General features: G+C 39.2%; 5 protein-coding genes across 8 annotated transcripts in view; 2 read left to right on the top strand and 3 right to left on the bottom strand.

Moving 5' to 3' along the window:
• Positions 1-27,657: 27,657 nt before the first annotated feature.
• LOC128482743 (cytochrome c oxidase subunit 7A2, mitochondrial) lies at positions 27,658-31,414 on the bottom strand. The gene is made up of 4 exons (XM_053458632.1): positions 31,278-31,414; positions 29,836-29,925; positions 28,551-28,635; positions 27,658-27,860 (listed from the first exon to the last, which is right to left on the bottom strand). The coding sequence occupies exons 1-4, from the start codon at positions 31,293-31,295 to the stop codon at positions 27,805-27,807; spliced, it is 249 nt and encodes an 82-aa protein (XP_053314607.1). The 5' UTR covers positions 31,296-31,414; the 3' UTR covers positions 27,658-27,804.
• Positions 31,415-35,218: 3,804 nt separating this feature from the next.
• On the bottom strand, positions 35,219-45,537 carry TMEM30A (transmembrane protein 30A). Its single transcript, XM_053459436.1, has 7 exons — positions 45,190-45,537; positions 41,743-41,856; positions 40,905-41,012; positions 39,326-39,416; positions 39,097-39,231; positions 37,357-37,560; positions 35,219-35,549 (listed from the first exon to the last, which is right to left on the bottom strand). Exons 1-7 carry the CDS (start codon positions 45,427-45,429, stop codon positions 35,356-35,358), a joined length of 1,086 nt encoding a protein of 361 aa, XP_053315411.1. The 5' UTR covers positions 45,430-45,537; the 3' UTR covers positions 35,219-35,355.
• Positions 45,538-52,616: 7,079 nt separating this feature from the next.
• Positions 52,617-126,652, bottom strand: FILIP1 (filamin A interacting protein 1). Of its 3 annotated transcripts, none has more exons than XM_053458779.1 (7): positions 126,613-126,652; positions 83,064-83,342; positions 76,437-76,610; positions 72,371-72,549; positions 58,568-61,376; positions 57,669-57,726; positions 52,617-52,849 (listed from the first exon to the last, which is right to left on the bottom strand). In XM_053458779.1, exons 1-7 carry the CDS (start codon positions 126,649-126,651, stop codon positions 52,809-52,811), a joined length of 3,579 nt encoding a protein of 1,192 aa, XP_053314754.1. In that variant the 5' UTR covers position 126,652; the 3' UTR covers positions 52,617-52,808. The 3 variants fall into 3 exon arrangements, with proteins under 3 accessions (XP_053314754.1, XP_053314753.1, XP_053314756.1); XM_053458778.1 differs by lacking the exon at positions 126,613-126,652 and adding an exon at positions 110,245-110,487 and having other exon boundaries at positions 57,505-57,726; XM_053458781.1 differs by lacking the exons at positions 72,371-72,549; positions 76,437-76,610; positions 83,064-83,342; positions 126,613-126,652 and adding an exon at positions 63,066-63,168 and having other exon boundaries at positions 57,505-57,726.
• A 4,002-nt stretch (positions 126,653-130,654) lies between these two features.
• SENP6 (SUMO specific peptidase 6) lies at positions 130,655-161,729 on the top strand. The gene is made up of 23 exons (XM_053459142.1): positions 130,655-130,847; positions 134,660-134,753; positions 136,647-136,710; positions 137,529-137,668; positions 138,532-138,633; positions 139,856-139,926; positions 140,305-140,444; positions 141,362-141,749; positions 141,924-142,147; positions 142,877-143,053; positions 143,822-143,855; positions 144,300-144,497; positions 145,347-145,573; positions 146,818-146,936; positions 147,535-147,651; positions 148,578-148,697; positions 149,153-149,245; positions 150,323-150,750; positions 151,509-151,609; positions 152,634-152,722; positions 159,933-160,001; positions 160,449-160,599; positions 161,235-161,729. Exons 1-23 carry the CDS (start codon positions 130,814-130,816, stop codon positions 161,442-161,444), a joined length of 3,390 nt encoding a protein of 1,129 aa, XP_053315117.1. The 5' UTR covers positions 130,655-130,813; the 3' UTR covers positions 161,445-161,729.
• Positions 161,730-180,124: 18,395 nt separating this feature from the next.
• The window catches only part of MYO6 (myosin VI), a 117,795-nt gene continuing 32,541 nt past the window's right edge, over positions 180,125-265,378 (top strand). For both annotated transcript variants that reach the window (XM_053461088.1, XM_053461087.1), the window contains exons 1-20: positions 180,125-180,279; positions 210,345-210,489; positions 211,341-211,410; positions 213,784-213,857; positions 216,004-216,133; positions 216,517-216,622; positions 217,038-217,093; positions 217,557-217,654; positions 220,511-220,675; positions 224,148-224,228; positions 227,847-228,027; positions 229,920-230,064; positions 241,760-241,917; positions 244,153-244,244; positions 249,686-249,758; positions 250,840-250,967; positions 252,518-252,613; positions 254,385-254,555; positions 256,177-256,215; positions 258,618-258,711. In XM_053461088.1, the coding sequence (XP_053317063.1) occupies positions 210,373-210,489; positions 211,341-211,410; positions 213,784-213,857; positions 216,004-216,133; positions 216,517-216,622; positions 217,038-217,093; positions 217,557-217,654; positions 220,511-220,675; positions 224,148-224,228; positions 227,847-228,027; positions 229,920-230,064; positions 241,760-241,917; positions 244,153-244,244; positions 249,686-249,758; positions 250,840-250,967; positions 252,518-252,613; positions 254,385-254,555; positions 256,177-256,215; positions 258,618-258,711 (2,074 nt within the window). In that variant the 5' untranslated portion in view covers positions 180,125-180,279; positions 210,345-210,372. The remainder of the gene's footprint in view (positions 180,280-210,344; positions 210,490-211,340; positions 211,411-213,783; positions 213,858-216,003; positions 216,134-216,516; positions 216,623-217,037; positions 217,094-217,556; positions 217,655-220,510; positions 220,676-224,147; positions 224,229-227,846; positions 228,028-229,919; positions 230,065-241,759; positions 241,918-244,152; positions 244,245-249,685; positions 249,759-250,839; positions 250,968-252,517; positions 252,614-254,384; positions 254,556-256,176; positions 256,216-258,617; positions 258,712-265,378) is intronic.

Genomic DNA, 265,378 nt, shown 5'->3' with positions numbered 1-265,378 from the left:
ACATTCTTACTAATTGATTCACAATTACATGCTGATCTTGCATACATATATATATATATATATATACACACACACACATCTATATATATATATATATATATATATATATATATATATAGATGTGTGTGTATGTGTTTGTGTGTAAGTGTGTGTGTGTTTTGCTTTACAAACCCTACCCTTCTTAGTAAAGATGGATGAGCATGTTTGGAGTTGTAGTACACATATATATGCTGGGTGCATTGTAGCTGGCAAGGACCTGGATAGCATGTGAGGGACACCAGAGGAGAAAAAAGCCCAAGTAAATGATTGATCTTGACAGGCTTCTCTCATCCTAATCATTTGTTTTCTTCATAATGCCCTGCATTCTACTCATCCCCAGAAGATGATTACATAGCAAGGGGGGGGGACACTGTGACCACAAAAGTTTGGTTTTAGTGGACACTGTTTAAAGGAAATGACCTCACTGACTGTTGATAAAACCATGATAACGTATACCCCGCAGGAATGTGCATCTCAAGAGGAGGGTGGCCACACAGAAACTCTTCTTCTCTTGAAAGCTGATATAGCAAGGGTGCTGTGGACCCTTTTAACCCTTTCATGGTCCTGCAAACAATGTATACCACTATGACTATGATTCTGGAATAAGAACCACAATGTTGGGGATGATTGCTACTCCCATTATGCTCAGCCAGCATTGTGGGACACAATTCTCAGTAACAAGATGGCCAGATGTTCTGGTATAGTCAGTGTTATTGCCAGGGTACCATGTCTAATTGTATACCCCCACTCCGGGGGTTACTCAGCAGCCCCTTCCCCAAAGGGTTGCATGTCCTCATTCAAATTCTCTGGTGTCCAGGTACTTCGCCTACCCATGCAGGTAGCTCTGAAATGTAATTGCAAATATATTATATTGGTACTAATTTTGTGTAAAACCGGTAAAACTCGCACCATCCCCATTCTTTTGGCCATGGTTGATCAGAGTTCCAGTTCCAACACCTGGATTACATCAGATTGACCACCCCTACAGAAAAATATCCAAAAATACTTCTTAAATTACACACAAAGTCCCAAAATGAACTCAGTAAGAAACTTAAATTCTATGCGCGTAACATGCTAGAGGAACATAACACATCTGTCTTAGACCAGACATGCACACACACTTCAGAATAAAGCCATCAGCCATGCGAGAACCATATATCAAACCATAAACGCACACAAACACAGGTGAGGGTGCTGGACAGAGCACACATGTTACAGAGCCCTGTGCGTTCTGCTCCAGCTTGCAAGAATCACACCCTCTGGGTACAGACACAACCTGCTTTTAAATATCTCACCTTAGGGCATAATGTGCCGAAAAACACGGTGATTCAGGATTATCGCTTCCCAGCAACAACGCACCGAAATGATTGCTCAAGAAGACTAGTGCAGATTATTAATTGTGAAATATTTCTAATGGAACTACATACACTTGTAGGAACATTTTTCAGGGGGCTGGCTATTGGTTAGCAATAAATCAATTCATTTCAGGTTAGGCTGACAGTTTGGTGAGAACCACTAGACCTTTCAATTGATGGCGAACAATGTCTGTAGATAAAGAGGTTGGGAGGTTAAATGCATCCATTTAATGATAAATGGCAGAGGATACAAATCTACAATGCTTATACAGAAAAGGAATGGAACACAGCCCCCTGCACCACGGGGAGGCCTCCTTGTCTTATAGGCCCCCAAGGCTTCTTGGTGCCAAAGTGGGCTCTTTTAAAAAGAACCTAATTCTCTGTTAATAAGGTCTGTAATATTTTATTACAGAGCATGCACAATGTGTTTGTTAACATACATATTTTGCATAAATGTGTTTATTTGCCCTATAATAGTAGTGCATATATGTGAGCACTAATGTTACAAATTCAATATCATGTTCCAAGACACATCCATTTAGATCCAAAATATTAAAATTATTAAATTCGGAAACACATGTTAAGTATTGATGATTCTTGTGAATGATATTCCAAAAACTTTTTTTTATACACTTATCACATGAATCATCTACCTCCTTTTCTATACAGTTTTTTCCCCATATTTTTATGCTTGACATTAAACAGTTAATATGCTAGGAATTATAATATATTTAAAAAAAAAATATTTTGTTTCCCAACCAGCAAAAAATTAGTAATGTAATAGCGCACCCTAGTGGTAAATAATTGGTAGTGAAGATTTAATATGAAATTCTGCAGGTAATGACAATTGTATAGAGACATTAACCTTCCAGACTTTATTAACTATATTATACTACATTTATTACATTTTCAACTGTCTGCTTACTTGAAAATAATGCATATAAAAGAATTACAGTAAAAAATGTTACATTAATTCCAGTAATAACGTTAATCGACTTTGTATTTTTTTATTAACGCGTCATTGTTGGACTACTTGTTTAGATGGATCCATGAACCTTTTAGAAAAATGATGTGAGCATAAACTAAAAGCAGCAGCATATTCTGGCTTAGGTCCATTAAGTCTAGGGCAGGAGGTCCAGTGGTACTGCAAAATTAGGGGCAGATTGTTGTCCTGGGCAATCAGGCTCTGTCTACCGCTGCTCAATTGACCTGTTACAAGGCAGATTTCTGATCTCCCAAGCCGGTTGATTGATGAGGACCAAGCAAAATCAGCACAACCTCCATAGGCTGCAGCAAAAGGTGCTGCTTGTCTTTAAGATACAGGAAACAGGGATATGACATCATATCCTGGTGCTTCGTACTTAGGAAAGCGGCCGCGGAGAAAGACAGCCAGAAATGGATTGTTATTATTTGAGAATAGTTCGCCATTTAAAACTGCAAACCTATTTCTGTCTTACACAAATAAAAGTGCAGGTACTATGAAACTCTTAACAGTAATGTTTTATTATGACATCTTTAAGAGCCAGACCATTCTTACCTGACTTCATTTCATCGCACAGCTGTGTTTATGATCATGGATTTCTGTTCATATTCTAAATAACATACAAAGTTGGCTAAATCTGAACTATTTCAGCTGATCAACACATTTTCTTAAAAAGCAGGCTGTTTTTGTTGTAAAATTTCCATACCCTAAAGCTATGTTCCACAACATTTTCCTTGCATAGATTGAATACCGGTGCTGTGGACCTGTTATAATATGCCAAAAAAGTGAACAATTAACATAAGTGTCTTTATGTGAGTATCGATCGAAATGAAATAGCTCTATTATACCTTATTTATGTGTGGGGAGAGATTACTCAAATACCTGGGGGTTTTCAGTACTCTGAAACATGGAATCTATAAACTTAGTATTGTTCTTACCTAAATTAGATTGTTGAATGGGGTTATAAGTGTGGCTTTGGAAGTGTCACTACAGTTATAGTAAGATTAATTGTCAGATTGTCATGAATTTTGTAGTGGGTGACAATAGTAGTAACATAGAAACACAGAAACATAGAATGTGTCGGCAGATAAGAACAATTAAGCAGATCCAGTCTGCACAGTTTCTGAATACTTTCCTAAGTCCCTGTCCCATGCATACCCTCCTCCATTGTACTAACACCTACCAGCTCTGCTTAAAGGTTATTCGATGCATCCACTACCCTCTCAGTAAAGTCATATTTCCTGATATTACTTTTAAACCTTTGCTCCTCTAATTTTAGACAATGTCCTCTTGTTGTGGTATTATGTATTTCCTTATCATAATGACTCTCTTTAAATGTTTCTATCATATCCCCACTGTCACGTCTTTCTTCCAGGCTATATATGTTAAGATCCTTTAACCTTTCCTGGTAAGTTTTATCCTGCAATCCATAGCCCTTCTCTGCACTTTCTCCAACATTTCTATATCCTTCTGGAGATATGGTCTCCAGTACTGTACACAATACTCCAAGTGAGGTCTCGCCAGTGATCTGTACAACGGCATGAGCTCTTCCCTCTTTTTACTGCTAATACCTCTCGCTATACAACCAAGCATTCTGCTAGCATTTCCTGCTGCTCCATTGCATTGGTCCCATCGCCAAATCCATTGTGGAAACCTAAAATAATTTGGTTTTCACAGCATTACCATATAAACAAATGTTAGGAAATGATGCATCACTTGGAGTAACCCAACTATTAATCAGACCATTTACTCACGAGAGAGAACTGAGCTCCAGTCACCGAAGAAAATGCTATTTCTTGCATGTTCAGGTGACTTGTAAGAAAGAAGTTAGTGTGGCCAATTCCAACGCCCTGCCTGATTTCACCCCAGTCAAGTTTTGGCACGACTGCTGATTTCTGGAAAATGCTGACGTAAAATATTTTTTTACATTGTAGTTTTGAACCCCTGTGGCGACTTTAGAAATCACCACCATTATTTCATCCATGTCTTTTATTTTACACCCGCAATAATATTTCAAATGTAATGTGGTCCCAGGCCCGCCTAGGGTGCCTACTTGGAGTGGGTGCCAGCAGCCACGCAGCCTGCAGCCGCGAACCGCTGGCTGCGGTCATTTATTAGAAGCGCGTCCGCGGCTGGCGGTGACTTGATGGGAGGCGCGCAGGCCGCCGGCCGCAGTCATTCAGGGGGAGGGGCTTGGGGTGGAGCCAGGGGGTGGCAAAATTATGTTTTGCCTAGGGTGGCAAAAATCCTTGCGCCAGCCCTGGTCCCAGGATAGCACTGTGCTTATTGCTTAAATTACCTTATTGTATTAACCTTTGTGCTTTACCACCTCTGCTAGGGCTGCCCCTCTTATCCATCACCCACCTCCAAACTACTTTATAACTTTTCATTTATGCCACTGACCCATACCATTTGATATTAAGGTATTTTATTTAAATTAAGGAATTCCACATATGATATATACCTCTATATTGTGAGATTCTAAACAAAAGTGTCTACAGATAGTAGCGATAAGAGAATGGGTGAAATTAAGGGTAGGAGTAAAGTAGGGAAACATATCTATTTAAAAGGAGTACTCCAACCATATTTTAAATGCATAGTGGAGGCCATTTTGCACGGGGGTAGCAGCAGCCAATCAAATGTCTGCTATCCAAACACAGATATTTTGCGAAAATACACACATTTGGTTGTTGTTTCAGTTACTTCAATGGGAATGCTGCTGTGCAAACAGCGTACATACTAATGCTTCATGCTTTCGGTGGAGGACGCCAAGGGAGGAAGAAAATGAGGCCTAGTTATCTAACTTCAATAACTACAGGACGCCTGCAGCAAATCGCATGCAGTAAAATGCAGTATCCGCGTAGAAATCACTGCAAAATGTGTTAAAATTTAAAAGTATGAACCAAGTTTATCTGCTGAGTTAGAGAGGTTAATTGAGTTAAGCCGGCATCATGTTGTGAGTCACGAGTCAAAACTAGGCGCGTCAAAAATGAAAATTTGAATAGCTCACAGCTAAGTAACTTTTTGGCACACCTAACCCGTGACTCTAAAAAGTATCCCGGTCTCTACATTCCCTACACAGTACATCAATATGAAACGATCTGTAGGGCTATTTGACTTTTACCCCATTCAGTGGTAAGGCATGCGAGCCTGTTCCACAGGCTAGCGTGCCAATGTCATTGACCGGGACGCTGCTTGTCCTTTAACCAGACTCAAGATCTCGTATACATTATCTTATGAAATAATAAACTATATTAAGATGTTTAATATGCACTGAGAAAATACTTTACTCTGTCCCACCATAAAGCCTCGTAACAGACAAACTGTAGAAGCAAGATGTTCTCTGATCTTTGCAATTTATAGTGAAATCGAGTGTAATAAAAATGTGATACAATAAAAGCGGTGAGCGATTGTTGCCAACCAGATTGCATAGCGGAAAAATACACAGATATAGTTTATAACCTAAAAAATATGGCTAGAACGTGAAATAGACCATATGTATTCCCCTTTGTTCTATGACAGTAAACAGAAATCACCATACAACAGCACATCAATGACCCCAGCTTTGTCTAGAATGAATAGGCTAGACGGCAGTTTTATTACATGCAGTTATTGGTACTGTGTCATACATTCTACATGAGTCACTGAAACATCTGTCTGCAACAGAAAGGCTTCAGCTTATGCCTAGTAATTTCTGATTGCATGGATAGAAAATTCTGATCTGTATTTAAATGTATTACGTTTAAAAAAAAAAAAAACGAAAACACAAAAATGTTTCTAAAGAATTCGTAGAATTAAACTTTACACGATAAGTTAAAAAGGCAAGGCAAATTATTTATCCCATGGCGTACGTAGGGAAGGATTAGAGTTCATTCTATGTGAAGGTCGTGCTGTGTCAGCTTCTTCGTAAGATATCTGGAACCAAAGTGGTTGTTTTTAAGCAGGGGGTCACAATGTATCTAATGTGGTTTGGCAAGCCATAGCATCCAAATTGTATGTAAGGGCTGTTGGGGTTAATTCATCCATCGTGATAGTATCATTAATCCTGAGTTTTATCTCTACCAGGGAGAGGATGGTAGGTTGCAGCCAACATTCAGGTATAGCTCAGCAAGATAGTAAAGAAATATTCTGACTTTATTTGCGCTTTGCTAAGTAAAAAAAGCTTTACAAAGTACTATAACATGAATTCTTCAAATAAAAAACACTTACCTGACTTAGAAGCTGCAGCCCTTTTGCTGCAACTGCCCAACCTCCATTGTCCAAGTTCCTTGCCGCTGGTTTGCTACTTGGAGCAGTCAATCAGTGGCAGGAAAGCACTCCATTTGAAATCACATGCACATGGAGGTACGAGTGGATCCCCGCCCCTGCTGTTCACAGAGCTATGGCTGGCAGTAAGTACATCATATGCATGGAGATGTGTTTGGCCGAGCACATCTCCTGCACGCAAAATAGCGTAGGTGGGGGGAAGAGTTAAAGCATATGGAGGGATTCTACAGAATTCCCCCATGCATTTGCACAAGAAACTCCATGAAAATTTTAAAGGACCACACAGCTATTATATGCATAAAAGTGCATCTGTTGACTCCAATGTCCCTTTTATTATGTATTGAATGGCTGCTTATTGAGGAAATCCTCTATGAAGGAGTTATGAAAGTATTCTCATTGTTGCATATGGCACCATGACTTTCACTATAACTGAACCATAAGTAGCCTCAGTGGCATATCTAGTCCAGGGTGGTGGGGGCAGTCCGCCCCGGGTGCCAGGGTATCTGCTGCCACAGTGAGGAGAGCAGTGTTCATCAAGGTGTACCTACACGGACACCAGTGTCTGCCACCCTGCTGGCTCACTCCACAGGCTGACTGCACCGCTGGAGGAGCAGGGCTGGTTAGGGAGATCATGGCTCTCACTCTAATCAGCCCAAAATGTTTCAACACTCCCTCGCAATGTGTGCCAGATATTTATGCTAAGAGCTGGGATATGATGTCATATCTTGGTGCTCGAACCTGAAGCCGCTCACATACAGAGGGAGCTCTGAAACAGAGCTTTGTAGGAACAGACCTTATGCTCCCACCTCGTGCCCTAATAAGATAGTAAAGGAGTGAGAGTAAGGTAAGAGATAGGGAGTGAGAAAGTGGAGAAATGGGAAGAACATGGCTAGATGGGGAAAATGGGAGAGATAAAAACAATTGTAGAGATAAAGAGGAGGACAGAGAAAGAGGAGAAGAGAGAAAGATGAAAGATAAAGAGAGATGATATAAAGCTAGCTACAAAGGGGAGAAATAATGAGAAAGTATGGAAAGAAAGTAGAGACATAATAAGAAAGCAGAGAGAGAGTGTTTGTGTTTTTAAAGTGTTTGTTTGTTAGGGCAAGTGTGTCTAAGGGCAAGTAAGTGTGTGGCTGCAAGTGTAAGTGTTAACCAGGATGTCTGCGTGTAAGGGCAAGCGTGAATGTGCATGTATGTGGGTTTGGGCAGATGTATGTGTTTGGCAAGCATTTATAAGGGCAGTGTATATGTGTGTGTTTTCACAGTCTATCCATTACTATTACCATTTTGGGTGTAAAGAGAATTGAGAATTAACCTGGGGGATTATTCAGTAAAACAAATGATAATCTCCTTTACCGAGGTTCAGCAACTGTGAAAATGTCCACCATGAACCATGTCCATGCCTGTCCCTGCAGGGATCCACTGAAGCAGATGCAGCGGGTGCATGTTCCACCTAGCACCAGCATGTACAGGGAGCAATTGCTGCAGTGAAGAGAAAGTTCCATGAGCAAGGTAAGAGGGGAGGAGGGAGAGCAAGTGAACTGGACTGTGGATAGAAGAAAGGAAGAGAAAAAGAGGGGAAAAGGAGAAGGTGAAAGAGTGGGAGGGTGAAAGAGGAAGAGGAGGAGACGGTAAGTGGTGAGAGAGGGAAGAAGAGGATGAGAAGGTGGGAGAGATAGAGGAAGAGGAGGATAATGTGTGAGAGAGGACGAGGAAAAGAAGGCATGAGAGAGAAAGGAAGAGCAGGACAATGGGAGAGTGAAAGATGGAGAGAGGAAGAGAGTAAGAGAGTGAGTGAGTGTGTGTATAAGTGCATGGTGTTAGAATGTGTTTCTGTAAGTGTATGGTATTTGTATGGGAGTATTTGGTCTGAGCATGAGTGTATGTCAGCGTATGGTGTCTGGTGTGCCTGGTGTAGGGAGGGAGGGAGTTTGTGTATGTATGTAAGCACTTGGTATCACAGTGAGTGTGTGTTTTTTACTGGGAAGGGGGCAAAGTAATACTGCACCCAGGCACCAGTAACGCTAGGCTCCCCCCTGCATCATGATGCTCAAGTGTGATGCCACCTGGAGATGGGGTGTTAATACATTTTCTGCCATTGGTGTCCAATGCCTTAGGCACATCACTGAGTAACCTCCAATGATGCCATGAAACTGAGTAGAAATTACCCATGTAACTTATTCAAAGCATTAAGAAATAAAAATGACGCAGTAGGATTTTGATGTTTTCTGTTCTGAAAGAATTTCATAGCGCTTTCTGTGTTACTTTAGGCCTGTTTACAAATAATAAAACTGAATTCATCTGGATGACTAAGGGCGGTGAGGATGAGGAGGGGGAGTTGTAAATAGTTTGATATCTGTATTTGGAAGAGAGATTAACCTGTAGCATCTTGGGTGGCCAATAGAGTCGCTCGTACGGACCTTTAACTCCTGACACCGAAACTAGGCCTGGGGATGATTTATTCAGTAATCCAATTGCTCAATAATCTCTTACTTCACTAATGCATTTGCCAATGATGTGATATGTGATTCTGTGGGGGAAATGTTTTTCTGTATTTTTAACAATATTTTTCAAATTGTAGGTCTTGTGTTGGGCTTAAGTGTAACTGGTGTAATGAAAATGAGTACCACTGTGTCAGTTGAAGCAAGGCTCTGTATTACTCTCTTTGCCTTCATTCAGAGAGGTACATTGTGAAGGGATTTAAGTCTTAAGTTGTATTTACTTGTGTGTTTCTTCTTTTAAGAGCTCAGTTGAGGTTGCATGAGAAGCCAAATGACCCTAACATCGCAAGACAGTGGTGGCAGCTGTTACCCTGCCTCAGCGGTACCTCCAGCCCCTAGCTGTGTGTTTTTTGCTTTTGAGAAAGACAGAAGCTGTTGATGTATGGTGTTAGTTTGTATTAAATATCTTTCATTGCTAGCTCTAAGATATCTTGATTGCTGCATTTGTTTTGAAGGCACACCGCTGCCATCATATGCAATGTAAGGCATATAATAACTGATAATTCCTTTGTATTTTCATGGTTTCACCTGTGCATGGGGGCATTCTGCAAAATCCTCTCATATGCATTTGCCCCACTGCGCCCCTCCAGCTATTTTCCATGCAGGAGATGTGATAAACTGCTGAAAAATGGTGGAGAATGTTGGAAACTGTTATACTGTTTTACAAAGTAAAAGTTTTAGTACTAGGATAAACTGATAAAAAAATGGTTTTGGACATTTTCACTCTATTAATATGGATAAATTGGGGCAATATATGTTGTAACATATATGCATCCATCATCTGTTTAAGATGTCTAATGCTAGGCTTATTCCTAAATTAAGAAAAGTGTTGAGTTTTAATGACCTCCTATCCAAATGGAGTCATTGGTGGATTTAGACTCTACTGGTGTGCATGAAGGAAACACAGTTTTCTGTGACCTGACCAATATTCAAAGCTAATCACCATAAGAAAGTACCGTAAAGTATCTTTCTCATGGTGTTTTCTAATAGGCACAGGTAAGTGCAGCCCCCCTGAGTTCAAGGCTTGTGGGATAGCCCTGGTAACCTAGCCGCTTTTGCTCCCAAATAAACATATGCACACCCACAAGAAAAGGTAAGTGAACCCTTTGGAATTACTAATATTTATGTATAAATTTCCATCTAAGTTACAATAATGAACAAACGCGATCTGTTTTAACTAATAACACACAAATTGGGGAAAGTATGTGAACCTCCTAGTCTTCTCAATTCAACAAAAGTTAATTGGAGTCAGGAGTTAGCAAACCTGCAGTCCAATCATTGAAACATGATTGGAGGTGAGTTTTAGTACTACATGTCTAGAAATATAGGCGAGTTAGTACTATGACTACTCTACCTAGAAGTGTCACAATTGCTGGGGTTTTTCTGATCAGACTGGCGTAGGGATCTTTGGGGTAACGGGAAGTCGTCTGTCTATTTCAGCTGTCATGTTTTAAAATTGTTTGGCGTCAAAACCGTTATTAAACTTCTATATTAAATCTGATCAACTATATTCCAGAATGTTGCCCAGTTTGTTTATGATGAGTAGGGGAAGTCTAATGTAGAAATGTTGAACCATGATCCTAAGGGGTATACCAGTCAAAAGAGCAGCCAGGCAACAGTTACATTAAAGGGTAATCACTTAGATTGCCAGGTGAATTCAGTTTGAGTGCACCCATATTGTCCAAGTTTGAGGCTGACTGATTTCCATGAGGTTAGTCTTAGTTGTTTAACTGTGATGGTATTTTCTGATGTCAAACTATAGTGCTATATATCATATATGTGCACTAATGATGGTTGTGATTTATTTGCAGCTGGAACCAAGCCGCCTTAAAGAAATCAAGATGAACTTTAGTTCCACGAAATATAAGCACGCATTTCTGCTTTACAAATAGGCCATTTCTTAGAAGCTTTGGATAACAACCAAGCTGACATCACTTCTGGTGGATGTAGACAGGCATGGTTTTGCTTAGTGGTTAAAGGGCAATTTCACAGATGGGACGTCCTTCAAGTGAAATCATTAAATACTATAACATTCTAAAGCAAGTAATACTAATACATGTATGTGTGTTTGTTTAAAGGTTTCTGTTCAATTAAAAAAAACAGTAATCATACTCTGATACGTAAATAAACATTAGAAGATCTGTCATTTTTTATGTTTCCTTTGAAGGTTTTACCACATGAAAACAACAAAACTATTTTGCAATTTTGTTTCATGTCCAATAGCAAAACCAGTCAGTGCCTGTTGTCGTGTCACATGAGAATTAAAAGGTTCCTGGCAAAATTATAAACTAAGCAACATTTTACGGGATTAAAGAATTGTGGCTGTGAACAGTTTGAGTATTCCATAGCATTAGGGATGAGACCACTAACGCTACATTCAGTTACAAAATATGTTGAACTGTAGGTGAGACAGCACCTTAAAAATGTAACAAAACGTTATAACCGGGATTGCACGGGTGTTAAAATTTGTAGCTACTGCTGTCAGGGGTGGGTTAGCCCAGTTGAAAGGGAACAATTAGCCCCCCAGCTTGGTACAAGTTCTTCAAACTGATCTGGTCTGAGTTGGACCACGCTGCTTGCAGATGCATTGAGTAAATGTAGGTGAGTCAAACAAGTTAGAATGGACAGCTCCATTTGATGCATAGTCAATCAAAATTCTTGTTAGACATTATATATATTTATTGTGACTGTAAAGTAAAAGTGGTAGACTTAATGTGGAAATGTAACATGTAACATGTGAAACCTGTTTTGCTGCTATTTGGGGGAATCGGTTTTGGTTTACTCTACTCATATCCTTAGAGCTTTCTAAGCAGTGAGCTACAAGACACAGTAACAAACAGTGTAAGGCAGGGCAGTGCTCTAAATGTAGGATAAACTCTTTCCTTTGAAAAAAAAATCCTTAAAACTCTATTGTTTTTAGCAATATGGACATTTAAATCTGTGTTGATTTTTCCATTGCCTTTATTACTTATCTTACAATTGACATCTGTGTTAGTTCATTAGCCTGAATGAAATTATCTCATAATGCTTATTTTGCCTAGAATTTTCCACAAGAAAAGTGTGAATATATATAAATGGCCCATAACAGTCTTTCCACATCTGTCATGCTTCTTATTTTGAACATCTTTGTCCTGTAATTTGTTATTTTCTAAAATGATTACAATAAAACTTTTCTGCAAGGTAATGCCTAAAAAAAAAAGGATTAATACAAACAACATTTACTATAAAACTAAATGTTAAATACACTAAAAAAAAACTGCAGTTTAAGCTACTTATTTATTATTCAATGGAAGAAAACCAGGATTCGTTTTGATGGGTTATTTTTCTCTAATTTGTTTGCCTAAATTGGAAAAGGAAGATTGCTGTTACTTGCATTTTTAGTAGTAAGAACTTCTTGTTGAAAATATTTTTATACTTTGACTGCATAGCATCATAAATTGCATATAATTTAATCTATTAAATAGGCCAGTCAAATTAAAGCAGGTACATGGAAATATAAAAATATAAGAAAATATCAGCAATAAGCTGCAGTGAGATGGATAGTTGGACTTATCGTGGAATGTTCCCAAAACCTCTAAAAATAACCAAGGAATAGACTGTTCCCATAAAGTGGTTTTGGATTAATTTGCTTTTTTCCAGAAATCTAATCATTGCCCCTTTCCTGAATTATTTTTTCTCTTTAATCCAAGGTATTTGGCGTGTCGTGTACTCCCAATCCCTTATTTACATAAAAATCTGACCTCTTTCCCCGAAAATGTATCTTGTTTATAAATAATCAGCAGTCGTACTTTGGATACAAGGCTTTGGATCTGCACAGGAACTACTTCTCAATCTCTGGCCAGGTTTGCATAAACATTAGTAAAGTTAATGACAATAACTCTGACACACTTATGTAAGCAAGATCAGAAACCAGAAAGCCACAAGTTTACTAATGGCCTATCATCACAGCATTCCAGAAGGCTTTGGAAAAAGAGACGTAAACATATTTTTTCCCCAACTGCAAGCAGTTCATGTTTTCACAATATAATATCTGTGGTTTTACATAAGTAGTAGCTGTGATAAAAGATATGCTACCATGATATTTATCCCATTCGTTCTTGAGGGCTAAGTGTCTTTCTACTATGCCAGGGACCAGTAGCTTGTAGATTCCGTCGTCATCTCTTCATCTGGATTAGCATGGAGCTTTGTGTTGCTCTGTTATTAGGAATAATAAAGAAATCCCGTTAAAAACAGCAACATGATGACAGCAAAGAAAAATAAAATCCTCATCAAAAAAATGGTTGCTAGTTGCACAAGAATATGTCTGTGTACTCCAAAGCACCTGCAGCAAGGATGTAGAAGATGCATTGCCTTGTCCATTGATTTGAATGGACCTCTTTAAAGTCAATAAACTCCATTCAAATCAATAAAGGAAGCAATGCACCATTTTATTCCATCTCACCCTAATAATAATTACTCATTGGCTACTCCTACCCTACAATATATAGATTTAATAGAGTTAATTTGCAGCTCTAGAAAGGAGTACTTCTGGTTAACATAGAAGACTCGATTATGTCAGATAATATGATGTTTCTTAGGAGAACATATTGCCAGGGACCAAAAGGAAAGGGATACCAGAGCAACATGTGTAAGTGTATTTCAGTTTCCATTAAAATAATTTAAAAAAACGCACATATCTTGACTTAGACTCAACAGTATAAAGTCCACAGTGATACAGAATCAATGTCACCAAGAAAAGGCCGGGTAACACATCTTTGACATTAATATCACAAGCTGCGGTCAAGGCAGGGACATATAATTCTGATTTCAGAATGAAAAATAATATAACCTAGTAAGACTGATGTTTTTAAAAGCAATTGAATTGACTATACCGACTATAAAATGACAAATGTAGTTAAGATATCAATCGGGTGCTATGGGCCCGAAAATGCATCCATTGCATATTACAAAAGTTTACAGCAGCATGAAATGCGGTAGTAGCAAATATCATCTAGCTGGTGAGTACAATAACACACTTCTTCTGTCTTCGCAGACAAGGAATCAAGTACCTCATATTACCATTGTAGGGGCAATCCTTCTCTAAACATATGGTGCATGGTAGGCGGAAATTAAAACCTCCTAGTCTTTTCTTGCAAAATACCACAGAAATAGGAGATCCTTGATAATGTACTTTTGTATCAAGTTAACACATGCATTTGGAACAAATCTTTTTAATTTCCTTTCCTAAGCATACTTGAAAGAATCCTTCCCATGTAGACAGCGTGAATAATTCTGTTAAACCCAAGTACAGTGCAATTAGGAGTGCCAGATAAAATTCACACAAAAAAACATGAGGTTCTAATAGAAAACCAGATAGACAAATAGATGGAGGAAAAGAGAGAGTGGTAAATAAAAGCTTCAAGAAATAAAAATTTCTAGGGGCAAAGATTTGAGATCCCCTACTCCAGGTATTGTCACTTCTTACTACAGACTACAATTCTTATTATAACTCTACAAACCTTAAGCCAACGCAGCTTTAACAATTGTATGCAGATTGAAAGGGAATTGCATAACTAAATTAATTTATTAAAGGTTTAAATTGTTGTTTTGCTACCTATGCAAATATTTTGGAGATGTTGTCTAAAAGGCTCAATATATACTGATGGGAGTTATGCTGTCTGGCTTACTATTTAATGATTTAATGCTGGACCGTCATTAGTGTCTGGCTTGCTATATAATGATGTGAGTTATGCTGTACCACCTTCAGTGTCTGGCTCACTATTTAATGATGGGAGTTATGCTGGACCATCATCAGTATCTGGCTTTATATAAAATAATGTGAGTTATGCTGTACAACCTTTAGAGTTTGTTTCAATATATTTTAAGGAGATTAATGCTGTACCACATATGTCAAGCTCACTAAGTGCTCACTATGAACTGCACTGTATCATATCTATGTCTGGCTAACTGTATGCGAATGAGTGCTATGCACATGCATAATAGGGATTATAGTACACCAAAGGTTACTTTACTCTTCCATTATGCCTAATGTCCCATTAAGCTCATGCAAAAACACTTGCTCATGCCTTGACAAGCACAAAACGTGAATAAATCACTGGGTTTTTAACCGCTTCACGACAAAGCCCATACGGGCTCCCAATGCATTGTCATTTAACCTCTGTAAAAATAAAGTGAACAATTTTCTGTTCTTACTTCTGAAGCAAAAGGAGTTAGCTACGCCTTTGCGAGGGAGCACAGTTATAACCTGAGAAGTGCTCCCTCATGGCGCCTTTGAACTATTGGCGTCAATTTATTTTGACGTGCAGCTTGTGCGGAGAGCAGCATATAAGAAACTCTGCACGCTGTAGAATTAGTGGAGAACAGCTAATTACTGGAGAGCAGTTAATGTATCAGAATGTTGTTAATTTATAGATGTTTTGGAAATATTTGTTTGTGTATATATATATATATATATATATATATATATATATATATAATTTTAATAATTAGAATTGCCCCATACTTTTATCCCTGTCCCCCAATGTGCCCCCCCCTAATTTAGATTGCTGGAGAAGCCACTGAGACTAAATGAGCCAAATGTTTCTTATCTGTCATCAAATTCTATGTTTCTAGACAAGGAATAATCATGTAGATCGTGGGTATAATATGTATGTGTGTATATATATACCGTATTGGCTCGGATATAGGCCGCCCCCGTATATAGGCCGCCCCCTAAAAGTTTGGTGCTTTTACGGTGTATATATATATATATATATATATATATATATATATATATATATATATATATATAATGTGTGTATGTGTATCTGTATTGCTTGTTTAAATGTCTAAATCAAATTACATAGTTCCCTGTAGGCCACTGAACTGCAGGATTAAGTATGGACAGGCCTGCTTTAACATTTGCCAAGTTCCCTGAAATATGGTTTTTGGAAATTAACTAAATACAAGTTTTTACCTCCCTCTTGTGGCAAAGGATAGAATTAGACTGTTAATAAGTAGTGTTTGGAAATAGAACTGTTGGGCTAACTGGGAAAGGTTTTGAGTAATTTAATTTGTCACATTTTCCACTGATGTACAAAGACAACACTGGTTATAATAAAGGATGGCGTAGCCTAAGAATTATATGAATACCACTATACCATATTAAAAGAACCACTGTAAGGTTAGTCAAGTTTTAAGAATGTTTTCAGAAGGTTGAGGGCTGATCCTGCAGGATGGGAATGTTTCAAACTCAGTGACAAGCAAAAGCATCTGGTAGCAGCACCATGAAGAGTATTGGAATGCAGATCCGAATAGCTTGCTTAGCTGTGGAATCTGGGAAATCTATGTCATTGACCCAGATTTGGAAGAAATGTTTGTGTCTCTTTTGCATTGGAACATTTCATTCCAAAATTTCAATTAGAAAGATATGGAAAATACTTTTTTGAATAGTTTAAGGTGGGGGGGGTGAAGACTTAGCCAATAGTGGAGGACTGTTTTCCTAGCACTATTTTCACCAGTTTGTTAATTTGACTATTATGATCACGCTACAAATTGTGTATTGAAGAAGCGGAAGATTGCAAAGATTTCATGTGCCAAATGCCGGTGACCAAGCCTATATGGGCTTTTTGTTGGGGTAACCAGTGAGACGCATGAGCTATCTTTGGTGTCATCAGCGTGTAAGAGCCTACTGAAATCAATTTTATTGTCTTTCAGGTGACCGTTACAATCTCAACGGGCCATCTTTGTTGGCCAGGTTGGCCGCCCTGAACAGGTTCCTACCGGTTGTCAATCGGGATTCCTTAGTAGTGGCGTATTGGATAGGGTTGTCTCAAGCAACTGGATAAATGGAGTGTGTAGGATATATGACAGGGTACCTCCGGGGAACATTGAGGCAATTGAATATTTTGAGGAAAGTTCCTTCAAATCCTAATGTTCCTAACAGTTCAATTATTAGTCATATGACCTTTACAGGCATTAAGGTTTTTAATATCAGATGTGACCAGTTGATCAAAATAGATCACGGTGTGGGGATTCAGACAATGGTGGGGTATATTCACTACAATTTTTAAGACCAGTGTCAAAACCCAATTTGTAAACTTATGTTTCCAAGTCACATGGGACCTGATACTCCGTAGGTAATAGTCACAGAGACTTTAAGCTTTCATTTGGTCTTTTCATGTAAAAGTAATGTGTAACCAAAGTTTCTGGGTGAATAATAAATACGTCTTTAACCCAAGTGAATTTATTAAACTTGGGACATGGACATCTTTGGGAATAAAGCTCTCAAAATGTCAAATCAGTAATGCCATGAGAATTCTCCTGAAACTATATTATTTATAATATTTACTATTCTATGTGCTAATCATTATCTAAAGCTGTTGCCACTACATATGCTTCCTTTTCCTACATTTACCAGATTTCAGGAACCTGGACTTTTCATGACCAAGTGATGTCTTCCAAATTTTGGGAACTGAAAGCAATGAAGGGCTACGTGATAATTTGAATTTACATAGGATTATATAGTACGTTCAACAACAGGATTAGGGATATTGACAGCTCTGCTTTAACATTTGCCAAATTCTCTGAAAAGTACAGTTTTAGAAATGGTAAATGCAAGTTTTCAACTCCCTCTTGTGGAAAAGGAAAGATATATAGTTAAAGTGGTGTTTAGTTATACAGATTTCATGATAACTGGGAACGGTTATTGGGTAATTGCCCTGTTTGGCTAAGAAGAGCTTGGTTCTCGCTCTACTTCAGATTGCACGGGGAACATTCTGGAATGACACCCCTGCTGAAGGATCTCCTCAAAACCTGTAACGTGTTTCCGTTGCAATGACTGATTATAGATTACATTGTCCCTTCTCATAAGCACTTACCGAGAAGGCAAAGACTAGACTCTGCTTTGGGTTTTAAACCTTTAATAAAATATGAAAAACACACACATACCCTGGCCCAGAATTTGCTGATCAAAAGATTTGTAAGATGGATGGTCAACATTAGGCCACGGATCCTGCATTCTTTATCTAATTGAGAATTCAGATTGTGTAAACCACATTTTGAACCAATGGACTGCATCTGTGTTTAACCTCTTATTTTACACAATTTTATTTTTGAGGATGCAATGGTTTTGTTCATTGTTCAACTGTAATTTTCCCCTCTCGCATTTATTGTACCCACATATCGTTTTTATTTTGGGCAAGTAGAAACCATTCTACCCCCTCTCCCCCCCCTTCTCAGGCTATATACCCTATCCCTACCCCCTTCTACCTACTTTTTTTTTTTTTTTTATTTCCTTTTATTCGCCAACCTGCCCCCCCCCCCCGTTATGCACATCTGCCCCAGGCTTACCACTCTGCCCCCTGATATGCCTTATACCCCTATACGCCACTCTGGTTAAAAGGCATATAATGGGACAGAGTGGCATATAAGGGGGTATAAGGCATTTCTGGAGGCAGAGTGGCATATAGGGGGTTAAAAGGCATTTATAGAGACAGAGTGGTATATAGGGGTTAAAAGGCATTTATAGAGGCAGAGTGGTATATAGGGGTTAAAAGGCATTTCTGGAGACAGAGTGGCATAAAGGGGGTTAAAAGGCATATCATGGGGCACTCTGCCTCCAGAAAAGCCTTATGCCCCCCTATATGCCACTCTGCCTGCCCGATATGCTTTATACCCTCCTATATGCCACTCTGTCCCATGATATGCCTTTTAATCCCCTATATGCCACTCTGCCTCCAGATATGCCTTTTGACCCCCTATATGTCACTCTGCCTCCAGCAATGCCTTATACCCCTATATGCCACTGGCATATAGGGGGGTATAAGGCATTTCTGGAGGCAGAGTGGCATATAGGAGGGTATAAAGCATATCGGGGAGGCAGAGTGGCATATAGGGGGGCATAAGGCTTTTCTGGAGGCAGAGTGGCATATAGGGAGACACTTACATACACACACGCCGATTTTTTCTTTTTAACAAATACAAAAAAATATTATACAAAAAATACATTAGTTTACTGACCTTCTACTTCTCTTCACTTCCGTCCTCTGGTAGCTGCACACTGTTCTCTTCTCTATCCTGACAGGATGTCACTGACACCACATCCGGTGCAGTCTGAGTGCGAGGGGGCGGAGCTTTCACCCTTCACGCTGCTCCCATCACTATGCGGCCATCAGATTGCTGGGAATGTAATCTAAACGGCCGATGTGTGCTGATGCCGCCAGCCGGCGCTGCTTTAATGCATTTTTAAAATTTAATATGGCAAGCCGGACCAGCTTGCCATATTAAATAAACAAGTATTATAGTAGCGCCGGCCAGCCGGCCGCATCAGCACCCAGCAGCCGCTTAGATTAGATTTTGGGCAGCCTGGGGGGCAAATGTCCCCCAGCCCGCCCCTGGCGCCGGAGGCGGCTTCCAATCCCGCTCCGCCGGCCGAATCTGCGGGCCCACCGTGAACTTTCCCGGTATCCCGGTGGGCCAGTCCGGCCCTACTTGGGCCCCCTTGAGTGGCAGAACTCCAGGGCCCCGTCGCAGTCGCAACCCCTGCGACCCCGGTAGTTCCGCTACTGACTATGGGGTCCAAATTGGAACATGCACATTTCAATTGTATTGAGGCAGCATGGTGGAAGATTGTTTTTTATTTCACCAACTGTGGCAAAGTTTCGATCCTACTACAGCATCTTTCTCAAGTGTTAGAACAATCCCATAGAAGGATTGAAAAGCCACATTTGATGAAATAAATGTCACTTTAACAGAATGCAGAGGTTCATAAATTATTTTCTTTTGGTGCTATAATTCCCTTTCAGAAATCAAGCTGTTATCTGAAGTCTTCTATATGCAGGACCAAAAATCCACCTTCGGTGTGAAGCAGATTGTTTTTTTGTTTTACAGTTGGAGTTATCTCTTGATCCAGTCCAGTTGTGAGGGTGTTCCCAATCAATAGGAAAACATATAAAGAGGACCTTCTTCTTTTGGTATAACCCCCTGCCTTTTCACTATAATATGTTCGCTTCCTAAAATATGGACTGCAGCTGTCTCAGCAAAATTCTCTGTCCAGGAAAGAATCTCAAATCCAGATGCTGCAATCCAGGGAACCTGATACCTCCCTGACTGTTGAGATATACCACCATTGTTATAATGTCTGACTATATCTGAATCAAATCTTGAGGATTCCATGGTGTAAATGTTAGGAGCGCCAACCGTGCTTTCTAAATGTTACTAAGTGTTTCAACATTTTGTCATCTAGCTCCCACAGAAAGTACATCTACCAGTGTAAGATGTGCTGATCTCTGTTCCAGGCTTGCAAGATTGCCTACTGCAAGGGCCTAAAATGAAGCCTAGTCCAAGGGAAGGCTGGAATACTGGCTGTTAAAAGTACGCGATCCAGTATTTTGAGTGCTGACTGAACATTGTAATTTCTTGACAAATCTAGAATCCCTGTGAAGAAATATTTTCATGCATTCTGTGTTGACGACTACTCTCAGAAATTGTAGACTTTCATGAGTACTGATGTACTCATGAGTCTTGTTTTGGACCAAGGAATAGCCTGGAGAAGATATGATAACTGATTTGTGGCAGAGATATTTCTTCTAAGGAGTTGTTTACCACTAGGCCTAAAAAATAACCTAATAATCACCCAACAATGCGTTGCCTGGCATCGATATGGTGTTACTCTGGAAAACCTTTTGCAGAAGACTTCTATCTTTCTTGGTTTATTCTTGCCAGTATTTTTGGGAACTTGCAGATCCAACTTGTAATGTAGACTAATTGTGTACAGATTCAACCAGGTGGCTACCTTACAGATTTGTTTAACTGAGGCACTGGCTATGTAACCAAGATGTAGCCATGGCTCTGACTGCATGATTTTAAACCAGAAGGGGGGGTTGAACTTTGCAGTAATACACCAGGCCTAGGTGGTTTAAGAGGCTTAGTGCCCCCAATAAATACATGATTGAAGTTCTGAAATTCTGTGTCTGGGTAACATAAATAAGTAGTATTTGAATTTCCAAGGAATTAAAACATTTTGTAAACCTGTCTTAATGTTTGGACAGACTCTCACTAATTCTTAGTTAACCACATTGGAAGATTTAGGTCCGGAAGCAAAGGTAGGGCATGCAATAAGCAACCTTTTCTGTATGGAAAATAGGCACATTCTACATTTCTATGGGCAGGTGTGATATTTAAAAGTCAATATTTTCATATAACTTTACTCCAATAGTTCAAAGGGTTACTCGAACAAAACATTGAGGACAGAGACAGATTCTACTTTGGGATCCAGCAAAAAAAGTGGAGTTCCAATATCAGCTCTTGTGCTGCCTTAGGGTACACAACTGCATTACCAAATATTCAAAATGGGAACTGAACAATATTCTCTCTCAAATGGGATAGCGCACAGGAGCTATTTAACAGCAATAGCAGCATACTCCTGCTGAAGCCATAAGGCTCTATGGCAACTTTGGAAGGCTGATACTCCTACTAGTGCGCTTAACACACTCACTCAATGTACAACAGAAAATCAACTACTAATCTTGCAGGATTTACATTTTAAAGAATCTGTTCCCTCTGCATTTCCAAGAAAGTGAGAATTCTTACCTGGGAATTCCTTTTCCTTGTCCATTTCCAAGGAGGCACATGAGAAGAGAAGGCTCCGCCTACCAGGTAGGCCAGGAAATACTATAAAAAAAAGGAGACCTCCCCCTTCCTCCCCAGTGTGGTTAAAAAGAAAGACTCAGGCAAATAATAGACAAGCAAAAGTAAATTTAATGGGTGGGAGTAAAAGTGTGCCACCTTGGAAATGGACAAGGAAAAGGAATTCCCGGGTAAGAATTCTCACTTTCCTTGCCATTCCAGGCGGCACATGAGAAGATTTAGCGAGATAGGGAGGGAAGGATTCCAGTCTGCAGGACACGACGACCAAATTGAGACTCGTCAGAGAGATGAAGGTTCAGCCTGTAGTGCCTTACGAACGTATGAATCGACCTCCAGGTCGCTGCCTTGCAAATGAGAGACGGAGAGTTCAGCCCAGGATGTCGAGACGGATCTGGTCGAGTGTGCCTTCAGGCTGGAGGGAGGGACTCTTCCCGCGGATATGTAACATAAGGTGATTGCGTCCTTAAGCCAGCGGCTTATGGAAGCCCTGGACACTGCTCTGCCCTTGCTGGTCCCCGCAAAGGACAGGAAGAGTGCGTTGGATTTCTTCCAGGCGAGAGATAAGACAGGATACATCTCCGCAGGTCTAGCGAGTAGAGTTCCAACTCCATGGGATTCTTGGGATCCGGACATAACGTAGGTAAGACGATCTCCTGATCCGAATGAAAAGGTGAGACAACTTTAGGGAGAAACTCCGATGGTAAACTGAGGATAACGCAGTCCGGCAGAATCCTGAAAAAAGGTTCCACTCTGGAGAGAGCCTGGAGCTCACTCACCCTCCTAGCGGAAGCGAGGGCTACTAGAAGGACAACCTTGTAGGTGAGCAGCTTTTAGAGAGGTATCCTCTAGAGGCTCAAAAGGAGATGTGGTGAGTTGGTGCAACACGAGGTTAAGGTCCCAAGGTGGAACCGACGGACGGAGCCTAGGGCGAAGTCTGCACATCCCCTTAGAAAATCGGGAGATCCAGGGATGGGAAGCCAGATTGGAGTCCAAGAAGTGCTGAGAGCTGATATCTGGACCTCGATAATAGCAGGTTGTAACCCCTTATCAAAGCCGTCTTGTAAAAAGCGTAGCACCTCACGGATGGATGGAGAGGATACTTCATGCCCATTGCACCAGGTGATGAACGTTTCCCAAACCTTCTGGTATTTAGCAGCCGTAGTTTTCTTGCGGCTGGAGAGAATCGTTTCCACTACCGATGAAGTTAATCCCCTTGAGGTCAGGATCTCCCTTTCAGAAGCCATGCTGAGAGGTTGAGCCGGGAGGGATCTGGGTGGAGAACAGGGCCTTGAACCTAAGGAAGAAGCATGGGCTCGTCTACGGCCAGGTTGGTAAGGTCCGAAAACCAGATTCTTCGAGGCCAGAAAGGAACAACCAGGATGACACTTTGAGGGTTTTCTCGAATCTTCCGGAGCACTCTGGAAATAAGGGGAAGCGGAGGAAAAACATACGCGAGATCGAAATCCCAGGTCTGCGAGAGTGCTTCCAGGGCTCGGGGACGGCCGACTGGAGAGAGAGAAAAAAACTCCTGTACCTGTTTGTTTAGGTGCGTGGCCATCAGGTCTATCTGAGGAGTACCCGATTTCTCCGTGATGAAAGCGAAGACCCTTTTGTTTAAGGACCATTCTCCCGGAAGTACTGAGTTCCTGCTGAGGTAATCCGCCTCCTGATTCAGTGAACCCTTGAGATGAACCGCGGAGAGAGTGCAGTGACTGAACTCTGCCCATCGGCAGATCTGAACGGTCAGGGTCTGCAGGCGCCTGCTTCTGGTGCCACCTTGTTTGGAAAGATAGGCCACAACGGTGACGTTGTCTGAAAGGATCCTGATGGACCTGTCGCAGGATTGAAGACCAGAACCTTCGAGCCCTCCAGACCGCTAACGGTTCTAGAAAATTGATGTGCAGGTCTGATTCCCGAGGAGACCAAGTTCCCTGGGTAATATTGCTTCCCATAACAGCACCCCAGCCTCTCAAACTGGCGTCGATGGAAATTACCACCCAGTCTCTCGTCTGCCAAGAGAGCCCCTGTGAGAGATTCTTGGCTGTCAGCCACCATCGGAGTGACTCCTGAACGAAGGGGGAAAGTCGGACCTTCTTGCGAAAGGACATCCTGGAGCGATCCAAGTGATCCAGCAGGAACTGTTGAAGAGATCTTGCGTGAGCAAGTGCCCAGGGAACCGCTGAGATGGAGGAGGTCATTAGGCCGAGCAAAGACATGATGGCTCTGATGGACACTGACTTGTTCGGTAGGACCGTTTGTAGGTAATGGAACCGCCAGACGGAGGAATCTTTGGTGGTCTCTTCTGATGGGAACATGTAAATAGGCATCCCGCAGGTCTATGGTGACCATGAAGTCCCCCGAAGAAATGATCTCTGTGGCGGACTTCAGGGATTCCATCCGGAACCTGTTGTATCTGATACAGGTGTTCACCACCTGTAGGTTGATTATGAGCCTGAATTTCCCGGATGGCTTTGGCACTACAAAGACGTGGGAGTAGGTTCCCTCTCCTATCTCCTGATGAGGAACCGGGACCAGAGCTCTTTCGAGAATTAAGTTGTTGAGCGTGGAGAAGAAATCCGATCTTTTCCAAGGATCTGCAGGGGGCATGGACAGCAGGAATTTCCAGGCAGGTAGGTGAGTAAGCTCCAGAGCATAGCCTTGTTCTATGATGCGAAGGACCCAGGGGTCTGAGGTGATCTCTTCCCAGGCATGAATGAAACCGGTCAACCTGCCCCCTACCTGAAGCCTGCTGGCGTCAGAACCTTCCTGCTTTACCGTCCCTGCCTCTTCCTCTGTGGAATCTCCCTCTCGCGTAGGGTTTAGCCCGAAAGGACTGGTAGTCCTGATTGGAGGTTGAGGGCCTGTAGGACTCTCTGTCTCTTGGAGCTCTGTAATAATTCGATCTGAAACGAGGTGGTCCTTTCCTCTGAGGTAACCAGTGCTTGTCCCCCGCGGTGGATTCTAGGATCGTGTCGAGATCGCTGCCGAAGAGGTGGTTCCCCTGGAACGGAATGCTGCACAGCTTGTGTTTAGAGGCATTATCTGCAGACCACGACTTAAGCCAGAGTGCTCGCCTAGAAACCGCTGAAAGCGCAGTGGCTTTAGCAGACGTACGGACTGATTCAATGGAGGCATCGGAGATGAAATCAACTGCTAAGCAGGTGTGGGACAGGTTTCTAGCGACCTGCTCAGTCCCTGGAATAGCTGCAAGGTCTTCCACCGCCTGTTGGAGCCAGATTTTAATGGCTCTAGAAGTTGACGCCATGGCAATCGCTGGACGAAAATTCGCCGCTGCTGCTTCACAAGACCTTTTGGCGGCATTCTCAGACCTCCGGTCCATGGGGTCTTTGAAATGGAACGCGTCTTCCAACGGAATGGCTGTTTTTTTCGTGGCCTTGGTTACTGCGGTGTCGACTTTCGGGACTTCCCAGGCCTCAGAATTCTTATTATCGAAAGGAAAAAGCTTCTTGGTTCTGGAGGATGTGAAGAATCTCCTGTCAGGAAATTTCCACTGCTCTGTGATAATGGCAGAAAGAGAATCGTGGACTGGAAAGGTCTGCGGTTTCCTAGAGTGACCCTGAAAAGGATCTGGTTTTGCAACTGGTATGTGCTCCTGTAGATTCAGAGTAGATCTGACTGCAGAGATGAGTTTCCCTGTTTCTTCGACTGGAAAGAAAAAGGTTTCTTCTTTAATCTCCCCATCCTCATCAGAAGACTGTGGGTCATTCGACTGGTAGTCATATTCAGAAAAAGGAGCCGAATAATCTTCCGGGTTATCTGGGAGATAATTTGGTGGACCCTGCTGGTAAGGTTGTTGCTGGGGTACAGGTGCCTGAGAGGAGCTTGCCATGGCTCGAAAACAGTCAAAGGTAGACTGAAGTTCCCCCTTCAACCAGGAGGTAAATTCCGTCGTGGAAACTTCTTTAGGCCGAGAGCAGGAGTTGCACGTTTTGGCCGAAGGGTCACGCAGGGTCTTTTTGCAGGATGAGCAGGCTTTGTGTTTCGACTTTCCCACAGATTTCCTATGTGGGGAGGCTTCAGGAGGGATATCCTGATTTTTATCTGACATGACTGAGGAGAAAAAACACAAGCTGTAACTGCAGAAAACAATGGCATAGGCAACGTAGAACTTCTTCCAAGCAAAGGGGGCAACACCTACTTGAAACGGCAGTAAACAATCCTCAGGCACAGGCAGGCACAATAGCAGAGAGGTAGATGCAATACTACAGCACAGAAACCAACAGCAAGGAAAGATCTTACCCATTCTGGCGTTTTATACAGAGGCATTTAGGTGCCCAGGGCCGGAAACCTCACATCCGGAAATTCCCAGCCAATTGACCTCTCGTGACCCCGGGTCGCTGCACCGGAAGTGAAGCCGATTGGAGATCTGAACGTGTGCCGAGAAAACCGGCACAGCCGGTTAGAGATCTCCTCCTGCCGTGCCACACTCTGAGGATTCCCCGGGACGGAGTGAACCGGAGCCCGGGGATACACATCCCAGTGAACCCCCTGGGCTGTGGGCAGAGCCGAACGAGGGCTGAGCCTCGTGTGCGTTGCCCCGACACACGCGGAGTTGCAGCCTCCGAGGCTGCCGCACGAACCCTGGATCCACATGGGACCGCTGCCGGGTATCAGAAAAGGACGCCCCCCCGGGGCTCCGAGAAAACAAAAAAGGAAGGAAAGGTAAGCTTCAGCCTAACCGCTACCTGAGTAGGGCAGGAAACAACACTGGGGAGGAAGGGGGAGGTCTCCTTTTTTTTTTTATAGTATTTCCTGCCCTACCTGGTAGGCGGAGCCTTCTCTTCTCATGTGCCACCTGGAATGGCAAGGAAATTCTTAAGTCTGCAACAGCTACAATATTTGCGATAAACATGGCCCAGTGGATATACATGACAGTCTCTGTCTTTCGACCTATTTGATCACAAAGCCCTGCAGGATAGTGCTATATCTGGCTAACCTGGCAGTCGCAGAATTCACTTTACGAATATAATTCTGTAAACCGACAACTCTAGGTTATACATAAGGTTTCTTTAAGAATCTGATATTACAAGAATGGAAGAGTCTTGAACATAGAATTTAACTGAAAGCCCACAAGAAAAAAAAAATCATTCTTGAGTGCATGACTTTCCACAGACTATTACTAGTTTAATAAATCTACAAAAAAATTGAATTCCTCAGATGGAAACGGTTAAGACTCTCAAGTCAGACAAACCCACACAATTAAGGAAAATAAGATCTTAATTCTAAGAGACAGATCCTCCACGACACAGAAGGGGAACACATGCTGCAAAATCTTCCTTCCTCCACCATGATCTGACCTTACATGCCATAGATTGGCTGCTTGAAGCTGCAAGTGAGTGGCAGGAAAATTCTCAAATAAATCAATGGAAGCACTCTGCCACCAATTGACAGCTCAAGCAGTGGCAGGAAAGGTCTTCCCGATGATCTCAGCGGATGCAATTACACATGTGCAATAATAGTCCCCTACACTAGGGCAAGAGCTGGAGCGGACTGGAGGAGAGACAGGCTGCAGTGAAGAGATAGATCACAATTTACTCGATTTTCAACATCACTGATGTAAATGAGCATAGATGCCAAGGAGAGTTTCAAATGTATGTTTGTAAGCACCAGACAGCATGTAGATGTTACGAAGCTATGCAGTCTGCTGAACTGTTTTAAAGAAAACAGTGTGATTTTTACAGGTTAGTCTTTAAAATGCTTTTATGAATGCACATATTCTATGAACTGTCGTATAATATACACTTGTCACTATACTCAAACCAGCACAATTTTACTGGAGTGTCAAATGGAATACTTTTGCATTGAAGTGTCAAGTACAAGTGTCATTGAATTCAAGCAGATTTAAAAAAAACTCAACAGAAGCCAGTAATGTAAAACCGCTTTAATTTTTGCAGTTTATACAGTACATTTTAATAAATATTGTTCCCTAAATTGCACGAAGATTGTTATGACAAGGACAAGAACAATCCCTGAAGTTTGGACAGATTCTGATTAGATTCAAGGGAAGGTTGATTCAATTCTTCTTCGGCATTGAAGCTAGAAACAGTTCGTAAAGGGCATAACCTGTTCCTAAAATGAGAAAAGGGCTCAATTATTGAAACTGTAAAAGCATACATCAGTGAAAATAGTTTACGCTGCGTTGAGGAACCTTAAAACGGGTGCTGGATTCTATGAGGTATAACTTTTAAAGAGAGTGTTGGCAGGGGGACAGATACTAGTAACAGTAAAAGTGCTTAAAACTTGTAATCAAATGTATTTCACAATCCACTGGTACTGAAAGCGTTAAAAGAAAAAACTATTATTGCGCGCAATAAATAACTGTCACCTACCTGAATTTCATTAGCATGAGCACTGCAGTGGAGTATAAAAACATTTTGATTGCAAAGATGCAAAAGAACGGTCTGGATGATGCGATATTTTGGGTGCCCAAACAACACACCATGTCCATTCTTTGTGGCAATGCTGATGAGGTCCGATTTATGAAGTGAGTCTGTTGTAGACTTTCACTAGTCTGCGTCATTAAGACTGAGTCATTCTATTGTTTGCCATAAGGATGCAGGTGTCTCTCTTGGTTGGGGTTAACATAACAGAGCAAGCACACCAATGACTATGTGAACTCGAACTAGGTGTGAAGTCTTAAATAAAAACAGCAAAAAATTCTTAACTAAGTTTTTTATGTAGTGGTAGTAATAACAGCACAGTATATGCTCCCACCAACATGTTTTAACAGGACAAAAATGCAAAAATGAATTAACTTACCCAAAACAGTAAGAACCATTGTTCCTCTGTAGATAAGGTTGTCTCCAAAACCTCCCTTTAGGTAAACAGGAATGCCATTATCTTCCTGTAGAAAAAGCAGGTAGGAAGGTAATGATCAGGAATCGCTGTGCTTAAGAAACCATCACTGCCCGAATTTATTAAAAGATGATAATTCTGGTGCAGTATGCTACATGTGGCTGGAGTGACTACTACAGTATGTATTAGAAATGGCCTATGTGGTGTTTTTATTAGGAAAAGCAGTGAAGGACTTGCTCAAAATATTTGATTTTTGATTGCAACATGGAGGTATACTGGCATGTTACACATTGTGTAAGGTAGAGCTAAACAAATGAATCATGCCTTAAGAGAGGGAATTAATCACAAAACAGGATGATTTGCAATTCATTACTACCTTACTATATATCACGAAGGACCAAGCCCAGCAGATGTATTTTGCAGAAACTTGGTTGATCTAGCTAAATCAATACTATTTCTTGTAAGGTCACCTTGTTACTCAGGGGCACCTCAACCTTTAATGTAGGAGAAAAGTGGAAAGGCCGGTCACATAAAACATAACGAAGTCAGGAAATTGCAACTCCACCACTCGAATAAACCTCAGAGCAACATAAATAAATTGCTTTTGTTTAAAAAAAGCGGGTATAAATGCAGAACCAACCCTTTAAGTCAGTGAACAATTCCAGTACTTGAGTACTTTCCAGTAAAAAGACCACAATATCGGGATATCTCAGCTTCAGCACAGGAACCTCAAATAAAATAAAAAGCTACTCTTTGTGGGCAAAGGATACAAAGCCTTGTTGGTCTGTTTGCAGCCCTCTAAGATGGAAGCTGCGAAGCCCTTCTTAAAACGTTTAGGTTAAGCCTACTGCTAGACAGCGTTCTCATGACCTTCTAGGTTAACACCATACAATATAGTGCAGCATTTATGCCAGGAAACTGCAAGTGTTGCAGTGAAGGCACATAACACAAATAAATATTTCACAAATATTGTACTATGGATATAGTAGAATTTGTACTTGAAATATAATTGACAGCTCAATGTAAGGTGACATTCTCAAACTACTAGCAGACGTGTGCAATGTAATCAAATTACTTAACCTTGCCTTGTGGGGCATGGAGCACATATTAATGTTTACTTCTAGTTAAAATAGCTGTGCGTAGATGTTGGGCTACCATTAACTTTTACTCCAACGTCTAAACACAACGATGCGCATGTATTAATGACACGTAAGGGCAGTGCACTGAAAAGACTATTCGTATTATATACCTGAAAGATCTTCTGCTTGTCTGGAACTTTGTTCAGAAGGGGTCGTCGTGTGGAGCTACTGATGGCTCTCTGGGACACCTGACGGAGGGTCTGAAACAGACAAATACATAGCGTGTAACTATTTTTATATTAAAGAATAAAAAAAAAAAAGGGCAGTAGTACAAGACTCAATGACTGAGTTTCCCATAGACTCTAGTGCACCCAGAGATCAGTGATCTTTAAAATAATTGCTTTTCATTCTGAGGTTTCCTTTGATTGTAGCACAGGAGTGCCCATCTCTATACCGATTGCATATATTATAATATTAATGATCTATTTATAATGATGTTAGTTCATTATAAAGCAGTTTTATATAGAATACCAGTATCTGCAGAGCGATGTTAACCTTGACACTAGTTTCCTGCATAACAGAAACCAACAGTGGTTTGAAGGCACTAAATGGAAGGAAACAATCTTTGAACCCCCTACAGATTGCAGGTGTCAGTGAGAGTTAAGGCACAGCACTGAGCATAGAAGAGGAGTTTTGTTCACATGATGTAGAAGAGTATAAAGCGAAGCGAAAAGTTTAATAGTTTTACTGTGGGATTCAAGAGACCGCTAACGTCTCTGGTATTTAAACATACATTTTCTACCCCAGTATCAAAAACAACCTCTTTGGAGACCAAAAGCTTCACTAGACATGAGCATGTCCAAGACCGGCCCAGATTAGCCCAATTACAGTGGTGCGTTTAAGGATTAACGCTATCATGGCCAATCAATAGCTATCACATACATTTAATCATTGTCTCGCTTAAAAAAAAAAAATAATAATCTTCTATTCTGGTGAAAGTTTATAAGCAAAATAACAGCTTGCGACGTGTGACCATTTGACATGAATCAGGAAGTGACACTGCTGCACGTACACACCACAAAAGGAAGGAATGCCTTGATTTACAAAAGACTACAGCGTTCTGTAACATTCCTGCGTTCCTAACACAAACCGCAAGGATCATCCAGATTTGGGTGGAAGATTGTAGGGTTCCCATCATGACCAATGAAATAAACATACCACAACATCAGATTACGTAAGCAATATTTGGAAAATGCTTTTGATGAGTTCATAATAATATCTTCCATAAATATACATAAGGGCTCTACTACATGAACATTACACACAGAGTGATGGTTAACACTATACCCTTCCATACATATATATAATAGGCAATATATTTTCGCGCTAAGCATTGCAGTGTGTAATGGGGATCACAGTGACCAACCTGCACAGCTACCAAGCGAATAGTTACCCTCCACATCACACACATCGTGACAGCTAGAGCCTCCCTCGATAAATACGAGCTCTAAGATTATATGTACAAAGAAGACTCTACAAGCAATCACTAGCATGCCGAACAGTATATGGGTGGAGTAAAGCCGCTACCCCATACTATGTTAATGAAATATACCATTAAATTCCTCAACATGTTGCTCTTCGTTTCGTCTCTTCACACAAACCAGACTTCCGAGAAAGGACAAGGACACTAGCTGAACGGAAAAGGAAATAGGTAGTAACCGGATATACGTTTACCGTGGTTGCAGATTTGTGGGAGGTGAAAAGCCGCCATTTTGCTCGTTGGCAAACCATTAGCGCAAAATTAAATATACCTCGATAAGATATTAAAGAAACGTAAAGCAATTCGCTTTAAATCGGTTCAGACGGTACGAAACATATAATATCAGGGACAGTAATCGTTTAATTACTCAAATAGTTCTTGAGCAACCGCAGCTTGCCAGGAGAACCATAGAGATTAGAGCGCTGCAGCGCGTCTTCCGGTCTTCGCCCTGAGCTCTAGTGAGATACGGGGGACACCTAGTGGTGACCTAGTGAACAGCCTTGAGGTTGTACAGGGATGTAAAAGACTCCATGATGGTCGAGTTTCTGTAGTCTAACCGCTTTCCTCTTGCATTAGTCAATCATATTTACTATGTTTTTATTAATATTAACATAATTTTTTTTATTATGCTTGGATTTAAACAACACCAATTTTATCTAGTAGTTATGGTGTTGCAGGTGCATATACCGGTAGCATACTGTATGATTATGCTAAAAGTCTTCACCTAGACATATAAATTTTCCTAACATACCTTTACACATTTTTATATTAATATTAAAAATGTCAAGACAGGTGGGGCATGATATAGTCATATGGTGTGGTATTAGATGCAGTGATAGGATTCATTTCCCAAAAAGGTACATTTAGGGGGAAATACTTAAATGGTTTCCGGCTACAATTACGTTGAAATAAAGCTGAGCTAAAATCTTACACAAGGGAAGGTGAAAATGTGATGAAAACCTAGTTATGGCAAAAGTCAAGGAAACAAGAGTCTACATCAGCAAGCATATTTTTAATATTTAAAATATTGAATATTAGTCCCCTGATGAAGCTAACGGCTGTTAATGAAATGTGCGTAGGGACCGCTCTCTTTTTTTGTTGCTGGGAAATGGGCGAGGATAATACTTTTTTGGCAGCCGTCCCGGCTTCTACACCTTTAATACTGATGCTGATTAGAGTTTCACAGTGCTAAAGACAAGACATGATTCGGATATGCATAAGGATGTTGATAGTAAGAGTATGGTGGTGTTCAGTAAGAAAGATACAGATCCAAGAACTGGTATCAAAACGAAAGCAATAGAACCCAACAGCAAAGTGAACAAGGCATATACAATAATCAAAATAACACCAAAAGAACCGGGTTGAGTTGTAGACGAAAAGTTAAAGTTGGCAATACTTCTTAGGTGAGGCGTAAGAATACGTTCTATTCTGAAGTGGTTTAAGGCAGTGAAATATTAATGCCATCATACAATCACTGCGAAAGTGACTCCTAGTTGAACCACGTCACAAGAACAGGAACCAGTCCTTGGTTAACACTGCAATAACGGTTCGTCTGGAAGCACTTCTACGTAAGAAAAGTATCCTTTCAAAACACATGCTCGCCTAAAAAAAGCCTGAGTGTATTGATGAGACCCAGAAGATCAATACAATTGTCCGCAGCGGTCATTTTTCAAGGTTATACAACCCCCTTCTTCATGTGCTGCATCAACATGTGTGTGTGTGTGTGTGTGTGTGTGTGTGTGTGTGTGTATAAAGAGAGAGATTCAGTATTGCTTAGCACATGGTGACATGCATACCTTCACTTGTTAAGATTTTGCCATTATTTTTTTTTCCATAATTAACGCATTCCAATTATTAGCAACACTCGCAGAAGTAGGAGCAGCTCCCTTCCATTAGCTAGAGCTTGTGTAGTGGCTGTGCATATTCTGTGGACTAGTTGGTCTTGAAATTTGGTCAGGGTGGGACCCCCACTGTTAAGGGGGGGGTAAATAAAAGAGAACCACTTGAGGCAAGGGTTCAATACGTGCATGGAGATATTGATATTAAACAGAAATCCTCAATCTCCACAGGTATACCATCTACCATGAATGGGAATTGTCAATCACTTCCCCGCAGCCTCTCAAACATTGGCCTTCAGTGGTGGGATATATTCTCTGTAACCTAGAGATCCATGCAACACCAGGCTACAGTTTTATAGGACCGTTCCTCGACTGCTGTACACGGCGTCAGTGTGGGTATTGGCCTCAAGGTGGACCCCCAATCTTCATGAGTGCTCTATTTGAAGACCCACTCCTTATTTGGACAAGATGCTTGTAGTTGCGTTTTTTTGTTTTTTTTTAATGACCTCATTCGATTTCCAGGCCTATCTGTTAAACTGGACTTTGAGCTGCAATTTTCTGCTATTAAAAGGTTATTTTTTCTTCTTCCGTAACGACCTGACCCCATTAATAGTTTAAATAGAAGCCTACTGTATCCATCTGGGATAGTAACTAGTTTATAATTTCAAATGGCCGTTAGATAATGCTACACCAGACTCTCTTACACAAATAGTGCCGACATATCTTTTTTTCTCCCTAATTATGAGATAACACACCTTGAATTGATCTGCAACCCACTCCAACAATATTACAGGTTAATTACTTCCATTGCTCAAATTAAGACTTCAATATTGATAGGACAAAGCAGACATTTTTGTATGGTAATTTATTGTCTGGCAAGGAATACAACAAAAGTATAAGGACAATAAACAGTTATTTAGAAAATTCCAATTAAAAACAGGTGAAGCAAAATGTGACAGTAGTGGAGTATGGCGGATACCTCGGCAAAATAGAATGTGTTGTCATAAATTACAAATGTCAATGTATTCGCAGAAGTGACACACACATAAGGCCTGTGTTTAATTTTCCAATGTTTGTACCACAGATTAAACTCCCCAGGCAATAAGTAGATGAATGTCCCACAAAGATACCTGTAGCGGACTGTAAGTTTTACAAGATGTACACTGGGTAAAAACTTCTGCCTAACACCGCATTCTGCACTAAAACCACAAACATCACCACTTAACTGTGCAGTAATCAGATTTCATAAAGTTCAACTTTAATTCAAAAACATCTACCTTTCAGCATCCAAGAATAGCAAAAAAAAAAAAAAAGACTGCCAGGAAAAGGGAAGACTCTTCTAACATGGAAGGAAATGGCAATTGCAGAAGGAACGATGGAACATAAACAGAATCAAACAAGTACATGTCAACATTAAAATAACTTAGAGGAGCAGCATGGACTATTCACATCCTTTATAGAATAACCTCCACCATATACATAATGTACAGGAAACAGTTTAAACATATACCTTTAACTGTAACAAGCATAGCATACATGAGTTAGAGAACAAAAATAAAACCCAACTATATATAACTCTTAAAGGTTGTGTGCAAAAATCTTTTTATAGTATTACCACAATGATATTAGGAATGATTACACATAGCTACTTTTTCTATCTTCATTCGCCTGAATGCGTCTTATTTACACACACTGCTTGTTTTGTCTACTAGTGGCTGTTGTATGCCTGACGGGTAGCATTGCTGAGGCAAGCCACTTTGAAAGCAAGCAAGATAGGAGGACTTATGCTGTTCCTTTAATAGATTTTTTTAAAACTACAGCCTAAAATATTGGCATAATTCAACCATAATGTAGTTGAAACAGCCAGGATTTATAAATGGGCAAATATGTTTGTGGGGCGGGGGCAGAAGTATTAGACATACAAGAAGGGTATTTCTTTAAGTTGTTGTATGTTATGACATTCTCATCTTGACTTGGACCATCTGCCATCAAGGAAAGCTTTTATTGCTAGACAACACACTCCAGCATAGATTTTATAGTTCTATATGAAAGGAATATATGACGCTCAATATCAAACCCATAACTGAACAATCATTACTGACAATAATAAACTAAAAATCTTTAAGAAAGTACATTTCATACAGATGGTCTTTTGCTTTGATCAGCAGCTTTTACAACAAATAAAACGGTGTTAAAATGATCCCGAAGAAAAGAAAGAGTAATAAGAAATGCTACAGCAGGATGTTAGCATTCAAGCTTGTGCATAATGTTCACAGCCCAGGAGCACATGCAGGACCATATCGGGAGTGGGCTTAGTTTGGGATACCATCACTATTGTTGCGGTTTCCGTATTTATGATGTATAATGAGCAACACGACACCAAGGAAAAAGCAGATTGATCCGACAGTGATGTATGCAATTCCTAAGAATGGATTCTTTCCTCCCATCCACGAGATGGTGCTCAGGATCACTCGTTTTCTTCCATCAAAGCTTCTTACAGGGTAATCTAAACGCTGTATAGGAAAAACTCAAGCAGGATTTTCAAATGGCTCTGAGCATAACCATCAGACTATAGTGATTTGTGTGGAAGTCTTAAAAAAAAAGAAAATAAAAAAAAAGGGGGCCTGGTTGTCACATCAAGTACTGGAATTGTCCAGTTAGCAGGAAAATACTGCATTCCGTCCACTAGAGACATGCCCTCATCTGTGTTTTACACATCCACTTCCCAACACTGGTACTGGAGTAACCTGAACAATAAATAATTTTAGGTATTTTCACAAACACAACCCCCTGTTGCCATTAATACTGAAACGCACACATTTTTCTGATTCAATTTAAGGTTGTAGATAATGGCTTCCCTAATGCTTAACCGCTTCATGACAAAGCCTATACATGTAAATGCAGGCTCAAAATGCATTGTCATTAATGGGTTTAAGGAAAACCCGTTGTCTTTAAGGGGTTAAATATTTACAGTATGTATACTTACATTGCTCTGTTTTCTAATGTATTAAGAGGGAATAAAGCAAGTAAACTGATAAACATACATGAAACAAAAACGGTCTGCGCTTCTTACCCTAATAAAGTTGGCAACAAATATATAAACATAATATAAATGAGAGGTTTTGGTTATATGAATTGGCCAAAGCATAATTAAGCTCACCCGCCACGTCAAGGCACACTCTCAATAGGGTGAGAACCTACTCTCACCTCCTACATAGTGGGCACACAAAGCAGTTTATACTGCTACCAAAACCATATTAATGTGTTGGGGGAGGTGCAATTAAACCTCCTCCCTATTAACCCCTGGACAGCAAGCAGCTTGTGGTTAATATGGTTTTGGTAGCAGTATAAACTGCTTTGTGTGCCCACTATGTAGGAGGTGAGAGTAGGTTCTCACCCTATTGAGAGTGTGCCTTGACGTGGCGGGTGAGCTTAATTATGCTTTGGCCAATTCATATAACAGCATATCAGCAATCACACTCCTATCATTCCCAGGGACCAGTATATGCTGGAATCTGGGTATGCCTGGGCATGATACAAGTGTGATTGCTGTTAGCAATATATATATTTTTCTGTCTTTCTGCCCAATTTTGGTGTATTAACCACACTTATTAAAAGTGAGTATCACCAAAATTGGACAAAAAAACAACAACAATATTATATACATACACACACACACACAATTGCTAACAGCAATCACACTCTATCATGCCCAGGCAGCCAGTACATGCTGGAACCTGGGCATGATAGGAGTATGATTACAGCCTCCCTATGTCATGCTATCCTCCCCCTCCCCATACTTACACATCCATGCTAACACACACACACACACACACACACACACATTCATGCATGCATGCATGCATACCCCCTTACCTGAACTGCAGATCTCTCACTTGCAGACTTCTGCAGGGGCCCGGCAGCGCAAACAACTTCTCTTGTCCCGCCCCCAGGGGTAGAAGGAACAGAGCAGAGTCATGTGATGTGCATTCACGTGACTCCACTGGGTTCCTGTTCTCCTGGCCGGTACAAGAGACGCTGCTCGCACACTGCGCGACCAACGCTAAGCAGCCTGGCCCCTGCGGACAATTATTTTTGTCATTTTGCGGATAATGCCCTTTTCGGCCACAGAAACATCGGTGCATTCCAAGTTCTGACTTCTGATATGCAAATGCTTACCTCGCCTAATAAAGGCATCTGATTTTTACTTTATATATATATATATAAATTGTCCAAATTATATTACACGTTTTAGCTATGCAAGAGATTTCTTAAAATATCTATAATAAAATACAATAAAACTTAAAGGATACTGTAATCAATTTTCAGAGAATAACTTCCTGGGGCCAAAGTAGGATATTTAGAGTTGTTCTCTATCAGGCGATGCAGCTTTCTGAATGTAGGCAATGCAGCAGTACGCATCCATACAATAAAGTCTTCGTTGATAAATCCATTGTTACTCGAGTCCTCATCGAGTTCATATACAGGCTTTTCCCAGTTAATTGGTTTTGTTGTTACTATAAACAATAGTAAAAAGAAAAGTCTAATACACGCAAAAGGTTTAAAGGCAAGTGGTTGATTTATCAATTATTTGAGATATGACTATATTCAACAAAGCCAAAACACAAAGAAAACTATGAGTCCTAGCAGAGCTGAGGACAGCATTTAAATAATATTTACTACAGTGAAAGCCGTTCCACCAGAGGCCAGGCAACTTAATTGTTGTCTATTCGCTGCTGAGCTACTCTGTTTTGTATTCACCGCGTTTCCTTCCTTGGACCACTTTTAACTGACTAGAGGACTGCATTGGGATGCGGGTCCCGCCAAAAAACTTCCAGGAGCGGGCTTGCTGGTGTTTTAGGCGGTAATCCCACGCAGTCTCGCAAGGCTGCCCTCGCGTTGCTCCCGCACAGCATCTCTTCTCTTGCTCCTCCCAGGAACACAGCGGAGTCACATGATGCGACGTCACTTTGCGTGACTCCGCTGTGTTCCTGTGAGGGAGCAATGCGAAGGCAGCCTTGCGGGACCACGCGGAAAATCTGCAGTTCAGGTAAGGAGGTGGGCGTGATTGACCACATATGTTGTGGGAGTGGAACACACACATTGCGGGAGCGGGCAAAAAAAAAAAATCAGCGGGATTGTAAAAGCAGTCCCGCGCAGGGCTCTAGTACTCACCACTGCAGAGTGGGAACACAACACAAGAGCTGCAGGTTTTGAGAGGCTCTGACTTCTAGCCATCACAATTTGGTCCTTATCAAAGTCACACACATCCTTATGCTTGCCCATTTTTCCTGCTTCTAACACATCAACTTTGAGGATGAAATGTTCACTCGTGGCCTAATATATCCCACCCACTGACAGGTGCCATGATAACAAGATCATCAGCATTAGTCACTTCACCTGTCAGTGGCCATAATGTTATGGCTTTTCAGTGTACGTCATGGAATAAGATCAAAATAAAGGGGTGTAAGCTTGTGACCAGGGCTCTCTGAGACTAATGTATCAGTTTGGCTTTGTCAGTCAATTCTCATCTTGTCATACCCCTTGATTATATGTATTGTAAGAAGCGCTGCGAAAATTATAAAGGATAATAATAATAATAATAATAATAATAATAATAATAATGTTGGTTCCCTCATTCAGGGGATTTTTCCCTCTGGCTTTGGTTCTTGATAGCTCTTGTGGGTAGGACCAGTCTGATATGCTGATGGAGATTTTTTTCTCACAGATCAGCGAGCTAAATTGTCCTAGTATCAACAAAGCTAGTCACTTTTTTGTTTGCATATACTATAGGGACACATGCAAAATGTGAACTTGGACAAAGTAGTGGAAGTGCAGAAAACATTTCTTCCATTGATAATAGTCTGATAATTGTAAATGTGAATAGTACAAAAGGAAACCTCAAATCAAAATGTAATAGGATTACAGATACATCTTCAGAGAGCTCTCTTATACCCATCCAATCGTACAGAGCTGCTGCAATATATGAAAAAAAACAACTGTTACCAACGTCAAACAGGATAAATGTATTTTCCTTGTGATGTCCATTTTACCTTCAAATACTTTACTTAAGTTTCCTGAAGGATTTCTGAACTTGACGTTCTTATCCGTCCACCAAGCAATACCTTTATTATTCAGTGTAATCGTCTTTTCCGTTTCATTTACAATTTGATAGAGGCGAAACGTGTCTACAATTACAAGTATATTTTGCATAGTTAAACCTTTTCTGGAAGCAACAGAGGAAGAAAATAAAAACAGGAGAAAGGAAATAAGGAAACTTACCATTAAACATACTATTTGCAATGGCACCACACGGGGCAATGGGTTTATTATCTTTACCCAGACGATATGGTTCACATTCTTTACTTGGATTCTATAAAGGGATACAAAATATGTATTTCAATTCCGGCTGTTTGGTCAAGAAAACGTAACATCTACACACACTGGCAGTTTTTATTAGTATTAAGGGCTCTCAAGCCATATTGGGCACAATTTCATCTATCAGTCTTACATGAGACTCTCATATGAAAGTATTTCAAACCACACAGACCTTTAACTCCTTAACGGACAGAAAAACAATCACTTAGCGACTAATGACGTGAATGCCATTCGAGAAGCGTAGATCGCTTTCTTCACTTAAACGGTGTTGCTGTAATGCCTCGATGATGAGGCATCCAGCAACACTGAGATCGGCATCAGAGGCCATGTGTGCCCCTCCCCGGGATGTCAACATCCACCATACACAAGTGCTTCTTAAGCTACAATGGTGTCAGGGAAATGCCTGGATAGCGAGGCATTCAGCAACACCGAACACCCATCCCAGGACGCACTTTGACTATATACTAGGAGCTGTAAATCCACACCTGAAGTACAATGTGTGTGAAGAAAAAAAAATACCACCACAAATGTTGACAAAGGCTGGTGGTGAAATTAGTGCATAGAATTTGCACTAATTCTATGCCAGGGTATCTGGCATATTTTAAAAAAATGGTTTGATGGAGGTAAATTAGCACATGGGACAGATTAAACAGATTTGGGGGGGGTGGTTTTGAAATAGCAAAACGCTACTTGTAGCCTTTGTAAATGAGTAAAAGATTTTCAAAATTCATTTTTTTATAGGAAATTAAATATGATAAAGAAATAGTATCTGAAGAGAGCCCTTATCCTGAAAACAAGAAGTATAGAAAACTATGGGAACCGACAATTATATATCTCTACTTCCCATGTGCTGCCCCCTAGATTAACCTGTATCAAAAGAAAAACGCACACAACAATTGCAATCAAAAACAGAGGCTAGTGTAAGGTCAACCAAGTAAATCATTTTAGACCAGCTTCCATTGATTTGAAGTTTCATTGATCACAATCCTTTTAATATTTAAATAGGACCTTGAAATGTTGCGTACTTGGATGACTCCAACAAAACCATACAGCCCTGAAGGCTACTAATTGTTACTCCTTCAATATATGCATTACATGGAACGTATATATAATAACTTAAATTATATACACACACATAAATGTCCCAATATTTATAATGTTATCTAAAATAAAAACAACCACATATAGCATTATTCTAATGTATTACTGCAACCTGAGTGTTTCTACCATTTTTGGTAGTCTATGGTAATAAATGTTAAGGCTAACTGCGTTGGGCTGTAGTATACGGGAGGGACTGCGGTTTAACCAACGCCTGCTCCTTGCACAGCTATGTTGCAGCGTATATACATAAACACCCAGATGTGCCCTGTAAGCTTATTGTAAATAACAGGCATGAAAAGGAGGCAAAGGCTAATAGTTTCTCAAACCTCCTACATCCTAATCCGGCACATTCATTCCATGATTATATCACAATGTTACTTACGGTAAGAGAAGATATGGCCCCGTTAAGTTGACTGTCATCTCTGGACTTCACATATCGACGATGGTTTTGATAGAAATTGGACAGTCCATAATACATAAACACATTACTCTGTAAAGGAGAACAAGTATTTTGGTCATTTAAAGAGGAACAAAATAAGGACCATGCTGAGCAGTTCTGGTGCTAATGTTGGAATAAGCCATGGAATAAGCCATGACTGCACATTCAATACTCGATAACCATTTATAGGCCCATAAAAAAAAAAAAAGACCCTCCAACAGCAATGTTCTACTTATTGTCCTCTTCACATCAGAAGGTCTGTAGTTTCCACAGCCTCTCCCTAAATACAAATCTATGCACTACACCATCATCTTCTAATGATAAAGTTGCAATGCAAACGCACAACATGCCCATGTCATAGCCACATACTTAGAGGAAATTAAATTCTCTTGTAGCACAATGCGAACATATGACGTCCATTCAGAGAAATTAACAAATGTATCCTATTGCCCCTTGCCTAGGACGTGGAATGCTCACAAGCTGAACTAAGGTCTGGGTCTTCAAGTGCGGTGCTATAGCTGGTTCGCACAAGTTCAGAAAATCACTACACTTGAAATCCCTTAGACAAGCTGTTCTGATATGCGTGATCCTCAAGTGGTCTTGAGCTTCTGTCTATTCGGTAGACATGAACCTCCAAAGACTGGTCCTGCCAGTACTATGAGATTCCATCATAAAGGTTGTTTGCATTGTGGGTGGATAAACGTGATGCTAAAAACACACTGATTTCTAAAGACTGAGGGAACCATAAGAGAGTTTAATCTGTGAATATTTCATGAAATACCTCAAAGGCATAATCCAGTGTGAAATTCACAACACAGCTACACTTTGTGCTGTTATAGGATGCGTTCCAGCACTTGTAACAGTCACTATTTTGATCCATTCCAGTGTAATCAATCTGAAGAACAGAAAAAAAAAAACAAAAAAAACAAACACATTAAACATTAGAAAAGGGAAGCAAAATTACTTTTAGACCCCCCAGGTCTCCAATGACAGTAGAAACCACTGAGACTACTTTATATAACAAATCCAACAATAAAGTATTTTAAGTTTATGTAAACTCATATTTACAAAAAGCCTAGACATTTTGCATATAAGATATGAAGACAACTAATTCATGTATAATATATATTATATATATATTATATATATATATATATATATTTAGAGAGAACTACAGAAAAAGTAAGAATAATAACTTGGACGTGAACAGATGAAGATCGCTCGGAACAGGGCTGCAGATGCAAGACTTGCTGGAAAAGGTTGACAAACAATGCTTTCCTTGCATTTTGCCTTTTCATTTCAGGGACAAAAATAAGTACATTTGTTTACAGACTTGTACCGGTATTTACTACAACCTTGGAGTGTCCAAGATTCAAAAAAAATTGTAACAAAAAGCATCAAAATACGTAACAAGTTCAAAATAGCCGCATGCAGAAGGAACTCTGGCCCGTGCAATTTCACCCTGGGCTGTCCTCTAAATGTAGCCATTTCACTTCTTGTATTTGTACGACTGCTTCCCCTATGACTACTGACTCCCATTAATTAACAATACCTACATTTGGTCCTGCAGCTTTCTAAGGTTATTTTATGACACGAAACAAAATGCTCTAATCTGGCACCAATATCAATGCAACATTTCACCGATGTAAAATTACGTCCAAAACACTACTGCTCAAAAATATATGCTATACAGTAATGTGCTAAAGTTTGTAAAGTAAGAATGCTTTCAGATTTGATCAGACTGAGGGAGTGCAGGCCAGCTGTATGCTGGGAGGGCCGTTGGTGGTACTGGGCAGGGGCATTGCTAAGTACAGTACATCCCTGAAAAGCCCTAGACACCAGGTCGTTTTTTTTGCCACATGGCGCTGGGGGTTTGGTGAGCCCTTACATAGTACTTTAATATACATGGATCATTGGTGGAGCTGCATGAGACCATAACACATCCCCGAGGAAAGCCATCAATGCATTAAATTCTAGCACTCTAACTGAACTTTACCTGCATCGTTTAAACTGCTCATGAAGCTCTGGCACTAGACATTGGCGTTAACCGTTTACCCGAAGTACGTTCGAGAAAGGCAGCAATTTAAAAAGTGGCGTAGGAGTAGGATTGCGGCTCACACACAGCGCAACAGAAGAGGCTCAAACCAATTAATAATTCATGTAATTCCACATCACAAATTATACCGGGGTTGATCATCCATTGTTGTGTATTTTATGGCTGCTTGAGCATCATTGGAGTTTTAGTTTAAGAATGCATTAGCTACCTATTGGCTAAGTCAGAAAATACATAAGAGTCACAACACACTTTATTGAGCAATTCAGGTAATGTCAAGCCAAGTTCCATATAGATCTTTTCAATGCATTCTCGAGTAAGCAAATGTTTAAGCATGGCTGTCACTAAGGGACATAAGTTCCAGTGTGATGTAATAGGAAATATGACACATTTAAAACAATATATTTCACCCACACAAAGACCGCCATTATTGAACACTACTATTCACTTATTAAACCAAAATATCAGATTTCTGGATATTGCTTTGTTTTAATAAAGCAAGGACTACGAAGAGCTTTGACCATAAAGGATTAATATTTATGTATAGCTGTATTGCCTGCCTAATTGTTTGTATTGTAAGCAAATTCTAGTGGCCACATTGTTAGGTACAACAGGTATGAATGGGCTGGGGGTGGCCTACATGCCCCTACCTGTTTGAGTCCTAATCAAACTAAAGGATTCGCACAATACACATGAGACTGCAGAAAAGGATCGGAAATTTCACCGTAAAATTACATAACGCTTGACAGCAATGCCAACCTTACGCAACTGTGCAAGCTTTTACGTTCCGTCATGGCTGGTATATTGCATGCTTTTATCGTGCCTGGCACAAGTATGCATAAGATCGCAAAGAAAAAGAAAAGCACCAGACACAGAAATCGCAACCATGCTACAGCAGTTGTCTTCCCTCTCTGTGGTCCGACATTTGCTTTGATTGGGTACCTGAAGCCTCCAATGATTGGCGGGAATACGCTCACATTGATCTCAACGGGAGTGCTTACACTGCATGCACACAGGTGGCTGAGCAGACGCCCTGACCGTAGCAAGTGCTGGCGTTAACTGAAGGTAAATATATCATGTGCAAGCCTACACTGCAAATAGTGGGGGGGCAGGGGCAAATGTATATGGGGTATCCTTCAGAACCCCCCATGCATTTCAAAATGGATAACATGGAAATTCACAGGGGCCACGCTGTCATATGCTTTTAAATGGAGCGTTGTTTAAAGGTAGTGCTAGTAGCGGGCATGAGCACTCATTCTGTGAATTATAACAGGGGGCCACATTCATGGGACCCCCCCCCAGAGTGAAATCCTATATATATATATATATATATATATATATATATATATATATATATATATATAGACAACCTGATTCTGGGGTCAGACTTTCATGCGTAAAGCAGATACTTCAGAAATAGGCTCCTGCTAGCAGCAAGGAAGGGAAGGGCAGAAAAAGAATGTACACTGTTCCTGCTTGCCACGGCTGGAAACGACGCAATGGAAGGGGAACTGCTGAAAGAGAGGCTTCAGGAAGGCCAAAAAAAAAAATCTCAAAGCCGCTCACAGGTATGCGGATGCGTTTTTTACAATTTCTTTTTCCCCGTTAGGTTAGACTGACAAAACAGCAGAGATTTGCGTATCTACGTCAAAGTATATTCGCAGCAGCGATTTACACAAGAAAAAAAAAAAAAAACACATATTTGCAGCAGCGGCCATAGTTTTGCAGGCAGCTTTTAAGTCACGACTGGTATATGGTATGTTTATACGGTGCCTGACGGTTATACAAACATCCACCTGGACTTACAAATAAAGGCTCTTCATTTTCAAAGTCAATTAAGGTAAACAACTAAATGTTATGACAGCAGCAGCAATTAAATAACACTAACACCCAACCTACACGGCGCTGGCTAACCCATTACTTACAGGTCCCTAATAACATGTTCCTAAGCCCTGCACCCACCCTGTTAGCTGAAAGGCTTCCAACCCATCCAAGGTGCCGCCTTGCTTAATAGCAGCACCGCAGATTGCCCTTCCCTGGCAGATTTAAGCAGTTACCCTTTCGAGATGTACTAATCACCCACCGAGGGGTTTACACTAGACAAATTACCCCTAGCATTAACCCCTCCCCCATGTTTACACATTTATAAACCCTCTCGGAGAACTGCCTCTTTACCTCAAACTCCCGGATGTTGTTCGAGGTGACGAAGATACCAATACCGATAGGTATGAAGATAATGCCGATGACGAAGAAGGCCGGCAGGACGGTACCGGCAGTGAGGATCGGCTGCCAAGCCGGAAGTCTCTGCTGTTTGAAGGCCGTGTTATCGGGCTTCTTGCTCTTCAAGCCCGCACCGGGACCCGCGCCTGAGTGGTGATTTCCATCCTCCTCCTTAGCGTTGTAGTTCATTGCCATAACGAACCGTGTCCACCCGGGCAAATGAACTGAATAAGGAGACACGGAGCACTGAGTAAGGAAGCTTCCGAACACACACAACGAAGCCTGACGCCAGTGGGCGGGACGAACGCGGCGCATGCGCGCTCAAGGTGGCGGGCTTGGGTTGTGTGTGGTCGGTTGTCGCTGTGCAGAGAAACTAATTATGGTTGCCTTTAATTTTCTAAGCGCTAATAAGGCGGCGGTGCTATAAGGCCACTTATAGCACCGTGCATTTCACGCCACCAGCCACTGAGGTGTAGTATGATACAGGAACATATACAGCCACTGGCTGCGCAGTATCTGTTGTAGGTTGGTGTACAGGCACTATGTGGCGTGCAGTATAGTACAGTCTAAATAACTTCATTGGGGTTAGATAGGTATGAATACATTAGGAAGGAGGTCGCTGCCCCTTGGAGCATACAGTCTTAGCAGAAGTAGGGAGTAGGCAGACCTACAACCAGGGGGTTAACGTAAGTTCTATTTAACCCCTTGATTACAATAGCACATCATGCAAAAACATACAGTTAACGCCAATTGGCATGCCAGGACTTCCCATCTACGTTCGCTTTCTTCACCCGAACAGTGTTGCTGTAAATCCTCGATGTCAAGATTTGGCAGACCGTACCACACAAACAGTAGGCTGCAAACTCATGTTCCTTCAACAGGGTCGGACTGGGAATGAAAAGCAGCCCTGGAAATACTTGGACACCAGCCCCATGTATTGTATCGCATGGTCGAGCTCTTGTACCCACACTAGTGATGTCCGGATCATGAACGAATCGTTCATTTGATCCGGTTCTTTTTAGTGATCCGGATGAGTCGGTTCACTAGACTGAACGATTCGTTTGTAGCGGTTCAGTCTGTGAATCATCATGCAGCTGTAACCTGATCCTAGAGCTGTGAGTCATCTGCAGAGCACTCTGGGGTCAGGTTACAGCTCATTAATTCTCACAGGAACGATGACTCATAGAGTCAGAGAGTCGTTCAAAGAGTCGAATGATCCGAAGAGTCGAATGAACCGAAGAGTCGAATGAACCGAAGAGTCGAATGAACCGAAGAGTCGAATGATTCGAATCTTACAGGGATCCGGATCTTACAAGGATCCGAATCTTACAGAGATTCGAATCATTCAGAGAATATTACTGATACCATACTTTTATAAATAAATACATTAATAATGTTCACACTGCCCCCAGGATTTAGATTCCCCTGAGTTTGCCCCCCTTTACCTATAACTGCACCTACAGTTAACTTTATTAAATTAATTAAATTAACCCTCAGTCATCAGCATAAAATTAACCCTTATACCCCATCAACCATAACTGCCCCTGAAATTAACCGTAAAGATCCCATTAACCATAACGGCCCCTGAAATTAACCCTAAAGACCCCATTAACCATTACGGCCCCTGAAATTAACCCTAAATACTCCATTAACCATAACTACCCCTAAATTAATTGCATGTACTCCAGATAAATTACCTAATAAATTGGTATGGTTGATGGGGTCTTTAGTGTTAATTTGGGGGCAGTTATGCTTAATGGGGTGTTTAAGGATAATTTGGGGGCAGTTATGCTTAACGGGGTGTTTAGGGTTAATTTAGGGGCAGTTATGCTTAATGGGGTGTTTAGGGTTAATTTGGGGCAGTTATGCTTAATGGGGTGTTAAGGGTTAATTTTAGGGGCAGTCATGGTTGATGGTGTGTTAAGGGTTAATTTTAGGGCAGTCATGGTTGATGGGGTGTTTAGGGTTAATTTAATGGTGAGGGTTAATTTAATTAATTTAATAAAGTTAGCTTAAGGTGCAGTTGCAGGTAAAGGGGAATGTAAATCATGGGGGCAGTGATTATTAATGCATTTAATGTATTTATTTATATACCATAACAGTATGGTGACATTCTCTTAATGATTAGAATGCCAATGAAGGCAGAGAGTCGTTCAAAGATCCGGATCTTACAATGATCCGGATCTTACAATGATCCGGATCTTACAATGATCCGGATCTTACAGTGATCCGGATCACTGTAATATTCGGATCCCTGTAAGATCCGAATCTTTGAACGACTCTCTGCCTTCATTGACATCACTGGAGGCAGGGGGGAGGATTCATAATAAAAGGGGCGGGGCCAATCGTTAGTGTGCCTGCACGGAGTTACTGGAAAACAGTAACTCCGTGCAGACACACTGAGTGATCCGAAGATCCGGATCATGAATCGGATCATTTCAGTGAACGAATCGAAATGATCCGATTCACTTTAATGATCCGAACTTCCCATCACTAACCCACACGCGCCCCTTACACACGCCTATCTGAGCCATGCTATTTACCATCCAAATAGCTACAAATCATTCATTTTAAAACTATATTAAATTGTTCCTTTATGATAACAGAATACCACATTAATATTAAAATCCCAGGAACCAAAAGTGTTAAGTCCAAATAAGTACCTGGGAACGGACAGAATCTTAACTCCTCACCATCCATGTGTGCTGGATAAAGATGACATCAGAGCTCAGCAGATGCATGAGATAGAATCGTATGTGATGGAATTGGGAGTAATCAGTACACTAAAAAATGTCATGATACACGGCACGCCTGAAGTCACAATTTACTGCCACTAATCCTTTTCAATAAAATATGCAGATTGAAATAGAGTAAATAACACAAAACCTTTACTTCTCACCGATTTCTGGGCCTAGAACATTTTGTTCTCTTAAGTGACTACAAATTCAGGAGGGTGTTTAATCACTGGATAAGTAAAAATGAAATAGTAAATAAGTAAAAATTCTATTGTTCAATTTATTCCTTGCCACGAGGAACACTTTCTGTGAGCCAGCCCCCTTGAATGTCACGTGTTCAAAGCGGCCACAAAGTTCAAAGCAGCCGTCGTGCAGCTTTAAAACCCCCTCTGCCGGCCGCCTAATGAAGTTAAAGGTTAAATGTGGTCTGTCAGTTCGGCCCTGTCCTTCAGAGATTAATTTCATTCAGGAGACAGTGGGACAGCATGGCGAGTGCTTTAAGTTTGCATTTCACGCCACCAGGTGTTTGGCATGCTGCTTCCCTACTGTCACCTGAATGAAATAAATCCTTTCCAGCGGTTTGAGTGCTATCCTCCTGTGTTGTGGTGGGCAATACTCGGTAGTGGTTACAGAGAGGGAACTCGTTTTATTACATATCTTTAGGACTGGGGTTTACCCAGCCGTGGCTATGGAACTCTGGCCCGGCTACTGCACAGACAATTCCCGGGAACGTTTTCAACGCTGTCACTCATTACGACGGATCACGTCACTTTTTGGTCCATAACATCCTTGGACCCTGAGCTTTCCATTGGTACCCCGGCATTGACACCGATCCCTCAGGATCATCCTGGAATAGTTACTCAGGTGGGCATAGCTGGCCATAGAACTGAATGGCGGCGCCAGGCTGTCTGGTAGTTGATGAGATTGTACCCCTAATCCTATAATGTTTTGTGTATAAATATCTGTGCTGTCCTCAATAAAGGGAGTTCTGTTTTACCCCTACACTAAGTCTCAACTAGTGCTTGGGGGGAGAATTATAGAGGATTAACCCTTGAGCAACTGAGCAGTCATGGCAAGGAAGATTTCTACAGCGGAGCTACTCAGTCTGAGTACAGTAACATAATTGCAAAGGGGTTTCCTAATGATCAATTAGCCTTTTAAATTTAAACCTGGATTACCTAGCACAACATGCCACTGGAACACAGGAGATAGTTGCTGATAAAGGGCCTCAGTACGACTATGAAAATATTCCATTAAAAATCTGTCATTACCACCTACAATACTCATTTACAACATTAATATCTCTACACTGAATTTCTGATCCATATTTTAGTGGACAACATTTGCTCTTCTTTAAAGAAAAATAAACAAGGACATTTCTAAGTGAACCCAGACATTTGAACGGTAGTGTAAATATATATATATACAATATGACCAAAAGAAGGTAGACACCCCTCCTAATTACTGAATTTAGGTGTTTCTGCCACACTTATTGTCAACAGGTATATAAAATCAAGCACATTAGGTACAACATCTTCATAGACAAACATTGGCAGTCATACTGGCTCATTGAATTTAAACATTCATAGGATTCCTACTTTGCCACAAGTCAGTTTGTGAAATTTGGGCCCTGTTAGATCTTCCTGGGTCGTTGTAAATGCTAGTATTGTGAAGTGGAAGCATCTAGAAGTAACAACAGGTCAGACACAAAGTGATAGATGGCCACGCTCACAGAGTTGATATGTAAAAACAGGTAAAAATAATCTGTCCTCTGTAGAGATGCACCGAAACCGGAAATTCAGCATTCACTTGGCTGAAAATGACCCCCCACCTTTAATAACAAAAAACACACTTTCATTAAAAGTAACACACCAAAATTGGACAAAAAAAATCAATAACAATATTAATATATATATATTATATATATCATTGTTAACAGCAATCACACTCAAATCATGCCCAGGTTCTAACATGTACTGGTTGCCTGGGCATGATAGGAGTGTGATTGCTGTTAATCATATATATATATATTAATATTGTTATTGAATTTTTCTGTCCAATTTTTGTGTGTTACTTACTTTTAACAACTTTTCTTGTCACACCCCAGAGGAAGAAGGAACAGAGTCATGTAATATGCATTCACGTGATTCCACGTTCCTGCTTCCTCTGGCCGGTACGAGAGACGCTGTGCACACTGTGCGAGCAATGCACAGGTAAGCAGCAGGGCCCCTGCGGACAATTATTTTTGTCCGCTTTTCTTTATATCGGCATTTTGCCGATAATGCCCTTTTTGGATGATATATATCAGCCACTGATATATCAGTGCATCCCTAGTCCACTGTAGCTTTACTGAGTTCCAAACTGCCTTTGGAAGCCAGATCAGCACTAACACTATGTAGTTGTTTCCCTCTTTGCAGCTGTAACAGCTTCCACTCTTCCGGGAAGAGTTTCCACAAGATTTTGGAGTGTTTCTGTTGGAATTTTTGTCCATTCATCCAGTAGAGCATTTGTGAGGCCAGACACTGATGTCGGACGAGAAGGTCTGGCTCACAACCTCTATTCCAGTTCATTCCAAAGGTGTTCAATAAGTTTGAGGTCAGGACTGTATGCGACCCAGTCAAGTTCTAACTAACTGGATCCAAACTAATCCAACCATGTGTTTATGAGTGCACAGTCATGCTGGGATAGAAAAGTGCCTTCCCCAAACTGTTCCCAAAAAAATGGAAGTATACAAGCGTCCAAAATGTCTTGGTATTTCCCATTCAGCATACCAAGACATCTTGGACAGTGTTATGCTTCCAATTTTGTGGGTCATTTGTGTGCGTACACTAAACATGATAAAGAGGGGTAAAATTGACAGAAACAAGTTTATACTTTATAGTCCAGTTTCTTAGCTAGACGCAGTCCTATAAAAGATTCAAAACGTTTCTCTGGTTTCAGTGCACAGGGCAGCGACCTCCTCTCCTAATGTATTCATACCTATTGGACCCCAATAAATAACACAAAACATGCTTGCTGGTGGTGATATATCTTTTATTTAAAAAAGGGATACACTGAAATTTATACAGCATTTTTGGATCATTAATCTCTTTTGAGGGCTTACATTGTTTTTATTTTTACAAAACCAAGACAGTTTGTTTTTAGAAAAAAAAATACTCAATACATGTTCAACACCCAATACATAGCAACCAAAAGAATAGTCTAAACCTGCAGGAACACTACAGTTTACAAACTTTCCACCGAAAATCACTTTTTATGCATGCCCCGATGAAGTACAAAAATGACAGGTCCTTTCCCTTTTGTAAATTCATGGAAATGTAATGATTTACCGTTATATTTGTAAACTTAAAAGAATGCCTTTAAAACATCCTATAGGTATAGTTTTCCTCAAGGCTTTAAACATGATCCATAATCTGTGGGTATTAGTATTTTGCAAGTTTCAAAAAATGTACAGCTCTGTGGTTTAAGGTCGTTCAAACTTATTTGAGATGTATTTCTTGTATTCTGCTTTTAGACATTTTACCTTTGGTGAACAAAATAAAAAAAAAAAAAAATATATGTTTGTTTTTTAATTAAAGCTGTGATCCAAGCGACACCAATCGCTGACATACTCCATGTTCTACTTGTACATGATAAATCAATAAGTATATTACAACCAAACACACCACACACATCTAGAAATGCATTAACCCAAATCAAATGCATCTTACATGCTGCTGTTTCCGTTACACCTCACCTTAGCATATGGAAGCCCAAAATGGCAAAGATTCTGATGAAGGCATATGTCCCAGCTGAATTCGGAAAGCTGGGGCACAAAAACACTGTTAACATTAAATACTTTCCAAATCAAGGATGCCCAACATACAAAACACCCAGGTCCAGCAGTACTCACTTCACCAAGTCACTGCCACGCACTTGCAGGCAATCCATGAGAATCATTAAGCACCAGTGGCCAGTTTAAGCACCTATCATGATTAAAAGAGTCAATATTTCCAATACCGACTCGCACCCCAGCATGTTGTCAAATGGTTTTCTCATACCATGGAATACTCAATAGCCCACTACCTCTCATTGACCTTTACTTCTAGTATCAACTATTTTTGGAGCACATCCCTTTGCAATACAAGCATTTCCTTTGACGTTTCATTCTCTTTCTGGCAAGCATATTTGATACTTTCCAATACAATTTTTAAAGAAAAATACACTAGTTTTTAACCTCCAAAAAGATCTGTATGGTTAAAATCAGAGAAGCAAATTCCTGCCATGTTATCTTGTCAGCTGCATAGTTTTGTAGTTCTTTAGTGAGGGCAGGTAATACTTGTGAAGACATTGCATGGGTTAGACCTCTCTCCATGTTAGATCAGAATTTTGCAGTGTCTAGGTTAGGGATGCCACAAGAATACGTTACAGTTACTGCGCGGATTCAACTTTACGAAATCCAGTTCACAATTCAATAGCCTGCCAATTCACTTTAAATTCCCGTAAAAAGCAGTTGACATTTCCAAATCCGATCACGTTTGCCCCATTTACAAGCAAAAACACCATTCTGCGATATCTTTAAAAAGAATAACATTCATAGTGTCTCTCAACATTATCATTCTAGATTGGAAGATAATCGCATCACTTTCAGTATAAAAATATAATAGTAGTGAATTTAATCCCACGTTAACCTAAATCTATCCCGTCTGAGAAGATACAAGAATATTTCAAAAAATAGATTTATTTTCTTTGATGTGTCAATAGCACAAAGGTGAGAGAAGAGGCTGCTTCAGTGAGGACATCAGACATTATCCACAGAACGTGGAGGTCAGTGCATCAATACAAAACTCTTTTTCCATGTCATCTGGTGTTCATTCGAAGCTGATGGATAACAATACTCTCTGGAATGAAAACAGAACAATGGTTATTCATTGTTTATTGTACATTACAGGAATATTGAAACTATATCAACTATACTATAAAGTTAATACAACCTGTTTTGGTTTTCTGTCGATCAGTTATTGCACTATACTGTATGTACATTATATTCAGAATAATCAGCCCACTAGGCTTTTTAACTAAATGACTGAGTTGTCTTTTCTTATTACCTATTCAAGGTCTTAGCAAATATTAAAGCAAATTAACCAAGGTTACAAAGTTCAAACAATTGTTTAGTTTTTCAGTTTGTAGATATGTTTTAGATATCTATGATTTATCTTGGGGTTTTCCCCAGTATCTTTGTCCCAAGAGTTTTATTGCTCAAAAGTTGGACACAATTTTATCAGTTTGGACCAATGACTAGCTTGACAAAGGCCCTGTTCCTTCTTGTTTTGCGTTCTCTAAATAAAGTAACCTAAGGATTGGAAGCTGTTTGGAGTGCTGGGATTCTTTTCAGTGTTCATGGACCAATAACTAAGGCTGCATGAACAGGGTGGAGATTTTGGTAGCTCTTTAGCATAACATAATGGGGGACGGATAGGGTGATCAGGCTCCCAGTGCTGCTTACTAAATGTGCTGGTTGGGCTTGTAACCAGCCAATTTACACTATGAAGGAATGTGTCTAGCTTGTAAAGTCTCCATAACATGCTGTAGCCATGTCAGATACAGTCCTCAAGAGGTGGAACAGCAGTTAGATAAGGTGGCATAGAGATAAGCTAAGGAGGTAGCTGGAATGCTGCCTTGGGTCAGGCCTAGGGTAGCCCCAACCCTAAATACATCACTACATGCTACTCATGATAATGGGATAAACCAACAGTTGTGCAGAAGGTGGCATACAATGACACAAGCAAAATGTCATGAATTTCCACACAAAATGAGACATTAATGATCTTGAACTTTTTTAAAAATGTTTTTGCAGATTTTTAGAAACCTTGAGTTTCTAAACGGTGTATGTGGTAGTATATATATGTATTTATACATGTGTTTTAGCCTTATATAAAAATTGCACCTCTAGAAAGCACAACCCACCAAGTTATACAGTAAAAGCTTCTTCAAGTTTAGTCCCTCAGTTGACAAGTACATACAACTCAAATATATTTGGCAAATACAGAATTCATTTAGAAAAAACAACTCCCAGAACTTCTTATAGTTCTATATAATTGGGCTACATGGACAAGTAAAGAAGCAGGATGATGGGAAAATTTCAAGAGAAAGATGAGATATCAGATAAGGAGGGCAAACTGGAAGACAAATGGGACACAGTATGGCAAAGATCAGTACAAATTAATAATAGTAGGATTTATTAATTCTGGAACACGAAGGGTAGCAAAACTAAGTTACAGTGATGGAAGTCAGTATGGGTAGGACGAATAAGATAGGAACGCTAGGATGGACAACAGTTTGAGGAGGGGAAAGGACAGAGGATCTAAATAAGTTTAAAAATTAAAGTATAGTAGAGAAGAGAGAGATAGACATCAATGACATTGCACAGATGAAAAAAGTAAATTAAAATAAGTTAACCCTTTAAGCATTAAACTATATCACATTAAACACAAATGAAATGTGCGGTGAGGCTAGAAGTTACCATTGGGGAAAGCACACAAAAGCTTATTTATTAAAACTTAAAAAAAAATCACTATTCAATGTACATCTTATTTTTATGTGAAATATGTCATTATACTAATACACTATGGACAAAAATATTGGGACAACCGACCATACTCAACTGTTGTCGCTGTAAGTCAATTTGTTATGTTATATACTACTTGTTATGTCCTGTCTACCCATTGTACAGCACTACGGAATTTGATGGCACTATATAAAACAATAAATAATAATAATAATTACACCAATAGGGACACATCCCCCTTTGCAGCTGTAACAGCTTTTACTCTTCTGGGAAGGCCTTCCACAAGATTTGGAAGTGTTTCTGTGGGAATGTTTGCTCATTCATCCAGTAGACCATCTGTGAGGACACGCAGTGATGTTGGACGAGAAGGCCAGGCTCGCAATCTCCGTTCCAGTACATCCCAAAGATTGTAAGCTCGCAAGAGCAGGGCCCTCTTCTCCTTTGTACCAGTTTGTTATTGTACGTGTTTATAAATTGTTCTACTGACTGTAACAGCGCTGCGGAATCTGCCGGCGCTTTACAAATAAATGTAATGTAATGTAATCCCAAAGGTGTTAAATGGGGTTAAGATCAGGGCTCTGTGCAGGTCAGTCAAGTTCTTCCACATCAAACTCATCCAACCATATATTTATGGACCTTGCTTTGTGCACTGGGTGCACAGTCATGCTGGAAAAGAGAAGGGCCTTCCTCAAACTGTTCCAACAACATTCGAAGCATAGCATTGTCCAAATCTCTCTTCACTGGAAGTAAGAGGCCCAACACCTGAAAAACAGGTTTATACCATTATCCCTCCTCAAACTAAAATTTACAGTTGGCAAAATGCAGTCAGGCAGGTAATGTTCTCCTGACATCTGCCAAACACAGACTTGCCCATCAGACTTGCCAGACAGAGAAGCGCGATTCATCACTCCACAGAACGTTTCCATTGGTGCAGAGTCCAGTGGTGGCGTGCTTTACAGCACTCAATCCAATTTGTGGCATTGTGCTTGGTGATGCCAGGCTTTCTTGCAGCTGCTCTGCCATGGTAACTTAGCCATGAAGCTCCTACCACATATTTTAGCAAATATTAATGCCAGTGGAAGTTTGGAACTCTGCAGCTATGGCGACTTTTACGCACCCTGCACCTCAACACTTAATGACCTCGCTCTGTGACTTTATGTGGTCTTCAGTTCATGGTTGATGCTGTTCCTAAATGCTCCCACTTTCCAACAATACCATTTACAGTTACGTGGAATATCTAGCAGGGTAAATCTACTGAACTCTTTTATACACATATGGCAATGGGTCTGCTTGAAACACCTAAATTCAATAACTAAGAGGCGTGTCCCAATACTTTTGTCCGTACCATGTATGTGTGTGGGTCTGTGGAAACCCAGCACTTACACACAATATATTCCCATGCATACATGAGGTTGCTTTAGACTGTGGGATAGTATGCTGCAAAGGTATCCATGTGTATCTGAAGAATAATCATATACATTTGGTAGTAACTGTACAAATAGTATTTGGGCCTATTTTTAACAAACATCCTGCTCATGTATTTGTGTATTATGTATCTGTTCTTAGACAAAAGATCAAAGAGAGAGAATGACACAGAGGGGGAGAGGTGCATAACAGAGGAAGAGAGAAAGGCAGGTGCACTGGAAAATGACAGTGATGGAGCAGTGGGGAGACAAGTGTGGGTGGGATTAAGGGAGAGACAGACAAGCACTGAACCAGCATACGGGTGATACGATAAAGGCATTTTATAATTATAACAAAAATAAAATGTTCACACCGTTTCCTACAGCACAGGTTAAACTGATGTTTTTATGCAGATTTTATTTTTTTTTAAACAATATTAGCATTAATATGACAAGTGGTAACTCAGCATTTTGTTTAAAAAAATTAAATTTGTATTGTTCTCTCCTTTACTTTAAAACATAAACTAATTTTAACCGAATGCATTACAAAAACCTACTGGTTTTCGAGGCGTAGTGTTGAACCACCATCTACTTACTTTCACATACTAATTCCTGATTATCTCAGAAGATGGCAGCATTACCAAAATATTGCTTACATTTTAAGTGCTATGCTGGAGGAAGCTATTGATACAATAGAACATATTATACAAATGCAAATATAAAAGACTAAGGAGAACACCAGATCATACACAACTCCGGGTTTTCATGTCCATCCACATGCAATCACCACATGCTGTTTGTATCCCGCAGTAAATTACAAATAGAAACAAATGTTGTTTACTATACTGTAAGACATTGAGCAACAGAGAGCTTTACAGTTTAAGTGTAGATATACCATAGACACAAATCCAGGATAAAAGTTCCAAATATTGACAAGTTAATTTATGTAAATTCAACAGAAACATTTGTAAGTTCCCTTGAGGTATGGCCAGTTTCTCACTCTACAGTGCTTGGTGGACTAAACTAGAACTTTAAGCCATAGCTTGGTCACTCTGAATTAGAAGCAGGACTTCACATAGCCAGTCTTCTGTAGGCCTAAAGTTGTCCATCATCTATTCAACCAGATCCTGCTGTTGTCAGTATAAAAACTAATATGTACTTAGTTGCTATAGTAAAGCTCCTGTGAGCATTAGATGTTCCTTACGGTTGCTTTGTCTATAATTCCCATTAATTTATCAAAAGCCGTTTTTCTGTAACAATTCTCTTTAGGGTAGTCTAAATTTAACCACAGAGTAACAGACTGGCCAATACAGAACTTAATTAAGTTAATGGGATAAATGGGCATTACCAGTTGAAACAATGGATTACAGTACAGAAACATTGTTCACTGCATAATTTTGAGACACATGTTATTGATGGGTTATTGGAACTTCTAAACTGCCAAAGGCCTCCAGTATCAGCAGTCTGCAGGCCATCAAAGCAGCAGAGAAATTGATAGAATTATCTAGTCATGAATTAGTATAGATCTAAGAGTTCGGAGAAACAGGGGACTGCTTTTCATGGTAGCAGAGACACCTGCACATACCCCTGAGGCATAGCCTCAGCCCTTCCCAGCTCCAAGAGGGGCAGAGCTATTGGCTGGAGATTTCTTCAATTCTATTTTCATTGACTGACTTTCGCCACGTGGCTCAAATTTTGAAAGATTTCCTGCTCCTGGCACTGCCATTATTGGCTTGACGACTTTCATACCTTTTGACATAGGAATGCGGGTGGGTGTGTGACGTTGGGATGACCCATCTTGTGTTGTCTGAAGGATAACAAAAAACAGTTATTAAAAACATACCAGCAACATGTTATTCCATATCATAACACTAGTGGAAACATCATTTAAAGGTGTACTCATATACAAATCTGTTTCAGGGATCATTTTGTTTTCCTGCTGCTGGCACATCAGGAAAAAACCTGTTGGTTGATATACAAAGATGTGTTGCACGATGTGAAAATGTGGTAGTTAAAGCTCAAGAGTAGTTTATTAGCATGAGATAGGTAAAAGGGTCAGCAAAATAATGCAATGCCTAATGCATTATGGTCAGGCAGGTCAATGTAACTACATTTCCCCTACTCAGAAGTTGTCAAGTACCGGTATCAGGATAGTGTTAGTAACAGGATACATTTTATAAGAAATCATTAGCTGTACTGATAATGTTGATTCATTTAGCTAAAGCCAATTGTTATTCTTTAGCTTTATTTGTTATGTGATGCAATACTTTGTATGTCCTGTTTACCCACTCAAAAGCTTTAAAAAAATCAATAAATAGTAAAATATTTGGGGGGAAGCAAGCAGCAGTATTGAGTGACTATCTCTGATTGGATGCAATATAGATACGAAAGAGAAGGCTTCATGTAGCTTTAAAAGTGCAAGCTACTTTCTTACAATTCTAATTGCCACTTAAATAAAATTTGCTTCTCAAGAGAAAATTTGTGGCATTTGAATAAAGATTAAATGATGGAGAAGCAGAGGTTTAGACAGCTAAACTATCACACTAAGAACAGAATGGGTAAGTAGACATTAAATAATAATTTTCTTTAGAAGGAAAACCATTCCCAGCCTTAACTATGAATAGACTGTAGTGGAAAGTTTTACTCACCACTGACTGGGTTACACGAGTGGATGATGTTGTGACAGGGGTTATGGTAATGGAACTGGTTACTTTGTTTGTTGTAGGTCTAGCTGATAGATTAGTCTTGGGAGAGCGAAGTACTGTGCCAGTTGTAATCTCCTTGTTTTCTGTACCAATATTTAAAGGTCTAACAGTTATTACAGGTGTTGATGCTTCAGAGGACGCAGTGTGGTTTCTTTTAAATTGAGAACCCAAATGAATATGAATTTTGTTATCTTCAGTTGTAATGATGTTTGCATTTGAGTTAAATTTCCTTATGGGAGTTGGTACTGTTTGTTTCTCAGGAGTAACTTTAAAAACAGCACGACCCATAGTCATTTCTTGGGCATCAGGCGATACAGATATCTCAGGGGGCGCAGCAGTTGTTGATACTGTGAGAATCTGAATTGGGGATGTTGGCCTTTCATTGAAAGCCAATCGGCCATTTTCAGTAGTCTTTTCTCTTGAGAAAGTAGTTATAGTGACTGGAGACATAGCTCTTTCTGGAGATACTGGGCTTTCAGCCCCTTTCCCTTTGTGCGTCATAACAGCAGGGGAAGGAATAATTGTAATCCTTGGTTTTTGATTCCCTAATGTTGGTATTACTGTGGTGCTTGAAAAAAAGTCCTCAGAAGGTGGACTAGTTATCTCCAAAGTAGCAGTGCTATTTTCATGATCGGGCGTTACTCGTATATGAAGAGGTTGTCCTTGTTTTGGTGAAAGGAAGACTTCACCAGGCCGTCCCTGAGTTGTACTTGGCCGAACAACTCTTTCTGGAGTTACTGGTGTGCCATTTTCTCTTTTTTTCATCCAGGGGATCCAAGATTTCCTCATGCTCAGTTCATTGGCTGCAGGAGGGTATCTTTCTAGAACTGGTGATCTTTCTGTAGGCTTTTTAAGACCAACTTGACGTAAGTTACTCATTATATGATTCTCTTCTTGGACAGACTTCCTGATAAACACTGCTGGTGTTTCTTCTTCAACCAGCTCATTATTTATTGCATCTGTTTGTACTCCTGTAGAAGTCACAGGGACATCAACCATTCTCCTACCATTCATGCTTGGCCTTATAGCGCGGCTATATCGCTTTGAAAGCTCCAACTCTTTTGTCAGATTTAGTACGTCTTGACCCATGTTTTTGTTTTTATTTTCTTCTTCAATAAACCTTTTCTGAAGAACTGAATAGTCCACTTGAAGTTGTGAAAGTTGGTCTTCTTTGTTCATCATGTCATGTATTTTTTCCTTAAGAGCTTGTACTTCTGCCCTCAAATCTCTGTTCTTACCCTCCTCTAGGCGGATTCGATGACGAAGCTCTGCCTCCTGGGTTACAGCTTCACCCTTCTCAATAGCTTTATTCTTAGCTATCTGATTTTTCAGTTCTTCTAATTGTATAGAAAGAATGTTAGCTCTGTCTTGTTCAGTTCTAAATTTACGTTCTAATTGATCATATTCATCTTCTGTCTTCATCAAGTCTCCTTCAACCACTTCTAGTTGCTGAAGACGATTCCTGAGTCTTTCAATCTCTAAAACCAGCTCCTTGGTTTTGTTATCATCATGGTGTGCTGTTTCAAAACTTTTTTTCATTCGGTTTCTTGAGGCTTCTCTTTCTGATACCTCCATGTTTTCCATTCTTTTCATTAACAGATCTACCCTGCAGCTTAATTCACAGTTTTTCTCTTCTTCACTTTTTAGTTTGCTGGTTGACTCATCTCTCTCTTTTGTTAAATTATAGACTTTCTCTTCCATCTCTGATTTAAGTCTTAAAAGATTTTTGCTTTCTTCGATTAGCTTTTCGGTAACTTCCATAACTTTTCCCTGTTCAACTTTCAGGTTTCTATTTAGGTTCTCGACTTTCCCCTCTTCCTGCTTGATCTTCTCCATCATATTTTTTCTTTCATCAACCAACATCATAGTAAAGGACTTTAGCTTTGTCAGATCATCTTTTAAGTTGTGTTCTGCTTTCTCTAGCCTTCCTTCAACTGATTCAAGTTCCTTAACTCGAGCTTTTACCACTTCGACTTCCTTTATGAAATCTCTGGTTTGGGCCTTTTCCTTCTCAAGTTTGGCATGTAGCTGAGAACATTCAGATTTACTTTTGGTAAAAGCCTCTTCTAACTTCTCAAGTTCAGACATTCTTTTTTGCAATTTTTCCACCTCCAGTTTCAGCTCCCTACTGTGGTGTTCTTCTTCATGAAGTTTCTTTTGTAACTCTTTACACTGAGATTCAGCCTTTATTATCTCCTCATCTTTGCCTTCCATTTCCAAGACCCGTTTACGTAAGTTTTCCACTTCTGCCATTAAACTGGAACTTCCACATTCTCCTTTAGCTATTTTCTCTCTCAGCTCTTTCAACTCATCTTCTGCCTTTTGTAGGTCCTTGTTTGCGTCTTCCAACTCTTCAATTTTGCGATTGAGGCTTGAAACTTTGAGACGTAGCTGACGATTATTAGACTCCTGAGTGTTTAACTTAGTGGTCATTTCCTCATGCTCTAGAGTGTATTTTGAGGTTTTATGTTCAAGGTCTACTTCCAATTTAATAAGTTTTTGGTTGTCCTCGTTGGCTTTAGAACAAATAGCTTTCAGCTTGGATTCTGCTTCTTGCAGTTCTTGGGTAAGGTCCTGTATCTTTTGACTTTGCTGCCCAAGTTGTTCAATATGCATTTGTCTTTCATCCACCAGCATCAGTGCAAATGATTTAAGCTTTACTAGTTCATCTCGGACCTTGTTGAGCCGTTTGTTGTATTCTTTATCCTTCCGTGCCTGATAAGCCTTTTCCTGTTCAAGCAGTTTCTTTAACCTGGAAATACACAAACAGTTAATTTTATTGGAATTTATTATTCACAAAGCATCAGGTGCACATTGTTTCGTTGTGACTTCTGCATATACTCTAAACAACAAATTACTGTGTTTTGCATTATGCCAGTCTCTGAAAACATGTTTATCTATCTTTAGAGAGTAAATGTAGGGATTTAAAATGAATTACAAATTAGGTGCTTCCCAGGAAGATCATAGTACAGTAACAATCCCTTTGTACACATCTTCAATAATACTTTTGCAGTACACCCCAAATGTACATAGAAGTATATTAGCAATAACATCAAAAAGATCGTATATATATATATATATACACATATATATATATATACATATATATATATACATATATATATATATATATATATATATATATATATACATATATACATATTTACATACATACACACACACATATATATACACACACATACTGGACCTTAGTATTATTTAGTAATGTGCTGAATTTGAAACTTGGGATGACTAGCATCTTCAAATAGATTACCGATTACTCTAGTCTGCACTAAATGCTGTTTGCAGATATATGACCTTAAGGTAAATCAAAGCACCCTGTAAAAATCAGCCAAGGTAACATTATACAAAATGTGCGGCCCCCAAGAGGTTAATGAATATTCTCAAGGTGGTACATTTTCAAAAAACATTGTTCACACTTCTGGTAAAAACCAGATATGCATCCTCAGATTCTCTATAGTTCATGAAGTCCTGCAGGGAAATAAAGTGCAAAGCATAAGACCAATGGTGTTCCTTCTTAACAGTTATGCACAGTATTAATTTGGTTCTGTATTGCAATGCTTAACCATATCCTATCTTTTAGATGTTATCCCAAGTTTAAGATAACAAAGTTTGATTTCAGAAATCCACCATTGAGCTTATGATCAGCATTCATAACATTTTATTTATGTAGTTCCCTGCAAATATAACCACAAAAGAAAGCCTAATTATTTGTACTTATTTCCTTAAAACGATAGTCCGCAGAAAGCATCTTACGTCATTTGTATGAAGCAATATGGTAAATCACTGCAGGTGTTGCCGAATTACAACTCCCATAATCTTCAATCAGTATTAGCACATACTACAAACTCCATAATTTATAGTCAGAGTTTCAGCTCCATGAGCTACACCTAGCAACAACCCTATTCTAAAGGAAAAGATAACCATGAAGAGATGGGCATTATGACAACTGCAGTTCCTCAATTGCTTTGAGCTAGCTGTAGGCTGCCTCTGTTCTTAGTGCGTCATTAATTCAAACCAAGCATTTTGAAGTCAACCTGAACTCAGAATACAATAACATTGTCAAGAAAAACACATGTGCTTTTACTATCTCTGCCAAATATTTGTCTTATCAATGCAAGTATCAATAGCATATATAAAAAGTCAATAAATTACTTAACTGGAAACACAGAGCAAAGTTCAATCAAGAAACAGTGAGGCAGGAGATATGCTTCTGAAAGGTCCAACTAGCTCATAAGACACATTGTTGCTTAATGTTCATACAGCTACATTCAAAAAAGCCTAAATACTACAAAAAACATCCACAACAAACAAATAAATAAAACACCTGTATTTATTTCACAACAAAAGAAACTTAAACCAAAGCAACTACGGACACGATCAGGCCTGCAAACCGAGTGTATAAAATACAAACCCTTACCTGTAAATCGTGAAAGCTACTCCAGAAACATTACCGGGCCTAGCTCCGGCTTCTGCTCCCGAGTGAATTTGCTATCATGTCGCAAACATGTCATCAAAACAATAAAAGGTGACTGTTGTGCCTCAGAGTAAGGACCACTGACTGGTGATGTCATCCCTGCTTACATGGCTCATTACCATGCAGACTCACTACAATGAATGGTAAGGGCTGCAGCAACGACCCCCCCCCCTTCCCACAAAAAAGCACTTCTCTGTTCAGAAACAGCTTGTAATCTGTTTTGACACTGCATCTGATGTTGGCAACAAAGACCTATGTTGATGCAGAACCAGGAAAACATTATTTAGTAATTTAGAATTACTTTTGTTTCATCACTTACTGGCTTTATAAGTTAAAAAGGTAAATATTGTTGATTCTGATTGTTGCATTCTGATTCTCAAAAGATTAAAAAGAACTCTATTCAACATTATGATGATTATCACTATGTGTAGAGACTACATATTAAAGAAGAAATTCCCTTAGCGATTGAAACAGCAAGAAGGTTTCTGTAAAAAGAATGAACTTCATAGTGTTGTCTCCAGCTGAACAATTCCACCCTATTAGAATAGCATTCCAAAACTTTACAAATAGGTGGTAATACGATTCTTTAACAAATTGAGTATCTATTAACATATATATATATATATATATATATATATATATATATATATATATATATATATATATATATATATATATATAGTAACACTTACAACACTAAGTACAAAGGTACAAAGCTAGAACCAGGATTTGTAATGAAAAATCCCAGTCGGAGGATTATCCCACGCTGAAAAGAAGGGGGAGACAAGTAAAAACCAGAATCAAAGAGAGCAAAAGATGGAATTTGCTTTGTCTCGTTCGGCTAAATAATGTGCTAATGAGCTGTACATTGTTCCCATTTCTTGTAAAACTTGTAAAAATATATACATATTTTCTTGATGTCATCTAACACGTGGCTCTGTGTGCGTAACACAGCAGCTACAAGTCTATTCTTTGTCTCCTTCAGTATTCAAGACATGTTAACACATGGCAACTTGAATGGAAGGAAAGGCTACCACATGGCATTGTGGCTCCAGCAGTTAGCTAAGTATCTGTCTCCTTTGTGCGGTCCCCGTTCTATGAACAGCCAATAGGAGATAAGCTCGTAGCCCCGCTTACACAACATGGGCTGTTTGATCCTGTGCACGTCCCCTGGCAGGACAGCGGTTAACACCAAAATAAACCTACAGGTTCCATTTTTGTTAATTCTCAGCACAAGTTTTTGGATGTACTCCAGATATGGATAATTAACTTTTTTTTCTTTTTTAAAGCGATTATTCATCGTAGAACATTTAGTAGAATAATTGGTGCTTCATTTTTGTGTAAGCAGAAAATATTATTTCTACAAAACAATAACTATTTTACTATAGGACTGGTCCTGTTTTGCATTAGAAAAGATCCCTAGGTATAGTGGATTTGCACCCTAGTCCATGAGGATAGCCAATAGGTTATCATTTTTGGCTATTTCGCTTTGAGCACAGGCATCTCAATTAAAATATCATGAAACTGCTTGTTTTTAGGTAAACATTTCCCTCTGGGCTGACCGGGAGCCTTTTTTTCCCATGTTCTGGTACTTACATTAAGATTCCGCTTCTGAATCTTTAGAGAGTTAATTTGCTCTAGAGCACTGGCCTTTTCTTGGAAGACTTAAGATGAGATACCACATGACATTATTTATAGCTAATCCCACTAGGGAGTGCAAGAACTGGCAGTCTTGAAACACATCCAGTTCTTCTAAGATAAGCTTTGATCGCACCCTGGATATGGCACACATCACATCAAATAAGAGTTGAGGCTTTTTCTTCAAAAGGTTTTGTAAGGTTATTAGAAGTTGTGAAATATTCTTAAGCAAGGCATTGACAAATCTTTTTTTTTTTTTTTTGGAAGGAGACACCCCCAGGAAGATATGCCAGAAAATTCTGGATTGGCCAAAGTTCCCAGCAGAAGTCTAGTAAACATAAGTATATTTGGGACTTGACTGATATAATGAGCCTAATATCTCACCAGACAACATGCTGTGTTTAGTTTGAGCTCTAATGCTCTTTAAAGTACAATGAAAAGAAGCTGTATAAATATGAAGCATTTTAAATTGCTTCTGATTTGCATGTAGTTATCAAAAGTATAAAAATAAATCATTAGCGTCTTTGTGTTAAATATTCTGCCATAACAGACACTTTATTCTTCCTAATCCTGACTTGTTTTTGGTATATAAACCATATGGCGTTCTATATACGAGGAAGAGTTTATTATTAAACTCAATAGGCCACGCCGAGTTCTAACCTTTCCACACCCGCCAAAATATTCTAAGTCGATGGTTGATCACGGCAGGTTGAGAGCAGAGCTGTTGGGCGGACAGTGTATGAGAAAAACACAGTCTAACTGTTACTAAGATTGGTCTGTTTATCAAACATCTGAATATAAGCTTTCAAGTTTGACAGCTAGAACCTGGGACATATCAACCGCAATTTGGGGGCTATCCATCCAAACACAAAAAAGCAAGACTTTGAAAGTTTATTAAGCTGACTGAGTTTGGCAGGCAGAGGTGTACACAGGATGGCTCTATTTAAGCTCGGCTTTTTTGTTGCATATTCCATTAAAATTGGCAAAAAAAGTAAATGGGACCCCTGGGCTAATATATGGAGGCAGAGCTAAAACAATTCAAGTGATTTCTATGGCAATAAGACCACTTTTTCAAACTTTGTACTACATTCCTGCCTTATACTTAATGCTCAATGTCTCATTGGAAGAGCTTTTTGACTGTATAGTCATATGGAATTAATTTTATTAAACATAATGGAATAGCTAAAGACAAAGCAGCCATGGGGTTGTCCAAGCACCACAGAGGGGTTTTTAGAGCATGTGTCCCTTATTTGCAATGCAGCCATCAGGTCAAATTAGAATGTAGTACCCAGGAAAATGTTAGGGCAATTGGTTTCCGAACATAAGGCTTATTTTCCAAATTATGCTTTGCCTTATTGCCCACCGGTATATATTGGAATAATAACAAGAAATAGTTCATTTATAATACTCACTTACATTATTTAAAACTATGTAACAATAGGTAAGAGGCATAATACATCAATATATCAGATTGTGCCATTTTAAAGGAGTCACCAAATAAAACTAAGGGTTCTGCAAGATTCTCTTACCAAAAAAACTTTTCAGGCACATGTCATTACTGCTGTATGTACTTCTTTATTTATGTACTTCTGTATGTATGTACTTCTTTAAACGAGGTTAACTGGTGTTGGACCCAAGGCCTTGTTGATTTCTCAATAGTATGTGTTTACCGACATGTACACTACTGTAATTCTGGAACTTTAGATGTTCATAAAGGAGTGAGGTTGACACCCCTGCTTTATGAAGTAGAAATAACATATGCTGCTTTTGATTACCATGGAGAATGAACAATCATCCTAAAACCTGTTTCAGGTTTCTCACAGGAATAACGCACTTTTTGTTCAATCTGAATGATGTCATCACATTTTGGGAAGTAGTGGATCTATTTTCATTGATTTAACTGTGTTTAGCCATTTCAAATATTTTTAAACTGACACAGAGTATTAACGGTGCTGTTTCACATGAAACTTCATACTTTTGTACCTAAATGCAGCAATAGAAACATTGGTGCCACACTAGCATGTGATCTACCAGTTTCCACCTGAAGTAGTTAGTTTTACGCTCTGCCACGTGAAGCAGCTTTGATGACACTTTGATGTTGGTAGTTATTACAGCTGAAACGAGTTATTATTGTATAGTGAGTGAACCCTACCCTTTTCAGTTTTTCTGAAGTAATATTGCAGTTTTTTGGACATGAAAAAACTGCAACACTGCACATTTACTGCAGTTTTACTGCATTTGTACTTCACTGTACTGCAGTGTTACTGCACTTTTTTTTGTATTGCAAACCTACAGTTGTACTTCAATGTACTGTAGCTTTATTGTATTTGTACTTCCGTACAAAAATAACTGCAGTAAAACTGCAGTACAGTGAAGTACAAATGCAGTAAATGTGCAGTAATACTGCAGTAAAAGTGCAGTATTGCAGTTTTTTCATGTCCAAAAAACTGCAGTATTACTTCAGAAAAACTGCAGTAATTTTTTCGTAAGGGTAAAATTATGTTGACCAAAGATTTCTATTGCAACTTGATATTAAACCAAGAGACTGCAGTTACATCTCCGACACCATAACATGTAGGAAGAGTTGACAGATAGGGACTAATGCCATCTTTCTGGAGCTAATATGCAGGAAAAAAGATGAAGAAAGAAGGAGAATTTGTTCCCGTTTTACCCTGTTCATGAAAAGGATGCCAAACTACATGCTCAGTAAGAAGTGGTAATGCGCTTTCCCATTACACAGATTTAAATAGAAAACTTCATTGCAACCTCAGTTTCTGTTATATTTTAGAACTTGTTTATTTTTTGTTATGGAGATGCCAATAAACTTGGTGACTAACCTGAGGGGAAAGCCTTCTGCAACCATGAGAGACTAGCTTAACATGCGCAGAGAAGTTTGTATGGCTATAGTCTTTGTTGAAGCAAGGGGTGAAATCGTCTGAAACAAATAACCTCCCACTCCAATAAATGAAACCAGGTTTGCCAGTCATTGGAAATGCAAACATGGAAGAATTTTAAGATTTGATAAGCCCCCTTTGTCAGAAGATGAGGTAATTAACAACAGGGATTAGACTGGCACTGCTTCTATGTAGATCGACGATCGATCCAATTATTAAAAAAGTAGAGTGCAATAGGCTCTGGCAAATGGCAATTTAAAGGCAAGAGGTTTCCATTAATTCACTCTCAATTACCAGGAAATCTATGTTGACCCAAGGACTGGAGCTCACACCCAGTCCATTGAGCGATCTAGTTTGAGACAACAAAAATTTTAAGGAAAATTAGAGGTGTAAGTCAACAACTCACACGCATAGATAATTTGTGCTAGAAAAGTTTGAGAAATAGCCCCAATGAAGATTTATTTTATTTTTAAATGACCTGAAAATGGTATATTGTTTAAATAACTTACTTGATTAAATAAATAATGTTATAATTTTGGTGTTTTTTTGTTTTTGAAAAAAACAGATACGTTGTTTCAATGATACATGCTTTTTTTTTTAAGCCGGCTGGTAGAGCAAATATTGCGCATGTAGAGCACACTCTAAAGTGAGAAGCCAGTGGAGCATACACTAAAGTGGTACTGAACCATCATTCCTATTACTGTTGAATGCCCAACCACCCCCCAGAAACACTTAATTGCCATGTGTTGCTTTTCCAGATGAAAAAGCAACACAGTGTAGCAGAGCAGTGGAAACTGTAACTGAATTACATTTACATTACTTTACATTTTATTTCTAGAGCACCAGTACATCATTAGCTCCATTACAAGGGAGAGGGGGAATTAAGAATTGCATTAAAAAATGTGTTAATAGCATCAATATATGTTAAAACATACTGGCACAGAAGAATAAGATGGCTCTTCCCTTTCAAAGCTCGCAATCTGTTAATGTTCTTGCATAACTGTGACTGTCTACCACTCTTCCTAATGTCAACTGGAGATCAGCTCCTGTTGACATCAACTGGAGTGCTTCAACAGGAAGTGTACTTAAGTATGCCGCCTGCTTACAATTTCTGATAGCTGAAGAAAAATGAGGCAGAAATTTTCAAACTCCAAAAACATATATTGGAACCTATGCAAAATGAACTTTAGAAGAAAAACAATTTTGGGGACCAGATTGTTTAACATAATCAGACAACCTGCCTAAAAACCTTCTACTGATTTTATCTGTAATACTAAGAAGGGGATGCAGAACAAACACAAATTATGGAATCTTCATTGGTTAAAATTCCCAGCATTTCAAAGCCGTTAGGTGGTGTTTCAAATGTTATATTGTGTGGCTCAGGTATAGACACTGAGCCAAGTTGCCATATGGCAGGACAATATGTGGTCCTACAACTGGGAACAACCCTAATCAACCATCACATGAGCTGTAGTCTAATTATAACTGGATATCCTCATGTGTTCTATTTCTCCCTCAGTACACTTCTGTATGCATTCTTTTTATTTATTTTACTCAACAATTATCTTTAGCAGGTGGTAGCAGAGGAGTGGAACACTGATCCGTTTACATGATGCAAATAAATCTATCTAGAAGACAGTTTTGCTCTGTTTCTTCCTCTGAAAGGAAGCTTGAAAGGCTTAAATAACAAACATGGAACAATCACTAAGCCCGCTTACATCAATTACACAACATTTGCTTTAAAGTAACTCTGTTTTTTTATTACTTGCAGACCCTTTTTCCTTTGCAGGTGATGTAGTTTCAACATTACATCATTAGAAGAGCAGCCAGAAGACTGTTGGTGCCAGGATGACTACACAGAAAGGAATGTTTTATCACAGCAAAGCCAATAATGTGCTTCACTGAGAGGAGGTTAGTAGGAGACACCATCCAAGGAAACATGATTAATGAAGGACTCAAGGTCAAAATTATTCTATGATGTTATTCAGGTCTGACCATGTCCTGTAGATAGTGCCTTTAAAGTATTCAGATGTTACAGACAGTGAAGTATAAAAGTTACAATTTCTTAGAGCATAGCTACTGTTCTTGTCCCATAGAGGTCCAACAATACATTTCAATCATGGATTAATGCTTTACCAACTTTAACCCAACAAGTGCCAAACAGGAGAATAACCAGTTGTATAGAGCACCACTATTAACTTGCAAGGTTACAACTTTAAAGGGTTAATGCAATGCTAAAGAACTGAATAAGCTGTTCTATTTTGTTTTATTTATATGTAACTTGGGATCTTGGTGCCTGGGGCACAGTCAGATGTTGTTTTATCAGAGTCTGTACAGACGTTTAAACTGCAACTGGATGGATACCTGGAAAAACATAATGTTTGGGGATATAATCTTTAATTATGGGGAAACAGCTTATTGATCCAAGGAGTAATCTGACTGCCATTTTGGGGTCAAGAAGGAATTTTTTTCCCTGGTTAGTGCAAAATTGGAAAGAGCGAAGCCGGGGTTTTTTGCCTTCTTTTGGATCAACAGCAACAAATTAACAGATATAGGAAAGGCTGAACTTGATGGACGCATGTCTTTTTTCAGCCTATGTAACTATGTAACTATGTCATGTCCAATGCTGAAGTCAAATACAGTCCTGGAAGCAGAAGAATAAGCAGTTGTAGAAGTACTGCCAATGGTGGCTAAAACATTTCTTTCACCTAGAGGTGCCTGGGGCAGCCACCCCTATTGCCCCATGGAAGTTACAGCCCTTATCCTACATGTTGGATGAGAAGGCCTGGCTCACAATCATTGTTCCAATACATCCATTTATTTTTATATAATGTGTTCAATGAGGTTAAGGTCAGGGCTCTGTGCAGGCCACACCAAACTTGTCAAGTGGAACCCATGCAACTCGACAGGGTCCACGACAGGATCCTTGGAGGTAGTGGGTTCCCGCAACATACGTGCTACCCCCTTCCCCAGACATCGCCTCGGTAGGTCGTGCTCCAGCCCATCTGGCAGCAGGTGCACACGTGTGATATCGCTTACCCCTTGATGACCACTTGTGTCCTGGAATCACCTGGTATTCGGCCAACATGGCTTATATTAACTCAGAACCTCCAGTATGTCATTGTCCTTGTTTGGTGTATTGCATTGTTACTGCTTTGTTTTTGATTTGGGCCTTGGCTTCCTTTTTCGCTGCAGCCTCCAGTATATATGCGTCACAGACAATGCCCTAAGAGATCCTCATCTACCTTACCACTACAGTTGTATTGCATTCCAGTAGGTAACATTCTCCTGGTATCAGCCAAAAGCAGATTCACAGTTCTATTAGATTGGATTGGACATGGGCCTGCAGTTAAGACTATTATTTAAGCACATGTTAATGGATTTATCAGTTTTACTTATTAAAATTACATTTATCAGGATAGGAGTACTGTTTGTGACGTTTACGCACTACACGCTTCAGCACTCAGCAGCCCCTCTATGTGAGTAAGTATGGTCTATCACTTCATGGCTAAGCTGTTAGTCCTAGATGATTCCACTTCACAATAATAGGCCTTACATGGACTGGGGCAGATCTAGCAGGGCAGAAATTTCAAAAACTCCTTATCATACCTGGCCAGGCACTAAGTTTACACAGGAAAGAATTAAGTTGGATTTCGTTAGCACTGCAATAAAGAATCAGCTCAGTGTGGTGTAAGGTCTCCCAGAATATCAAATCACTGCCTAAAATGGTAGCCTTCAGATCTGCCGATAAAGGAAGTTTATTAAAACAAAATGAAATAGAAGTGACAGAGGTTTACTTCTATGCTAGGTGACATTACTGTACACAGTACTTTGTTTAAGGCTCAAATACAATGTATTCATTTTCCCATGGGACAGACCATTTCAATATTCACATATAAAACACAGTAGCAATTTCCATGATGTTATCAAAGCTAAAAATAGTTATTTCCAGAAATATATCTCGACAGATTTTATCTGAAATTTGACGCTAGTCTTATAGACTGAAATCACTCACTTATTTCAGAAAAACAGACCACTTAGTATGGCATTTCCATTTAAACATGGGTTACATAAAAAGGGCACCACTATTTTCTTACTGCAAGCCAAAGTTCCAATAACCAGAGTAACAATTATAAGAAAAGGCCATGCACCAGGTGTGCATTATATCATGGAATTTCTGAACTACAGAAATGACTCGGCTTAAACAGCACTATAGTGGTGACAGATATAGAGATATAGAATTATTAGAAATGATTAAGAAATAAGAATCATTAGGCCCAACTAGAATGCCTGTTTTTTCCTCCCCATTATCCATCTGGAGGTGGGGTCCAGTAAGTAGCTGAGTGACAAAGAAGCATTGATTGCTGCACCTCTGTAAAAATCTTCATTAGCTAACATAGTTAAAAAAAAATAAAAATATATATATATATATATCAGTGACACTAAAAGTGGGGAAGACTGAATAACAAAGTATATCTGCATAAACATATCTTGTCATCTTACTGCAGAAACAATGCTGTGAAAAGGTGATGTGGATCACCATCTTCACAATTTACACTCATGTAAGGTTTCACTACAAAAGAAGCTCTTCTAGGAGTATCTTTGTTCCCACAGTCTGTAGTATAGTATTTTTTATTTTTTCATAAAATGCAATATGCGTGAGAGAATTCATAAAAAGCTTCCACATGCCCATTTATGATGGTTCCCAGTACCCACCTTTCACGCTCCTGTTCCAGCAAATTTGTAAAGTCATCACTTTTGTTCATATAGTCCGTGTGTTTCCGCTTCTCGTTTTCCAGCTCATATACTGTTCGTCGATGGCACTTTTCTGCCAGAAGGAGCTGCTCTAACATACGACGGTATGTTTCCTTCTGCTTTTCTTCAAGTCTGTCCAGCTGGATCGTAAAAATAAAATAAATGACACTGAAACTATTATATGTGGCCAATTTTCATTTGTTTTCTCTTGTGCTTATGAACTGCGATTCCAGCAATGAGGCAACATTTAACAGAGTTTGATAAATTTAGGAAGTTGTTTTACAATAAAAGCATAACTGTTTTTCCTGTTTTTAGAAGCCAAAATGAAACATGGTCATTCAAGATGAGATTGTTTATCCTCATTAGGGAGGAAATGCTTTGCTGTAGCTTTTCAGGTCATAAATATTGTACAAAGTTAAGGTATTTTGTTTCTCCACAATGGATTTTGGTGTACAGCCAAAGATTGGGTATAGTTTAGCTTTAACGTAATGATTTTATAGTGATATTATTGAAGACGCTACCGTACATTTAAATTTAGGATTTAGGGCCACGTTAATTTGTATACATTTTTATTCATATATAGAAGTTTTAGCAATCAGGTTTACATGCATGAGTTGTACATGCAGAGCTATGTTAATAAAAGAAAAACGCCAATATACTACATTTTACGATAATGTCTCTGTATAAGTATAAATGTTAACCAAGACCCATAGCACCAATCATTGTGTGCACATTAGAGTATTAGCTTCTAGTTCATTTTCTATATGCATTTTGTATAACTAGGGTGATTCCTTAACAGTAGGGTGACTCTTCAAGACATCCCCGGTTTCCGGGGACAGTCCCCAGATTGAGGACACTGTCCCCAAAGTATGTCCCCCGATGCAGGGTATATGAATAAGTATTTGTTAAGGAGTATATCAATGAGTGAGTGAATGTTTGTGAATAAGTACCATATTTGCTCGATTATAAGACGACCCTGATTATAAGACGACCCCCCAAAATCTGAATATTAACTTAGGAAAAAAAGAAAAAGCCTGAATATAAGACGACCCTAAAGGAAAAAAGTTTTACCAGTAAATGTTAATTCATGTAAACTATTTTTTTTAATAAAAGCTATGATTGAGAAAAATATTTTTTTTTTGTTTTTATTTCTTGTATTTTCCAACCTGTCCCCCAGTTACGCACATCTGCCCCCAGGCTTGCCACTCCAATATGGCACTGTGGCCCATGATATGCCTTTTAACCCTCTATATGCCACTGTGCCCCATGGTATGCCTTTTGACCCCCTATGTGCCACTCTGCCTCCAGAAATGCCTTATACCCCTATATCCCATTCTGGCATTTAGGGGGTTAAAATGCATATTATGGGGCAGAGTGGCATATAGGGAGGTATAAGGCATTCCAGGAGGCAGAGTGGCATTAAGGGAGTTAAAAGGCATTATATAGAGCACTCTGCCTCCAGAAATGCCTTATACCCCTATATGCCACTCTGGCATTTAGGGGGTTAAAAGGCATATTATGGGGCAGAGTGGCATATAGGGAGGTATAAGGCATTTCAGGAGGCAGAGTGCACTATTAAATGCCCCCTTAACGCCACTCTGCCTCCTGAAATGCCTTATACCTCCCTATATGCCACTCTGCCCCATAATATGCCTTTTAACCCCCTAAGTGCCAGAGTGGCATATAGGGGTGTAAGGCATTCCAGAAATGCCCTACACACACACACACACACACACACACACACACTTACTTACTTACTTACCGGTGCTTCCAATTTCCTGCTGTATTGCCGGGGCAGCGGGTTGACGTCTCATTCCGCGGCAGCCGGAAGGAGGTGGAGTTGGCAGCGGGGGTTTGTATGCGTCCGTCGCAAATACCTTCCCCGGCTGTCAGAGATCAGGAACTCTGGAACTCTGATCTCTGACAGTCGGGGAAGGTATTTGCGACAGACGCATACAAACCCCCGCTGCCAACTTCACCTCCGGAAGCACCGGTAAGTGTGTGTGGGGGGGGCGACGACAGGAGGATCCAGGTCCCCTGCAGCGGTGCGGGGGATCTGGATCTTAGTCTCCTAATCAGACCTCTATTTGAGGTCTGATTAGAAGACGACCCCGATTATAAGACGAGGGGTATTTTTCAGAGCATTTGCTCTGAAAAAAACCTCGTCTTATAATCGAGCAAATACGGTAAATGAATAAATAGCATGGATGTGTAAGTGGCGGGACATGGCAGAGGGAGGCTGTTTGAGGCTAGGATGGCAAGTCCTATGCTTCCAATCTGAGTGCCATGGTTGACAAGATACAAAAGGGGGGCAATATTCAAGGGTATTAACTTTTACATATTGCTGACAAGCCCAGATAAAATGCTGCCTTGCAGTATGGGGGGGTATAGACCCATGGAAGGGAACCAATTAGTCAGCTATACGTTCCCCATACTGCAGGGCAGTATTTTATCTGGGCTGGTGGCATCAATACACAGGGAGGGGCAGCTGAGGCCATTACATAAATCAATACTAAAGCGAGGGGCAGGCTGGGGGCATAAATACACATAGTGCTGGCTGGGGGCGATACACAAGGGGCAAAAACACAAAATGGGGGGTCAACGACAAAGCAGTGTGGATTTTTTTTTGTAGCTTAGCCCAGCCAGATGTGGGTGTCAGTGTGGCAGAACCTGTCCTGCTGTGTGTGTGTTTGGGTGTTGGTGTGACAGAGCCTGTCTTGGTGTGTGTGTGTTTGGGTGTCGGTGTGGCAGAGCCTTTCCTGGTGTGTGTGTGTCTGGGTGTCGGCAGAGCCTGTCCTGGTGTGTTTGTGTGTTGGTGTGACACTACTGTCCTGTGTGTGTCTTGGTGTTAGTGTAGCAGAGTGGAAGGTTGGGTGTCCGTGTGGCAGAGCCGGTCCCACCTCCTCTGGTGCTGGTCAGGGAGCATTAACTACATGCCCATGATCACAAATTTTAGGGGTTGAAATGCACGACAGCAAGAGCATATGAATGTATAAACATTGTTCCAGGTGGTTTTGTACAAGCTAACCTCTGTCTAGAAGAACCTTCCTTTTCAAATATGATTCGACACAAATATATTTTTCATATTACTTGGTATGCATTTTTCTTCTCAAATATCAGTTTGACCTTGGTTCTCTATCTGGTTTGTGATCTGGATGCTGAATTTGGATCTGACCTCTTGGGAGTATCCTAACCCTGCTTCAGTTTCCTGCTGTGCTAGTTTAGTTGTCCAGTTGGACCTTTGGCTTCACCCCTACAATGCCTTGTTGACCCATGTGGACTTATTTTTGCATGCGACTCTAGACTGCCTGTGGCTGTAGACCACTAGAGAGAGTAGTACACCTTGACTACTCTGCCACAGAGCTCACTTTAGTATAGCTCTGACATTGTTTTAATCAGATAATTCAAGTTATAAACACACTTCATACTCTTTGTAAGCGTATATACTGACATTTAGGGCTGTATAAATCTGCAATACAGTCATACCAACCAAACATTCTCAGCACCTAGAAAAAGAGTGACAAGAGAGGATAGAGGCGAAGGATTTTGGGTCTATTCCCTTGGTTTTGCTAAAGGCTGTTTATGTATAAAATATCATACAATCAAGTATGTTCATTAGCTGTGATCATCTAACAATGCATCCGTTTCATTACAAATCAGTATCTTCGCACTTGCTTTACTTTGATTCATTACCTTGCTAGAAACACATGAAAAAACACGAACTACAAACTACTTGTTTGAAGAGGTAGAAGAGAACATGTTCAGCCAGCAAGCAAGAAAAAAAATAAAGATTAAAGACAAATTCCACCCTTCAATTTATTGGGTAATCCGGGTTAGATATGAAGTTTACAACCCAGACATATGTAATAATTATATGATATCAACACATTTTTATGACAGATATAGTGTTATTGTAGAAAAAGTATTTACACAATCAGGCTAATGCACCTGTAACTAAAGATCTGTAGATTGCATCACAATATGATTTACTCTTCTAGGTTAGAATAGGTTAGGTCAGTAAATTTACCTCTGCCATTGGTTTTTCATAGACATCGTCTCCTATGGATTTTTCTTTAGCAAGGATAGCATCTCGGTGCAGTACTCGGAGTACATCCTCGGGAGCTGAAAACCCATAGTGAGCTTCTAAAACTTCAGGTTTAGTTTTCTCTGTCTTTAGCATATGGATGACATCCTCCCTAGCCTGTGGGAATGTAACATGATATGATCAGAGAGGCTGGGGATTATATAACACATGCTTACATCATTATGATAAATTGACATTTAGTTCAGAAGCAAAAGCAATTGGCTATTCCAACGAGAACGTCTTCTGCAATACACTTCGGTTTGCCAAAAACAGATTGCTAATCTGATATTGTATGTCATGTTGCTAGGGAGCACTGCCGTGTGTTATCCACACAGACATTTCCAATATGATAGCACATAATCAATGTACACATTCATTTCCAGATTTTCATAAAAGGTTGCTTTAAAACATAGAAATAAAAGTAATGGAACGCTTTTTATTTTAATGGCCTAAACATCATATTTTTTACCTTCAAGGATGAAAAAAATGATACAAATTGTAAAATGTTTTATATTAGTTATTTTAACCAGCGCAATTCATCTAGAGCTTTTCAACTGCAGTTTAGATGAGAGATGCTATTAAATGATTTGTAATAGATATATCTCTGGCATTTAAATCCAGCCCAATGTCACTGATTATACTTCCGTAATTCATGCTTCAATAAAAGAGCATTGAAGTGATTTTATGTAAGAATTTTATGCCAAAAAAGAATATTGCCTCTAGGGGTTTATTCACAAAAGCGGGAATAAGGAGGATAGATTGTAGGAGAGTTCTGTCTTGAACTCATCGACTTCACTGTACTGAGGAGCTAACCCACTGAGCTGCTACTCCAAGAAGACCTTGGTTGGCCCTGTATAATATAGAGTTAGGTGAGTTACCTTAAAGACTGGACTATGCATTATGCAGGGCCAACTCGTCCTTTCTTCAACAAGCAACTTTCCAGAAAACCGTCCACAAAGTACTTTTTGGGGGGGGAGCTTCTTGGTTCTACTGCCTTGTGGAATGTACAGTGATGGTGTTTCATAGGGCAATAAATAATAACAATGCATTTATGGGTACATTAAGAACCATTGATTATTATTGATATAGTACTAGTTTTGTAACGTTGCAGAATATTTTTAACTCAATGTTCTCATTTGAAACAATATTAAAAAAAAAAACTATGCTCGATTACTTTGACCCTTTTAGAAAGACCTTTAGAACATAAAAAGTTTTAGAGGTTAATGGTTGTTGGGTTGTTGCTTTTGATATAAGGACAACAGGTCCACAGCCTTGAAAGACTAATTCATATCACAAATTAAGCTGATGGACAAACAGGGTTTCTTGTATCTTTTTAGACCAACCTGTTACAAAATATTAGCAAATCTGACTCTTAAACACTATGTAATGTTCGGCAGCACCTGTGTGAAGAAACATCCGTAATATGAAGTATCTCTTGGATTGTAGTTTAAATTACACATGTCCAAGTTTCCAAGTTAACCCTTAAGCAACAAAATATAATTCTTGTCCTTTTTTCCTCAATTAGGTTCAGGTCTATACAGTTCTCCATCGGGCTTATACAACTTTAAAAGATCTCTCATTGCAAGGCAAACAATTAAGACTTTATTCCAGAGGTAGCGAGTGAAAGGTCAGTGACAAAGAAGCCAGGTGACGTCTACATTCTGTAGCTTCTCGCCTGCTTTTTTGTGTATGGAATAATCACACAGACTCACTTATCATTTGTCTTGCGTCCATTCATGAAAAAAGGTTTTGTTCTAGTAAAAACGACGCAGAAGCAAAAGAAGGAACTCAAAGTTTTACTAAAGGATGGTTTGACATTTATCTTATTTTACTAATTTAAATTCATCAAAACCGATAATATATTTGGTTCCAAGACACTAAAAAAATTAAGTTAAGCTATGATAGGATAAAATGAGAAAAATGGTACACACTTAAATGGTACACATTCTATAATCAGTATTTATGGAATAAAGGATTTGTTGCAGGCATAATGACCTAAAATTCTTCTTTCTTTGCATTATTCCATAACTATTTATGCGATGGATAACTCCCAATGCATTTGAATTTTGAAATTAAGAAATATTTTTTTTTTAATGAAACTATACAAATGTTTTAACTAGATTTAGTTAAAATGGTAATGAAATATAATTTATGTTCTTGCAGTGACAATGGTTTAACCTTCCATGGTAGAAGAAGATAATGAATATACAATAAAAATGATAAAGTAAGATGTAATTCCATCAAAATTCCAACAAGAGATCTCTAAGGGCAATAAAAAGGTATCACCTTAAGCTAAACATATAAACATGTTCAATGTAATAATTAATTCTCTCTGTCCTGATTTCATTAGTCAATGAATTGTGTTGCTTAGAATAATACATAGGTTATTTGTATACCAGAAAATAATTAGACTTGCCAATGAATCTAAATAAAACATAATACATTTACATGTATTAAAGGCACATACAAGCTTAAAGCTCCCTATAGCCACAATAACTCAATTGACTTTCTGCATGATAATGATTCTTCGTGATAGAAGTTTAATTAAACATTGCTACATCTTCCCAGATGTCGTAGGTGACCAAAAAAGTAACTGATTTGCAATACAAAGTGTCATCCGTCTGAGCATTAGTGTTAGTGTTTGATGTTATCGAGAGTTTTTGTGTCAGCGTATGGTGTTGGAGTGTCAACGGTTAGCGACGCCTAGGAGGGGAGAGAAGGCGCAGGAGAAAGTATGTGTGTGTGTATGCAAGAGTGGGTGTTAACGCAAGTTTTTTGTGTTAGAGGGGCCCTGAAGAAATACTGAACCCATGCACCACTAACCCTAGGCTTGTCCCTGTTCTTATAAGGTGTGCTTGATGTAAAGGCATCCCATAAGTAATGAGTGGAGCAATAGGCGGAAGAGTGGGATGGGCCCAGGCATTAAGCATGTACTGGGCACCAAGATTTCTGAGCAGCCTTGGCTGTTGTTAAAATATGGTCCTACACCAGGTCTGTGTTATATATACTCATATCCGCCCATATATTTTCTTAACTCTAATAGAATTGGCTATTGAAGAATCAGCATGAATAAGTTCAAACTGGACTGTCCTGAACAGCCAGTGCCATACAAGGAGTCTTGGAGATCACTGGAACTGAATCCAGCTAGAAATGCCATTGATTTTACAGCCCCTGAGTCAGTTAGCTGAGATCCGAGGGTCTCTCCAACCAAACCTCGATCTTCACTGCCCGCAGACGCAGAACAGTAGGGCAGCTACATGGGACAGCGAGCCAGTGCTCTAAAATCAGGACTGTCAGAGAGAACTTTTGCCTTGTGTGCCAGAGATATGTGCCTCTTCAAGGTAGTCACAATTGCCACAAACTGTAGACATTAACCATTATGCATCAAAATCTTTACATTGCAAATATCTTCAATTACATGTAGCCATATAAGACTGTGAGGGTCATAGTTTGCTTCCAAAAAAGTTAAGAAATTACTTTAAGGTCTTGAGTGTTGAGTGTTAAATGATTCTTCTGTTGTATAAAAGGAGACAGAGTATCAAAGTAGTATTTGGGCAGGGGTTGGAGGTGGAAGTTTTGCATTTTATTAGCACTGTTCAGCTGGAACCTCTAAGTATTAAGAAACTTGAAATACGGCTCCACATGGGTTAAAATAGGGTCAAAATGTCTGTCTGAAAAGGTCATCCAAAACAACTCAGACAACATGCTTATTTTGGATACTTGCCCAGTTCACAGTAAAAAGAATTAGCAGATTGGAGCATTGAGAAAAAAAAAAGTAGAAGCCATTATCACATCCTATGAAAACACCATTACGGCCAACAAACACAGTGCCACAAGGTAGTGACTGATAAGATATTTTCAGTACACTGAAAGTCAGGGCTGTAGGTAGACCCTTAAGTCTTCCATGGCATAATATCATTGTTTTGGCTCAAGGGTTACACTGCATTGCTATCTGTGGTTATTGACTTTTCCTATTAGCAAGAAAGAATAGCTCCAACCAATCACAAAATGCATATATTTTCTATTACACTACCAACTATAGCCATGCTGTATCTCTACAAACCTATCATCTAACAATACACTGAATGAAGTGGCCTGGTGTGCCCATACAATTTTAATGTGGAGTAGGTAATTGCTTCTACCCATTAAAATATAACTATTGCAGTTAATGTTTTATATAAGGTTTTCACGTACTAAATATTATTTTTCTCAGCATCATCCAAAATGTTAGACGCTCGTAATACAATGAATTAACCCCTCCTTAACCCCTTAAATCAGCTTTTTGTAGCCATGAGTTCTGGCTGCCCGAAGCATTGCACATCAATGTGCTGCTGATTTCGTAAACCTTCAGTCTTCTCATTAATCGTGAAGGTAATTGTTTTTTTTTTTTTGTAAAATCTGGATACTGGCTTGGGTTGGCTATAGGACACAGGGCAAATGATAAGTGAACCACTGAGCTGGCACCTGTTTCTCTAGAGCATGTAATCATTAGCTGGGGTACTTCAATTTTCATAGGATAATTTTAGTCTCCAGACTAGCCTTGGTATAACGGCACCCCACAAATACTTCAACAAACATAGCAGCCAGTGCGTATTGAAGAAAAGGATCAGATGTAAAGATATATGGCTTTGTCTTCTGCTTGAGGAGTCTCTCCAGAGTTTTACATTATAGCTGTAAAGTGTCATCCTGCTCAAGTAATGTTAAACTCTTATAACGTGTATCTATAGTTTGGTTCTTTCAGGGATGTGCCAGAAAGCCCCAAGACCGACGGATCAGTATAGCTCCTGAGCATATTACAAACTCCATGTCACAGATAAAATCAATACAAAAGAAAGAGAATGTCTTGCTAGAAAGCACATGAATTTTAGTGAATATGGATTGTATAAGTGGTGACAGTTTAGGGTGAATATACTCCTTATGCTTGCTATGGATTCAAGTTTCGCAAGTCCTATGGTTATTTTCCCGCTTATGAGGCATTGTCTACTATATGAAGAAGAAATGATTGGGGACATTTGTGCAATGTATTGCAGAAGTATTTTTAAAAAATTTAGATATGTCACCACTAGGTGGAGCCAGAAAGCAAAAATCTTAGTTTTGTACATGGATTTGTTATAAACTGTTCAAAATGTAGTCAGAAACTTAAAACCCCAAAAGAAAGTAAGAAACTAATGTTTTAAAATAGCACTTAAAAGAACAGGTGTGATATACCGCATACCTTTGTTATCTTTATGTGACTGGCAGCAGGTCATGCAGCAGATTTTGCAACATTAGTTCAAAGCAACACTTCAACGAAATACCCAAGATAAGAAGAGCCATAAATGGGGATTTTTTCACAGTGAAAGTGAGCTGGTAGATTTTTTATAGTTGTCTATATATTACAAAATATCTTCTCTAAACTTGTGTTTGGAGGGCTCAGCTGAAGACCCTGAGGTCGGTAATAACTTGGTGGTAGTGGTTAAATCTTAAATTATGTGAAATGTAAAAGTAAAATCTTCGGCGATCTTCTTGCCTGTAATATTAATATAGTGCCTGACCTAAGTAATCTATTAATAATAACAATTTAGAAGAGTCTCTTGAAAACAGATCTTAAATATCAGTTTGTGTGTCTCAATTTCCTTGGATTATTAGATAAGTAGCAAATAAACAGTTAATGACATATAAAACCCACATGCAAAGCTATTTTAAGAAGATTAAGCCACATCAGGTCAACCAAGGTTATTCTCTAACATTCCGAACACAAGCGACCCGACATTTTATTTCTGAGTTCTACTTTTCCTTTTCCTCTGTTTCAAGCAAAACCTTTGTTTTCTATATAGAAACATTTTTTGGATTTAAATTACAATTATAGTCTAAAAAATGTCCAAAAACGTATTTTGAAAATAACCTATAATTTGTTTATAGGGCAATTACTCTATTATCTTACTACATAACATAAGTGCAATTTAGGCTGGAGATTCTATTGTCTCTAGGAAAACATATATTCCCACTATTAAACTTTATCTGGCTTTTCATTGATACTTATGTGATCACATTTTAGACTGGCAAAATGGGATCTTGTAAATTACAAAGAAAAGGTTAAGAAATCAAACACATAAGACTCCCATCATCACTGTCTCAGGGGGTCACCTCAGTTGATGCTCTCTACAATTGGACCTTCAAACATAGGAGTTACACACCAGGCCTTGAGAGCCCTAGACCATGGCTTTGGTAATTCCTTGTTCTGAACAAGGTTTCCCAAAGATGTTATTTGACCAGCCTGACAGGTTGCTGGTCGGATACCCTCACAGACTCTATTGAGAGCTGTTTTTTTGCATGGAGTAGGCCTTTTTTTTTAACAGCTGCTTGAAGTCACTTTTAGTTTTTCAAGTTATTGAAGTAACTTGTGAGTTAAATCTGCATTTAACTCACAAGCAGGCAATGTTAAATAGATTGGTCTCCAATAACTCAATTAATCTCTAAGGTCAAGATAAGCCAATTCCCATCCCTACTTTCATTGAAGAAAAAGTCTAAAATTTGATGTTAAGCTTGAGTTTAGGATAAAAAAAATAAGATGTAATCAGCTTACTGCACCTGTAGCTCTCCTTCCATAACACTGAGTAACTTGATTAGATCATCTCTGGATGGTTCATGTGGTTTCTTGTTTTTTCTGTCAGAAATCCCCGGAGATTTTATGTGTCTCTTAACAGTTCCAGAAGCTGGCACATCCCCTTCCTTATTTCGATGAAGTTTATTCTTATTTTTGGCATCCGTGTTGATGTTTTGATCTTGTAACGTATTCATGTTGTCGCAGTTGGAAAGACGCCCAACAGTTGAGTTTTCTCCACCTTGGTTTCGCGATCTCATCCCTACCTACAGCAAAAGAGGGTAAAGCCAAGTTTAGAATGGTTTATAATTGAGAATTTATATAAAACAGATGTATCGTCAATACCCTATCTCAATGAAGATCCAATATGTATATAACTCTCTATAACAGAAATATTAATTGTATGTTTATATTTCTTAGATGACTCCATTGTTCCTAAGTACTTACTATTAAGGCTAAGTAATAAGAAAATAAATGTACTCCCTTGCTACTGCTGATAGGGCTGAAAATATCCTCAAATAAATATGTAAAGCAACAAAATATATATACATTTATATGTTATCACCACACTCAGAAGCCAAGAAAAACACTCTTTCCCCCAAGTCGTATAATGGAAACACAAACACAATTCCAAAATGTTTCCTGATGGGGAAGTAATTTTTTTTTGCTTAGTTACATTGTCAACAGGATTTCAGGGGTTGAAAACCAGTTGTTTCTTTTAGCTAAATGACAAGAAGAGAATGACCTACACACATTACATCATATCGTATTTCCATTTTAGGATCTGAGAGTTCACTTTGTTAAACAATAAGATTAGATCATTGTGCATCTCGCTTTTGATAATCCTTAGAGTTTGTATAAGAACACTGCACGGCTAATTGCATATTTATTTTTTTAATTTTTTTTTATTTTTTTTAGAATAACAAGAAAATAGAATAGAAGAGCACAGCCATAACCATGTTAATCGGTTTATCAGAACACCGCAAAAGAAGAGTTTGATTGTATAATTTGCATAAATGGTGGTAAGAAAACCTTGTATTAAGTAGTATGTAGTAAATTAAGTGGCATTTACTTCTTTTCTTTAAGGTTTCTTCCAAGATGTCAAAAACAAGTTAACATCAACCACAATTTTTATCACCCTGAAGGCCTGTCAGCTTATAACAAAATCCCTAAGGTTTACATGTCATCCATAACAATCCATATAATGCACTTGGAAATGTTAATTATTTACAGTTCTATTTATCCCTTTCAATAATCACTACTTTCTGTGAATAATATGCTAGAAATACTTGAATAAGACTTGCAGACAATGAATTACTGATGTCACCCACCACCAATGTCTTTCCCAATGGGATGTTGACTATGGGGGAAGTTAAAGTTTCCCAACTCAAACTTTCTGTACCGGTACAATTTGGATATAATGGAGCGGTAGTTATCAGCGAAGCGAGCACAGAGCAAATACACTAATCACTGAGCAAATCACAGCACTTTTGAATTGTGTACTCTTGCCCTTCAGCAGGGAGGCAACTATGGAGATGAATGCAAAGGGCACTCAGATCAACCAAATTAGTAGTAATTTTTCTTGGATTCAATTTGATTAAGCGGTTAAATGTAAGGAGTTAGGTAAAAGGGGATTACAGATAACGTAAAAAAAAACGCGGGGTTTTTAGCAATTGGATCATATTATTTATTAATAATAAGAACAACAGAATGTCATGGTAAAGCCATCTTTTTTTGTGCCACCGGTAAGATAGGAAACCTTATACAGCCCCTGACCTTGTTCTATGGTTGGATATCTTAATTCAGATCCTGTCCATGTTTGAATTCCTTGAATGTATTAGCATACCTGAGAATACTTCATGGCTAATTCCCCAGATCTCTCTTAGTCCTGGTATCTTTGGGCAGCAAAGGGACAGGGCCAGATGAGGAAAGCATGGTTAGCTGCATGTGTGGTTGGGCCAGAAGTCTTGGACTGACCAAGCGCAGTTACTTTCTTTTTAATGGCATGTGTAGAGGGAATAAAATTAGTGCTATCATTGTATAAACTAGTATATAAGCTCGTATCCCTATACAATTTGCAATATGGTTACTTCATATGGTATGTCCAGATTACTTTATATGACTACTGCAATAACATTTATGTTAAATCAACACATAGGCATAAACATCGGCATAGGTTTCTGAAATACACTATTTGCTGGCAGAAAAACTAGAATGAAGTAATTACTGGATTTTATACCTAACTACTCAGTTTGCTCCTAAAGGAATATTTGAAATGTTTGCAGTTTCACATGGAGGATATGCTTAGAATCCCAAATAGCCAAAAATATCTGTTTGTTTGGCAAGTTTTATTTCCTGTTGAGTCACTAGTAATGCTTCTGATTACATTTTGATGCTCTCAAAGAGAATTTATAGCCAGACAATAAGGTCTTTCTATTGTCTGTGATTACATTTTCTATTTACGGATACAAGTTAATCAAGTAGATTCTAAAACCCTGAAAGGTTGATGGGTCCTGAAGACAAAGACTGGATTCTGTAGTATTATTTTAATAAAATTACTTCCACAATAATACAGGAACGAACAATGCTATTTATAATTCATCATTTATAATGATGTTTCAAATAAATTGTATAAGCAAGTAAGTCTCATTTAAAACAATATTTGAAAGCATTCCCTTATTTTACTAAATGTAAAACTAGCTTCTATAAGAATATTTATAAAAGCAGCAGCTACCAGTCTAATTTTATTCATTTTACTAATACTTTATGGAGCTAGTACAGGAAGCACTTAGGGCTGCAACTAACGATTATTTTCATAATCGATTAGTTAGCCGATTATTTTTTCGATTAATCGGATAAAAATAATCAACATACTAATTTTTCGTTTATTTAAAATAAAAACTTATAATTCACATTAAGATGTGTCATAAACACTTATCTCTGTATCACAATGGCATTTCTCTATCCGCCTTCTTATTTTACTGACGTAATAATTAAATCTACATTTTAAAAAGGTACAAGAACCCAAAACACATTCTTTCTCAAACTAAGTTTTAATACCAAAAAAAGGTTTACTAGTAAATATTCATGTAAACTATTTTTTACATATGAAATAAAAACTATGAGAGAAATGACTCTTCAAGCATTACAGCCTCTGAGTGTTAAATAACTAGATCTGTTATGTAGCTAATAATATGTACCGACAGAAAATAAAATAAATAAAATAACAGCATGCAAAATATGATGAAGGAAAAAATATATAATTAGAAAAAAAAAGCATCACTATAGGAGTCACTGTGAATATGATGGGGTAATAAATAAATCTGTGTGACTACTACAGTAATTTAGTCACATAAAGCTTAGGTGCGTAGGAGTAGCTTTGTGTCTTGTTTTTCTCCTCCAGTCCATGTGTTGGCATTGAAGCGGTTTAATTGTCACTCACATAGTATGTTTTTTCTTCTGGAATTGTCAACCATTCTTAATACCAATTAAGGTTTTGACGGGGCATTAATAGGACTTATAGGAGTCATGCTCTTATTATTATAAGTCGTGTTTTATTATAACTATTCAGAATTGGGAAGGGTCATGGATAAGCTTATAACTCCTTAACATACTCTCCTGGAGGCAACATACTGTAATAAACTGTCTGCCACCAACTTGGATCCAGATGTTCTCACTAAGCTTTTCTAGTACAATGTAATACAATTAAGATGAAGTTCCCAGCAACACCGGCACTGGTCATCATTCCAATCAATACCTTTATTTTTATATATATATATATAATTGCATTAAAAGCTTATATTTAGTTTTTCTTTCACCAGAAACGCTTGTGCAAACAATAATTTAATAATATTTATGATAACCTTTCGCTTTCATAACCAATAAGACTATGCTGACACAGGGCATGATAACGTAACTTCTAGTAACACTGAAGCCCAGTCATTTTTGGCAGGGATTAGGTTTTCCTTCTTGTTTTGAAGCATCTGGTTTTTAAAAAATGCAATATTTCATCTGTTCTTAAAAATGTCTTTGGGGATCTGGCTCAATTTTAAATGAAATATCCAGGAAGCGGTCATACACCTTATTTTCCTATTACAAAGTGTTCTTTGTTTTGAAGCTGTAATGTTCTCGGTACGTGTAGTTGGACCACGCCTGTAGATTTATGATTGTTGGTTAGCCAACAGGGAGAAAATAATGCATATGATATGTCATTTTATTTCAGTGAAGAGATGATTGTAGCGAGGGAATAATAGTCAACGTAAAACAAATGGAAATCTCATCAGCATGCTGCGGCACATAATACTAATGTCAGTCACCTGATTGCCCTTTTAGCCATGAAAGAGAGTGAAAACCGAGACAGGGTTGGAGAACCCGGCACAAGCTGACTTCACATCCGCCTACGAAAGTAGATGGATCAGCCAGGACATGCCTTGAGGTGGCCTGTGGTAGCGGTGCGTCTCGCCCCACGGTTACAGTCCTGCTTTAGAATTATGGATAGCTGTTTGCTTAGTGGATTTAGGAAAAGAAGAATGTATTGTATTTATTTTAAATTTATAAACACATTCTGCCTTTGATATACAACTTGTCATTACATTGTGATTCCTTTACCCCCCACCAAGAAAAAAACAAAAATGAGAGACCTTAAGGAAAAGGACTGTCCCTCCTACTCGTCTCCTACACTTGAAAGTATATATTTTTTATATTGGTTCTACTTTATAAACCGCCCCAATCAAGACATTAGTGCAAGACAGAAACCTAGAATCTGACCGCAGATAAGAGCCATTCATTTCTTAAAAACATAACAATATTGGATAGTGGAGAAAAATAAAATTCTCTCCACATACTGCTTTTATTTGGAATGGTTTGCATGATATCACAAATGTTACATGCTGCTGACAAGAAAAAAATAATCTTTCCCTAGCGCATTGTGGATGACTTCATGAGCTATAATTGCTTACAGAGACACAATCCATTCTCAGATGGCTTTTTTCATCTAAAGTATAAAACTAAATAATTTATAGTATTTCTCTAAATCCCTTTGAAAAATAAGTTGAAGTTAGCAAAATAATGTTTTTACTTTTTTTTCCCCCATAATAACATAAATGCCTGTTACTTTATCTCAACATTTGACTTGTTCTGCATCCAAGTTGTTTGTGAACGCTCAATAATACAAGTTTATTATAACGTAGTTCCTGGTTTTCCTTGTTAAAGATATGAAGAGGTTAGAATAGGAGTTAGTGATGAATTGATTCCCAGGAGGTGCCATTTTTTTTGCATCTGTTCTAGGAATGTTCTGCAACAAATATTATCATTATTTAAACAGAGAGATCATTAATATTGTCCAGTTGCAATATATAAATCACAAACCCATCCATGTGCTCCTTTTTTATATTATTTTTCTTTACAGAATGGAACAAAAAAATAATTCGTAGTGGCATTGAAAATAACCAAAATTATGACCAGGTCCAAGGTAAGCCCAGGTTCCATGAGGCTATCCTGGCCATACTACCAGGTCCCACTGAAAGGAAATAAACTGGAAGAAAAAGCACAGCTTAGGAGCCGGATTGGTGATGACTAAATTGTCCTAGCACTTTAAGGCCAGTGGCCATCAAATGATGTATAAGCTGCCATACGTTTCTATAGCACGTGCATCCAGCTACAGAAAGACCCGATCTGCCAGTTGGGTGGCCATTCCAGGCCTGAAAGAGCTATTTCATTTTTCACCATACTTTTTTTTTTCAAATATGCACATACTTTGGCTTTCCAAATCTTCATATTGTACTATCATGCAAAAATATTTGAATATTTCACTCCTGGTCAACAACATTCAAAGCCAAGGCTGATACTGGGCATATACAGTAGACTGCTGTCTTATGGAATATCAGCAGGAACATTTTACCCCCAGTGAGCCCCTGTCATTATCGCAGACCACTTTGTAGATTACTTTATCTTGGGAACTCTCTCCCACTTAGTATCTGTCAAGTATGTTGTGTTGCTTCAGTTATCCAAAAAAGAAAGCTCACCTCCTTCAAGAAGCTTATCCCCAGATTGTCCATGCCTACACAAAGCTCAAACGCTGGTACTTGTTAATCTGCCAACATGCTACTGCTCCTACTGAGTTTTTGTATCGCCAATTATATGTCTGCAGTGTTAATCATGTTGCACACTGGATGACCGTTGTCCGATGACTGGATGACTGCAATGAATAAAATGCATGCTGTCATTTAGAAGGAGGACATATTAGCTATGGTGTATAAATATGATTCATGTAGAAAAATATTTTAGAGAACATATTTCTGACTTAGATATTAAGTAATACATTCCAGATAATACACGGCAGTGATTTGCATGGAGCCTTGGAGAACAGTCTTTTTTCACTTGTTTAAACTAGAAGTACAGTAAACACTTATTGTACCTGATTTCAGGACCTAGTATGTCATTAGGATCAATTATTAAAAAAAATGTATGGTGGCTTATTAATTAAAATACTAAGATCTTCCAAAAGGAAAGTTAGAAGATTCTAGTGCTAGGACTTCGTTGTGACCCTACGTTTTCATTACCACGATTAAATACACAGCCTAACTGCTTTCAGCACAAGCTAAATGTCCAATGACAATATACTGTTCAACAACCTAATTAGTTTTAATTCACAAAAACTAAACACAGCGTGTACATTACATTATTATATCAATATTAATGTAGAAAGACTATGTCAGGCATAATTTCATGGTAGTTTTGCAGTAACGGATGAGAAGGAGACCTCTAATTGAAGTAAGCAGCAAAAATAAATCTATCACTCTATACGAAGATAAGACATGCCTGATCAAAGATGATACATTCATGCATACTAGCCCGAAAGTTGAAAGGTTTTTTTGGCATGTGTACAGGAATTTTACACAATGTAGAAGAAGGCTGGGTCACACACACTCAAGTGTATGTTAAGTTGGGATGACATCTTGTGCTGGTGGTTGTAAAGATCTGCCCTCTGACGCCACTTATGCTGTTGTGACACGAGGAAATAGTTTGACATTTTTTGTACTTTCCTATACTTTCCTATAAAAAAAAAAAATATGGTGAAAAATTGAATTCTCACTTTTTTTCACTCATCTACAAAAGCTAACTAATCTGCTAAATAGATACTACTATTTGTCATGAGTTTAAAAATACTCAATCTTGTCATGTTTTTTGCATATTTTGCACATCTCCTGAGTACAAATGATACCACCCATGCATGGGTTTGTCAAGGTTGTTTGGGGGCTGAAAGGCCACATTTGGGAGGTGCGCTTTTTTTTCTTCTCATTTTGACATCTGGCCAGTCTGCCACTATGCCCTTTTTGGGACATTAAAAAAAAAAAAACACTCCTTATTTTTGGGAAGATGCAGCCCTGATTTTTATTTTATTTTTTATATGTTTGGACTTTTTTGCTTTAATTGGATGGTTCCCCTGATGGGGGCATCAGTGGGGGATTATTTTTACATGTTACCACATATTTATTTATTTTTTTACAATTTTTCTTTTCTTTTTTTGTATTTATTTTACTAATCACATTGTGATAAGCTGGGCTCCATTGATTGCATGGTTGAGACCCTGTTGAGAACTTTTTTAATGGGCACTGCCAACTAGTGAGAGGCAAAGTCTCTCTGTATGACGCTTGGACCACTATCAGGAGCAGTCACAGTGTGCCCTGGGGTGGGTTTTCGCTGTCAAAGAATGCCTTGATATCGATGCATTCCAGCAACCCACTTTTAGCTTATTATATAATTATTTTAGGGACTCTTGTTACAGCGCTACGGAATCTGCTGGCACTATATAAATAAATGTCATTTAATTGGGTATAACGACGTATGATGCCATTTAGAACATTTTAATACATATTTTAATACATAAATATGGAGTAGTGTTTTATGACTACAAGATGATGCAATGTAAAAAAGATCATGTTCTGTGTTGTAGACAAAACACGGCTACATGTGAGATTTGTGTGAATTTAGAGTGTATTAAACTCTTAGGCTAGGTTTCCACTTGGGTATTTTTCATGCGTTATTTTCTTGATGAAAAACGCCACTGCATTTTCTTGCGTTTTGGTGTTTTTGCCTTTCTGTGGAAATTGCTTTTTTGACCTTAGGCAGTTAGAATTTTCACCCATCTAAAAAGGATTAGGATAAATAGCAAGTATCTGCCCCCTCCTAGAGTTCTACTTAAACACGCCCCGGCGGACCCTTTTTACTCTTTTCTGTGGTTCGTAAGGCATGCTTTATTCCGAATGTCTGCTCCTCTAGGAAGATTGGCCCCAAATGATGGTGCAAATTGCAAGGGATACTCACTAGTTGAATAAGCTTGGACACATCAAAGACAATTCTGGGTGCCATGCTGCTAATAAATTACACAGAGACAGCACACAGTGTACAAGCAGATAAAAGTTTTACCACAGTACTGGGAAAATGGCAGCTCTTCCTCTTCCTGGGTCCTGCCCCTTTTTTGTAACTGTGGAAAAAAAACGCCATAAAAAAACGCCAAGGCAAAACCCACATGGCTTTTTCATGGCATTTTTTCTCTCCTATAGACTTCTATTGGAGAAAAACGCCAAGATTTCCTTGCAAAAAACGCCAGAGTGTCAACATGCTGCGATTTTGAAAAACTGCCACAGAGCCCAAAAAAGCAGAAAAACGCCAAAGAGGACTGAAAAAACGCCAAACAGAAAAACAGCAAGTGGATATGGCATTGTGCGATTTCCTATTGAAGAACAGCTAACATCTGGCTGCAGCGTTTTTTCACTAATAAAACGCTGTGTGGCTGAACTGGCGTTATTATGGGCGTTTTTGCAAAAAATACCCAAGTGGAAACCTAGCCTTAGGAAGATGCTTAAAACGCTTTTACAATGCTTAAGACATGAAACTGAAATATTTATCTGATAGTTTTATTAATATCCGCAGCAGTCTACATAGCTTAACATTGATTCCCCTTAGAATCATTTCTGTTAATCAAATACCATTTTGTTCATAGACATCAGCAAACTTTTTTTTTTGGATAAACAAAACTGGGTGATACAATTTAGTTCAGGCAAATTAAGCAAAATGTTGTCCTCTGAAACTCTAAGGGTTAAACTGAATTTTACAATTTACGCAAAGAGTATGGAATGAAAAAACAAAAATCCCCTTATTGGCCTTTGTCCAATCAAGTCTAGGTGCATTTAAGTATGTTTAAAACATATACGGTTTTCAATTGCCTTCCGGGCTACTTTGATACAAGTAAAAGGCTATACCAAGTGTTACTGGAGCCAGCAGACTTCATTGTTTGCAACACAATTTCTCCAGAATATTTGAATACGCTCCAATTTTCTGCAGATTTTTTTACAGTAATGTAAATAAATCTAGATGTAATCAGGCTTTTTACACGAGAAATGCTACACTACAAGCCATTTTCCTCCTTCAGGAAATACTTATTCATTTTAATTGCTGTGTCACAGAAAAATATACTGCGTACATAAAGCATGCAGATATCCTGTGTGCCAAAACAACAGTAAAAGAGTCATTTATGGGGTTAATAATTGCTGGTATTTCTGTCTGCTTACCTTTTTTCAGGTCTCTGTATACTTCCCTCCCTCTGACACCTTCACTGAACCTTACTGGTATGGTTTCTCTTTACATTCACTTTTGCCAAGAGCTTTTTAGACACTCCTACCCCTTTAAAGCCCTCCTAAAAATGTCCATTCTACTGCCGCTCTTGTCTTAGTAATATGGAGATTGATTGTTTCAATGAATGAAGTGAAGCAGTCAACCTCTTCATACCAGTAGAAATAAATATTTCCATAATGGACAGCTTGTTATATCAAATGGCAATATATTTTATCTCTTGTATAACTTGTGGGGGGGGGGGCATAAATTTTTGTCGGATTTGATGGTTCTACTGTAATGTTAATTCTACTACCCCCAAAAATGCATTGACTCTCTAGCAGAATAATCATCATGAGTCACTGATTTACAAAGCTGTCAAAGTTTAATAGGTTACAAGTTAACCAACAAGAGAGCACTAGCTTCACTAGCCACACAATTCTCCCTTTGTCTTCACAAGCGAAGTGATGCATCGGATTTAGTTCTGCTGCTGATCAGTGGTTACTTATTTTAATAATATTTATATATATATATATATATACAGATTGTGTTGATTGTTTTATTATATTTTTGTTGATGATGTACCATTAATGTAAAAGCCAGTGATTGATAGGTTAAACTGGGTTGTTTTGGTGTTTAATGAAAAAGCAATGGCATTTTTTGTTATCAAGCTGGCACTCAAAGGGTGCACAACTACATGCATAAAGGAAACTACTGCTAGACTGGCAACTCTTTTTTGGCTGTGTAAGCTTACCTTGGCCAATAGAATAATTATTTTTTCATTAACATAGCACCAACATATTTCATGGTGTCGTACAATGGCTAAACAGGACATAACAAGTGGTTCATAACATACAACTTAGACTTACAGAAACAAAAGGCGAGAAGGGCCTTACAATATGATGATAATCAAATGGGTATTTAGAGAAACAGATTGGACCAATAAGGCATTTAATTAAATTCAAATATTTAGCTGATACTTTTATTGATATTTTCTGGGTTAAGGGCCAAAGAACAAACATCTGCCGCAGTGTGGATGGTTAATGATGAGTATCTAATAACTTGGTTAACACTTTGTATGCACATTGTTGGCTACATTAATCCAATTTCGATTAATTTTCATTAATCAAATGCCAATTCTTTTGTAGACATATACAAACAATTTGGAGATACATAAAAAATGGGTTATAGAATGTTTTTCATGAAATAAATTCTGCTTTAAATTAGCAGTCAATTGAGCTTGGGTGTGCATGTCTACCGGCTCAAAGTATGTTCTGCAAGAATTAAATCCACACCACATCCAAAGCCTACATGCGTATTCCAGAGATGCAGTATGATAATGGTCTACACTAAGGTTTTCCTAATGAGGGTGATTCTTGTATAGGCTAATGATATTAACTGTTGTTATGCAAATGAGATTTGCTCTTCTCCCCCACGCAATGAAGAGTGATTGACAGCAGCTGAAAAGAACAATGGTCACTTCAAAAGCCTTAATGCTTTGTTCACCGGTACTATGACATTGTGATGGCCAAAAAAAATCACTGTTGTCTATATTCGTTTCTTTCTGACAGGGGTAGTCAAGAGGGGGTAAATGGCCCCTGTGGTTCTTCAATTTGAAGCACATTTTGTATTGTTTAGCTGCAGTTCCACATTTGGCCACAGGGGCATTTAACACAGAACCATTGCATTAGTTCATATTACATTTTTATGTGATCCTCACATTATATCACATATCAAGCACAGCTATCTAATACAAATGCTGTTTTATTGCTTTATTGGAACATTAAAACCACACACCTGCCACATAGTCAGCTCATAACATTGTCCATAGACACACGTTTCATATCTGTTTTACATTTCTAGTAGTGGGCTGAGGAGGAATGTTTATTTTTATCTCTATTTACTTGCACGGTTACTTGACCCTTTACTCATGCGTGTTTTGTTTTGTTAGTGTCTTTTAATAGCCATTCCGTGCATGCAGCAGTAAGTGTACATTACGGCTGTCAGCTGCAGCACATTACGCTGGCAGTCACATAACTCTAATCTGTGTGCAGGTTACGTTACACGTCACTGATCTGGTAAATGGAAATACATTCAGTATAGGCTAATATTAAACTAACTGTTTAGAACAGATGTAAACTGAATGACAGTTTAGGAATTACAAAGTATGTATGTAGTGCACTGTCAACTCTGTCACCTAAACCCAGCTACTACAAAGCTCAGAAAACCTGCGCATTTACTATTTAACACCAAGCCATCCCTCTTGCCTGTCCCTACAGGATTAGAACGTTGCAAGGCCAGACTGCAAAGAGATCTCCCCAATGGGCCCTTCTCCATGTGGTCACCATGGCAGTTCCTAAAACTCTCTGCTTCTGCCTAAAACTATAGACAACTGCATAGTTCGCTCATATAATGGAGCCAGATTAGGGCCAAAGAGACAGGTGCCAATGGCCACATGCATTAAAGGTTGCCCTGCTGATGCGACATGATCCATTCATAGGCATGTGCAGTTTCCCCGGGAAGTTCATCTACCTCAAGTAAATAAAGTTAAGCATTTATTCACTAAAAATTGTGGGGAAGTGTTTAGAATTCTACACTATGTATTTTTTTCTTATTTGCCTTGTAAGCTCCTTGCACCCTTAAGTTAAATATCTAAGTTAAAATAAAAACTTGTAAAAAAATTTTGACCCCATTATTTAAGTACAATGAACAATGTTTAATTAACAGCCATTCATCGAGCCAGTTCCTTTGAGATTTGTTCTTTTATGCTCTGAATAATACATTCATAATTATGTGTTATATTAAAAATAATTCAAGGATGTTGTTCAATAATTGTGCGGTCTTGAAGAGCCAGTGCTTTTCTCACTGCTATAACATAGCTCTGGAATTTCTTTAATGTATAATGTGTATATATACAGTACATATACATATATATATCCTAGATAATAAAAGTACATTAGACTTTAAATCTGTTGTTTAAAGTAATGTTGAAAAATTAAAAAGTTAAGTAGTTATAAGATATATTTCTTTTTCAGCACCATTCTTATCTCCGCTTTGTCAGTTTTCGTAAATTTGCTAAAACGTTGTAGCTATCAATCACTGGAGAGCTAACAGAAGTGCTCCAACTATTACTGAGAATTCATCACTGTGTATACATTCTTCAGAAATCGAATGTGTACTCTTAAGAATTAATGTGTATGCATTCTTCAGAAATGTAAAGTCACCTTCATATAAAGGAGCTGGATGTATGTGATTGCATTTTAAAGTTCAATATTGTAGAACACATTTCACTCTTAATATTTGCACATATTTTAAAAAGCAAAACATATATATAACGCATTAAGTTTTAAATTAACTAATAGGACCAATACTTAACCAGCATTGGGCGCTAAGACTCCTATACATTGCGGATAATATTTTTTTATTTTACAACTATTAGTATTCTGTGAACTGTTGTTCTATAGAACATTGACTTCAAAGCTACAATTTCTTTTTCCCTTCCCATAGATTAGACTTTGTGCTCTTTGCCCTGCTCTATGTGTGGGTTTGATCCATACATTTTTTTGTGTTATACAAGACCTTTCTTATAACTGCTAGGAAGTGGTATGACACATAATCAATTCACTATGGCTCTGAGTTGCAGCTGACAAGGTTATTGACAGAGGTTACATGTCTTTAGATTTGGAGAGTCATCCTATAACACTCTCACATAATACAAAGTGAACTCCTACACGACCAGCTGTCTGGCAGTACAATTCCCCGCATTATTGGCAATTTTTCATGTTTGTTCTTCAACAGAGTAAGGCAAGTTAGGCAAGAGATAAAACATTTTTATTCTTCTAGAAATGCAGTAACTTTCAAAGAGATTGTTATTTCAGAGCTTTAATACCAGTCTATTTAACTTGTTACTTCTATTTGCTTTGCATGGTATGTTATTTTAACAAATACAGTCACATATAGCAACATAGTGTCTGGTGAATACTGTTACTGAATTGGCGCACGGGGTGGGACTATATTATATACTTTACATCGCATTTCCACCTGGTTACAATATTTCCTTAATGTCAGGGGTGTAATCACTAAACCAGGAGCTTCATCTTTCATCTTGCCAAGTTTACTATGCATTATGATGAACCAACATTGGGGAACGTCTCCTCTAAGAAGGGCTGAGCAGGACTAAAATGTATAGTTAATGTGAACAGTCTTTTAAAGTCTACAAGCAGTGGTAGAGGATAATACGGTGAGGGAATTTATCATGCATGAGATGGGCATATGACCAAGGACTGATTAAGGATTCAATATTTACATTAGGAAAAACTAAATGGCCCAAATGGTTCTTATTTTCTGTCAGATTATATGACATCTAACAAATCTTGGCCCTATTTTCAAAAAATTCTATTGGTCAGTCAAGTTAAAGTCAATATAACAAAGCAGACTCAACTTGCCAAGCAGCATGTATATTCACTAGCATTTGACTTGCAGCCATCACAGGGGAGGGCACACATCCTCAAGTTGCAGGGAAGGACATATGAGTTGAATGGCACCAATGGATAAGTGAGGTGGAGTCCTTCTGCTTGTCTATATATAATTAACTTTTAACATTCAAAGATATGTTTTCACGAGAAACTATCAGAACACATAAATAGATAATATAAACTTGAGAAGCACAGTCAACTGTTTGCGTTCTCAAACTCTATAGAACAATCAACACAAAGTAACACCTTGCGTAGCCCAAAACGTACAAGCCTAAACAGGTAAAGTGCCATGAATATTTTTCTATTCTGTGTGAAATAATAAGAGTTCTGATAAGGTGATCACACAGATTAGGACAATATTTACTTGGTAACTAAGGTTGCATTGTATGGGCATACACAATACCAATATATCCGGGTACATGATATCACCTTACATCTGGGAATTCTGTTTTGATTTCACTGTGAATGTGGAAATTCACTTCCTGGAATACAATGGTTCTGTTTTCCTTTTTAAGTTTTTTTTTAATGGTCACGTGTTTTTAGGCTAAATTAGGAATCGCTTATGCATTATAGCATTATAATATTTGTGCCCTATTAAGTTGTGCACCGTGGAAGCTACTCTTTGAGCCTAAAATAGAAGCCAAGCTGTAGATGAAACGGAAGCCACGGACACCTCGTTATGTTTTGTACTGGAATAGAGTTTCATTTACCAGGAAATGTACATCTGAAACTGCAATGATCTCAAAGAAGGGATACAAGGTGTGACTTTTTAATCAATGTAAGATATGTCAGTTTCATTTTTAAAAGTATTCTTAGGTATTCATACCATATTGAGAGTAAAAGGCCATTTTAAGTAACATACCAGTAAACAACAAAAAAAAAGATTTGGAGTAGTACATAACACCTGCACTGGATACATGTGGCTACACACCTGGGGCAGACTGGGATAAGGAGACAGCCCTGGGACTTTTAGGTTGAAGTGAGGTTTTGGTTAGATATAAATATTACAGCTTGCCAGGCCATCAATATGTAGTATCAGAGGTTTTGGTTAGACATCAATATTACAGCTTGCTAGGCCAGGGGAGATCAGAGGATTTCACCAACAACTCCTTATCCTCCTGACCAAAACTAAGACAGTGGGTGTGTTTGGCAAAATCGGGACTGTAATGCAAAAGAAAACAGGAAGGTTGGGCCAGACTTGATTGTGGTTGGAAGGGGTTATCGGGCACCGGACAGTAATCTGGTGTGCCCAATGGCTGACTACGGGTTTATAGCTGTATCTGTGCATTTTATACTGATTTTTTTAATCTGATTTGTATTTTAAATATCTATTTCACATGTGAAATGTCTAGTTAATCTAAGAATATTGCTTGCTATACTACAGATACATTTTCAGGGAACAGAGAAAAATAACTGTTTTTACAAAAGCAGATTTTGATATTTCTCATCTTTAGTGGCAAATGAAATTAAAGATGAGGAGAGGCGGCATTCAGAATTGGGACTCTCTTATCCGACTTACTACTAATGTACTGTTCTCCTGTGTGGTTATTGAAGCTGTACATGAGAAGTGCTAAAAATATGAAGAGGTGCTAAATGAAGATCAAAAGTCTTCACTACAAGCACCGTAATTCAAATAAATCATTAAACATGAACAGGAAATGCCTATGAGAACGCCTATGCCTTCCTACATAGAGATATCATGTGAATGTGTAATTGAGGATAATATAAGTTTACATATATTATATAATAATTATATATTGAGAAATTATATATTAATAATTAATATATATAATATATATGTAAATACAATCTACTTTATTCCAAATACCTTGAAGATTTCAATAAACAGTGATTCTAATGCTAATGAAAAGAAAAATCACTTTTTATACCCAAACCCCATTTGTATTGTATCCGTTTAAAGGTTGTGGTTCAACGACTGAAGATTATTTAAGAAAATGTGTGACCACTATATATATAGAAAACATACACCTTTTCTCACCATCTGCAGTTCTTTGCATTCTTCAGGTTTAAACTTGGACACCAATTGTTGAAGCAAGAATGCCCCTCTATTTATGGAAGCAGAGAGCCTCTCATTCCAGAGATGTCAGAAGCTCATGGAATGCATCATACACAGGGGACAGAAAGTCTCCCACAGCACAGCATGTTGCTTTACAAATAGATGCTGTCATTTGTCTTGATTATATATACATTATAAGAATGTCGCAATGTGTATTTATATACATGCAGATATACATTATGTGCATAAACACACCATATGACTTTTTTTCTTTCTATTTTACATTATAAAGCAAAGTCCTACAGGATAGCTTTTCTGTATATAAACTGCAGTATGCAACCCATTAGATCATTATGTCTACCGTATGGTGGTAATCCTGTCCACTGGGGTTCTAGAACAAGAAGCAATTAGAAACATCTGAACCAGGCTTACCCTGCTTTCCGAAAGTGCAGTGTTCCTATGAAATGATTCTTAAGCCAAAATGTCATAAAGCGAATGAGCAAAAAACCCAGACAGAGAATAAACGAATAACGAGCAGGATACGGGCAAAGGGGAACAGTGGGTGACAAGACACTACCACAGGTATAACCAAGCAATGATGGAATTGCTTGGTGCACTTTCATAGGGTCATCCATTAGCACTAATTGATAGCTTTTGTGTGGTCTTGTGCCCTGTCATGGGAATATACGCTTGTGCTCCATTACGTACTTATAGGTGGTGGCGCATGCACAACATGTACACTTGTCAGGCTGCAGGGACCTGTGAAGCAGCCTCACGGGTAGTCCGCGAACGCAAGACATGGCAGCGGTCACGGCAAAGTGAAGTAGCGTAAAGCAAACTTTTGAAAAGCAGGGGTTATCTGTACCCATGTTAGTCCAATGATGCCTAAAATACCTGATGCTTAAAAACTCAACATGTAAGAAATAAAATGAATCCAATCCAGGCCTGATGCTAGCAGATTGTAAAATGACAATTGGTTGAGTTGGAGCATGTACCTATACCCTGTCCACTTCCAACCCCAAATGTTTAGAGAAAACACTGCACCCTTAATAGTGTTCAATGAGCTCCATAGACTTAAATGGAGTCCATAGTCTTGCATGCTGCTCATTGAAGTTTATGGAGGATATGAATATAAAACAAGACCAAGCACCGAAAGTGACTTATGGTCTCTACAGCAGAAGAAAATGGGCGTACTATATGGCCCAATTGTTCTCATCTGCTGTCAGATTCAAGATCTGTTGTAGAATGTTGGGTAAATCTCCAGAACCTAATAATGCAACAGCATTCCTTATGTTGTAAGTGTTGTGATGATGTAAACCTGGGAATTCTCTGGGTTTGACCCGGAGCCTCCGGATACCGACCTACTTCTCCTGGGTTTCTAGTTCAGTTCCTCTCTCTGGGTAGAGAACTAGTGTTTGGTTATGCCCAATCCCGACACACTTCTCATATACTCCCTGCCTACTTCCCAACCATAAATACCCTGGGGCTGGGAGGTTCCAAAGAATGCTCATTACCCGACTTTCACGTTTAAGGGCCGATACCTGCTTGTGTATGTATAATCAATGAGTCAACTGACTGATGTATAATACTAAAGCAGTATCTAATGACATCACTGCCCTGCTTACATCTGTTTTTTGGCAAATGAATACTGGATGGGCAATAAAAAACACATAGCTTAGACCTTCTTCAGATAACAGCCTTGTGCAATATCTGGTACATGTGCATTCTTTAACTGGAGTGTAAAATTCGAAGCATGACATCATTGTGTATTTATGGCTGTTTTAATCTTTTCCGTTTTTTGATTTGGGCAGAAGATAATGCATGTATTGAATATTACCACCACGTAACAACACAAACGTTTCTACAGCAAAGATCTCAGTAGCTGGGTCACATCATAATTCACTATCCCCTGTAAAATTCTGAGTAACTGTGCAATGTTCGATGATTCAATAATGATTTCTGGAAAAAGAAATCCATTAAGCACAATATCCTTTCAGGTACACCTATGCATACATTCAGTTCAGTTTAATAAAACTCTTGGCGTTCTTGGCGTTGGCTTCCTCTTGTAATGTGGTTTCTTAAGCGAAAAGCGGTTGCCTTTTTGAGCTAGTGAATTTAGTGTTAGGAGTGATTAACTATTATCAGTTATTGAAAAAATCCAGTAGTTCATTAGTCCATGACTTGTAAAAAATAAGAATAGCTCAGCGACGTACCACTTCCAACTATGCACACTTGTAAACCTCTTCCCCCGTGACCAGTTAACTCATACCCCTGACATCAGTGCCTTTTCAAGCAATGATCTTTGTTATTGAAAGGGGATTTTTTTTAAATTTCTAATATTACATTAAACGTAATTTTCAACAAAATTTTTTGCTGATTTTCTTTTTTTTTGAAACCAGTTCCAGTGTTTGCCTAATATAACGTTTTCAGACAGAAGCGTATTAGCCATTTGTAGAAGTTCTAGGTCTGTTATCTCAGACAGACACCTTGCCTCCTTTTCACACTGCCTTGTGGTAAACAATAGAGCGTCTCAGTCTTAATCACCCATCCTCACAATCTGACTAATGAAAATCTATGGATGAAAGGATTTCATTGTATACGCACGATTTCTTTAGCATTGCCATAAACAGTCAATGTGGTGTTTGAACTGGGAACGTCAGTCAAAATATATCGTGATTCATGACAATGGCAGCCTCCACGTATGTGGCTATAGGTAGCCTATGGGAAATAAATAAAACCATGTTTTCTTGGGTGCTAATTTAAATGACTCTAATGCTTAAAGAAAAATATACATTTCTAACTCTCTCATACTTGCTAACTCTCTCAAGCACACACACACTTTAAATGCAATATTTTATTTTTATAAATGGGTCTGTCCTAACAAATTTGGGACTGTTGGCAGGTATGAATTTTTTTTATGGCAATTCTCCTTCAAAATGAGCAAACCTTAAATTGTGACAGTGTGCCAAGCCTCAGCTAAAGTTACATAATGCTGCCAGTTACTTACCAAATATGCTGTGGAATAGAAAGTGAATTTGTGTGTTGTTATGATTTATGCCATCCAAATATGAGTGCAGCCAAGGGACAAGGTGGGCAAATGTCTTCATATAAATATTGTCAAAAAAAAATTAGAACATCATTGTTATAAGTAGAAAACGTACATGATCATATCTAGAAAATATCTAGGTTTAAACCATACCACCCAACATTTCAAATGGCCAAAATCCCAGGAAAACCAGGACAGTTGGCACCTATGTCATCCAGGCTAACAAGTAGAATCTATAAATCACTCGGATTGTTTGGAGGCAGAATAGGTGCTCCCACTGTGAGCAATACGGATCATGGGCTTGTTTTAGTTGATATCTGTCACTAAGCATATCTTGTGATATGGTGATCTCTGGCCAATCTCCTCAGCCACCTCACAATCTGCATAAACAAAAAGTTACATTCTCCCAAAAATGAAACCATTTACTACAATCAACCAAGTAATGCATTTTTCTGACAGCCATTCACTGGATTGTAATGAAAGGAAAGCTTGTAATGTCCCATCTGACGTATTCTCAAAATATATGTTTTATTTCATAATTTAAGAAGCATCTTCCTAGATAGGTCCGTGAGGGTCATCCATGTTTCTTTTAACCAAGCAGAAAAACCCTTAAGGGCCCATCAGAACAAAACATAGCCTGACTTGAAAAGCTATTTTAGACTTGGCTTGCTGCACTCTCATGTTAATGGTATGATGCAGCTGCTGTTTGTTTTATCCTTATTGCTGACAGTTACAGCTGAGAGATAAAATTTGATTTCTCACCTCTAACCTATCAAACTGCTGACAACAAACAGCCCTGGGGTGCCTGCCAAAGCACCGTTGATTAAATCAGAGGAGCAGCGTTAGCTCAGGGGGTCAATACTTCTTTTCTCTTTAAAACAATACTTGAAACGTAAGGCATGCACTGTTTGGCTTTCATCAGTTTTCTGCAAGAACGCAGAAAACATTTTTTGTGTGTGCTGAATTTTGGGCAATTTTGGATCCTATAGATTATTGTAAGCAAGTCTGGTACTTTCCGTAAGATTTCTATAATGGGGTCTTCAAAACCTTCTATTCCTTGATTACAATTGCTTTGTATTTCCTAGCATCCTCTGGTTTTAGGACTTTGCAGGCAGGACCTTCACCACGTTTCAGGTACAGTCATACACCCCAGGCTATGTGCTGTGTAACGCACTACATACATTGCTGATGCTATAGAAATCAATTATAACAATTAGTAAAGTTTTTGTAACTATTACAAGTGGTGGTTTAGAGAAATTGTTTCGTTTTCTACAAAAAAGTACATTTTAAATCTCCCCAAATAAAATACCTTTATACACAAAAGGTCCTACATTCACATTACTGTTTGCGATGATGTCAACCACACGGCTGAAACTTCAGCTGCAAAGAGTTCTCCAAGATATCTCCTACCTCTGAAAGCTGTTAGAGAAGGATTTTGTAACCCAAGGACATTTTCTTGTAAGATAGCCATATCTAATAGCCATGAATATGTCAGCTTTATTACATTGAATGGAGGCTGTGGGAGCTGTAAAGCTGTATGTCAAAAACAGATCACGCTGGACCACTTCTAGCCTCACATTTAATTACGTCCCTAAGATAAAGTCCCCTACTTTGTCCAGTTGAAATTTTAGGAGTATGCCTTTCTAGGGTACCAGGGAAAATTAAAGAATATTTGGCTTCACTTTAATAACGTCCAAAATAAGTCTATAAAAGTTTATAAAATTAAGGAGGTATGTGTGTCTTTATTACATGACATTACTCATGCATGTCTGGGAAATAGAGTTATTTTCTCAGCAATCTCTTGGACAAGTAAAATATACTGGCAGAAGATTGAAAGAACTGATGATGTCAGAAGGCAGCTATTCTCAATCACACACTGATTTAATTTAAATGTTGCAAGATAGTATTATAGAAGCCTAATTTCATTTTCAGTTGATTATTTTCTGTGTCATTAAACATACTTAAAAAATGTTAATCAATTTCCATAAACCATGTTCATATATATATATATATATATATATATATATATATATATATATAGTTGTACAGTTTTTCTCTATATAAATCAATAAATAATAACAATATTAAGTTTAAAAGTTCACTTGATGTAATCCGAGATCTGTGTCTTTGAGTTGCAGAGCCAGCATTATATAATCTGTATTCTTGAAGTTCTCTTCCTTCTCCTTACCCTGTCCCTGCAAAGGCTGACTGAACCAACCAACATTCAGCAATTTAACAATAGAAGTAGGATAATGTGGGGAATAATCTTGTTGTTCTTGAGAGGAAGGAACACTCCAGTCATCATATTTACTGTAATCCATACGATAGCTTAGTGTTCCCTTTGAATTATTTTTACTCTGCAGAATCTCCCTATATATTTGTCCTTTTAGTCCTCTCAGCTTCTATACTGGGAACTCTCTGGGTTGGCAGGAGTCTCCAGTTGAAACGCTACTATTCTGAGTCTCCTGGTCACCCTTCTCTTTTCTTGGGGCAAGGGAGCAGTGTTTAGCCATACGCACCACCCTCCCAACCCCTCCAACCAACCAATTAAATACTTTCTGGCTAGCTCCTAGCCTCACCCATCACCACCATGTCCTCACGTGGCTAGACACGGTGGAAGGAGAACCTGCCCAGGAATGTGTACTTCTGTGTGTGTGTATGAGCATGGAAGTGTACTTGTGTGTGATCATGCATGTGTACTTGCATGTGTGTGTGATCATGCATGTGTACTTGTATGTGTGTGTGAGCATGCATGTGTACATGTGTGTGTGAGCAGGGATGTGTAAGTGGGGTGAGATGGAGTGTGTGTTGGTATGAGTAAGTGTGTGTAATTTGTGTAAGTTTGTTTACATTTGTTGTATGTTGGAAGGGGGGAGCAAAGGTCAAAGAAGGCACAGACAAGTTGTTTGGGGCTATGATGGCACAGACTAGCTGTTGAAGTTGGGAGGCCTGGGGGCAATTTTCGCACCAGGGCCCCATGGTTTATAGTTACTCTGCTGGAGAGGGGAGATGTGATAGAAACAGTTAAACATTTAAAGGTATTTAACAAAGTACAGGATAAAAGTGTATTTCAAAGGAAGAGAAATGTTAGAAATATCATAATCTATAACTAGAGGGTCTATGTTACTATTTGCTGCTCTGCATCCACTCCCAAACTGATAGGACAATTAGCATTTCATGTATTTGCTATTTTCAGCAGCAGAGCTCTTGATCTCCATGTTGATAATTAAAAGTATTTGGAAGTTCAGGTAAAGTGAGGTTGACTTTAACTAGAACCCCAGAATGTTACATATTACAGTTTAGCAAAAAAGAAGTATAGCAGTGTAGGTTGCGGAGATTCCAGCCTGTCTCCCCTGTCATCATTACTCTTTAACAAACACAAGGAACTCTTACATTAGAACAGACACCAACTTCTTCTCCTGATGTAATTTTGTTAATTGCAACTGTTGCTATTAGGGACCTGTGAGTGCCATACTTTTACGCATGATTCTATACAAGGAGTGTCAGAAAAAGACAAAGTGGTCTAGGTAGTTTGTCTGTTAATTAAAGGGGAGATTGTTACTTTGTACTTTTTGCTTTGTAATTAGTAATTATTTTGCAGATATTTAGTTAAAAAATCAAGGGACTATTTTACCTTGTGGCGACTGAGATCTGTGACAAAACCGGTTTATCAGTTACTTTCAGTAGGGAGACATAACTCAATATGGAGGAAAAATAATGCAACTCCTAGCAGCAACTTAAGATGACTACTCCTATTGATTCTACAGGTAAAGGGTGGATTTCAGCTTAACCCTTGGCGTACCGACATAGGCCATATACATACCTAGTTACCATTAAAGTACAGTAAAGAGAAAGCTGCTCATCAGTCTGTGGCCCACCACCAGCTAAGAGTAAAAAAAGTGAAAATCATGGTATCTATGTTAACGCCACCTGCATGGGAGCTGAGGGGCAAACGCATATGGAGGTATTCTGCACAATCTGCATGGGAGGAAACCAAGAAAATTTAAAGGGACTACCCAGCTATCATAGGCCTTTAAGACCATATGATGACTGGAACATCCCTTCTCAAATTAAGTTGAGAGACCCTGAAGCACTTCTGAAGAGTTACTATGATGTCCCTGGGAGCCGTATCTAAATATCACAATCTAAACCTAAAAAGGATTATATTTTTTTTATATAAAATCACTAAATTACAGTTTTTAAAATCACTACTTGACAGAAACTACTTTACACGACTATACTCAGGCACCTGTTTTATTATGTTTGCCGTTTGTTCTTCTTGCGGTAGAAGGATTTCTCTGAGGTAATCCGTGCAATGTGAAACCACACAACAGGCAGCTGTACAATAGGAGCCGAGGTAACAACTGAATAATACTTCCTGGCCTTTCACTTCTCGCACTGATGGTGATAAACAGCATAATGGTACAATTACAACTTACACAATACAATGCATTACCGAATTATTTTTGTTGGGTATCGCAGTGAAATCGGTCATTCTCAGAAGCCCAGAGGAAGTGTGTCATCGAATTTATATGAAACAAGGAAACACCCTGACAATAGTGTTTGGATGTCTCTTTGAAATAAAATGATGTACTGTTTTTAAATACACTTAAGACATCCAGTCAATGAGTAATATCTAAATGACTGCCTGTTAAGAATAATACTGTAGGATTCATTCATTTATTCCAGAAAACAGAGCCAGGTTAGGATGAACAACACATTGATACACAAATTACAATTACTGGAATTGACAGCCGGACTATGGAACACATGATGCTGGAGGTATTCTACCGGCAGTCCCCTGCCTTTAGTTAAAGGAAGTATAGTCGGCAGATTAGTAAATGGTCACGATAAATCATAAAAATGTAAGCAAAAATGATGCAAATAAATAAGCATAAAACAAGCTGCTTTTTGTGAGGGTATTATATTTAAAAGTTGAGTTTTACACCTTAGAAATTAAAGCTTAAACAGCTATACACAATACACTATATGACCAAAGGTATGTGGACACCTGACCAGCACGCCTATATGAGCTTGTTGGACGTTCCGTTTCTGAAACATGAACATTCATACGGAGTCCAAACCCTTGTGGCTAGAGCAGTCCCCGCTCTTCTGAGAAGGCTTTCCATAAGATTTTGGACTGTCTGTAAGAGAATTTGTGCCCATTCAGCCAAAAGGAGCATTTGTGAGGTCAGGCACTGATTTTATGTGAAAAATCCAGGCTCTCCGTGGCATTCCAAGTTCCTCCACACCGCGAAGCGGTCTACTGCTTTGTGGCTGAGCTGTTACTCCTAGATGCTTCCACCTTACAATAATAGCACTTACAGTGGACCAAAGCACATCTAGTAGGGCAGAAATTTCCCAAACTGACTTGTGGCAAAGGTGGCATCCTATGATGTGCAACGTTTAAAGCCACTGCGATCTTCAGTACAACCCATTCTACTGCCAAAGTTTGTCTATGGAGATGGCTGCCTATGTGCTTCATTTTATACACCTGTCAGCAATGGCTGTGGCTGAAAGTCCGCATACTTTTGGTCATATAGTGTAAAAAATAAACTTTGCTCAACCAATTACTATTCCATTATCAGCCAACCACAAATACACTTCGGTTTCTACAGCTTACCCATACAAGTATTTGTGTTTCAAATGTTTAACATTTACGATTTTAAACAAATGTGGGTTTTATTATCTGTCAGAGCTGTATCACTGGATTTTAACTACATATTTTCTATGTTTGGGTCTATATAAGTGCTTTTAGACATAGGGCACCATTAATCCAACTTTACACCATATCATTGAGGATCTGAGCTTATCCTTGTCTGGAAATACAGGACTTAATTCAGTGACCTGTTTATACTTTAATTGGAACTAATGGTGGTTTAAAATGCATGGTTTGGGATTCTGGTACTCGACTAAACCCAAAATTGCGGTCAATAGAAAACAACTTTTACTAATTGATTCAATAAAGCACACAGAGAATTAACACAACTTAAATGGATTTACCTTTACACAATACATCCCACAGCAAAAAAAACATTCAACGCCAACACATGGGCAAAAGCATACAACGGACCCACTATGCGCTTTCTTATATAAAACTGAATTAGGAGTAACATGAATGTAACGGTTATTATTTAGAAGTTAACTATTTCAAGTGATACATATTATTAGCTGCCAAACAAATAATTTAATATTTAACCCACGAGTCAACAGACATCAAAGGAAATATCAGCAAATGAGTAAGAGGCTTGGCTACTATAGCCAAGTGTTCATATGAACAGGGCCCATCTTCTTATGGGTTTAATTGTACCTGGTATAGCACAGAGATTCAGATATTACCATCACAACTGGTCCTTACTGAAAACCTGTCCTGGCACTTACCAGACTTGTGTCTATCATATATTATTCAATTCAATAATTAAACATGTGTTGAGGTGCCCCAAGGTCACTTCGCATTTTTGGGTACTTGTGCCACAGGTGGAGAAATTGATCTGGTGGCTAAAGGCAGAACTAAACATTTTGCTTTATACGAACCCGCATCCAACATAACACTAAACTGGCTAAACAGTTGTTTATAAGGAAGAATCTTGTGGAGCAAATGGCAGACGTTTCACCTTTCTCTATGCTAACTGGCCCTCATATGCAACTTAGCCCCAGAACTGAGCTTGCTATATAATCACTGATGTGAAAGAGACTCATTTTATCTCTTCCAGCCAAATAAGGTACTTGAATGCTCCATAATAAGCATGGAGTTAGAACGTACACAAGTGTGTGTGTGTGATGTGTCTGCTCTGTCACTGGTTGCTCTGGGAAGTATCTCCTTGCTGTCATGGTGTATAGCGCTGATACCGCAACATCACACCATTTTATCAACCATAAGATATATTTTTTCTGATTTGAAGTATTATTTAAAATAAGTAGAATTATCACAATATTTGTTAGATTAGATAACACATATTCAATATTCTGCATATTTTTTAAATATTGTTCTTTAAAATAACAATATCTCTCTATGTTCAGGAATAATAGTGGTAAATATACGGAATTACAGTAACCATGGCCCATATTTCTAAAGCATACTGTCAAAACTATAAATCATTAATTAATATTAATTATTGTTCTAATTATGATGTGTTCCATTGGTTGGCATAGCTATTGGGCATGTTCCATAGAACTGCTCTTTACAAATATGGACCGTGTACCTACTTGTTTGTGAATTGATTAGTACTTAGAGGACATTGTTTGTTTCTCCTCAAATACATTCTTGATATTGTGGTCTCGCTCACATTTTTTTTAATACTGTCACAATTGTACCTCTCCTGTCAGTAAAACAATATGTCTCTACATCATTATTTTGTATGCTTTCTATATAAGGCTCCCCTATTTCTTGTTAAAATGGATTTATATTTGATTATATATCTATTGTATACCCTAGACTGTAAATTGGCATTCTTTAAAAAATATACTGTATAAAGTACAATTGATATATAATGACGATAATAATAATTATTACTATTATTAACCCAATAAATATAAACATTTTGAATCTCAACTGGATCTACTATCCATTTTTCAAATAAAAACACAGTTCTTAACTCTATAAACATTTAAATAAAATCATGTTTTAACCCTATATGTGTCGCCTTTGAAATAATTTCTCCACATACTGTGTTCACATTAGAATTTCTATCTGACCACAGAAGGTTCTAAGATTGTGCAAGTATTTCTCTTATTTTTCATACTGCATTATAGTGTTATCTTTTTCAGAAAACCAAAGGTGATGGTGGTCCTGCTCAGAGGAGCTTACAATCTAGAAATCTATTGTATTGTATTGTATATGTATTTATATAAATACTTATTCGTTTATTACAAAGTTACCCACTGTACAGTATACTAGTACAGATAGAGTATCATGTGTGATTGTGTATCATTGAAGAGAGAAGGAAGGGGAAATAAGCAGAGACTGATATAGACTTGTAAAGAAACTCTACATGGAGACAATAAGTGACTTGCCCTACCTGATGGCTGCGGACACAGTCAGTGAGTAGATCACAAGATCCTTAGTAAAGTGGATCCCCTGTGGCTTGGCTTGAAAAGCAGAGATCGCCTGCTTAGCACACCAGTAAACTTCAGCAGGACCACAGAGACACGAACAAAGCATCCAGCGCATAGCACTGAGCACACCGACAGCACTCACACAAATGCTAAGAATGCAGTCCTGCTCGCAGGCAAGTGGGAGGTCACATGGGCTCCCACCCAGACTTTGCTTTTCCCCGTTAAACCGCTGTCTAGGTGCTGTTGGGCTCTGGCAGAATAGCTGGGAGATAATGTTTCCTCTTTTTTTGGACTGGCCGGGCTCGCGTTCAGGCAGGAACTTTGTGCCGGGCTATATTTACCCCGTGTTCTCAGGCTGGCGAGCTCGTCAACAGCTGACAAGTTCGGAGCATTCTTATCCCTGCTGCAAAGCCGAATGATACAGCTACTCCAAGGAAAAGGGAGGCTATATACATACATATTGTTATATGTATATATGTGTATATAAATATATGTATGTGTATATACAATATATATATATATATATATATATATATATATATATATATATATATATATATATATATATATATATATACCGTATATGTGTGTGTGTGTACCCTCCCTTGTACCCATTCATACTAGGCTGTTACTAAGCATGTTAAAGTGTTCTGTTTATAGCTCTCTGTGTAATTGGGAAACTCATTCTGAACAACAACTATAAGTGTTTTATTTACCCAAGCTAATGTGTACTCAAACATGTTATCTGTATTTTAACCCCTACAGGACCAGGGCTATGTCTATGTCCAATGTGATTTTCCCCTTTTTTATTTAGTGTACCCACACAAATTATAAATTGTAAGGCTTTCTTTGGAAATCACAATCACATATTCAAGTCATTATTTTATAGGTACAGACACATTAGTTCACTGTTTAGATATAAATCGATAGTACATAGCTTGTGCAAATGGAAAACAAATACCAAAGCTAACTTATGGGTGAAAGTGTCTCCCCGAAGTTAGATGTCAGATCTTAGTAAGTTCATCTGAGTTTGAAGCCAGCAGTTAAAAACTTACATATGGCTTAGTGAATTCCATCATAAAGTAGATGGGCCCTACTAATGGTAACACAGGTGCAGGTGGACCCCCAGGTCTTATAAGCCCCCAAGGGTTTTTGGAGCAGCAATGGCTTCTTTCAACAAGCTCTAATCTGCAGTTATTGATGAGAGTATTACATACTACTGACTTATGTTTTGAGTAAAGGTGCACATAAGAGAGCAATATATATAAACACACGCTCAATAGACTGGACAGGATACATACATGGGAAGAGTTCCCTCAACACAGCTTGTAGGGGGCCCTCAGATTTTGTGTTACGCCACTGCTTATGGCGAGACAGAATATCAGGCGTTTTGGGGGGGTCGCACTGGGTATATGGCTAGGGCACGGTTGCCTGATATAATCTCTACTCATCTTTGCTGGATACATGTGGCTGCACATATAACCCCTTCTTTACTGGGTACTTTGTAGTCTAAAACCTAGAGCCTGTTTTTTACGAGCTTTGATTGCCCTTTTAGTTTTTTTTCTGAGCACAGATAGGGCTTTCTTTTGATACCACTTTTAGTCCAACATATGAAGTAAACAGAATATAGTGTAGTACTTTTATAGTGTGTGGTTCATTAATAATGATTGCTCATGCACTCACATGGGAAAATATTATTCAGTCACTATATCACTTTATTAGTCGGCATAAATTGCTGTTTCAGAGTCTTGCATTATTTTCACAGATAGTATACAGATTTGTAACTGTAATGATGAACAAATAAAACAATAAATAACCCACAATGTACATATTTCTGGAAAGTAGACAACCTGCAGTATTTCACTTGAAGCTTTTAGCAGTGCAGACCCAAGACATTGCGCTGCCTGGGTCCAAGGATGAAATGCTGCCCCTCCACCAAAACCAAGCCCATATCCATTATGTTTGATTAATCCACTCACAGTCATTCTCTCTCACGCTCTCTCGTGCTGTCAATGTCTCCCTACCTTATCTGACAACCACTTCTGTGTCCTTGTCTTCTTTACCGCAGATCTGCTTCTTCTCTTCTTGTTCTTCTGTCTTCTTTCCTTTGTCTTCTTTCTTTGCTTCTTCACGTCTTCTTTCTTCTTCTTCTGTTTAAAAAACAAGCACTGACTTCCATTCAGTGCTCGGTTATTGTACTGGCTGGGCTGCTACTCTTGTAGTAGTTGTTTCTACACTACTTGTTGCTGAATTGTGTTTGTTCCTGACTACTCTGAATTCTCCATTCCTGACCCGACTTGCCTGACCATTCTTTATTCTCCGTTGCTGATATTTGCCTGTTCCTGACGATGCTGATCTCTTCATTCCTGACCTGGCTTGTTTGACCATTCTACTTGGGACTGTGTTCGTTTCTGTGCCTATCGTTGCAATCACTGCATACTGGGTTCCTCACTTGAACTCCACGTTACTTTCGTTACAGTTAGAGTGAGAAAAACATCAAAATGCAAACAAAAATTCAGAGCTCTCTGAGTTATTTGTTTCACTGGGGTCCCTTCTTGTTTTAGGGACATTCACATGATTTGTCTAAATTGGCAAATTTAGTTAACATTAAAACTTGTCTGAATCTGAATTGTGCTAGTCTAGTAAGCACACAGAAAACAAAGGGGTAAATGGCATCATATAGTATATAAACACAGTTTAATAAAAAGATGTATTTTCACAAGCCTTTTGCTCTTCTGGTGTGCTCACTTTTGTAGACTACAACTACCATCAACCTCATTAGCCTTGCTGGTGATGGGAGTTGTCATCCACGGATGATAATCAGGCTATTCCTTAAAAAAAATGTTTATAAAATATAGAGTAAAATATGTAGGGTATTTTTTATGCGTGATTAATTTTGTTCGCTGGCTGTGGCATAATGTACAGTGACAATGTTTCCAGTGTGCCAGCCAATGATGACATGGTAGCAGGCAACAATAGTAGCTGAACACATTCACATTGTTTATTAAACAGAGACAATGTTTACGTCCAGAGGAGTAAAAGTTATTATAGGCCAGCAAGGCACAGGTTACGTGAACATAGATTGCTAATCACCCTTTCCTAAAATGCATTTGTGACGGATGAAGCCAAGGCATGGGGTTGCGCAATGTGAAAACAGGCCGAAAAGGTCATCTCAATCCAGTGATCTCATGCTGGGATAAATTGAGCAGGAACACACAAGTGATAGCATCACCACGAGAACATCTATAAATGGTTTAACTACATTAAAGTTATAAGCAGCGGATAACCCAGTGATTTGTTTAGCATGCATTATACCTCTAAAGCAGAATTTGTTGCCCAAAATTGAGAACTTTTATATAATCTTATGTATAGCTACAGGGTGTTTTGGGTGGTCCTTTCTTGTTGGTGTTCATGTTTAACTCTTCAGAGTTTATTTTCCCTTTACATGGCAATAGGTTTGCCTATGACCTGAAATAAACTTATAAAGCACATTTCAGCTACTTTCATGAAATCTAGCAGGTATTGCACTGCCTATGGTGTGTTCTGACCCTTGCTCCTTGGATATGAGGAGATGACACAACCCCGTTAATACAGCCCCAGCTGCGTGTGTTATACACTGGCTAGTGGAGCAGCGCTTAGAAGGGTTCGGTTGCAGGCAAGGAAGCCAAAGTTAGTCCAGTGGTCACTAAGGCAGGCAGCAGACAAAAGGTTAATCCATAGACAATCCAGGGCCAATATGAAAGGCAGCAGACAAAGAGTTAGTCCAGAGTTCAGGAACAGGAGCACAGAGCTTGGGACAGAACGTAGCACACTTTCAGCGCCATTTGCAGGAAGCTTAGAAGCTTTTTAGGGCTGCTGGGTGTGACATCACATATGATGCCACAGACTCCGTCCCTCTGATCACCTCCTTGATTGTCTCTGATAGGGGGCAGCGTGGCATGCTTTGCCACCGGCCCACCTCCTCCAGGCCAAAGCCATCTCCTCTTCCTGGACTCCACCTCCACTCCCCTCTGCAAGGACCAAGCTGTGACTGCGAGTGTACATCCTTGACAGCAGGACAAAACTATTTATTATTATTATTATTATCTTTTATTTATATAGTGCCAACAATTTACGCAGCGCTTTGACTTAATAGCTTGAAGTTGATTGGGAAAAGGCGTAAGTAGTGGATGTATGTCACATATTACAGATGTGCCAAAACGTAACAGATTAATCAAAAATGCAGCGCTAAGAAATTCAGATGTCAAATCAAAGCGGATTTCTCTATGTATCTTGCTGCCTAGCTGTTTGTTCAAATTACTTCTACAGGAAGGAAAAGGGGAACAATGTACTCTTTATCCCAGTAATCAGTGTATGTATGGAGCTGGTAATTCTTGATTCACATCAGATCGTTTTTCATATGAACATCAGTAAACAATGCTTTGAAACATATGGACATTATGATATGTGAAAGACATGTCTGTGTTGTACCTGACAAGTGAAAAAGCAAAGAGATGTTTTGCGTTTGAAATTCATCTACAAACCAACACAGTCCATCACAACCTAAGTCTTCAAACTCAAAAGGGGATGGATTGCAGTTTTTGTTCCTCAACACCCTTGCTAACAGGTGGGCCCAACCTGGGCCCTTAGTAAAGCCTTGCAGTGCTGCATGCAGGATCACCCCATCATATAAGTGAATGTATAAGTGAATAATATTGAGGGAGTTCCTCTTTTTTAACCAATGTCGTTTGTGACTGAACACTCACCCAAAGGCATTTTTGGAATATTGTCCAGTAGAAATTGAAAGAAGAGAACCTCAGAGATTGGTTTGATGCCTGGGAAGGACTGACATCCCTTTCTGGTATGATCTGCTCACTGACCTGTAGCACACAGCTGTTTTGCTCCTACTTCAATACCGCATTTGCTCAATTATAAAATGACCCTGATTATAAGATGACACCCCAAAATTTGAATATTAATTTAGGGAAAAAAAAGAAAAAAAAATTACTAGTAAATATTAATTCACATATAAACTATTTTTTCATATTAAATAAAAACTATGATTGAGAAAAATGCATGTCTTGTTTTTATTTCCTTTTATTTGTCAACCTGCCCCTCAGTTATGCAAACTGCCCCCCAGATATTACTTGGTTAACTCATTTCAATACAACTACCAATGGTCATTGAAATCCTTTCTAGCCATTTTTCAATCCCTCATTGCAAAAAACTACTTTAAGAAACTCAGACTGAGAGGATAGGGGACAGGGCTCTGGAGTGAGACAGAAAGGCTAAAGTATAATCCAGTGTGAAGATAGACTGGAGGTGTCCAGTAATACATGTTAAAACAATAGATCCCAGTAATATTACAGTGAATAAAAGTTAAGAGAACAAAGGAAGGGGTTTATCCATGAGATGTCAGGAGAGCCCTGAATTCACTATACACAATGAAGTACCATCCCTGGCAAGTCCCCCCCCCCCACAGGAAGACCTGGGTCGGCCTTGAGCAATGTATGTTTTATTCACTGATTTTCTTGAAATCTTGCTAATCTAGCTATGCATTATACGGGGTCAACCAAGTTCTTCTTACTGCAGAAACTCATTGGGTTGGACCTTCATCATTCAAAATTAAGTTGGTGATTTAAAACCACAATTCTACTGCAAACTCATGCTAATTTATTTAATAAATTTCCATTACTGGTATCTTCCATAGCTCCATAGCTTATAGATAAATATATGTATTTTTTTTTTCACATTTTTTCCATATGATAATGTAACTTCATCGATAAAACAACATTCCAAATCGTGGTTAAATAAACACAGACAAATATTTACTGGGTCAAAATAAGTTTCATGAGAGGATTATATAGGACCGGGATCACTGCTTCCCAGTAACGGTTATAGTATGCGTGCAAAAAATTCCATATCTTGTTTAGAGTCACATAAGCATCATCTAGTCTGGTGACTTTCATCTAGTGATGGCATATTTATATCCAGCACTCTTAGTTACTGAAGGAAACCAGAGTTTGTACTGAACATTTCATCCTCTCTTTCAAACAAAATGGTTTCCAGACTCCAAACAGATAATATTTTGTACAAATGACACTCATGTGCGTATGACTTGTACGCTTCCATCTGCCTGTTCCACAGTATGTATGTAGATTTGTGTAGAAGAAGACCGTCACAGGCAGCCAGTTTGTATGTGACACTATGACAGTGATATAATAATATGACATTATATACCCATGCCCTGTCCTGTGTTGTGTAAGGGTAACCTGCATAGTTATAGGTTTATATACTGTATTCTAAAAGGTTACATACATAATAAAGCAGGTATCTGAAAAATGAAATCTTTAATTGCTTACTAGCGGTCGTTTCGTTTTTGCCACTATAGACAACGCAAAGTTTAACCTAACCCTGTAGGATTTTTTTAGATTGTATACATATACACTCTGTAGGATAAACATTTACACATTGAATGATGTGCACACTATGTATCCGTGACAGAAAAAAAATGGGTGCTGTCTGTTTCCTCCTGTTATAGGATCTTAATGACTGGAAATTCTTTTGTTTATGGCTGTGCTCTGATGTTACTCACATTTTTTAGCATTAAAATGGGATAATCGTACAATATTAAAGCAGAATTATTTTTTTTTATTTACATTTTAACCAGATGTTAATATTTTTGGGCTCTGTGTCTTAGTCTGTTTAAATGTATAGCCCTGTGTGTACTTTCATCTAATAGCCAACCTCTCCCCAAATTTTTGTTATAAATGTGACTGCAATGTTAGGGGGGTTATCTGTCTTGTATCACCATCCCATGCAAACAGTTTAACACAAAACATTTAGAGTTCTATTCGCTGAGGGAGAATAACTTAATTAAGAACTTCATTATTGGTTCTGGAACCAACACTTTAATCCACTCCAGAGTAGAGAATATTGATTTGATTTGTAATCAATGTTGGGGTTTTTCAGTCACAATCCACTGAAAAGAGAATTGGAAACATGGTGGCTAATTGAGACCTGGCCACATAGTTTTCATGGCGCAAGAAGCCTTAGCAAGTATAGTCAGACATATCTTCTGGTTCTGGGTCTGGAAAGCAGATCATCTTCTCCCTTGCTTACCCAGTACCTGAGCCCAGACCTAAAACACCATGTAAGGAGGAGTGATTAGTTAGAATATGAGATCTACAATGGGCAAGTTAGGGTCTCATTAACTCATTGAAGCTAGAAGTATAAAAGTACAGTAAGGATCTCTAGAAAAGGGGAAATAAGATCAAAGAGGGGATGTGAGGGAAGATGGGTGCCTAATGGGAGTGCCCAAGCAGGTGTTTAATGTTAACTGTTTTGGTAATCTCTAGCCTGTTGAGCCAAAAAATTAGTTACCAAAGTGTCTTTCAGACAGTATCTTTTTTTTATAGTATTGTGCAATGCTATGTTCTAGTACTAATTCTGGCAAAAGCCATGTAAGGATAATTACTTCAATTACAATAATTAAAACAATTATATGTGCACAATAATGTGCTTGTCTTTTGGCAGGAACATAAATGAAACTTGGGGTATTTTTGGACACAACTATGAAAAAAATAACATTTATTCACTTTGCCCTCGGGTAAAGGTGAGGATTTTGTGTTCTCCCTTATGTCAAAGAGGACATTCAGAGCTCAAATACTATCATCGTCTGTGGTGATGTGGAAAGGTAGAGGATGTGTAGTTCATCCTATTAATCCTTACTTACCAACTAAATTACTCATTTGCATTCCCTCCCATAAATCCAAGAGAAGGCTAAGTAATTGAACACAGCCAATGGCTCTTTAATGTTGAGTAAAATTGAAGACTATTGTGGCATTACACTCACTCAGTATTCCTGTAATTGCACATTTCTTTTTGGCTCTGAACATATGTTTGAACATGCATTAATTCTCCAGCAGTATTTTATTAAAAAACAAATAAAAGCATTAGTACTGCACTAAACTAGAGGAATACCAAACTGAGCTAGGGGCCGGAGTAATTATTTTGCTAATTGGGTCTGGATCTGGATCTTCACCTCCCTGTCTTCATTCTTCTTTTCAAAGTATTGCACAATTATCCACTTGAGCTCTGCCACCATCAGTGGTTTATATACTTAAGGCGTGTGATGAAGGTTCCATATTATCCTGAGTTTTTCCTAATTAGAAAAAAGTCTGAAGGCACCTGTTGGGTGAACTCCCTTCAACATAAAGAGTAGCATGTTCATGCCAGTCTATTCACAACGCTGGCATATTATTTCTATGTATGCCAAAGTGTTCCCATCTGGGCCAGGTGTCATAAGATAAGAAAACAATGTGTAATTGTCTATGTGTCCTTTCAGCTATCTTGGCAAATGTAACTGCTACATGTTAACGTAAGAATAATTAGCACACAAGTATTTACATGTTTGGAAGTAAGATGAATAGATGTAAAAATGGTAGCGTCTGCTCAGGCACACTGTGTTCTGTGAAACAATTGCATCGTACATACTGGCCCATACAGAGCCTTACCTCAACCCCTTTGAACACCTTTGGGATGAACTTGGAACGGAGAAAAATAGTTCTTAAGCCAGGAAGGCAATATTGAGCAGCTGGCAGGATGTGTGTCCACGTGAAATAATATGAAGAGATGTAGCTAGGGTTGCCACCTTTTGCTGAGCCATTTCCTGGACACTCTTTGAGAGTTTGGATATGGGGGTTCGACTGTGGCGTCATCATGGGCATGGTTTTACCAGTGACAGAAGAGCAAAACATGAATAAAATATAGTTCAGATATAGTTACCACATTGGCGACTTCTTCCAAAAAGCACATACATTTCATATGTTGCTGATCAGAATGTATAGGGAGCTGTGCATGGGATGTATAATTAAGTAGCTCATTTCATTATGTAAGTTTATACATCCCACACACACTGCAGGTCAGCACATGTGCTGGTCATCAACAAGGGGAATTTACATCTGTTCTGAGAAAGAAAGAAAAAAGAGCAGGGGCTGGATATGAGATCAGTTCTAGTGTAGACCATGCTATATCCCGACATGACCCCAACATGATGTCACAGGATACCAGTGCACACCTTCCTGTAATTAGGTGTGGCTTTCCATGAGCCCTAAGCGAGTGCATTTAAGTACAGTGAAAATAATAATCATGCATAAAGTTTGCATGAAAAAAGATGGGGTATAGTGGCAGCATTCCCTGATTACACTAATAACCCACATACAGTTTATGTTCTAGAAGGCCACATCTGTCCCTTACATATTACCTTATATTGTAATTTTTTATGCTATTGGCTTAAGGGATTTAGAGGTACAAATTTTTATTTTAAAAAAAAATATATGTAGTATATAAGTATATTAACACCAGATCTATCACCAGCAATGCTGGCTTCTGCTAACGGGAGAGTCCAGGCTGTTGATAGACTGTCCCCGTACCAGACCCCGACAAAGCCACTCATCTGAGTACCCGCTATCCACGGGTACCGGATCCAGCGTTGCGCCTCAACTTCCTCCTCTGCATCCAGTGTGATTGCTTCTGTTACCAACTTTATGCATCCCCGAATGGAGACGGCGGGGAACGCGCTCGGATGACGTCACGCACGGAGGCAGGGCATCCACCGAGCAGCAAGTATAAAACCCAGCACTGAGCAGTGCTCAGTTATTGTGCCGAGTACTGCTGTTTCGGTTGTTATTACTATCTTACTGAATTCCTGTGTACTAAACCTGGCTATTCCCTTGGACTCCGCTAACCTCCTTGAACCTGACCTTGGCTACTAAGTAGCTTTCTCTGATTCCTGTGCATTGACTCTGGCTATCTCGTGTCCTGCATCCCGGACTCCACGGTAACTTGCCTTCATCACCCCTGACATAGTCAGCCCAACCTCCTATTGGGAGATGTCCCTGCCGCAGCAAGAAAGTGAGGATGTACAGGTACATTCTAACCTGTCACGTTTTTGGGCACATACCTATACATCAACTCTGAGCCCAATCATATCCTTTTGGGGGTTCCATAAGACCAATGTCTGCGCTATGAAGCATCTTAATCTGCTGATTTGGTAGTATTAACTACCACCTTAGGTGGTCACCTTAGGTGCTAACAGTATCATTCAGTCATAGCCATACCTGGGAGCCTTTCCTTTGTGGGACGTGGCCAGGACTGCCCACTGATGTCAGTGGGTGGTCCTGTTACGTAGGTGGGCTGTCCCGCTGCCATCAGTGGGCGTTTCTGATGACGTTGGGGGCATTCCTGCTAATGACAGTGGGCATACCCATGGCTCTGCGGGAAACACCCTCATTTAAAGGGGAAATGACCCCTTTCCCACGACCCGGAGGATTTGGGTGTTGGCACAGAGAACCAGAGAAGTGGTGCCCAGGTATGGTGATAGCCCCCTGCTTCTGACATATTATTGTGAATATGTGTTTCTAGCAAAACTTAATATTGTAAAGCATCTGTGGGAAAATAGATTTCTGGAATTAAATAGTTTTATCATGTGTACACAAAATAACAACAGTGTTGGGACACATCAACTCCCACCTTCCCCCCAGAACACAGATTGTTGCATTAAAGTGATTATAGGCCTTTGTTAAACATGATGTCAGTCTGGCCCAGTTATGTTAATACAAACTTGGAAATTATCTTCAAACTTATGCTACTTTGTAGCCTTTGGGACACATGTAATACAGATACTGCATCTTTTCAAAAAGATCAAACGGAACAAGCTTTGCAGATGGTTTTAGGTCATTATAGTCTATATTTCATCAATGGGTATAGCGCCACCATGTGGATGTAATGAAAAATTCACAAGAATAAAAACTATCTTGACTGTATTATAGCTGAATTTGCATGAAGTGTCTCATTCTTAAAAGTACTTCCAAGGCACAACTAGGGACTATATTCCATTCTGCTAATGATACATGACAGGAAGTATGGGATATTTGTGTAGCCAAAAAATGGTTGTCACACACATTTTAGAACCTACATTTGTGAGGGGGGGGGGTTATGCGTTTTAAGTAGGAAAAAAGATTATACCATTGCATACCAAATTGATCCCATGCATAAGGGTGTGATACCAAAGTGATTACTCTGAATAGCAGAACAGCACTCCAATATTTCTGGTGCTTGAACTGGGCTCCACCAGCACCCCAAAATATCACAAATAAAGTCGTTCAGCACTCCAGCAGTTCAGTGAGGTATATTTAATTCAGCAACATGGGCACGTGCACACATGATTAATGATTGTTGTAATTAACCTGTTTTTTTTGCTATATAAACTCACTGCATTCACATGTTTGCCATGGCTCGATAAAGACCGTAAGGTCGAAACATTGCCTGTGTTGCTGAATTAAATACACCTCACTGAACTACTGGAGTGCTGAGCGACTTTATTTGTAAAAATGGTAGTCCAGACATCACCAGACAAATCATTTGTGTGTATGGGGTTGATGGTTTTCTTATATAGAACAGATTCCCCTTGAATTTTAAATATGGGCTGAGGCTATGGCTTTCATTGGTCTTAAGATGATGGATTTTTTCCCTGATTAAATTCAAGGAAAAGAGTTAAGGTTCTGTTAAGGATAAGCCATAGGATCAGTTACTAAGCTTGCCATACCCTATCTTGTTTACATTCAGTCTACTTTTTATTGAAATCATATGCTTATATTATAATAATCATAAATTATATATACCGTATTGGCTCGGATATAGGCCGCCCCCGTATATAGGCCGCACCCTAAAAGTTTGGTGCTTTTTTAAAGAAAATTTTTTTTCTTTAACATGCTGCCACTGTCCTCCCCCCGAGATATGCTGCCACTGTCCTCCCTCCCCGCGATACGCTGCCGCTGTCCTCCCCCCCGAGATATGCTGCCACTGTCCTCCCTCCCCGAGATATGCTACCACTGTCCTCCCCCCCGAGATACGCTGCCACTGTCCTCCCTCCCCGAGATACGCTGCCACTGTCCTCCCTCCCCGCGATACGCTGCCGCTGTCCTCCCTCCCCGCGATCCGCTGCCCTCCCCGCGATCCGCTGCCCTCCCTCCCCGCGATCCGCTGCCCTCCCTCCCCGAGATCCGCTGCCCTCCCTCCCCGCGATACGCTGCCCTCCCTCCCCGCGATACGCTGCCCTCCCTCCCCGCGATCCGCTGCCGCTGTCCTCCCTCCCCGCGATCCGCTGCCGCTGTCCTCCCTCCCCGCGATACGCTGCCGCTGTCCTCCTCTGCCCCCCCTCCTCGACTTACCGGAGCAGACTCCCGGGCGTCTTCAGGGCCGGCGAGGGACATCTACGCAATACGCGTATGCAACTTCCGGTACCGTTACCGGAAGTTGCATTTGCGTATTGCGTAAATGTCTCCCGCCGGCCCCGCAAGACACCCGGGAGTCTGCTCCGGTAAGTCGGGGGTGGGCAGAGGTAAAACGCTTAGATAACCTCCCGTGCCGGTACTCCCCCCCGTGGGAAGTGCTGGCAGGGGAGGCTGTCTGAGCGTATCGGGGAGAAGGATGCAGGTCCCCTGCACCGCTGCGGGGGATCTGTATCCTAACCCCGCTGCCTGCCCGGCGCCCGGGACTGCATGTCCCGGGCGTCGGGCGCTAGACCCCGAATATAGGCCGCACCCCCACTTTAAAAACTTAAAGTGGAGGAAAAAAGTGCGGCCTATATTCGAGCCAATACGGTATATATATATATATATATATATATATATATATATATATATATATATATATATATATATATATATATATATATATATAATAAGAACAAAATATAAAATCAAGTTCAATCTATTATATATGTCTCTTGCTGCTAATGATCCAAAAAAAGATGACACACACACTGCAGCATTACTTTAGTATAAAAGATGGAAAAGATTCTTTTGGACAGAATAATGGCACAGTTATACTCATATTTTTAGGATTTGACTAAAAATGCTCCCAGTCCTCATTGTCCACCAGTTATTCATGCTAATTAGTTTGTGATTTCTATCTTTTTACATTTTTTTGTGTAATTTTTATTAAGCTTTATTCAGAATAGTTGGTACTGGGCTGCTTTTAAAGGTAGCCTGTGGTGCACCTTTACCTTATGTGTATACCTGGCGACATCCCATTCCCTCCTCGGGGTCGATGTTTTAGCAAGGAGTGTGGATAGCCACGCATGTAAGGGGGATATCCACACAAGGGCCAACCATGCCCACCTATACAGGTTAGGGCTATTTATCCGCTTGGGCTAGAATGAACTAATAAAGCCTTATGTTTATTTAACGTGCTGAGCCAAGAAGCCTTCATACATTTGGGAATGAGATGGGTGAGTCAAAAAAATGTAGGGGTTCTCTGTGGCCACAGTTACTGGCACAGAAATCCAACACGTTCACGGCTTGGCACATTTGTTTGCTAACCTGATAATTCTGTCATATATTTTTGTTATAACTTGTTGCAATTTTGACAGAAATTTGGGCTTGCAATGACAATATAAATCCCCTCCCCCATGTGTCCCAGTTCATACCACTAGAACAATAAACATTTAAAGATAGTTAATACAGGGTGGAATACTTTGCATATAGCTATCAACAGTCCTAAACTTGCTTGAATGTCTCTGCCAACTGGGTTTTATGCCTTGACTGTCTGCTGTCCTGGCTAGTGTCCCATTTATTGGGACTGCTAGCAGACTTGCATGCAAAAGACACAAATAAGGCATTAATGAGCTAATTATGTTACGCCTGTGCCGACATATTGTGGGTGCACCCACATGTAATACAACTCATGTTAGAGCCTTGCATCACCTGGGCCTTAGAAGCTGGTAAGTATGCTTGAGATGAAGAAGCTTTTTTTCTCCGGTGTGTTGCAGAGAAGTACACAGCAAGGAATATTATTTTATATAAAAACAAAAAACAGTAAGTCTGAGGTGTAACATCTGCCGTGGAAAGTACCCCTGTAAACATTTGGACACCATATCTGGTTGAGCTCATGTGTCCACATGCCACACCAGGAGTGTAAATAGAAACCACAGGGCCCTGGTGCAAAATTGCCCCTGGGCACTCTAACTTCACAGGCAACATGTGCCACCTTTGCCCTCAAACAGCTTGTCTGTGCCACCTTTGCCCCAAGCAGCTTGTCTGTGCCATCTGTCCCCCAAACATGTCTGTACCATATTTGACCTTAAACTGCCTGCCTATGCCCATTCTGCCCCTTCACAGCCTGCATGTGCCACCCCTGCCCCTTCAACAACAGACCTTGAACCAGCTAGGAGCAGTTCTATCAGGTGTAGTATACAGTGGGGCAAAAAATTATTTAGTCAGCCACCAATTGTGCAAGTTCTCCCACTTAAAAAGATGAGAGAGGCCTGTAATTTTCACCATAGGTACACTTCAACTATGAGAGACAGAATGGGGGGAAAGAATACCGAAAATCACATTGTAGGATTTCGAATGAATTCATTGGTAAATTCCTCGGTAAAATAAGTATTTGGTCACCTACAAACAAGCAAGATATCTGGCTCTCACAGACCTGTAACATCTTCTTTAAGAGTCTCCTCTGTCCTCCACTCACTACCTGTATTAATGGCACCTGTTTGAACTTGTTATCAGTATAAAAGACACCTGTCCACAACCTCAAACAGTCACACTCCAAACCCCACTATGGCCAAGACCACAGAGCTGTCGAAGGACACTAGAAACAAAATTGTAGACCTGCACCAGGCTGGGACAACTGAATCTGCAATAGGCAAGCAGCTTGGTGTGAAGAAATCAACTGTGGGAGCAATTATTCGAAAATGGAAGACATACAGGACCACTGATAATCTCCCTCGATCTAGGGCTCCACGCAAGATCTCACCCCGTGGTGTCAAAATGATCACAAGAACGGTGAGAAAAAATCCCAGAACCACACGGGGGGACCTAGTGAATGACCTGCAGAGAGCTGAGACCAAAGTAACAAAGGCTACCATCAGTAACACACTACGCCGCCAGGGACTCAAATCATGCAGTGCCAGACGTGTCCCCCGGCTTAAGCCAGTACATGTCCGGGCCCGTCTGAAGTTTGCTAGAGAGCATTTGGATGATCCAGAAGAGGATTGGGCGAATGTCATATGGTCAGATGAAACCAATGTGGAACTTTTTGGTAGAATCTCAACTCGTCATGTTTGGAGGAGAAAGAATGCTGAGTTGCATCCAAAGAACACCATACCTACGGTGAAGCATGGGGGTGGAAACCTCATGCTTTGGGGCTGTTTTTCTGCAAAGGGACCAGGACGACTGATCCGTGTAAAGGAAAGAATGAATGGGGCCATGTATCATCAGATTTTGAGTGAAAACCTCCTTCCATCAGCAAGGGCATTGAAGATGAAACGTGGCTGGGTTTTTCAGCATGACAATGATCCCAAACACACCACCCGGGCAACGAAGGAGTGCCTTCGTAAGAAGCATTTCAAGGTCCTGGAGTGGCCTAGCCAGTCTCCAGATCTCAATCCCATAGAAAACCTTTGGAGGGAGTTGAAAGTCCGTGTTGCCCAGCGACAGCCCCAAAACATCACTGCTCTAGAGGAGATCTGCATGGAGGAATGGTCCAAAATACCAGCAACAGTGTGTGAAAACCTTGTTAAGACTTACAGAAAACATTTGACCTCTGTCATTGCCAACAAAGGGTATATAACAAAGTATTGATATGTACTTTTGTTATTGACCAAATACTTATTTTCCACCATAATTTGCAAATAAATTCTTTAAAAATCAGACAATGTGATTTATGGACTTTGTTGTCTCATTCGGTGTCTCTCATAGTTGAAGTGTACCTATGGTGAAAATTACAGGCCTCTCTCATCTTTGTAAGTGGGAGAACTTGCACAATTCGTGGCTGACTAAATACTTTTTTGCCCCACTGTATGTGTGTGAGAGAGAGAGAGGTATTTAAAAGTCAGCATGATTCAGTTTGTCTTTGTTAGGGTTTGATCACTAAAGGAAGAGTTGGTAGGAGAGTTGTGGATGAACACTTGCAAATTTCTTCAGGAGAAAAGACTGAGCTGGCCTTGCATAAAGTATAATTCTATGGGTTAGCAGAGTTTGAAGAAATCTCACTAATTGTACTATGCATTATACACGACAATCCAACCTCACTGGCATGTACTCATGTGGAGTGGAGTCAAGCAGTTGACACCACAACTCTCCCGCAGACTCATTCATGGGTGAATAGACCCTTTTACCTCTCTTTCTTGTAATCACAAATACAGTACCTCCATGGAAAGCTATCTTTAACAAATAGTGTACAACAGACAGCTGAAACACTCACTGTTTTTAGTCATAAGGATTTGGCCATAGGTTGATATTGTTTCATGTGGAATTTAAACAAGTCTACTATAAATATAAACTTACCACAGCAACAGCCACTGTCTTCCAGAATTTCCCAGGCATTGTGTGTATGGTTTTAGAATCGCAGAAATCTCTGTGCTTAGAGAATGTGTCCCTTAAAATGAGACGCACAAATGGGTTTGAAAGTAGTGAAATTCTGTCTCTCAAAGGGCACTTTGACAAAATATTAGAGTGGGAGGTAATCTCCGTGACTGAGACATGCACATTAGTACCACACAAGTGCCATGTGAATGGAGCAGATAAACATCAGTTGTATCAGTGGGAGAAAAGGCTGCATTGTAGACATTGTTGGCTGAAAAAGAAGAAATTCTAATTCTACAGTCATTTTGCAATTCATTTTATAAAGGAATGCAGTGATGTGACACAAACATGATACATTTCATCATTTTCTTCCCTCTGTGGCTAGGGAGCCTGAAGTATACTACTCAGTATAGAAAAATGTTAAATTTGTTTCAAAATGTTTTGACTATGAAATAAAGAAATCTACAGTTATTGTTGATGCATGCACGGCAATGAATGGAATTTCATATGGGGTGTATACAGTGGTGAGAAAAAGGAAGTAAACCCTTTACCAGCATTTATGTATAAATGTGCCTTAAAATATGATATGATCTTCATCTGAGTTACAATAAAGAACAAATGCAATATGACATTATTGTATGGTTCTTGTTCATATTGAATACATCATTCAACCATTCACAGTGTGGGTTGGAAAAAAGTATGTGAATCCCTAGGCTAATCACTTCAACACAAGCTAATTGCTGATTTGCATAAAAGTTAAAAAGTGTTACAAAGTAATGTCAAAGAGTTTACATATTCATCAGTCAACAGTTAGACAAATTGTTTATAAATGGAGACAATTTAGTACTGTGGCTACCCTCCCTAGAAGTGGTCACCCAGCCAAGATGACTCCAAGGGCACAACGAAGAATGCTCAAAGAGGTGAAACAAGAACGTTAGAATAACAGCTAAAGGCTTGAAGGAATCACTGAACAAGTATGGAGTACATGGAACAGCTGCCCTTAAAAATATAAAAAAAAACTATTGCTGCGCCCCTGAACACTACTATGAAAATGTTTTGTGGACTGAACTAAGGTTGAAATGTTCGGAAAGAACATGCAGCACTACATATGGCATAAAAAGGGCACCACATACCAACATGAACACATCATCCCAATGGTGAAGTACAGTGGAGGAAACATCATGATTTGCGACTGGTTTGCTGCCTTCACAGCTTGCCATCAGCGAGAGGACAATGAATTTCCCCTTAATAAAGGTATCATTCCAGATAATGTCAGGATGGCTGTCCGCCAGCTGAAGAAATACGGTAACCCAGGTACCGTATTTCTCCATGTATAAGATGCACCTTTTTTAGAAAAATGTGGGGTCTAAAAACTGGGTGCGTCTTATACAGCGGTGGTAGAATTCCGGAAATAATCATCTGTAGGGGAGCTGCTGCTTACCTCTGTGTTGCTCAGCAGCGTCTCTTGTTCCGTTGAGGTGACACAGAAACCCAGTGGAGTCACGTGAATGTACGTCACATCACATGACTCCGCTCCGTTCCTGTTCGAGCAACACAGAGGGAAACAGCGGCCCCCACGGAAGTCTGCAAGCGGCACCACAAGATCTGCAGTTCAGGTAAGGGTGGGGCAGTAAATTAATGAATATGTGTGTGTGTGTGATAGCATGGATGGGTCTGTAGGGGGCACAGGGAGGCTGAAGGTGATGTGCATGTACTGGCTGCCTGAGCATGATAGCTGCTAGCAATTATTAGCAGTCCTAACATCAGTCACACTCATATCATGCCCAGACAGCCAGTACAATAGCTTTATATAATATATATTTTTTCAAATTTTGGGCCCCAAAATTAAGGTGCGTCTAATACATGGGGAAATACAGTAATTAATTTGCTTTTTCTCGCCATCGTATGTAGACCTTGGCCACAGATGTGCCACTCAACTGCATCAAAATAATCTCCAATCTCCTTAACAATTTTCCATTTTCTTGTAGATTAAAGGATGCCAGAAAATTTATATCTAAGCTTAGATGAAGAAGAAAGCCATCCTCTCGTAAAGACTGAATATCATATTAAAGTAAAATAACAATAAACCATTGTTAACAATTTGTCTAGCTCCCTCACTCTGTCCCAACAGTCACAGTGACAATGCTTTGGGCCTATCACCTCACCCCACATATAGATGATCAACCCTATAAGCTGAATACATTACCAAGAAGTGTGGTGGAAGGTATCTCTGACCTCGGTTTTCATTTTGTTTCATACAGCTTGTCAATAAATCCCCAGGCTCCAGGTCTGAAAGAACTTATTAACCTTCTGTTCTATGTCAAGACTGGCCTCCAACAATTCTAAACAGTCTTTTGATTCTGGCTTTACTTCTCTTAAACATCTTTATATGCAGTTTACACACTCCTTGAATCGGTCTCCATACCAGGATGAGTGCCCCTATTTCTTCCACCACAACAGGAGTAAATGAAATCCTATTTTAGGTAGAAAACTGATTTCTGGGCTAGTTTCTAATCTTCTAAAGTTCAGGTGGATAGAAAATGACTAATCTTCTGACTCCTCTCAGATTTGTCTCCTCCACAGTTGGGTTGGGTTATATTTGTCCACCACTCGACATTCTCTAAGCCTTTATTCTGTCTCTCTTTTCTCCTTGCTTCTTTTGGAGCAAGATGAAGTACTTGATGTTGGTGCTTATTTACCGTTTATGTTTTAAGTATCCAAAACATTGTATACTTTGAAAAATGTTTACAATATTGTGAATCATCTGCATCAAATGGCCAAAGGGGGACACTAAAAAAAAATTATATGACATAGTGACCCTGTTGATAGCTATTTATGTAACAGAAAAACAAGCATTTAGAAAAAATAATCTCAGGGGTATAAGATCCCTGGGAAGTCTTTCATTAGCCATTGTTGGCTTGCAGAGAGTAAATCCTGCGTGCCCTTTGACAAACAGGCAAGGCCTGATAAAAGAGCTTTGGGCCCTGAAGCATGCCCAACAATTTTTCAACATTTTTTACTCCAAATACCACAATAGCTATTGTATACATTTATTCATCTGATAAAGTCTTTAGATGCCTCCTTTACTGTCTGTTTTTTTTTTACTTCTTTGCTTTTCCCACCTTTACCAAACTCCTTTTATCCCCTTTTCTCTTTCCTTCTACCTCTTTGACACTTTCTTCTGCCCAATTTTTGCACCTGCCTCCCTCTTGTTTACCTGTCTTTTGTGTAGTATGTTGCATCTTTTGTTGCTGGCAACTTTTTTGCCTCCTCTTTTTCCTCATTATCTCTCCTCTATCTAAAGTTCTTCTTTTGCTCGAAATTTCCCTGTCAAAATAAATTACAAAAAAGGGAAATAAAACAATATATCAATCAATTTAGTTTCATTCGATGATAATAGATAGATATAGATGATTCTGCCATGACTGTGAGGTAGCAAATCTCGATATCCCACGCACTTTTTCTTATTAGCTCACTGCACATATAAACAAGAGCAGAAAAAATGCAAAAAAAGGGGGAAAACCTGCAAAACGAAGAAGCAAATAAATGTCCCAATTCTTATTTGTATAAATGGCCAATATATCATGAGAAAAACGCCATTAAGCTAAACTTATCCTTCATCCTCCCCAGCAGAAGCTCCAATAATTATTGCCCATTAATTACGTCAGGAAAACGGGCACATTAGACGGCTGCTTCATCTGCCGCCAAATTCTGTGTTTCTAAGCATCCTGAAACGAGATGCAGACGTTACCGTCCACAGAAAACCCGCCGCGTTCTTGCTCGTCCGTTATGCGTTCGGCGCTATACACGGACCGAGGTACACTGCTAGGCTAGCACTGACAGCACTGTGAGCAGGCGCAGGGCCTCCGGGGGGCAGGTGGCGCTGCAGTGCCCGGGGCAGTGCGCTTATAGTGAGAGCAGTGCTAGGTATACGAAGCAGAGAATAAACCGCTTGTTGTTTCCAGTGTGTGAATCCCAGCTCCCCCCTCCCGGCCTGTGAGTCCAGGCTCCTCCCTAGCTCCGGCCTCCTGTTTCCTCTCCCGGCTCAGGCCTGTCTAATCCCACAGTCTCCCAGTAGCTGTCCCTCCTCCGGCCTGCTTTCCTGACAGGAGCCGTAGCTGGGCTTATCCCCTGCCCGAGGCCGGGGTTCCTGGCGTATGTTGGTCATGGAGTGAGTTGGAAGATGGCGGGCAGCGGAGATAGCCGCTTTCTGGAAGGTGAGACCCAGGCCGTGTCTACAATTCTCCCAGTGTTTATTCGTTCCCTGCCGTGCTTCACCAGCCATGATTACTATGTTACGTGCGGCTCGGCAAATGCAGTCTTTGTGTGCCTACGAAAAGCTTTCATGAGGTGCCCCCCTGGCAGAGTCTGCTTGATGGGTCCGGTGTTGCCCCCTTCACAGAGTCTGCTTGATGGGTCCGGTGTTGCCCCCCTCACAGAGTCTGCTTGATGGGTCCGGTGTTGCCCCCCTCACAGAGTCTGCTTGATGGGTCCGGTGTTGCCCCCCTCACAGAGTCTGCTTGATGGGTCCGGTGTTGCCCCCCTCACAGAGTCTGCTTGATGGGTCCGGTGTTGCCCCCCTCACAGAGTCTGCTTGATGGGTCCGGTGTTGCCCCCCTCACAGAGTCTGCTTGATGGGTCCGGTGTTGCCCCCCTCACAGAGTCTGCTTGATGGGTCTGGTGTTGCCCCCCTCACAGAGTCTGCTTGATGGGTCTGGTGTTGCCCCCCTGGCAGAGTCTGCTTGATGGGTCTGGTGTTGCCCCCCCTGGCAGAGTCTGCTTGATGGGTCTGGTGTTGCCCCCCCTGGCAGAGTCTGCTTGATGGGTCCGGTGTTGCCCCCCCGGCAGAGTCTGCTTGATTGGTCCGGTGTTGCCCCCCCCCGGCAGAGTCTGCTTGATTGGTCCGGTGTTGCCCCCCCCCGGCAGAGTCTGCTTGATTGGTCCGGTGTTGCCCCCCCCTGGCAGAGTCTGCTTGATGGGTCTGGTGTTGCCCCCCTGGCAGAGTCTTCTTGATGGGTCTGGTGTTGCCCCCCTGGCAGAGTCTGCTTAACGGGTCTGGTGTTGCCCCCCTGGCAGAGTCTGCTTGATGGGTCCGGTGTTGCCCCCCTGGCAGAGTCTGCTTGATGGGTCCGGTGTTGCCCCCCTGGCAGAGTCTGCTTGATGGGTCCGGTGTTGCTCTTTTTGGAACCGCCCATTGGTTTGCAAAGCTTTTCTCTTAGTGTTATTATTATGTTATTTCATGACCCTCAGCTCCTCTTGAGGTAAACAATCCTCTCCTGGGGGCATTGCTTAAAGGATTCCCCTGGTATGTAGGCACTGCTTTAAACATTATTTCCCTCACTGGGTACAATCTTTGCTCCTCGTGGGGGTTTCTCAGTGGACACGGGCTTTGCCTTTGGTAGAGTTTATAGTAGGCACATGTAATGGGTTCCTTGCCGTGCACAGGCTTTGTCTGCTGAGTTCTGTACTGTAGGTTAGGGCTGGGTCAACGGGGCCACCAAAATTACCAGCTACTCACCTGTTTCCTAGCGTCATCATGTGAGCTGCAGGGGTTTGTGGAGAACTGGTCTGACCTAACCTCTGCCCTCCTGATGACTTATAAAGGGACAACCTCGTACAAGAGTCACTGAGTTGACCCCTAAGAAAGTACGGGCAGCTGCTGTTTTTAAATGCATGTTTCGTACTGAAGCCGTGGATGTACACAAGCATGTTCCTAGTCCTATGTGTGTGCCTAGTCATGTGCATTTCACCCCTCCCATGCATTTGCCCCTCTCTCTGCCCACAGCTCCTAAACTTGCATGAGAACACATCACCCGCTCCCTGTGCTTATATTATTATTAAGATTTTTTATAGCGCCGTCAGATTCTGCAACAAAGGGTAGACACGACATAGCAAGTAATATATAACAAGATGGCATACAGAAATGAGGTGAGGAGGCCCTGCTCAAATAAGCTTCCAATCTCATGTGAAATACTCTCCACCAGGCTGCTCCATTGCTTGCTTGCGCAGAAAGCAATCCAGAGCTGCAACTTCTCCTTACAGTATGTAACTCTTTTAACCGTTTAAAGAATGCCTGTTAGGTATGTACAAGGAAACTGATATGCAGGAATCAGTGAGGCAAGCACTGTGTAATGTCATGCATGGGTTTTACATATATGTACTGTAGGTATATTTTAGTGCTAATAGATGTATGGGGAGGATGTCAATGTTCCATGTGGAATTTAACAAAATATGTGCAAGAAGACGAATGCCACCATATTCGTTGAAGAAAGTATGCAGTCACCAAAGGTTTTGAGACCTCTGTGCTCTCCAGTAGAAAATCTAGAAAAAGGGACCCCTGAGTTCTCAAAAGCTTGAGCGCAGCATGAAGATCACACACGCGTACATCAGAGAAAAAACAACTTTCTTGTATCCTTATACATTGTTTCCCTTTAAAAGGCATAACATATTGGACTTTTAAAGGGAAACATTGTTGCAGAAGTCCTGTTTCACTGACCCAGCTCTCTCATGTTGTTGGTTTGCACCTGCACAACATCATCGCTAGTTTGTCTCTTTGTAGACTGTTGGGAGACAAACTCATAATTATTTGTGAAGCCTCTCTTCCTTAAGTAGGGTCACTGACAGCCTCCCACAGGGAGACAAGGACGTGATTTCCTTCTCAGAAGAGCTGAGGTCTGTAAGGCTCAGAGCGTTACTTGTAGAGAAACTTATTGTAGATGCATTTATTACATTTAGAGAATTGCCTTGTCTTGCCGTTCTTATACTTTATTCCTGACCTGGAGCTAAAAAAATGTGTTGCCGTTGTTTTTGTGAGGCACAGTCTGTGATCTAAAACCAGCACCGTGGGATTGCTGCTGAATTCACTATCTGTTAAAGCAGTGTTCGTTGATTTCTTGATCCTCACAGGCTGGTTGGGTAATTTTAGGCAAACTGCTTACTGCAACATTGGCAGACACAAGACGTTCATTATAACAGCAGATGGGTCTAGCTGTAGTAATTTGCTTCATAATATGCACATTTCATGTTTTTCTTTTAAGATGTTTAAACCAGAACAATTACATTAACCCTAATGTGTGGAACTATGTTCCTTTGAGGTACCATGACTCAGAATCCATGCCACGCAAGTCTTGGTGCCACTTGGCCAGTTCCATGATTGTATTTTTCATCAGAAGACCCTTCACTATGCAGTAGCTGGTGGCAGTAGACTTTGTAGTTTGCAGCTATAGCTAATAGGCCAAACTAAAACTTTTTTGCCATGGTTTGCTCATTCCACGTGGTTGTGGTTCTAGAAGATATCCAGATGGTTTGTAACTGGTATCCACTGAAAATTTATATTTTATAAGAAGTGTGAGTAAATACGTGTAATGTTGTCTGTACTTACCACAGAACAGCGAAGAGAAGGCACCCACAGTACTATTTCAGAAACCTCTTTCCAATTCATATAGAAGCTAAAGTTCTGTCCCCTTAAAGACACTCCCCTGTCCCACTTCACTTCTTTAATGCAGTTCATTTTACATGGGCTTAGCAGGTTACATGACCTCACTGAAGGAATGAGTGGAGAACGCTGGTAACTTTGTATGCACGTCACTTGGGTTCTTGGGGTTTGTGCCATAACAACAAGAGGTTTGTGCGGTCATGATGCCGGTTTCCTGCCCGGCTTCCATGTATGTAACTGCATGCAAATCAATGCATGCATTCTATTTTCACTGCCCTCCACCTGCTTACCATGTATGTGTTGTTGTGTTCGGCTTCTACTTCCATTACTGCCTTCATTAGAGACACAAGGGGAGGAAGAATTTTCCTCATTCTGCAAGTGCAGTAAAAATAGAACACACGTTTATCCTGGAACCGCGTTCAAAACCAGTAACTGCTAAATCAACCTTTTTCAGTGACCCTGTGTTTTATTATATATATATATATATATATATATATATATATATATATATATATATATATATATATATATATATAATTAGTGTATTGTCTTCATTCCTGATTCTTAATAAACTGCTACATATTCTCATTTCAGCTTTGGAAAGAGCTCAGGCAAAGAAGGATGCAGGCTTTAGAAACAGTTGGACTTTTGACAACTCAGAAGACAGCGAAGGTGATGTTGAGAGAGAGTAAGTAAGAATGTCTGCATGTTCTTACTCTTTTAACCAAATGCTTTTATCAATTCTCATTGGTACAAAGATAAGACCGAACTCTTGATGTGATGGAGGCAAAATTACGCTTTCAGGGTAGTATGCTGTGTTTAATATTTTTAGTGTAGTAATATTTTTTGGTGAGTATTGCTAGAAGTGGTTTATTAAGAAAATACTGTATTTGCTCGATTATAAGACGTCTTATAATCGAGGTCGTCTTCTAATTAGACCTCAAAAAAACATCTGCTGGGGCCAGGCTGCTTACCGGTGCTTTGGTCCCGAGCAGTGTCTCTTCTATTAGCAGCAGGAAGCTAGCAGAGTGTCACATAATTCTGCCTCCCCCTCCTTCCTCTGGGGGCGGGGCCAGAGAAGTTGCTGGCACAGCCGGGCCCCTGCAGAAGTCTGCGAGTGGGAGATCTGCAGTTCAGGTAAGGGGGTGGGGGGGTTTCAGCGTGTGTATATATATATATATATATATATATATATATAGATAGATAGATATATACCTCCGGAAATGCCTTTTAACCCCCTATATGCCACTCTGGCATGTAGGGGGTTAAAAGGCATATCATGGGGCAGAGTGGCATATAGGAGGGCATAAGACATTTCTGCAGGCAGAGTGGCATATAGAGGGTTAAAAGGCACATCATGGGGCAGAGTGGCAAATAAAGGGGGATTAAGGCATTTCTGGGGGCAGATGTGCATAACTGGGGGGGGCAGATGTGCATAACTGGGGGGGCAGGTGGGCAAATAAAAGGATATAAAAAAATATATATTTTTCTCAATCATAGCTTTTATTAAATATGAAAAAATTGTTTACATGAATTAATATTTACTGGTAAAACTTTTTTTCCTATAGGGTAGTCTAAATTAATATTTAGATTTTGGGGGGACCTCGTCTTTTAATCAAGCAAATACGGTATATTTATTTAGTGTAATTTGTGAATGCCTTTACTTATGCCTGAGCTACAATATGTAATATTTAGAGAATGGGATACCTTACGGGTGCTAATGGGGGAGAAAATGAAAAGGTTCTGGCAGCTGTAATAAGGAACATGGCAGCTGGAAATAAAACTGTAACAATTGCTCAGTGTGTTGGTTTTGCTAATGAGCAGTTTCACAGACAGACGCTATATGCAATTTACTGCACAATTTTCATGCAATCTTGTCACTCGGGGTATTGCTTGGACTGCATTCATGGAAGTGAGACGACATACAGACGCTCATTCTGTTCATATTTCACCCTTCAAGGCCTCTAATTTTATGTTGGTGTATCCTGTGAATATGCATCAGTTGTTGAAAGGGCAGTAATGTCCTTTACAGATCGCTTTCCCTCAGCTAATTGAACAATTTTTCATTCAAACGCTGCTCCCCCTTACTGCCGGACAGCACTTCGAGGTCTCTCCGTACGCACACAGAGGCGTTGGGGCATGATCGCGCTGTGGGTTGAGCTCTGCCTTTTTGTGCCAAAGCATGCTTACCTGCTCAAGAGACATCAGCAGCCATGGAAGGCGGGAAAGAAAGAAACCTGTGATTTATCAAACTATCGAAAATGTACCTTTGTTTGAGACGTGACAGCACTGGATCCCTGTCGCGGAGCCGTAGCTAATGCACGTTCTTGGGCCAGCATTGTATACTGACCTGGCCCCCCAAAAGCAAAATGTTCCTATTTGCAGAAGAGAGTATTTCCATTCTTCTGCTTCGGTTCTCAGGAACCCTCAGCATGGATGGATTCTGCACCCCCCCCGATGTGCATTTGTGTCCCCAGCTCCTAGGCTCGCAGGAGATGTGTTCTGTGATACGGAGGTATTTCTTTGTGTATTTTGAAACGTTTTGTTCACTTTTTCCCCCCTCTCCTGTTCTAATCCGCAGTGAGGCGAATCTGCTCAATGTAGAGGAAAGTGATGGGGTCGATGCTCAGATTTCTGAGCAAAAGGCAAGTGGTAAAGTCGTCTTATGTGTAAGTATATGGTGTCTTGCTGAGCATTGCGCCAGTAATCATACAAAACGGTATGCTGTAGATTCCTAGATAAAAGAACCGGCTTTTACTGCACATTGCACATTTTTAACAGCATGAAAATCCCTTGTTTTGCTAGAAATATAGTGTTTGTTAGTCCAGCTTCTATAAAGAGTTGAATCCATGTGGAGCATTATAGTGGTCTGGCTCCACCGGTATCATTTGCGTGCAATCCCCCCCCTTTATTTTCTGACATTTTGTGTTTAGACTACCTTGTAAGTTATGCCGTATAATAAAGAATATTTGGCTGCTGGAAAAATATAAAATGCGCAGCGATTTTAGACCATTTTTCTTTTACTCCATTTTTCCATATATAAGCACATTCATTAAATCGTATGCGGCTTAGTATACTAAAAATGGACGAAAACATTTTGAATCCTTGTTTCAAAGCGAAGTACATGCGTAAATGAATTTATGCAGCTTAAATATAAAAATGGAATAAGCTAAGGTAAGAGAGAAAAAACGTTCTCACCGGCTTTTTGCCTCTATGGACCATTTGGAAAGCTGCGTGAAGTCTTCTGGAGCGGTTATTCAAATGATCAGGAACACAAAGTAACAGACAGTAATTGGGCATTACAACCACACACAGCTGCTAGTAATGTTGAGGTCTAGCTCAAAATCGCCTTGTAGTATTATTATATTTTCCTTGTTTCTTTCAGCCCTTCATTTTAGGAAGCCTTAGTTTATTTTGTAGACTCTTGCCAAGTAAATGAGCTGTTTGGTGTCTTTCTTTGCAGTCCAGACAGCTTCGGCCTGGAACAGCCCGGGGTCTTGGAGATGTTAGAACGTATGAGAAAAGGGGCAGAGGGCTGCACTTAAAGCCTTTAAAAGGGAATGCAATCGGCCTCAACATGTTGGGAACCAGCAAGAAACTTGGGTACAGTATTTATATACTTATTTAAAGAGTATGTTTCTTATATGAAGTGCCTTATAGGAAGCTATACTCCTTGCCTTTAAAGTTGGCATAAATGATATTCCAGGGACTTATCTCTTGGAATATTACAATATATGAAACATGAATGGAGAAATACTTGTTATGAGTACGTTTGATTTCTCATTTCTGTAAATGAGTAGACTGATATTGTGATAATATGTAACTTAAAACACCTGCAGTGGGTGAAGACTAAAAAGCTATAGATCTTTTATGATGCACAATAAAGATCTTGCAATTATTATTTATCTTACAATTTAAGACTATAGAGCTTCTTAACAAGTGTGAGAAGAGACCGGGGTTTGGTGCAATTCTGCCTCAAAGCTGTGCCGTGAGACTGGTCAAAGGAACGTTTAAGTCTCAAAGTGTTTTGCAGTGCATATTTTCCATGGCCGCCACTGCATTTTACTGCATGCAAATCAATCCAAGAAAAACAGGAGTAGATGGCCCGTCTAGCTGTCAAATTCTGTGTTTCCTCAACTGGTTCTTCTAATGAATGACTCCTTAACATACCTTCCCCAGTGACGAAAAAAAAGTGTCTGCCCTTTGCCTAGTGGTTGAATTACTGTATTTATATGTTAGGAGTCTTTTTTTTTTTTTTTTTTTTTTTTTTTTCTCTCACTAACTTTTTTTTAATTCTGCTCCAATTTTACACAGGGTTGGTATTAGGAGATAACTGAACATTGTGACATGTAGCTTGTATTCTCTTTGCTTGTACAAAAACACAGATCTGCGTGCATCCAGGAAGACCGCACCAGATGCAGACTACTAAATCATTTATGCAATTTTATCTTTTTCCTCCCTCTTAGAGAAAACGTACAGAATATATCAGGTCAAGGAACTATGGTACAGGGAAGACTTTTTCATCACACCAACATCCAGCGATCATCTGTAAAAACTGCTGCCCAAAGGTAATATATTCTTCTTGAGAATTCCTCTAGTGCTGTGGTAGTTATCTATTATATGAATCCTAAAAAAAATTAAGCTACTCACGGCTCCTGTAAATCCAAAACCTTGCTTTTAATAAGAGGTTCACATACAGAATATCAAAGTTTTAGTCTAGTGTCGGAACTTTTATCAAGATAACCTTCCCCAAGAAATTGTCTTTCAATACACTTACCAGGGCATCGTCCATCCAAACTAAGGAGATCCAGAAACTCAAACTCAAAATACTGAGAAAAACGAAAGAAGCTAAAAAGTAAATAAAACATGTTCCTACAAGTATTATGTATAAGGGACAAAAACAAAAATATATATAATCCAGAGCCCCTTGTCCTCGGCAGACTCAAATAGTAGTATGTTACCTCGGCCCTATGGAATCCCAAGGATAAAGCACTCACAGGATTTTCACCTCAGATAAAGATGTAGTTTATTGCTACATCAACGTTTGTCTCAAGTCTCCAAGACTGAAACGTTGATGTAGTGATAAACTACCCCTTTAATTGAAGTGAAAATACTGTGAGTACTTCATCTATTGTAGATATATATAATCTGACAGACCGCACGGTATAGCCTGGTTCTGTATGCTCTTCCAAAGGAAGTCCTGTAGTATCAGCATGAGATGGATTATTAAACCCAAAGGTTTGAGTACATTTTCATGTGATACAGGAGATTTCCTCAATAAAATGAATAAGGTAAAATTACTTGATTCCCTGTTGTGGAACAATAGTCTCTTTGGTGTTGCTGTTCTCGTTCTGTTCACATGTAGATGGAGTAAATTCAGTTTGCTTCACTGACCCCTCTGAGAAATTGTATAGAAAGTTGCATGACAGTAACGGGTAATCTCCAAATGGCAGTGGCACAACGCATGTTCTAAACACCACTTGCGAAATCTGAGCATATTTATACACCTATACTGATGAAACAGCGATTTGCAAATAGCTTTTGGATGTCTTATGCATTCTTTTTCCTATTTCAAGCGGTCTGGACAGAAGGGAAAGGTAAGGCCATGGTTCTTAAAAGGCAGCATCGCTTTCTTGTGTTGTAATACGCACAAACGTTTTTGTTCTACGCAGTCATTTGTTGTGTGTCTTGCATAGTGCATGTGTGGTTTTTAAATGTTACTTTATTATGGAAAATAAGGTATTTTATTTATATATATATAATTTTTTATTTTTTTTCTCTCATCTTAAGGAAGGAATACCCACCTCACGTTCAAAAGGTAGAAAATGATCCTAGCAGATTGGCACCGTCTCAGACATTAGGTGAGTTACTCTATTTGGCCGTGCCTGGGAAAGGATCTATAAAGCAAAAATATGTTGCAACCCTAAATGGGGCCTAATTGTCTTAAATGTGCAATGTTGCCTCGAGTGGGCATTTCATTTTATAATCTGGCATATTGAGAGTTGTTAAATAGTGTTTATCCTCAACTGCAGGGGCACCCAGCTTTTGTGGAGCTATAAAATCACACAATATAATGCCAAGTTCTGGCAGGACAAAGGGGTGATTGTGGTTCCCCAAAAGTTGTATTTGTGTTGATTCTCTTATATTTTTAGGGCTGCAGTACTGTACTGTGTCTTTCTCCATGTCATTTTAAATCTGATTAAGGGAAATGTTATGTTTCCCGAACCTTTGTTACACAGATAGTATGCAAGATACGAAGAACGACTCTGATTTGGAAACTGAGCCTGCAATAAAAAGGAAGGTTCAATTGAAGCGCCGCACCAGTTTACTCGAGACGGATGTATCAATGCTTCACACATCGCAAATATGCCAGCGAGAGGTGTGTCTCAGAAACCTGATAATACATTCGCATAGTATGTTATTTGTCTGGTCGCTTACCCCCTTATATTTATTGTGTACATGTTAGCTTAGCTCTGGAAGTAGCCTATTAGACTAGTTTAATGCCTAAGTAAGTAACTGGGTGAATACTAAAGGCTGATGGGAGTGAGCACTACCAGAAGAGGGTGCTGAAAAGATGCGAGTCCTGCACTTTCTAACCCATTTCATTTTAATGAGCTTATGCGCCATATAGTTAGGATACTTTTTAATTGTATTTAAGAGGAACAAGACAGTGGGAAGCCCCCTAGTGTCATGTATAGCACTACTAAGGAATCCACATTAAAGTACAAAGCATTGTTTAACCTGTATGGGGGGAAAAGGGACTTTAGGAGAAGCTGCATCCCCAGAGCTGCGGTGAAGCACTCTCTCTGTGATTTCGCAGCACTTTTTGGTTTCTTGCAGCAATTGAAATAAATGGGAGCACTTTTTGGTGCGTGAGCCAACACTAGAACTGCCAGCAGGCAGCGTGTTCAGTCAAAGGCATCTGCTTCAAGCCTAGTAGCTGGCGGGAGTGGAAAAAGAGGCGAATGCATGAGGTGGTTCTATAGAATCCCTCCATGCGTTTACAAGGGGAACAAAACCATTTTGTGGGGACGCCAATCTGCCATAAGGATTAAAGTTTATTTTCCCAAAGGACAAACCAGTGTTTAATTTTGAGTTCCAGTGTTTTAAAATGTTCTCTCATGCAGAGGGGAATTCCACAGTGCCATTTTCTGAATGGTCTGAATGCTCTTCCACGTTTTAAAGCGTCTCTGGTGGATTGTGTTTCACGCAGTATTACATTTCCCCACAGTGTCTGTTTTTGCATTTTGTTGAAGAACCTGATTGTGCTTAAACATTTGTGTTGCCTAACCCCAGGGCATGGAACACAACGACCTTCCCGAATACTGCGTAGCTTGTGTAAAGGAGAATAAAAATAAGACAAAATGCCAAAGTTGTGGAGAGATACAAAGACTTTGCAAACCAGCCGCATCCCTGACCGAATCCCCTCCTCTGTCTCGGCCTTCAATACATCAAAATACCCCGGGAGAGAAGTCTGTGAACATAGGATTAAACACAAAAAACTTTTATGGCTCTAGTGCTTACAGCAACTCTGATATTGGCGTGATATTGAAGCAGGACTCTCCCAGGTATAAGCAGTATCCAGCAAATGGGAAAATCCCATCCACCAATGAGGGCAGTGCAACCAAAGGTACAAAAGTGACGAGGCTAAGGAATACAAGATCATCTGAACCCAACGACCCGAGTAAGTAGGACTGTTTATTATGCTAATGAAACCTTTTCAGAGAAAAAAATTAGATGTGTACAGAGAGAGATGTATCATATATTAATGTTTAGTCCTCACAATTTATCGAACTATTTATATTTGTCTTTAGTGCGTCGACACAGATTAACTTTTCTCCATGTATATGTTTTTAAGTCGTGTTGTCTAGTGATGACGAGGAAGATAATGCCAGCACGGGAAGTGCAAACAGAATGGAGAGCATCTCTCCCCGGCCCGCCGATCCTGCCTGCTCCTCTCCGGCTCCCTCTTCTGGCAAAGTGGAGGCAGCGCTGAAAGAGAACAGCTTCATATTAGAGCATAAATTGTGTAGCAGCCCCCTTACCATTGCACTACCCAGAAAGGCAAAGATGAAAGACCAGGTATGACTTACATGTGTTTCATTCTCTTTGATTAATCAGTAAATGGTTTGGGGGTTTTTTCATAGCATTCGCTTTCTTTTGCCCGTGGAGACATGAGCGCTATAATTTTTTGTAAGATGTCAGAATTAATTTCATGATTTGTATATTACTCTGTAAAATGCTTTTAGTAGGACTTTCGGTTGCTGTATTCTCTCCTGACTCATCTAAGCAAATTTAAAGTATGAATGTTAATGCAACCTTATTCTGGGGGAGTTTGGGTGTTCAGTGCGTTAAGCATTTTTAATGGCACGTTAAGTTGATAACGGCCCACGCTGCAGGTTTGTATGACCATTACCTAAATACAGTGTTTGCCATATGTGTATATAATGTTATAATTACCTGTTTAATGCCAGCAGCACTTCTTGGTCCTGGTCATCATTGCTGCACAGTTGCGATGTGTGCTTTCTTCTTTTGTTCACAGACACGCTACATTGGGAAATTGCAAATTGTGGGTGCACAATGTTTTTGTAAAAAAATTACCTCCTGCACCTATAGCCATTGAAGGAATAAATATCCATCAGACTGATCAGAACCACCTTTAAGCTGGTTTTCATAGTTGGTTATCGTGTAGATTGATGCTTTGCTTATTCCATATTTCAGAAAATTAAGCAAAAACATCTTGAAACATGAATTTACTATTTGAATCTTCATTTTCATTTATTGAATAGTAGGATCTTTCTTGTTTTTCAGTTCGGAAATCCCGTCCCAGACACCCCTGTTAAACGACGCAAATGTTCATCATCATTAGAAGCTCAGTGTGAAACCAAGCCGGCGACTTTCACAAATAACATTTGTGAAAGTGTCATCCTGCGCTGCCGCAACGTACGAATAGGAACTTTCTGCCGAATGGTAGTGGAGCCTGTAGTGGTATGTAGTAGTTTAATTTGCTTAAACTGATTTCGTGTGTGTGGGTGTTCAGGCTTTTCAAACACATGTAGGATAAAGGGTCTTAAATGCAAAACACCACCGGCATCTGTATTGTGTAAATCCTTTTCATGGGAAAGCTTTTTAAAAATATTTGTTGAGAACCTGACCATGAACGGAAGTAATCAAGCTCACCCCAACTTTCAGGAGCCATTCCTATATTTATCGGGGCTCATTAAGCGAATATTGATGGCGGTCGAGCATTGGCTGCATATCTTTTTAGAGGCACAGATCTCAACAGTTGCTCAGATACTTAAATATAAAGCAATAGAAAATGCATGTAGTTTTGCTTGTGCTGTATGTGCGGCCAGCTATCTGCCGCCATGTTGTGTTTAAATAATAAAGAAGCCTTTTATAGAGGCACTTCACACCTCTAAAGAGTGTCAAACACACATGTGGCCAAACAATGCCATGTGGCCAAACAGTCCTTGCTAGAGGTTGAAGGGAGTTTATGGGGAAAACTTTGTGTTGGGTCCTCCTAATAATCTGATCTCATTCCATAAGGGTAAAACTTCTTTTATAACTACACTACAAGTTAAGATGGACTGATTGATCTGAAAAAGGAAGAAGACATAACCTTTTTTTTAGCTTTAAAAACATGTTCCCCTATATCCTTGCGCTGGATGTTTGTGCTTCTCTACTTTAATATTTTAAATCATAACATGACATTTTGGTTTTCAATACTTTTTTTTTTTTTTTTTTTTTTTGTAGTTTTGCCTTGACTTCATTCAGATACGGCTTGAAGGTAAGAAGTGTTTGTTTTTTGAGACTTATCGAGTGTTGGTGTTTAGATCTCGGTGTTGAGAGATTAAATGCAATATGCTCTGCCTACGCATGCACAGATGGTCAGCAATACTGCCTACGTGGCAGGGAAGATAAATAAGCAGCATTCGTGGAACATGCAATATTGATTTTAAATAATAATAAATTGGCCCCTTTTACTTGCTAGAAACTTTTGGGTGTTCGGGTAGCACACTGGCCTTGTTGTTAGCCTTGAAGGCCACCAGTTGGATAGAAATAACTTGGACCAAACGGAGCCTTTAATGTCTGCCTCGTCTCCTCCATGCCATCCTTCTTTGAAGTGTTATCCTTCCTGTGTTCTCTTTATACACATAATGCTGCATAGCTGAAATGTTGGACTGTTAATGTTGAAAACAAAATAGTTGCTAATGCTGTCCTTATTTTCTAGTAATACCCAGAAAGGCTGAAAGAGGATTCCAAGAAATACGGTTAAAGGCATCAGAGCTCATAAAGTGTGAATGGTGCTGTACTCGGAAACTCCCGGTAGTGTTTTTACAAACTGTACCGGCTGCTTGTCAAAGCCTGCAATCCCAGCTCAGTATGAGCAAAGATGACGACACTGGCTGGTATGACTGTAGATCTCCAAGTAAGTAATGTTTAAATATCTTTTGTTTCATAGCATATGGTAAACACACTGCATTTCAGCTGGCAACCACAGGAACATGTTTTGGGTTTTTTATGCCTGCTGCAGGGCCTGAAATGGCACCTATTGTTTTTACCCTCACACATGTATTTGTTTAAATAGAAAGTATTTTGTACAGAAATCACCCCTGGAAATAGCCAGAGTGGAGCTGGACCCTAGAAGGTTTATTTTTGTCTTAATGGGGGGGTTTAGTTTGCCCCTTTTGGATCTCCCCTTGAAGTCTTCAATGGTTCCTCTCTTTGTGGGGTGATCAAGCTTAGGGAAAGGAAGGAAGGGGTCAGATATCCCTTCGGGCAGTGTGGCCCCAGAAGATGAACTTGGGCTCTAGTAATCCTTTGTGGCCCTTATGGACCATTCACTTATTTCCACATTTCATATTGAAGTACTGTACCTTGGATAATAATAATGTGATTGTCACCTACGTCCCTTGTTGATTTCAGTGAGAGCGCTACAGCATATGTACAGGAAGTATACTTAAGTATGCTTTCTTTTTTCTGGTGGAGACAGCTAGGAGGAGAAGAAAAGTCAGACTCATTTGTAACTTCACTAACTAAAGGGTATAAACGCTGATTATCATGCAGGAAAAAAACATTACGATCTGCCCAAAATTTTTAGAGACGTAAAAAAATAATTAAATGAAGTAAAAATGCGGGAGAAATTAATTAAAAATGATGTACACCATTTAAGTTTACACTATGGGATATGCGAAAAAGGATCATTTATTATCGTAATGCGTTTCCATATGTAAGCTTATACTAAATGCTTTCTAATATCTGCTATTTTTTCTCGCAGATGTAGATGAACAGTACATCGTTTTAATCTTTGAGGACGTCCCTAACTTACAAGCAACTATTGCGTTTGAAAATATTCTGTTTGAGATCGGCAATAGAAATTGCATGTCAAAGTTCTTCATCAAGGTTTCATTTGATGAAGCCAATGGAAGACTGGTTGCCTTCACAAAACACACCGAAGACATTCCGTCACGTGGCTCGCTGCACAAGGGAGGTGTAGGCAAAGCCGTAAGTTTATTTAAATACTTAAAGGGATTTAAGAAAATAGGATATTATTTGAAAGGGTCTTAGAACAAGAAACGACAAATTAGAGGGTCAGGGGTCTTCAGATAATGTAAACAAGCTTTACTCTATTAGGTCGTTAATAAGTAGACCAACCTCCCATCAGAAGTGGTAAAGGCTAATACGGGGAGTGACTTTAAACACGCATGGAACAGGCATAAAGCTATCCTGACTCTTAAGACAAGGCCAAGAACTGGTTAAGGGCTTAGTCTTTACATCAGGAATAATGAGCAGGCTAGATGGGCCGAATGGTATAGTCCATGCGTTCACAACTGAACATATTTGAAACTAGTTGTCGTCTTAAGGTGCTCATTATCTGTCTTCTGAATTTAGCCCTTTGGTAAACAAATTTAGCATTAGAAATCAAACTTTGTATCGCTATTGAGTGTGCCTTTCCCAGAAATAATTTTTTAATAAGGCAACATTTCAATTTCTTTCGACTGCAGTCGGTTGAGATAATAATGCATAACATTCATTATTTCTTATGGATTTTCAGGTAGGGTTGGTTCCTTACAAAAAACCCTTGGTGCTTGGGGTGATATGGGAAAAATGTTCTTGTTCAGTCCAAAATAAACCCAGATATATGACCTATTAACCAAAACGTACATGCAAATGTTAATTAGAAGTTATTGTATTTTTTTTACATTTTATTTTCACAATTTGGGCTGCTCTTATGCAGTTTTGCATTTTCCAAATTTTTATTTAAAGTATGTATTAAGGGGACTCTGCTTAAAGGAGAAGATGCATACAAACAGAGGCATGGCTCCTACAAATGGTAGCGTGCCCATTGAAGTCACTAGGACCTGAGCATTGTGTGACATTAGTAGTTATAGCGGCAGGCAATCACATGTATGCGAGCAAAAATGCGATATTCATCTTGCATCCATAGAACTGGCTGCTGCTACATCTACTGACTTCATGTATAACGGCCGTACGTAGAAAGCTGCTGAGCCAGAGGAGCAATCAGATCATTTTTTGTCACCTATGTAACTGAAGAACATCCGCGCCGATTTACATGGGATAAAATGTATTGTGTGCTTGCATAATACGTACAAGGGCATGTACTATATGATCCAGTTATGAATTGAATGTTGGAAATACTTCATGTGGGATCCTCTTCAAAGGTTTCTCAAGAAAATTTTATTTGAAGGGAATTGTTTAGTAAAGTTCTTTGTGTGTTTAAAATGTAGGTTGCGTCTGAAACCCGGATGAAGCTGCGCAGCGCTCCGTCTCCACTGCATTTTTTTACTGATGACGAGGAGAAGGAGTCTGGCGACACGCATACGGTCTTTGTTGGGCCGATAGAAAAGTAAGTTCTTGTTCTATACGCATATTAATGGTATTTGTAACTTGGCGACCATTTTTGCATAATGAGCAGTCTATATCTGCTTGGAAGTCTGACCCCACCAATCCCAAAAACTCTAAAGCATGTGTAGCTTTTGTTAAGGGCTAGAATGTTAACGGGCAACATATGTAGGTCTTACGCTTTGACGTGTTGCTTTATCATCCATTACCTGTGTTCGTGGGAGAACATCCCTGTCCTATGCATACGTTAACATCTGTGAGTTTTTGTAGATCTTTAAACATTTAGTAGCGTTTCTCTGTAGCTCCGGTGTCCCTTTTTGACCTCGAGCTTTTATGCTTATTTGCAGGCTCAAATTTTGGAGCAATTGTGCTGCGTTTGTATCAGCACCTCTTCTCTCCCCCCAACTATGCCATACTTTATCAGGCCATTGTGCTGTAAGATTCCATGTCATGCTCCAGATTTAATCCAGATAATTTTTACTTTGGTGGAGAAACACATTTCAAAACTGTAACTATATGAACCCTTCTCTGTTTATTAAATGGCCAGTAAGTTTTTAACTGTTTGATTTGCTTGTCTTTTTTCCCCCCTCTTTCATGAAAAGATTGTTTGTTTATCCACCTCCACCTGCCAAAGGTGGAATCTCCGTCACCAACGAGGATCTTCATTGTCTGAACGAAGGAGAGTTTTTAAATGATGTAATTATTGATTTCTACTTGAAGTAAGTTTAGTTCGCCCAAGTGTTTTGTTGTAATATATCATGTAGTCATTATAGACCTTTTATAAAGACATTAAAATATTCTCGGAAGTGATCATTTTCTAAATGATTCATGTTCTTTTATTGTTATGTCACCTCTGCATTTAGTTTTTATTTGCATCTGTTTTTATTTTCACAAACACCTGCAAAACTGATTTATTTATTAAATTATATTGCCAAATATTTTAGTTTTTTTTTGTTCTTTTTTTTAACTGCTTATTATATTCATTTATGGAAAGCCCAAAACAATTCCACCAATTGTTACAATGATAACAAAAATGCCAGATCTTTCATATGACGCGGGCAACCTTTTTTAGAATTTGGCATGCAGACATTTAGTCCCTGAATTACTGTATATGTTTTATATTGAGGATAGATTTCTAACTCATTTCCCCCCTCTCCTCCCTTCTAGTGAATCATATATGCTTTTCATGCATGCACTGCAGCGTTTCTGTTGAAATCAGTGAAGTCAAAGCTACTATACATGCTAGCGGAACAGCAGACACTTACATGTATGATAGCCTGCAATACAAAATCACTCTATTACGGAGCCCAGTGATTTCTTTTTAAGCTTTCACAATTTCTGTGTTCAAAAATAGCTTGACGTACAATACAAGCAAGCTACATAACCTTGCAATTCATTCACAAGCAAGTCCCTTGTCTGAGCTTATAGACCTAATCACTGCTTTGATATCTGCTGCATTTTTTGATTCACATTATAAAACTAACTAGAGCTATTTTTTGCTTTCTAAAAATTTCTGATATTAGAAAGCAGATACACAAACATCGAATGGGTTATACACTTTTAGTGCACTGCCTTTGTATGATAAAGTCTGGCTATTGAGATCCTTGCTGGAGATCTGTTACTAACTTGAATTCTTTTTGTCCAGGTATTTAGTACTAGAGAAACTAAGAAAAGATGCAGATAGAATCCATGTTTTCAGTTCCTTTTTCTATAAGCGTCTCAATCAGAGAGAGAGACGTAATCTCCAGGACACTGCAAACCTAACGTAAGTGTTTGGACTCTTTATTTAATCTTCAAGATAAAACATCATTAAAGTAAAGTAGGAGGATAATAAGGGGCTGTGTTTGAAAAAACCAAAGGGAATTGAGCCTTTAAGTTCAAGTCATGGGCTGGTCTCTGAATCAAGTCCTTGTATTGTTACAAACTCCAAAAAGGCTCACTGCATTTTTAGATTTGCCCAACTACAGCCAAAAGCTCCCCAAATAGACTGTGTGTGATCCAGCTATCATGTGCATGCTTTTGTATTCATTGTGCGCTATACACACACACACACACACAGCTAACATAGTATCAAGAGGAAAATGCTGATTAATAGGGTGCGTTCTATGTTATTTTTTCAAAGGGGGTACTTTTTTCCCTTTAAAAATGCAGTGAATTAAATTCATCAAGTCTCCCTTCGTCTATCAATGTAACATTTTTTTCTTTCATTTCGTTTTCCAGCTTACAGCAAAGAAGACACGGAAGAGTGAAAACCTGGACACGTCATGTGGATATCTTTCAGAAGGACTTCATTTTTGTTCCACTGAACGAAGCGTATGTAAAATCTTAAAATGTAAATCACACGTTACTTGGCCTGTTCCATTCCATGTGTTATACAACAATAACGGCGAAAACCATGTGCCAGCTAAAGCTTATTTAATTGACCATCAGATAAGTGTATCATTATTATGCCCCAGTGTTTACAGAGTAAAGATGTACAGTAATCCTATAGTAATGCTTGTCCTTTACAGATGTTTACAGCCTTCTCTCATTCTGTCTCTTAACACGAGTATTTCTTTTATGTTCTCTTAGGATGAGAATACAATTAACCCCTTTGTACTCATTTTGGGTGTTTTTTTTTTGTACCTGTACAAATTACACGCTTACGAGAGAATGGACATTTCACACAATATAGTTTGCCTCTTTGTTTAGTATGAAACATATGTAGTAATAAATGGAAGGTAAAAATGAAGCACTTTTTATTTTTTTTTTCTATTAAAAATGTATGAAAAATTGTGCAGGTTAGAAAAATACCCATAAAAGCTTTCACCCTATTAAACTTGCTGAAACTTTCCTCCCGTAGGCGGTAAAGATCAATGTATAGACTGCATTAAGTGTAGTTCATGTACTGTGGAGGACAATCTCTCACTTCTTCCTTTTACCTTAATTCCTTTTTTTTTGTGAGCCGGTCCCTACGCTGGGAGCTACTTAAATAGATGACATTCCATTTTGCCACAATGCATTTAATATGATCTGGAAGCCATGATGGCATGGAATGGATACAGAGGAGTTAAGAAAAACTTTACATTGAGATTCAGAGCCATATGTGTCAGACGCTTCTTTTTTTATTGACTGAAACACATTTTGTATGGCTTTGTATGCAGTCCTTGTGTGGTTTTCATACTTAATAGGGAACTTAAATTGATATAAACCGTGAGTAAGAGTAGGTATATAGAGATATAGATATATGTATAGATATATGTATTTTATTGGCTTACAACAAATATGTTCAAGCTAATTGGGAAAAAATATGTTAACACTGGTTATTCTTGGAGGCAGTATCAAGATACGGTATTTAAAAGATACAAACTAAAATTTTTTTTCTTTATTGTCCCTGACAATATTTTCCAGCGCCCATTGGTTTTTAGCGGTCATATGTTTTCCGGGATTAGAAAAACCAGAATATTACAACAACCCTTACTACCAAGAAACCCAGACGACCCTGGCACCGGTTTCCACGTCAGACAGAGAGAACAGCGGGAAGTCGCTTTCTCAGAGTAATCCAGAGACTTGTGTACAAGGCGCTGCTTCCAAATACACCCCCAAAAAAACACTGAGCAAAAAGCACGTCTCCCGCGACACCAGCATTGGGACTGTTGAAAGCGACGCTGTCGTACCCAGACGCAGTCCAAGCGTGGGAAGGCACGGCCTGCGAAAAATTGACCAGGGCTTTCCGGAAGCAGATGAGTCCCAGACGTTTATTAATGCGGAGGCTGACTTAAATACAAAAGATATAAATGGGCTCGCTGGTGAATGTAAAACCCAGCTGAAAGATTTAGGTAAGTGTGCCTGGTTTGTGAGCTCAGCGGTCCAGTGTACATTGGGAGGCAATATTTAGCCTATTCCTTGGCACTTTCTTTTGTGGCACATAAATTGCTTAGGGTTCTAACAAGAGGAACTGGTAAAAAGTGCAATAAAGGAGGGCTGTGTCCAACATGGCAAGCAGCCTTTTTCTTTCAGAGCCCTAATTTTTATAAATGTGCCTGCTCACCGAGGAGTACATTGTATGCACACACCTACGATTCTGATTTTTCAACAGGCTGCCTGCTTGCGTGTTATCTTGTAGTCTCTTTCTAATCTGACACAGTTTATGCACTATAAAGTGTTTTTTCACAATAGTGGTGAACTTGACATTTCTGTGTTTTTTGGTTTAGTTTTTTTTTTTTTTGTTTTTTTTAACCAAAGGTATACATTACATGATCAGTGGTTGAAAACAAAAAAATGGCTGCTTCGATACACCCCCATGATTGTAGCACTGCTTTATCGCTGACACTCTCACTATTGTTCCACCTTAGATCAGGAATTCTATTATTTGCGCTTTAATCTCATCATCACGAGACATAAGTATTTTAAAGTTCCTATGGCAATAAACTAGCAGTATCTGCTTTTGTGGCATGTGGCAAACCGAATTAATTATTAATTATTTGAGAAGTTTGGGAGTAAATGCAGTATTACAAATTCAGGTGGAACAGCACCTTTAAGCAGGACTGCTTCTTCAAATCTAAATGGTGTGCATTGGTATCTTTCCCCTCTTCAGATGGTTTGCACAGAATACAAATAAGTTATAGTGATTCCCACGATGACTCAAAGAAAACGGAAGAAGAGTTCATAGATTTTTCCGATGATCAAGATAACCTGGTAAGCCTGATTTTTAAGATATTCGTTTTTTGTGGTAAATCCTGCAACACTCCACATGTTCCGGTCAGCAATATGTGACATATTTATCTTTAAGATGGTAAGCTCCTAAAAGTGGACTGTTTTCTTTGTTAAACCAGTATGTTTAATGTGCATTTGTTAAAATTGGACTTTCTCTGCTATGAAAAAAGGTGATAATTGTTAACCTTATTTGCATGTGCCTACCCAGAAACCTTGTGGTTGTGGCAGCACCATGAGATTTCTGAGGGAAAAACAAGCCTTCTGGCTTGTCTGGTGTCTGTAGATGAGTGTTTAATAATGCTTCTACTACCCCCTTAATTTTAAGTGGGAGGGTTTTCCATCACCTTTACCCACCATTTATTGCCCTGAAGGTATATACTGGGCCTGCAGAAAGGCCTGAAATTCTGCATATCCTCGCCTGTAGACAAGTTTAATTAATCTTTGAATTAAACCTGTGCTCAAGGTGGGATATCCAAACATTTTAGGTTGTCTGTGGCCCCTGGGGACTGGAGTTGTGCTGACCTAGTATATACGCAAATTAATTTCACAAATTGTTGACCATCACATGTGAAGCGCTGTATGTATGATGTTAAACTGTGTCCCTTCTGTAAATTGTAGGAGGCAACACTTTTCATGTATTGTCAAGCACCTAATGTATATGTGCCCTGGACAAAATAGCCCGTTTGGCTATCCTGGCTTTGTGTGTGTCGATTCCTGCAGCCTTTACTGTCCTTTTAATTTAAAAAAATGTGATTTGTCACCAAATCATATTCAGATTAGGCCGATCAAATCGCAGGTGGTATGGGCAGTAATGGCACCTGCTTAATCTAGAACTGCGTTCTGGAAGCAATTAGATAGGGGGTAGTTATTTTCCACCATGCTTTTAAGTGAAGCAGTACACAACACAACATTGTTGTGTGCTTTAGATGTAGAAATGCCCATGCCTGGAGTGAAGTATCATCTGGCAACATTAGTACAGTTCTTTTGTGTCTGGTTATTTTCTAAGGATGAAAGTAGCGATGATGGAGGCCTTGCAGATGACAATTACACTTCAGAAGCAGGGAAGTGGCATCTTAAACCCACATTCTGCAAACAGTAAGTATGTTTCACTTCTTTTGCATTATTCTGAGCTCTGTGTGGTGTAATGAGTTGAACAGGGATCCTGCATATTCGCTTGATTTGAAATTGTTTTTGAATGAAGCTGTAGAACGGCAGCCCTCAAGTACCCGCAATAGGAGGCTTTTCTGCTATACCCTTATGTGAGAACACTTTCCTTCTACTTAAAAGGGGCAGGGTAATATCCATCATACCATATTAAAGTACTCTGATTAATATGCATTGTTACAAACCAAAGCGCTTGCCTGACACAGAAGAGACTACCCCACAGTAGCAGCGGCCCTCCTCCATGATCTGACTGACTGCCGCTGACAGGTTGCTTTGAAGCAGTCAATCAGTAGCAGTAAGCTCATTCATCAACACGGCTGCATGAATGAGCGATTCCAAATGCTCAGACAGCTATATAATGTGCATTTGGGAGTCTGTTAGAGTCTGATTAAAGAGCAGTTGTCATTCCTGGTTATCCCTGTTCTGAATTCTGTTACCTGTACGTAGTGTATTAAACATAATTTCGTCCCTGTTAACAATACCACTGCTATTTTTTCTTGTGGTGTTTCTGAGCAACGTGGTGCTGTATGCTAAGTTGGATACAGCATAAACGCTGTCATCCTTTAACACAGCGTATTTCTTCAATGTCTGTGCATTTTATTACAGGTAGTGATTTTTCTATATAGTGCCTTTATCTCTACACTCTGAACTGTGCTGCAAACAGGACATAACAAGTAGCGCATAACAACAATTTGCGCAACCAAGCTTACAATCTACCCCCCTATAGTATGTATTACACGTTACAGCATCACATGTCACGCTATCTGTGCTGCAAATTAACGGACTGATGCTTTAATGATCCTTTTTTTTTTTGGGGGGGTGTAAGAGATGAGGGGTAGGTGAGCAGACCAGTCATGGATGCCCCGTGCCTAGGTACCGCATGCTTGCAAACCATGAACCTGAGCAAGCACAAAATGTCCTTTGTATCCACATAACATGAGAAATTCATTACTTGTGAAAAAGCTATGGCGGTGTACTTACCTTGGCTTCTACTTCTGCCTTTTTTCCTTCTGATGCTACGATCTCATTTGTTTTCGATTGAGCTTCCCGAGAGAGAACACACTTCCTGCAGCGTAGCAGCTGTCACACCACGTATACTGTTGTTGCCAGATGGTGTTTATTAATATTTATCGGAATGATTGTGAAATGCAAAAACACTTTGTGCAGCAGGTAAAAATGGCAAACAATGGCGATTAAAATGAAATAAGGCCTTTCTGCAAGAGACAGTTTTTTAGTTAGAATATCATCTGTTGTACTGCCCTTGCTCTCTTACTGATTAAAAGCCAGTGAGGCTGGTATCCTGAAAGTGCAGATTTCATGTTGTAAATAGGAATGGCAATTTCCTTGTCTGTCGTAAAGGGGCAGTTTACCGTCCCCGTAAGCCCAATTAAGGAAGAACGCATATTAAGGTGCTGAGTGCTTTAATATTCATTCTTTCAAAATGAAAAATAAAAGCGCTGCTGCCCTCCTGATGGTGAGACGATTCATGCCAGCGATTGTCTGCTTGAAGCGGATGTCAAGCAGTCCCATTCGGTGTGAGCACGTTCCGCGCATGTGTCCGGAACAGACCCCCGTCTGGAGCGTTTCCTGTATAAGCGCTGACTGGCGGTAAGTATATCACGTGTCAGGAGATCACGGACCTCCTGCACGACAACTCAAAATATGTACACCATTAAATTCATTTTTTTTTTTTTTTTTAGCTCATCATTCCTACTCTGTAGGGGTGGGTGGTATACTGCTCTGCATTGCCAAAGCTGCTGTGTACATGTGGTGGTCCCCAGTGAATAATATAAAGAAATCTGTAACAAGTGTAATTTTGGGGGATTAGTACACATAGTTACATAGTTAATTAGATTGAGAAAAAGACATATGTTCCATCAAGTTCAACCGTTTCACAAACCTATATTAGTTCAATAACAAGAAGGCAAGAAAACCCAGTACCGTTGTCTAAAGAGGAAAAAATCCTTCTCGACTCCAAGACAGTCGGACTCACCTTGGACTAACATTACCTTTATATACTTGTGATAACCCTGTATGCATTTTAAATCGATAAAAAATCTACATTTTTTTTTATATTCATTGGATTGTTCAGATGTCAGTCGATTCTACAATTTAACCTCAATTTAACATTTAAGAAAACGTCTTTGTTTAGCTCCTCCAATCTTAAATGATGCCAACTTGTTTGAAAGGTAAAGATCTCCAAAAAAAAATCTCTGTATTGACCTTGAACATTCATAAGTTTCTCCAGAGAAATCAATCCCAATTTGGGCAGCCTCTCTTCATAGCTGAAATTTTCCATTCATTTAATCATTTGTAGTCCTTCTCTGATCCCTTTACAATTCCACTATGCCATTTTCTTACTAGTGCCCACTGCATATTCTAGATGCGGTCTTACCAATTATTTATAAAGAGCCAAAATTATGTTCTCTTAAACCAGGGCTTGACAAATTTGTTGTGAATCTAGGCGCCAGGTAAAAAAGTTAGGAGCCAGGATTTTTTTTAAACTAACAGTTGGTCAGGAGGGATCCGATCATCATCAGCCCACTTACTAAACTCACAGCGTTTGACCTGGAAGCACCCTGGACTTTCAGGTCAGTGCTGTTTGTTTTTTTTTTTTAAATACATTTTTTCATTTTTTTAACTCTTTCGATGCTGATGTTCCATTGGAGCACAGCATTGACAGATATTTAGTCCCCAAAAGCTTGTGGGGACAAATGTTAACCCCTGCAATGCCACAAATGTGTCATACACAATTGTGGCATTGAAGGGGTTAACGCTGCACTGTCGCTCTCAGGGAGCGATCAGGCAGCGGGGGGTGTTGGGGCTGGTCTCCACACTCATGTGGAGACCGAAGAACCCTCTCCCCTGTCCCTGAAGCTGCCTCTGGCAGCTGGGACTCAATTGCTGGTCAATGGACCAGCCATTGCAGAGGGAGTCTCTTTGATGACTGCTGTAGGCTTCCATACCTACAGGAGTCATCAAAGGGCTTGTGGGGGCTCGTTTTTGCTGTTGCTGGTCTGTCTGAGCTTCCAGGCAGACCACCAGCAGCAAAGCCCCCAAAACGGGAATTAACCCCTAAATGCCGCGATCGCGGCATTGAAGGGGTTAACGCTGCGCTGTCGCTCCCATGGAGCGATCAGGCAGCTGGGGGGTGTTGGGTGAGGTCCCCAGACTTGTGTGGGGACCCAATCAACACACAAACCCCTTCCCTGAGGCTGCCTGTGGCAGCCGAAAACACGATTGCTGCTTTTCCAGCAACCGCGTTTTCAGCCTACAGGATCACTCCGTGGGAGTGATCTCGGGGGCGGGCTCTGAGTGGCTGTGCTGTCTGCCCAGACTTCTGGGCAGACAGTAGCAGCAGCGCCCCCGTGTGGTGACTCAGCCTCTTACATCCACAATTTTTACTGGATGTAAGAGGCTGACAAAACCTAGGCGCCAGGACAAAATTCTGTCGCCATGGCGACCTGGCGCCTGGGATTTGTCGAGCCCTGTCTTAAACCTATCCCCCTTTTATTACTTGCTTGCCTTATTAACAACTGCCTGTGCACAGCTGCCCACTCTATTGTCAACAAGAACACCCAAATCCTTTTCCATATCGGATTTACCCAACACGCAACCGTTTAGCGTACAATTAGCAGTTTTGGTTTTCATATACAAGTGCATAATTCTACGTTTATATCAAAACGCATCTGCCAATTGCCTATTCTTCCATTTTGTCTAAATCCCAGAGAAATGCCATCCTGCTCAGACATAATTTTGTCATCTGCAAAAACTGAGACGCTGCTTCCAGTACCTTCGTCCAGATCGTTAATACCGTATTTGCTCGATTATAAGACGACCCTGATTATAAGACGACCCCCCAAATCTTAATATTAATTTAGGAAAAAAAGAAAAAGCCTGAATATAAGACGACCCTATAGGAAAAAAGTTTTACCAGTAAATGTTAATTCATTTAAACACTTTTTTAATAAAAGGTATGCTTGAGAAAAATATTTTGGTTTTATTTTCTTCCATTTTCCAACCTGCCCCCCAGTTATGCACATCTGCCCCAGAAGTGCCTTATACCCCCTATATGCAACTGTGCCCCATGATATGCCTTTTAACCCTCTAAATGCCACAGTGCCCCATGATATGCCTTTTAACCCTATATGCCACTGTGCCCCATGATATGCCTTTTAACCCTATATGCCTTTTAACCCTATCTGGCACTTAGAGGGTTAAAAGGCATATTATGGGGAAGAGTGGCATATAGGGAGGTTTAAGGCATTTCAGGAGGCAGAGTGGCATTAAAGGGGTTAAAAGGCATTTCAGAGAGCACTCTGCCTCCAGAAATGCCTTACACCACCCATTTAACACTCCCCCTCCCTCCTCCAAACTTACCGGTGCTTCTGAGTTGGGGGGGCGCATAACACAGGAGGGTCCAGGTCCCCTGCATCTGAGCCCCAGGTGCTTAGTCCGGGCAGCATGTAGAGCTCCACGCGAATCGCGTAGAGCTCTACACGCAGCCCGGACTAAGCACCGGGGACTCAGAAGCACCGGTAAGTGGGGGGGAGGGGGTTAACACAGGAGGATCCAGGTCCTCTGCATCGCTGCGGGGGATCTGGATCTTAGTCTCATAATCAGACCCCTATTTGAGGTCTGATTATAAGACGACCCTGATTATAAGACGAGGGGTATTTTTCAGAGCATTTGCTCTGGAAAAAACCTCGTCTTATAATCGAGCAAATACGGTATATTAAAAACAATCGGCCCAAGGACAGAACACTGAGGCATGCCACTTAAGATGCCCCTGTAATCTGGTTTTCCACAAGCTCCTTATCCAAGCACAAATACTTTTTTTTCTAATCCAATATGCCATAGTTGACTCAGTAAACTTGTAAGTGGCCCAGCATCAGAAACCTTCACAAAACCTAGGTATATGACATGGGTGCGTTACTTTGGTCTATACCATCTCTCTATGAAGTGGTAATTTGACGTGACCTTTTACCTATAAATCCATGTTGACTATATGTACCAATATTGTTACTTGAGACAAAGTCCTGGATTGCATCTCTTAATGTTCCTTTAAACAGTTTTCCCACTATAGATTTTAGGCTTACTGGTCGATAGTTTCCCGGACTCTGAACAGGACCTCTTCTTGAACAAAGGCTTCACATTGGCCAGTCTGATGGCACATTTTCAGTCAAAATTGAATCCTTAAGCATTAAATATAAATGTTTTTTTCGATTATGAAGTTCTTTAAGTACCTGAGAGTGAATCCCATCTGGTCCAGGAGCTTCTGGTATTTGTCATAAATATGAGATAGGAGACAGTATGGTCTTTTATTTGTGCAATCCCTGACACTGATTGGGGGGGGTAAACTGGAGAGAGAAAAAATATATTGAGTGCTTCTGCTTTCATCGTAGCTTTTGTAGCCATTGTGCCTCCTTTTGGTTTTCAAGTGTCATACATTTTCTGTTTCATCTTTTTACTGTTAATATACTTTTTTGTTTTTGTTTTCTCCTGGAATCATTTTTTCCAGTCTCCATTTTAGCTAACTTGATTTTTTTACAAATCCTCATATTTTTCTTTCTTTTAGACGTGATTATTCTGCCCCCTCTTTCTTAAAGACTTTAGAAAACTTTGATCTGCTTCTTACCTCTCTGTTGCAGTGATTCATTTGTGGTACGCTGAGTCAATCGGTTATCTTTCATCGTGCCCAAAAATCTCATCCCCTTGGGAGAACTACAGGTTCTGTTTCTCCATAATTAACCCCCCCGCCCCTCTCCATAGTTGACAAGCCTTTTCTATTTCCATTAACAGTTGTGATCCTTCAAGATCTCCAGTGTTTGGTAGTTTGTCACCAATGCGCACTAATATTTTCAGGACGGTTCTACCCCTACTGACTATTTCACCCCACAAGGATTCCACATGTTCACTTCTGTCATTGTATATATACTCCCGCAAATGAGGCAGTAATACCAGTTTGACATACAGACGGACCACTCCATGTCTTCTGTGTGGCCCATCTTTTCTCAACAACATGTAGTCTTCCAAATCGGCTAACCAATCACGAGTGTTGCAAGTAATTGAAATATGTCGGAAGTAATTGGAAAAAGTATATCCTGATTGAAATCTATGAAGTTTGCTTTTCAGATCATACTGTAATTATCATTAACCAATATTAAATCAATTGTCTAGTATGAAGAGCATTTTAATTAAGCAATCGCTTTATACACCTTAACATCTTCAACACTCAAGGATTAAGTGATTTAATTTAAATACCAATTGAGACTATTTCTATGGGACATAATTACACGTTACTTTACGGTACTTATTTCTACCGATTCTTTATATGTTTTTATACTCTGGTATATGCTATTTAATGCCTTGGTGTATGGATTGCTCCATATCTTACTGTTCTGTTTGGAAAGAAATGATTTGGTCGGGTCCTACCACACAATAACAAGTATGTTGCCAAAAAGATGGCATTCGGTACTAACTTTGATGCAGATCTGGATGGACAGGACTTTACTTCTTTACGTACCATTTAGACAGCACAAGAGATTGCCAGAAAGGCCAGGTGTGAGGGGAATACAGTGCCAGCCATTTAGAATTAGCTGTGTGATAACACAAGTGCCCTGAAATGAGCGAAAAAGCAAGAAATGACCGCAAAACAAGTTCTCAAACCCATCACTCAGTTTTTGTTATTTTTAGAAATGGTTACGGTGTGCCATTTTTTTTTTTTTTTTTTTCTTTTCTTATAGCATCTCGCTCCTTGTATTAGGAAATCTAAAGTCTTGCCTGTATTGCTCTGAGACTATAGAGTGCTTATAGAGTGGTTATTAACCTTGCATTTATTCCAGAAAAAATAGTGGTTCATTCATTTTGAGAGAAGGCTTTGGTTAGAACGTATCTTATTCAGTCGGAAAATTTTATGACATTTGTAAAATTTTGTCTGTTTCTAAAGTATTTATGAAATAACCTAGTGCTTTGTATAAGGTGCTGGTAAACCATATGTGAAAAAGGTTGCCTTTACCCATATCCAGCTTATTTTGCTTTGGTAACAAGCATGCCATAAAGAATTTTACATGGAAGCGTTATATGAATGTGTAGATTGCTCTTGTTCTTTCAGTAACGTTTTCCCCTTTTCATCCATCAGACCATGCATTTTGCTGATGGACTCTCTGAGAGGTCCTTCTCGTTCTACAGTAGTCAAGACATTACGGGAGTAAGTGATGATTTAATACAGTTTTTTTCTTTGAATATTTATCCCTGGGGACATAGGGGAAACATCACAAAAAAGGAAGTATCCCCTACATCATTTTGCACCAGTACACAAACCAGGAAAAACAAGTTGCCGATAAATGTAAAAGCGATTGGCAATAATATGGGCTCCTACAAAGTGTCAAAATGGCCATAGTAAATGGAATGGAATTTTTTTTTTTAAATTTTATATTTGTGAACATGATTTCAAAAGAAACCTCTACTTGTGCTGGAAAAAAATATATAATTTGTGTGGGTTCACTAACTGAGAGAAGGGGATATTATGGTTGAACAGGGACAAAGGAGGAAAAAAACACAAATTGCTGCTGTCCTTTAGTGTGGAAAAGTTTTGGTCCTTAAGAGGTTAATGAAAATTCACATTAATCATGTCCACTGTGTTTCTTCTTGTTAGATACCTTGAGGTGGAGTGGGAAGTCAGGAAAGGAAGCAAAAGAAGTTTTTCCAAAGAATTCATGAAAGGTTCCAACCCCAGAGTGCCTCAACAAAACAATTTCAGTGACTGTGGAGTCTACGTACTGCAGTATGTCGAGAGCTTTTTCGAAGTAAGAAATCCAAAATGCAGTCTAATTTTCTTCTGGTTTTATTGAAGGGGGCTGATGAAGTAGCTCTTTTTGTTTGGGTTTTCCTGTTAATTCCATTATACATCATCTTTATTGGTACTTATACCAATAAAATACCAATAAAGGGCAGATATGGGTATCGAGATATGGGTATCGGACACACAAAGTAATGCCTTTTCCATTTAGCTATTCTGAAAGGGGAGGGATATTGTTGTTTCGATCAGGGACAGGATATAAACAACTAAGTGTATGGGGGTTTTCTAATGAATGATTCTTCAAAAATGGGGTCCCCTGCTGATTTATTGAAGCAAAGTTTTACAACAATTTATAATACAGAACTTTCAAATGAGATTTATTTGGTATTTTAGTTCAGTGTTCTTATAAGTTAAGTTAAATTAAAGAACAGACGGCAGCTAAGGGTTCATTCCGCTGCTCATAGGATGGAAGTTTTATTCAAAGCGGGCTGTGAAGCAGGGAGGGAGCGTGAGAAAAGAGTGCGCCGCAGCAATTAATTTTTGTCCAGGCTTGGTTAGGTATGGTATCCCAGTTCCCCAGTGTTCTGTGTGTGTGTATATATGTATATCTAGCAATAATGTATTTTATATTTCGTCCTCTAGAATCCTATTCAGAGTTTTGATTTGCCCATGAATTTGACCGATTGGTTTCCGGAACAAAGAATGAAAACAAAGCGTGAAGAGATTCGGAACGTTATCCTTGCTCTCCATGAACTTCAAAACAAAGACAAGAAAGGGCAAAGGGACCTTAGCACAACGCAGTCCGCACCGCAGGAGGCAGCAGAGCAGTTTGTCAGCTGTGGCTCGAACTGAATGCCTCGTCTCTTGCATGCTTTTACAGATTGCCGCACCTAGGCTGATGACTTGATTCATTCACTCTTAGTGAATGGCAGTGCTAGAGCAAAGCTTGTGGAAAGGATTGGTCCCCTTGGAGTAAAAAAAAAATGCTCTTTTCATATGGTAACGAGGCCATTTATTTTCTCTATTTATAATTTTTTCTTTTTTTCATCATTAGGAGAGCTTATGTATTTCCCTTAACAGTACCGAAGCAACAAATTCTAAATAAAATAAGCTAATATTTATAGGATCACACTTTAATGTGTATTCTTGCTTAGTATGTTTTCTGTCCAGCACATTTTAATGTTTGTTTTTGTTTGCCTTTATTCCGTCCTTTATTCAACTGATTGCATAAGTGATTCTCCCCCCCCCCCCCCGGCAGCACATGCCCTCTCCATCCACGAAATATCTTTAGCATGAAATCTATTCCTAACATATGGAGGTGGCAGTTTTAATTATATATTAAGTTATAAGAACAAATAAGTGTGTATAGATTTTCATCAGACTAACATTTAGTTTTTACGACAAGCTTTCAAGAGGATCGACCTCACTTTATCAACTCCAAAGCACAAGTGGGAGGTGTGTTCTAGAAACTAAATGTTCAGTATTGATTCTATTGATACCAGTGGGCTAACACAGCTATATTGACTTGGTAAGTTTGAAGATCATTTCTATGGAGTTCACAAGCTTAGGTGTATATTCCCATGTGCCGTGGCCCTCCGATTTAGTCCCCAAGGCCCAGAAGAGTCAACGGTTTCTGGATCATCACAAAATCCCGGGCTGTTCTTTTATTAGCATATTTGGATCTATCAGAAAGACAAAGCTGGTTCTTCACATGGAGTCTGTGAAAGCCGAAACTTTTTTGGGGCCTGGCGTCTGGGACCACTGCTCAAGTGATTTACTATTAATAACAAAATGCCTTTCTGGACACAAGAGTCTACATTTGTCTCCAATTCTACAATGGACTAATATTCCGGGGAAATACAAATTCTGTACAAGGGTGTGCATATTTTTTTTTTCTTCTTTTATGTCTCCAGTAATGAAATCGTTAACGCTATAAAGCGAAACATTTATTTTTGGACTTACAGGCCTGCAGGGTATGTGGCAAAGACGACAATGTCATGTATTAGTTTCGAAGTGCTTCAGCAGCGATTCATTTTATTTGTAATTTAAGTATTTATTTTTAAAGTGTGCCTCGCTAGGTAAACGATAGGAAAAAATGAGCGGATGTAGCCATTGTCAGAATATCTTCAGCGTCCTCCTGGTGCTGACAGCACATCCATAATATGCAGTTGAGTTTGAAAGCATCTACACTTGGATGAAGCTAGGACCAAAATGGATTGAGGTCTGTGACGTGTACAAAACACTCATGAAGTTCTGAACTAGATTTTTTTTTCCTTCATGCCTACTGCCACATCGTTCGTCTTGAGTTTATGAATTTGATTTCTAAGTAGCCCTTGCTTTATTGCAAGAACCTTAGAGGCATGGGGAAAAGCCCCAAACGTTGCCAATGTTTTTTAGTTGAACTTCAAACCGAATGTCTTGTGGATGAGTGAGATGCTGATTTTGATTGACAAAATCTTTTTGGTTTTCTTTTTGTGATTGTATTTTCCCCAATGCAGAGCAGAATGTTTCTCCGAGTGCCTTGTATCTGCCGTGTTAGCTACCAAACACAAACCACTGCCAGCTATGTCCTTTTCTTAGACAAGAAGGAAACCCTAACCGCGCCAAAAGCAGGGCAAATATTTCTTATGTATATCTTTTGAACGGTAATGTATGTTCAGTATCTTGGGTTACTGTAGATTGATGTTTGCCTTTGGGCTCCTGGATGGGCATTTCCAACATTTTACTCTCTCAATCCTCCGCATGTGGATCTGTTACATTTCAGTTGCGTTCACAAAACTTGTAGCAGCGCTTTGTGTTTAATGCCCCCCCTCGTAAACCATGACGTTTCACTATTTTGACAGGAATTGCTGGACATACGGAATTCCGCAAAATGAATGTGTTGGGTCGAAAAAAAACTTTTTAAGTGCGAGGGAAATCTACAAAATCTTGATTGTACCTCTTTGCTGGGAACATCTGGGCAACATACGGTTTGTTCAGATGATGCTGGTACCTGTGAGGGTCGCACACATCTGGAAATACACTCCAGGGCTCTGTCTAAATAGAGTCATGCTGCTAGTTCCACATTTACTACAAACTGCGTGGGGTGCATATAGTCTCCTCTACTGTCTAAACGAGTCGATGCTTAGCGCAAATCACAAACATCTGTCCAGAAGAGTAGAAATCCGATTTAATAACTATCATTTGCACTAGGGTGAATTGCTAATGGTTTGCTCTAGGTCCTACCGATACCTCCTATCTTATATAGGTTTGTAATCATTTGTCTTTGTCATCATATTAGTTTTAGGTGTACAAAAAAGTGCACAGTATTTCAGATGGAAATATAAATGTGGTTTTTGGGTTTTTTTTTTGCTGAATCTGTGATTTAGTTCTGTCATAGGCTGATTCTTTAGAGAGCATATTTATTATTTTTGAATAAAAACAATCCTTTTAAAAATGTGTGTATCAAGTTTCTTAATAGACTGCATTTACATAAAGTGATATTTAACATTTTAGTTACGTTCACTTGTTTTAGTTTTCCTTTTTTTTTTTTTTTATTCTGTTTTATTAATTTGCATAAAATCTGAACTTGAGTGGCTTAAGACCAAAAACAATGTAATGAAAGTATATTCATCAGGCCTGCACTGGTCATCTGGCACAGCGGGCAAATGCATGGCGGGACGCTGGCCGAAAGAGCCACTCCATTTGGCCAACATTTGCCCTGCCACATGCGTTTTGCCAGCAGTCACCCACGCTTGCTTCATCTTGATAACCTCAAGTGACCTCCCGATTTACTCTTCACATTGCTATACATTGAGCTAATTTGTCCCATGGCTCGTGCTTCTAGGGCTGCTGATCACAGTCCCTGTTTAACCCATTGAGAAATCCCTGTGATGAACCTCTGTAAATGTAACTCCAGAGAACAGTTTTGTTTATATTGAATACATCTATCAAATAGAAAGCTGCATAGATTTTGCTATTATGGCCACAAAGAGGATCCCCCTGCTGTTATATTGGTTGTGATGTGATAAATTACTATGGAGCCTCCCCATAGTATATTTTAAATCTCCGCCATAGAAAGTTTTTGATCAGGGTATACATTTTGCTCCCCTGCTTATTTGTTTCATCCTTTTGGATCTCATGTCTCTGAGAGAACATGCTTTGGTGGTTTACAGAGATGCAACTTTCAATGATCAACAAGGTCTGCGGTTTATTGGAAAAGGATAAACCCAAATTTTGCGGGGGGAGGGGTGTCAATACTAAAATACATTATTGTATACCGAATATTCTTTCCCATAGGAAGAGTGCTCACACACTATAGAATGTAGTACATTTAACTGTAGTAAGGTTCTAGAATTTCAGAGAGTGTTTTTTTTTTCGTGATTAAATATGTTTAATGAAACTTAAACCCAGTCTATTTTGCTGCATGGGAATTGGTACAGACATTATTTAGTTGTCAGAGCTAGAAAATAAGGCTTCTGTCTCTTAACTCCTCCCCCCATTTCCTCTACTGAAAGCAGAAGCATTCATATGTACACTTCCTGCACAGGCTCAGTAGCGCTCCCATTGAAGCAGCGTTGCAGCAGCCAATCACATTCTAAAGCAATATGCTAGAGTTGAATTACCAAGTGGCAATGCCAGTTCGTGTTACATGATTGGTTGCTGCTACTAACGGAGTTCAATGGGAGTTCTGCTGGGTATGAACGTTTCCTGCCTTCACTAGAGGCATGTGTGGGAGGAGCTCAATGAGATGTCGTCTTTTCTAACTCATTTTTATATTTTTAGATAAATGTATTTATATCTGGAGGATAAGAAGCTTAGACCATAATGTAAGGAAGTTTTACTTTATTGAGAGGGTGGTAAATAAATAATAAAAAAACAGCCTCCCAGCAGGAGCGGTAGAGGCTAATTTAAAAATGCATACGAATAGCATTAAGCTATCCTCAATCAAAGGCAAGACTAAGGTCTGAGTCCTCACATCAGGAGAAATGGGCAGACTAGGTGGGCCAAGTGTTTGCTGTCTGCTGTTTCTCTTTGAAGTTTTGTTTGAATTATAAGCCATGCGCATAATGCATTCAAATTTACAAACAGAAACCCAATAGCGTTTTTATTTTGTGGAAGGGCTATCACTTCTCTGCAGTTCTTCTGCAAGATTCTAGCTTCTTGAAGATGCGTGCCTTTGTGTACAGGCAAGGCTATCGAATGTCTGACTAATTAGATGTTCCTGTTGTATTGGCTTTCACGGAGAGATAGAATAACAGTTAATAATTCTAAAAAAAAAAAGTTTTGGATTACTCGACATAAAAAATGTATGCATCTCTAGTCAACATTTGCACAGCGGTTTCTGGACAGAAGTGATATTTAAGAATCCCCTCGAGATACTCTGCTGTTCTGATGCTACATCTACCGTCGCATTTGTCACAGGAGAGTAAATTACGTCAGCTGTTTATTAGGAATAAAGAACAATTGTTTTTATTCTTTTTTGTTAAACTGGGAGGGTTTTAAATAATTGAATTCGTAATTCTTTTCCAACAGAGCCTGCTAAGGCTGCATGACAGAAAAGATAGCCAAAAAAATCACCTTATCTTAAAGATCAGGGTATGTAAATTACAGCTTGTTAAGACAGTTGGGTTGTCCAACCTATAATATAAGTAATCGGCAGTTAGTGCCCCGGCGGATAACCGGCACAATTCTAATAGCTGTGTTTGATCTATTACAATTGTACTTTTAATATTAAATATCTAAATATATATATATATATATATATATATATATATTTTGCATAAATAGGTAACATTGTTTCATATTATCCCTAACTCGAATTCTTACATCTATATGTAACATATGTATCGTTTTTGTTTTCCTTTTTTTTTACTTTTGTACCTCCAGGAAGGTGATGACCTCATTTTTAAGGATTTAACCTACGTGGGGCTGCCATCTTTACATATTTTTAAGTGCTGCCTATCCTTAACGCGATTACAGTGGAGCAGATCCTCTATAAAGATATAGACAAGCTAGAATCTTCTATGTAAAGGCAAAGTCCAAGAAGCAGGGCACAGCTTAGCGATAGTCTGATGACATAATTATAGTGCCACAAAGAAGACTATGGTATCAGGTGCAATAATATATATATATATATATAAAATATGGATTTTAATGTTGATAACATCTGGCAGTAAGCTCCTATATGTCAAAGCCATAACCATATACAAATGTACTATCCCAGAAGTCACCTACGTTACGTTGCTGAAAGAAAAAAAAAAACATGAAGGGAAGAAGTAGGATTGTCATGTTGGTGATTTTTGTTCCAGGATGCAATCACTACCTAGAACGTCTTTCCCTGCATTTTGAGCCGTGTAGAAGCTTGATTAAGTAACTGATTTGATTCTGCCGGGGCGTCTGTAGGTTTTCAGTGGCCGCAAGCAAAAGATTATTGGGCAGTTGGGGCATCTTAAAGTACAATTGATATAGTATATATAGTGTAAATGCAATAACACTTATGATTGCATGTTTAGATCAAAATCCATTATAATGCTTTACAAGTACTCTGTGGCTCACCCCAGGCAGATCCTCTGGGGGGTCCTTAGACCAGTGGTAGCCCTAAGTGGCAGCTTTATATCCTAGCTTCATATCAAATGACTGATATGGCAACCGCAGATGGCGCCATAGGGATATTGTGTTATTGGTGGATAATTTATAGTAGAAGTATGGTTTTAGTTCATGGCAAAGAGCTAAATGAATATTATGTGATAGTATACCCCGGTGGCACTGGTTTATTGGAGGTGGAAATCATTTTTGGAGGAAGGTGTAAGTGTTTGTAAGATGTTTAAAGGGACGGTCCTGCAATCATATGAACTTTAATGTATATGATAGCTGCGTGGTTCCCCAAAAACTGGAGAGTGGTGTTTGGTGACGAACAGGTCTCTTAATGCAATGGGCATTTTAACCAGACTTAACACTGCCACCACCATTGTCTGGCTCATATCTAGGGGCGACGTACTGGGCAGATATTGGCACAATTTCAAAAACACCCTATGATCCTGTGTATTAGATGTATCATTTAAAATATGAACAAATCATAATGAGTATGGTGGGAAAACCCCTCCACTAAGATTAGGTAATAGCAGACGTTACTACACTCATCTGCGTTCACCAGACAGGTCAGAAGGCTTGCTTTTCCCGCAGAATTCTTGTAGTGCTACCACCGCTGCAAGGGATTCTGGGTAGGCATATGCAAATAAGGCTAACAACCATTGCCCCCCCCCTCTATATCTACTTCATACACAAATTCCTTTTTAGAGCAAATGTCTGATGTACTACAGCCTTTGAACAAAGTCTGGGAACAAGGTACAATAGCCAGATCACCACTCATGGAAAACTGTTTAGTCCTTCATGAGGCTCATCAGCATGAGGTTGTCATGCTGGCTTTTTGAGGAACAGGGCTGGACCCCAGGGTTCATACAAATTGTGTTCAGTAAAAAGTGTTCGTTGTTAGCCTTGTTTGCATATCCCTGCCCAGAATCCCTTGCAGTGGTGATGGTAGAACTACGAGATTTCTGTTGGAAAAGCAAGTCTTCTGGCTTGCATTGGGAATATAAACAAAAATATTGTAGTCCATGTATTGATTTCTGAACGCTGTCACCATCCCTCGCCCAGAACTATCAATGTTAACAGCATACGCAGGTTAGATGAGGCATTGATAATATGTAGATTCTACTTATTTAATTAGGCAGACAGGTGTAATGTACCATTTGTATTGGTGACACACATGGAAAAATAAAAAAGGGGGTCACTATATAACAAGCATATAACTTGGAATGTACTTGATCATATGTTCCACATCTGCATGCAATATGGCTCAGACTGAATATGGCCCATCATTTTATCTTCAGTTCTTGTAAGTTTTTTGTCTTTTACTGTGATACTTACTCATAGAGCAACGACAGTCTAGCTCATTGGCAAACAATTCTGCTGCTTATGCTGTAATTCCGCTTAGATCCTTGTTTAATATCCAAATATGTTTACTGGGCTCGACAAATCAATGTAGAATCTCGTGACCATTATAGTCAGGAGACAACACTGCTGCGTAGAGATCAATATAAGATAAAAGAAATTATATATATATATATATATATATATATATATATATATATATATATATATATATATATCAACGGTAATAATATTTAATATTCTATCCCCAGAGACGGATTTCTGAATGCAGCAATTAAAGTATACAGGAATTATACATTTTACAATCCCATCCCAATCATTTATTTATTTGTGCTGTGAGTTATGTGAATATATTCAGTCTAGTTATTGAATATCACGCATTACAATGTATTTATCATTCATAGCATCCATTTATCATACCTTCATATTGTAGAAGGTTTATATACTATATATTAAGAAATTTGAGTTCCTATCGCTTGATGTATTTTATAGAAATCACTCCTTGTGAGATATTTTTTTAAACTTTTCTTACCCAAAGGTTAATGACCAGAGGACTTTTAAAGTGTTTCAAACGAACCGAGAATGCTTTTCACCGAGGCAAGAAATAGAGATTGATATTACAATGGAAGCAAGTGAACTACCCAAGAGGTCGCGGAACTGTTTGCAGAGCTAAATAAATACCTAGAGACCCTGTCACAATGAGCAGCTGCCTAATAAAGATATCCGTTATTATACCACACTGTGCTCCGCTAGGTTTAGGGGGTCAAGTGTTGGATCAGCGGGGGTTTGGATTATGCATAGTAATACAACAGTGGTTATTAATAAGCAAAGCACATTGCTCATTTGATGGAATATAACATTTTTATTCCAAACCAAGAGACGAAATGTCAGTGGGTCAATGTGTACTTTTAGATGAATCACTAAGTAATTAGAACTGGGATTTAAATTATGTTTTTTCTGATTTTAACATATTCTTTCTGGGTTTCTAACGATCTCTACTCATTATATATTTAAGATGTTTGAAGCTTAGATGATATAGAACATGAGACCAGTAGCAGCTGGTGACAGTTTGGGTTGGTGCACCTTAAGTTTGCAGGGCCAGACATCTTAGACTATTTAGACTTCAAAGCACCGCTACCAATGTTTCCTCTCATTTTTAGTAGTTAGTGTGTTGTTCAATTTTTTTTTCATGGTACAAAAGTATGCATGGGGCAAATGTAAACCTTCACTATGATGAAGCCTAGGGGCGAAACCTCTCAGATCCGCTTCCCCCGTGCTCAATTGATTTTATGGATTTCTGTATAAAGATCGGATCTTCTGTAAATTTGTCTCAATACATATATACGAGAACGAGGTGTGCAGGTAAAACGCTCGCTCCTTTTCATGCGTTAATTTGACGGTGGCAGTCCCACTCAGACATGTACAGTATACGTGGGTGTTGACTGATCCTATCAAATGCATGCAAAGTGTATTTTTAATATAATACATATATGCAATCCATGAGTTATATAGTTACGATTTTATTCCATACGTTGAAGTTTGAACTACTTTCTTATTAAATAAAACATCAAGGAAGGTTCTGACCAATGACCAATGACCAATCAACTTGTGTATATATTTATGTGTAAGGTGTTAGATTGGGCATGTGTGTGTTTATGTATGTGTAAATGTAGGGCTGCCCCTAACCATCATCATACCCCTCCACATAATCATTTTCATACCCTTCCCTTAGCACAGCCCTTTTTAATTATACTAGTGCACAACAAAAATGTATGTGGAGGACCACATTGCAAACTTCCAGATCCGAAGGCCAAGGAAGGGGAGAAATATGTTACTAACCTTTTGTGCGTACATAAATTAATGTTATGCACTTGATCCTGTAGACCTAATATAGCAGAAACACATGATGGCAAGAAAAATTTCATAGAGGAAATACAATATTTTCTATGTTTACGTTAAACTTTGTGCTTTTTTTAACAGATAATGTTCCATTTTTTAGGACTACATTTCAGCGTCAAGATGAAGTAGTCCATTTTATGGCATGCATTTGTTGTAGGAGTTAGAGTTTGGTCTTCTGCAGCAGTGTAGTTAATGGGCTGCCGGCACGTACCCAGTAGAGGATGAGGGTACAACAAGCGTACTTGCCAGTTAATGGTAGCAAGTAGTGTAATAAAGTATACTCCTTACCTTAAGACACTTTCTAACTGATGGTTTTTGATTGACAAACACATTTAAAAATGTTTTGTTATGACCATTCCAAGATGGTAGTCAACAGTTTTTCATGGTAGGTCACCTGAATATTGGAACTGCAGGGAAGTGGCTTGTGGTTGAAGCCTTTGGATATAAGAAAAAGCCATTAACAAATCCCTCCTTGTGCGAAGGACATACATTAAAGGAATCGCCTTCCCTTGTGATAATGTGTGTAGAATACATTAGAAGACCGGCGTCTTCTATTCACTACGCACCTGGTCCCTGCAGCAACTTATTGTCCCAGGTTGTAACAATACCGTCAATGTTTTTTTTTAACAGATGACCCTTTTCTGTTTGTAAAACTCCAAATAGTACACACAGTGTGTACAAAGATCTGCAATTTCAGGAATGATACTGCTGAATTACTAAATTCATTATGAAGCTCAAATTGTCTATCTACGCATAATGTGATAAATACATCCCATGGGGCTTTCTCTACAGGAAGCAGAGGAACGGTGATGTTTATTTTAATTTGCTATTTATATATTTTTCTATTCTATGTTCGGTAGCGTGAGCAATGATTTCCTTGTCTCCTGGCAATTATATGGTTAAACACCATGGAATATATGTTTCACCTTTGGTAAATTGTTCTAAAAATGACACGCAAAAGACTAAATGATAGGCTTTGCACAATTTTGTGGATATAAACCGTTACAAGGTAATCTAAATGATTGAATAAGATTTTAACTGAATCTAGCGCTGAAAACGATCACCAATAAGCAAAGACTTCACAAAATAATGGGGCGTTTTGTATTTATTTATTTTTTTCTTAATTGATTGCAACTACAAGCAAGTTGAATGAGTATATGATGATCTTTTAAACGTTGACATTTTAGGATAAGACATGCGAAAGTAATTCTAAGGGGCAGATTTTTTTTTTGTAGTTCCCAAACATTGTGACGGTACTCGCTTCCTGCTGCGGGCAAACCACAATTCTCCGAGGATTTGTCTTCCAGAGAGTTTCTGCTGTGAATGAGAAGAAACCAGATGTGAAAGTGAAAACGATGCAGATTACAATGCAAACATAAAAAGCAAAACACAATTAACGAGCGAATAAAACAGAAGCTGTCATTCTGTTCGGCATCTGCGGGCGTGTGTTTCATATGAAGAACTAGGCATTTATCCTTAAGAGCAGACTGTGAGGCCTCACCGACAAATCACCTTCATTATACAATACGAGAGTATATGCTAAGCTTTGAGTATAATGTAAAATCTCAATATAATGCATTTCCGCCATGTAAAGACACATAAAAGCATGTTAAGCTGATCATCTGTGATCACTGGACCAGATAAAACCAAGTTAACCTAGAGCCATAGTCCGCTAGTATCAGTAGTTTGCCCAGTGAAGTCTTTCTGGGGTACAGTTATAACAAAAGGGATAGCTTTATAGTGAACTATTGTCGATGATAACATAAGAAACCTAAGAAGTGTACTAAATCAAATTACGCATACACAGCGACAGAAAATTACCCATAAGGGCTCCAAAAAGTATTCTGGAGAATTGTATACATAATGTAGTTTTAGCTATTGCTGGGGGTTTAGATAACATACATAGTTGTAGGAAAGAGAGTTAAGCTGTTAAGCACCGAGAGTATACGCGTATAATAAATATATGTTTTCATTTGCCTGTAGCATTGGACGCAAGTCATTTATAGATTGTAGTAGCGGTACTCTTCTTCTTCTGTACCAGTATGTCTTAAAGTATACACGTATATTTATTTATCATATACGTAACTTGGAACTGGGTGAGTGGTTTTGTGAGGGGGCATATGGGCAGAGGAAGGAGAGTGGGAGAGGAAGTGGGTGGGTAGTTTGCATGACAAGATGGCACTTTGCAGCTAGGAAAGAAGAAAATGACCAGACCAATGGTCAAACCCAGAGAGTCCCCAGGTATGATCTGGAGTGGTGTAAAGCATACTGCCAGTGGACTGTGGAGCAGTGAAAATGTATTCATTGGAGTGATGAATCAAGCTTCACCATCTGGAAGTCTGATGGACAAATCTGTGTTGATGCCAGGAGAACCCTATCTAATGGAATGCATTGTGCCTTCTGTAAAGTTTGGTGGAGAAGGGACTGTTTCTTCAGGGTTTGGGCTAGGCCCCTTACTTCCAGTGAAGGGTAATGTTAATGCTACAGCATACAAAACATTTTAGACGATTGAACGCTTCCAGCTTTATGTGAACAGTGTGTGGAAGGTCCTTTTCTATTCCAGCATCACTGTGCGCCCAGTGATAAAGCAAGGTCCATAAAGACATGGTTGGATGAGTTTGGTGTGGAAGAACTTGATCGGCCCACACAGAGCCCTGACCTCAACCAAATTGAGCAATGCTGGGATGAACTGGAATGGAGATTGCGAAGCAGACATTCTCATCCATCATCAGTGCCTGACGTCACAAATGCTCTACAGGATAAATGGGCAAAAACTCACAAAGAGACACTCCAAAATCTCGTGAACAGCTACCCAGAAGAGAGGAAGCTGTTACAGCTGCAAAGGAGGGACTAACTTCATATTAATGTCTATGTGTTTAAAATGTGATGTCATAAAATCCCCTGTTGGTGTAATGGTGAGGTGTCCCAATACTTTAGTTCATATAGTGTGTGTGTGTATGTGTGTATATATATATATATATATATATATATATATATTGTTCTTTTGGTACCATTGTTACACGTTTTCATTTCATTTTAATCAAATACCTTACAAAACTCCATAATCTGACATTTAAGGACAAAAATTCTTATTGCCTGTTACGTCTGATTGCTAGCTATAGAACTGCTATAGAATTATTTCACCGCATCAAGGAAATGTATTGAGTGAAATCACTATAATTGCTGCACTCAGGGTATAATCAAAAAGCTCAGATAAACATGACCAGTAGCTAATAAAACCTGTGTAGGTCATGCTACAAAGCCTCCTTAAAAAAAGATAAGTAGTACTTAAAAAGTATTGAATTGATGAAAGGGATTGGAGAGGTCTTGGGTGTCATTGTCTATCAACAGCTTAAAAGTTGCTCTTGAAATCAGGACTTCATGGATCTTTTTCAATAAGAACATTTTTAGACAAAAAGATCATAATAAGAAGAGCTTAGACTGTCATACAATGGCAAAGGTGTACTGATGAGTTATTTATTCATTTGTTTATAATTCTGAGAAAATGAACATGAAAATCAGGAAGGGGCTCCAAGGAAACAAACAAAAACGAAGGAGAAAGTTTAGACTTTTCGTTTGAAACTCGTTGTTCTTTTCTCACTCTCTCTCACAATCTAACGCTCCCTACCTTCTACAACATCCACTTCAGCGTCTCTACTTCTTGTTCTTCTCCACTCCTTGTCCTTCTTCTCTCCTGCATTATCCAGGCCTCTTCAGAATGTTTCCACAAAAGAACTGGCAAAACATTTCTCTGAATCGTTTTTGGTTCATGTGCACAAGTCTTCTAATTATGTCAGTCCAAAATGCTTACATTTCTTCCTGAGTTAGATTTACATATACACCCTCGTGGGTGGAGCATAGACTTAAATAACCAAAAATAAGTGGGGCATGCACTGTAGGCGGGTGATGGTGGGTCCACCAATAAGCCTCTTCCCTTTTTCCCCTAAAAAGCTACACTGTAAGCACATGCCCACACCTGGAAACCTCCCAGGTAAAGTGTGTGAGTAGCTTATAGGGTTCCTAGGGGGAGGGTACCTGGAGCGCTCTGTGGGGGAGTGGTCTCACAAACAGGCAGAACTAGCCATTTAGTGGGCAGTGCTTGCCCCAATCACCCTTTAGTAGATGGTGGGTGAGAAGTGGATGCGGCCAATCACCACTCCTCTGTCCGAAGGAAAAAGAAGCTGACCTGGAGAGTTCCCAGGAATGCAGATACCAATTACACCCCCTTAATTAGCCCTGGCTGTTTCAACCCCCCAATTATTACTTCCTGTACTTAATGTATACTTTAATGTATAATTCATTGTGTAAGGCAACTTTGAAGTCATTTTACTATTTATGCAGGGCCAGTCAAGCTCTTCCTGTAACAGAAGTTCAATAGGGTTGTACCTTGATAATGTATAGTGAAACACAACTCTCCTATCAACTCTCCCTTTAGCGAATAAACCCCATAAAAATGACTCCATCAAGTTGAACTATTTTAAGTACTCATATCGTGGACCCAGAAGAAAAAAAAAGAACTGAGACTTTTATCCAATATTTTCCTAAAAGGGGACTACAAATACTTTATTCTACTTCAACATTACCTATGGCGAAGTTAATTGCTATAACCTTGAATGCCTGTTTACCCGCAAAACATCCAATCTTTTCTTGAAAGTATTAAGTGAATCCACCCAAACCATCTTAGCTTTATACTCCACATCTCAGCTGCCATGACTGTAAGAAAAAACCTCTCCTTAGTCCCATTGTACAGCACTGCGGAATACGATATATAAATCAACAAATAATAATAGCAAGAAATGCCTTTTCCTCTAACCTTAAAACATGCCCTCGGGTTGTCTGTAAAGTTCTACGAGACCCTAGATCCCCATGAAGATACTTGTATATGTATGTGGCAATCATACCCCTTTAAAGTTTGCTTTATTGCCCATCTGTGAACACTTTCCACTTCCATGATGTCTTTAATTATTAAGCGGGGCCCAAAATTGTACCGTATACCCAAGATGTGACCAATGATATATTGCATACTCATTCCCATTGTAATACAGGATAGTTGCTTGCTTTCAAAGAAAATGCCTGAGATTGCTTACGCCTGGAAAAGTCAGTTATCGACAAGTTCTTGGATTTCACTGTAAAAAAAAATATTACTTTTCCTTTTCCAAAAAGGAGGATTGCGGTTTACTGCAGTCCTCAGATAATCAACAGCAAAATTCCCTAACATTGCCTGTAAAATGATGTCATCATTTTCCCTATTTCCCTGTTTATACAAACCGGTATCGGGAATAATGAGGGGATAAAACAATTAGTTCTGTTTTTTAAGTTGGCAATTCTCTTATCTTAGTATTACTTTAAAATACTTTAATTAAGCAAGCCTCTATTCATGATACCTATCATTGATCAAAGCAGATTTAGTTACAGGCTAATCTCTCTAGATTGTGACTATTAAAAATTCTGGTGGCTTCCCTTGGGAAGCGCGATTAACCTGCTTAATTGGTCATAATCTGTAAAACATTGAGAGACTTGTTAGGAGTGAGATAGCTATTAAACTAGCTTTTTAATCAGGAAACGCATTGATTTTCTTCCTACCTCGACACTTAATTAGTAATTACACAGCCATAAACGGTGTGCTGAGAAATAATGTTTCAATAGGGCAGTATATTTGACATTTCAATCTTGTCAAATGATAATCTTTAAATCTTTGAATGAAAATATGGCAGCATTGTCTTGAAAGTTAACGCTTTTGTTTCCGGTGGTGCAGTTTTACTCTGAGATATGTCAATGGCATTATTAGTGACATCACTAATAGAAATCATAAAAAGACAGCACTAGAAATGTGATATTAATACACAAAACATGCCTCTCAACATGCGGTGTAAATATAAACACAAAACTAAATTTGTTTCATCAGCGAACACTTTGCTTCTGAAGACATCTTATGTCTTGGAAGTTTGTGAAGTCCTAAAATTATTGAACTGGTCCAGTAGTTATGTATTGTTAAACAATTATGAAAAGTACCTAAAATTCCAACACTTCCCTGTGAGATGAAATCTCTTTATTGTTATCTAATCTACAGAAACGGCACGCTTTTTACAATTAGCGGAAATTAAATATTACTGTATCTCTCTTCACTGTCTAACACAGCTATAAGATCCAAGGAAGGTCTGTGTTGTGTCTGCTTAGAAGTTAGCCACTTAGGTAGGTAGGTGGCAGTTGCATGCATACATACATATACACACATACACATATACTATATCTGTTTAAAATGTATATCATATGTACATAAGGACTTTCCCCAGCACCCAGATTGCACAGACAGAGGATTTACCCATCACCCAGATCACACAGACACAAGAATATACCCAGCACCCAGGGTATGCCCAAATTGCACCCGCAGGATTTACCCCGCACACAGATTACACCCACAGAGGTCTCCTCTCAGTTAAGGCTCTCTCAGCCTGGCTCGCTGTATCCTTTATTCATTCTATACCCTTTAGGCCCAAAACTGTAACAGTAATGGATAGACTGTCAAAATACACACATACTCTACCCTTACAGTTGTCTGCCTATAAACAAGCTGTGTGCTCATACACACATCCATACAAACGCACTTTCACACTCGCAAATATCCTGGCTTACAATTGTCCTTGCATCCACACACTTGCTTGCCCTAACACACATCCACACATACTTGCTCTAACATAAAAGTTTTCAAAATGCAAACACACACTCTCTCTCTCTGCCCTTTCTTACCATATCTCTCATTTCTCATTATCTATCCTCTTTCACGTTATTTCTTTCCTTTCTGCCCCTCCCTCTCTTTTCTCATTGCCCCCCTTTTCTCTCACCCTTTTCCCTATCTCCCCTTTGTGTTTATCTCAGCTCCTCTTTATAGCTCCCTTTTTTCCTACCTTTCCCATTTTCTCATTATCTTAGCTCCCCTTTTCTCTTTATCTTTTCCAGCTTACCTCTCCTCCTCTATATCTCCCTTTTCTCTTTGTCTGTCAATTTTCTCAATTTCTTTTTATTTCTCTAACTCTTTGTCTTGCCTTTTTTCCCTATCTCTACCCTTTCTGTATATCTCTCATCCTCTTTATCTCTCCTTTCCATCTCTCTCCTTTCTCTTTATTTGCACGTCTCCCAAGTTTCCCAGTTTAGCTCAGCACAGCCTCCATAGACTGCAATAGAAGGTGTTACAGGCCTTTAAGACACAAAATAATGTCTTAAAAGCGCAAAGTGCCTTCTGTGGCAGTGAAGAGGCTGGTCGTGGTGGGGCTTTCTTAATTCACTGTGGGCAGTTTCTTTATTTTATTATTATGGCAGCTAACCCTTGGTTCCTAACTTGAATTTTCACTTTCAATGCTAACACCCGTATGTAACACAAATTCAAAATCCCCACCAACCATTTTTACATTTATTGCATGATCGTCACCATCCTTAACAATTTTTTTTTTTCTTCTTAATCCTAGATCTATATGGAAAGTAAGCCTATAGCCGGTATTGTTTGATCAATGCGTATGTTTCAGAATGCCTACATCTTACCTTCTTTGTCTCAGGATCTGCGGGAATATTCCTCCTCATTAACTTTTCTCTTCCCTATCGTTAACTCGCTGATTGGTTGTCTGGGTGCTTTAGGAGAAAGGAGATAACTTTCAAATGACTCTAAGCTTTAGAGATTTCTAGTATAATGCCCATGTGACGGATACATAGGCAAGGTGTCCCTGGCAGGGCTTGTGGACATCCATGGAGCATTTAGCGATACCCAAAGTAGTTCAGGTTTATTTTTGTACATATAATTGATGTACTCATTTGGAAGGTCAAGAAAGCATTACATATTTTGTGAAGTATCATTTGTTCATTTTATTTTCAGAACCTATCCCAGTCCCAGCAGCAGCTGCTTCTCAAGGTCTCCAGGCAGAGATCTATCAATACAATAAAGCAAGCGGCAGTTCTGGTTTCATGTTCTAAATATCACAATGGTGCGTTTATTACAAATGTGTGTTTAGCGGCTACTTTCATAAACTCCTTACTAGCGGTTTAATGCAGTGCATCACAGGAGCAATTCAGACTAATTAATTCTTTAGCGAGGAATAGATGCCATTCGTCAGGGTTTGTTCATACGTGTGTCAGGGTGTGTGTATGAGCATAAGTATGATGTATCTGTGCGGGTGTTTTGGTATTCTTTGATGGAGGGTAAGCTAAGATCTGCAATCAGAATTCCTGCCATTGGGATCCTTTGCCTCAGACTCCTCATTCCGGGACAAGGCATTGTCCTGGATTGAGGCTACCCGGGCAATCTGGGACATGTGGTCACCCTAGCCCCAAACTAGAACCAGTGGGCCCCCGAAGGTTAGTGGGCCCTGGGCAAATGCCCACTTTTCCCGCTGAATAAAGCTTCTCACTCCGGGTGAAGCTCCGCTACTTCGGGTCAGTACGGGGAAAACTCCAGGTCACAGGAGCGGCACACCCCACTCCTCACCCTCTTCTCCATTAAAAATAGCCTGTGTCCCGCAATGTTGGCAGGATCGCCCACTGATGTCAGCGCGACCCCCCGCAATGTCAGCAGGCCGCCAACTTACATCAGTAGGACCTCCTACCCACATCTCACAAGGGGGGGGGTCCAGGTAATGGGAGTCGGAAAGTTGTCAGGGTTATCATTTTATTGTGCAGTTCATTACTTCTAATTGAGAAATCATTCATTTAAACTCAGACGCTCCTGGAGAGCCGTGGGCATAAGCCAGTGCTTTAATTACATTTTCATTGTTTCGAAAGCATGCACGAGCTCCTTATTGTCTACGCAGATTAAACACTGAGCCACGTTCGATGTGCTGGCCATGTTTTACAGTAGACATTGACCGGCAGCCTCTCTCGTGGTTACCGTTTCGGTGGAGTGGCCTAAAACACTTTAAAACGGTAGTAGAAATCTTGCCCTGAAACACAGAGATATGATATCCATGCTCCAAGACACAGGGATCTCAATGCGAACAGCATGGAGGAGAGGTGACATGTGACAGAAACATTTAAATACTTTTTAGGGATTTAACAATGTACAAGAGGGAAGTTTGTTTCAAAGGTGGAGAAATGTTAGAACAAGAGGTCATCGTCTATAAGGTTAGATGTAACGTAAGGGAGTTTTACTTTACTGGGGCGGTGGTATGTACGTGGAGCGGCCTCCCAGCAGAAGTTAATGTAACGAGAATATAAGCACGCATGGGATAGGTATATGGCTATACTGAATCCAAGAGGAGACCAACGACGGATTAATGTCTCAGACTAACTAAAACCAGACAGACTAGGTGGACAGAATGGTTCTTATCTGCTGTCAAGTTGTATGTTTCAGTAAATTAATAGCACAGTAAATGCTGTAACCGATCACAGATCGGATATCTGTTCAGCTCAAGGCACATAATCAGACACTGGGATAAAAAGACACAGGCTGTTATATCTCATATATATATATATATATATATATATATATATATATATATATATATATATATATATATATATATTATACAAAATAAGGATGCTTACAATGAGGTGCAATGTAAAATATATATAGATAGATAGATCTATAGATATATATATATATAATGGGGTAAGGTGTGACTGTTCCACCGCCCCCTCCCTGCCCCTGTCCAGGTGCTGAGCGCTGCTCCCAGTCACCGCCTTCCCTTCCCAGTCTCGCTGTGGGTCCGCCCGCTGACGTCAGCACAGTGTCTGTGTCCCGGCACTTGGGCGGCGAGCTGGGTGAACCGGAGCCCGAGGGCTGAGCAGTGAGTGCTCCGGGGTGGGGGTCAGACACTGAGTGAGCCCGTGCTGTCCGTGTCCCCTCCGTGTCCGCGGGTTGGAGGCGTTCGGGGTGAGTGAGGCCGTGCTAGCTTTCCATGCATCCCTGTGCCTGTCACAGGGCCTTCCCCCCTGTCTGTGTGGGACAGTCTGCTCTCTCTTGCCTCTGTGTACACAGCCCCCCTGCTGGGCTCGGTGCTCTCTCTCCTTCCTGGATCTCCCTGTGAATCCATTCGGAAAAGTTTGCTTTACTCACTCCGCTCCAGAGTGCTTTTTCCTTCCTGCTTCCTCACTTCCTCCTGTCACTGACATTCTGGAAACGCTCACTTTTCACCTGCTGTTTACCAATCCGTGGGGTCTGTTCTCTGAGGGACCAGCATCACTGAGGCTCTGGCCCTGTACCATGTATAGCAAATTCAGCCTCCTTGCACATTATACAGGGCCATATCAGCCCCAGGGATAGACCTTCACGACCCGCTCTCCCCTTAGTGAATAAGCCCCAATGCATTTATATTCTCTCTAAGGCCAGTAGTTAGAGCTTGACTAATTCTAGCTGCCGGTGGCCAGCGCCTTCCATTTATATGTTAGTTCCGGCTACCAAGATAATCTATTCAGATTCTCTTTAAATCTATGAATTTTCTAATTAAACATTTTATTAGATAAATAGATCCCCTCGCATAAAGTTATTACGCCCCGTAGAACGACTTCATATTATACTTTCTTTGATAACGGCAGCGGACGGCTTTCCGAGTCAGGGTACAAGGGTAACAGTGTCATTCATTCTCCATTCTTGTACTAATTAACAGAGTTCAGGAATAACCGAACCCAAGAGAAACGTCCTCTCCTTACTTCGCCTTAACTCCGCAGCTCTCTCTGCCGGGAACATAGACTCTGACGGCAGATAAGAACCCTCCGGCCGTCTACTCTGCCCGTCCCTCCTGACTTGTGGTCTCATCTTAGATTCGGGAGAGCTTTATGCCTGTCCCCTGTATGTTTCAATAGTTTCTAAATGCTCTACTTCATCCTACAAATAGCTACTTCTTAAATCCAGGTTCCTAAAACATATTTTGTCATGTGTATGACATCATAACGTGTTACAGTTCTTCAAGCTGCAACAAAAAAGAACCCCACGAGGAATAATATCTTCTTTTTTCAGTATCTGCTTCATTGCTTCTCCTATTCTATCATCTCTCACCTATTGTTACGTTGCTCTTGATTGTCGACGCGGTCTTAGTAAGATCAGGGGAGGAGAAGCGAGAGAATGTAATGGCAGGAAATTGATCATGCTGGTTTTGCCACGGTCTGCCGCTTCTTTAAGTGAACTTTTTAAAGAAAACATTTCCAAAATAATTACAGATTTTCCAAAAAGAAATCAATGAATTTAGTAAAAAGCTGTCGTTTTTTTTACAGGCAGCATTGCTTGTGTAAACAACAAATACAGTTTATTACCGTGGATTTATAATGTGTTTATAATGTTTTTTTACAATTATTTTGTCCAATTTTTATTGTTAATACTAAGGAGTGGATCTATAGAGTTATGATGTAACGTGAATGTAAATATTTTTATTTCAACTCTAATTTTGTTTTATAACAAGGGTGAGACAGTTTTACTTTATAGGTACAGTCATACTTTTAGGTTTCAGTTTTCCATTTCACAGACTAGCAGAGGTGATGATTAACCCTTCATTTTTATTGGGGAAATAGGGTGATATACAGAGTATAAAGCAGCAGTGCCACTTTTTAATGGATGATAATAAACGCTGTCTCTCATTTGTGTCCATAAGTGTACCAGCCGTAAAAAAAATATATAGAAATGCTCCGATTAATTTATCCCACAACAAATTTGTTACCATGTAACGATATATACTTACGCTAATATGTAATTAAATTGGATAGGTCCTACCGCCTTGGTCCGGCAGTATGGACCTGGGGGAATACACACCGGGAATTGGAGCTGTGTGTTGAGACCCATTGGCAAACTTACCTTCCCAGACTGATCACAGAAATCTCAGCCAGAATTCTTTGTTTATAAATAGAAATCCCGTGCCACCTTTTCTGCACACACCCAGCGACACGCAACAGTGCTAACCAGTAAGTGCATATTTCACAACCGGCATTATCGTGGGATGGTCTGCTACTCCCATACAGGACTCTAGAGCCGCGTATATTTTTAGGAGACGGCAGCCGCATGCATTATGTATTAGCTTAAGCAGGTTCTTCATGCTGGTCTTCTAGAAGTTCTTGAGTTGCTTCTAGTAGTTTGGGTGGTTGTGTTGTTTGTCGGTTGGTTCCGGCCTCTTTGAGGTTGGGTGTGGACCAAGTCATGGACCCCAGGACAGGAAATTGATCAGGTAATGCTGGTTCTACCACAGGCTGCAGCTCCCATGAGCAGTTACACGGACAGGTCGCGTTACAGGTAATAATCCGGATTTAAACTAATGGATTTGTGACGGCGACAATTCCCCTTTAACTATAGTAACCTAAGGGAAATCTCTCTTCCGCCATGCGACACAGTAACTGGAAACATTTTTGTATCTAATAATCATAACAAACATAGCATATCTGGTTACTTTTCCATTGTTGTATTTGGTAATGCCTGGTTGATTATTGATTTGAGACGCAGTTTAAGGCTTGGTTTATTTTTCAAGATGTGTCATTTCTGATGGCCGCCATATGCGAGTTTACTGAAGCATACGTTTGTTGGCGTTATGTTTCTAACGTTGTTGGTGGTGATGCTTGGGACGTGTCCATCACGGAGCAGATATGTGAGGGAAGTGGGATCATCTGCATCAGAACGTGTGCTGTGTTCTGTACTATACATTGTATAGTAGCGCAATATATTGTCTTACCCCAAAAGAGTTTAAACACAATTAGTTTTATTATTTTAATCATTATCTGTTCAATATAATTTTCTCCCAAAAGCAGGGCTCAGAATATATAAGTAAATCATTTTACCCTTTTCATAACTGCTTCAGTAGGTAACCTTGCAGGTAACGATATTGCTTTACATTACATCTCCTATATCCAATGTAATTGGAGGTGGGATTGTAATTTTTTTTTTATTAAAAATACCATAAAATAGTTTTTAATGTTTCATGTCATAAATTTTAAGTGGCATAACACATATATTTTATTATATTACATTTATTTATAGAGTACCAGCTGATTCTGTAACGCAATCAGTAGGCAGTTTAAAATTAAAAATAAGATTTAAATTGGCAGTAACATTAACACACATTGAGACATACTGGCACCAAAGGAGAAGAGGGCCCTGTTCTTGCAAGCTTACAATCTATTACAGTCTATTTTCATGTGCGTGCGCGGATAGCTGACTTATTTCTTGGCATGCGAAAGGAAACCGTGATAAGATTAACCTTCTATGGCATTGGTAAGATAGCTATCGTGAAGTATAACACTGTCCTTGTAAGAATGGCTGTATTTTATATCCCCAATCATGGTTGAGGCTGTAAAAAAAGGGCTGTTTACAGGCTTCCAATGCGAAGAAAATCTGTTTCTTCCTGGAAACCAACTTTGACAATGATTGCTATGATGAGTAGCATGGAGTAACATGCATAACTGTATGGGAAAAATAAAACAATATATTAGATTTTTCTTTATTTTTACTTAAAATCAATTATTTGATTTTTTAATTACAAAAGTATGTATGTGTATATATATATATATATATATTTGTGATTATTATTTTGGTCTTTGTGTAAGTCTTGCGTCAGAGCCAAAGGGATGGATTTACTATGATGTTGGAATTCCGATGATATATCCTACGAAGACCAGCTTTTTGCAACTTTATTAATCTTGACACACAGAGACACAGGCAAAATAGGCAAAATGACCTTTGATTCTTTTCCAGCCCTTAGCATGTAACCTGCCAACGATCTACTCCGTAAGATTTCCCATTTCCTGACCGATGGTAAGCTCATCGCTGCGTGTTTTTTGAAATGTTTGTTTATTTTCCCATTTCCTGTACGGCAGGGGCATGTACGCTGTCCAGATCTGCCTGGAATAATACTTTCAAAAGCCGTCATGTATAATATCGTCATCTGTAGCAGTTAAAAGACCCAGAAGTAAGCAGATGGTTATTGCCGTGGTTGTCAGTTGGCTTTCATATGGGGAGCCAAGTATAGAGAGTCTCTATGGTGGGATTCTGTACTCATTTGTAGGGGTTTTCTTTTATGTTTTCTATCTCTCACATAAAAAGCACTGTTTTAACTTGCAAAACCATCAGCCAGGGATCCCTGCCGTCTGAGATTGATGGGAGCTGCAGGGTTGGCTGTGTGATCTCCTCGGCTTCTGCATGGCAAAAGAATTATTAAAACATTCTGTGAACTCTACAAAGCACAGAGAATACAATTCCTAACTCGGGCAAATAATGATGTATCTTTTCATGTGTAGCAGAAAGGAAAATTAGGTTTTTGGCAACGTTTATACTGCTGGCTGTTTGAACTACTTGGCAAAGCTGGGGAAACCCCTGTGATGGCCCATTGCCTATGAAGTCTATAAAGCAGAGGTTTGAAAAGTGTTTCCAAATAAATGACTAGCATACAGGATCTGACAATGGAATATTATTCCTATTAGAAGATTACACGGAGGAAGCGATAGTACATGTGAAGCAAGCAGGTATAGGATTGGTGCTAAACATCCTTTTAAAGGACGGTGCAAATCCCTTGCTGCATGTTACTAAAAAAACGACAAAGTAGATGTATTATTTAATAAGCCAAATAGACGAATATCGGCTCTGTTTTGTCATACCCCTTGAATATATGTATTGTAAATTGTTGGCATTCTGTAAATACATTATTATTATTAATATAATATTACATTTTCTTTTTTTGAACACTCATTTTGACATTTAAATATCGGTTTAATACGCATTATTCAAGCAAAGCAAGTTTATTCTTCAAGAAGGGCCAAGCTGGACTATGCACTATGCAATATAGAGGTGGTCAGGCTTTTAACCCTCACTGGTTTAGTGAATTACATGATATTCTATGTAGCGTGTGTGTGTGTGTGTGTGTGTATATGTATATATATATATATGTATGTGTGTATATATATATATATGTGTATATATATGTATATGTGTATATATATATATATATATATACACACACACATTTAGTAACTACAAATATCATGATGGAGGCTGAGCATCATGGCAGTAGTGTTTCTGGCTCGTGAGCTGCTATTTGGCTGTTTAGGATGTAGGTGTTCAGTGGAAACATATGCTGGACGGGTTGAGCTGTAAACTAGAAGCCAGTTGCTGAGGGTATTGGTAGTTGGAGTGCAGCAGCTGGCTAAGCATAGGTTGTCGCAGCCCATTGTAGTTTTCAATAATGAATGGTAGACTGAGCCTTCTTAGAAAACAAAGAACTGAAACAACTTATCGCATGCAACACAATCCCACTGCTTGTCTGTCCGCTCGGATGCTGTCTGTATCGGGTTTTGGAGAGTTTGTTGCCACTGGCGGTATGTACAGTATGTACACTTTTTAACATCCGTGCTGTTTTGGATGGAAACGGACTGGAACACAATGACTTTAGGTGCGGATCCCGAACAGTATAATTATTTTAATTGCTAAGTCTTGTTGATAGATAGCATCAGCCAAGTCTGAAGTTTCCTCCAAGAGCCCATTCTGGATTTGGTTTCACATCAAACACATCAGTGCACTCAGCAGCTTATCATGTTTATCCAAACACGAGCCTAAACATTACCATCCATTTCATTTATTCATTTATTGAGTCAGCTATGCTTTGACTAAAGATCTAGAATTCAATTAATTCCCATGTAATATGTACAGTATGTTATATGGCATCAGAAACTAATAGTAAATAGCCAATAATGGTTTTTTTTTGGTTTTTACAACTTTTGACCCAAAATAACCTTTTGTTGTCCATTTATAAGATGTTATAATATTTCTGCAGAACTCCAGACATCAAGGGCCCGACAGGCCAGGAATTCTGGGTATCGCTGCCTTAAAACATTGGGCTGATTGTGGTCCTCATGGACTGGAGTTGTAGACATCTGAGAAAACCTTACGTTTCTGCACACTTGGAGACATTTTATGCAGAGGGTTCCCTTTTAGATCATAGACATGGTACCTGTATTGGGAATTGGCTTTCAATCTAATTACTAGTGATGATAATTGCTGGAACATTTCTCTCAGGCAATCTAAGGTAGTCGTTAAGATGTTTTCTACTGTGATTAATGAACGGTTTGAACACTTATCTAGTTTTATAGGGGAAAGTGTTGTTTAAGCAAGTCGTGGACCCATATGTGAATAAGTGATTAAGCCATGGTTCCCTTGTTTATGGTCAGCTACCTGTGCTTTCATTGGTCATATTGATTTTTTTGTACATAAAGTAGCTTGTATTGCTAATTTTCTTTGTACAAAATGTTTTATTTTTAAATATTATATGTGAATTACCTAAAGGGATCCCTACCTTTTGGAGCTCATCTTCCTTTCTAATGTTTCTGCTGCCTCTCATTCAAGGTATTTTACTGTGATATCTCAGTTTTAAGATTATTCTTAATTAAGAAGCTTATACCACTTAGTATATCTGCCCCTCCACAGTGGGGAAATGGTTAATGACGTTTATTTACTAAAAGGAATGTTGACAAGGCATGTTTGCATGAGAGTCGTGTTTCAGCTCCTTCAGGGTACATCATGAAGAACCAACTCCCATGGGCTTCTGCTGCAGGAAGAGCTTGGAATTCTTCAAAGTCTCCTTACAACATTGATCTATGCATTATGCAGGGTCGGTGGAGACTTTCTTAGTGTAGAAACTTTCTAGGTTAGCCCTTTATAATAAATGTTGAAGTGAGAGATTGCAACTGTGTGTTTCAGGGCAGGGAGAATTCTAGGAGCTCTATTACTATAGTATTACTGTAGTTTTATGTCTTATTTTTCTATACATTATGAGTGTTCTGTAAATTGTGCCATCTTAGACAACCTGCCAGCCTAAGATTAACCAATGTGTTAAGTAGCTGGTCTCTAATTTCCCATTTGCAACTTGTCAACCACGCATATCATACTCTGGCTGCTGCTTGAAGTTTGGTATATGACAGAACACTTCCTCTACGTGTGAAGCTTCATAAAATATTTCGAACTAATTTCCACCGTTCATTACCCCTATTATTACTTTAAGCCAAGTTAGTGCAAAGTTTTAGTTAGCAGAAAATGAATTAGAACTGTGTCTAACATTGTGAACCACTCAGTCACTGTCCTACCGTACTAATGGCTGGAATAGGGCGAAGCAGAATGCCTGTGACAAGGCTTTTGGAAATCATTGGTGTTTATAGGGCATCCAGTGAACTTGTCCACGATAAAACCTGTTGTTGTCTACTCCTGGAATTTTATCTAATCCTTATTTTGCCTAAATGAAACCATGTTTTCAAATAGAAAACAGTCCCAAGTAGGGCTGCAACTAACGATTATTTTAATAATCGATTAGTTGGCCGATTATTTTGTCGATTAATCGATTAATCGGATAAAAAATACATTATTTTAAATTGAAGAAAAATTGCAATAAAAAAACGTACAATTTACACTTTCATCTCTTTGTAATGGCCTCTCTCTATTCACCTTCTTATTTTACTGACATAATAATAAAAGCTACAAGAACCCAAACAAGGTGTTTCTCAAACTAGGTTTTAATACAAAGGTATTAGTAAATATTAATTCATATGTTAACTATTTTTCATATTTAATAAAAACTGAGAAAAAAGCCTTGTTTAAATTTTTTATTTACCAAACTGCCCCCAGTTATGCACATCTGACCCCCAGCTTGCCACTCTGCCCCCATATATGCCTTATACCTCTTATATGCCAGATTCCACTGTGCCCCCTGATATGCCACTGTGCCCCCTGATATGCCTTATACTCCTTATATGCCAGTGATATGCAACTGAGCCCCCTGATATATCTTTTACCCCCAGATTTGTTTTATGCCCCCCTGATATGCCTAATATCGATATGTCTTATACCCCCTATATGCCACTGAGCCCCCTGATATACCTTTTACCCCCAGATATGTTTATGCCCCCCTGATATGCCTAATATCCATATGCCTTATACCCCCTATATGCCCTAAAAATTCATAATACCCCCCATACACCACTATAACTCACCCATACACCACTCTGGCTCCTCCCCCTCCCATACACCACTCTGGCTCCTCCCCCTCCCATACACCACTCTGGCTCCTCCCCCTCCCATACTCCACTCTGCCTCCTCCCCCTCCCATACACCACTCTGCCTCCTCCCCCGCCCATACATCACTTTGGCTCCTCCCCTCCCATACATCACTTTGCCTCCTCCCCCTCCCATATACCACTCTGCCTCCTCCCCTCCCATACATCACTTTGGCTCCTCCCCCTCCCATACTCTACTCTGCCTCCTCCCATACAGCACTCTGCCTCCTCCCCCTCCCATACATCGCTTTGGCTCCTCCCCCTCCCATACATCACTTTGCCTCCTCCCCCCTCCCATACTCCACTCTGCCTCCTGTGAACCTCCGTTTCTGACAAGACACCAGGGAGCCGGGTAGAGAGGCAGAGTGGCGTATGAGAGGGGGAGGAGCCAAGGTGGTGTATTGGAGGGTGGCTCCCATACACTCCTCTGACTCCTCCCCCCTCCCATACACCGCTCTGCCTCTCTACCCGGCTCCGTTACTGAAGGCACTTTCCCTGCAGCTTCATAGAAGCCACAGTGTAAGTGAAGGGCAGTAACGGAGTCTGTCTGTGCGATGCAGATCCTCACCGGCTGTCAGAGAGGATGATTCTCTGTTAGCCGGTGGGGGTCTGCATCGCACAGACAGACTCCGTTACTCACCTTCACTTACACTGTGGCTTCTATGAAGCTGCAGGGAAAGTTCCTGTCAGTAACGGTGCCGGGTAGATAGGCAGAGTGACGCATGGGAGGGGGGAGGAGGCAGATGGGAGGGGGAGAGAGACGGAAGAGAGAGACGGAAGTGAGAGACCGGCCGACAGTGAGGGGAATCCAGGTCCCCTGCAGCGTAGCGGGGGATCTGGATTCCGGTGTTATAATCCGATCTCTGTTTGAGGTCGGATTATATAAAGAGAGGGGTTTTTCAGAGCATTTGCTCTGAAAAAAACCTCTTTTTGTAATCGATAAAAATCGATCCGATTAATCGATGATGAAATTCGTTGCCAACGATTTTCATAATCGATTATTATCGATTTTATCGATTAGTTGTTTCAGCCCTAGTCCCAAGAATTTAACATTAATTAGTAAACGAAAATCCATATATGTTGTGGTGCATTCTTGTGTGTACATCATTTTGTTATGGATTGTACTTTTCAATTGGTGGGTGGTACTTGTGGACACTTAATTTTACTGCATATTCTACAAGGTGTAGTCCAGTGATTAAGCAAGGAATTCATCCATAGCAGCGTTCTGTGATGTCATCCCTTGAACACCACCATATAGAAACATAGATTTTCATGGCAGATAAGAACGATTTGGCCCGTGCAGTTTGCCCATTTTTTCTGATGTGAGGGATTTAATTCCCTATCAGTCATTGGTCTTGTCCTATAGTGAGGAAAGCTTTATGTCTAGCCCATGCATGATTAAATGTCCTTATTATATTAGCATCCACTACGTCTGCTGGGAGAGTCTTCCATTTATCTACTATCCTCTCTGTAAAGTAAAACTTCCTTACATTACTTCTGAGCCTCTGATCCTCTAGTTGTAGACTATGACCTCTTGTTCTAACATTGCTCCTCCTCCTGTACTTTGTTAAATCCCTTTAAATATTTAAATGTTTCTACTAGATCACCCCTCTCTCTTCTTTCCTCCAAGCTATACATATTAAGATCTTGCCTGATAATGCTTATCCTGCAAACCACTTCACATTTTTGTAGCCCTCCTCTTCAATGTGTCCAAATCCTTCTGGAGATGGGGTCTCCAGAACTGTACGCATCATGCTAGGTGAGGATTGACAAGAGATCGAGAAAGTTGCACAATCGGCTTCTTACTCCTGCTAATAATAGTTCTCGCTATACAACCCAGCATCCTGCTTGTTTTTTTCCAACGCTTTATGGCATTGTCTGCTTACATCAGAAATAATTATTGCTAAATTCTTTTCTTTGTTTTTCACTGAGAGAACAGTGTCCCCAGTGCTCTACAGTATTCTGCCTTGGGATTTTTACATCCCAAGTGCATTAGTTTAGATTTATCAACTGGAAACTGCAGCTGCAATGTTCTAATTTACATATTCCATTTGTAATTTGACTAACCTGTTGGAGACCTTTGTATTATTTGCAAAAGACATACCTTACCAGTAAGACCTTGTGTAGTAAAAATATGAAAATGTATGGGTCTCAATACTGATCCATGCGGTACCCCACTAGTAACAAGTCCTTCCTCTGAAGATACCCCATTAATTACAACCTTTTGTCTCCTGTCAGACAACCATTACCTTATCCACTCAACTATTTTGACATCCAAAACCAAAGACTGCCATTTATCTATACGTTTTCTATGGTGGACAGTGTTAAATACCTTAATGAAATCTAGATATTCCATCTCAGTAGCTCCTCCCAGTTACCTTTGTTTTGTGCAGTGGTACTACCGGTACATTTGCTAATTTACAGTCTTCTGGAACAATTCCTGTAGCCAGCAGTTTTATCGGGACACTTTGAAGAATTTTGGGTGTATTCCATCAGGTCGCATGGTTTTGTCTGTCTTTACTTTGTAAACTTCTTCCTCTGTAAACACAGCTGTTTTATGTGTCACCCTATTTCTCTTTGCTAACAAGGGTCCCTCACCCTCGTCCTCCTCTGTAAAAAAAAAAAAAAAAAAAAAAAAAAAAAAAAAAGTACAGAAGTATTTAAGCAGTTGGCTAGATCTTTATCCTCATTTATATAACTCAATTCATTTGTCTGTAGTTTAATTATTCCAGTACTGCAGACTTTCTGTTCCTCTTCACATAAGAACAGATGTCTCTTCAATTAGTAAAATCTTTGCTGTAGGACAAAGGATTGACACTCATTGAACAATTTTAATGTTGTCATGGCTCTTTATAATCATGTCACATTACCTATTACTATGACTAATCATTTCTGCTAAGCCCCATTATGCCAAAAGTGTTAGCAGCATATGTGCTTTGACTACTTCTCCGTTTGGCAAAGGTGTGGCATTGTTGTAGAGTTTAGAAATCAGTGAGACGCCTGAGGAACTTTAACTCATTCACAATGACCTTGTTTAAAGCACACAGGTATGAGTCAAAGCATTGTAACCTGCCGTTATGTAACGCACTAGAGCATTTTGTTCTGTGCTGATGTGTGCGTGAAATTTTGTGCGAGTAATACTTTTTTGCCTAGCTATCCCTACTTCAGTATATCTTTATGGCAGTTGAGGCTTTACATAGTAAGTAAGTAGAAAAAATCCTTTTGGAACCAACATCTCTGAAGTACAGAACGACGCACTGTGGGCCGTGATGAACATAGCTTAGAATTTTCACTTTGGTGCATTCCAAAACCTTCTTGGCGGGGAGATTCAGAGCAACAAACCTTACAGAAGCTTCCCGGAGTTGTTCAACTTGATGGAGACTTATGGCATATTAAACATCCTCTCCTAGCCTTACTAGCTAATTGAACCAAGAGGAGATGTGGCTACACACCGCCATCATCTTTAAGTGCCGGTGGCTTCAGGTGCCCACAGTTGTGTACAGAAAACACAAGACTACTGTCACAAGTACAGAAGTGCTGCTAGTGCAGGGCAGTTTTTTGTGTCCTGGTGAGGCAATACCTCTTTAACCCATTCTCTACCCTATAGAAGTACTGGTACATGCATCAAAGGTGAGGCAAGATGCCCCATAGGACGTACCAGTAGACCATGCCTGTTTTTTTGCAGCGCAGGAGATCAGGCTACCAGTACACAGCAGCAATATGAATGCCCAGTCTTGTGCTGACACCCACTATAAGGTCACTGGAGGAGTTGAGATCTCTGATTGCTACCCCTGCTTGCTGATCACACACACACATACGTTGAGCAATGCAACAAGTTTTTTTCTATTATGGTATAGGTTTGGTTTACATATTAGCACTAATATGTTTTGTGTGTTTTTATGGCTTCAATAGAAAACCCTGCCTGTCTTGAAAAAAAACCAAAGACAACATATGGTAAAAAGTACAAAAAAGTACATTTTTTTTCAGGGCATAAAAACCCTTCGGCTTTGTTTTTAACTTTTTAATTTCTTCCCGGTTTCAAATTGTTACACAGCATTTGGTCTTCTAAAACATGATGAAGTTATAATCAGAAGAAACCACTGCTTGGGAGGGATGTTCGTTCAGGGTGTAGCTTTATGTACTGGATGCTGCTCTGACCACATACTTGCTTTACTGCAGCTCTATTACAGACTCTGGATGTTTGGAATGTTTTTTTAGTATGCTCTTCGGATGCACATTTTGCGATCTCTACATAAGCATTTAGTTGGCAACGATAGGATCCAGTCTAGTAAACGAGATAGATTGTAGGCAGCAAAGTTATTGTGGGCTGCTGCGTAATGACAGGGAATAAGAAAATATTGTGGTATGTTAGCTGGCTAGCTGCTTAAAAATGTCAAGTATCCAAATACCTAAGGATGTGCAATTTGGTTAATTATGTGTTATTTCCATTTAAAAAAATACCATAATAGTCTGCGTTATTAACCTTGTTTCCTTTTAACGTAAAGCAAGCAGTGACCAGCTTTTTTTTGCATCAGGTGGAACAACATTAAGGGAGAGTTATCTTATTATAAGACTGGATATATAATAATGAACAAGAAAGTGGATATAGCCGTATTGATCCAAAAAAACATTGGTAAGAAACAGAGATGCGGTGTATTTTTTTTTTTTTTAGCCCAAATGGAGGAAAATTTAATATTAAATTAAAATATTATGCATTCATGTACGTTAGGTTTTATTTTTAACAGATTTTTTTATACGTAGATAAGTTTGCAATTACTTTTTCTGCATGATGCACCCCAGAATATCTGCTGACCTCCTTATCCTGATTGGCCACACATTTTTTTTAATTTAATTTAATATTTGTAATGTGTTTTATTTCTGGTGCATTGAACAGGAAAATTGAGGAGGTCTGGTTGAGTCGCATAGACTGAATTTATCTTATTACTGACATTAAGCACATAATAAAATAGGCAAGTATTTATATTTCAGGTATGTCTAGTAAAAGTCCGTCTTATGTGTTTACCGTGGAAAAAGGCAACTTAATTTCCTTCCCTATTTTTATATTGATTGTTAATTGGCTCAGGCAAGCTTTATAAGGCACGGGGGAGATACAAGGAAGATATACATTTCCTTCCACATAGAGGCTTGATTGATTCCAGGAGGTCAAGGTTTAAGCTAAATATCTCCAGATCACTGATCGTCAAACAAAAAGCACAGATTCGATTTACTTAATGAATGTAGTTATGCTAGAATACAGTGACAGTCCTCCTTTAAGCACTACAAATCTTGAGTCATTACTTGGAAAAGAGCCGCTATTGTTAGCACTATCATGTTGCCCTGAAGACAGTTACTGTAGTCTTCAAAACCCGCTATTTCCAGAAGAGAAAACCCACTGTATAAGCTGTGTGTTGCCAAATCTCAAAGGGAAGGAGCAGAGGTCAAGTTGGTAGAGTTGGATTTCACACTTAAAGCACTGATTTGCTCCTGGCTTCATTTTGCTGTCTATACTGTCAGTACGGCAGTGCATGCAAAGTGATTTTACTACGTGATGAATCGGCAATGTCTGTGTTTTTTTTTTTCCTTTTCCTTGAAGGCAGCACAGTCTCCCGTAACTTCCTTCAAAGGGCAATTGTATTATATTAGCCAGTACTTGAGCTCTAACTTTAATCGCGTAATATAAATGAATACAAATGTTGACGTTTTTATGACGTTTTGCAAACAAAACAATCAGTCACTTGAGTTCCATGTTCTTATAAATGACTTAATGTTTCACCGGTCTCCTTATACTGTGCACGTTAGCATGAATAGCAGTCTAGAATGGGAAGGATGGGTGGCAGGGTTAATTCTGGCATAGCATTGTGCACGGTACAGGTTTCTTCGTAACATACCACTCTTTAATACTTAAAGCGTTGCCCCCATTGCGGCCTGTAAAAACAAAATGCTGGGCATCGCTGCCCTTTTAGGATCCATCTGAAAAGCAAGTTTATTCATTACCTGATGAGTAACTACCTTGTGAACTGGTGATTATCACTTTTTCCAGCTGGAAAGATGCTTTAACATTGTTACAGGATATGAACCAAGTATCTGACATGAATGGAATGGAATGGTTGACCAGGTCTATTGGTCAGGTGTGGGGGTGAGCAGCCCCTCTGCTGCAAAACCTGAGCCTATAGCTCTGTTTAGTGATTAGGCTGCCCTTTATCCCATTATTCAGTGGGCCAGTTGGGCCACATAGTCAGCCCATTTACATTATGGAGATCTGTTCCTAGCCAGCAAAGCCACCATAGTCTCCTGACAGGCACCTTTTGTCCTTCTGAGATGGCATTCAAGGATATGACTTATATTGTGATGCGCAGCAGAGAAGACTGAGGCAGATCATATGGAGCAGAACCCACTCAAAATTCATAGTTGAATAAGGCATATTTTTGTAATTTAACCTATGTATTAATGTTCTTTATAAACCAAACATTCAAATACGGTATATAGTAGATTGATGCTTTCACAGCGACATGTTTTCAGTAACATTTCTATGCTTCCAACTTTAAATTCATCGTCTTAGAACCGGTGGTTATAATTCACTCCGAATGAATTGCACTGGGATTTCTGTGTTGCCCAACAATTTTTGGAGTATGTACATGGAAGTGAAAAATAGCACTTTTAATACTTCAGCGGAATTGATTTCTGAACAATGTAAGTGCAACATGGGGAAAATATTGGAAACCGTTATTTTTTCCCATCTTTTTTGTAAGCTACCAAGTTACGAGTGATTCTAGATTCCATGCAAAGGCTCAAGTGCTGCGGCAAAACAGCTTCTCGGTATTCATGCCTCGCACGAAAAGCATGAACAGAATGTCACACCGATGCATATACCCAGTTATGATCTTAATTCACAAAGCTTGCTCTTGTTTATTTTTAATTATCTGTTGGAACGTACGCTCCTAGATTTGCATTGTATTTTTATAACAAAGTGTGCGTTTTCATGTATTTTCCTTAAGAGCATGTCGCGTTAGAATTTTAGCGAGAAGAATGTGCAGAATGTCTCCCCCCACTCAGCTCTGTTTATCTGTCACTAGCAATGCCTTGTTGGTTACAATTTGTAATGCACTTTGTCCCTTCCCACACACTGGGAATGTTCACATTTTCTTGAGTAAATGATCCAACATCACGTTCTTGCTGTTTTCGGTAAATTGAAAAGACTTGGAGTGTAGCTCGTACTCTTAGATGTGGAGTTCTTTAGAACGTAAGACACTTTATAGTTTGATTTGAAGGCAAGGCTATCTAAAAATACATGCGTTATAGGAGGATCTTTTGTTTTTCTCCTTAAAAAGTTTCAATAGCAGTGTTTTGTTTGGAGAAAAACATGAGGTCATCGAGGGCTGCGAGAAAAGAAGTAGTTTAATGGTCCTGGTGGACTGGAGTTCTGAAGAACCAGTTTTATTTTTGGTGCAGTGAACTCTGTTTTTGTGTGTTTAATGTTGCCACAAAACATTTTTGTCTTTGTGGCCACCTTGAGGCAGAGATCATTTCTTCCGACATTTGTATTGCCTGAGTATTTGATGTTTGTTATAATGTAAAGCTTACTTGAAGGGAAGCAAATAGATTGTACTTTTGAAGGTCTTTGCAGTGTTTCTGTCTGAAATGCTGGCAGAACAGCAAGCCTCCTCAAATTCGATATATCCAGAATGAACCCCGGTTCGGGAGTTATGTGATCATGATTAGTCTCGGCACATCTGTACATAAGCTTCCGATACGTTCTGCGAGTTAGACTGGTGGTCATTCTGTGCTGACGGGTTAGGAGAAAGGAAAGGTCATTATATAGTGTTTATCTCAGACATGCATCATGTCTTCTTCATTCCCATCTGATCTGGGTTGTTTCTAAAAAGTGGTTTTCCCTACAGAATCTTGGCTTGAAACCCCTGTATTTAGTCGCTCGGGTCTACTTTGCTTTAATATTACTAGGTACATATCTGAACCCAACGTCTTTTCTAGTTTTAATTGAGCCAAAATATAATCTAACCATAAAGCATCCTGTCCCTCTTGAAAATATATTTCATCTCTCCCATACTGCCATAGGGCTCAATACATCTAAAGGTGGATGTAATTTCTTTTTAAATGTAAATTCTGGTGGAGAAATACCTGCTGTGTAGTGATTATTCTCATTGGAATTATTTCTGGCCAGTATGCAGACATCTCACCTGTCACGATTTGTTGCACTGTCCCGTAGAGCTGCCTTCCTTTTGTGGGCAGTAGGGATCGTCGGTCAGTTGAGGAGATCCTCTGATCTCTCCTAACCGGCCCATAATGCTGGGAATTCAACAGTGTTTGCTATTACAGATCTCTATCGCATGCTCCCATGTGGCCACCGCGCATTAAAGCTTCATGGTGACCAGATGGCTAAGTTAGACTGGTGGCCTTGCCCAGATCCTGCCTCTAACCACACACTTGGCCCTCTCTATCCCTGCTCTCAACAAAGGTGTTGTAATTTGGACACCTAATATATTTAGAGGTTTTTTTTTTTGTAAGCATCACATCCACAAAATAATATTTACATTCATATTCATATGCCCTGCAAAATGTAAATGTGTAGTGCTATATAACTAGTGTAACAAACTTTTTTAAATTAGTTTATACAGTTTTTACTAGTGATGTTTTTGTGTAAACTATTTTTTCTTTGAGACTGTTATTTGAATGCTGTGTAAATTCTTTTGTAGGAGAGATAATGTATCTCTTGCCTGAGCAGTACAGGCAAAAGGTTTATATGTTTGGGGTTAGGATACCAGTAGCAAGAGAATAGTCAATAGTCAGTTGCATTATCAAATCAACACTGAATTTAGGATCCAGGTAAGGATGCTTCCATTGAGGCACAAATCAGTAAAACTTGCCTCACTCTCAGAATTTGGCCACACTGGCCAGATGTATTTTGATGATAAACATATAAATTTAGTGCTGTAGAACTTATATCCAGCCATTCTCCATACATAGTGCAGAGCTTGTTGTAATGCTACTGTATTAAAATGCTGAGAATTACCCTTTTTATTGATCGTTGTGTCTTTACAGCAACCCAAAGGCTCAGCTCGGTATTTTATGAGAATGAATACCATGGGAATAGCTTGCATAGAGCCCAGCGTAGTTTTAAATGCTTGTAGTCAGCAGTGACCGTGGTTAGTGCATAACTTGCAGAATCTATTGACGTGTGTTATGAAGCAGTCCGTGGGTTTAATTGAATGAGCAATTCTATCAATCTGTGTATTCACATGTTCTATTCATAAGGGTGGAGCGCAAGAAGAGTCCTCCTGCCTTCAACAGGGTTTCATTGGCAGCGATACTGTCAAAGAACACAGGGAGATTTATCAAACACTGAAAATCTTGAAAACCTCTACATCTGTTGTACAGGAGGCCCCATAGATGAGCAGTGGAGCTTTTCAGGAGTCATCCCGTATGTCAAGGGTGTCCAACCTGCGGCCCTCCAGCTGCCGCAGGACTACATATCCCCTAATGCTCTTTCAGCTAAGGACCTGGCAGAGGAGTATGGGAGATGCAGTCCTGCAGCAGCTGGAGGGCCGCAGGTTGGACACCCTTGCCCTATGTTATACCCTATGAAAAGAACCAATATAGAAATGCAAACCTGCTAGCTAGGGGTTCAAAAAGGCATAGCAATGCACATCGTGAAACAATTGTACCGGACTTAAAAGGGTAATGCATGACCGTTTTCGTCAGCATAATATTAAACACACTATGACTGCCCGTATAGAAAAGGGTGTTTTGCTACTTTACGTTGTACAATAAATACAGAATATTGGAATAAAAGAAAAATCCTAAGGAAAGAAAAAGATTTACTTCTTTTAATCATATTGTTATTGAGACGCTATGGAGGAAGAGACAATTCATCCTGAACTTTATGAGCAATCCTAGGGGATAGAATATATAATTAAGCCATTTTTTCCCTCAGAAAACAATCCTCAAAAATACAATTGAACGCAATAAAGCAAACAAGGTTTATGCTAATTGCTGCGTCATTAGGATCTCCGTGGTTTTTGCACATACTTTATGGATTCGGCCTTGCGAGTTGTCTAGATTTCATGCTGTTATTGTTGAGACATTGCAAAGCATTGAATAGTATGAGTGGGCTTTGCTGCGCATGGATTAAGCCTCTGGCTACAATGAATAGCGGCTTGGTGACTGCTCTCACAATGACGGAGCCAGTAAACTGGGACGTGGGCCAATGTTGTTGGAAGGTGGGAGAGTGTTACCATGAAGTTACTAATGTGTTCGCTCTGGGAAGACAATGGTGTGCTGTGGTTAATTAGGAAAAGAGACCACATAGACTTTAAGTAGGAGCAGCTTAGAAAAGTAGGTGTACAGGTATGTTCTTATGAAACATAAAGAAACTAGTAGACCTCGATGGTGGCTCGTATGGTATGGACCCACCAGTGTACTCTAATCTCTCTGCCCAGCAGATAGGAAGTGCCACACATGGAACTAGAATTTTTTCTTTGATTTTGGGAAACCTAGCATGCCCATTCTAATAAAGTACTGTCTTAAGACATAAAAGCAGCAAACAGTGCAGAAAACACTGAATTTATACTTATTTTGCTTACATTATATATTTAAGTCTAACACGATAGCTTCTCTTTTAGTAAAGCAGTTATGTTGATTGTAGAGAAGAAACTGTCTCTTAAAGGGAAGGCAAATACTATACTATACTTCTATACTATTATATAGCATCGTTTTGCGTAGTATAATCATGGCTGTCCTGTATGTATTCTTCTAAAGGTGGCAAAACTTGACAAAGCTTTTGTGAGCCACAGATATTGTGAGGATACTTTATTCACCCTCGCCTCCTCTGTGTTTCATATGTGGTTAAATATAATTGAAATGTGTTATAGGGCCATCCAACCATGAAGGGCTTACTCCATAATGAGAAGTTTTAGAAATTGATTTACAGACCCGAAACTATGAGGAAGTTACAGACCAGCTAATCTCTGGTGATAATGATGAGGACATCGGGACACCAAATTAACTAGGAATGTCAGTAATAAGATGGTTAATGAAGAAAGTCCCTCTACGGCAATTATTCATCATTGAACAATATATTAATAGAATCAAAAAGGGAAACTGTAAAAAGAATAAAATGCCTTAGCAATTCAAATGAACCATTCGTGTTAAGTGAGTGCCACCTTTTTTCATCTCTGTTGTCTTCCCGAGTCTTATGTTTGCTACTCCTTTTTTTTTTTTAAACTAGAAACATTGATCTCCAAACTAGGGATCATTGTTTAATATATTAACGTTATAAAATTGTAACCTGGAAGTGCTTTTATTCAGTAAATTATTAAGACAAAGCAATATATGTTGAGTATTGGTATGTAGTTCTACCCGGTAAAGTTATTTTATTCCACTTTCACTATTGTCGATCAGAGGTCAGTTCGCAAACTATCTGAAGGACTTTTCTCTTGGTCAGGCGCAAACACCCCGTGTGTTAGAAATCCCGACAGATTCATAATATCCAAATAGCTCTAAACTGTCCCATGTTGCTTAAGCATTGATTATGTGCATAAAAAAACACTGTAACAAGACAGACCTGTTTAGTTTTATTTTTTGGCTCAAGCACTAACTTCACGTTTTTTTATTTCACTTTAATCTCCTGAATCTAAAACTAACTACATTATCCTTAATACTGTAGAATGCCCAAATCCCCCTTAAAGTTTTACCATGTCAAATGATGTCTCGTACATTTTTTGGGGGAATGGATATTGTCATGTGACACACAACAAGGAACTGATAGGTTGTTTATCTATAGAAATGGATAAAGCTATACTTTAAATCATTTATGTGATTACATTTTTTGAAAGAAACAATAAAATGATGGTTAATGTTTAAATGCTATTTTGCTTGCATAGTCATCTGTCGGTGGTGAACAGGTGAGTGTTGGGCAGTGCGCATGGAGGTACACACCATCTATTTTAACTTCAACGACAATTGACGTGCCTAGCATGTCACGGAAAAACATCCTGTTGGTGACCATTGATGTTCCTGGCAAGTCATGTGTGGAAAGAAATCTACGATCACTTTCTTTTCCCAACCGTGTTGCTGTAATGCCTCAATATCGAGGCATTCAGCAACACTGACACCTAAAGAAGGGGCCCCATATTAAATATGGCACCGACCGCCTGGTTAAAAGAAGTTGGGAGGCGATCAACAAAAGCCTCCTAAGCTTGAGGGGTGTCTCTGGAATGCATCGATATCGAAGGTATTGATTGACAGTGTAAAAAACCCACCCAATGGCACGCTGTGACCCCTTCGGAGAACGGTTACAAGTGCCATACCGAGAGACTTTGCCTCTCACAAGATGGTGGTGCCCATTAAAGTCAATGGAACCCAGTTTTCTAATCTCCATGTGATTTGTAAAATAAATAAAAAAATAAGAAAAAAAGATAGTTAAAAAAAAAATTACATGATACAATCAAAATATTGGTACCTAAAGAAAGTCCTTCTTGTTCTTAAAAAATCCCTAATGTATGTGGATTCAGTAAATGAGAAAGAAACGTTACAGCTAAACATAAGTACCGTAGAGATGTTAAAACAGCCATTGTCACAAAGGGTACAAAAAACCCTCTGTCATTAAGGGGTTAATAATCCTATTTTCTTATCCAAATCAAAATTGTATTCATGTATTTGTGGTTTAAAATGTATTTTACCTGTACAACATAAATAATCCCTTGAATTTATATGCAAAGTAGACAGTTTGTTTTGTACGCATTGGACAAACTGTGATTTTGAGTTTCAAATGTTTCGGCATCTTTGTAAAATATTTCAAATCTCTCTAGCTCAGCACAGGATAACATCATCGGTAAGAAAAATGTATAAATGTAATTGCCTTTTTCTGAATAAAACCCAATCACCCATGAAGTGAAATGCAGCCTTGACTGGTCGTATAAAATGAACAATCTCCTTCCGTACGCTGTCACATACTATTCTAATTTGCTAAATCTAACATAAATAATGCAAATACATAGGCATGGAGTATATTGTAATAATATATCATTATTATTTCATCAAAGGCATAGCAGCAACTGGAACAAGTAAACTTCCATTTGTACTGTAATAGGTGGGCTCGGCAAGGTTTGCAGGGGGTCCCTACCCATGCGTACCGACAGGAACTCTAAGTACGATGGCCAGACTCTTTCTAGACATGCTTGCTATGGCTGAGCTGGTAGCAAGAAGCAATTTGCCCAACAGGCCTCTTGAACCATTAAAACCTTGATGCACGGATAATGGCTCTCAGGTGAGACTTTGGTTTCTCATATTAATATACGACATATCTTACACTTAATTTGATTCCCAAAAATCGAGGCATTGAATGTGAACGTGCTGAAAACTATTATTTCAGATGACTTAAAGCTACACAGGCAGTAGGTTAAAATAAATGCCACTCAATAGATCAGTGACAATCTGCGTTACAGCGTCGGGCCGGTGTTGATGACCTCATTACATTTTTTTGTGCAGATAAATTATAGATTTTGAATACCTAGCCATTAAAGTCAGATTTATATTGATATTTAGACTTCAAGACCACTTCATATGCATGTCTAAATCCGCTCAAAGTTTTGGAAGTCAAGTGGCTGCTGTATAGTAAAATATTGAGGATGTCTATAAATCCAGGGGAGAGCTGATGGGTGCCGGGTTATGTCTGCTGAACGTAAAGCGGTATAAGGCATATGAGGTTTCCTCATGCGCATGGGCTGATAGGACTGTATTCTTTATAAAAGGAAATGGGAAGTTGGGGTGCTGAAAATACATACAGGGAATATACGTTGATAACTAATTGCTAAAACTTCAAAACCTTTTTTTGACACGTATCAAAGGTTTGGGGTCCATTCGAATAACATCAAGTAGATAGGAAATACAATAGACATGGTTAATGCTGTAAATGGCTATTGTAGCTGAAAATGGCTGATTATTAATGGAATATCTTCATAGGCGCAGAGAAGCCCTTTCTCACTCCTTTCACTACTGTGTTCCAATAGTATGCTGTGTTTGCTAATCCAAGTTTAAGTTAAAAAGGCTAATTGATCATTAGAAAACCATTTGGCAATTCTATTACACAGCTAGAAATGTCCCTATTTTCCATGAAACCCGCTAAGTGTCCCCAAACCCTTCAACAGTAGTCTGTGTGTCATTTAAGACCAAATGTAGGCACATTGCTTTTGTTTGCAGATGACCTTAAGAGTTATTGTCCTCGAAAAGATGGAGAAGTACCAGTTGCCTACCATTGGGTAAGCCAAACTGGAGTTAAAATCAGGTATCTAGTGTGTCACTACAAAGTTACAACATTCTTTAACGTTTAGTTCCATCTGAGGTAGGGTTTACAGATCAAATAACAAATACATTTCGTTTGCTTGAAGCAGATCTGACGTGGTAACCCTAGGGAAGTATGAACAAGGAAAGAACATTGATTGACCCGTGATTAAATATCATATATCTATCACTCTAGAGCCCCCCACTCCACCTTTTGCAATCACCCACAACTTTTGCTAAAAACACTGTTTCAACAGATGATTGACAGCTCCGCTGTACTAATCAGCAGCACCCCTTCTCACTGCCAGAAGTCTCACATTGCTTTAACGCGCATACAAGACACATGTGCAAACAACGCAAAGCATCCAAAGAGAAGGCAGTGCTGCTGATCAGCCACTTATTCCTGCTGACATCAATGGAGCCCATAAATAATAATAATAATAATAATAATAATAATAAAAACCCACCAAACCCATTTTATATAAATGGACGACCACTCTCTTAACCCTCAGCCAGAATGATGTACAGGATCATGTATGCAGATCAAGCCGTTGCAGTTAACAAAGAGCTAATGTACAGCATTAATAGGCGTAGGGCAAAAATGCCAATCGAAATTTAAAAGAAAATGATTTCCTTTTTATTATATATATTGTGAAATTGTGTATATTGGATTTCTGTGTCCACTGAAACTGAAAATGAGTTGAGTAATACATGAATATAAAGGAGTGTGTTAATATTGTACAAGTGCAGTAGCGCCCAGCTTTTATATGTTTTTGCCCTCCTTAGGAGTGGCAATATTCTGGCAACGTAAACTAAATGAATGCTTTTGTGTGTGATTCATGCTTATGATTTGCTAAAATAGATTGTTACCAAAGACGGATAAACTATTTAAAAACACGCCTTTGAAACATTACGCACATACTGTAAGCCTTTACCGGAACCGAAAAAAAAAACAAACAAAACACGTTTTATGCATAAACAATGATTCTGGAGTTACTAACAAAAAGGTGATCTTCAGATGTTGCTATGGTAACCAGATCACTTTTTCAGACTTAACTCCGGATTCACCCTTTACGCATAACCCCGATGTTCCACTCGAGTGCATTCATTCCATGCGATGGTTAAATGCTAACGTCAGTCTGGATGTATATTGTGCTGCCTGCCACCTGCCATTCATCTCAAGATATTTATTAAAGATGTGCCTTTACTTGAAGGTAGCCTCATGGGGAAGGCAACCTATTATTTACGATCTCTGTATGACGGCCTGGTGCTCTGGGGAAGCATGCTAAAATGGGCAAAGAAGTTACAACATGTAATGTGCCTCTGATTATTATATATAATTACTGTACGTATAGAAATCGCAGTAGCCATGTACGCAGTCATATATTAGTCCTTTTCCTTTTGTCAGCATATAAACAGTAAAGAGAACAGAAGCACACCAGGGATTTTTTCACATGGCAAATAGAATCTAATGCAGAAAGAGCCCTGACATTTCGGTCCCAACGAGGGATTTCAATCAAACGAACCACATGCAGATCAAACTTATAAATACATACAGAATAATCTGATGCGATCAGATCATTCTCTGTATATACCTAACTTTGTTCTTTGTAGCAACCAAAATGTCAAGTTTCTTTTTGTGTTCTACAATGTAACCCCCCAAAAATTCAAAATGTGTGAAAAAAACAAAACAAAACAAAACAAAAAAATTATATATATATATATATATATATATATATATATATATAATAAGCACATATAATATACACATACTTGGGTAACGCAGTATGTCAACACATTGTTTTCAAACAATAGAGCTCAGTGACGGCTTTAACGACTTTAAAAGCTAAATTAACGGCAACATGTCCACAAACCTTCACAATAAAATACACTGTTCAATATCATCGGTTGATAATCAGTGTCGCGCTGTAGAGGCAATTTTATTGGCGTTTTGGCCTTACGTCCTTGAGCCAATTTTATTGGCATTCTACCGCGATTAGCCATTTAGGTTGTAAATATATACCGTGCATTGTTGTAAATGTCAGGTAATCTAAATTATACAGAACCCGTGGCTGGTGACATTGTGGTTTACAGCAGCATGGATACCCATCAGAGAGTGATTTTCCTTTCAATTTCCAGTATGTTTAAGTCTTGCAAGTCAGGCTTTAAGGCAGTCAAGGTGAAAATGCTTTATACTCAAACTCAGGGTTGCTTGGTGCCCTCAAGAAACGCAGGATGAACTGAGCCTGGGACTCTTGGAACCTTTAATAGCCCTTAATCATCATATTCTATTGATGTGGCTTGATGATTGTGGCAGGGACATGATTCTAATGGTGGTTGCTTTTCTTAAGAACACAGATAGTAAGGGGATGAAGTGGCTTACTTTGGTTCAGAAAAAAAGGCTGGTCTGGAACAGCCAAACCAGTAACAGATCGATGACTTATCTGAAATGTTGAAGTTGTATACACTACAAAAGTACGCAAAGCTCTCACAACGTCCCTATACCATTTGTAATCAAATGTCACATTAGTAACATAACGTCCAATGTCCAAACCTATTACAGAAATAACTCCCTGAAGGGACACACGGAGGAGTGTGGCAACTTTGTAGCTGCTGCGTCTAGCGTAGGTAATGTGCGTTCTTCTTTAGTTGGGTTGCCAGGGACATTAAACTGTCCCCTTGACAGTGTAACCCTTTTGCCCAATTGATTTTCAGGGAATGCTTAATTGTTACCGGACACAAAAATATACGCTGAACGACTGAACAAAGTGTTTCCGTGACAAATCTGCTAAGGTTTCTTTCTTAACGTGCTGCAGAGCTCAATGAATGTCTTGCCTAAGTGGAGTAGTGCATACGGTCCTTGGTGAGATACGTTCTGTAACATATGACCCCCCAAGGCGTGATGTACCAATGAGTGGTGATATCCTAGTTACAAAATATGGCATCGGGTGTATGCTTTGCCGCAGGGCATTCGTTTGACTGGCGACTAAGGTATCCGTTTTATATATGACCTGTCTTTGCAACACATGGAAAGAAGACAAATGCATCTGTTTTCCTACATCCGACAGGTATTTTTTTTTTTGTCCGTAGAAAGAGAAATTGAAAAGATTTTCCAATCTGCCATACGTTTAACCAAATAAAGCCTTATGGCTATTTTTTTTAATAACTTTGAAGGTACTAAAATGAAAATCCATTACAGATGTAACCGGTTACCCATGCGGATCATTTTAAAATGCCGCACACATACAGCCCTAAATAATATTTATACAAAGACTTGTTATTTGTTAAGTAATTGGGTCGCGTGTGTAGCCGCAGAACAAGCCATTTTCTTCCGCGTTCTCGGCTAATGAGATTTTTCTTTTTAATAGAAGTTTTCAGATAGTTTCAATATGTATTCCAATCGATGCATATTTCCGCATCATTGAATTAGCTTGCGTTCCTCTGTAGTAATTTGCCACTGTTTGTTGTTGAGCATCTCTGATTATGTTCATTTTTCATTTATCTTGATGGAGAGGTGGGGTGGAAATTCACAGGGTTGCTAGATGGATTATTTTGCGTCAGCTTCGTATTTCTCCGCAGTCTTACTATACTACAATCTATGGCAAAATATCTCCTTACGTAATAATATATACTGTATCGCCTGGCAAAGGGTGTAAGTGGAACACACGTTAAGGCTAGATTGTTATATTGACACTTGGCAACAATCTGATTGGGGGACAAATCAAAGCAAAATGGCATCGTAACGAGGCAACACAATACAACACAAAAATTCAGCTCTTACCGTTCAAAAAATGACATTAATTTTGGGTATTCCGTCACACTATGTGGCCATATATTATTTTTTTTATTAATAATTATGACTTATTAATGTATTGCTTAACCCTCCTCCGCGTCAAAGTAGCCAAGTTTGCTCAGTCCTGTTTAATTTGTCATGGCTATATTGCTTACCAAAGAGCTAAATCAGTGGGACTGCACTGCATTTTAACCCAAATAAGACTCACAAGCAATTTAAGGTCTTCTCTGGACACCATTACTGAGGCAGCTGTGTGGCAGGAGGGGCTGCTCAACCCTAAGGTTTGGTCAGAAGCACATACTACGTATGGCAGAGAACATGCTTTATGCTCATCTATTCCTGTTCAAACCCCATTTACAGAAAGAGAAAATCCATTAAAGGATCCAGCCATCAAGGAACTGCAACCCAAACCCCTTGTTACTCTAGACATCCTTTCATAGCGTCCCAAAATATTAAATCAGACCAGCCAAAGGGGCAGGTGTCCCTCTTGCCAGCCCTCCCCTGCTGGGAACCTACTGGGTTTATTTATCCTTTTTTTTTTTTATATGTATGTGCTTTTTTAACGCTCATTACCGTTAACTCCTTTTTAATACGATTAATACAAGATTTAATTGCCAACGATGAACGGCACGACTGTTCTCTTGGCGGCAGGAGCTTTAGTAAATCAGAGCCCAAGAGGTTAACAGGAGAGTCGGGTTTCAGAATATTGTTTGTTGGGATAAATGAAAGTATGCATATTTTATATACCCTCCACATCCAAACTCTAAAGTGGTTTTGTTGCTATCACATCTTGCGTGTTTGCGACTCGGGATGCACTGCGATATGATCCTATCTGCTTTTTCAACCTGAAACAGTTCTCCTTTCCAATTGACTTAATTAGCTGGTCTAGCGGGGAGGATGCAGCTGGGTTATATAGTAAGATGATCGTCCTGAGATCATGTATCACGAGTCAGGCTGTGTCCACCTGAGAGCCTGCCACCTTTTTAATCGGAATACTTATCTTTTTAACCAGAGAATAAAAAAAAAAAATATGCCAAGGTTGTTAGTATTCATACGTAGCTACGCTGCATATGATTTCATTACGGAAACTGCTAATAGATGCAATTCTTAAAAGCCGTGCTGTCAGTACTCCCTTCCAACCACGCAGGAGGGTCGCGGCAGGTCCATGAACACCGCTGAGATGCATGTATAATTTCTGCATCCCGCCGTGAAAGATCAATTCCTAACTATAGTATTTTTTACTGTTACATGGACTTTAGAAACAGAATACATTCTAGACATACACAATTAAAATGCATACTCCATACCAGCACAGATGCTGATTATTGGTTATTTATACGATTTATTTATATCGGCATATTCGGAAGGTTTTGTACGGCTGGATGGAGTTTGCATAGTTACAGAACTGCCCGTAAATCAGAAATACTGGATTTTAACCAACAGCATGACTTCTAAAAGGAAGACTTGGTTCACAAAATAGTCATATCAGAGACCACTGTTACAGCAGTAGATTTATATTCTTTTGCTATATTATTCCGTTTCCATTTCCAAATCTGCTTAGTTACATACAGAACAACTGTATTTTTTTTTTTTTTTTTTGCTGTTATTTCGAAGTTATTTCTGAACTTTCGCCAGGTAGACCTGAATGCCCGTTTTTGTTTGGAAGGATTTGGACGATAAAGCATATGACTGGACTAATCAGGCATTTTAATAATCAGGAGAACGTAGGAAAGAGTTTGAACGAGTATTTACTAGCAGGTTATTTTGATCCTCCAAATGTAATGAATAAACAAGGAATTGGTTAGTGAAAATATGAAAACGGTATAATATCCCTGTATAAGATACAGAGAAGGTTTCAGATTGTACAAAAAATGTTCAATATGATACAAAACTGTAGCTTTAAAAATTTTTATTTGAATTTATTTTCTATTTTTTATTGTCCATTTGTAAAGTCCTTTGAATATATTGTTAAACGCTCACCCTGGATCGTGTCACCCTGGATCTGACACGATAATCATTTGACGGTTCAGGGTTACCCTCTGGTGCTCAATTTTTCTGCCAGGTAATAAATAATCTCACTGGTCATATCGTGCAGGCAAAATGGAATGAGATGAAATGGTAGCCAGTTTCAATGAGTAATGGAAGCGGTGATAAACCTTTCTCAATAAAAAGTCAAGGTTAGCAGGACTCTGTCCGAACGTCCTTTGCTTTTATCAAATCCGGTACTGCTGCTGCTTTTCAGAAGATGTTCTGACTCAAGTGTGAATCCAAGTTTAGCACCCCGGGAAAATTGCCCGGCACTATAAATTTAGATTCTGTACACTTGGTATATGGGAAGCCATGTCTGTAGCTGCCCATCAAAGCACCTTGCAGTGAAAATCGCATTTCCCCTCCTTAGCTTTGGTTCTAAGGCTGCTGCCATGACCACTGACCGTGTAATGTGTCTTCCACTAGAAAGATAACAGCCATTATCGGATTGCACCTGGGAGTTTTGCTGCTGCTCTCCAGATGTAAATCCCTCTGCGTCAGGCTGTCATTCATGCAAGTGGCCTTCTGATGTATCGTAAATCCAGAGGCTGAGAGATGACAGGGGTAATGCTTCACCTGCGACCTGGGAGAACCATGTTTGCAAATCTCTCGCCTTTTTTCACTGCAGCGACATTTCATCAGCAGCTACAAAGGCAGCACCTGCTTGCCGGATAAATTGCTACTTTGTTTACATTGTAAGCAAATTGTATCTACATCTTCTTGGTTGCAGCTGTTCCACTTCTCCCACCTAACAAGCCCTACTTTACTTTTAATTGGGATTCAGGGAAAAGGTGAATGTGCTAAGCTTCATCCTGTTCCATTCACTGGTGCTAAAATATATAAACAGAACTCCCTTGAATAGCATGCCAAGAAAAGAAAATAGACCAAACTGCATGAATACAATAATGTAAACAAATGTATTTATTAGAAAAATTGGTAGACATGAGCAATGAAACCACAGTACACTCCCCACCATGAGAACATTCAACATATGCCATAAAACTATTTTATCAGAAGTATAACACTGATAGTAAGATCATGGTGTAGACCCTTAGAATACAATGTAAGAGGGTAAAATAGAAAAGTACCACATGTATACACTATACACCCGTCTGGACCTGCAAAAGGCAATGGGTGCAACAATTAATGGATCAAGTAAACATACACGACCACAGCGTCGATCCAGTAACTGCACTCTGGACTAAGCATCCAAAAAGCTCCTTGGTTATGGAAACTGAGAAGTCTTCAGATTGTATGCTAAATCCTGTTCATTATTAATGAATTCATAGCCTTTGCCAATAGCGGTAACGGTAAGCAGTTCATCTCGTCAGATTGCTGAGTTGCAGGCAAAGGCACGTTCTATGTGTGTGGAAGCCCACCTCCTTGTTCAAACAGCTGTAGGCCCTCAATAACTTCCTCTAAGTTCTTAAACTGAAACTCCAGATCCTCCATATCAAGTGTAGGCGCTGGTTTAGCTAATTAGAATCGTCCGCATATTATGGACATGAAAGCCAACACAAGTTTCACCAAGGCTTAGGCTTTTTCCGGGCTCATTCATTTGTGCTGCAGATTTCCCACAAATTGGTTTCCGCAGTTGAATCCAAATTCAAATTTGACTCAGGGACAGCCATGATGGAATTGTGTCCATTATTAATTTAGATTACATATATGTATGTAGATTAAGCTTTACCTGGAATTCCCTAGTAACCTTTCTATAAAATTATCCAAAATGATTATTGGACTTGTGTTTTGTGCTTCTTCAGAAACATTTTTTAAAAAGTAAGCCTTAAAAGATCTATATTTTCTTTTCACAGTAAATAGTGATTCCATTTGCTGAACATCATGGAGGACGGGAAGCCAGTGTGGGCCCCGCACCCAACAGATGGCTTTCAGCTGGGCAACATCGTGGATATTGGACCTGATTCTCTGACAATAGAGCCATTAAATCAGAAGGGAAAGGTGAGTGTTTTTTGGTGATAATATTGAAGGTCAGTAGACAAAGCCCAGGCCTATCTGACCAATAAATAAAAAGCTTTCGGTTATGTTACGCAGTCTAGTGCTGTCTAGCAGACATGTGTTTGATAACCCCAACACAATGTAAATTATGGTGCTTGTTAAACGCCTGTTGCCTGCTGAGGACTACAACTACCATTATAGCGATACAGTAAATACTATTACAGAATGCTTGCATAAAAGTAAATTTATCTTTTGCAGATCTGTCTCTAGTATAGGTTAAAACTGTGTAAACTACCTAAAGTGAACCACAGGGCCAACTGTACCATATGGGTGATTGAGGCAGCTGAATGGTGAGATGGTTATGGGTGCCACAACCAGATTCTCTTCTGTGTTTGAAAGCAAGTGCATGAAAGAGGGGATGTCCTGTACCGCCAGGAACACCAGGGTTGGTCCTGGTGGACCATTTAGTCTACACCTTTCAAGACTATATGCCTAGTTTGGATACTTAACAGTTACGCAATTAAATCATTCTTCCTGGTGGTGGTCAGTGCTGGATTGGGGATAACTAAGCAGCACTGATACTTTAAGACTAGTGGCTACAGGTCGTGGTTTTATACTTAAGTAGCATGAGGCCAAGTGCATCCAGCCAGTGGCCACGCACTGCAAAACCAGTCTGCCTCTGGAGCATTTGCCCTCTGGGCCAGGTGGTGGTGATGAGGAGGAGGTAGGTTGGTATAGGACATTTGTTATGAATGTATGTATGTGATAGATCTGGAAGTCTTTATACCTGACTGATGTGATCTGATTTTATTCAAGGATTGATTTGGCGCTTATTGGTTTTTCTTTTTTTACAGACATTTGTGGCAGCTATAAACCAAGTGTTTCCTGCAGAAGAAGACACCACCAAACATGTGGAAGACAACTGTAAGTGTAATGCACCTGTTATTGATCACTGGAAACTGGTTAATTTCTGTGTTTAGAAGAATGTTATTGGATGTTATCACTTGTGCGTAGCCATGTTAGTGGGTTTATCCAGGCTTGACAATGGCCAACTCTTTAAAGGGACAGTCATGCCCCAAGCAAGTAATGCTGCAAACTAGAAGAAAAGACCACATCTTTGCATGACGCCTGCTTTTCTTTACAGCATGCCTTGCTTGTAATGTAAGATGCTGAGATAAGTGTCTGCTTTCTTTACACACCTTAATAACTATTCATAGAATTCGGGTGTCAGTTATACGGATGGGAAAACATCTGCCTGTTGAAAGCGCTTGTGGCCTTTTTACTTGGCAGTGAGAGATGTTGGAAGGATCCTATTATGTAAGCAAGCTTATATTCCAATGATGCACAAATATACGGTTTGATGCACCACAACATTATCTGCGGAAAGTACACCATGCCTTTGTGGTAACTGGTGAGCTAGAGCATGTCAAGCGTCACTGCTGTTTTATTAATATGTAGGTGTGGAAGCAGGTAGTACATACAGTTTGTTCAGATGCTACTCATGGAAAAAAAAACCCTGTTAGTCTGGTTCCCTTCCATGTAATAGTCTAATCCTTTCCAGTCGTTTTCAACCCTTAAGGTTTATTGCCTTTTTGAGCAGAATTCTCTTGGTTTTTGATTTAATAAACCTTGATCTTCTTACTGCCCATGGTGCATCTCTATTGACCGTTCAAAGGATAACTTTTAATGTCCTCACCATATCGTAATGTGATAATTTTTGGCCACCCTCAATTTAAGAGGTTACATTTGGGGAGACAATGGACCTAAATTGGTGCAAAAAACATCTTGTCTATCGTATTGTGGCTACACTTAGACATATGTCCTTTAATTGGGTCTACCATTAGGACAATAGGTGAGGAGGAGGCAGCCTCCTTCATAATTGCCAAAGGAAATTATTTTCTGTGTGGTCGGGGGAGAAAAAATACGGCTTACAATTTGGGAAGTGTAATATATTACTTGTAAATACATTAACCATGTATGGTGGGTTCTCTTTATAGGCCTTACGTAGGTAACTGGATCTCACTGGTGTGGAAAATATTTCCGACTTGTGTTCAACACCAGAGGGACCTTTAGCGTAAACGGAGTACTAAGACAAAGATTGATACACGCATTAATGTTGTATCACAAATAAGGGAGATATTGAGCAAATAAACAATTTCATTTTATTGAAATTCCAATCAAAGCAGCAAAGTGGGAAGGTGGTAGAAAATTGCATGCCTTGCGGCTGTCACCGTTACTGAATTGCGAGACGGGTTCGTTTTTATATTGGAAAAGCTACTTAAATGTATTCTGACACAGAATTCAAAATGAATGTTTCGTCTTTGGCACATTATGTTAATGTTGGGAGTTTAGCAGTTGTCAAAACGTTCCTACTACTAACAAATACATTTAACAAGGACATTAGGTTGCGAAATGTTGGATTAGGTGTCACCGAGCAGTATCCAGTGGACTTTGTCATAGTGACGGTTTTGCACCCAGTTCCATGCAGAAAATAGGTATGCAAAACCACACTACATAACTCCCTTTCAGTTTAACATCAATGCCCATCGTTTGTCTTTAAGTAGTCAAAAGCTTCCTATTATTAAGGCAATTGAATAGTTTTAGAGTTCCCCAAAACTGCTACTTAACATTGTGTAAAGGAGTGCTCGTCTGGGTTAACTACCCACTTATGGCAAACTTCCTACACGGTATGCCAAAACATCTTTAGTGATAGAAAATGTTTACTTATCTGAAACGTGGCCAATGAATTGTGCAGACGGCATGACTAGCAAACGTAGAGATCAGCATAATGTGTTTATTTCATATTCGCATACTGCTGACAATAGACCAGGAATTACCCTGAACAAATGCAGTGCCACAAATTGATGCCCAAAGGGCTGAGGATCTCCATTACTAGCAGTTACTAGTCAAAGCATGATGACTAAAAAATGCATGCTACATAAGGGCCATTTCTGTGGGTAACATACGCGGTATTGTAAAAGCGTAGAACTGACTCTGTGTAAGTTAAAAAAGATGTAGACTTAAGCGGTGCTATCCATTTTTCTTCACAACTTTATGAACTTTAGATCATGGGTTGGCAGCAGCATCCTTTGTGATGGACACTTGACTAAATGCCCCATAAAGATCAATGACTTCCGTAAGTCTTGTCACGGCCACTTTGCCTACCTCTGCTCCTGATGTTGGCATCATTATTGAAAGTATAGGGAGCAGTTAGCTAAATTATCGTGAAACCTTGGTGTGTAGAGTGTGAACTGTGTAGTTTTCGGTTCATCTTTGATTTACTTTTTCTTCCTGAAGGTTCTCTGATGTACTTGAATGAAGCCACCCTCCTTCATAATATTAAAGTGCGGTACAGTAAAGATAAAATATACGTAAGTAACATCAGAAACTATTACAGCTTTATACATCTTGTTATTAAGATATGTTTGTTTATTTTGGGGGGGAGGGGGGTGCATTCCAAACCCTTACCTGCTTCAGCCATCATTTTAATTCCAATCAATATCCTGTCTGCATTATCCAACACACTTTGTTCTTCCTGGTTCCAAAAAACCGCAGGTTATCAAAATGTCCTCAGGCAAAGTGATAAATTATTGAAAGGGCGCTTGAGCCATCATATGCACTTGAATTGTATAATAACTGGGTGTCCCTTTTAAATTACTGTGCTGTGAAAAATGATTTCCCTTTGTCTTCTATTTTTGCTTATTTCAGGTTTACGTTTAATATGAGACAGACAATATGACAAAAGCAAAAATGCAACTTTTAACCCCTTAAGGAATGGGGTTCCTGTTTGGGGTACCCTTCATGATTTTTAGCTGTAATTTTCTTCTTTCGATTAGTGCACTAACACAAGTTATACTTATTTTTTTCAGAACAAGAGGGGCTTTCTTTACATACATTTTTTTTTATTCGTATCATCTAATTTCCTATATCAAAAATAATATATATATATATATATATATATATATATATATATATATATATATATATATATATGAAATTTTTTTTTTAAAAAAAACACCTTTTCACATTTTATGTGAAAAATCTTTTAGTCTTCTAGAAAAGCTTATGAAAAGAAACTGCTAATATTTGTCCTGAGTTTGGAGGTTTTTCCTCACACAAATTGACTTCCGGTATAACTTTACAGCTCCTGGTATATTTCAAAACAACTCCCCAATATGTGTTCAGCAACATCTCCCGGGTACAGTGATACCACCCATGCATGGGTTTGTCAGGTTTTTTGGGGGCTAAAAGGCCAAATTAGTTACAAGTGCACTTTTCAGCCAGGAATTTTGACATCTGGTCCTTCTGCTCCTCTGTCCTACTTTGGACATTTTTTAAGCCAGCCAATTCCATTTACCCCTATCAAAACGTGTTTACTCAAGTTATCTTTGTCTAATATTAAAATTAGTTTGATGAACGGAAATATTTAAGTGTGATAAATATGCAAAAACAGAAGAAATTGGGGAGGCTCAAATATACATACATCCACTTACAAATGCTAGGAGGGCTTTACCAAAATGCCCTTTCGTATTTGCCCTCTTTCTCCCCCACTTACAGTTCCTTGGCCACTGTGCATGTTTACTTGACTCAACATCTGCTAGCTCAAGCTCTAACAAGAGTACCGGGTGGTCTAATGAGACCCCCTGTGTGCATGTAGTGAAATCACTCCCATTGATTTCTGGAGTAATGATTTCTTGCCACTGATTGGCTGCTTTAGGTACTGCAGCTTCTCCTAAAGGTTAGCAATTTAACTTTTTCAGTAAGGGTGCTGAACTGAGAGTGGCACAGCCACTAGATTCTCTTGTATGTGATCAAGTATCTATTAGAGGCAGATGCCAGAGACATAGTTGTCTTGGGGCTCGAAACTTTAGGGCATTCTGTGCATCTCACAGCTGTCTCATATGCCTAAGGCCAAGCATGAGTCCTAAGGTAGATGTCTGCTAATGCTGCATTTGGCTTATGGCTGTAACTCCACGTCTACTTACCTTGTTTTTACACAAAGCATACACTGGGCTTCTTTGATACCTACTAGCTCAGATGACAGACTTAATCTTTTATACTGTTATCAAGTTACCTAATTGTGCTTAATTCATTCTGACCACTTTACCGAAGTAATCTTGCCATCTGCCAGAGCAGTGACAGGTGTAATATGTTATAGGTCTGACACCAAATATTTCCTTGGAGAGATTATGGTAATTGACACCTCGTGGCCACACTTTTACGTTACTTTATTTTTTTTTCTGTTTTTCTTTTTCTAACATAGCTGATCATACATTAAAATATACAATTCGTTTCCCATCTCAATTGATTTCCCACTATTTTTAGTATTCTTTCCTGTTATTCTCCACATTAATATTTATTTCTCAGTACAACATATATTTCCCAGAAAGCAAAGACGTTCCATCAGCTCTGTACCCATGCAATCATCTTCCATGATTTGGATGAAGAGACAGTGGCTAATTTGAGCAATACGTTGTGCAATACGAAGTCTTATTTGTTTATGTCTTCTTTTTGCAGACCTACGTGGCCAATATCCTGATAGCAGTGAATCCATACTTTGACGTCCCAAAACTTTATACCTCTGAATACATTAAAAAATACCAGGGTAGATCTCTAGGAACACTGCCGCCGCATGTTTACGCTATAGGTAAGAACCCTTTGCTTTGTGACTGATGACTGTAACCCGTCCCGCAAAAAGGATGCATTTTCTCTGTTTCCTTACCCTCTCATACTCGTTGCCAGCTTGTGCAAGACCCTCCACCGCGCATGCTCAGAAAACGCTCCCGTTTATTAGCTTTAATTATCATTCTTTGTTGATGGGGGCTCTATGGGACGTTAGGCTGCCCCTTTAAGTTATACACCTTTCAGATACACCAGTTCTAAGAGTAACAACGAAACTGTCCAAGAAAAAGCATTTGCAAAGTGACTTTTATTTCAAAGTCGCAAATAACATAAATATCATTTAAAAACTTTAATTCACTCAAGATCGTTGGAGTGTTAAAGTGCTTATTACAATCCGTTTTGTTTCAGCTGATAAGGCCTTCCGCGACATGAAAGTGCTCAAGATGAGCCAATCAATCATTGTGTCTGGAGAATCTGGAGCCGGCAAGACAGAAAATACCAAGTTTGTTCTGAGGTTTGTATATGTTTTATGAAACATCAATGCGGTAAATGTTTTCAGTCTTATTTTACTGGCTTGCATCTCGGCATGAGAGGGTATTTTAAATCACGTAGCTAATCCCGGCAATCATCTTTGCTGTAAATTATTGTTATTTTTTTAAATCAAAATTTCAATTATTATAGTGTAGGTTTCTGGAAGTATGGTTTCCTATTTTTATATGTATCTGGTATATAACAATGATTGAGGTTTTTGAGAACTCATTTATTGTTCGAATGAATTCAATTAATTGTTAAAGCAGCATGTGATCAAAAGAAATACACCTTCATATTAAAACTAAGTGGAATACCAAACTTTTCAAGAGAAAGACAATATTGTGTTTATGTGTTCATATGTTTGTTGGTTTGCTTGTAATGTATAATTTTCTTTACAGGTACTTGACTGAGTCCTATGGATCAGGGCAAGACATCGACGAAAGGATTGTAGAAGGTACCTAACCAAAATATAACACTAGTAATTCTTCCTAACATTTTCTAAAACAGATATTAAATTAGATTATGTTTACATTTATAATACATATAATGTGTTTATGACCACGGCAATTAGTGGCCAGTTAGTACTAAACTTTCTTTACTCTCACATTTATTTTTCCGGAAGTCTCTGCTTTTCATACATCAACTTTTTCCTAATCTATGACATTCCTATAGATCACCCTGAAGCTATTAGATTATCTCCGTCCAAGCATTGTTTTTCCTCCTTATGAAAAATGGGCTTAGTGGTACAGCTGTAGACTATGTTCTTGTTTTTATCATCAATATCATTCTTATCTTTGTTTAAATAAAAGCTGTCTTATGCTTTATCGCCACTCATATTCTCTGTTTATTACTTTTGCATGTTTACATATTTTGTCTAACAAAAGAAATCTCTCTGAAATCCTAAAATCTTTACTCAGCCAACCCCCTTTTGGAAGCGTTCGGAAATGCTAAAACCGTCCGCAACAACAACAGCAGCCGTTTTGGGAAATTTGTAGAAATCCATTTTAATGAAAAGGTATGTGTGTTTGGCTTTATAGTTATTGCTATTTTCCCTGTTTTCTGGGGCTTTTTTTTTTTTTTTTTTAGCACATATTTGTTTTTGTTACAGCAAAGAATTGTTATGTGATATTGACATGTGACATTGTAATCTGAAATATAATTATCATTTTCAAATTATGAAGGAAGTGTGAGAAAAGGCACGCCATGAACTTTTCCAATTTCACTTTAATAATAAATGTGCGCTGCAGCAAAGAATATAATGGGGCATTTTAAACCCTCGATAATAAATATAAACCCAAACTAATATTAAATGGGCTAAAATGGATGTAAAAGTACAACCACAAGAGGGCACCACTTCTCTCATCGGGCAGAAGGATTCCTTGTGCTTTTTTGAACGTATACAAAAGGTTTTGGAAGTGTCTAGAACGCTATATGATAGCGAGTGTGCCTTATTAGACGAACTGTCTCTTGTGCGTAGAACATGTAGAACCAACCCAGTTGGAGAGATCGTAAAACATTCTAGAATACTGAGTATTTGAGGGCTTAGCATTTTCAGTTCGTAATTTTGTTATAATAGACCTGTTATAGAAATCATTTATAAAGAGCATTTCCCGTGCAAGATTTTAAATGTGGTCACCATAGCAACCAATGGAATTTTCCAATCTGCCAGGCTTTGCTATGGCGATCAGACCGCTTTTAAAAATGCGCACAAGAAACGGCTCTTAATAAATAAATGCTGTTGCACTTAATGTGATATCTTTTTTTATTGACCAAATCAAGCAGATAATTTAAACAATGAAGAAATGATTGAATTCTGCAGGCATATGTATAGAGCCTTATAGTCCGTGCAGCGGTATTTTGTTGCCCGCACCTCCGTGTTTAATATGCTAAACTTTATAGAGGCTTTACGGGACATCTGTTTTCATTGACTGTAATAGAGGGCAGCATTTGGGTGCTTAAAGATATTTTTTTAAAATATATATTTTTTTCTCGGTAGTCATTTTGGGAAATTATGGCTGACTGCAGATATTGAACGAACTATAGGTCTTTAACCTAGGTACATAAAGAAAAAAGATAATAATATAAAGAGTACATTAAGATATAACCGTTTTCCTGGCACTGTGTTCCGTTTTTTCCAAATGTAACTCTGCTATTTGGGGTTCTAACCTTCTAATATTGTCAAATCTGATCTCACAACCTGCCCTTCAAACTAAATAGAAAACAAACAATATTTATATTCCCAAGGGTCCTCGATGCAGGTTCGTATGAGAAAAAAAGCTTGTCCCGGTGCAGAGAGAGCTTTTATCTGGAAGCCAAGTCATATAATGAGAGTAACCTTTTCTTCGGAAATGACACACGGTTACGGTTTTTCCAACGCTGAAAAGATAGGCTGTATTATACGAAAAAAAGGCTGTATAATAGAGGCTACATCGGGACAATCAATCTGTTCATAAACTATTTGTTACATAGAATATAAAAAAAATAAAAATAAAAAATATATATATATATGTGTGTATAGTACTTGATGGCAGATAAGAACCTGTCGGGGAGGCTTATGGGGGTGCTGCTGGCGAGCATTATTCCAGTAAGCATCAACTATTGTTCGGAACAGCAGAATATGTTCCTGCCTAATAAATAAGCAAACAATAAATGCCAGAGGTTTTGCAGATTAGTACACGGACGGGAGGAGAAGCGGGTACGTTGATAATGGAATAACAGTTTAAAGGATCAGATAAGAATATTAACACTATTATAAAGTGGATTTAAATAGCTGTTGGCGAAGGAGTTATTCTCTGTTAAAACTATAGTTGTGTATAAACATGCGTATACAATACTGGTACGTTTACTGATCTAATTAGAAGATTTATATAAAAAAAAGTTTCCGTCTCTAGTAGGGAGCTATGTGCCGTTTGGTTGTTTAGGTATATTTGGGATAAGCTTCACTGATGCGTAAAAATTAATTGGGTGATACTGCCCCTTTAAGATAAAAATGGTACTTTTTAATAAAAAAACAAAACAAAAAAACACATAATGGCTTACGTGGTTACTGAGATTAGCTATTTTTCCAATACATTAGAGCATGTTTTTTGAGAAGTCCTATCTGTTACACCACTTTACTAGAAGTAATGGCAAGAAACCAGAATATAAATGTTTGTGAAGGGTGCTAATTCCATTCATTGAAATTGTTCAGCTATGAAACACCTTCAGTTGGTTTGGTTTTCAGAGTCCAGCTTCTAATTTAGTAAAACTTTAGCTTTGGGGCCCACGGTAATTACGTTTTTTTCCAAATAGAGTGTGTTATAGCAGGTGTAATATATATATATATATTAGTTTGGGCGTTTGTCAGTGCTAGGAATGATGTTTCTGTTTCTGTGTGTAATTACAAAAGTGTTAAATTCAGTACAGTAGGTGGAACAGCAACTTTAATCCTGTTTAATGTCAAAAAAGCATATTTTAAGTAGGGCGCTGATTGTTCGTAATATGCTGTGCAAATGGTCTGTTAAGGATGGAAAGTCAGCTAAGAGTGAGTCAGTGAGATGTCCAGGAGCATTACTCAGCTGGGTAGCCGTGTGTGCGAGGTTAACTTTTGCCTCTGTTCACTACGATCTCTTTCCAACATGCTAACAAGCCCTCCCTGACAAATTATATTTGTTGTCTTTGAAGAGTTCTATTTCAGTTGCCGTTTACATTCATATTATTTTCCAATCTTTTCTTGATGAGATAATTTTACATCTTTTAGAAGTCAACTGTTTGAGGGTGTAGGTTCCACAAGGAGCTTCAGGTCTTGTTCTCTAATGAGAGCTATTCTTTTTAATTATAAAGATTATTGATATGCAATGAGACAAAGAGAATCCCCTTATTTTTCCTCTAGAATTCCGTGGTTGGAGGCTTTGTATCTCACTATCTTCTGGAGAAATCTCGAATCTGCGTGCAAGGCAAGGATGAAAGGAACTACCATATCTTCTACAGGCTCTGTGCTGGAGCACCTGAGGACATCCGACAGAAACTCTTCCTAAGCTCTCCAGATAATTTTAGGGTATGTATTGGTTTTAATAGCCTTTGTTGTTGTGTTGATGAACATGCAATCACAAGTTAAACTTCCATCTTTTACCTCTGACATCACAGGACCCCATATCATTACTTCCATGTTTGAACGGATATCCTCACCATGGCTCTATAGTGTTTGGTGCACGTCTATGAAACATTGAGCTGTACTAAGTTCTGTTCACCCTTATTACTATATGTATATGCTGTATATGTAGTGTTACAAGCATCATAGCCACTAACCAAACTTACATTTAAGGCCTTGTTTACTCATTCTATAAGAGAAAACTGCAATAAACTTGAAGCATTGTTAATCGCCATTGAACGGCATAGTAATGCAGATCCAGAATTATCATTTTCAGTCGGTCAGTCCAGTTTGGCTTGATAAACACGGCTCCTGAAGTATAAGCTCCACTTTGGGGTTTCGGTCTCGTTTTAAGCTCTTTGAAAGTGTTGTATGGTATTGTGCTGTATGTTGGCAGATAAAGTGGAAGGGTTTGCAGGTCCCTCCAGATTATCACCGGTAGGCATTTGGTGTACCCCTGTGGGAAGTGCAGGTTTCTTCTACCACCTGTGTTTGGTCTGAAAATGGCACTGCTTTATTTTTTTATATGTATCCCCAGTTAAAGGGGTTTGCTTCAGCTCGTTCTCCATAGGTAGATAATTCCACTTGTTTTTGTACTAGTGTATTTTCTCTCTAGGTGGCTAGATGTAGATTGCTCTAATACTGTGACTATTAGCTGTATGTCTGTTGTGCAAAAAAAGAAAATCTGAAAAAGTTCTTGATTTTGGTATAAAAGCAGCAAACCTGTGCCTGTTAGAGGCATCTTTAAATCCCTAATGGTTATTGTCCTCGGCGGCTGTATTAGACACGAAGTAAGGCTCTGATATTATCAGAAAGTCAGGTTCTTTAGTAACCGGGGAAGATAAAATTGACAAGTGGCTTTTAGCTAGCAGTGCAAAGATTCAGATGAGTTTGTATTAAAATGCTTCTGTTGTTAAGCACTTGCTCCGTTTTTGTTTACTTGAAATGAAAAAGAAGTCACCATTCTAATAAGTCTGGAAAATGATGAAGGTGAATCTCCAAGATAGATGTTTATTTGACACTAGAGCCAGCATTGCGCGCGGCGGTGATACAAATGAATCAAGTTGCTCTGAAGGGCACGCATTTGTGAAATTCATTTCTGTGCTCTGATTAAAATAAAAAGCTGTGTTGGTTTTAATTTCCTCCTGTTTGAATAGTGTCGCCATTTCGAATGCTTCCATAGCTGGATATTATGTGCAATAGAATGAATAGATTATTGGTTTGCTGATGCAGTGTATTTGCCTTAAAGTGACATCTAAACAGAACAGCGACTGTAGAGCATGGGAGGTGATCACTGTGCTCTTCATAGATCTAAATCGGGGCTTAACGCCTGTCCTGGAGGGGCACAAACGGGCCAGGAACTCTGTATAATTGCCTGAAAAAGTACAATAGTTTAACCGAGTTTGTCATTGAGATGCACATGCTCAAACCAAAAAATTCTGTCCTGTTTGCGGCCCTTGAACGCTAAAGTTAGGCACCGCTAATCTAGGAACAATTGCTTTGGAGTGTCCAGTATTTATGACATCTCCAAAAATGATTTGCAAATCAACTACTGCAAGTGAGGATTTTTATTTTGGACTTTGGACATGGTGCCATGTAGTGATCCAGCTAGTAAAATATAGATTCATACACAGTGTAAATGCTGTTTAGTTGAAAGGTGCCTTCACTTACAGGGGTGGTAGATACATTTTGAAAGTAAGGGGAAAAAATTATGTTATTGACTCTACGGAACATGCTGGCACTATATATATATATATATATATATATATATATATATATATATATATATATATATATATATATAATCATATAATAATGTAATGCGCTCCTGCCGTATTTATTCTTCACGAAGGATACCCAGGTGTGCCTGCAACGACCGAGCTGCCTCATCCATATTTGATTTGTTCCGGCAACCTCAGAATTAGAAAGAAGAAAGGAGATGAATTCTGAACAGGGAACTAATTAGTTATCCTCGTAGAATGGCAGTATAAAGCCTCCGCATCATATCTGGAGTGAGAAAGGAGTAAAAGTTTATTTCATATCCAACATACACTCGCACTTGCCTGTACTTGTTTCACGCAGTATTTCTTTGTTTTGTTTTTTTTTTACCGTGGAGCTAGCTGAAAGTTGGATGTGAGCTGGCGCATCTCGGCACATCCGTCTTGTTTGCGCAAATCGCAATAATCGGTTGGATCAGATATACATGTTGGGCTGACAAGTGAGATTGTTTCTGTAATTGACCCTCGTACACCCCCCTCCTGCCTTGCGAGCGCCGAGTAACACTGCTGATTAGCGAGCTGCGGAGAGCCTTCAAATTGGATAATCTAACCTCAGAAGCATGTTGTGTGGTTCTAGCCGGCCGCCAGCATTACTCATTTGGAGTAGACCGAAGTTTAAAGGAAAAGAAAAAAAAAAAAAAACCTCCAAAATGATTAAAATTGAAATGAAACCTATTTGAAGGTGTCTCTCAGTGGGCTGCACACTGCAAACAGAAATGTCAGGTCTATTGAAAGCGCAATTACTTTAAAAGATAAATTGGAGCTGAGCTTATGAATAAGATGTTTAACTTTCCAGTCCTGTAGATGTCTCTGGTGATATATAATAATCTATTTCCTCTTTGAGAAGATAAACTGTAAATGGAAGCTTGCAGGCTATGCTGCTAATAATAATGCACTTTTTTTTCTTCTTTCCTTCTTAAGAAAATATGGATGGTACTTTTTCTTTTCTTTTTTTTTGCCTAAACTTGGATTTGTGCAATGTTCTGCTTGGAGGACTAAAACATTACACAATTCTAAAATAACATTTTCCTTGTAATTAGGGATTTATCAGAGATAAATTGTACTTCCCTCTCGCATTCAGTGAATCTACCATTATTCCAAAAGGATCTGTCTCAGTGTCTGTGTAACAACAACAAACAAAAGAAGTACACAACGATAAATGGCGAGCTATGTCTGTGACTTTGGGTACCAGAGAGGAGGCAGCTTGATACCCCCACCCCCCGGTGGTCTTCAAAGGGTTAAAGCAGAGTGTTTTATATAAGCAAGTCCTCTCTGTAGTTCCTTGTGGTCTTAAAAGTTACTTAATAAATTGGGTTTTTATTTCCCAAATTGAAAAGGCAAACCAATGGCACTTTGGAATATTTGCAGGAATCCCAGTGAAACAATGTGCCCCCCCCCCCACATGAGTATCCTGATACTTGACAGTCGGTCGCTGCTGCATATTGCTTAATATCAATGATTATTTGACTGTTTGTTCATCTTAAGGAGCCAGGCTGATGAGCTCTAAAGTGTCCAGCAGTTCTGGAGAATTAATTTCTTTATTGAAATGTCACGTTCTCACCTTCACGATTAATTATTTCTGTTTCCTTGTATTCTCCTAGTATTTGAATCGTGGCTGCACAAGATATTTCGCTTCTAAAGATACAGATAAACAGATCCTGCAGAACCGCAAGAGTCCAGAGGTACAGTATTCATAGTTGTTTAAGTACATTTTGTTTTTATCTGGTTGGATCAAGGAAGGGCCATGTGGCAGCACTGTTACAAGAGACCCCTCCAAAAAAATAGCTAACTACACCATAGTGGAAAGCCCCAGTCCATCGTGTCCCGTGGAGTTGTATTTAAGGGGACGGCTAGACGACCATCGACACAAAAGGGGTGGCATTATGCGTAGTAAGGTTTTGTTCCCACAAAGTTGCCCGAAAGTTATCACAACTAATTGAATATCCAAACATTACCATGTATTTGTCTGAATGATATGAGGTACATGGGAACGCAAATGAGTATAGTCAGTTCCATGATTTCACTGTGCTTTATCAAAGGCAAACCCTATTAGGTTTCTCCTGCAAGAAGGTCTAAGCTATCTCTATAGTTGAAATATTCAACTCTCTTAGATATTTTCTCTTTGATGAATTGAACCCCTTATAACATAATGCCTCCACATGCATTCACACATATACACTGATCTGCAAGCACATACATTCATACAGACACGTCACCAAATATACCTGCACAGAGTATCTCTGCTCTCGTGGCTGCAGACTGCTGACTAGTGGATCCTGGATTAACAGCTCTGGATGGCTCTGTTCATGTAACATGTAAATACAAAAATAGCTTTTAAAGTACATGCAGAAGCCCCGCTCACCAGTCCTGTGTCATCCTACTTCCAGTCCCAACCTGTGGTGCCTGGCAAAGAGGCAACAATTTCTTAAAACCCCAGCACCTTTCCCAAACGTATACACTTGAGTTAATGCTTGACCCACACGCTGACTGATTGTTAGTGTCATCTTTTAAGGGTAGGGTCTATATGGCATCCTCCTTGCTAAGAACTCTTAAGGAGAACCAATACTTATCATCTGTTCCTCACAGCGAATCCACTGCTGCTCAGAAAAGGGCCTGACAGACATCATCACTGTTATTAATATATATATATATATATATATATATATCTCTATCTATATACATAAACGTACATTCTAAAATTGCATGTGATATGACAGGGGAGAGACAGTACAACAGAATGTGAAGACAGCACAGATATACCTACTGCCAGCTTCACTCTGAATTAAAGGGACAACTACACCATTTTCAGAATGGAAGGAGAAGCGCTGAAACTATTGTGTTAATTACACTGTGTAATTTACTTCTTTTCAGAAGACTTTTTTAATAGGTTCTAAGATGTTGACATCTTGGTATGTTTCCCATGTTAGCCATGTGAAAGCCTAAAGGTTAGGGCAGTGTTACAGTATAAGCGAATCTTATTGTCAGAAGGGTGAAGGCTGCTCTCGAATACCTTTGACACCCATGCTTTACTAATAGTCATCAGTAATACGGACTTGCAAACTTAGCAACACAGATTAATGAATTGATCCTGCTGGTAGAACATGGAAACCATAGAAGCAGCTGTTTCCATCCAGCCTGTAATGATTAATGCTTCTAACATTAGCCAGGAGGCAAGCAGGCATTGCTCTGCATCCATATTGACAGCGCACAGAGGGGATGGGAGTGCTAGGGAATTCCCGACTCTAAAGAAGATTAGGATAATTACCGAGGACTTCCATCCTTGTGCGCGAACTTAATTTCCCATGTATTAACCCATCAACATGTTAAATATACTGAATCTGAGGCTAGCTGCAGCCCACAGATTTACCTGCATGGGGTCATGCTGAGAAGTTCCTCTCGAGCACTGATGAGCTCTAACAAGACTGAAATAACCGTACGTAGGTGGAACACACTGAAGCTAATGCAATTACGAGCCTGCCCTATGCTAAGCTATGTAACGCATGTGTGCGCATGCAACCTTGAATCGGGAAAGGAAAAAGTGACATACCTTATCAACACTTGCATTGAAAACATTCAGAATACACATCAGAATGGCTTGAAGGCTCAATTATACACAAGAATACCTAACACATGTCTTAATGAGCTCACCCTGATGAAATGAAATTATTTATGAACTTCCTAGCCATCCTGAATTTTGTCATGTGCATCCAAGCAATTATATCAAATTTCACCTTTCAGTAAGTCTTCAGAGTCTGTAAGGCATAGGACCAGTCCTCATTGGGTTCCGAAGAACCAACGCAGTTCTGAGTGCTGCATTTGTTTTCTATATATTTCTATAGAAGGCTTTAAATAAAATATCACACAAAATAGATTGATGTGTTTTTCAACGGAACTTGGGTACGGTGACTACTGTTATTAGAATTGTAAATTTCAAAACGTTATCATGATTGGCCAGGAACGGACTGGCTGATAAAACAAAAAAATACGTGTCATACATAAAAAAAACCTGTCTTACTCTGTAAATGTGTTTTTCTCTGATCACAGCAAAGCTTTGTGCATTTCTTTACAAGACATGTCAAGGAAGCTGGGAATTGTCTTCCATGGTGGTGGTTTTTACGATGCTGCACATCTATGGGGAAATTTGAAGGAACCAGCCACAATAGGAAGATAAGCCTGTGTCCGTGTATCTGCCGATCACAGGATTATCTTCAAACGGGTCAAAACTGACAGCAGAGAGCCTGGCGTGTATGAAAAGTAGCATTTTTTGTCTATTTCTACTACCGGGCAACTTACAAGGCATGAAATATGGCAGGCCTACCAAAAGGGAATACTTTAATAAATCCTAAATGTCACTTGGGTATTGTTCTATTGTTCTTGGCTATTGTTGAGATTCCGAGATGGCACCTTTGCTGTGATCATAAAACTGTACACAGCCAAAAATGTACATTTAAAAAAATATATATATATTTCCTTTTACCAAAACTTTGCAAACCTGTTTGGTCCCGTCACTCTTGATTTTTATGTGTATAGTTCTGTGTGATTAATTACCCAAATTGAATTTTTTTCCCCCCTTGCCTTTGCCTTATTTTATCAGGAGGATGAGGTATTTCCCTTGTAGCACGCAGCTTTTCTGCTTTCTGTTGTTAGTGTGTAGAAAAGGTGTGGGCTTTTATCTTTGCACGTCTGCGTTCTTGCGTGCGCGAGCTGAAGACGCGTGCTCTGCCTACCGTGTGCTTTTTCTCCAAAGACCGAGGCCTAATAAAGCATGAATTAAAGATCTCTTAGGAGCAGCGCTGAACTCTTCTCTGCATGCGTCTTTGTTTTATGGGTGAATGGTTTGTACACAGGAGTATGCCGAATACAAACATCATCAATATCTGCGTAATTAAAAGCCGACGGATCAGGCACTCCATAAAACAAAGTGCTTTTATGTATATCAGAAACCTTATTGTTTTTCTTTATGATTCTGTAATGAAATGTTATTCTTCGGATACGCGATGGCTTGCATGTGATAGCTGTGCATGTGCCGTGTGCTTCTATTTTGCTGTATCTGCTAATTTTTTTTAGTTAAAAATAATAAATACTGACTTTATTTTTTCTAGACACGTTTTATTGCTTTTCTTATTTGTTTGCATCAAATGAGAGTGCCTGTGGCAATTCAGCCAACAGCTTAGTTTGGTTGTAGGCATTGTAATCTTACAAGAACTGGATTGCCCAGGCAAAGGATTATGGGAGTTGGAGTCGCATTAGTTTCTTATTAATGTGTTGGTTACCTTTTTACTTTCTGTTACTTTCTCCAGTATCTCAAACATGGCTCCCTCAAGGATCCTCTTTTAGACGACCACGGAGATTTCAATCGGATGTGTGTGGCGATGAAAAAGATCGGCTTGGATGACACTGAAAAGCTCGATCTTTTCCGAGTGGTTGCCGGAGTCCTGCACCTTGGAAACATTGATTTTGAAGAAGCTGGGAGCACCTCCGGTTAGAACACATACAATTCTATGATTATATCAGTGTAAATGTCACCTGAATGGCTATGAGTTTGTTTTGAGTCACAAAGCACAAGGTTCTTGAAAAAGGGAAGAACAGAACATCTTATTGCAATCACGTTTTTTTTATTTATTTTTTTTAAATTTATTACGCCAGCACACCGGGGACTTGGCGGGCTAAAACAAACAAAACACAACAAAAAATGGATTTTGAAAAACCCGTATAAGTAAATGAAAAGGTTGATTTGATTACAAGTAAATGAAAAAGCCATCGGCACAGATGATTTGTAAAGGTCCTTTCTAAACAATAAAAAGGCACGGTTCTGTGACTGCTGCATTGCAGGTACACTGCAGTGCCGGCCTGTTCAGAAGTCAATGGTTGGGTTGATAGATTGACCACACTAGCAGAGCGCTGTCACTATATCTCATTAAGAGAGACCACACACTGAATCTTAATCCCGTTCTAGTGCTAAATTACTCTAAACCTAGCCCCTCCGTCGCTTCAAAGGGGTTAATGCTGTAAAAAATCTATTTTGTGACGTCAAGTATGGGCTAGGATTTACTTTTATTAGTAAAGTGGGAAAGTAAAGAAAGTTTTATCGAGGGCTTGGTTTTTGTTTTTTTAAGTATACTTACCCCCCCCTTATTTTGTAGAGAACAACATCGTTTTACAGCTGCGAGTTTGTCTCGCACCTTCTTTGCCCTTGACAAGCTGTGTGATATTGTTGCTTTGGGAGGCAAGTTGTACGTGCGGAATGGTAGTAGAGCTGGGGGAATAGTTCATCAAATTTAGCCTGATATCTTATGAGTCAGTGAGTAAAATGATTGAGTCGGACTGTGATATACCTTACGATGGGTTTTTTTCATTTTATTTATTTTTCTTTCCTCTGGTTTCTTAGTGATTTTCTGTTAGAAGTTTTATCGCTTGCACACAGGGGGATTTAAATGGTTTGGAGCAGCAGGCGCACTAAGAGCACAATGACAAGTTGGCTGGATGTGTAATACATATAATAACTGTCTGCCGAGCTTCCAGAACACTCCGGCGTTACGTGCTTTAGAAGCCCCAACGTTTTAGCCTTACATGCGGTTTTGCGCAATGACACCAGCCGCAGCCTTAAGTGAAATATCGGAGCTGTAGTCATGACCTGGGATGTATTATTCTACATGGCTAGTGTCCTGAATTTCACTCTCGAGGGCTGGATTCCTGCTAGAGGTTTAATGTGTAATCAGATGTTAAAAGAATTATTTGGAAATCCAAAATTAAACTATAAGTTGGGTGAATTTCTCTGTATAATGTAGCACTAGAGAAATCTAGCTTGGAAGGTTGGCCGTTCAAAATGTATAGTAAAAACAGTCAGATAAAATAGTACGGGTCACCTGCAAACTCATGGTTTAGTGAATTAACCCCAGTATGTAGTTGGAATGGCTTGGACACAATAGCATTATATAAGAGGCAATTGCTTTCAGTGTAATGCTGTACAGTGCTACCTACCGTCAATTGGAAATATCTATTCAGAAAGATTGTTTAAATGTTTAAACAATGCCGTGCAGGTTATATTTTATAGTTGGTGTTCCAGTATTGGAGATGTATGATTTTTTTTGCAACACACCGTGAGTTGTGAAGTTTCATATTCGAGGACCAGTTAGACGCACAAGCCCCAACGTAAATAGCTAGTATTTGGCATCAACATTCTCTGTTCTTATTGTGTTATTGTACTAGAATGCATTTACGCTGTTTATTTATGTAATGAAGAGAACCAGGAGAACCGCATGTATTTAGAATAGTGCAATTGAATTGTTCTTGAATGTTGAGCACTATTAAGTTACTATTTACCTGCTGTGACGACTCGTTTGTGATGATGTCCATGTTGCATTGATCGCCAGGTGGATGTAACCTGAAGAACCAGTCCAGCAAGTCATTGCAATGCTGTGCCGCTCTGCTGGGTCTCGATGAAGACGATCTGCGTGTCAGTTTAACCACACGAGTTATGCTTACAACAGCAGGGGGCACTAAAGGCACAGTTATCAAGTAAGACCCATTTATCTATTTTCCTTTTCTTTTTATCCCCCCCCTTCTATGCAAACAGTACAGAGGAAGAGCAGCAGTTTGTCTAGAATACTACATCAGTCACTTATGGAAAAAGCTCTGCACTTTAAACCCTTATTTTCTTATCTCTGTACTCTGTAGCAGCTGCTGAAACATGAGAGGTGACGCACACATTATTGAGTCCCATCTAAATAATGAGCTACCTTACCTGCACCAGTCACGCTGTATAAGATGTCTTTAGCAGTCTACAGTTTCTCTTGCTGTGTAATTGGTCAAGTCTTGTAACACAGGATCTATACCGAGTATCCTTTGTTGTGCTATATGAGAACAGCGGGCAGTGCCATCGTAATCACTTTCATCAGAGAAAAGAAACATTGCCAGTCGAGTGCGGAGCCGCGCAACTAACTGGGGAACCGGTGAACTTGGCATGGGGATCATCTGGTTTACCCTTCCGAGTAATTATAAAGCTGCCATGAATCTAAAGGTTATTTCCATTCTTTCGAGTGGGATATGCCTGTTCTGCCATACGGGAAACACATTTCACATGCTCATGAAGAAGATTAAGTATTTCTTTGGGAACATTGATATAGCTGCATTTGTCCCATAGAAGATAGAGCCTATAATTGTAGGTAATACATTTTTGGGGGTCCAAAAAGAAAAGTCCTTGGAGGTCCCAAAAGCAAACATGACTCAACCTCATTTTCTGTGTTGGCCTAATAGCAACCATCACCAGCCTCTAAAGACTGGGTATTAAAAGGAAACTGTTACACGTGTGCACATTGTAGTCTAAATTTGCTTATTTTGCTAATACTTTCATATATTTAACAGAATGATGACAGGATTGACTCATTTTGCATCTAACATTAATTCTAAGGTATCGCAGAACTGTTAGTTATCAGACCAAACAGTACGTTACTGAATATAAACACTTAATATGGGATTAGGTAAAAAAAAATAAAGCATTTCAGTTTATTTTACCGTGAATAAATGTGAAATAAGCAAAGATGATACGTATTATTTTGAATAAAAATATATTGTGAAGTCATTTTAAATCATAATGTACAGTCAGGTGTGTAACACCTTGTTTGCGAAGGCATACCACTTTTATATTTTCTTTTTTCCCCCATTAAATTATAATGCCTTTCTCTGGATAAAATTGCTTACCGTGATGGACGGACAGGCATTTACTGCGTAAGCAAGCAAAGTCTTTTTTCAATTAAAGGTTAATTTCAAGGTTCTGCTGAAATTGCCAATATAAATTGCAAACCCTGTTGTGAAATATAGATCTTGTGTACTCTTACTTGACCTTGATTGAAATTTGGCTTCTTTTGTTCAGGCTCATTTGCTTTGTATTTTTTTGAGGAGTAGTTATTCTTCCTGCTACTAGGAGGCGACCCTCATAAATCTGCAGGGTGAGCGGTCCCCATTGCAATGGACGGGCTCTTTAATAACACAGGGATGATGTATAGAAATATGGAGCAGAAGCCATTATATCAAGGCGCTTTTCAAACTATGAATCTTTCTGTGAGATGCAAGATGTATTTTGTAAGATTTTTGAGGCTTTACTAAATCTTTTCCTTTTTTAATCTCAAAACCAGAAAACCGCATATTAACTGATTTAGTCATGTTGTATATTCGCCATCTTGTTTTATATATTATACTTATCTTATTACTGTTAATTAGATCCCGGAAGGGCATGGGTGTGAGATAACATATGGGGTATTTTGCGTGGATAATAGGTTTTGCCTTTTTTTCCTCAACCTTTTAATTACCTTGTTAAGTTATAACGTGTAGATCTACTGTAAGGCTTTTTCTGATCTTTATGAGGAATAAGAGTTGGGAATTTTTGCATTTTCAACCATCTAGTAAATTTTACGTCCCAAAATGTTGTCCTACGCACCTTGTAGAATAGTACGTTAGGTATTCTGTACAAGAGATAACATAGGTATAAAATTAGCTGATCTCCTAAAGCAATCCCAGAATTATATATCATATATATGATTATATATCATCATAGTTCTACCTTATCAAAGGCTAGAATTTTGTTTAAATTTATATTTTTTTTAAAAAAGTTTTTTGTTAATATCCCATTAGAATGAGCTAGGTTCGGGGGCACTGTGCGGTTGCGAAGGACCTTGGCAGAGCTTTAGAAATGTGTCTGGTCCGATATAGCCCAAAAACGAGTACTCTCCCGGCTCTCTCCATCGCTGTGTCACACGGTGGGTGCAAACAGTGCAGTCGGTAGTTATCTGCTAAGTGCGGATGTGGTGATTGTTATTGGGAACAACGCTTACGCAAGAAATCACCTCGAGACACTATATACAGTAAATAAGTAATAATTCTGTCATCCTGTCAGACAGTACAGTACTATGCGAGTGCTAGCATCTTCCTCGACAATTATGGAAAGTGTCTGATAGTATAGACAGAAGGCAATAAAGACATAAAAAACAAATTTAAATGGCTTGTTTGCTTTAATGCTTTGGTAGACTGGTGGTCTCATTATCCTGCTTTAAAAGGCACAGCAAAGGTTTTAGAATCTATTAAGTTCTGTATGTATCAGTCTTTGTGCCCAGGAGTATTTGTATGTATGTATGTATGTATGTATGTGCGTGTGTGTGTACCAATGGCGGCTGGTGGGTAATTCCAGTGGGAGTTCACATGTTGCCTTTCTTGCATAGGCAGGCAGGCAGGCAGAGAGGCTACATCAGGGGACAGGAGGCTTCATATTAAATAAATGTTTATTTTAATACACTTATTATTTCTATTTAATTTAGATTAAAATGGATTTTTGATGTATTTTGCAATTTTGCGCTTGGGGTTTCACATGCGCATGTGCTTCTGTGGAGGAGCCTCCACTGGTGTGCACACACACGCGGGCTATAATGTAAGCCAGACAATAGGAATGCTCAACGATATGAATATAAGTCCGTTTAATAGCATAAAAAGTACACATTATGAAGATGTCATCACGGCCTCAGCAACATTGACACCACTTCTTTCTTAGATCCCCTAGCATTTGGTTGCTGCAATCTGATTTAATCCTGACTCACTGTCTTGATGTAGTTGAAATATATTTTGGTAAAGATATAACTGCCACATTTCAACTGGCACTTTTCTGTTATAAACAAGCCCTTTAGGATCTTTGTACATACCCAGAATTTCCCCTTATTTTTATGAATGTTGTTTCTTCATACTGTGTTAATGGCATTTAGTAGTAAAAAAAAAAATTGTTGCAAATTGCATTTTTTATTGGATATGTGAAATCTTGCTGAATTACCGTATTTGCTCGATTATAAGACGACCCTGATTATAAGACGACCCCCCAAAATCTGAATATTAACTTAAGAAAAAAAGAAAAAGCCTGAATATAAGACGACCCCAAAGGAAAAAAGTTTTCCCAGTAAATGTTAATTCATGTAAACTATTTTTTTTAATAAAAGCTATGATTGAGAAAAAGATTTTTTTTGTTTTTATTTCTTGTATTTTCCAACCTGCCCCCCTGTTACGCACATCTGCCCCCAGGCTTGCCACTCCAATATGGCACTGTGGCCCATGATATGCCTTTTAACCCTCTATATGCCACTGTGCCCCATGGTATGCCTTTTGACCCCCTATGTGCCACTCTGCCTCCAGAAATGCCTTATACCCCTATATCCCATTCTGGCATTTAGGGGGTTAAAATGCATATTATGGGGCAGAGTGGCATATAGGGAGGTATAAGGCATTCCAGGAGGCAGAGTGGCATTAAGGGAGTTAAAAGGCATTGTATAGAGCACTCTGCCTCCAGAAATGCCTTATACCCCTATATGCCACTCTGCCATTTAGGGGGTTAAAAGTCATATTATGGGGCAGAGTGGCATATAGGGAGGTATAAGGCATTTCAGGAGGCAGAGTGCTCTATTAAATGCCCCCTTAACGCCACTCCAGAAATGCCCTATGCCCCCATTTAACACACACACACACCCTATACCCCCATTTAACTAACTAACACACACACACACACACACACACACACACACACTCACACTCTCTCATCCCCCTTCCCCCGCTCTCCCCCCTCTCTTACCGGTGCTTCCAGCCGGGGCAGCGGGTTGACGTCGCCTTCTGCTGCAGCCGGAAGGAGGTGTGGCTAGCAGCGGGGGTTTGTATGCGTCCGTCGCGTATACTTTCCCCGGCTGTCAGAGATCAGCTCTCTGATCTCTGACAGTCGGGGAAGGTCTATGCGACGGACGCAGACAACCCCCGCTGCTAGCCACACCTCCTTCCGGCTGCAGCGGACGTTGTCTACGCGGATCGTGTAGACGTCAACCCGCTGCCCCGGCAACACAGAGGAAGCAAGGAAGCACCGTTAAGTGTGTGTATGATGGGGGGGGGGTCGGGTGAGACAGGAGGATCCAGGTCCCCTGCAGCGGTGCGGGGGATCTGGATCTCAGTCTCCTAATCAGACCTCTATTTGAGGTCTGATTAGAAGACGACCCCGATTAGAAGACGAGGGGTATTTTTCAGAGCATTTGCTCTGAAAAAAACCTCGTCTTATAATCGAGCAAATACGGTATAATGATTTACAAAAGTAGCATTTCACCAGGAATACTTGTTAATGACAAGGAAAATGAAAGAAGGGGGCATTCTCCTATAAAGGTCCCCAGAGTAGAAAAAATTGGCCCACTTTCAAATGTTATGACGTGGAGTTCCGCCTTTGGCCACTGATGTGATAATTTGCAATCAATGACAATATTGTTCCAAAGCACAGGCTTAAGGATCAAACCGCGCTAATCGTTTAGATTTACAAATAAGTCACATATTGGCTGTACTTGTTGTTTGCTTGCAGCCATGGTCTTTTTTTTGGGCGCTTTAAATATGCCTCCATCCAAACTGCAGGCATCTATTATTTTCTTTCCTGCTTATGTTGCCACATTACAAGGGTATGTGCGAAGAGTCCTACCTTCAGGGCCGTATCGAACATGGCACATTAGATAGCTTGGCAGAGGGAACCTGGAATGCCATGCAGAGCTGACTTCAGTTTGACAAGGGTAATTTACGGCACAATTATAGCTTCACAGGCATTTAGAAGTAAACATTCAATCAGATGATTAAGTAGTGGGAAAACATCAGCTGCATGGATACATAGAAAGTAAAAGCAGACAAGAGCCAGTTAACCCATCTAATATAAATCATGCCCTCTTACTGCTTGGAACAAGGAGATACACAATTTTCATCTGAGAATCACTAAAAAGGCTTTGTTGACGTTCACCAACGTACGTAGCTAAGGAGAAAGAGACTGCCTTTAATGCTTGCATCTGCTTTTCCTGGTACTGAATCCCTAGAGGAAGGTGTTCACTACCTGGCAGCGCCCCATGCTCGTGTTTTGCTTGCCTACAGAGTTAAAGGGAGACTTTTTCATGAATCTTTTATGCGGATCCGGAGCTCGCTCCCTTTTGTTCCATGTGCAAGGCAATAAGGGATGGGGCATTGCTAAGGGAGGCAGGTAGCCATTCAGGGTGGTATGGTTAACCCCTATTATGGGGTGAAAAGTGGGTAGACCGTATGGAACTGTTTGGGAAGTGGGGAAAACCACTTCTCCGACACGGAGAATAAATTATTGATGCAGAGTCACACATGATACCACTAGCCTCTATGGAAAACCTTGAGGGTTCCCAGGTTCTGAAGACAAATCTTATTTAGCCATATAAACTGAGACTTGGGAAGTTTCAGATTTGCCCTCCATGCTAGAGAAGAGGGGTTTGTCCTCATAAGGCATAGTTTGCCCTGTGGGATGAAATGTTTTATGTTCCTTCAGCATACTGGTTACTGAACAAACCTCGTCACAGCCAACTGGCAGGCCTAGTCTAAAAGACTTCACAGCTAGGTCTTTTCCATTTGTTCCTGATTTGCGCCAAACAAGATATGGTCTTGAGAGGAAGTTAGCTGTTCACTGGAAATGGTGTTCCCCAGGGCAGCACATTTAGTTCCATATCTTAATTATTGCCAAGCTTATGGATCCTCCATATTATGATTGTGTGGCTCCTAAAGCTTTTGTTTATAAATACATTGACGCTCATACTTTTGGCTGTTTCTGACCTTAGTCTGATGTTACTAAAGTTTTCTGTAGGAGTTTGGAATTGGAGCATTTTGACAGCAGAATAATTTTTTTCTTTAAACGCGAGTATACACAAACTCATATGCAATTTCACATTTGAACTTGCTATGTAACTAATTAGCTTGCTTTTCCGTGGGTTTCCCTTTTGCGCCTTTGGGGACAAATTGTTGTTCGAGTTGGAAGTTAATTAGTAGTTATACCCTTCCCTTCTTGTTTCCCTCATCTTTGCTACCCAGAGAATATTGATAATATGAATTGCAAATGGAAATAAATCTGTCAAATTTCAAAGCTTCATTGGCTTTTCATCAACACTTTGGCTGAGGAAAATACAGTTTCATCTCCTGGCTCACAGACTTAATGTGGACAGTTTGAAGTTTACTGATGAGAAAGGATCATTTGCAGATTGTGTCCTTAATGCCTCTTCTAAGATTATTTTTTTCTACTTGCATTTGCTTTTTTCCCCCTCTTTCTTTTTCCCAAATGGTATAAGAACAGACATGTCAGTGCACTGAAAGGGTCAGACATTCCTTCTTAATACACTCTGACTTGTTTTTTTTCTGCCGTAATATTGGCAGACGACGGCAATATGTTATTTGGGAAATCTAGCAGAAATGGAAATGCTAGCCATTTTAAGTTATTTCATATTTAAAGTGGGTCAAAGTAAAATGTTCTCTAATGACATCATTTACTAGTTTGTAAGCGAACTCTAAAACGTAAGGCATGTATCATACGGCAAAAAAGGATATATACTGTATCTCTCTCTGCATGACGGCTAACCCTGCATTTAGTATACCAGTATATGTGGTGCTTCCGAGATAATATAAATATATATCACTGCCTTCTAGCACAAGTATAAGATGGTAATACAGTGAGAGAATGAAAACATGCGTAGCATAGAAATATGGCTATCCTGTACATAAGACAAGACCATGGAATAAATAAGGTTTGAGGTCTTCACAGGGGGACAAAGTAGGCAGACTAGATGGCTGATGGTTCTTATGTGCTATCAAATCTATGTCAATGTGTGTTGTGAGTAAGCTGATGAATGAGTAAAAGCATGTCGGCTGCACGGGATTGTAACAGGAGTAATCACTACCAATATCTATGATCCTCTTTACTGATCATTTTGATGATCATAATATATACTATATCATTTTGAAGATCATTTTATATATATTGATAATTTTGGTTGGGGGGCTGCCTTGTGCCACTAATTGTATGTCTTTTGTGCCAGTGTTAGCTATGCGTAAACTGGCGTATGCATCCAGATTCCAAGGACTAACTTAAAGTCGAGGGCGAGATTGTAATGTTCTGCTGGGATTGTCGCTGAACATTTTCTTACTCTATGCACACCTGAACTGCTCATCCTTTGATAGCTAGCGGAGTGCCTCAATGACATTGGTGCCTTAGATTACATAAAAGGACAGGCAGTGAATCACCATAAACCCCGGGGATTAGCCTTGCTGATCTGTGATTATCAGGAGACACTGTCAAGGTACAGTACTCTATTTATAAGAGCCCTGTCACTCCTCGTTGCCACAAGATACATTGGCAGGCGCTTACTGGAAAATGGCTGAATAAATACTGTTAACTAATAACATCAGCGCTCCTGGATTCCTTTATATTAACGTGCCTTATATTACGATGTAGGCAGACTTGTTTAGAATTATTTTTACAAATGTATAGTTATTTAAACTATAGTTATTTAAAATCTGAGTGCTTGACTCAGAATCAGCAATGATCATAGCAATACAGCATTTAATAGGTTGCAGTTATTATCATAAATTACATTATCTTTTTATCAAAGACTTAGTATTTTGGAACTTTTGTTGACGGTTTTAGATCTAATTTAGACCTAAGTGTTACGGCGGTCTGTAAATGTGATTTTGCCGACCTCTCTAGTGCCGGCACTTCCATAATTAGAAATTAGCACCACGATGGGCTTGCGCTATTCACTTAGTCTAGGCAAATATCACATGCTGACGATCATGCGCCAGCTAATATGGTATAACGAAGAGATATAGCGAGGAAATGATTCTTGTGTGTGTGCATTGCAGTGATAAGGTATATAGAGTGACGTCTGTGCACAGATTATTCCCACTTTTGTTCTTTTTTTTCATTTCCACGAGCGATATCGCTTCAAGATGAATGATTTTGAATCTTTGTAGTCCTATTTCATATGATACATCAATTTAAAGTTTAAGAGAAAAGTGGGCTGCTTTTAACTGTGCCTGCTTTCCGAGCCGCGGGAGGTGACTTCTGCAGTGTTGTATTATGAATGAGTCCTTCAAGCACAAGGACACATGTATGGCATCTGTTTAAATGTACTCAAAGGGAAACACGCTTCCCTATGCTTTGTTTACGCATATCTCATCGTATTGTAATAGTTTGTTTGCCGTTGGGGATGTAGTCCGCTACGGATCCCGTTGTTGCTGCGTTGGTCACACTCTTAAGGTGACAGCACATGTTCATACCAAGTGCTAATTCCCCCCCCCACACACGCACACATATACACGTTTTATTTTCCATCTGTACTCTGGGAAGAGCTAAGATGTTCATGAAAACATGAATAGTCTTCCCGACTATTACAATAATAATATTTAAAAAAAAAATTATTTGGTTATTTTAATTTTTTTATGTATATGCAATATATCACTACATGATTGTGCAGTTACCTGCCAATATATCTGTACAATATATCTGAACTATTTATTTAATGGTTGTTTTTTATTAAATTTTCCTGGAATAATAGAGTTTTTTTAATTTCGATCCCTGATTTTGAGTTAGAATTTTTTATTTCTCTAAAATCAGACCACCGCCCACTTTTTTTCACTGGTTTCTTGGTGATAAAAAGGGGGGTAGGCTGTAGCAATCTAAGGCCTGTCTTTTTTATTTTCTTTTTTGTAATCTAGGAACCAGTGAAGGAAAAAGAAACTACAAATTATATAAATCCTTTAGGTAGTAACTTTGGTAAAAGTTGGTAAGTTTATTCCTTTTTTTCAGTTTCAATGACATTTTCTCACATTATTATGGTGCTGCACCTTGGAATTTTAGAAGCTGAGGTGTCGCTTTAAGGTTTCTTAACTTGTTTCTGTCATACATAGTATTTCAATCAAGGAGTTGAGCAGAACTCTGACCTTGGCTCACGGGACCTATGCATGAGCTCGATGTGCTGGAACAGGGGGGAAGTTGGCTTGCGAGGGCCAAAGAGGGTTTTGAGGGAGCCCGGCTTGCTTTTTACAGGCCAGCTCACCCAGCTGTAATAAATAGTTACATTTAAGCAATTGGTTTATCTCGTATTGTTTGAGACATAGTCACCCAGATGACTTTGGTCTCTAGTCCAGACCCAATGGAATCCCACAGGCCACCAGTGTACCTTTTTGTGCTGGCATGCATGAAGGTACTGATAGTTGTGATAATAAAGTAGGGGCTACAGGTAGGAAGGGGTCGCATTAAGGCAGAGTGGACATTGCTACGTTTTTTTAACCTGCTTTTTTGGTTCTTGAACATCCATAAAACCTTAGCGGAGAAGCTTTTGCTTGATTTTCCAGATTTCCACATTTACAGCACAGTTAAGTACTGAAGCATGAAATGGCTTTGAATGGTGGCGAGATTTGAGCTTTGTGTTTGCCACTACTAAATGGCATGTAAGCTGAAATTGCTCTGGAAACCACAAATGCATTAAAGGACTAGCAAATACTTGATTACGGAGTATGCTTTTCCCCCCAGGTGTGAAGGGACATTTCGTATTTCACAAAATGTCATTTTCATTGATAAGTTCCATTGCCTCTCGTATGTAGCCAGTAATTATGATCCAAAAACATTTTTGATCTAGGCTTTCGGGGTTTTGCCATTGACAAATAGAGATGGCCATCATGACGATACTTCACTCCATGCCCACCGCCTCATGCCTTGTGTAACTTTCAGTATGATGTCATAACACACATTTTACAGCACACCATGCCACAAGCAAACAAAAAAGTGAAGTGAAGTGAACTATGTTCTGAACACTATACTCCTTTTGTACAGCGCTACGGAATATGATGGCCCTATGTAAAACCAATAATAATAATAATTGCATGCTTGAACAAAAGTAGGCTTTTTTGACCATCCCGTATACTGAGGAAATATTTGCCATAACATTGCGGCTGTTTTGAAGCATATAGTATTGCAAATAATTTTACACAAATGGGTCCGAATTAGAGTTACTACCTAAAGGATTTGTTTTAATCTCTAGCGCTTTAGGCAAAAGTTACATAGAACATCTGAAATTCTTGCTGAAAAAGTTTCAATTGTTAAATCTGAGACGTCGCAAGAGCCGCTAGACTTATGGGTACATAAATTATACAGCCAGATAAATTCGTCGCGCGGCCACTTTGTTAGTCCTTTCTCTCCCTTGATTGCAGAAGTTGACACGTTTCATGCTTTGACATTTCAAAAGTGTGGATTCTCAAGAACAAGACATTAGCACATTGTCAGTTCTAAGATCCCTCTATAAATTATTCAAACAGGGCTTAAAGACGTGATTGTGTAGGACTACGCATTATCTTTGGAAATAAAAGTTTGTGATTAGATATTTACATCCACGTTCTTATCATTTGTAACGCTCCGTAGAGCCGTAAAGTACAGGAGCTTGGGACACTGCTTTATTCTGGTTGGTGTAACACCAAACAAATTCTGACACTGAAAATCGCCGATCAAAGGATTTGTTTTTAATGCCGGCAGTGTTCCCAAGTACCATTTAAGGCTGTTGTTTTTATGCCGTTGTAGAGAGTTGTTGATCCTTAAGGGGGGCCAGTTAACTCCTTTCCTGTGAGACAGTTCGAAACATATTTCTCAGATTATTTGGCACACCCAGTGTGTACTAGCCATTATGTCTAGGACACCATCGCCAAAAGTGCGTAGAATGCCCATAAATATTACTGAGAAAGGCTCCAGACAGGGTGTAAATGCTGCTAGACACCCTGACAGCTATATGTGGAACTGCAAGTACACACACACACACACACATCCCCCACACACACACATCCCCACACACACACATCCACATCTCTTTTCCTATTAGGGATAGATTTAATTAAAATGAGTAGTTTAAGATCAGGAATGTATCTGCTCCTATTCTATAGAGCCTAAATATTAAGGGAACCATTTACAGTTCCTTACTGCCCCAATAAACCACCCCCAATATTAAAGTACTTTAAGAACCATTCTTCAAAGTGCCTGTAGCGTTTGCCACATCAGTGCTGGAGATTACTGGTGGAAAGCGTATCATATTCAAGGAGATGTGGTTGTCCAAATGCACTTTATACACAGAAAATACTGAGTAAAGGGGCAAATGTATATGAGGGGCTTCTACAGAATGCTGCATTTGCATAAAGGGGCACACCGGACATATAAATTGTGAAAGCTATTTAGGAAGCGTATTAACGTATGAACTTGTGACTAGGGTTTCGCTGTAGTGCTATCTTGCCAAGAAATTGTTAGCATGTCCACATTTTGCCATATTCTTAAAATGTAAATAATAATGGCTTTTGTTACAAATAGACACTCACAGCTGTTTCTGCACCATTTGTGTTCCAGAGTCCCACTGAAAGTGGAGCAGGCAAACAATGCCCGAGATGCTTTGGCCAAAGCAGTGTACAGCCGGCTGTTTGACCACGTGGTGAACCGGGTGAACCAGTGCTTTCCCTTCGAAACATCCTCTTTTTTTATCGGCGTCTTAGACATAGCTGGATTTGGTAAGTAATCTCACTTTTCTTCTTCATCCACCATTGTTTGTATTTCTATCGCTCCATATTTTAATAAAGTAAATTGTTTAGGGTGGGGACTTTTGTCGGTGTTTATGGTATGTCTATGTGTTCTTGCCACCATGGCTAATCAGGGCCATAATACCTGTAAGGGAGTCTAGGCAAAAGCCTACACTACCATGGTTTTATAGGGGACCACACATATTTCTGCCCCGCACATGTAAAGTGCTGCCCCCTGTAGTATGCGCGATGTTTGAACTCATGGAAGGGAAGCTAATACTCAGTAATACATCTCATGCCAGCGTCATGTGAAAATTGTATGTCTCCTGGAAAACACGATTGACGTGGCAACCCTACATAATGGCAATACCAACATGTGTATATGTCCCATCCATTTAGTTACTTTTTCTTTATTTTCCGAATATTTTTCCTACACCTTGGCTTTTATTTTAACTAAAGCAGTGGGTGGCAGCTGTCTTCATGTGTAGAATGTAAATGCAGTCTTGTTTACGCCCACGGCTGTTTACTATTCGTTCATCTTTAGGTTGTGCTTACATTTATATGATATTATTAATCATAGTAACTATTTTTTGTCATTGAAAATGTAATTACAACAAAGGGTTGCAACATGCCCTTTACCGACAGGGCGCAACTAGGTTCACCGAGTATTCTGATCCCTGACAATTTGTTCGCTACCAGTACATCAGTATAATATAGAGCCGAAAGGCAACAACACCACATTATTTTTTGGAATTTGATGTCACAACTTGCTAATTGAAAAGCAATCCGTTTGACAGCTCCATCCCTAGACATTCGTCTGTTCCTCGTAAATAAATTTTCATGAGGGTGCATGTATATATTATTCAGCGCGTTTGAGAAACCCTTTCCAATTACAGTGTGGAAATATGCTAGCTGTACAGGTTAGAAGGATATTCATTGTAGGTGACATAGAGTGGGCAGTGTGAAGTCCCTGGGTACGTTGTATGCATCAGCCATGAGTGTAGTGGAGTTGTGTATCTCTAGAGCATCATCTGTGGACATCACCGTACAGTATAATGCATGTGCTACCTCCCGTGTGCATTACTTTCTGCTCCTTATTATCATATCCTCTTTCCACATCACACTCATCCTTGTATTTGATGCCTCTCTTCTTTTGCCGTGCCCCACGGGATTAATGTTAACTCTTACCTGGCTTTTAATGCCATCTGTATACTATCGGTAATGCAGTGGGTGTGCACACGGATATGTAAAGCTCTTATGATAGAGGACTTACAGATCCTATCTATCTATCTATCTATCTATCTATCTATCTATCTATCTATCTATCTATCTATCTATCTATCTATCTATCTGTCTATCTATCCTTCAGGAAAAATCCCAGTATAGTTAAGCGGTGGCTAGCCAGAAATATGGCTTTTGTAGAATGAGACTTTACAAGCAGGTATTCCTGCTTAATGACATTAGTAAAGGGGAAGAACACTCATAAAACCTACTCTTGTACTGGATTGCAGTGTAAGAAAAAAAAACCACCAACACAAAAAGGCATCTCACAGAAGATTAGGGTTAAATTAATTTTAAAATGACCCCAGACACCAAAGCAAGATTGGAAGCTGTAGAATGAATGAAGCAATCGCAACATCACACCTAATGTGCCGTTCTAATGATTTTCTTAGAAGACGACCTATGGCCTCCTGCCCCGTACACTACATCACCTCTCTGTTGTTACTGTGCTGTGACCTTCCTGTTGCCTGGGGAGAGAGGGACTCATTTCGTTAAGAGTGATGCCCCTTGGCAGCACTGTAATGTCCCTTGTAAAACATATTAAAAAAAAAAAAGGACGAAAATGAAACCCCTCACTTTTATTAACCCTTTGAGTGTCGCTGTAAGGGGTCAAGCATCACAAAACGGTCGCTGGCTTTCATACTGTCACATTTTTCACGCTGTAGGCTCACAAACACATCAGACAAGATTTTTCTTCCAGGCTTCTTTCAGACAGTTTTCTGTATTAGCACAAGTAAGCTTAACTTTGTTTGACGCGTTCCCAAGTGGGTATCTTCATCATGGAGGCAATATATGTCCTTTTTTGTTGTTGTTGAGCATCTCAATGTACTTGTAGAATTAATGACAGTATCAGCGGTTGCTTTACACCTTTATGTGTATCTTTGCATAGTAAAATAACGTTGTTATACTGAAAGCTGACTTTTTCCTTCCCTTGTCTTGTTTCAGAATATTTTGAACACAACAGTTTCGAACAGTTTTGCATTAACTACTGTAATGAGAAGCTGCAGCAGTTCTTCAATGAACGGATCCTCAAGGAGGTATGAAGGAGATTCCCGGCTTATTACCTGTGGAACACAATAAGTCTTAACTAAGGCCCCTGGGGGCGTCCGTATAAATTTATTACTAGGACAGCTGCCCAACTTTGGGGATACACTAGTTTATTTATACACTGCTACGTTCCTCTGTGCCATCATGGGACACCTAAGGCGTTCCAGCTGCTGTACCACTTCCCCGATGCATCGCTAACCTTTTATTAGCAGAGCACCGTGAGAGCTGCAGTCTATAGCCCGCATAGTGCTAGAGAAATCCATTCTCCTGTCACAGGCATCATTTGAGATTATTTCCGCTCTATATTTCTAGATCGTTCTACTTAATACCCCGTTTTTCCTTCTCCAGCCCATCTTTTCCTAGGCATATATCAATGTACTTTCTTGGATGTAATGTCTCATCTTGTTTGACCCTCCTGCCCTTTTTTTTCTTTCTGGTTTCCCTTCATTCAATTTATTCCATAGGCAGTTACCAGGCTATCACTGCGCGCCTCCTCTGGCCTATCTTTAAGCTCATTAACTATTAGTTATTACAGTCCGCCACACATATGTCAAACCCCTTTCAGCTGGCAAATGGTGATATCTGTAATATGAAAATGACGTGTAGTGAATACAGATGATTTAATTCATGGTTCAGTCAGAAAATTCATCTGTAAGGACGGCGTTTGACCTCTCTTCTAGACATAGATTTTACCTTCTGCCTTTTTTTTTTGAGATCATTATCCTGCCATTTCATTTCCCTGGGTTATTTTCCACCTGAGGTGGAATTTTGGATGAGAGATTGAGAATTCTGATCCTCTCCTATAGCCCCGTCATTCTCAGCTTGCCAGAGCTGAAAATCACCAGCGAATTTATATTACAAACCCTGTGCCATTCCTTAAACAGACAAAGGCTATCAAACGCTGCTTTACAATCATTTGTTTTTTCTATGCAGCGATGGACAAAATGAATACCAGTTTCTATGACGTTATTTGATCCAGAAAATGTAAACACGTGGGAGGTTTCTGGTTTATTATTCACTGTTTAATGTATAGCCTTGCACGTGTTTACAATATTGATTGATGTAGCTTGAGAATGCGAGATCTGTGTCCCAGATGTACAAATAACTGGTAGCCATTGAAGAACAGTCTCCTAATATCCCCCAACAGGCTAATACAGATGGATTTGCTCTTTCTATGGAGTGATCACTAATCAGTCTCCAACCCTTCATATACCACGAGTAATGAATGATTGTGAGGGCTGCTGTGAAAGTGTTTTGGGGGTCTTTCATTGAGGGGTATTTTGAGTATGAACGTAAACGTCCAAATACTTATTAATGTACTGCTCTGAATGTTTTATTGAATTCCTCGTGGTCATTTGTGGTAGAGTAGATAGATACTCCATGGAGTATGCCAATAACTTGAGCGCTATTAAGTAGTAACGAGAACACTGCCGTCACCCTGGAAGCAACTTGTAGATGACCCTGGCTTTAGAGGTCTAGAACTCTTCTTTCTCCAGGATCTCAATACTTATGGTCTTTTCTTCCACAGCTATATCTTACAGGTTTAATAATTGATGGTTCCTTAAAATATCAAGAAAAATAGAGATTGCTAATAATTTAAACCTCCAGGGCCCTCAGTTTTATTATTTGTATATATTTTACAATGCGTTCCAGAGCATAAGGCCAAGTCATATTTTTCCTTGTGACCTGCGTAGGATTAAGAAAGATTTGTGGACCGTCGCGCTTCTTCATTCAGCGCACCACTTCTCTTTAAAGCGGGGTGCTTCTGTTTGGTCGCAGTAACCCATTTGTGTAAAATGTATGAAGACGTACATATGTTATGTCTAATCAGTTCCTGCTGTGCCCTGTGTAAGCCATGCGCACCTTGCTCGGGAGCGATTGGACTTTTCACAATGCCTGGGAGCTCGCTGCAGACACAAATCCATCTAGACAGGAACCATCGGCAGTAAAGAATCAAAACAAGCTGTTCTGTGACCGTTCGGCTCAGGGCCATGAATGATACTTTAATTATTAAAACGACAGTGCATGAGGAATAAGATTTCAGGATGTATATACTTTCATTTCCGATAGTGACACCTGCTTTCAGGCTTTAAGAACTTGACTTGGTTCTTGGTGCTATTCCATTCAGACAAAATGTTAATTGCACTCCTTAATATTCAAAACGAATACAGCTTAGCAGATCTGCCATTATATTTGTTTATTCTGAAGGTTTAGTCCAGTAAAAACAACAGCGAACATGACAATTAAGTGTTCCCATGTAAGATTATGGATTAAGCAGCATTTTGCATGAGTAACACATTATTCCTGGGGAAATATTTGGCACCCAAACTGAGAGTAATGCTTCCGATGCAGTAGTATTAAATTGACCAGAATAGGTGGAAACGCAGCATAATATTGTATGTAAACATAATGAAGAGATGGAGAATTGAGTTGACAATACAATTGTGGAATGTAATTTATTTGATGCTGGTCACTGACAATAACCTTATTAGAACACCGCTGCAGAATATGATGGCGCTATATAGAAAAATCAATGATAATTAGAAACCATGAGACTGAATTTGCCCATACCTTACATGCTTACTAAATGGTCTTTTTAAAGTTATCTACAATAGTCAAATTTGTCAATAATATGATTTGCTTGTTTTAACAAAATATTAATTGCAAAGGAACTGTAGTTCTGCTTGCGGACCGAAGCCCTCGGAGTCTACCTCCGTGCCTGTGTCGGTAACTCATCCTACAGTTGCTTATCATTATGAATTTTATCATCTATAGGACTTAACAGGCCTGGAAATGTTCAAAAATATAAGCTTTATTTAATATAAGCTTTATTTAATATGGTATATTTCAGTTTTTGATTCTATGTATATTACATGTAGGCGATTTTTGAAGATGTCCTCCAAATTCTTTTAGCTTGCAAGCGCTCTCTCGTTCCCAAGTGGCTTATGTTGGGTGGTTGAAAATAGACGGTAAAACCAACGCCGCCTTTAATACTGAGATTTCGACATTTCTGAATGTGACGTTCATATTGCCGGCATTAAACTTCGTTTCTTTTATCCTTCCGATATTAAACATATGTTCTCTTCCATTTGGAATACGCATTTTCCCCCCACTAAACTCGATTAGGGATATCCACAGTGTTGATTTCTGTCAGCGGCAAATGTCTTTTCGAGAGTACATCAGAAAATAAAGAAGGTTTGCGACGTTTAAAAGTAATATGCCGCCGCAGACATTGATTTCGTGCAAAATGTGCTCGATAAACATTCTGTTCTCTCTTTATGTAAGAACACTAAAGCAGGCTTTCTTCAGAGGAGGGAGGGGAATTATTTTACACAGTGATTCGTGAGTCGGAACAACAATCCGGCTTCACCTTATGCGCGCCGCAGAGATATGTGCTGGCATCGGATCAGCAAAAAGGCATTTTATTAGGCATAACCCGTGCTAATTAAAAAATGGCTAAACATAAAGAGGAATTTAATCAGGAACAAAAAAAACCGAGGAACTATAAAATGCTATCTTGGTTAAAGCGGTGAGCGGATAATAATGTGTAGACATTAAAGGCTGAAGCATTATACATTTTTCTCTAGTTTGGGAAGCTTAGGTTTTTTTCTTCCTAATTGAAATGTGCCGTTATAACTAAATATGTTATTAGAGACATCGTTCCTAGTATCGTTGCATGCTCGGACCCTTCCCAGAAACAATTCCTTAATCAAGCAAAATGTTGCCTTATTAATTAATTTTTTGTTGTTCTTGGGAACCCTTAATTGCCATGTGACACAAACGCAGGTAGTGATAGGTCGTTGCCGTAGACTTTGAAAAAGCTTCTTAAAGTATGTTGTTTTTATGTGATTGATCCTGCAGCAAAAATAATAAAATGACAGACCTGCCCGCACATATTTGCTGATTTTTGTTTTTCTCTTTCTCGTATTCTTTTTTTCTAATTTTGTGTTTGTATTATTATTATTATTATTATTATTATTATTATAGTAAACCCAACAATTAATGCTTTTATATAGATACTGTATGATGAAGGGGGCAGCAAGGTTATTAAGACCGGCTACTGTATAATGAAGGGGGAAGCAAAGTAATTAAGAACGGCAATACATGTCCCCCCTCAATAGAAATGGAATAAGTATATAGTGTATTTGAACAGTGTGACTGCGACCGCGCATGAATCAAGTATTGAACATGAAATCATGTTGCCGCTGTGTTGGCTTCGTTTCGTGCATGCCTGTTGAGGACAAGCCAAATAATATGCTTTGCCAGTTCTCTCCCTGTAATTATAAGCAGGAGAGCACATTTTGGGGTTTGTTGTGTACATAGCAACGTGACTATGGAACCTGTGAACTAGCTTGTTTCCTTCCATCTGGCGTATAACCATCCTTAACTTCATCGCTTTTACCGGATCATACACTTCACAGTTCCATACGCTAAATAAACTCATATAATAGTGTTTACAGATTACAATAAACAATATATGCGCTCTGTGTTGTTTTCATTATTTGATGACTAGTTCATTATTAATAATTATACAATTTTAGTGCGGTTCGGACAAAGAATAGTACTTTTTAGCCATAAAACAGACTTTTTACGATATAACGATCCAGCTCAACCTGTTCTTCCGGTGTATCTGTATGTATTAGAATATTTGAGCCACCGGTTCTCCGTGCTTAAACCTATTTTTGTCTCGTGAAACGCTTTTTTAAAATGCCATTTTTGTAGAGCACCCATTTATAATGTTCTGTTTCTTCATCCCAAATATGTTTGTAGGCAACGTTTAATCAAATAAACCAAGAGCCTTATTTGTCAAAATGAAAGCAAACGGGCCATTGCTTGTCCAGCAGCGGCGTTATATTGAAATTATATGATAAATTGAAAACAATTAAACAAAATAATAAAAAGTGAAACAAAACCTAGCCTGTTTGGAACAGAATTGTTTTAACCGCAAATAAACTGTCTCTTGTCAATGATTACGATGCACCAGCCAACCTGTATTTTATTTCTGCAATAAATGTTAATTGCAATACATAAGAACCCTTATAAGAGGTGGCATTTGGTTTACTAGTTAGGAGAAGTCTGCCCAGAGAATGGCCATAACTCAGTAGAAGAATTTTATATCCCACCTATTAAGGGCTTTTCAAAGAATTCTGCATCCGTGTGGCTGCCTCTTGGTTTTGCCACTCCATATGACATCATGATAATATATAATAATAATATATATTTCCAGGATTTATTATTTACACATGTTTACCTTCTGTAAGTTATTAAGTGCATGGTCTAACCTAAATATATAGAAGAACAGAATTGTATATTGATTTATATTATTGTGCTTTGAGAAATGTAGCTCTTTAAATGGAAGGTTGCGAGTACAGAGAGATTCTTACGGAATTCTGCTAGAGAATTGCTAAATATTTTTTCCTCCTTTTCATAGGAACAAGAACTATATCAGAAAGAAGGTCTTGGTGTAAATGAAGTCCATTATGTGGACAATCAGGACTGTATAGGTATGGCATCTCAATCATTAGTTTTGTCTAAATATCTTTTATAATTCCATACCGTCCATAAATTGTAGGAAAAGCTAAAAAACTGCTTTAAAATTCTCTATTTTTTTTTAATCTAATCTCCATTTAAATGTTCTTCTCCTTATCCATATTTCTTGGATGTGCTTGAGGAGCCATTAGCATATTGAAAAAGCAACCTATTCCTAATTTAGAAGAGTTTAGCACACTGGAATGGTTAAAATGCTGCCGTGGTTTTAATTTCCTCTCTGTGTTCCTGAGACAGATGTGCAATTCTCTTTCCAAAGATAATTATATGGCGGAGGAATCCTTAGCATCTCAACAATGTTCCTTTAGCATTGATAATGTATGCTGCATAGTGCCCTACCGCGTATGTGTGTGCATACCCATACGAGACTGGACAAATTTGGGTGTAATTTAAAAGCCAGACAGAGAATCTTTGGAGAAAGCTTAAATACCAATATACAAATAGTTGGCACTAAACTAAACAGCACTAAAATTTTAGGAGCAACAGAATCGTTATAGTAGAAATGTTTCTGGGAAGTTAATGGCGGATTCTGTTGTGAAGTTTATAGCGTCTCATTAACCATGCTAGGCACATTTTCAGTTCCGATACCAATTTCTAAAGTTTTCTAGAGTCGCCTTAACTTTTGTCACTGGTTGTTTCTTTGTATGGGAGGGGGAAAGATGGCCGATGTAGGAATATTTGAGGGCAGGTAAGAGGGTGAAGGGAGGTAGGGTTTTGCTTCAGGTACTGCTCTGATGGGCCGCTCCTTTCTCTTGAGAGTTTTACTTACAATTATGAATTGTGAGCCAAATGAGTTTTCTGCATGTGTGTTGTGGGTCGCTATATTTTAGTGCTTTATGATGGTCACCCCCACTCCTGCTGCTCTCCTACTTTGGCCAAACCACGACTAAATGTACTCTCTCTCTTACAGTACATGCTATGAAAATATTCTGTCAACAGGAACATATGCTTTGCAACCGTGCAAGTTGCAGATTCTATTTCAATCAGAAACATATTGAATTAAACTAGAAGTTGTGTGGTTTTATCCATTTCTTTTAGATATAATTGAAGCAAAGCTAGTGGGTATCCTTGACATTTTGGATGAAGAGAATAGGCTCCCACAGCCAAGTGACCAGCACTTCACCGCTGCGGTGCATCAGAAACACAAGGACCATTTCCGTCTCACTGTAAGTAACACCGTTATAGCTGGTTAGGGAACGGAGCGTGTGCCTGGATGGGGAATTGTCTGCCCGGCCCGGCTTGTCTCACACCACAGCAAACCTTTGGTTCCAATCATGAGCCCAGTCGCAAAGGAAATGTGCACTGGGAGACTGTAAGAGCCATCTCCTAAAATGATGGAGATTTCAAAGGGTATACAGTTTTGTGTTTCTCCTTTTGAGAAATTCTTCAATGAGGATCACAAACTACATATGTTTTCACCCTTAACTTCCTCTTGTAATGTTTGGGATTCCAAAATGTACATTGTCAGGTTTATAGAACAACAATGGGGTAGTAGAAGCATTAATAAACACTCATCTACAGACACCAGACAAACCAGGAGGCTTGTTTTTTACCTCAGAAATCTCATGGTGCTGCCACAACCACAAGGGATTCTGGGTAGGCACATGCAAATAAGGTTATCAATTATCACCATTTGCCTCTATATTCACTTTATACATGGGAGGGTTTTCCATCACCTTTACCCACCATAACTTATGCAATAGAATAACAATGGAATACAAATTGGAAATAACTCTGGTAAACAGCTATCTACTTATGCCTCATTTTTTAAAAATATCAGGCAAAAAAATAATTGAAGCTAAAGTAGATATGTAATCCATAGGGAGGGGATAATTAAAAAAAGGTTTGCAATAGGTAATAGTTCATATTTACAAACCATCCGTAGAATTCTTATCTTACATTGGAAGCAAATTTGATCAAATACTTATTTAAAAGTTAAAGTCTATATGTCTGCGACTTAAAGAGTAAATTCAGATTCAAGTGTGTGCCTCCTTCTTATCTTTACATAACAAATAAAGTCCCTGATGTTGGCGTCGATAAAGGATAATTGGACTGCTGCCGTACAGGATGCTGTGTTTAGGAGAGGGTTTCTTCAGTAATGAAATATTTTTTTTCTGATTGTGCATCCAGGAGAAGCCTTTTTGATACTAATCTTTAATTCCGAGCAGCAAGAGACTGAGCTCTTCGTAACTTCATTTCTACACAAACACATATTTTTGCGTTATGGAGAAGTTGCATTTTACAGTCTTTTCGCTAACCCGGTTTGATGGAAGGCTTTTCCTATCCACTTGCTTGGAATAAGTTTATTATACGATGCTAGAGGAGGTGCTATTGTTATTAATTGATATTGTGCAGTCAAGGCAGGTCTAATATCATTAGAGGTTTTGTAGGTTGTGCCTGATCTCTCATAGAAATACAATATATAGTTAGGCTTATGATCTTGACCAAAGTGTACAGCATTTAATGACCTATATTAACAGCATAAGCAGATAACTGGGGCCGAAAAGTATTAAGATATTTAATGCATACTGCTTGACATGGCAGAGAAATCACAAAACACAGGGATGGGATAAACCCACGGGAATGAGAAGTGAGTCTGCTTTAAGCCTGAGTTCACCACTTAAGTTCAATTCTTGTTTGGAAAGTTATTTGCCTCTTTTACTTGCCAGTTTTACTCCTTTTTGCATACACTAATTTGAACACATTCCTATTGCAGATTCCCAGAAAGTCCAAGCTTACAGTTCACAGGAACATCCGCGATGACGAGGGCTTCATCGTCAGGCATTTTGCTGGAGCTGTGTGCTATGAAACCGTAAGATGTGTTTGGCTGCTACTTGATCTTTGCAATAACGTACCTGTTTGTTGTATGCAGTGATATAAAATTATTACTTAAAAAAATACCTGGTAAATTAATTAATAAAAATATAACAGTCAGTGTACGACTAACCATTTTCAAGACAATCCAATGAACTTCTCAAAGAAAGAATGCTATATATGCATTCAGGGATTTCAGCTTGTGTGCCGTGTTAATACATTTCCCCCGTACAGCAAACCGTCCGTGGTTGAATAGCTTATGTTCCATTGAAGACATGCCTCAGGCACAGAAAGAATGACTTAATTTGAGCATAGCCATAATTGATATCTAACAATAAATTCTACTCGCAATGTGCCTTTTTGCTGTACCTGAATTTAATAGAGCCTTGTCACCAACATATCTTTGGCATTCTTAAATGTTTTGAAACTACCAACATCGGCTGTCTGTGCTGGGTCACTGTCTTCTTTAAAAGGTACCCGCTATTTGGTTTAAAAGCTGAGGACCGTGACAGCAGACGAGGGCAAATAATGTAATGGGGAGATAACATTATATCTAAGTTGAGATCGTTGTTCCCATTGGATAAACAGGACGTTTGTTTCTTATAAAAATGTATATAAAAAAAAAAAACTGCCAATATATTACATGGGTTTATACTGAAGTGTAAAGTGTGAACTGCTTGTGACAGATCTGCTTTACAATGCCATTGCTTTATCCCCTCTTTTCCTAATGTGCTTTTATTACCAAAATTAGTTTGCATAGACTGCTAGCATTGCAGCTGCCGGGAATCTAAATATGTTGTCTATAGTTAGGAACAGAACAAAAGCTTTGGGTGTGTTACGATTCTTATCACGTCCCAGACTTGAGTGTATCCAGACAAGACCAATGTATTCATCTGATGAGTACCGTCGCTAGACATGTTTTCATGGCTGAAGGATTCACACTTTTTTTTTGTTCAATAGCTCTTTATTTCAAAAAGAGAAAATACAAAATATAGCATCAAAACATCAGAATCTACAAATATCTAAAAATATAATTCGGTGTATATTAAATGAATTTACATATGTCTGAGTAGCCGACAGTAGTGGAACCCGGTTTGGTCATTGGCTGCTGTATTGCATCTTTAAGGTTGTAATGTGTTGCTTCCTTGTGCATCCCATTGTTGTAAAGAGTGTTTAATTTAGTATTTGTGGCCTTTCTGGTAGCTTGAAAGTGTCTCACCATTCTCCTCTAACCTCTATTATCAATGAGCGCTTTCAGCCCAAACAACCATCCAAAACAGTAGTAGTGTGTGAAATCCCAGGAGATAAACTGTCTCCAAGATGCTACAACCACCACATCTGGCATCAAAAGTCATACTATGGCCAAAGCCATTAATAACATCCATCTCTGAGGTTTTGTAGAACAAGAACCAAACCTCTTGAGCACATCCACACGTTGAGTTGCAATCCCATGTTTTTATGTTTGGCTATTTGCTTTAACAAGCAGTGGTCCTTAATGAAGTTGCCACTGAGTGAATATATCAAATTTTGATATCTAAAAAATAATAAGTGTCACTAAATCTATCCATACTCAGTTTAGATTAAGTCTACTGTTAGGATACATTTACTATTTCATGTTGGTTAGCACTGCTATTGTTATTATATGCTGCAATCTTTTGTAAAAGTAAAACAAGCATAACGTGAATTTCCAATACCCTATCGTTTTTACGTTTCAATTAATCATAAACAACCAAGAATATTGTTGTGTGATTCTTTTTTTTCTTTCTCAGACACAATTTGTGGAGAAAAATAATGATGCACTACATATGTCGCTTCAATCTCTTATATGTGAATCCAAGGATAAGTTTGTAGGCGAATTATTTGAATCTGCCAATAACAATAAAGACTCCAAACAGAAAACAGGAAAACTTAGTTTCATCAGCGTTGGCAACAAGTTCAAGGTACAGTATCCACAATACTGCAAAACAAACTATTTTCTACAGTTATCTTTTAGTAGCCTTAAGACTCCAACCAGCATTTCACTCAAGTATCAACAATGAGGGCTGCATGTTGATAGAAAAATGCAAATATATTTTTAATCCAGATAATTATATGTCCTTTGTTTGCCTGACAGTGTAGAATTTAAGAAAAACAACAGGGTCTTTGAGTACAGAAGACTTATGGTCTGTCACAACTGACCTATAAGGATATGCATGTTGCGACATTAAGAAAATGTATACAATATCATGCATGAGCTCACATATGGTTTTTTTAGGCCGTCATTTGTATAAGGCCTTCAAATCTGCCAGCATAGCTGGTATTTAGAACAGCAGCAGGAATTTGTCCAAGAGAGCACTCTCCTAGAAAACAAAAGAAACAACAATTAGTAGACGTGTGAAAAGGGGCCAGAAAACTATTTTTCCAACATCTTTTCCATCTTCTATTTTCTTTTTTTCTCTCTTCTCTCCATCTTCTATCTTCAATCTGCTATCTTCAGCCACATCTCTGTGGACAAAATCTGCTTGTGGTGACGTCCTCTCCCCTATCCTCCCAATGGAGGGTGAGGACATCACTTAGAGTTCAAGTGAGGGCAAAATGATGGTGCTTTAGGTGGCGTCCTCTCCAACTATTGGAGGCACAAACAAAGATAGCATATTGAGGACAGAAGTGTAGAAGACGAAGAGAGAAGAAAAGATGGTGGTTGGAAGGGGTTGGGAAACATTTAGAGAGAGTGAATAAGAGTGTGACAGTGTTAAAGATTTGCTCTCATATATTGACAACCAATAGGTTAACAATAAATGTACAACTGAAATTAGGAGGTTATTGTTTTTTCCTGATGTTCTTAACCGGTTCCCATTAATAGCCTTCCATAACAGTGGACAGAGATAGCTTTTTAAGCTTTAATAAACAATTAAGTGCCACCCTACTCCATACATCATACTTTTAAAAGCATCTGTTTTTCATTCTGCAATCTATGTATCGTAGCATGTATTTAGTGTTAAAAGTAGCTGTGCATAATACACTTTTTCATTTCATTTGTCATTTCATATAAATGTTGTGATTCAGAGACAGCCTAGTGCTGTGGCAGACCAAAATCAAGTCATAAGACACAGCGGGTATTTTTTAGCTTGTCTCTGCAATTCAGAAAGTGTGATTTAGTGCCTTCGGCTTCACTCTGGGACTGCTGGTGTGACCCAGAATGAGCATATGTCAGATTTTTTTTTTATTATTGTATTTTGTATTATTATTCTTAACAAAACTTTTAAGTAAGTTGAAAAAAATGGGTGCCATTTTTCCATTTAGTGTTTTTTTATGCTTCCTTTACAGACAATAGTTATAAATACAGCTATTCATCACTTGGATAGTGAGTAGCAAAATATGTATTGCACATAAACGCATATGTTTAAATGTAGCTTTTGTGATTCTCTTGTACTGACTGCACTTCCATGATATATACGCAAACCATGCACTGCTGATGTTTAATGCATGTGTCCGTCACCATGCTGCATGGATATCTGCTGCATTGCATGGAACTCATTCATACAGAAATGTTTATTAGGTTTTCATTCTCTTTCTTTACAGACTCAGTTAAACTTACTACTTGAAAAACTCCGCAGCACTGTAAGTAAATTATGCCTGCTTACGTATTCCAATGTCTAATGCATTTGTTACCTTCTAGCTGGGTTTGCATTGACAGGGAATGCCGTTATTACCAACATTCACTTTTTAATGCATTTAATGCATGTACCTAGTAACCACTGGGACAGTTTGTAACGTTCAGATTTTGTCACTGCAAATGACCCTTGAGTATTTGGCTCCTACTTAATGAACTGTTGCATTTTACATATTGGCAAGCAAGCAAAATACCTTCTTAATGAACTATTGCATTTTACATATTGGCAAGCAAGCAAAATACTTTCTTCAGGAACTATTGTAGTTTATATATTGGCAGGCAAGCAAAATACCTTCTTCAGGAACTATTGTAGTTTACATATTGGCAGGCAAGCAAAATACCTTCTTCAGGAACTGTTGTATTTTACAAATTGGCAGGCAAGCAAAATACCTTCTTCACGCCAACTTATATTTTGCATATGAGCAAGCCTAATAAAATATATTTATGCGAATATGTCTAGGAACAATTCTGTGCGTACCAAACAAAAAGTCAATTTAGATGAAAACACCTTCATTGTGTAAGGGGTGTGCAGCCCCTTCATGCTGCAGCCGTTTTCATCCGATTGGACTTATTGCTTTGGTATTCATGGCTGAGATGCCTATGGGGTGGAGCGGCAAGACAGGGGTAAGCCCACCCGGTTAAATGACATACTAACTTTATATTGCAATTCCATATCTGCTGAAGTACAGATGAGTTATTTTTATTATATAAAAACAGTTCTGCTCTAAATTCATACAAATTCAAAGCACTTAATAATTAAGTGATTAGAGCAGTGCTGCCCAACTCCAGCCCTCGAGGGTGGCAAACAGGCCATGGTATAAGGATATCCAAGCTCGAGTTCAGGGATCTCAATTAAAAAATGTTTTCAGGCAAGCATACACAGTATTCCTGGCCTGTTGTAACCCCTGAAGCATGGAGTCTTGCAGTGAGAATATAGAAAAAAAATTGTTAAAAAAAGGGAATCAAATCCCCAAGGAACGTGCCAAAATTAAATAGAAAAAAGGCTTAGAAAGTCTATACAATTATGAGCATATGTTTAAGTTTGTTTATGAAATAATGGTAAATAAGGGTGAAAATTGTATATGCATCACCCAGTGTTCTGTTGTGTCCTGGTAATACGGCTTGTGAATGTCATTAGGAGGCTGACAATCTGGCAGCAAAATGTCTCAATGAACGCCCGAGTGGTGCTGATAAGCGGCTATACTGGATAAGCCTAAAGGAAGTGTGATAGCCAAATAGAAAGACGAACTAGCAAGATGATAAAGACACACACTCGCTAGCATTCTGCCAAATGAATGCATAATTTTACAAACTCATTCTCCGACACGGTGACAAACCAACGACGATCGGGCATTTTCTTGCCAATGAGCTGTAGGCATCTTGAATTGATTGAATTTAGTTATGTTAAAAGCTATGACGGGGTGCGACACTGAAAAGCGCTAAACAAAGAGAGAAGGAGTAGCTGCACATTAGGATTCTTGTGGTCAGACACAACTTTATTCCTAAAATGATGTCATCACAAATTGCCGTACTAAGTTGGATTTTGAGTAATGATTCTGTGCAACGTTTGAAATTGTAAATGGAGTTTCCCCGTTGAGTCCTTTTTTTGTTTAGTGCTTTTCATAATCGTTGGCAAACTGGGACACTGGGTGATGCATTTTTTATTTTAAAATGATTTAGCTATTTTATTTCAAGCTTCGTTATACCCGTCGTTTTGTAAACGATTTGAAAACAAAAACTATAGCTTACTCCTCCAGTGTTCTCAAATTCAAAGACATAGAACCGTATATGTCAGTGCGTCGCGAATGCTTATCAGTTTGCCTTCTATTGTGCAGAGAAAAACCTATTCAGTGCGAATTTATTAAAAAAGCCACTGATGTGAAAAGTTTCGGAGCGAGATGATATTCTGCAAGTTAACAATAGCCTTTAAAATGTGATCCAAGGACATTCATCACCAACTCTGCGAGTCTTTTGCCAAGTCAGGATAATCAATAAAAAAACATTACATTTTGAGGGACAGCTATTTTGTGTTTGCATTGCTCACATGCATTTGAAGTATTGGACCCTCTTTGGTTTGAAGATTATTATCAAGGTAACAGATAAAAGGGGATTCTGGGAGATTTACGTTATGGAGATGCTGCGCTGGGAAGTTAGGAATAATGCGCCGTGCGTAGTTTTTGTCTTCTCTCTGCATTTTAGTGACTGTTAATTATACAGCTTGTGCACAGTTTGAATGAAATGACCTATTTTTTGTGTGTGTTTCGTGTTCGTTGCTGCTGTAAAATACACACTTATTTTTTTTTTATCATTTCCTTATTTATTCACATATTATTAACTGGAATTCCCACAGGGATCCAGCTTCATCCGTTGCATCAAACCCAATTTAAAAATGACAAGTCATCAGTTTGAAGGAGCCCAGATTCTGTCACAGCTGCAGTGTTCAGGTAATTTAAATATATTTTTTTTTCCCCGTGTTTTCATGCTGAAAAAGTTTATTACTGCAGGAAATGTAAATCTATGGATTTACATGCATGTTATTAGAGTATGCCAATGTAGAAGGTCCTCCAGTTTTGTATTCAAGATGAATTCTTATTTACAAAGTAAAATAGATGCAAGAATAAATGAAGTCTCAAATAATGTAATGTATGGAGGCAGTGGTCCTCAACCCCTCGCCACTCAAAAATGTCACATTTACATTAATGTTAATATGAGTCAAAGTGAATGTTTCTCTTCATTTAGCACCAGCTAATTACGAGTTTTGTGTTCTGGATATACAAATTATAAATTCATTAATTCAACTTTTTAAAGAATCTTTATTTTAACACTAATGGGTAAATCGATGTAAATCTACTTTTTACATTTCCTCCATTTTTTGTGTTTTGTGTTTTTTGTTAGATTTTAATAAATAAAAGGGATATAGTTGTAATGGACAAGAGAAGACAGAGTCTTTAGTCAAAAGTGTTGTTTTTATTGGGCAGAAACAGAAAGATATAGATGTTCGGATGGAAAAGAGAGACCTCAAAGGTCTGCAACTCTACATCTTTTTCTATTACAGCCCAATAAAGGGTATCGTCTTTCAATAATAGACTCTTTTTGTGGGTTTTTTTTTTTTAAAGAAAAGCTAGTCCATTGTGTTATTTGTTTCTACCATCAAGTATTAATCCTCCTGATTTAACATTGAATGGTGAACAAGTTGACCAAAATATATATGTTGATTCTTTATGACTACTTAGGTCGATCAAAAGTAACTCCCTCAAACACGTATTTCAACAAAAAAATATTTTATTGATGCAGCAGCATTGTCTGTCTTGTGATGGATCTGTTTTGTTACCTTGAAGGGCTGGGGTAGAAATGTGACTCAAATGTGTGTGCATACCTAAATCATTATGTAATATACACACAATAAGTTGCATAAGAGTTGACGTCATTCCTATAGATGCCATTAAGTTTGCGCACCTAAATTATTTTTGAGAACTGTTAAGTACACAATACATATTACAAATGTGGTGGGGGTTAGGGTCAACCTTAACAAGTGCCTCTTCCCTTATTCAATTCCTGCAACCCTGACCTGTATACTGGAGTCGGGTATCTAATGATGCAGTTATGTCCTGAGCAGGACTAGGAATCTCAGGCTTTCGTAATATGTCAAACATGCATTCTCAACCTTCCGAGTTAAAGGCTTAAAATGATTAAAATTTAGATTTAGTTGTAACTGAACACAGGATATTTTTAATATAATATTCAGTATGTGAATTCTAAATGTACTCTGATGCTTTGCATTGATAAATAGTCTGTGACACTGTATAGCCCCATGGTGATGTGTCCTGCAGGTTCTATACGTGAATGATGTGTAAATTGTTTATGGGTCTCTGGTGGAGCATTCAGAAAGCTGGGAAGGCCAATGCTCCAACTCCACTATTGTAACAGAGTGAAAAGTCTGTGCCAGATTTTGCAAAAGCCTAGATGTCCGCAGGATCCAGAGCGGGATTTCTATGAATGGGGTACAAGTGCTGGACATTTAAATCCCCCGAAGCCTCACAATCTGAGAGACTTTTGAAGGGAGAGAAAATCCCCATGTGTTCTCAGGACAAAGAGAGGCCTTGAAAAGAATCCCCGACCCAAGAGTGGTATTAGCTCTAATGGGAGAGCGTGGCTTAGTTGGGCCTGGCAGGGAGGAAAGTTCATGAATAGTTTAGAATAAAATGGGCCAGCAAACTGAAAGTCAGACGGAGTTCCGATTAGGAGCTATGTTTTTTTATTGGGTCCTGAAGCGTGCGGCCAGCAATGTGACCAGATAAAAGTGGTGTTCAGCTGTGTATATCCATCTGTTGCCCGCTGTTGCCCGTCATCAGATGACCGCTTGGCCATCGCCAGTCTAGCCCAGATTGAAATCCATGCTGTGCAGTATATAGGAGATGTGTATTACTATGGATGAAGCCATTTAAAGCTAATGCAATCTGCTTATTATTGAACTCGCTATCTGTGTGCTTTGCAGTCTGCCAAACTGCCACATTCTCTCTATAGGATTTGTTTCACTTTAGTTAAGCTGCAGATGAGGGGACAACATCAAAAGAAATAATACGTAAGCCCAAGGCAATTTCTATCCATGCCGTTCACCTGCATTTGAATTAAAGCTTCATAGCAAAACTTATTCCTGTTGATTTTAATCTTAGCAAGGGCATTCTTTTGCTGCCCTGATCATACTGTCTTATTAAAGTTTGCAGATTGTTATAATTAAAATCACAACTGAAGATCTCGTGTTCTTATGATATTTTTTTCTTGTTTTATGCTTTGATTAGATCAGCCTTAATCCCAAAGTATTGCTTTCTTCGGCTGCCTTGCATTATAAAGAGAATGTAGTTGGTATTCAAAAAAAAGCTCAATCTTCTGAATGCATATGGTAGAGCGTATTATATTATCCTTTCTGTAATTACGCTTAACAGCTTTGAGATCTTACACATATTGGTATTTCTTGACCCGTGCTGTTCCATGCTATCATTTTGCCGTTAATCGCCTTATAAGACTAAGTACTGAGTGATTAGCAGCCAGGACCAAACACCCGTTTATATAGTGAGCTACAAGGATCAGCATTTACCCTTGAATAATACCAGTAAAGGTCACAGTTTGCATAAGTTGGTAGATACACACAATGAGGTGAATGGTAATGCACGCGGCATACAAAGCTTGTGGGATTTATAAGATACACAGCAATAAGTGGTGCAAGCAGCTGTATGTTTCAGATTACAACACAAGGGAAGTAGTATAATGCTGCAATATTGATTTGAATTTAGTGGAGTGATCAGATATAGCAAGGAAGGATCCCACCCCAAATGGAGGCTTTTGTTTTAATGTAAGTTATAGTAGATTTTCTTTCAATGCGTTATCTGCAACACACAACACCAGGAGTATAATTAAAACCCCTGTGTAAGCCCGGCTGGGCTAAACTAGGCAGCTACGATCGCAAGCATTCAGCCATACGTGTCAGGCTATGAAGAAAGAAATTATTAGTGCTCCACATCAGACAGAAATGTGATGCATAATAAATACTTGGCTTCCACACAGAGGCACTGCAAATAAAGTGAATACAAATTGTGTTTTTAACAAGGTTTTAGTTTAGCTATGCAACCCAAGGGAATCCTGCGGTATTAAAGGAATCGGCTTGCACATTATCTGGGCTTTCAGTGTGAGCCCTAGATTATGCAGTGCTGTATTAATCTTCGGTGCCTAAGACTGCGTAGTGTCACCAACGGCCCCCCTCCATAGTGTTACCAACGCCCCCCCTCCATAGTGTCACCAACGGCCCCCCCTCCATAGTGTCACCAACGGCCCCCCTCCATAGTGTCACCAACGGCCCCCCTCCATAGTGTCACCAACGGCCCCCCTCCATAGTGTCACCAATGGCCCCCCCCTCCATAGTGTCACCAACGGCCCCCCTCTATGCCATATCATCCTATAAAAATCTTCTGGTGTCATATCCCCACCTTTTAAATATGATTTGTGCCCGGCAACAGTAAACTAAGAAGGCTCTGCTGAGTGTTGTAAGACTAGTTCAGGAGATCAGTGATCTTCTTTATAACTGGCCGTTGAGCAGTGGCCAATAGCCCCCTTTGGCTCCCTGTTATGCCGCAGAAGGACTGATTTCCCCCTGGACCTGGAGCCCTAGGCTCTAGCTCAGCATATGTCACTTGTAAGAAGGCAGGGGGCTATCCGCTAAAGCAGAGTTTGTAGGTTAGTATACAGGGGAGTTGCCATTCAACCCACCAAATAGACTATGCTTTATGAAGAGCCGACCCTGATACATTTCTCCCGCAATAAGGGCTTAGCTAATGTAACTAATGCATAGTCCATTTGGCTTAACAGTGCATTATCTAGGAACAGCCATGGTCCTCTTGCAGCAAAGGCTCACTCGGAATGGACCTTTATACTGTTGAGTTATTGAGTTGAAACTGCATAAACCCACAAGTCTTGGTTAGAATAAGCTATTCGACTAATGCTCTGGTACTAGAGGGAAGCAGCAGCATATCTTGAGCTGGTCAATGAATTACAACGCATCTCTTTTGTACCAAACACAATAAGATTGCTGGTACCCATCCCCAAATCCCTAAAGCTAACACTCAAACAGTTAACATCGCAAACAGAGACAAGCCGTGAGCTGACAGGAGCATTTGGGATTACTGTGTAAATAATTGCAGCATTATAATCTTACACGCTCTTTTGCACGTGTTACTTATTGACTTGCCTAGGATCTGCCTGTTGATGCCATGGGTACAGTAAATGAAGCTTATCAGTCAAGATCAAGACAAGTAGGGCTTTCTTTTGAAATAATTATATAAACCATCATTTGGTATGGAAAACATCTAAAAATGTGGGACAAATTAAGAAGAAAAGCCACATCTTTACACAGTTTCACCTATAGAATCTATACAAAGCCAGTGCAAATGAAGAAGATAAGAACTCCAAAATGTATAAAGTATTTGTGCTGATTTTGGAAACACATCATATGCCTGGTATTTTCATTTATTTTGGCAGTTACAAGGTCAAATCTGCGCGTCACTCTGTCCAAACTAGATGTTATATGCTGGGAGTTGCGCCCCAATAGCGGCCAGAAAAATCTAAACTGCTGAACAAAAGTATAGATTTTTTTTTTTAAAGTTGGCATTCCAAAGCATTTTACTAGGGGCATTTTAACACTTTTTAGTTAACCTTTTCAGTGTCAATCTGGTCTAAATATTGCAATAAAATTTAGGTTGGGTTGTTTTTTTTTTTTGTTTTTTTTTCATTTTTAGCAAACACATTCTATCCAAACACAGTATACCAGTAAATTACTTTGCCTGCAATTATTGAAACAACATGTGAATTGTATTCAGCAACCCCCCCCCCCAAGTACAGGGATACCCCATATGAATTTGTAGGGCATGTTTTTGTGATGTTGCAGGTTGGAATTTGGAACATACGCATTACGGTTTTGAAATATGGAATTTTTCAGATCAGTTTGCTAGGTCTGTGTCTCATTTGAGACACAATAGAGGTCCCATATTTCGATTTAACCCCATAAAACTACAAATTTAAAAAACTGCACAACACGGGGAATCTGATTAGGGGCATATTGACCTGTCACATGCAACGGATTCCACACTAGTACCTTTCAAAGATGATGTAAAAAAGAAACAAACAAAAATACATTTTGCACTTGTTTTTGATCTGAGTGGATATGTGAAAGAACACAAACATTATTGCTTTGTATTCAGCAAGACCTCCTGAGTACAGCATTACCCCACGTGCATGGAGAGTTATGTTTCTCGAATGTTTTGGGGTCCAAATTGGAGCATAAGCATTTTAGTTTTCAAAAGTAATTGTTTGAACATTTGAGACACAGTAGAGGTTCTGTATTTTAATGCAACCTCATAAAAGTATATTAACTATATAAGTGCACGCCGTAAAAACATTTTCTAAAAGGAACCCATAGTTTTGAGGGGTTTTTTTTCTACCTTTTCACATGCCAAGCACATTTTGGGATAGATTCTGCACACTGGGTTACCTTGGACAGTAAAGAAAACAGAAAACAATAATCCCCTACTTCTCCTACTCCTACTTCTGAGCATATAGATACCATGACCTCCAAAATCATGAGAGTATAAAGAGGTTTCATCTTTTTTACAGTTGAATCAGGAGGACACAAATCATGTTTTGGAGGGTAAAACCACCCTTAACATCAAAATAACCCCATAAACTATATATTTCCCAAAAGTATAAAGCCGGTATCAAAAGATACCCCACTTAACTCCCTAAGTGGACCAACACAACCCCAAATCTAACAGGATCACAGGAGGTTAAGGTTTTGTCTCCTACCTTTTTCACATTTCTGGCAGATATCAGGATTTCCCCTTTTCCTTGTGGCAATTTTTAAACTTTTTTTGGTGCCTCCCCTTTCCCTGGATTTGGGGGCATTTTTCAGATTTTTTTGCAGACTCTCCTTTCCTGAGTTTGAGGGCATTTTTTTAAATGTTGTTTTTGGTGTCTCAGGACCAACTGGCACACAAATAAGTAACCTAACAGCTTTGTGAATATACCTAGGGGATAGTGTAAGGGGTAGTGCATGGTCCTGTTAGTGGATACTGTTAAGTACGGTTAGATGTAGGGGTAGGTTCCAGTTATTGTATAGTGTTAGCAATAGGGATGAGGATCTGATTAGGTCACTGACTATTGATTGGTGAGGCTCATCAAATTCTACTTCTTCAAATAAACAGTCTCAGGTAATGTTTGCATTCCTGATTAATTTTGTATCTTAGAGGTGTACCCAATAACTAACTTAACTAACACCTGCACCCTAACCCAAGCAAAATCTGTGGACATTCTTATCCATTCTTATCAACATTCTTACCTGGTCTGTAGGGATAAGTTGTGGTTACATGCCATAAAATCGCGTCTGGCTCTGTCGACATTATGTAAGCCAACTGTTTGATTGTTTTTTTTTTGCACAGGCATTAATGGGCCAAAACTATTTTTGAATAAATAAAAATAAATTAAGATTAATTTCCATTTTGCTTGACACTACTGACGATGTGCACGCCAGCCCACTGATTTAATCTGATTGCACCTTCAATTTATTAC

Source organism: Spea bombifrons, chromosome 3 (genome assembly GCF_027358695.1).
Source record: "Spea bombifrons isolate aSpeBom1 chromosome 3, aSpeBom1.2.pri, whole genome shotgun sequence".
NCBI lineage: Eukaryota > Metazoa > Chordata > Amphibia > Anura > Pelobatidae > Spea > Spea bombifrons.
Note: the sequence above shows the minus strand (reverse complement) of the source record. Positions and strands in the feature narration are given on the sequence as shown.

What these genes read in the sequence shown, in the direction of transcription:
- LOC128482743 (XM_053458632.1), bottom strand. An exon ending in ACAAGCAGAAGATCTTTCAG is followed by an intron (nt 28,636 to 29,835) that starts GTATATAATACG and finishes CTTTTTCTACAG; the next exon opens with GAAGATAATGGCATTCCTGT. An exon ending in AATGGTTCTTACTGTTTTGG is followed by an intron (nt 27,861 to 28,550) that starts GTAAGTTAATTC and finishes TTCTCATTTTAG; the next exon opens with GAACAGGTTATGCCCTTTAC.
- TMEM30A (XM_053459436.1), bottom strand. Translation starts at nt 45,429, where the DNA reads ATGGCAATGAACTACAACGCTAAGGAGGAGGATGGAAATCACCACTCA. An exon ending in GGGCCATATCTTCTCTTACC is followed by an intron (nt 39,417 to 40,904) that starts GTAAGTAACATT and finishes ATCCCTTTATAG; the next exon opens with AATCCAAGTAAAGAATGTGA. An exon ending in CTTAAGTAAAGTATTTGAAG is followed by an intron (nt 37,561 to 39,096) that starts GTAAAATGGACA and finishes TATTGTTTATAG; the next exon opens with TAACAACAAAACCAATTAAC.
- FILIP1 (XM_053458778.1), bottom strand. Translation starts at nt 83,336, where the DNA reads ATGAGATCGCGAAACCAAGGTGGAGAAAACTCAACTGTTGGGCGTCTT. An exon ending in ATGAAAAACCAATGGCAGAG is followed by an intron (nt 72,550 to 76,436) that starts GTAAATTTACTG and finishes TTTACGATCCAG; the next exon opens with CTGGACAGACTTGAAGAAAA. An exon ending in CTGGAACAGGAGCGTGAAAG is followed by an intron (nt 61,377 to 72,370) that starts GTGGGTACTGGG and finishes GTGTATTTCCAG; the next exon opens with GTTAAAGAAACTGCTTGAAC.
- SENP6 (XM_053459142.1), top strand. Translation starts at nt 130,814, where the DNA reads ATGGCGGGCAGCGGAGATAGCCGCTTTCTGGAAG. An exon ending in GAAGGTGATGTTGAGAGAGA is followed by an intron (nt 134,754 to 136,646) that starts GTAAGTAAGAAT and finishes TCTAATCCGCAG; the next exon opens with TGAGGCGAATCTGCTCAATG. An exon ending in ATCTGAACCCAACGACCCGA is followed by an intron (nt 141,750 to 141,923) that starts GTAAGTAGGACT and finishes TATGTTTTTAAG; the next exon opens with TCGTGTTGTCTAGTGATGAC.